General features: G+C 45.9%; 2 protein-coding genes and 1 long non-coding RNA gene across 5 annotated transcripts; all 3 read left to right on the plus strand.

Annotated features, from left to right (window-relative positions):
* Positions 1-721: 721 nt before the first annotated feature.
* On the plus strand, positions 722-67,853 carry FNIP1 (folliculin interacting protein 1). 3 transcript variants are annotated; one of them, XM_084268491.1, is made up of 18 exons: positions 722-811; positions 30,572-30,698; positions 39,956-40,099; positions 44,278-44,378; positions 44,614-44,688; positions 45,212-45,303; positions 47,837-47,920; positions 48,896-48,967; positions 49,676-49,811; positions 50,836-51,037; positions 51,865-51,950; positions 58,628-58,774; positions 60,688-60,857; positions 62,137-63,559; positions 63,905-64,073; positions 65,873-66,070; positions 66,180-66,295; positions 67,251-67,853. In XM_084268491.1, exons 1-18 carry the CDS (start codon positions 723-725, stop codon positions 67,327-67,329), a joined length of 3,510 nt encoding a protein of 1,169 aa, XP_084124617.1. In that variant the 5' UTR covers position 722; the 3' UTR covers positions 67,330-67,853. The 3 variants fall into 3 exon arrangements, with proteins under 3 accessions (XP_084124617.1, XP_084124618.1, XP_084124619.1); XM_084268492.1 differs by lacking the exon at positions 47,837-47,920; XM_084268493.1 differs by lacking the exon at positions 39,956-40,099.
* Positions 67,854-85,514: 17,661 nt separating this feature from the next.
* On the plus strand, positions 85,515-210,026 carry RAPGEF6 (Rap guanine nucleotide exchange factor 6). The gene is made up of 30 exons (XM_084268592.1): positions 85,515-85,731; positions 111,172-111,242; positions 111,867-111,923; positions 113,139-113,222; positions 126,380-126,449; positions 132,396-132,539; positions 162,811-162,942; positions 169,429-169,612; positions 170,451-170,587; positions 171,489-171,647; positions 172,228-172,380; positions 172,902-173,066; positions 174,717-174,824; positions 175,411-175,614; positions 176,311-176,419; positions 178,347-178,590; positions 179,045-179,202; positions 180,225-180,239; positions 182,502-182,742; positions 183,838-184,221; positions 186,633-186,844; positions 187,709-187,832; positions 189,593-189,616; positions 192,202-192,422; positions 195,087-195,278; positions 196,588-196,722; positions 201,678-201,903; positions 203,888-204,399; positions 207,656-207,967; positions 209,564-210,026. The coding sequence occupies exons 1-30, from the start codon at positions 85,663-85,665 to the stop codon at positions 209,587-209,589; spliced, it is 4,872 nt and encodes a 1,623-aa protein (XP_084124718.1). The 5' UTR covers positions 85,515-85,662; the 3' UTR covers positions 209,590-210,026.
* A 47,750-nt stretch (positions 210,027-257,776) lies between these two features.
* LOC311195397 lies at positions 257,777-269,307 on the plus strand. The gene is made up of 3 exons (XR_014617501.1): positions 257,777-257,798; positions 258,803-258,905; positions 269,183-269,307. It is a non-coding gene; the product is annotated as an uncharacterized lncRNA (long non-coding RNA).
* Positions 269,308-286,252: the final 16,945 nt, after the last annotated feature.

Genomic DNA, 286,252 nt, shown 5'->3' on the forward strand with positions numbered 1-286,252 from the left:
TTTAACGATGGCTGTCTCTGCATGCAGATCCCTGTGTCCCACCTTCCCAATCTGTTCCTCCGCGGGGGAATCGCTTCCCCGTGCCCGGGAGGAAGAGAAGCGGCAGGGGCTGGATGTCTGGGCTGGGGGTAAGAGGGGGGGCCTTGGCTCTAATGCTCCCTGCGCGGGTAGCCCTCGGAGGGCGGGGCAAGGAGGATTCCATGCCCGGGTCTTGACCTGTCTTCGCCTTTCTACCGCTTCGGCCTTCGACTGCCCGCGGCGGCAGGGAAACAGCCCCGCGCCGCGCTCTCCCCGCCCGGGTCCCCGGGGAAACACCGCGGCGGGCCGGGCGCCGCGGGGAGCAGGCGCGTCCCGCCCCCCCACCCCGCCGGGAACGGCCCATGGAGCGGGGCCGGAGCGGACCGGGCCGGCGCTCCCCGGCCGAACGCGGCCGCGGTCCCGGGGCCGCTCGGCGCTTCCCCGGGGGGGGCTCCGGCCGCGCCGCCCCCGCGCCGCTCCCCACGTGGGGCAGCCGCTGCAGCCAACCCGGGCCCCGCGCGGCGCCCCGCCCCGCCCGGCCGCCCTCCCCTCTGGCAGCGCGGGTGACTCACGCCTGTCATATGACTGTGACACCGAATGGAGCCGGGCGGGCGGAACTAGCCGCGGCGAGGGGACGGCGCTGCGCGGAGCCCGGCGCCTCGGCGGCGGGGGGCAGCGGCAGGGGGTAGCGGCGGCGCCCCAAGATGCCGCCCACCCTGTTCCAGAAGCTCTTCAACAAGAAGCACGGGCTGATATCTCCGGCCAGGGACGCCAGGGACGACTGTGTCTTCAGGTAACCGGGACGGGGCCGCCCTTCTCCTCCCCTCGCCTGAACTTCTGCGCCGAGCTGCCCTGCGCCCTGCCCCGCGGGAGGGCGGGCTGCGGCCCCTTCCCACGCAGCCCCCGTCCCGCTCGGCGGCTGCCCGCGCTGCGGCGGGGCCGCTCGGCGCGGCTCCCCGGCTCTCCTCAGCCGCGCTCGTACCGCTGGTCCCAGGCTCCGTGCCCCCGCCCTGCCGCGGGGCCGCCGAGATGCCCCGGCCCGGGCCCCTCAGGCAGGCGCTGGGCGGGAGCCCCCCGCGGCCGCCACGTCGGGGCTGCCTCCCCTCACTGCTGCCTCCGCCGCCTGGGGCCGCGTCTCCTCAGAGCTGGGTCGTGCCTCCCCCTCCTCCCTTCCCCGGGCTGCCTCCCCTCAAGGCGGCCCCTCACACCGCGGCCCCCCCGCCTCGGCCCAGGCAGCCCGCAGCCGAGCGGGGCTCAGCCCCAGGTCGGCCCGTCGCCGCCTTTCCGTACGTTTCTCCCGGTCGCGCTCAGGGGCGGCCGCCGCTGGGGCGGGTGTGGGGCCCCCGGTCCCCCGCAGCTCCCTCTGGGGATGCTGCCGGCTGGGGCGTGAGGGGGGGTAGAGGAGGGGAAGGCGCCATTCCGCCTGAGGCGGGCAGGCGGGTTGCCATCCCCGGGCAGCGACCTCGGAAACGTGGAGGAAGGGGGAGAGAAAAACGCGAAGTTTTGGGCGCTGCCGAGAGAGGTGCGCGCAGGGTTTCTCGTGAAATCTGCCCTGCTGCAACCGCAGCGAGACCGGATCCGCCGAGGGGGGCCGAGCACGATGCGGGGAGGCAGGAAAGGCAGCGGGGCCGGGGGCTGCCGCCTCACGAAACCCCAGAGCTGGGCGGGGGGCTGCCGCCTCACGAAACCCCTCGGCTGGGCGGGGGGCTGCCGCCTCACGAAACCCCTCGGCTGGGCGGGGGGCTGCCGCCTCACGAAACCCTTGAGCTGGGCCGGGGGCTGCGGCCTCACGAAACCCCTCGGCGAGGCTTCGGTGGCGGCTCTGCCTGGGTTTGTGGGAGAGGCACCGCTTGCTGCTTCTGCACCGGGGCCTAGAAACTACCCAGGGCCTCCCGGGGGGTTGGTTGGCTTGGAAGCAGGTAGGTTTTGTGGCTGTAAAACAGGCGTTGTTCCATGGGCAGATAATGATTACAGTGGAGAGGCGATGCAGCCCTGGTCCTGGCTGGCGGCGTGAGGAGGTAACCTGCAAAATCAATTTAAAGCTCTCCGAGCCTGTGCCTGGGATGCACACGCAGCCTGCTTCCTCAGCCAGAGCAGCACACTTGTTGAAGCACTTCTAACAGTGCGGGAAAACTCTCCTCCCACCCGCTGCCTCGAAAGGTATTGCTTACAAATGATCGGCCCTTGGGTGGCTCTGTCAGGGCGCATCTCTGGCTGGTGGGTTGCACTGTACAGGTGGGATATTCCTTCCAGCTGCAGTGATGCAGTTTGCAGGTTTCGGTGTTTAATAGTGTACCTGGAGCAGTTGAAGCGTCACAGTTTCATAGACTAGTCTTTCTGTGTCCTGACTGAGTTGGGACACGCTCCTGACTGCTACCTGAAGTCTGGTGCTTCAGCTGCTAGCACGTATCCTTTGGAGACACTGAGCATAGCCATTCGCACGCCTTGGTGAAGCTGGTTTACTGTGAAGGTGGATCCCCTCTGTAATGATCTTCAGAAGACAAAGTGTTTTAATGATGTCCATGTCATTTTTGAAGTTGGCTTAATACTGGGCTCAGACCTCATGGTGGGGAAGGGGTGCTGGGGCTGCTCTGTATTGTTGTGTTGCCCTTTCCCCCCCACCCTTTAAGACATCTGTTAGTGATGGATTTGTATAGCAGGCTGATGGTTAATTCAACAGCTGCGGTGCAGACCCTGTGGTAGAAACTTGAGGATCACGGCTGTGTTGAGAGGAGTGAGAGGGAGTACTGGCAGGGTCTCCTCTCTTCACCTGCATCTCTCTGTGACAAGCTGGATGCAAAGCTTGAAAAAGAAACCTCATGCTGTCTGCTCTTACCCTTCTCCGTTTATGTAGTGCTGTTTCGCTTTGTGATGTGAACTGTCAGCTGGTAAGGAGTGAATTTGCAGCCTTTTGGGTTTTTTTTTCTTTGGCAGACCCACAGATGTCAGGAGGAGGCTGACAGCTCTTCTGACTGAGGCTTTGGGGGATGGGAGACCTGGCTCTTGCTTAGGCAACATGCCTAGAGGGCATCTGTATTAGTCTTCAAAAAATAACACGTGGCTCTCCTAATGGCTACTCTCATTTTCCAACTGGGGATAAGCCCTTAGTTAATCCTCACTATGTATGGTCAGTTACCAGTGAAACTTTTGGATAATACACACAATAAAGATGTTTGTTTATTGCATTTGGGTCTTCAGAGACTGGAAACAAGCACTCAGCGTTTTTAGGCTGTTCCTGGTTCCAGTAAACCTGAAGGCAACAGTTCCAGTGGGGCAGGGTTGTGTTTATGGATTGATGTATGATTATCTGTTTATGTTCTAAAGAACAGAACACTTTCCAAATATTCTGAGCCCTGTTATTTCTGACTTTTAGCTTTGAAAGCTTGGTCCTCTTTCTGAGGAGGCTGTGTAGAGCAACCATAAAAAAATACATAAATTATTTTAATAGATTCTGTGAATAATATGTATTTATAGATAAAAGCCCAGTTATTCTGGCAGTGACATCAGTATGGCAGAACATTTAAGGATGATTTTGATGCTTGTTCTTTTTCTGACCGTGAATATGTTTTGCATTTCCATCAGGCTTATTGCTAAAATTTACCAGGGCATAAATTCTATTTAACCCAAGCTTACAGTGTGTCAGAAAATTAATACTTCTCAGGGAAAATGTATTTTGTTTAGTTGTTTGGTTTTTTTGTGTTGTTTTTTTCCTGCCCAGAATCTCTTTCTGTGCTGTGAGTGTGTGAAATTTTGAGCCTGGGTCTTGCCAAACTGTAAAAAACTTCAGAACTAGGTGCTGGACAGGTTAATGGTTCTAATGATGTAAAGTACCAGTCTGTCATGTATATGTGTGTATATGTAATATATAGCATGCTCTCTCTATATATATAGCTAATATATATAATATAGCTAATATATAAATTATATATAGCTAATATACATTATATATATATATATTAGCAGTTTCTTTTACAGAAGAAGCCTTAGGAAGTCACAGGAGATCCCCTACTTGTTAGTATTGTTGCTCTTCAGTTTAACCAGGGCAATTGGCAGGCTTGGCCCTGAGACTGAGATCTCTCAGTACAGCTTGATATTCACATGGTGAAGAATATTCAGACCTTCAGCAGTAAAATCTGTTTACAAGAACCACAGAAGCACCTGCAAGTCTTCCAGAGAGGAGACGAATCTAAGTTCCAAGGTGTAGAGTAGGCTCCTGCTGCAAATGCTGCTCACGTGAGTGGATTTTCCCTGCGGGTAACTTTTACTATAAATAGGAGCTCTTGGCCGTATTGTAGCATCTGGCACTGGTGGCTGCTGGTGACAGGAGAGCTCAGCCCAGGGTTGGGCTCTTGCAGTTAGTAGGAAGACGAGGTTTGGGGTGTGTTGTTACAAAAAGAATACTTTGGTTCTGAAGTACATAAAGCTGTTCACAGAAGTGTGTGTGGCACGTGTCTAAAATGTGTATACACCTTTAAATAGCACCTTAATTAACTCTCTTCCACAATTCTCTTATCAGTTTCCCCAATAAAATGGAAGAATTGTAGAAAAACTTGGTTAAACTAAGCAGAGGCACCCAGACGTTGCTGCTAAATATTACAGGGGCATGCAAAGTACACTACTGCACCTTTACCTTATGGACTGCCACAGATCCTGATTTCAGCTACTCTTTCTGGCTTTGCAGGGGTCTGCTTCAGGGCTTTGGGGAAGAGGGAGCTGCTAAACCTCTAACCAGCTTTCTCTTCTTCAAAGCTGGCTCACTAGCATGAGCCCAAAGCTCGGTAAATGGCTGAGAGGTCGCAGGCTTTCTGTCTTTGTTGTTGAGCTGTGTGGGCAGCCTTGCCAAGGGTAAATACAGCTGTAAGGACTGCAGTGGTGTTTTTGCAGGAGAGTGTGTCTGTTGAGGTAATAACTGGGCTTGGAGCACGGTTCACCTACTGTGGGGGGAGAGGGATGGTCCCGTGATGCTGAACGATGGGACTGGCACATTTGGGGGTTGTATGGAGGAGGGAAACGTCCTGGGTTTTTCCATCTTGTGTACAAAGTTCAAATACTCATTCCCTTGTATCTCTAGACATCCTTCCCACCTAGCTGGAGGATAGAGGCAATATTAATTAGGAGTTCTTCTTAGACTAGAGCTCAATAAAAGTTTCAGTGTGTCTCCTTTTTTTCGGTTGTTGTTCTAATCTGGGGAGCTCTAAAGAACCATCTCCCCCTGCGGGGCATTCCACCGATCTTTGCAGACTGTTTTGATCTAGTTAAAGCACCTGCTGTAGAGGTACAGCTGTGTGATAATTGTTAAAGCTTGAAAGAACCCCTTCCAGGGTTGAGCCTTACAGCAGTATCTTTGGGCACATTCTTCCTTCGGGGCTTTGCTTTGGTTATCTGGGTGCTTTTGAGGCACAGGGATAACTAACTTAAAACGTTCTTTTCTTTATTTATGGAGAAGGGTGTTTTTGGTCACCCTGGAAGTGTGCTTTCTGTAACATGTGCTGCTGCCTCCCTGTTGGGAGCACAGCTTGCCAGGTTCCTGAGATACACCCGGCCTAAGGCTGGCTGCAAAGAAGGATTTCCTGAACTCTGCCTAGGCAGGTATCCCCCTTTGTGTTCTCTGTGTGACTTTAAATGGTATCCTGAGATTTGGTTCCTTTCACATAGCTTTTGGCAGTGGGATTCATCAAGGGAATTGCAATAAACCTCCAGTCAGAATTGGGTGGCACGATGCAAAGATGCTTCACGAGCCAGTCCCTCCGCAGACCTGCTGTTCTTGTGCAGTACAAATGGGATATGCATTCTTACCAAGCGTAATTGCTGCTTGAACCAGGAGCTAATTTCTTGAAATAAACTGTGAAATGACTCTGAGACACCTAATGACATGTAGCTGGGGACTTCTTACTGTAAGGTGAAGGAGGAACATGAAAGTTGTCTTTACATCGATTTTTCCAGTCGAAATTTTACCCACAAAACTTCTTGGTAAGTTTTCACACTATTTTTGAAGGTGACTAGTGCTGGTGACGTAGATGAGGAGGTGGTGTTCCAGGGGCTGCTTTGTGTTTGCTCCTCCTGTGCTCAGACCACACAGATTGCCACGCTGCCTTCCATTTTTAAGGTGAGATGCCGAAGGAGTTCAGAGCCAGTGGTGCCTGGACACCGTAGTATCATCAAACAGCCAAACTGATAAACCCTCTGCCAAAATCCGTACTGAATTCACCTTCCACAGCACACAGGGTATCCCACCCCACCCAGTCAAAGCAGGTAGCTTTGTGTACAGCCCGCCTGAGCCCGGGGAAACAGACCTCTTCTTACCCGGCTTGTGAGCAGTGCAGCTGGCAAATTCGTTATCCCAGCAGCGCCGCACGGGGCTTTGTAAAGGTGTTCCTCACTGATAGTGTCAGTGCATCCAGCCAGGCTCACCAAAACCTGCTCCTAATGACATAGTGTGTTCTGGTAGTTGTTCATGGGTGGTGTTCTGCACGTCTTTCACCAGTAGTTGTAAAACTCCTGGGATTTCACCACCTCATCGTCTGTCCTCACAAAGAGCTTTAGCTGGACATCATTTTACAAGGGCTCCAGCTTTTCATCGTTTCCAGTTATCTGGTTAATTGAAAAAGCTTTTGTCTCATAATTCTTAAACTATTCAAATCCTTAAACATCACAAATGTTCTTGTGATTTTTATTAAGTTTGTTTCTGCCCTTTTAACATCCCTTCAGTTGTTTTTTTATTAAAAAATCCATCTCCTGTATCTCTGGAAGAGTTTTTGGCTTTTTGGTTGTATTCATTAGCTTGAGTGTAGCAAGCTTTAATAAATATTTCACTTTGATTTATGCATGGTTTTCTCTATTGCTATGATGACTTTGGCCTGTGCTTTGAAATATATTGCTGTTTCCTAAAGTGCTGCTTTTTGCCAAATTCTGTTTTGTGTTTCCTGTCATCTGAGCTTTTATGTACCTTCTAGTGCTTTAAGCCAACTTTCATCTTGGAAGCAGAGGCATACAAATTAATAGGTTCCAGTAAGCACCTCTGGAGCACGGAGAGAGTTTGGACAATTTCTGCTGAAGGGGCTGTTCTCCAAGCCCTCCTTGATACCACTCTGTAGGTCTCCAAGTGCTTCTCCAGGTGAGCATGTGTTGCTGCTGAAAGATCCATTGTGTCCTTGAAAATGATATGCTGGCTTTGACTAAGTGCTGCAACCTGTGTCTGTGCAGTGCTGGAAGGAGCTGCACATCAGAGGGTTGGTGGTCCAGCCAGTGATGGTTACTGTGGTCAGATCAAAAGGAATTAACTTGGATCAGTACCCCTGTCATGTTTGGTGCATGTGAGTGCAGAGAATGACCAAGTACTATGAAAATGGCTGGGGTGCTTGTGCCCACCTGACAATTTTTCTTGGCCACCTTACAATTTTCCTTGGAAAATTCTCCTCTGCCCTGGTGGGAGCACACTCTGCCTGGCCCTCAGGTTAGGGCTTCACTTCAGGTTCTTCCCACTGCCTGTGGAACAGGGAACACGGGGAGCGGAGCAGAAAAACCCTCTGCTTGGTTTTCCATCTATTATTTTTCCAAAGGACTAAAGGTAAAAAAGAGCTACCACCCTGGTTAAGGTTCACCCTTACTGCCTTTCACACTGGCATCTCCCAGGGTGGCTGGGATCTTGTGCTGAGTTGGGAAGCTGACATCACGAGGTCATGCTGCTAGTAGTGGGCATCACGAGGTTGGTGCTGTCTGTGTGTGTTCAGCTTCCTCCCCCTGGGATGGCACAGCTTGTCTGAGGATGGCCTGTGGTCTCCTGCCTCGTGAAGCTGCTCTTGGAGCAGTCGTGTTCTTAGTTCCCCTTCCAGCTTTTCAACTCCTTCCTCTAACGTAGAGACCTTTTAGAGGAGCGGCTGTAATGAGTGAATCATGTTGTGCTTTTTTACCACTGGGATCTCTGCTGGTCAGGCCTTTGGGCTGTGGGTCTGGTTTGGATCTTACCAGCTGCTCAGTTGAATCTGATTTTACCCTGAGATTTTCCTGGTTTTCCAACAGTACAAGCCAGACAAGTGAGTGTGGTAGTTTTCCCTCTGGGAGGCATGGATGTCTGCTGTCCTCTCCCCTGTGGGTTTGACGCAACAGAGCTGAGACAGATCCTGCTTCTCTGCTTGTTCTGTGGAGACACAGTGAGCTGGCCTGTCATCTCCACGGTGGGAGAAAGAGTGTACTGACTTCTTGCCACGGTTTCTCTGTGTTTGAAAACGTGTCCACAGGTGTCCTAGAGTAAAAATGCTTCTTTACACTTTGGTTATGCTGGGAAGGGTTGTAAGAAGGTGTTTCTGGAAGCTTAAGGGTATTGTTTCTTCCCCTCCTTCTCATGGAACCATAGATGTGCCAAGAAAGAGCACAGGCTGTACGTGCGGGTTGGTCTCCTCTGAGGTCTCCCTTCTTTTCTGAAACAATTCCACCATTGGTGTTTTTGAGACATATAAACACACCTTCAGTCACATGTTGTAAACCTCGCTCTCCTGGGATGTTCAGCTCCTCTGGTTGACTGATGGACTGTCCTTGAAGTGTTCTCAGAGCTTTATCCTTTGTGTGTCTGAGTTACTGTATGCTCATGGTGACAGCTTGGATGGATTCAGGCTTCTGTTCTGGAATAAACTGGTCCAGTGTGACTTGGAGCCTGGAACTTGTGTTGTAATTTTGGCCGAACGCTGGAGGTGACCACTTCAGAAGCGTGTTTTATGAGTGGAAAGTAACGCACATGGTGGTTTCATGCTCAGAGGCCGCGTTCCCTCCTGTTGCTACATCTGGAGGAGAATGTCTGCACGATCACATGTTGGTGAGTAACGTCAGGAAAAATGCAGAGCTCAGTTGCACCAGCGAATCCACAGCATGATTGTGCTGGGCTTCCAAACTCGGCTGGGAGCAAAATTTGTCTCCAAGGACAAATTGGAGTTTGTGGTATAGATAGAGAACTTTATTCTATAAAATATCTGCTGGAGGGAAGAGAAGTTATGCCCATTAAAAACAGGAAGTAATTTTAGTCATCTGTAAATAACTTGCTAATGTGCCAGCTACTCCACCTCCCTCTGAGTAGTAACAGAATTCATGTATGGGAAATACTCCTCTGGAAAACCTCATTTGCACAAAATACACACGTGCTGCTTCTGTGCCTGAGGAATGTGACCGTAACAGTCACAGCCGAAAGGGGCATTTCTCTCTGCAGGATTAATCACTTCTTTCTAAAAATACATGCCCAAATGTGCTCTGCTCCACAGAAGTGTGAACGGTAATTATGCAGCCTTTGTATCAGAAAGGATTTATTTATTTTTGCAACAATGTGTTGCGCTGTGGCTTGGTGCTCAACCCAAGCTTTTAATTAAGGTAATTCTGCACATTTGCGTAAGAAGTGCCACCTTTTTCTTCTCTGACACCGATAGCTTCTGCAGATAGTATTATTCGGGGTACAATACACCACGGGGAAACTTGTTCAAACATGTGAATTGCAGCACAAAATACTACACAGACAGCACACAGAATATTGATGGGGTGTGTGTAGCATGCAACCAGGAGTACAGAGTGTTTCCTAGCCCTTACCAAGTGATTTAACTTCTGGACTTCAGTGGTTTGGCTGCACATGAAAGCTCTTTGTTTTAAACAGTCTTGCCTGATGCTTTTGTGGAGATAATCTGGGTGTCCTCTGGCTTTTGTGTCTTTTACCTAACTTTGAAGCTATGGCTTTGTGGGACTCCAGTTTTGTCCATGTGGGGACACTTTGTGGTGATGCCAGTGTCACTTGGTAACCAGAGGCTCGGTTGTACACACCCTGTGTTGAGTTCAGCCCAGTGATTCTCCAGGCTCGGTTGTAGCCTTCGCTGAAGGCAGTGATCTTGAAGCGTGGCGATGATCACACACCACCGATCATGCTCTGTCCCTCCAGGATGTTTCCACAACATCATCAACAGTGAATTTGGCCTAAAATAGGTAAAATGCATCACAGGAACAATTGTATTTCCATTAATGCAGGTCCTGCTCATGCCCTGTGCGTTCGTGGCATTTGACACTCCTCCAGATCTGCACGTGCCTCACTAGCAGCGTCTTCAAATGTCTTTCCTTTGCTCCAGCCAAAATGTCAACAAAACATAAAGCTCGTAATAGCACCACAAACCCTCTACCATTTCAGTTCGTGTGAGATATAACTGGAAAGAGACAGGAGCCAAATTACTGTTCTCTGCCATCTGTTTTAGTTGATAAATGAAGAAGCCTTGAGCTCAGTTCAACCCTGACTTTAGGTCCTGGCACTGTGCCTGTTGAAGCCAGAGCAGTATCTTCATCCCAGTTCCTGTGTCGTTTTCCACTTGAGGAGAGAGAAGGTCCGTTGGCTGGCTGAGCGTTGCCTGCTGATGTGGTGGCTTTGCTCTATGCTTTCTCTGTTTTTGTTTTTACCCTCAGCACCTATGGAGATGGTGGCTCACACAGCGCTGGTCTCACGCTCTCCTCTTAGTAATTTCTGAACCTTTTGGTTGACTTCAGTCGTGTGTGGTGGAGACTGTGAGGACTGAAGTCTGAGTGAGCTGAGTTTCTGTAACTTCACTGCAAAATCCTGCATGTGCTGTTGGGTGCCTCCTGCCCTTTAGTACCCGTGAAGCTCTGGGCTACACCTCCTTGTGTCGCTCTTTCCAGTGGGCGCATCATCAGAGATGTGGGGACAGCCAGAGCACGGCCATACTGGAAGAAGACAGTAGACATGTGGTTTCATAGGCTGCTCAGGGAACAGCTGTAGTGTGACCACAAGAAAGGCCAGTCCCGTGCCGCTGTGAATACCAGAATATCAAAATCTCTGCTGAATTATTCTCTTCTCTAGCTAGTACTAAAGTAAACACTGCTACAGACCCCTGTTTCTCTTGCCTCACGTGTGTTCATTGCTCAGCTTTATGCCTAGGAAAATCAGCCCTCCAAAGAGCGTGGACTCTGTGCTTCATTGGTCATGTTTGGGGGTCCAGCGTGAAGGGAGGGTAAGTCAGAAGGAAGCATGCATGAGCAGTTACCCGAGGAACAAGCTGTCAGACAAGAATGAGTCTTGTTGGGATTTCTGCCTCCCCCAGCTCCAAGAGGGAACTAGAAGATGCTCTCGTTGAGATGGCTGAATGGTTTGTTTACTCCTTTGCATGCCAGAAATTGGTAGAAAACAGCATTGGTTCAGGTGTTAATGAGAAGTAGGTGCAGGTGATGAGCTGCCTGTGGTTGTGTGTGTGGAGAACAGAGGCTGCAAAACAGGGGGGAGCACACTCCCCTTCTCAGAAACTGTTCTAGTTGACTGACGTTATCTGAACATCTGAGAAGCTGGTAAGGAAAAAGCCTGCCAGAATTTTCTTGTTCCTACAGGAAAAAAATAACAGTATTGCCCCCTGAGCTGAGTGAAAGGAATGCCTGAAAGGTTAGGCCAGTGAATTGGGGCTTAGTAGTGCTAACCGTGTTTCTGTTTGAAGGCAGCCCAAACTCTGACATACAGCTTAAAGAGTCAGACAGAAAAAGGTGGTTGTGCTTTTTTTTTTTTTTAGTACTTAAGCATATTTCAGCTGCTGTGAGTTACTGGAAATTACTCTACTTACTTAGTAGAAAAGGAAATTGTTCTACTGACAGCATGGAGAGCCAAGAAGCTGTGAAAATGAGCATGTTGGTTTCTTAACTACGTGTGTTTTCTAGTCCTACAAGAGATGCTAATCGTGAACTTGTGACCTGTTTTTTTCCAAAATAGACATAATTAAAAACTGTGAAATTATAAAAAAATCAAAGCAACTTAAATTCTTAGGAAACTGTAACAGAATTAGATCTGTACATAAACAGAAATGTTATCAAACTTTTCTTACTGCTTTACAGATTGATTTACTTTGTTTATATTTTAGTGTTTTTTTCCTGCTATTTTATGTGCTGTCATCTTCAAATTAATTATTCTGGTTGATCTGGAAGTGTGCCTTTTAAAATCTGTCATCAGATTAATCTTTTTCAATTCAAGAATGCTCAGAGCTGCTAACCAGCTTCTGTTGGTGTGTTGTGTGAGACTTTCTTATGTTGGGGTCAGGCAATAAGATGCTGGGTGTTAGATTTTTATTTTTTTTAATGGGTTTTTATCTTTTTCCCACCTGGATTTGGTGTGCATTTGTTTAAAGGCTGGTCTTTTTTGTTAGTATCCAGCAGGACAAATAGCTAAATTGCACTTGTGAGATGACATTAGTCCAGATGGACACTTCAGAAGAAAAACATGCAAGATAAAGTAATACTTTCTCGTGGTTATTGTTCTTTATGGATAGAGAAAAGAGGAAAACAAAATGATCACCACAGTTCTAAGACTTTTGGTTTAGGATTTAGAGGGGTACTAGGTGCTGTATAGGCATAAGTAAGATATGAGCAACAGAAGAGATGAAGCAGCTTTTGAAAGCTATGGTCTTTATTTTCTTTCCCTTTTTTCTTGCTCACAAACAGAGCCTGTTCCCTGCTATCACGGGGCTGGGAGCGGCTGGAGACCACCACTTCTGTGTCTTAATGGAGAGAAGGGGCTGGAGCTGGTAGGTGGTCTGGCTCCACCTTCTGCATAGCAGCAGTGAAGCAGAGGGGTGCAGTGGGCTTATATTTGGAAGGTATAACATGAACAACGACAGCTGCGAAGTACAAAAATTAAGTCAGGCTGGAAAGGCTGGTTATGAAGTGAGTGTAATGAGTGTAAATTGGTAGCACGTTAAGAGTGGCTCTGTGTTCAGGAAGATAGATGTGCAAGTGTAGTTGGAAGCAGTTGGATGGTGCTGATGTGATTTGGTGCATACATTTTATGGGATTCTTTGTGCTTGGTGTTCTCTGAGCCTCCTGGTGCCCTCCCTCTTCATCACTGCCCCTGTTGTCTGCTGCTCTGCACGAATATTTACACTTAAACATGCACAGGGAGAGAGGAAGAAAAGACTTGGAGCACAGCTTACTTTCCCTTCCATCTTTCTCTTCTCCTCTTAGTTTTATCCTGAGACCTGCAGCGTTCCTACTCCTTCCTGAAAATTTCCCCTGGGTGCTGTACGGTCCCCTCCTCCTCCTGCCACAAGCAGTAGGGTGCATCCTGTTTGGGGTTACTGGTATGTCACTTGAAATGACATGGGCTAGTATGAGAAGGGGAAAGGGAAACAAATGGCCAACTGAGTGATTACTGTGCTCCTTTCAGAAAAAAAACCCAACCCAGCCAAACAACCCAGTCCAAACTGTCCTGGTGGCATTGACAGCTACTGCTGTCCAGCACATGAGCCCTTCTTTCCTGTTGATGCTGCAGAATAAATAGCTTCATGTGGTGTTGTTATGGATTCACAGCAGGATGCCTACAGTGCCAGGCTTCTTGGGGTTCCTGCGTCTTACAGATGCTCCTGTGGACAGACTGAATAGGGTGAAAAAAGAGGCAAGGAAATAGTTCTGAATGAGAAAAAAGCTGAGTCTGCCACTGCAGAGGAGGAAGTAGTAAACGTGTGTGTGTGGGGGGTGTTCATGTTAGACAGTGGTACGTGAGCTACAGAAGGTGCAAGAGCTGATGCTGAGCTGCTGGGAGTTGGATGGGAGATGGCTGGTTCTGCTGCAAGCCCAGCGCAGTCCCTCTAGGAAACAGGCAGGTGTTGCCCCAGCCGCATCTCTTGGCAGGCTGTGTCGGCTGGGAGTGCCTGGAACTGCCTTCTCATCAAATTCGTTACCACCAGCAAAAAGGGGCTTATTGAGCATACACGAAGTCTATCTACATATCTATCTATCTATCTCTTGATTAAGTACAGCCTCTTGCAGTGGAACAATGTAGGTTTTATCAAGCGTTTCTGTTGATTCTGTGAGCTGCGAGGCAGAGCTGGAGTGTGTGTTCCAGCTCAATCCTGCGATAAGGAAGGTGTGTGTTTGGAGGGAGTTTCAGTGTTGATATCCAGGGAGGGCATGCCGAAGTGAACCTGCAATTTCTTTATCACAGACCAGGACTTCTAGCAGGAAGAAAAGCTGTGTGGATACGTAGGGCTTGTTTTCAACAGATGCTCAGAACCTGTGGAGCTTCCACATCGACTTGACCAGTTCAGCTGTTCTGAACACCTCTCCAGATGAAAAATTGTGTTTAAAAAGTTCATTTTGTTTAATCATTTCAGGGCAGTGGCCAGTCCTATGCTCTATATCCCATTCCTTCTGTTCCCAGAAACCCAAGGCTGTGAGCATGTAGCGAGACTTAGAAAACCAAAGGGGAGAGATGAACCGTGAGAGTAGAGAGCTCAGTATGGCAGTGAGCAAAGCACACTATTGCAAACCCAGTAGAGCACTGTGTTAGGCTTGGTTTAAAGGCTAAACAGCTCCTTTAAAATCAGAGAGACTGCTAGCTACCTGGCAGCTAAAAGCATATTTAAGTGCTCTTCTGCTTTGGGTAACCAAAGCATTTAGGACTTCACAGTTGTAGTGCATTTGCTTGTTAGGTGCTAGGATGTGCTGTCATTCTGGCAGGGTTTTTTCAGATATTGTATGAATTTGTATGGATATGTAGCTTGTTTGTTCAAGCATCTGATTTTTATTTGTCCTCATGTCCTTATGAGTTACATAAAAGTGAAGTCAAGCAATGCCTTTAGTGTCTGCTCTATATAGATCTACCTGAAATAGTTTCAGGTCACCTTTGCATGCTTAATTTGGAAAACAGTTGAGCAGCATGACTCTTGCCTTGGAGAATTGAGCAGTCTGGGCTCCTCAAAGTAGTCTTGGGGCTCTTGCAATATCTACGCAAATAAAGATCTCATCCCTTCTGCAAATTAAGTAGGGGCCTGTTTGACTTGTAGAGCCAGTAAGGGAGGGATGTACGGTCCATGTGTTGGAGCTAAGGCAGTAAAGTCTTCGCTCCTGAAAAGCAGCTGTAGGACAGAGCCAGTCCACCTAGATACTCATTAATGTTATCTGGCAGATCTGTGAAAGTGTAGCTAACTGCTGCTGGTTGGGAGCCTGGCAGGAGTTTGAAGCACAGTGAACTTCCTGGTTAGTAGTTCTGAGGGTTAACTCCAGGGGTTAGCTCAAGGCAGCCAGGCACAGAGCTGTCACGGAAGCGAGTAACCACTCTGCGTGCAGAAAGGCTGCAGGGTTGAGGCAAGCATCACATCAGAGTTGTGAAGGTGGTGGAGGATGCTCAGACCACAAGTGATGAACAGAGCAGTGTCAGATAGCTGTTGATTCATGGGGAGTATCTGTCATTAGCGCTCATGGGATATCCGTATAAATGAGCATCGTGTACAGATAGGCCAGCCTGGGGTTTCATTCCACAGATACGAATTTGTTCTACTTGTTGATACAATCATCCTCTGCCTTTAGTTTGCAGTTGTTCCCGTGTAACTGAGATGGAGTTTTTGGTGAAATCTGAGGGGGTAATAAGACTGAGTCAGCACTCTGCTTAAGCCATGTGCTGTACTTTAAGTATGTAAGTAGTTTGATTGCTCTTGATGAAACTGCTCATGTGCTTAGCATTAGCCATGTGTTTTAAATAAGTTGCTGATCCTGAGTCTATTTTTTTTTTAGTAAAATCTACACAAATGAGGGTGAGACTGCAAACACACAGTGTTTAAAATGCTGCAGTTCAGAGGTTTAAGGTAGTACTCTTCAGGTATCGGCACTTATTGCATTTTAGTGACACACTGATGTTAAATGTAGCCTTTTTTTGAAAAACCATCATATGTTAATTTGATCATCATACGTTAATTTTATGTGAGTGTCTTTATAAATGACCTGGGAACATAGCAAGCTGAAGTGCAATGTAGTCCTTTCCAGTGCCAGGCTTTAGACTGAAAGCAGCATTTTGGGATTATCCCTACGTCAAACCTGGGTTGAACTGAGTACATGCAAATAATTGTCTGCCAGCTCTTCCTATTACAAATATACACAGTTTGTGAAATTGGTTTACCATGTGCTGAAAATTTCTATGGTATTTTTAAAAGCTTGTTGCTATGGCAACTGGACCCCATAACAGGAAAGCTTTTTGGTAACAAGAGGGATAAGAAATTCAGTTTACAAGCAGGAATAAAGCCATAGCAAAATAGATTGTATTATTTTTTTTTAAAAAAAAAATCAAATGAACAAACCAATCCCTGAAGAAAGCCTGATACTCTGAAGCCGTTTGGACCTGGATTACCAGATGGAAAGGCACACCCTGCTCGCAGAGCTTGGCTGGGGAGCTTGCACTGCAAATGCTCAAGCTGGTCTCAGCTCTTACAGTGGAGGATAATAGGGGACTTCACAATAGCTGAGATGTCTCTTTTTTTTTCAACATGGAAAGGTTGAAGTGATTTGATGGTTTGGCTTATGGGCAAGGAAACATGAGTTTTGCTTCTCGGAACTGGATGTCCCCTTTGTGCTTTGCTAATACAGAAACTGGCAGAACAGGCATTACTTTTTCTTTGACGTTAGGGCTTGCAGCCCTGTTTCCTTGTGTCTCATGACTGAGTGAATCAACACCTAATTAAACAGTCACATGAGGGACAGAGTAAAAAGCAGCTCAGGCACTGATCATTGTGAGTCTTTGGAGAATAACTACTTACATCTGTCTTCCTCCTTCTCCAAGGAACCCTGAACAGCTGCAGCTTTGCTTTTTATTTTTACTCCCCAAGGGAAAAAAAGATCACGTAAACCTCAGCCGAAGCAATGCTGTCTGCAGAGAGATGACACCTGGGGCAGGGGGAAAGAGAAGGCTTGCAAGTACTGCACAAAACCTTGAGAAACGGGAATGATTTCAGTCTGTGCTGGGGATGACTTGGCTGGCAGTTTAACTGGGAATGCGAATGTGGCGCAAGGAAGTTCTGAGAGGTCTGGGAGGGTTCTTTGTATTTGTAATATTAGTTGTAATTCTTTTGCTCGCAGGGTGTTTTGAAGGGACCGTAACAATTGCTTTCCCATCTCTGAGTGGCAAATACTTGTGTGGAGATTTATTGGGCTCTCTCTCAATTATCACTCCGTCACAAGCGCAGCCACCTTAATCAATTACATGGACATGGCCTATGGCCAAGGAATGCTCAAATCCCCATGCCGCCTGCTCGTGCTGGATGGCTTTCACTGCCAAGGCAATGCCCCCCCTTTATAAAACACACGAAACGAGTATTACAGGATGTTTTAATCATCATAAGCAGATGGCTCCCTGCACCCTGACACGGCGGTGGGCTCCCTCCTGGCAGGTGGGACGCGCTGGGTCTGTGGCACCGGTTTTACTGCCATGAACCCGGTCTGGGCGCTCGGTGCGGCCTTCCCAGGCCGAGGATCTCCACCAGGGGTCATCCTGGCCTGCCGCCGCAAGGCCGGGGGCTTCGGGCCCGCTCCGCCGGCGGGCGCGGGGTCCGGGCCCGCAGGGACCGAGGCCTGGGGGCTTCGGGGCTCATCTCTGCTGGTGAATGCAGGGTCCTGCCCCCTGGGACTAAAGACCCTGGGCCTCAGGGCTCAGCTCTGCTGTGAACGCGGGGTCCTGCACCGAAGCCCACAGGCCTCGGTCCCTGGGGGCTCAGCTCTGCCGGTGAATGCAGGGTTCTGCCCCCAGGGACCGAGGTCCGGGGGCTTCGGGGCTCAGCTCTGCTGGTGAATGTTGGTATCTTGCCCCCCAGGGACCAAAGACCCCTGGCTTCAGGGCTCAGCTCCATTGTGGGTGTGGGGTCCTGCCCCCAAGGGACAAAGGCCTGTGGGTTCAGGGCTCAGCTCTACTGGTAAACATGGGGTCCTGCCCCCCAGGGACCAGCTGCCTCCTGGGACCATGGGCACAGCACCACCCCAGCTGCACAGCTTGTGGGGTAAAAAGCATGGCATGAAACAACGCAGCTGCTTCCATTCTAGTCCTTTAGCCTTTAAAAAGTTAGGGTTTTCTTCTTGTCTCTATCTTGTTTTAAAAAATGTTCTCTTGACTCAGTGTTGGTGCAGAAATCAGACGGCTTTAAGGCATAGCTGGAGCACACCAGCAACTCGTTCACACACCTTCCAGGTTACCTGAAATAATGTATTGGGAACCTCAGCTTCCACCTGTGTGAAAAGGAGAGAACTGCTCTAGTCCTTGCAGTTGCTGGGAACTGTAAAGGTCTTAAAGGTTCTTTAAAATGAAGATAAATACAGGGAATTCGATGTTTATTAAAAAATGAAAAATTTGGGATTTCTCAACCAACATATTCTTGTTACATTGGGGGTCATTGAAGGGTTTATTACTAATATTAGAATTGATAATGCTAGTGAAGCTATCTGTAGTGGTCCCTCTAAGATGTCTGTCTTTTAATGGCAACAGAGTTCTTGCAGTAAACCTTGACTCTAATATATACATCTTCTCTTCATTGTCATCTATTAACATCTGTGATGTCCAAAACAAAAAGCAGCAATTCACCAGTAAGTTACTTGTGGAAGAAACTTTGCATTAATACAGCTAAGCCTGTTTGGCTTTGTTCCGTCCAGCACTGTGAAGCAGGCACTTTTTATATCCTGTGAGTAATTCTCAACAGTGGTAGCTCAGATGTAACATAGAAGCTGGTTTTCAGGGTGAAGTTTGCTTTATTGTCTGGTGGAAACTCATGTATCAGGCAAAGATACATGCTTTTCATCTTGTCATTCACACTTGGAAGAGGGGATGGAAAGCAGGAATTAGTTTTATGTGTGGATTTAAGGATTGAAGAAGCTACCTAGACATCTCCGGAATTAACAGAGCATAAAGGGGGAAGAAAAAGACTTCTCAACCCTCCTCTGTTATGCTAGAAAAGCACAACTTCAGAAAATGCTTTATTTCCAAGGACTGTTTATGTGCAATTTGTATTGGAACTTTTTTCCTTCCCAACTTTTCATTAAACACACATAATGCTGAACTATTTACACTTTAATAGCTACAGCAAAGATTATTTTGCTCCGCACACTCGAGACTGCACAATAAAATAACTGTTTGGCTGGGGAAAATGCCCTCTTGTCTTGCAGTACCAGTTGGTATTATGGAGGTTTGTTCGGTGCCTTATTTATAGTAGATTGCAATTGGAAATGTGATACAAAACAAACACCAATGTTCCAGTAGCTTAACCATGCATCAGATTTTTACTTTGATAGTTATCTTTATTTTAAGCATCTTTTATCATGACTTGAAAAATTACAACAGCGAAGGGACAGTCAATCTGCTGAGGTATCAGCATCCACGGTCTTAAAAGAAAGATAATGTTCCATGTCACACCCTGCAGGAATGCTCCCAGGCAGATCCAGGGTTAGGCTGATGCTCCTTTATGCAGCCTGTAGAGACAGTTTATTCCAGTCATGAGACCTCTTGCTGCTAGTGAGAATATCCTGTGTAGGGAGAGTTTATAAACTTTGGTTCTCTCTTGATCTTTTTTTTTTCTGTTGTGGTTTTTTTATTTGGGGGGGGGGAGGTAGTTTTTGTATTGCACATGAAAAGCACTTTTGCTTCTATTTAAAAATCTGTTTTCCCTTAGAGAAAAGGAGGGGCTAGGATTTGAAAATCCTGCAGGTTGCTTGCAGTGATCTTTCTCATTGTTTTGGCTCTTGCTAAGCTTATGTTTGTGCCTGCAGGTCTGTGGTGCGTGCAGGTGTGTGTGTGTGTCCCTGTCACAGAGGGTTTATGCTTTGATGCTGCCCACTCTTCTTCAGCAGCAAGGAATTCCATGGACTTTTCTTTTTAGGGATACTAAAGTGCACAGAAATTATTATTTTTTTAATTTAGCTCAGTGGTAATCCTCCTAAGACAAGTATTTTGTAGAGAAATGGTATCCAAGTATTTCCAGTCAGATTTCAGGTAAAATCCTAATTGGTTTCCTCTCTTGTTGCCTGGTGTGGCTTCCAGTTCCTACCTTCCTGCATTACTAAGCAATAAACATTTCTTGGCTTGCTTACTGCTTCTTTGTTGTGTGTGTTTGCAATGTGTGAGGGAAACCTTCTTTCAGGAGAAGGACTAAAAAAGCTCGTTAAGGCAGTGGGGAACAGAAGTGAATCATTTCATTACTTTTTTAGCTTGTGGTTGAGTGAGCTGTTGTCTGCTTGGTTTAAAATTAGGAGCTTTATACCCAAAAGGTGTGTATGAGCTTTTACAGTAATTCTGAATGTCTTTAGAGATAAAATACAGTAGTAGCTAACTATTTTTTGCTTCTTTATGATTATGTTTAAGAACAAGCCAGAACCCCAGTCTGGTATCAGGGTCTGCACAGAACCCCTTGGGTGGGACGTCCTTCACCTTCATGGCTGCTCAGTGTGGCTGGAAACCACCACCCACATCTTTCCCATCTGCAGTCGGGTGGATGTCCATGGATACCAAAGTGCCCTCCCGGGATGTCCCTTGGAAGGTGATGGGCTAAGGCAGGGAATTTTGATCACTTTGTTTTTTTTAAACTTACTTTTTCTGACGCTAGGTGATATCAGCTCTGTGTTCCAAATTCAGATTCATGCACCTCCAAAAAAAAGAGAAAAAAGCCTGCACCTTTCCAAAGAGATAGACTATAATATTCCCTGCCAAAGCCAGATAGTGGTAAAAGAAGGACTTTTTTTTTTTTGGAACTGAAAAATCCCCAAACAAACTGCCTTTCTGGAGATATCTTTCAACAATAGATGCCACAGGCTGGTTACAAACCCCATAAAGTTATCACAGCATAGGTGAGAACAAGTCACTGTATCTGGATTACAACCAAATTTGCAATTACTTTTTTTTTTTTTTACTAAGCCTATTTAGGCCCATTTTAGGTTTTATTTTTATTCCCCCCCAACCAGTGCAGATGGGCAGCAAGGAGTGGCAGCCCAGCGCTGTGCTCTGCCCCTCTGCACGCCAGGCTGCTGTCAGCCGAGCAGGGTGGGGTATGGTTCCTGTGTTCCCCCATCCCTGCATAGCCTGAGCCTTGGCTGAACACGGCTTTGAGCCTGCAGCTGGCAGCCAGGAGGTTTGGAGCTGAGCACAGGCTTGGACCCAGGTTTGACATACCGTAGGTACGTCCGGGTGTGACTCACTGTCCTCAGAAATTTAGGATCAGGAGTTGTTTTGAAAACTTGCCTCCTGTGTTCCGGATCAGTAAATAGGTTGTTTGCTGTGCCTGGGTATATGCTGTGCCTAGAGAAAGGATTGGTGTGTGTCTAATCTGAGAGGCCTGCATGTTTTCTTGGATGTGGGAATGGTGACAGTGTGTTTGAACCAACACTGAGTATCCGCAGCCCTTCCTCAAGCAATAAATACTCCCTGATCTGGCTAAAGCTCTATTTACTCTCTGTACACTTTGAGTCTGTCTCTATTTGAAGAGAAATTCCTTCCAGTATTTTTCCTGGTCAGTTGTTGGATGGAGGCTGGGTCCACTTTCAAAGCACTTGTCTGTAATACGCATCAGGTTACCCTGAGGTAAAATGGAAACCTTAGATGTTACTCCTGTAAATAAATGTTTACATAATACATTGCTCTGAACTTCTCACCATTGCATGTCTAAGAAAAAAAGGTCACTTTTGACATCAGTAACCTTTAGAGAGTGATGCAATGCCACACAGGTAAAGAAAGTTACTGTGCACAGCACATTCCTTTCACTACATCAAGAAGGTAGCAGAGGTCAAACATTACTACTTACAACTCCCAGAGCTCGGTGTTTTAAGCTGTAAAGGGAAAATTTGGTTTTAAGGCATGGGTCCTGTAAACAGCACGTGCCCAACTTTGTTCATGAGAGTAGTTCCTTCGAATTCTCAGGTACTGCTTATATGTGAAGAGCCAGCTCTGTCATTTGTATTTTTACGGAGAAATTTTCTGTAAAAGAAAAGGTAACAGGTTTGGATGTGGAACCAAATAAGTATCTGTCTTAGTTTCACTCTGTGTGTGTCAAAACACTTGCCCAGCACCACACATAAAAGTATGACCTTCCTCTAAGTCAGCAGCAGGACTGCTGTTGTGTCAATAGGTTAAGGATTTCCCCCTGAACTTAATCCAGGAGATGTGTAGCTGAAGAGGGAGCTGCGTGTTCTTGGGAGGAATCCATCCCAGAGGGCAAAACATCAACAGGGCTGTTAGGATTGTTGGGTTCTGGGACCAGAGCCTGTGAGCAACTGCATCAGCTCAACCTCTCTGGGGTATAGGAGAATCATCCATGGCCCTAAACTTTGTGTTGTGGGAGGCAGTGGAACAGGAGATCCTGATGACAGATGGGGTTTTGCTGCCTTTGCATTTGAACCGCTGGCAAAACCTCTAGGTTTTCAGACTCTGAGAAAGAAATTAAGTAGGAGCTGCAATGTTCTAGTCCCTTGCCTTAATATATTTCTTGATCTTTGCCCAAAGATAATACAAAATTAATAGTATGAATGATTGGCCCCACAAACGCCTGTGACAGCACTTGATAGCTTTTAATGTACATTGCTTTTTTGGATGCCTGGTTCCTTCTTTGGTTCCCTGTCCATCTCTTTTGCTCCTCCCCCACAATTTAGAGGAAAAAAAGTTCTTTAAATAGCAAGCTCTTCGCTTTTGTGATGTACCGGGCAGCCTTCCTAGCACAGCCTGGGGTACCACAAGAGCAATCATCAGACCTTGTTTACAGCTCTCAGGTTGGTCAGGATTTCTGTGTGGGCATTATTTAAGGTTTTTTTTTTTTTTTTCCCCCCTGAAAAAAAACCAACCCACCAGCCCTATATATTGCCATCCAGTTGTCTTGCACGACCCTGACGCTTCACTTGTAATATTAATGAGCCCTCACAGGGCATACAGAGCTTTCTTTGTCCTTATAGGAGCCGATGGGGAGGGGGAGTGGGTGCTGCTGCGATGCAGGGAGCGGAGCTGGTTGTGCTTAGCCTGCGAACGCGCCGAAGAGCCGGGACCCGGCGAGGCAGAGCCAGGCAGCGAGCATCGGGAGCCACGGGCGCCTCTTCCCCCAGCCCAGCCCTCAGACAAGACCCCACACAGTTAAAGATTTCAAGGCCTTTCTTTTAATGGTGAAATGGTGCGCAGGGGTCGGCGGCGGCGCTGGGATTGGTGGCGGCGGATGGCGGCTCCAGGTGGCACGCGCTGACAGCTGGGTCACATGATGGCTGTCAGCGCTCCCTTTCCCACCCCTCTGCCTCCGCTCGCTCGGGCTCCAGCACAAGCATCCCGTCGCTTCCAGGAATGTGAAGGCTGGGGGTGCAGTCTGGAAGGAGGCCGCCTTGCTTTTACGCCCCCCCCCCCCCCCCCCCCCCCCGCTCCCCCACACCCTCCCTTCCCTTGTCCAAGCAGGCTGAATTCCCGACGGTGGAGGTGCAGGACGGCAGCCACAGTTGCCAGGGGACTTGGGTCATGAGACTCAACTCCGATCGCGTTCGCTAGAGGAGGAGGATAGACGGGACTGCCATGCATGCTCCGGCGGCTGCCAAAGCAGCACTTAGCTTCCCGATGAATTAGATCGATCTCCTCTGCAGCAATGCACTGGAAGAGACAAAGGAGCGGGGGAAGACGGGCGATACTTCCCTGAGCAGCAATCCCGGGCTGAGCACCAGAATGGAAGGGCAGGATTTGGGTTATGAAACTCCAGGGCAGTGCAAACCCAGCCTGGTGCAACCCCCTGTGCTGTGCTTCAGCGAGCTGCTTTCTTTAAGGTGGTTTTTGTGATCCTGTTGCTAGGATTAAGCCTTTTTTTTTTTGCATTGCAGCATGGAGAGTCTTTTGTTTGAGTTAAATTCAGACCTCTTGATATGTCACCTGACAGTCTTGTGGTTTTGGATGAATATGGCTCATTGCTATTATTAACCTGAGTTGGCAGCCGGGCACAACAGGAGTTTATAGGGATTTTGAAAAGTGGAGCTGCTCGGGGGACAAAGATGCTTCCCAGGTACGGTCACGGCACAGTTCTTGAGATTATTTCCATTATTTGAAAGCTTAATATTTTCATTGCCATGAAAGTACTTCTTTTCCAGAAACATGACGCTTTTAGAGATTTTTTTTTTAATTATTATTACAATTGTATGCTAAAGGGTACAAATTACTCCTCTCCCCCTCCCCAAATTGGTTTTATTTGTTGTAATTTTACTAGGGAAAGTGCACTCTACTTGAATAATACAAAACATCACGTTCAGTGCTGGTGAATTTAACTGGAGGGGACTGTGCCTTGTTTGTGTGTCTGATTTTTACTAAGATGGGTATCTCAAAAGAGCACGGCTTGTATGTATGTGCATGTGTTTGTGTGCATGTGTGTGCTGAAATCAGCTGACAGCTGAACAGGCACTTTCTGAAAGGCCATGTGTGGTAGTCCTGAAAATATTTTGTGCCATTACTAATACTCCTTGTAAATTCTGAAGCCATGCAAATGGCAAAGTTACTCAACGCACTACATGTCTCTAACAAAACCTTCCAACCTACTTATTTTCAATATCACGCTCCAGATTATGATTAATGTGTTGACTAGACTGCACCTCACCTGGATATATTATGTCTTTTTGCTTGTGGAAAGGCATCTGGCTCATGTGTATAAATTAGGTACCTCAGTGAGAGCCAAGTGACTTGGTAGAAGGGAGAAAAAAAATGAAAACAAACTCAAGTCAGCTTCATACACAGTTAACGAATTGGAGGGTGCCAAGGTCCTTGGAAGCCAGTTGAAGTTTAGGTCCAAGTTTATTAGACTGAGTGTGAAATAGCTGGCTGGCTGAATATGTGCCTAGTGTACAATATGCGCTTAGTATAAGCAGCAGAACTTTCCTGGAGCTCAAGCAGTGCAGCTATTCAAGGTGAGGATTGCTAAGCTGGTAAATGAATGAGACAGATTTATAGATGTAGCGTGGAGCTGACCTCTGCGGTGCTGCGGTGCTTTTGGACCTGTCGCCCTCTTCCAAGAAATGAAAAGAGGGTGGCTTGGAATTTTGTGTTACCTTTTAAAGAAACATTATTTCCTTGTGATAAACCTTTAAAATGTAGCTGCTACAAGCAAGTCATCTGCTGTGAGTCCTTGTCCCTGAGGTGATCCATGGTCTGGCAGCTCTTCCAAGCTACCCAGAGGACAGGTCTGTTGACTTTTGCAAAACCACAACTGAGGTCAAAGTGATCCGGGGCAGCATCACCCAGAGTGCTGGGTAAATGCCTTTGCAATCTAGTGTCACTGGCTCCCTCCGTGGCCTTGGTCAAGTCACAAATGCTGTGTTTCTCTGCAGCATCAGCAGGCATTCACCACAACAGTCACACAACCCCAAAGTGACCTCAACTCTTGTAAAGACAATTATCTTGCAAAATTTTTTTCTAAGTATAGGTCCCGTGGTTTCTAGTTTAGGGATCTTCTTCCTCCTTCCAGCCCCATGGTCGTGTTATGTCACCAGTATTTAAATGGAATCTCTGCTGAAAATGCCAGCTTTGCACATTGGCAGTGCAGCCTGGATCATCCTCAGCATGTGACTCCTGATAAAGTTGTTCTGCGTTTCAGGTGTTAGTACTAAAAAAAACCCCAACCTAAAAACCTGCCCTTGCCTCTTTAAAAAAGGCTGATGGACAGTCTTCCAAAGGTGGAAGCATTGTTACAATGTACATGATTGTTTTGATTGCTTCCAAATTAGCTGTGGTTTTTCAGAAGAGCCTGTGCAGCTGTCTTTATGCAGTAATGGTTAAATAATAAGCAAATTATTGAATTGTAGTACAAAGGTGTTAAAATACATAGAATACCCTTCCCTTGTGTGCTACACACTCAACTTTTTTGTTGAGTATAATGAAGTTCAAGTTTAGTAACAGATAGTAGAAATGCACAGAGGCAACTGGACGGGAGAAGGGAATCCCTGTGGGAAAAGTATCTCAGCCAGGGGTGAGAGGTGTATGATGTACTGGCTGGGCTAGGCAAGGACTGTTTACCTTCTGCTTCTGACCACCCTTCCCTATAGTAGAGCAGCTGAGGGATCTGATATGCTGCTGGGCTGTATATGTACAGGTGAGCTTGTTTCTGTGTGAATGTACATCTCCATGGAGCATGGAGATAATCTGTGTCCAACCAAAATATCCCAATTCACCCAGGAGAGCAGTCTCGTATTTACAGTGTAAGCTCTTCGAGACACAGACTGTCTTTGTCCAGCCCTGGTGTAGAAGTTGGCTGGGTCTAAGTGCCACTGTAACTAAAGCAGGACATGAAGAGGATCATCTGCAGGAGTTGGAGATAAGCCCTGGGGATCCCTGTACCTCTGGTCTGATGCTCATCTTAACAGGAGTAAAGCAGGACGTTCCCTTCCCAGCGGAGCCCCTTAAGGAGGCCATGGGGCAGGGTGAACCTGCTGTCTGCTCTGCCCTGGCTGTTCCTGTCAGCCTTTTAAAAAGGTGCTAACACGAAAACCACGCAGAACAGATAAGCTAGCATAAACTATAAATATCATCTGCGTAGATGCATGTAAAAATAGTTGGAAGTGATTCATCACCAGGCAGTTTTTATAACTATGGGTAACATGATGTAGGAAAACAATAGTTTGACTGGTGGCTTCAGCTTCATGATTAGTTACTTTCTGGTTTGGAGCAACTTTACTTTCTAGCAAACTCTTGTACAGTTCTTACCTGCTTAATATCTCGACTAGTTTGCTTCAGTTGCTTTTCTTGAAGGCTTCAGAAATATCTGTGTTAATTATTAAAAAGTAATTGGATACTACCTGAACTGTGTTAGTATGAAATTGGTTGAAAAGTAACGTCTCAGGCAGGAGGAACAATAGTATTACTCAACCCTTAATGTAACGAAGAAGCGCTGTTGGTGTTGGGGTGGGAAGGAGGAAGGAACGTGCTTCCTTCCAATGACAGGGAAATCTTGTGTTTTAATGGGAGAGAATTTGGGGTTCTGGATTGCAGTGCCAGTCGCAGCAGAGATGTCAGGAAGCATGGAATGGGTTTGTAAATGTAGGCGGCAACTAATGCTGCTGGGGTGGAATGTAAAAAAGCCAGGAAAACCAATCAGGTGAAAGAGTGAGGAGAGCTGAACAACAGAAGGGCTGATGTGTGAACATGGGTTAAAGTACCATTTTTGGGGCCCTGGTTTCATTATTGGTACTTTGTAATAATTTCATCTTTTTTCTTGTGGAAATTTGCCTTTCTGTTCCAAATCATTCCTTTCCTCTCGTGCTTTGGACTCGCTTTAACATCCATGTAGGAGGCTTGGACCAGAGGTCCTCCACAGGTCCCTTCCACCTCCAGCCCATCTGTGATTGCCAGAGATCTGGCTTTACATGACTTGTTTCTGAAATATCCCACACTGCATTTACACATCAAGGATTTCTACCCCTTTCTATCCATATAGGTACTGCTGAACATCTTATTTTAGAGGAGTTACTCTTTGTGTGATGGAGATGTCCACAAGACTGGTGATGGACTCAGAAATAAGTTGTTTAGTACTTTTTTCTCTCAGTCAACATGGGAACTCGGAGCGCTGATTTTGCAGTGAAGTCCCAAACACTTCCCCAGGTGAAAAAATCATCAGGGTTTCCTTGGTGGTGGTTTTTAGGTTTGTTTGTTCGGGGTTTGTTTTTGTTTTCTTTAAATATAATCAGTTTTGAGGAAAGATCAAAGAATGCTAGATAGGTCATGCAGGAAAAAGTCCTCATTAGGAAACCTGTCATTTCCAGAGAGATGGAGACTCACCTTAATGAGACGTTGTTGGAACATCTGATTCTACATCTCCTGGTTTTCATCTAAGAATCTCAAGAAAACATCAGTTAAATGTCAAAGTTAGTTTCCATTTATAAACAGAACTAATTATATTCAGAAGATCTAGGTCAGTTTTCATCCGGCTGAAGAGCAGCGCTGGAGTGTTGCCCTGCTACATCTGTTTTGAGAACGTGCCCTGTGTATCACACACAGGAATTGGTACATTTCTGGGGATAATCTATCCAGGTATTGAGCTTACTGGTTATTTTAAAGCTGCTAACAGCAGCAGCAAAGCTACTCAGTGTCCCGTTTCCTCCAGAAAAATGTGCCGGGCTGGGAGGTGGTGGGGCTGAGTCGGAGGTGCCAGGCTGCCTCTGTTTACTGTCTGTCTAAGTGAACTTTCCCCCAGCTCTCATAAAGTTTCTGCTGGTTTGGGAAGTGGCCTGCTATTGCTAGGGAAAGTTTTTGCAAGGCTGAAATGTGCTTAAGGACTCTATTATGTAACAGAGATAAGGCTTATTTGGAGTTATCACAACTTGCGATGGGATAATAAACGCTCATCCAGAGAAAGTTAAAGTGTCATGGGAAGGAGCTGAGCGGTAAACAAGCTCTCATTACCTTGATCAGATGTGTTTCCGAATACAGCAAGAGTTTTATATTTAGCTTTCTCTCCTCTTAGTGTGTAATCTGCTCTTGGAGCTTTTTATAAGTAGACTTTCCTAAGATCTGGAACAGCTACTGCCCTTCTTTGCCAGTAATTTGAAAGTCAAATATCAGAAGCACTAGGTAATGGAAGATGGGCTTTTGTCTGAGCGTGAAGGAAACTCAGATGCGTTGCAAGGGTGGAGCGAGCGATAGCACCTTTGGCAAGCGGTTTGTTGTTACTGGCACATGCTGTTTCTCTGTAGGAATCGCAGTGGCCTATCTGGAAACAGAAATGAGTTTCCAGACTTCCACTGAGTTCCCTTGAACGCACGGCGATGGCTCCTCCAGGAAGCCCGTCTGTCCAGCAGTCTCAATTGCCTCCTCACCTCCAGCTGAAGTCTTACAAGTAACCATCCCAGCTCTCGTGCCTTTGAGCCTCTCAGTTAACACTCTCCAAACATGCATCCAACAGTTTGGATTTTGTTTTCTTAGGTTCTCTGAAATGCAAGATGGGGCTCACTAAGTAAAGCCCCCAGTAAATGTAAGCTCTGCTCAGAGTTTGCTGTTGTGCTTGGGTTTTGGTACAGACTTCGCTCAGTCTGCTCTCTGCATGGACGTGGCCCTCTGAGGGTGGTGCTTGGTTTTAGGTGTCCTAATGGTGCAAAGCTCTTTGCCCCCCAATCTAAACATCAGGTTATTTCAGTTTCAAGTTGCTCAAGCTTTTTCCTTGTAATAACTCGCTTTTGACATTAGTTGCACACTATCTTCTCAGCAGCTTCTGTTTTTCTCCCCTGTTGCTAAATGGTGGGGCTGAGCAGATGAGGAAATGGATTTCCTCTCACAGGAGACCTCGTAACTGCATGACTCGGAGCTTAATTCCACCACGCTGGGACTACACTAGTTGTAAAGCCTGTGAAATACGTGGAGCAGCCTCTGATGGGCAACCATGGCTTTGGAGATAAAATTGATTCTCTGCTGTGATGTATTATAGAAGGTTACAAATTGTCATTAGTGTTCTGATCATAAAGCATGGGCACAGAGGAGGAGGAGACCTTGTGGTCAGTGAATTAGAAGGACAGAGAAGAGTAAAATTGACCATAGCCTGAGTCTAGCATGCCAGTTTATGTAAATCCATGTTATCATCCATGGGTGTCTTTTTGCTGAAATAAGTGTACAGCTCCTTGTCAGCTGGGAGCCTGTATCCTTCATTAATGGCTGGAAAGTTCCACTTCTTGCTTCGTGCTAATGCTGCTTGCCTAAAAGCCAAGGATAAGGAAGATAGAATTTCACTTGATCTAGGAAATGGCTCGTAACTAGCTGAAAGATGATTCCTGTTGGTTTCATGGATAGAGCAGGCATCTTGTTTCCTATCTTCCAAGAATTGAGAGGGTATCGGTGGAAATGAATTCCTAAGCCCATGGGCAATAGTTCTTGCTGGGCTTTAAAGTGATGGCTGGCTTTTTAAAATGGAAATTCAGGATGATGGCTCCAGAGCAACCCTAAAGGCAAGATTATGCAATGGTACTGAAGCCTGAGCCCTGGAAGCTGTCCCGTTGCAGAGCTACTCCAGTGCCTAGGGAAGGCAGAGGCTGGGAGCTCCTTTCCTTGTCCCAGACTGCAGAACCAGCTGTGTGTGTGGTTTGCTGACCCGTGCAGCAGCACGGCCTTGACTCACCATGCCTGACGTGGGGATGGCTTCTGACTGCAGCAGGGCCCCCAGTGTGTAGTCAGGACCGAGCAGCTACTCATGGTGCTCACCTTCCCAGCATCCAAGCTGTTACTAGTATGGGTGTTGTAGTTAGTAATGCTGCACTTAGTCCTAGACAGTGTTTTACTGATGCGTTTGTGAAGCCTGGAGAAGGGTAGGAAAGGTACTTTGTATTTTTCAGCTGGGGAGTTCAGTGCTTTGCCAGCCCGTGAGGCAGAAAGTCCTGGCTTCAGGGACAGCCCAGTGTGAATATATACACCTTCTCTCTTTGCTTTTGAGTTGGGAATGCTTTTAAGCTTGCAATGGGGAGGGACCTTCTTTCTTTCTTAGCTGAATTCTTCCATGACTTTGATTTCAAAATGCTGGAACCTGAAGAAAACATCAAGTATCACAAGACAGAACACAGGAGCTACTAAGGCTGTGTGTATTGTATATGGTCGTAGTGGATTGGTGTCGTTTATGCCAATGTCATTTGGCAAGTGTAGGGGGAAGGAGAAACTCTGCCTGTGTGTAGGGCACAGTTCTGGCTAGAGGATCAAAGGCTTTGATGGAATGGTACTGCATTTGCTTGACTTGATGTTTTAATAAAGTTGTATATACAGAACATGAGAAAGAACAGCATAATAAAGAGCAGTGGTAATTGATCCTCCTGCTTTTCTCTTTCCCCACTGAAGCTGGCCCTTGCCCGAGTTTGACCCGAGTCAGATCCGACTGATCGTGTACCAGGACTGCGAGAGAAGAGGGCGCAACGTCTTGTTTGACTCCAGTGCCAAAAGAAAAATAGAGGATGTTTCAGTGTCGGTGAGTGTGGTACTAATTTACCTGATTGCAGTCCATTCTTTTTTTCTTAAAATGGCAAGATTGATCAATCATAAATGTCCTGGTTTGTTCATGTTAACATTTCAGGGCTGTATGTAAATGCCTGTGAACTTGCAAATTATTCAGGCTTCAGTGATTTCACTCCTAACAGTGTTAAAATACCACAGTGATCTCTCTACTCCTGGGCTCGTCTACTTTCTGAACTGTCAGAGTGAAGGATTCCTTCCTGGGGCTGCAGCAGGCAATGCTGAGGCAGGGTGTAAGCTGGTATTTATGGATGTGCTTTTGTGCCATGGTGGGGTCTGCATTCCTCATGGGAAGGTCCTGCCAGCCCCGTGTCCTCCTGTGTCCTGTTTGGCTAGCCTTTGCCAAGCATTGTTTCTATGCTTTGCTGACAGGTTTTTGGCTTTTTCACACAAAGTTACTTGAAAACTTTTCCTCTGTTTTTCCTTTTGGCATGGTCGGTGTGGTAATCTATTAATTGAAACTCTAATGGCTGCAGTCAGATGAGGATACTTCCTTCTAAGGGCTCTGGCCAGAAGATTAATTTCTAGCCACAGTGCTATTGTAAGTGGTTGTGTGAGGTCAGACAACCTACTTGGTGCTTTGAACTTCCTTTTCACCATCTCTAAAAACATTTGCAAACTCTTCTAAGCTCTTCACGCTGTGCTTTCTGCTTAAACTCAAGTGTATGATGCTGGTTGCTCCTACCTCTAGGACCAACTAAGTTCTGTAGGTAGGAGTGCACAAAATAATGTTGCCCCCAAGCTCTGGTTTTCATGTTGAGTGTTGGGATACAGCCAGAAGATTCTTCACCCACCTTTGGTAGCTCTTCTGGCCTGTTGCTGAACCCTGCCAGCCTGATGCTTCTGCTCCCGAGTGCTTCCCATGTCCGTGTGCTCAGGGAGTGAGTCTGTGTCCCATCAGGCACTAACTTCCAGGCTGCTCCATCACTTACTCTAGCACTCTGTGCCAATTTCCTCCTTATTTTTGAGACTTTGGGAAGTAAATTGAGTTTCACAGATACGGAGCAAAACACATCTTTCTTTTTAATTTTAATTTGTTAGAATGGCTTTCTAATTTATAAGTTCCTGTTCTGCTAGGTGTTCCTGCCAGGAAAACAGGTTTTTAAAGACAAGAGATCTTTAGAAGAGGTTTATTGGCACGAATTGCTGGCTGTGCTTATTACTATGACTTCATTAATTATTAAGCATTACTTCATTAATAAAAAAGACATTGTACAGTATACATCCTTTTGCCATATTTCAGTGGATTTCCTGAGAGCTTTAAGATAAATCTGTGCTTCCATAGTGAACATGCAAACTTGGCTGCTTTGGTTTATTTCAGAAAGATAGTTGACTGCGACAGCTCGACAGAATAAATGGCTGATAGTGAAGTTAATACGATTTCCTATTAATCTCTCCTGTATTTTAGTTTGTGAAGTGGCAAGGAAATAGCTGCATTTACCATCTCTGTGAAGTGACTCTGAGACGGATGGCGGCAGACTGTGCCCAGGGTGTTTGAAATGCCTGGTACTCTTCTCTAGCAACTCGATGTAATTCTTACTTCTTGTGGTGTTAGGAGACTTGCAAAGAGCACGTAATAAAACAGTTGCTTGCCACGATGCCTGCCTTCTGCAGCTCTCAGATAACGTCATGTCAGGCAAACCTTTCCTCCTGAAACAAACCTTTGCAGTAGCAGAAACACTGTGCAGGTAAAAACGTGCAGGAGAGTCCTTGGCTTGGCTTGCTGCAAGCGTAGCACAGGCTCCTGCAGTTAGCAGTAGGTACTGGCCATTTTCAAGGAATTGTGTTGTTTATTTTTCTTGCTCTTTATCATGATTTTCATTAACAGAGGCACACCCTGCCTATACAAAGGCAGATCTTGGCTCTAAGCACATTCCAAGGCACTCTTGCCCTTTCGCAGCAAGACGTGTGTGTGGGCTGGGCACTCTCCCTTGTGAAAGGGTGTCTGTTCACCCCCTCAAAAAAGCCAGGGCTTCCTGCATCTCTTCCCCCTCCCTGTTTCCTAACATGACTTGTACCTCTGGATTTACAAATAACACAGGGAGGGTGGTTTGCAAGCCATTGTGGTTGAAGCCTGACGAGTCTAATGCAGAGAACAGAGAGGGTCCCAGTCTGCTGTATGTTGCCATGCCCTTCAGTTCCTATTTTCTGATGCTTCTGAGACGTGTAACAACACAGTCTAATTTAGGAGTTGCATGCCTGCAGCAAGGTGAGATATACTTTGCTCTACTTTATGTATCTAACCTCTACGTATGCAGAGTGGTGTTCACTGTGGACCAGTGTTCAGTGTGGCTCAGTCATTTGAATTCTGTAAGTGAAGGTATGGCCATAAAATTTAAGGAGCATCAGAGCAAACTTCTCCAGACACAGATGTTCCAAGGAATAAAACGGCAGGCTCTGACTTCCTGATGAGTGAGAACAGCAGAGATTGTGCTCACACCAGGCTGGGCTCTAATTATTAAAGCGTTGCTAGGCTCGTATTATCCACAAGGGAAATGTGACTATAACACAAATAAGGATTTGTTTTGTTTACATTGGATATTAAATCAGGCTCTTTGTGTCTTCAATAAAGCTAAATAGTAGGTAAACAAGAATTTTGGGAGGGTATTGCCCAGGGACAGACGGAAGGTAGCTGAGAGGCTTCGCAGTATGGCTGGTAACGTATTCCAGTCACGCAGGAGCAGGGATGTTTTCCTCGGGCCTTGCTAGAGTTAAACTTGGCCAGCAAAACTGAGGAGAAGCAGTCTGGTGACTGGGAGGGCTGGCGGCCGCCCCGCTCTGGGAATGTTGGCCGAAGGCCTTGCCAGGCGCTTCCAGCGAGGCCAGGAGATCCGCGCTAGGCAGCTGTGGGCACTCGCTGTGGGGGCGAGCGGAGAGATTCCCCTTTGTGAGTCCGATACCATTTTTGGTGCTGAGCAGGAGAGGTTCCTCCCCGGCTTTCCAGGGGACTGGCTATTGATCAGCTCAGCTCTGTAAGGAGAGCTGCTGCCCTCCTGAGCATCAGAAGATCGGGCAGGTCCCCTGCCTGAGTTCTGCTGGGGTATCCCAGAAGAGCGGCTGCCCTTTCCAGCCCGGTGACGCTGGGTCATGAGCAAATGTATCAGAGGAGGCATTTGCATATTCATTACACCAAGGCAGTGTGTGATGTGAGGAGTAGATATTACTGACGCCTTGACTAAACAGCCTCAGTCCACACCCAGACATCCACATCCCGTGGATTTTTGGGTATCAGAGTACTTGCACAGACAAGCTGGTGGGTTTGATCTGTGGTCTCCTCTAGAGAGTTACTTCACAGTTTGTTCCTCATAGTAAGAAGTGTCTCGATTCTCCTGAGACCGTACTACTTGATTAGCAGGTGACGGTGTTACAGCCTATGACTGATTTCTTCTGGTAGACTCATTTCTGTGCTTGTCTGCTGCTTTTCCTCTCGCACCTCCCTGCCTGCTTCCCCTCAGACCTACGCCTGCCCTGCTGCACGGTGCTCGTGGCAGTACGAGCTCTCACAGAGGTCTGTCCCGTTGGGTTGTGCTGAGTCTCCCAGCCTGGAGCTGTGTGTGAACACAGGTATGCCTCTCCAAGAGCTCTGATACCAGGCCTGGTTTGAATTTCAAATCAAGCACGACCAGCAGATCCTTTTCCTTTTTAAGGTGCAGAGGCCAGGTGGCCTGGCCAGGGCTGAGCTTTCAGTGCTGGCTTTGCCTTTCCTGACCCCTGTGTGCTTGGCTTCTCAACCTTGACACTGCATTCACGCTCCCCTTACATGAAGGCTGCGTTGTGTTGTACTGTGCTGCTGTGTGGTACACGAGTTAAGTCAGCGTGCAAGGGCCAAGTGAAGTGTGAGCAGTTTTCCTCTGAGGGCCCACAGCTGGCTGGGATAAGGATGCCCCAGAAATGGTGCTGTGAAGTGGGGAGTAAAACAGAGAAGAAGCTGGGGAGGGGATCCTTGTGTCTGAGCTTTCCTTGGAGCAGGCTGAAGAAGCCAGGGATGGGGTGGCAGTTTTTAGCTGGTTTAATAGCTCATTCTCATTTATGTTGTCCACTGGTGACCTAACGATGAGATGGTGTTTGCCATTAGGGCTTTGACTGAAGAGAGGTGCGGATGGAAAAGTAAGAAGCTAAAAGGTTCTTCTAAGCCTGAAGATCAGCTTGGAGGGAGGAAGGCATGGAGTCCAGGGGGAGAAGCAGAAGGCATGTCAGGGAACCACGAGGAAGAGGAGAGGAAGGAAAGCAGGAGCCAAGCTGTGCACTGTGCTGAGCGGGGGATCTGGAGTTTGGGCTTGGCTGCAAAGGGAGACAGATGAGGAATCAGAAGGGCAGTGGCTTGTTCCCAGGAACCAGAGTCAAAAGAGGATTTTCGGAATCAAGGTTTCTTCTGTTTTTTTTAAGAAATGAAAGAGAAAGAGTGGCCAGGGGTGTGGGATTGGAGATCCAGAGGTGCAGCAGTGGGTTTGGATTTGCGGAACAAAAAGTTCACGTGCCATGTAACCTCGTTGTCTTTGGGATAATTTAACTGAAAGGTCATATGATATTTGATCTCCTACTGGGGCAATTTCTTTCACTCCAAATGTCATATTTATCCCAAAGTAGAAAAATGGCATGCTGTTTTAAACAAGCCAGGATTAGCCACGTGTTCTAATACACTTCAGGGCTGGATAAATGTTGAGCAGCAAATTGCTCTGAGGGATTAGTAATTGGATAGTGAGCCTTTTGCTTTTAGGTGAGTTGTGTGAAATGGAGACTCTGGTCTGTATCTGGCTCTGGGTGGACAGGTTTCCCCTGGGTCAGGCTGAGCAGACAGATACAGGCACCAGCTGTAAATTCAGAGTCCTACCTTCTCAGCTCTGCTTATTCTCTTGGAACAGAAATGGAGGGATAGTGGTGGAGTGGGTGAGCATAGGGTAATCTCACCTTATTTCACTGACCTCTGAGTAACAGAGGAACTCGACAACTCTGAAAATAAAGGGAGAATGCAGCCTTGACATCTGTGTTTTAAGAAAAATAGCTGGATTTTCACAGCAGCGCTCGAAGGGAAGGAGTGAATGTCAGTTCAGTTTATCCTCATGCCCTGGGTGGATGCATATGTTTAATCACACCTTCAGACCAACAGATATTAATATAGAAAAAGGGTTACTTTATCAATTTTGAAATAATTTTTCAGCTTCTCTGAAAAAAAAAACCCTACTCCAGGATGGAGGGACAGAGCTTTTGAAGAGCAGCAGTTCTGCTGGGGAATAGAGATTTCTGTCGCTACCACCACAGTGGTATTTAAGCACCTGCTGTTGTGGAGGGGTAGAAAAGAGTAAAGCATATGATGACATTTCTCTCTCCTTCTGTCAGTCACAGCCCTCACACACATGCACACAGTCTGGATTTAGTTCCACACACCAGGCTCCTTTCAACTTTCTTACCCCCAACCCGAACCTCGCCCAGCAGAGATTCCTCTTCCTGTGCACAGCACTGGCCAGGTTCTTTCCACTTAAAGGCATTTATAGACCTTGTGGCAAAGAGTGAAAGAGGTGGAGAAAAGAGGCTCCAGAAGCAGAACTGCAGAGGAAACGTTCTTTGTATCCTGTCGTACTATAAAGACATTTTACTCTGTCTTCAGTGCTACCCAGTAGGCCTCTGAGACTTTCAGCAAATGATGACCTCTAATGTAAGAGCTGTGACTGCCAGGAAGCCTTTGGAGCTGGGAGGTATCTGCAGTGAGTTGGCAGAGAAAGAACAAAGAGTGTGACCACAGCGGGGAGAGCAGCGTGGCAGCCAGGAGCAGCAGCTGCCCCCGGCATCCTTCCAGCAGATGTGCTGCTCTCCAGCAAAAGTGAGCGGTTTGGGGGACTCCAGCAGCACTTTGCCCAGGGACTGGATTTGTTGTGACTGTGTCTGTTTGCAAAGAAAATACACAGCTGTGAAAGTCTCCCTTGTACTGTATTTAAATAGCTGGTTACCTTCGGAGTTGTGGAAGGCTGGCTGGGCTGGCTTTGGTATGCAAGTTATCCTGCTCCTTTGATCCATGAGATTGCTAGCATCTGAAATGGCACTGATATTTGAAATCACAGAGTCATAGGGGTTGGAAGGGATCTGCAGAGCCCATGGGGTCCCTAGGACAGGGCACACAGGTCGGTGTCCAGACAGGGCTGGAATCTCTCCAGAGAAGGAGACTCCACACCCCCTGGGCAGCCTGTCCCAGGGCTCCCTCGCCATCACTGGGAAGAAGTTATTCCCCAGATTGGTGTGGAACTCCCTGTGCTCCAATTTGAGGCCATCGCCCCTTGTCCTGTCCCCACAGACACTGAGAAGAGGCTGCCCATGTCCCCCTGTGTCCCACCCTTCAGCTATTGATACCCATTGATCAGATCCCCTCTCAGGCTTCTTTTCTCCAGGCTGAACAGCCCCAGTTCTTTCAGCCTATCCCCATAGGGGAGATGCTTCAGGCCCTTAATCATCTCCGTAGCCTCCTCCAGACTCTCTCCAGGAGATCCCTGTCTTTTCTATACCAGGGAGCCCAGCACTGGACACAACACTCCAGGTGGGGCCTGACCAGGGCAGAGCAGAGGGGGAGGATCACCTCCTTTGACCTGCTGACCATGCTCCTTTTGATGCCCCCCAGGATCCCACTGGCTCTCTCAGCCCCCAGAGCACACTGCTGGCTCATGGCCAGCCTGTCATCCACCTTTCTGGAGTCAGAAAGCACAGAGGAGCAGGGCAGTGCAGGTACTTGATCTCATTGTCCAACAGGTTATTCTTAAGCATGTGCTGAGTTTGTAAAGCAGCAAACATCAAAATTCATCAGGGATCTGCATTTTAGGAGGGCTTTACTGTGGACAAGGTTCTCAGAAGTGCTGTCTGAGGGCTCCTGACCTCCTTTACAGACTCCTTGCAAGAGTCTTGGCTCATTAAACTTCACTGCAAAGACCAAAGAGCCATTTTCCTGGTTTGCCATTTAAATTAAGCAACTCTTACTTAAAGAGATACCAGAGCCCCCAGTGGATCTGGGGGAAGCTGCTGTGCAGAAAAAATGCCACGATAACGAGAGGAAATTATTTAAAAGTAAGCAATTTGCAAATGCAGCCTTCTTGTTTTTTTTTTAACTCTCAAGACTTTTTTTTTTTCACCTGCAGAAATGCAGTTAGCAGCTTCCCAGTCTCAAGGAAGCTTAGTTCTAATTGTAACTCTTTAGAAGGAACTTTCAACATCTGTTGGAAAATGCAAGCTGAACTGTGGTTTGCCTGCGAAAGCTGCTGTAACCCTGTGGATTTTATGTGGTTTTATCACATGATGCTTGCCTAGCCCAGGACATTGTTGTTTGTGTCAGAGATAAAATGCAATTCTGGTTCACGAGTTCCTACTGAAGTCATATGATGATCATTCACATGTTCCAGCCATTGTGCACTGTGCTCAAGCCACAGACACTGGCCATTAGCAAATCTACATATTGCAGGGGTTCAACGTACTCGCCACGATGTCGTAAGAGGAGGATACTACTATGGGAGGCTGTGTGTGTCAGCAGAGCACAGGACTCAGTGCTTCCTTCCCCTCTGCTGCGGCATTACTGACTTGGCAGCACATTTTTCCTTCAGGCTGCCACAGAGCTCCAGAATCCCTGATGTTTTTTGCTCTTCTGCTTCACCTCACCCACTGTAAGGGCCAAATAAGAGTCCCCTGTCCCTAACAGTGGGTGAGGTTTAGCAAAAGGAAAAGGTTCCTGCACAGCCTAGGACAGAGGCATGGGATATTCCCACCTTGGCCATCATCAAAACCCCTCCACAGCAATTCGGGCTCATCTTGCTGTACGGCTGTTGCTGATTATTGAGCAGAGCCAAGCAGTAACCGCCCTGTGCTGTGGTTATTTCACACTTTTCTTTGTGCCTTTTCCTCTTTCATAGCTGCTGAGGGTTGGGACATACTTGGGTTTTTGAATGAAGGGGAAGCCTGTGATGTGGACCTGTGAGTCCAGACTTGAAGCTGTGACATAAACCAGCACTTCTGCACTTCCACCTGTCCCTTAAACCTTGGCTTTGCTTCCAGCTTGCTCTTACTCCTTTGGTGATGGCATAGGAAATGTTAATTAAGCAAGTCTTAGGGCAGGTTTAATATGTAATTTTGAGCATTCCTGTCTCCTAGTGCTGCTCACTGGCAAGTATAAGTGATGCCAACCTTAGGTGGGTGTGCTGAAGTGAGGAGTGTATGAACAGGACACTAAGAACTTCAGGTGCGGAGGGTTGCCCAGTACTAGTGTAAATGGCATTAACTGGTGGGGATGCTGATTCTGCTGAGGAGGGGGCCTGAGATTGGCAGGGGAAAATCACAAGTGGTTCTCAGTAGTGAAGGAAACAGGAGTGGGGCATCTCCTGTGCCAGAGATCGATAACCCTGTGTGCATAGGGTGGATGCAGATCCTGCCTGTCCTGTAGATCAGCTCCAAATGAGCCCTCCTAACTCCCTTTTTTTGCTATGCTTTCTGCCTGAATCTACGTCAGAAATCACCCCTTGGACCATTTCTGCATCATTTCATGGAAGTTTTCTGGCTCCTCTGTATCACTAACTATGTTTTTCAGCTTTGTCCATTTTCAGCCTCACAATTCTCATACTGAAAACAAGAGTAACAAGTCACCTCTGTGCCACTCTGGAAAGACCAGAGGACTTGGACACCACTGGGGAGAGACCTATAAAAATGGTGTCTTTTCTGTCCTCATACCCTTGTAAGGAGAACCCCTCTCCCATTCTGTGTTCTTCTCACTTGATTATTCCTAATCAGTGTGTACATGGTGAACTGCTCCTTGTTGTGATCTGGCTGCTGCTCTGGAGGGCTGTGCCCATTGCACTGCTGCATCCCCTCTGCCCCAGTGGGCACAGGGAGAGAGATGAAGGCAGCTGGTGCTGATGGTTGCCATCCTTCCTTTAAGTGCTTCGGTACCATCCCTTCTCCTAATCCTAGGTCTGAAAAAAAGTCATTTTGTAAAGCTTTGGAGGTGGATGGCTAATTAGGAGCATGGAGTTGGAGTGACCTGTTAGCTCCTGGCATACTGGAAGCAAACCAGCTCGTTGTTATTTCCTGCAGCCAGGCTGCAAGAGGCACTGCTAAATACTCTCTTAACTGTTTTCCTGGGGCATAAGCCTTCCAGCTGCTAAATATCTTACAGGGAAGCACGATGCTGCTAAGCAGTGATTTCAGGTCATGGGTCTTAGTGTGTCACACGTGGTGTCTGTATTGCAGAAACTCTGCAGCGATGCTCAGGTGAGAGTTTTTGGGAAATGCTGCCAACTCAAGCCTGGAGGAGACAGCTCTTCTTCCTTGGATAGTTCAATCAACTCATCCTCCTCGTTGTCTGATCCGAAAGAACAATGCCCAAAATACCAGGTGAGTCCCTCTCCTTTTTTAATGTGTTTTTTCCCATAACCCATGGCAGATCCTAATGGCAGGTGAGGTACTGAATGTTTTAAAATGCTTGAAATCAGAGACTGGTGGTGGAGAGCAGTTTTCAGTCAAAATCAGACTTTAGTTCTGACTCAGTAATGTTTAATTCTGTAGCTTTGGGTTTGAACAAGTCTAAAACCAACCAGCTGATTCTCTCAGGGTCTGTCTTGAACAGTAGCAGTTTCTCCAGGGCGTTTGTTCTGTGTTGTGACCCAGGTGTTATTTGGTACAGTCAGACACGGCACAAATATCTCATCTTGATGTAGTTGAGGTAGTATATTTTACTTCTAAATGCCAGGGAAAGGAGAGAGAAGCAGGCTATCTGTAGGGATGGTCTGTGCAACAGCTTTATAACAAGGGATTCAGTGCACTTGAGTTACATTTTACATAAGAGATTTTGGCCATGAGAGTAGCTAGAGTCATCTGACACGGATATATTTCTGTCATCTCTCCTTCCATGGATCACAAGTGTTTTATATTAAGCCTCCCTAAAATAGAACTAAGCCCTTCCACTCTTTGTAATGAAGTAATTGTGTGTTTGAGGGAAGCTGCTATCTCCACGACTTACTTTGAAGTACAGTACTACTGATGTCTTAATCTACCGGAGATACAACTGAAGAACCTTTCAGTGCTGGCTCCCCCACTCTCACGTTAGCTCTTGCTGTGTTTGGTGAGCTGTGTGTTCTTGTTTTCCCTTTCTCATCACAAGCTTTTCCACAGCTTTAGTAAGGTGGCTGAAGATCTGTTTTCCATTCCTCCCTTCCTGGAAGGGCATTTAGCTGTGGTTATGAAAGGAAGAGACGTTTCTGTCAGCAGCTTCCTTCCAGAGCAAAACAACCTCCTTCGTGCATTGTGTCACCAAGAAAAACGATGCCCCCCTGCTATCCAGAAATTGTTGCTCCTACTGGGCAGGCTCTGTGCAAACAATGGTCAGAGTTATTGAGGGAAATTAATTTCAGTGGTTGGCACGACAGCAGCTTTTAAAGCTGTGGAAAGTTTTCCCTTTTCAGCCCCCGTTTCCTCATGCGTATCACTTAGTCAAAACCTTCCCCAGCTGAACTGAAACGATCTGGGGCTGTGTGACTGGCTCAGAAAGCATGTGAGAAACCATCAGCCTAAGTTGGTCTTCCCTATTCCCCTTCCAGGCTTGCCCAGGAGGGAGCTGGGAGCAGGAAATACTACAGCTCTTTACTGCACAATACAGTAGGGGCCAGAGCGAGTTTGTGCCGACACCAGCCAGCCTGGCATTTCCCATCTTCTAACTGCTGTGTCTGGTGACCTCAGAAGTGACTTAATGTGTTGGCAGTATTTCCAAGTCCTTTTATTGTTTGGGTTTAATTTTTTTAGCAGTAAAATGGAAATCTGTAGTAGATATGCTTCTGTATGTATACTGTAGCAAGGCTGTGGTACTTTTCAAATAGCTCTTTGCTTCCTTCTTTAAATACACTTTATCTATAAAAGCAAGTTTAATTGGAAGCTGAAATACAGGGGTTTGTTCCAGGCTTCCATACTTAATTATGTCCTGTCCCCAATCCCTCATAAAAGTGATGAGAAACCATTAAGATGAGGCTGAACCTGGTTGTGAGCTTGCCCAAAACTATTTGCACCTAACAGAGGTGTTGCCTCTGTGCCTGTCACTGGAGTTGGGACTGAAAGGCTTTTGCTGATCGTGACGTGTGACATCCGTCTCTGTCCTGCCCTTCTAATTTACCTGTGCTCTTGGGTACCAGTGGGATGCCCAATGCCATAAATGCTGTATTCAGAGATGTAATTTCCAAATCATGCAAATCCCATTGCCTCTGATATGCTAATGTGCAATAACAAGCACTTGTGGGCATTTTATGATCAGGTTTTATGTGAGCTGGTGAATACTACCCAGGGAACTGGTTTGTGTCCAGGCTGTCAGTGCTGGAGGCTGCACCCTTTTTGCCAGATGCTCCTTGGCTATTTTTTGTTTGAGTTTTTAATATTTAACCCCTTTCCTCAGTTGATTGCACTCTACTTTGGTCTTGAGTGACCTTTATTTTGCAGCATTGAAGTCCCAGAGAGTTGAGCTGTAGCAGTGTTTCCATAATAAATGCAATAAATATGTGCACCTTCTGTTACACATGGTAAAATTATTAAATGCAGATGAAATGCCAGAGCAAAACAGGCCATGGTTGCATCTTCTCATGCTCTTTGCCTTCAGCATTCCTTGTCTCTGCCTTTCAGAGAAAAGGGAAACCCCTATAATTAAGTTTGAAAGCAGCTGATTTTCACTTGCTTTTTTTTTTTTTTAATTTTGTTGCTTGGTAAAGAAAATCAATACTTGATCTTGAAGCATTTTTCCCCAGCTTTAGAATTAGATTTTTTTCCAACAGCAGAAAGCTGAAACCAAAACCAACCATCAAGGGCTTGACAGTGATTCAGAATGAGCCCTTCAGTTGGAGATGGGCAGCAGATTTCAGAGGAACAATCATAACGTTTGGCTGTAGTAATTTGCAGTGTTCTTCCTTGAAGATTTCACCATGCTGGCAGACCTATCATTTCCCAGGGCCATTAACATCAGTGCCTGTATTTCCTTGGAGCTGCTGGGTCATACAGACTGATTTTAAAGTCTGGTTTTTCCTGTACAGCCTGTGGTGTGCTTAGGCAGCAACCTGGGGGGGCAGGTAAAGATGGAAATTTCTCCAGGACCCAGCTAACCATGGGATTTTACTCTGTCACATGAACAAACCTTGCAATTGTATCCTCATTTTTAGAACTGTGGTTGCTCCTTTTAGTCACCCTCTCTCTTTCTTGCACTGGTAGCAGATTTCAGAGGTTAATAGTGTGTCTGTTAAAGTACCATCATCTTAATTGAGAGTGCTTGAGAAGAGCTAAAAATTGAAAAGTGTTGTAAGTGTGGTGCTGCCTTTTGGCTGATGAGCATTTCCTTGTCCCTGCCCTCCTGTGGGCTGGGGTGAGCAGAAACATGGAGTGCTGGCTCCTTACCACTGGTAGGAATCCATGGTGAGGACACCCTGTCCTTGGGTGTGCTCTGAGCTCGCTGCCTGACGCTGGGCAGAACGTTTAGATCTGTTCCAAGCCTGTGCAGGAGGCTGGATGAGGATCCTGGTTGTTCAGAGCTTGGACAGGGGATCTGGAGATAGGACACTTAGCATTTTCCAGGCACAAGGTTATTTCTGCGACTGTTTTTAGGGACCTTCTGGAAGGATTACTCCAAGGAGGTGTTACTAATTTATCATGCACCTTGATGGAAATGTACTGTTGTCTTGCACAGTACCCAAGTACATCATCTGTGGACTGCCTGGGCTTTGTCAGGGAGTGAGCATGGTATTTTAAATTACACAAGGCAAGGCACAAATGGAGAGCCAGCACTGATACTCAGCCAGCCTAGAGATGAAACAGCCCTGGGTAAAGGGACAGTAATCTCACTCATTGAAAGGATACGAGTAAGATGACTGTCAGCTGAACAGCTGTCTCCAGCTGATTGCCCTGAGTAGCTTTTTAATTGCAGGGGTTTATTTGCAGTATTTGATCCAGCCTGTGATGCAGTGCAGAGATGTTCCTCCTTTGAATTTAGCCAGTACACCTTACAGCAAGCTCTCACCACTGAGAAGCAGGAGTAGCACAACTTAAACCTGGCATCATGATGCTACAGCTCTTTGCTGGTGCCAGCACAGGAACACACTAGGGAGAGATGCATCAAACACTGAGTAACATCCACGGAGAAGTTGTGAATTCAGTCTTAGCCCTGGTCCAACTCTGCTCCAAAGCAGCCTGTACAAAGATCTCCAGTGAACTTCTGGTTCTTCTTGTCAAGCAGACACAAGGTTTAGGCTTAATGGTTCTTACTCTTAGAACTTTGTAGTCCCCTGACGCAGCACAGTTTGAATCTGCTTTCCCTTGCCCCTGGGATGGGTTGGGTTTGTTGGATGGTGTTAGTGGATTTCCTCACAGCCAATGTCAAGATCAGTTTCTATGCTAGCATGATCTTTATGGAAGTGTTCAGCAGTGTTATAGCAAGGGATTTTGCATGTTCATATTTTAAATAAAGAATATTTTCCTCAGTTCTACACTGCCTTAATGGAAGTTTCTAAAATGCCTAAAAACAGATGGTGGTGGGACTTTCTTTGCAGGGTTCTCGGTGTTCCTCAGATGCTAACATGCTTGGAGAGATGATGTTTGGCTCTGTGGCCATGAGCTACAAGGGCTCCACACTGAAAATTCACCAGATCCGGTAAGATTAATGTTTTTACTGCTGGTCATTTCCAGAGTCCTCCTCCTTAGTGCTGATGTGTGGTGGATTGAACACCACAGGTGCAGAGCAAAAGGAATGTCTGGCTTTGCTTTAAAGTTATTGTGGTGCCTCTTTTGGCACAAAAGGCCGTTGGGTTGTGTTTAGGCCTGTGAAATGGGAAGGAAAGCCTGTCTTGGCGCTGTGTTTGATTCACATCTCCCTTCTGCTCCCCCAGCTCACCTCCTCAGCTCATGCTCAGCAAGGTTTTCACCGCTCGCACTGGAAGCAGCATCTATGGGAGTCTGAATACGTGAGTCCCTTACCAATTGTACCTCTTGGGCTAAGCAGATGAATGCAGGAACACAAAGGCTGGGGTTTGGACCCCCCAGTTTCTGTCCCAATCTGTTCCCCAATCTGTTACACTCTACCAGTAGTGTCCTCACCTTCCCCTGTGACTGTCTGCACCTCAGGTGGCTTCCAGTGATGGATGAACATTCCTTTAATGCTGGTATGGTGGAGCTTTGATATTGTAAGGTAGAAAAGTGCCTGCAGCCACCGAAGGAGAAGGACTGAGGACACAACACTTGAGTTGGGGAATTCAGTCTCAGATGAAGAAAGAAGTGTTACAAAACCATCTGGCTTCAGAGGGTTCAGTGTTTAGTTTTCTGTGTATTTATTGACCCCCCTCAAGACCATGGCTTAGGTTGTGAAAGCTTTTTCTAGTGGAAGCCTGCCTTCTTACCTTGTCTCTCCCATTCCAGCTATAGTGAAGTAACACTGTATTCTGCTGCAATGCAGTTCACTGGTTTTGTTGTGTTTTGTGTGTGTTGTAGGTTGCAGGACAGTCTTGAGTTCATTAATCAAGACAGCAATACATTAAAGCCTGACCACAGCACAATTATGAACGGACTTCTGGGGAATATAGGTAATTACAAACAGATTTTATTTTATTTCCTGGTCTGTTTAACTGAGTAATCAGAGATTCTATAATATGAAGGCCTTCTATATAGAATGAAAAAGACAAAGGAAAACTAAAGATGTAACAAACAGTTAATGTTGGTGGGGTTTGGAGGAAAACAAATTGGATGGTTCAAGGAATTAGTGGTTTATTCCACAGCTGTGTGTACGTACATAGGAGAACTATTCAGATACAGTGAAGTTTGAATATAGAAATAGTTGGGAAATAACAGCCTGTAGAAGTTTCTGAGCAGTGTATGTGAGCTCGGGCAGGACTGACTCTGCCTGGTTCAGCTCCCTGGTTTTATTCCCGTTAATAATTGTCATCCTGTTCTGTCCTCTGGCCACCTGAGCTCACGGGGCTGTGTGCTTCGTGCCAGGCTGGGTTAACCTTCCACAGCTCCACTGGAGTTTTCCATCACAACAGCAGAGTGGCTTTTAGTTCTCTCTTCTCCCTCTCTGGAAGCTAAGCAGTCTTGAAAAGCCCTCTGGCACCCCTGGTTCTCAGCCTTTGTGGAAGTGCCGTGGGTGAAGGCTCTGTGAACATTCCCATACAGAAAGAGGGGAAGGTCTGGCCTTTTCCCTGTGGGAACTGTAGAGTTGATAGTAAGGATACTGTACTTTGGGGCTTGGTTGTCCCATACAGCAGCCCGATGAGCTCCTCAGCACATCCTCCCTCTCCCTTGGTTTAGCTCATTGACTTTCCAAGCAAATGCCTCTTGTAATAGGTGGATCATGGGGTGACTTCATACATTTGCTGTCTGGAATATTGTGTGTAAAATCCACATTTCTGGGAGTAAGGAGCAGATCTGATGGCTTTGTTACTCTGAGTGTTTAGGACACAGCCCTAACCCTTGTTGGGTTACACCTAAGCATGGGCTTAAAATGTTTTTCAGGCTCCAAAGCCATATACCTCATTAAAATAGTTCCCAACAGTCCCTTTACAAGGGAAGCCAATTAAAGCTGTAAGAACCTTTTATCTATTAAATGTTTCTTGAATTTACTCTAGTTGGAAAAGTGAAATAAGGGAAAAAGAAGAAAAGTCTTAATATCCAGCATTCCTTTCAGGCTTCAGCTGTGATTTTTAACAGAACATCAGTGAATGAGGTGCCTGATCTGACAGAGAGGAACTGACTTCATCTACTTTTAGGGTTTTATTGTGGTTTGTGCCTGGCAAAACTCTGTGGTATCACCAGTGTGATCTAAACTGCAAGTTTGAATGCAGATAACACAGCTGTGAGGTGTGGACTCAGTGAGATCGAGGTGTAGCCAGTGCCACACGTTCATCACGTCCAGCTCTGTCACCAGAGGGACTTCCCCACCCAGGAGAGAGGATAAGTGCCCCGGGAGCTGCTGGCCTGGAGGCAGAGGCACCTGGGTGTGGGGGCGTGCAAAGAGAAGTGATGAGGTTGCCTCCTAGAAGAGGATGCTGAAACCTTCTTTGCAGTTGGGCTGCCCATGTTCTCAGTCTGTTTTCAGTCGGTTCTGCAGTGTGTGTTTGCAGTTCCCCTTTCAGAGCAGAGGGAATCCTGGGCAGAGCAGGTAAAGAAGTTAATCTGTAACTGCAGCCTTGCAAACAACCACGCTCGCTAGCAAAGGCTGCCTCTGACTCACTGGCTCTCACCAGCCTGTGACAGGAGAAGGGTCTATGTGTTTTGGTTGGGAACTATTTACTAGCTGCTTTTTTTAGATATGCTGGGTTTAAAAAGCCAAACAAAACACGCTGGTCACGTCCTTTTCTTTCATGAGTCAAGATGTAAGAGAATGGAAGGGAGCTTTGTTGAGGTCCAGGCTTCACATTTGTTTTACAATCAGACAACTTTGAGCAGCAGCTTCAAATATAGGAGAAGGGACTGGCAATTAACTCATTAAAAACAGCCATGATTTTTTCCTGGCTCTGTGTACAGTAAATACACTCTTTCCCTGGAATATCTACAATCCTGTTTTACTTTTAAAATGGACTAAGATTGCTCACATTTATTTTCTGTATGATTGTTTCACTGCACTGATGTACTGACTGTTCTCAGAACAACCCCTCCAAGCCAAATTTCTGCCTGCCTTCTCCCCCTTCCTCCCTGTTGCCCTCAGCAAGTGTTCTTCAGCCAGCCCACCAGCGTGGCTGTTAAAACACACATTGTACTCCACGATGAATCTCCTGTTTGTGATCAAGTCAGGCTTTGAGCCTGCATAAATTAATCATTTTTCAATGGGGGGGGAGGAAAGCCCCCCCAAAAAGCACCCTTGTAGAGAACCCCCATTCTTGTATGGGAGACAGTGCAAAGCTGGGTCTATTACTTTAACTCTGTACATACTACACAGCTCAACTGGGAGCCGGACCCTTGAATCAACATTCTTGTTCCGCCGAAGAGCTGTCCTCCTGCATACCTTACTCTGCCTTTACGTTGGCTTGTATCTTTCTCCCTGCCCTGGCCCCCTCCCTACAGACTGTTCTGCTTTACTAACCTCATTCTTTCATGTGTATTTTACGTTTTGCCATGTAGGTCTTTCCCAGCTTTGCAGCCCCAGGCGGGCATTCTCAGAGCAAGGTCCGCTCCGCCTGATCCGGAGCGCCTCTTTCTTTGCAGGTTTGCAGTGTGCTGTGCTGTGTGGCTAGTCTAGCTGGTGTGATGGGTGGTGTGCATCTGTAGTTTAGCCCTGGAAATAAGATTTTTAATTAATTTTTCATTTTGTAATACGAAATAGACAGTGATATCCACTCTCTTACCTGCTGGGTACGTGCCCTACATCCCATGGGGACAGTGGGCTTTTTAATAGTCCTCTTTAAGGCTGTTTGGCTTTGGAAATTCATATATTGAAATTAAATATTTTTCACGTTTCTGGAAATAATACCTCACATTAGTGTGAAGCTATCTCAATCTGGACTTGTTTCAACCACACTGTGAAAAATAAAGCTAGGCTTAACTAAACTGGACGTGTGGCGCTCCTAAGCGTCTGGGTCTTGTTTCCATGGCTGAGTAGCTTTTATTTCACATGCACATTTGTAAAATAGATCACGTTTAAAGACTCTCGAGCCTCAGACACTTTTGATCTTGTGTATATGCAGGCTGAATCTGGGTGGCTTATGGCTCAGCTGAACAACCAACGCGCTGCTCCCAATTTAAAGTGTTTATTTTCTGTAAGAAAGCATTCTAAAATCCTTCTAAATTATATATATAATACCTGAGAAAGCTGGTGTAGGAGTGAAAATCATGCTTGTATTGGGTTTTGGTGTGATTTTTGTCTATACAGTGAATATTATGATGTGACCAACGTCCTTTGGACATATTAGAATTTCATTTAAAATAATCCGCATCTCAAAACAAGTGTACTGGTTTTAGTTTGGACTGGAACAGGAGTATGGGCCTCAGACAAATACATACAAGCTTTTCAGAGAAGTGTTTTTGGCTTGTTCAGCTAAGCAGCCCTTCTTGGTGATGGCCTTGTGCAGTGCTGTTGATCTGAATTAATGAGCATGGTTTTGTTTCGTTAATTACATGGAGATCTGCGAAGAAGAAAGGAACTGTATATCCCCCTGCTAATTGGTATTCCTTGTCTTACAGTTCACAGCAACCCTATGGATATGCCTGGGAGGGAGCAGAATGAGGACAGGGACAGCGGTATAGCAAGATCTGGTAATGTCAGTTCTACGTGTTAACCTTGTAGACTCCAAAAATACTCAGGAATATTCATCCCTGAAATGTCTGTATGTCATAAAACAGCTTTTCCTGTGCTGAAATAGGATTTCCCTGTGCTGTTGTAGGTATGCATCAAGGCTCATATACATATATGTAAGCATCCAAATGCTGTAGGTGTCAGGGGTGTTGCATTAGGAACCTCACAGAACTGATCTGAACAGTGGTGCTGTTCATTAAAGCATGCTGCAAAGAAGCCAAATTAAATATTGAAATGAGTTTGCAGCAGTTCTTAAACGATACTTGTTAAGCTGTTGCCAAATTGAGGAGGATGGTGATGTTAAAATGTGAATTTGCCCCCACAGTGCCCTCTCCTCCCCCCAAAATCCAGGGGTTTGGGCACTTAAGGATTGGAAAGGCTGTTAAAGGATGGGATGAATGTTCTCCTTCCCACAAAGAATTTCTTTCCTGATACTCAGGGTTGATGCAGCCTGTATGTTGCCTATTATGTAAAGCTGCAGGACTGTCCCACCCTTGCAGTGCTTGTGTATCTTGTTAATGTTAGTACAGACTGGTTATTTTTAGATAAGAAATATAGTTAAGCAAAAGAGAAGGCACCTGAGAAGCAACACCAGTTTATCTTGAGGGGCTTTGGTTAGTTGCTCTTTCTTCCGAAGAGATTTGTATTTATTCCTTTTCTCCTTGCAGCATCTCTCAGCAGTCTGCTCATCACTCCCTTCCCATCTCCGGGCTCTTCCTTCAACAAAAGCTGTGCCAGCAGCTACCAGCGGCGTTGGCGTCGCAGTCAGACCACCAGCTTGGAGAACGGGGTCTTCCCTCGATGGTGAGCTGGGAATGACAGTGCTGGGTGCTGCCCATAAGTGTTCCGCCGTTGGCAGCTCGATTCGGCTCTTGCATACAGACATACAAGGATGTGGAACTGTTGGAGAAGGGTCAGAGGAGGCCACAAAGATGCTCAGAGGGCAGGAGCAGCTCTCCTACGGAGAGAGGCTGAGGGAGCTGGGCTGGTTCAGCCTGGAGAAGAGAGAAGGCTGTGGGGGGACCTCATTGCAGCCTTCCAGTCCTGAAGGGAGCAGAGAAACAGGAGGGGAATCAGCTTTTTAGAAGGGTAGATAATGGCAGGACAAGGGGGATGGAATGAAGCTAAAGGAGGGAAGGGTGAGATATTAGGGGGAAACTCTTTACAGAGAGAGTGGTGAGGGGCTGGAACAGGCTGCCCAGAGAGGGGGTGGGTGCCCCATCCCTGGGGGTGTTCAAGGCCAGGTTGGATGGGGCCCTGGGCAACCTTGTGTAGCTCCAGGCCTGGAGGTTGGTGTCCCTGCCTGTGGCAGGGGTTTGGAGCTCTGTGATCCTTGGGGTCCCTTCCAACCCAGACCAGTCTGGGATTCTATGATCTGCTCTTGCTGTTGCTTTCTGGGGTGTATTTACAGAGGTGTAACTCAGGCTACACTTTGATGCCTGATCTTTTTTAGGATCTGTTTTCTTCGTGGCATTGTTTCACACTAGCTGGGAAGCCTCCAGCAAAACATAAAGCTGTAGGCTGTACTTCTGAGGATAAGGAGCCCTAAAGCCCTACTCCAAACACAAATTTGTGGCAGCGATGGGAGAGAACTAGAATACTGGATTCTAATCCCAGACACTTTGAATCTGGCTCCAGCTTCTGTGATTGCAGGGCCAGTTGATGGCTGCTGGTGAAGTGTATGCAGTCAAAGGTGATGATTTGACAGCACAGGCAAACAAAAGGGGTTTTACTGAAGTTAAATATTCAAGAACTGAATTACACAGGAAAACAAGGTACAGCTATAAGATGTGGATTATGTTAACTCTCTGTTTTTCCATGCTGCTAGGTCCATGGATGAAAGCTTTAACTTGTCAGATGACAGCTCTGGTCCCAGCCCAGGAATTGTCAGGAAGAAGAAGATAGCAATTGGAGTCATTTTTTCACTCTCAAGAGATGAAGATGAAAACAACAAATTTAATGAGTTCTTCTTCTCACACTTCCCTCTTTTTGAGAGTCACATGAACAAACTGAAGAGTGCAATAGAACAGGTAAACACACAGTCTTGATTCTTGCACTTCCATTGCTGGATGTGTCCATGTCCCTCCCAGCCCTGTCAGATGGAACTCCTAGCTCTTGCTACAAGCTTACAAAAGTGGGATCAATTTGCCCGTGGGTATTGGAATTGCACCAGAGAAGAGCTTTGCTCCTCATCTTTGCTGATGCTCCTTACTGCTAGCAAAGGCACAGCACAGGGTGAGGACAGAGCATGCTGCAGAGGCATTCCTGCAAGCTCCAACAGCCCCCGGGCTGCCTGAGCGCCCAGCAAGCCTGGATCAGCCAAGGGGAAAGGTGCTTTTAAGGCCACATCTGCCTCCCTACCTCAGCTGTACTGGGGTGGATTGCAGGGGCAAAGCCTATCTCTAGACCATTCCAGTCTGTAAATAAATACTGAGCTTTTTATTTATATATACACATATATATAAATAAATATATATTAAAATTTTTTTACAATCCCCTGATTCCCCGTGTAGGAATTTTTCAAAAATCAAAGTTTCAAATGTGTGGTTGGATTTGTTTCAAGTCTCTCTTCTAGGAAAGACTTAGTAGTTACTTTGCCACTGCAATGAAAACTTTGACCCCTTTTAATGCCTTGAATGATGAAAAGCACAGAAGAAGCAGAGGCTGCAAATGCATGTGCCTCACCTATCTTTCCCCAGATATGAAAGTTGGCACTTGCACCATTGTTTTATCACTTAAAAAAATTTATTTGCATGACTAGTTGCATGAAAGATAAAGTCAGACACATGACTTTGTTTTCCATTTTCTGGGCTGCTGTAGCTGTGTGTAACTTATCTGTTTAATGATTGTTTTCAAGGCTATGAAAATGAGTCGTAGATCAGCTGATGCTAGTCAGCGGAGTTTGGCATATAACAGAATCCTTGATGCCCTTAATGAATTCAGGTGAGCAGTTTGTCTCCTGTCTCTTGTGTCTCTGCTTTCAAAAGCACTCGAGTCTCTTGGAAAGCATCTTCCCCCTAGTGCAGGATAAGTGCCTGTGTGTGAGTCCAGATTATGACTTGGTAAGTCTCAAGTCCTCTCAAAAGTGAGTATGGTAAAGGCATTGGAGATGGCAAGCCATCAGAATCTGTGGTTTTAGGCTTTCACAAGTGTGTGTATCCATGGGTGAAGAGATCATAGATGATCTGGGTTTTCTGTGCTTTAGGTGGTAAGGAGGCTCCTGGCAACCTCAGAAATTCTTTCGTGGCCCTTTTGGTGGGGTGAGGGATAGAACTGCAAAGCCATGTAAGGGGAATCCTCCCTTAATGTGTGTTTTCCTAATGTGTGAGCAAAGCAAGGCCTTTTCCTTGCCCTTAATTCCTCTCTAAAGGCGTTTCAGGTAACAACCAGCTACTGCAGAGGACTCTTCTTCACGCAGCAGAGTGCAGTGCTGCTATCTCTTGCTGTCGGTACCTGCAGAGCGCCTCTATTCAACAGTTAACATACGAAGTACTGCAGATAAGCACATGCCTGGCATTCAACTCTATTTTATTTCCATAATTTAAGTCATGAGGAGGGAATTAAGATGAAATCCTTCTGTTTCAAGTGATTCATCTCCTCCCAGATGGGAGTGGCAGGGTGCTTCCTTTTACAACCAGCGTTGGGGCTACTTTTTTAGAGGCATTTTAGAAGACAGTGCTGTGATGCTCTAAAAAGACCATCCTGACACTGGGAGGGGTTTTACTGAGCAGTGAAGGATCCTGAGGGCTCACTCATTTTCTTCCAGCTCCGTGGATGAGGTGGCGTTGCAGGATGGAGGCACAGCATATTTCTTTTAAACCCCTTTTAGCACCTCAGCTCCGGGCGGTTGCGAGGGAGGGCAGAGGACGTGTTCAGCAGGGACAGGAGGTAGGGAAGAGCGAGCACGTGGGCCTGCGGTGAGAGGTGCATGGGATAAGCAGTGCCAAGAGAAGGAGCAGAGGGAGCTCGTGACTGCTGGGAGCTGCTGATCCTGCCCAGGGGCCTGAGACGAGTTCAGCAACTCTGAGCAGCCGCCGTGGTTCCTCCGCTCCCCCCCAGCTCTGCTCTGCCTCTCCCTATTCTCACCCAGACCATTGCTCTGCATTCCCACCCCCTGGTAACACCACCTCCCCAGCTGTTTTCCCAAAAGCTTCCCCCCTCGAGATACGTGCAGCGGACTTTGCCCGGTCTCCTTTGTCCTTCCAAGTTAAACAGTTCCAGAGCGGTGGGGAGGGGCGCGTATCCCGGGTCCAACGCAGGAAAAACAACCCTGAAAACCCAGGCCAAATCCCCCTAGTTGGCTTTTTCCTCCTTGGAGGGAAGCTCTGCCGTGCTGAGCTGGGATGGGATGAGGAAGGCTGCTCTCACCAGGCTGAGCAGGACACAGGAGGATTGGCATTCTCAGAGCCTCAGAGAGTGGAGTCATTCACATGACACAGCCATTGCGTAACCAGCACTGGGGAGCCTGTGTCTAACCACCAGTTTCATGCAGAGGTTTCCATGGTGATATAAATATTACTCTTTAATAGTGTAACGAGGTAAATTAAATCCAGTTTAATTTCATGTAAGTGAATTTCCTGGGGCAGCAGACTTGGGCAATTCTGGGGGGAGAAGGGGTGGTTAAAGCAAGTGCATTCAGCAGCCAGTGCCCCCAGTCTGGGCCAGTCCCGCTGGTGGGCAGGGTCCTTGTGCCATCGCCGTGTCTCAGCGTGGCCGTGCGTGCTGCTGTCAGGAACAGCATCACTACAGCACCCAAGAACCACTCACTCTTCAAAGCAGCACAATGTCTGCTTGGTAAAGGAGGGGAAATATAGGCGTATTATTTAATACTGAAGGCTGGATGCAAAATCCTTTGGCACAGCTTCAGCAAACCCATTTAGGCCACTATTATCTCTTGAGGCGTCTGCTTTCCCACTGAAGTCACGGGGAAGTCAGGAGCCTTTAGTCCTTTGGTGAACCTGAGACTTGTGTTGATTCCTGCCCTCTTAGCAAATTGTGCTGGAGGGAAGGAGGGTGCTGACTTCAGTGGGTTGGTGTTTCTAAACCCTGTGCTGGTTTAACTCATTGCAGTGTTGGGGGATTTTTGGTTTGGGGTTTGTTTCTTGGTTTGTAAAGATTTCTTTTTTTAATTCTTATTGTTATTTAACACCAGACTTCCAGGGGTTCTCAGTGTAGCTCATGTGCACTCCTCTGGTGATGAGAATAACCTCAAATCCCTGGGGCACGGGAGTCTGTCTACACGCTGCTGGCTGATCAGAGAGGGGAGGAAGGAGCGTGGCAGTGGTTAGCTGCCTGCCACCCAAAAGCCCCCCAACCCTGCAGGGATGGTTATTGTAGCTGCCTGCCACTCAAAAGCCCCCCCCCAACCCTGCAGGGATGGTTATTGTAGCTGCCTGCCACCCAAAAGCCCCCCCCCCCAACCCTGCAGGGATGGTTATTGTAGCTGCCTGCCACCCAAAAGCCCCCCCCCCAACCCTGCAGGGATGGTTATTGTAGCTTCCTGCCACCCAAAAGCCCCCCCCCAACCCTGCAGGGATGGTTATTGTAGCTGCCTGCCACCCAAAAGCCCCCCCCCCCAACCCTCCAGGGATGGTTATTGTAGCTGCCTGCCACCCAAAAGCCCCCCCCCCCAACCCTCCAGGGATGGTTATTGTAGCTGCCTGCCACCCAAAAGCCCCCCCCAACCCTGCAGGGATGGTTATTGTAGCTGCCTGCCACCCAAAAGCCCCCCCCCAACCCTGCAGGGATGGTTATTGTAGCTGCCTGCCACCCAAAAGCCCCCCAACCCTGCAGGGATGGAGCTGTGGCTGTAGGCCAGCCTGTGAGCTGGAGGCTGGGGGGCACCACGCATCTGCAGACATCTTCCTGCTAGCACTGAGGGCTGAGGGGGGGAAAGGCAGCAAAACAGGCCCTTTCCCTCTGCTCTTACCATTTCATCCTGGGAAAACAAAGCTGCCTTCTCAGAAAGGCCTGGGCTGGGGCTGCCTCTGCAAACTGATATTTGCAGAATTTGATAAATCTGCCAGCTCCAGGCCTACCCTCGTGTCCTTATTCACTTCACAGCAGTTTTTTAATATTTCTTTAAAGCACTGATGGGTTTAGCTATTAACACTTGACTTAGAGGCTTAAAACTCTCTTTGGATGTCAGCTGTGCAGACACATGACTTATGAAATAAGCTACTGTACTTGCATAAACATCTCAACTCCCCCGGTCCCCGAGGCCAGCACAGCACACTGATAATACAGATTATGCATCTGACTAATACCTGTGTGGCAAATACACAGACTGGCAAGGAAACACTGAGCAGGAGGCCTGGGGAAACACCTCACACTGCTTTCTGGCAGCTAAATTTGGTCCTGGTTTATGCCAGTGATTTTTCAGCAGCTCCTGCTGCTGTGAATGGAGGGGTTTCACTCAGCGCTGCGGGCTGGCCCCGGGCACAGGAGTCACCTGGGCTTCCTGTGTGGGACAGCCCCACTCCTGCACTCCCTGCAGCAATCCCTGCCTCAATTTTCCTTATCCTTTCTAAGGAAAATTCATCTTAGGAAGGAATGAGGTTAGGGGAAAAAAATGCACATGAATTAAGTTTTATAAGCCACTGATGGGTTTTTTCTTTTGAAACAGTTCCCCAAGAGATCCTAAGCTTTGCCTTTATTTATATTGCAGCCCTTAAAGATCAGGGCAGCTCTCACAGCCCGGTGCTGAGGGGGCTCAGGAGGTGCTGAGGGGGCTCAGGAGGTGCTGAGGGGGCTCAGGAGGTGCTGAGGGTCAGGAGCATTTCCCCTGGGGAGGAAGGGTGCTGCGGAGGGATGCTCGCATCCCTGAGGAGCTGCCTGTGTTGTTCAGTTTGTGCAGCACCAGGGGAAGGGGTCTCACACTGCTACTGAAATGCAGGACAGAGGCTGGGGAGGTTTGTGGGTGTGTTTGGGGGAAGCAGGGAGCAGCACAGCAGCTGACTGCAGCCATGCCATGCTGAGGGCAGCCACCACTGGGTCTGCAACCCGCTGGGCTGCTCGCCACGGTGCCATCTGTGCCCACAGAGCTGGCAAACCCCAGAGGGTTTGCAGGAGAGGCTTTGCTCAGGTTGTCATTTTCCTTTGCCCGGGCTGAGCGTTGGTTTCAAGCTGCTGTTAAGATGCAAAGGTGTTTCCTGAGGAGCTCCCCTGGCCCCCAATGTGCTGCACCCATCGCTGACACCGAGGTGCTTGTAAGCTCCAGGCTGCAGCTCAGCCTCCCAGCAGCGTTCCCAAACAGAAACCATCTTAGATGTTCCACAGGTTCTGTCATTAACTAACCAAACTCCCCCTGGGGTTGGAGAGGGGAGGGGGCTGCTTGCTGCAGACAGCCAGGAGAGCTCAATTGGCTTTTCAGTAGTAGCTCTGTAAATCCAGTTAACTTCCCTCTCATGTTCTGGGGGGGGTGGGGGGGAGGGGGGTTGGGGTGTTGATGCTGGTTTATTTTTGGTTTTGCTCTGTACTAAATGGCAGGAGAGCCTTTCCCCCCGTGTCTGCAGAGCTGGAAAGCAGTTAATCCTTGCCCTTGGTGTGTGCCATTGCTGCCTGCGCTGGCATGGAGGTTCCCTGCTCTGCAGTCACATGCCTGCTGGCCGCCAGCCAGGGCAATCTGATCTCTGGCTGAGGAAACACTATCGGTTGCAGATGCAGCCAGGGTTACCAGAATAGTAAATAACGAATCACAAGACTCAGTCTATCTTTTCAACAAAAACAAATATTTTAATACGTTGGGTTTAGTGTAAAAGTAGTTTCTTTTTTATTTTCTGTTGTGTTTTTTTTCAAACCAGCTGAGCTGTGAGAGGCTCAGCTTGGGTTGGTTTGCATATGGAGGAGAAATAAGCTTTATTTTATGTGAAGTTGTGCAGTTTATCTTTCAGCTTCTGAGGTCAGCTGTGTCTTGGGGGGGGGAGGTGTAGGTTTCGATACTTGTTTTCAGCTTTGAAACTCACAGAGCTTGGAAGGCCCTGGGCTTGGGGTTCCTCCCTTTCTTTGGGCCTCTTCAACATCCACTCCAGTTAATGGGCTGCGAACAGAAAGCTCTCCCTTCATAATCCCACCTTCAGGCCCAGCTTGCTCCTGCCAAGGCACGAGATCCCAGTGCTGTGGGGACCCTCCTGTTCCTTCACAGTGTGGGGGTGCTGTTGTCCCTCCCTGGCTGCACCCCCCATTCCCAGCTTGTGCCTGACTCTGTAACCAGGCTGTGCTTCCTCCCACGAGAGGATGGTAACGTAGGGCAGTGCAGAGGCTGCTCAAAACTCACAGACAGCAGATCCCACTGAGTGCTGTGGGGCTGGTGAGTGCCAAGGTGACTCCACTTTCCCCCTCTCCAGCCTGTTGCTGTTCTCCGGCTTTCCCATTGTGCCTGTGGCAGTGGAGCAACTGAAAACCAGACCTTTGAGGAGGATGGGGTTGGCTGTTGGGAGCACACAGGGTAGATTTTGTATTTACTGAAAAGCACTAGAAAAAATAAGGAAGCAAATGCCACTGCCCCCCTTCACCCTCTCTCTTCTTGGTGACTTTGGCACGGTGCACGATCACCTTTGCCACCCTTTGGGGAGCCACTCTGGGGGTCCTGTCACCCAACAGCCTCTTATTCCAGGCCAGATAACCAGGGAAGAATTCCTTCCTCCCCTGAGCACTCCCAAGAGCTCTCCTGCTCATGCTTCCTTGGGAGTTTAAACCGTGGAAGGTTTGGCAGCTGCTGTCGAGTGTGTGTGCCTGACGTGCTCAGCCATGGCTTTGCTTCTGGAAGTGGCCGTAAATTTTTGGACAGGCATATCCAGAGAGGATCTTTATGAATCAGGGGTGGTACCAGGGATAATGGGACACTAAACCTGAGTCTTGTAGAACAGAAATACCTCTTGTAGTAAAGGTGGTGCATTAGGTGGGGTCAGACCTGAGTTCATCAGGAATTTCCTTTGGTTTGTTCTCTTTTCTCAGGCTACATTTTTACTGTGATGAAAATACAGGTTCCCATAGGTGCCAGGCTTAAAACTGCCATTTGCTTTGGATTTTAGAGGAGTCCAGCAGTAATCAGAAGGGGTTTCTTAATCTGGTGTTTCACTGCAGAGCCCCAGCTTTAATCATACAGTTACTGTCCTCTCTACAGTAAAAAAGGACGTGGGTAGGTCTGTGGGGGAACATTGACTCTCATACGCTGTATTAAAAGCTCAGAAGTGACTGGTCTCCTGCTCTACACACCCACACTTTGGTGGGTCTGGCCTGAAGATACAGCAGGGTTTTACCCCAAGGAGGAAGGTGAGGTGTTTTTATAAGGCACATGCACTTAAATGTGCCCTAGTCATAAATCAAGCAGAACCAGGGGGGATTTACATGTTTGGAACGAAGTGGAGAGAAAGCAGGGAGGTGAGGACAGCTAAAAGCCATTTGTTCCTTCTGCTTGGGACCAGTTCAGGGAGATGTGTGGAGAACCTGTGAGGCTGTGAGGTGGAAAGGTGAACTCCTGCTGGTCTGGGTAAGGCTTGGTGAGAGAGATGTTTCTGCTAGGAACCACGGCTGGACTGAAGTGTTGTGGTAAATTCTGTGAGAAGGGATCTGTTGATATTTGCTTTTGCTTTATGGATGTTTTGGGTTTTGTTTTCCAGAACGACTATTTGCAACCTGTACACGATGCCACGGATCGGGGAGCCTGTCTGGCTTACCATGATGTCAGGGACACCAGAAAAGAACCAGCTTTGCCATCGCTTCATGAAGGAATTCACCTTCTTGATGGAAAACGCTTCTAAAAACCAGTAGGGTGGATTTCAGTTTTGAAGTTCCATGTGTATTTATTATGCCTTTTTATTTCACACCCATTTATTTGGATCAGTGTTTAAGGTCTTGGTAATCAAAAGGCTGGTCACAAACACCACCTTTTTCAAAGAAAAAAAGAAAGAAGGAAGTATTTCCCTAAATGCCTGCTTCCCCTCAATCCTCTATGTTTTAATAGAGGCTGAACATTTGAAACTCATCCACAGGAAGCGCGTGATGGGTGTGTATGTCTGGAAGGGCTTGAACATACCTTATGAGATGCATGAATCTACCTTTCAAAATCAGTTATCATATGATGAGCCAAGTTAGACGCTCAGTAAGAGCCCTGGCTGCAATGCTGCCTGACCACAAATTGCTCTTAAACCTGACTTCTGCAAAATGCCACTAAAGAAGCTGTGTGCTGCATTAGCACTCACCTCTGTGCCTGCAGGACAAAGCCCTGAGCAGTTAAAACTGAGAAAGAAACTTCTGGATAAACGTCTGAGAATCTGATAAATTTACTCCTTTGTCAAGGCTTCATCTGCTCTCCCCAGGGCATGGACAGGGGAAGCTTTTAAAGCCTTTGGCTCCATTGAAGCCCTAAAATGAGCACAAACGTGTTGGAGTGGGAACAGCATGGAAAGAACAGCCCTTGGCTTTGGGGAAGCTGCTCTCTGCAGCATGGGGAAGGGGCTGCTGCTCGCCCTCTTCCAGCTCCCCCACCAGCCCTGTCATCTTGTCCCTTCCCAAGGTGGGAGGGTGGCAGTGGTCAGTGTGCTCCACCTCCTGCCTCGGTGTACAGGGAGCAGCCAGAGGCAGTGGTGAGGGGTTCAAATGTATTTTCCTCAAATAATTTCCTGCTTCAGAGGCAGCTTTTTGCTGGGATGGATTCCCCCAGTCCCTGCCTTCTGAGCCCTGTACACCTTGGCTGCTGTTAAGTGGTCCTGTGTTTGGGTTGGTTTCCTTGCTTTTAAACACAGTAAGATGCACGCTGGTGGAAGCAAGAGGAAAACCAAACCCCTGTACCCTTTTCAATCCAGTTTCACATCCCCCTGTAGCGGTTCCCAGTGAGGAAATGGGGCTAAACTTCAGCTGCAGCACTCCCCGTGCTTGTGAACTCTGCAGATGGCATCACCTGGAGGCTCCGCGGTGCAGCTGAGCCGCTGCGGCGGCCGCCAGCACCATCTGTCGGCACCCGGGAGGCTCTGGGGCTGCGCTTCGGCGTGTTCCTCCTGCCAGCACGTGGGACTGGGAGGAAGGTCTGCCCTCCTCGGAGCAGAAACCACGCTCTGCTGTGACAGGGAATCAGTTAAGGGTTTTCAGGAAGGCTTTTCTACTTGCTTGCTCAGTGAACACTTTGCCTGAGCTACAGAACTTCGGAGAGGAGGGGTTGTTTTTGAAAGGGAGCAGCCACGTGTGCTGAAACTCCATCGTGTTCAGATGAAAGAACACAGCACTGAGCTGTTTTGAAGGCTCTGTAGCAGCAGCCTTCATCGTCAGTTGGAGATCTGAAGGGTTTGGGATCTCCTCCTTGGAGCACAGAGGCCACACAGAGCCACTGTTTTCTTACAGTGACCAAAACAAGTTGGGTTTGAGATCTTTTACAACACAAAGCTTGCAAAATAGGAAGTCTCATAATTCTTGCCAAACAGAGGAAGTGAGATGCTGCTAGTTTAAAATATTTCATTTTACTTTAAAAGTTGTTCTAAAAAGAGCTTTGCAGGGGTGAGAGGGAGGGAGGGGACAGCCCTCCCTTCTCTCCCCAGAGAAGCAAGACCTCTGCTAACTTTAAGTTGTTTCTTCAAGCCTTGGTCTGTACAGATTGTAGATTGATTCTGGATTGTAGGACTCCTTTTAGGTGGCATCCTGAGCCTGTACCTGGAAAAAACCCTGATGTTGAACCTTTTGCTTCCAGGTTTCTCCCCGCGTTACTGACTGCTGTCCTGACTAACCACTTGGCCTGGGTCCCTACTGTCATGCCCAATGGCCAGCCACCTATAAGGATCTTCCTGGAGAAGCATTCTTCCCAGAGCGTGGACATGCTGGCCAAAACTCATCCATACAACCCGCTGTGGGCACAGCTTGGTATGTGGCAAACACCTGTAAACCATCCAACAGCTTCACATCAAGAGTTACATGTGTGCTGGGTTGTAGGGATGCTTGCTACTTCCCACTCCAGTTAAATATCATTTCTTTTTTAATTCAAAACAAGACAAAAGTGTGTATTTCTAGCCTGGAGGTGGTCACTGCTTCTTTATATGTGCTGTAATTGATCGATTGTAAAGTGGCAGCCAAAAAGTAAAGCCCTGGTAATCACCTTTAGCAGGTCTGTTAAGGTCACCTGCCCTGGGGATGATGGAGGATTCTGGTTCTCCCTAAGGAAAAGGAATTTCTGCTTTTTGGGGTGCTGCTATAAGTGAAGTTGTGGAAAATCAAATCAAGGAAATCCATCTTTGATAAGGAATGAACATACTCTTAATACAGGAAATCATGGCTAAGCAACCCCCTGGGCAAGGTCTCAAAGCCTGAGGGATTTGAGCAGCTGGTCATCTGCTGAGCGGAGGAGATGAGCTTCCTGGTCAGCGTGTCCTGCTTTGCACACAAGCTCCCGTGGCAGTGGTTAGGGAAGGGAATGGAAAGTTCTGTGAGGCTGCCCTGTTCCAGGATAGGCAGGGAAGGACAGGCAGTTGGCAAGGAGACTTGATTTCAGAGCTCATGGCACTCCAGGGATCCAAGGGGGTTAGGTTGGTCTGTGAGGCCTCTTGGATGCCTTGTCCCCCCCATCCCCACATTCCTGTGGTGACCTCATTCATCCCTCCACAATAACATGTGCATAGGCATTTCCCCAGGTGAGTCTGGAGGACAGTCAAAACAGCCCACCCAACCCATAGTAGAGCTCAAGGGGAAGGAAGAGAAGGAGGTTGGCATCCTCCACTGTCACTTTTTGCCCTGGGTCTTGGCATAGGCTTGTTTCTCCTTGCAGCTTTCTCTTGGTGGGTAAAAGTTCAGCCTGGTTTCCAGACTATCCAGGGTAATTCAGAGCAGATGCCTCCTCTCTCCCATGGCTATATAAGGAACCCAGGAGATGAGCCCCTGAAGATAGGGCCTGAAGTTAGGTGGTGTGAATACTCCCTAATACTGAGATCAGATGTCTCCCTGACCAGCGTGTCACCTTACATGTGATACCAACAGCATCTCTGGGATTCTCTGTATTGAAAACAAAATACTAGCGTAGCTGTCCCCACTCTTCTGCGTTAGTATTTCCCTGTTGTGGACCGGGCCTTGAAAAATGGCCACAACAGTTGTCTGTTAAAGAATAATTTGTTTTAAAGATGCAAAATGATGGTTCTGATGCCTCTTCTAGGTGACCTGTACGGGGCTATTGGATCACCTGTGAGACTGGCAAAAACAGTTGTGGTTGGCAAACGTCACGACCTGGTACAGAGATTGCTTTATTTCCTCACTTACTTCATCAGATGCTCTGAACTTCAAGAGACTCATCTTCTAGAAAATGGGGAAGATGAAGCTATTGTCATGCCTGGAACTGTTATAACTACCACCCTGGAGAAAGGAGAAGTAGAGGAGTCTGAGTATGTGCTTGTCACAATGCACAAGAACAGGGGCAATTTGCTACCGACGGAGGCGGAAGAAACGAGAACTCCCAACTGCAGCTGTAAATACTGCAAGTGTCCCACTTCCCTGGCCCAGAACATCGAAGGGGGTTCACAGCAAGAGAGGGAAGACACCCAGAACACTCCCAAGGTAGAGCTGGAGTCGTCTTCAGATGAGAACAGAACGATTGTTCCTGACGATGGCCAGGAAGATGCTGGTGATGTTAAGCAGCTCAGACCCTGTCTGGACGCACAACTAGAGCCCGTGGTGTGCATGGGCTCAGCTTCACCTGAGAAACGTGTAGGGGTGGAATCTGGTTTGGAGCCAACAGCAGATGTGTGGAGGGACAAAGACTCGCTGGAATCGGGCAACCAGGCGGTCGGTGTGACCAGGTCACCTGGGATAGCGGTGGAGAAGAAGCCCCCAGATAAGCTCTTTGGTGAGGGGTTCCCTTGCAGTGCTGCTGAAGCACAGACAAAGGTGACTTTCCTCATTGGAGACTCCATGTCCCCCGACTCAGACATTGAACTCAGGAGTCAGGCAGTAGTGGAACAAATCGCTCGGCATCACAGCCCGCCAGCTACGGAGGAAGGAGTGTCTGCTGATCAGAACTGTGAAGCTAAACAAACTGTTGAGGACCAAAATAGAGACTGTGGGACAGCTGAACCCTTTCCTCAAGTTGCTAGTGAGCATCAGAGCTGGAATTCAAACCAATACACCGAGAGCATGAGCCTGTTTGATGAGTATTTTACTGATGACAGTTCAATTGAAACCCGGACTATTGATGATATTCCAGGGCCAGCAGCTACAGACCTTCTTGCTCACAGCAGTAGCTTAGAGTTTTCCAAAAAGCTGTGTACAAAGACTAGCAAACCACCTAGTGAATTCTGTAAATTCATGGACTCTGTTCGACAAGAGACCTACAAAAACTGCTTTAGTGAGCAGGACCAAAGAGAGAAAATCTCTATTCGTGTCCCCCATGGGGACAGGGAAAACGCAGAGAAAAAAGTCGCCCCAGGAATTGACTGGGACATTCCAAGAAATGAGAGTTCAGACAGTGCCCTGGGTGACAGCGAGAGTGAGGATACCGGTCACGACCTAACTAGACCAAGCAGTAACTATTATGGAGGAGAGCAAGAAGATTGGGCAGAAGAATATGAGATTCCTTTCCCTGGGTAAGTGCACCAGTAACGGAGCCTAAAAGAGATAGAGCCTCTTCCCATGTCACATGTGTGGAGGAATGTAGCCTAACTTGGCATCGGTGGTTGGAAAAGTGTCTCTTGAGCCTGCTGGTTGTAAAGGAATAGAGAGAGATCAGTAGGCTGGAAAAAAACACTAATTGTGGGTTGTGATCTTGGCCCTCACACTTTTCTTCCACAATGGTCTGGCTGTAAGCTCTTTCTATTTAAAAAGTCCCTGTGTGGAAGCTAGAAGAGACCCAGCAAATGTGAGAATGCCCCCTCTCTGTGAGTGGAATTTGGTGTTTACAATTCTATGTCTCTTCCATGCCTTTCTTGCAGGTCAAAGCTAGTTGAAGTGAACTCTGTCCAGCCCAGTATCGCCAATTTTGGAAGATCCTTGCTAGGTGGCTACTGCTCATCTTACGTCCCTGACTTCGTTTTGCAAGGAATAGGAAGCGATGAAAAGCTGAGGCACTGTCTGGTGGCAGATCTGTCTCATGCTGTGCAGGTAATTAAGCTATATTTGGTAAATGTATTTGTCACAGTAGGGAAAGGCAAATGTTTTTGAATGTACAAACTTGTTGGAAGTGGAAATATTTACTGTCGCAGCTCTCGTCAGGTTCCTCCAAGTCCCAGCTCACCAATCTTTTCTCCTTCTCAATTATATGTCTGAAAAACATTATTTCACTGCAAATCTGGAGCACAAAACCTTTTACTCCCACTTGAAGGCAGCTGAGAGGCTTGTGCCCTTGAGGAGATGGATCTTGGTGCTGAGCTGGAGAGAAGTCCTCTGCGGACACGGCAGCCTGCTGATGGTTGCATGCCCACGGGATGCAGTGGTGTGAGGAAAGACCCAAGGCTGAGGTTGCCACACACCACTTCTTGGGCACACAGCCCTGCTGCAGTGCTGAGGGTCCCTTTGCTCCCTCAGGACACTCCTCCTCCCGTGTGCATCTAACCAACGTGCTGCTTGTGGGGCTGAGCATGTTTCCTGCAGCGACTGTACCCTGGGGACACTGCTTCTCTGTGGGGATTGTAGTCTGTGTCCAGTAGTGCTGGTTTCATTAGGAGAACCCAATATGGAGATAATTGTCCTGAGGGATTCACGCTTCTCAGGTGCTGGGAATCACCTCTTCCCCACAGATTTCCCTGGAGGAGCTCGGGCATGGCTGGGAAGTGTGGGGCTTCCAACCCCTTTTGCAATTCCCAGGAGAGGAGCGGGGAGCAGGCTGTGGCACTGCAAGGCGTGACTCTGTTCCCCTCCAGTTTATTCCCAAGGGAATGTGGAAAGACCCACACACAGCCAGTGAGCAGGCAGGCAGCTTCCCCCAGCGCTCCCCTGGCAGCCTCCAATGTGTCCCCTTGGTCTGTGCATCACGCCGTATGCAGGGGGCACGGCTGCTCTTGCCGTGGCCAATCCCCACCTTGCTCTCACCTTTCCTTGTCCCGTTTCCCCTCCCTGTGTGGCTGCTCTAGGTGTGGTTTTAAGCCTCTGTGCTTTAAGCCAAACGTTTAAGCCATTTGTGAAGTGCAGTTGAACTTGGTTGAGGAAACTGTGAGGTGGTTGATGGTGTCACGTATCTGAGCGTAACCCAGTAGCGGTGTCCGTCCATCAGCAGGCTGAAGCTGCAGCTCCAGCATCACAGGCTGACAGGGTATGAAAGGACTGAGCAAGATGCGATGTGCTTAGCTCTGAGTAAAGCCATAACTGCACCCCTGTGCTGTGAGAATTCCCTGTGGGATCCTTGGGAAGGAGACTCTTCCCAACAGCGCAGCCCCAAAACCACTGGGGGAGGGCAGCGGGGTTCCCTGTTCCACTTTTCCAAACCTCCCTGGCTCCAGAGAGGTGAAAGGTTGAAAGGATCGGAGGAGCTGGATGTAGGCTTGATCCCGGACTCCCTCTGCTGGCACTTCCCGTAAGGAAACCAGTGAGAACTGGGAATAAGCCCTTACACCTTACCACAGCCACGTTGAACAGCAAGTTGGGTTTCAGGTACCTCCAGCTTTAGGGGTTTAAGGTGTACTTCAGCTGCGTTGGAGCTCTCTGGCAGATAGCAGAAGATACAGTTATCAGCCAGGGACATGCTTCCAAGCCTGGGAGGAAATGTAAACTAGTGACTGTCCTTCCAAGAGTGCAGTAAAGCTCTGATTTTGCTGGATGGAATGCAGTTCTGTCCACGTGTTCCTGTATTTTAGGTGAAGCAGTGCCTGGGATGCTCTCCCTGCTGCCCAGGACAGCAAGGCTTTGGGAAAAGACCATTCTCATTTGCCATTCTCAGGGTTCTGCTGTTCTCTGTGTGTTTCTAGCATCCTGTTCTGGATGAACCCATTGCAGAAGCCGTCTGCATTATTGCAGACACGGACAAGTGGACGGTGCAAGTGGCCAGTAGCCAGAGGAGAATCGTTGACAATAAGCTGGGAAAAGAAGTGTTAGTCTCCAGTCTCGTCTCCAACCTGCTTCATTCCACTCTTCAGCTTTACAAGCATAATTTATCTCCAAACTTTGTAAGTATGAAGGACAGTTGAGAGGGTGATGGCTTTAAGGCATCATTCCACTCCTTAAGTTAGGAGATAGCATTGTCTTCTCCCTGACACGACTCCCTTTGCTTTCTAGTGTGTGATGCACCTGGAAGATCGGCTACAGGAGCTCTATTTCAAAAGCAAGATGCTGTCTGAGTATCTCAAGGGCCAGATGAGAGTTCATGTCAAGGAGCTGGGCGTTGTGCTGGGGTAAGATCACAAACTCCCTCTGGGCAGTGCTGCCCTGGGCTTCCCAGTGCCAGATCCTCCGCCTGCTCTTGCTCCAAGTCCAGTAAAATGGATTCTGAAATGGGACTGGGAGCATAGTGTGGCATAAATCACATGGGGCTGCTGTCTCCTCCTTAGCTGTTGCTGGATCCTGAGGATCCCCCTGCCTTTCTCACTTCCCTCCAGGCAGGAAGATGGGCTCAGCACGCTAGAGCTCATCAGGCTCCTTCCTTAGTTGGTCAGTCATCGCTGAACAGCGTGAGGCACCTGATTCCTCCAGGTTGACCGGCCTTACATGGCAGAAATCACCCTCTGTGTGGTGGAAGGCACATAATACCCCTCTGTGGGTGTGGGGCACAGCACAGAGGCTATTTAGGGGGTGTTTATAGGGAGGCTCTGAATAGCTTTTTGTGCACAGGAGTACAGGCTGAGCAGGAAGTCACATGGAGCACGTGTGGAGCTGGAGACGGGGCAGCAGCTGCAGTGGGATGAGCTGTAGCACGGTGCCAAGGCTTCTGTGGCAGCAGCAGAAATGGTGTAGCCTAGTCCCCTGCTCCTGTGCTTTGTCCCCTGACCAGTGCTCCCTTTACTTAAGGGGTAGGAAGGAATCTGTGGCTTTTCCCCCCTCTGCCAATCTCACGGGTTTGTTGGCCCCGTGCAGGGTAAAAGCCCAGCCCAGGAGCGAAGGCAGCGCTGCCAGCGCAGAGCTGCAGCCTGTCAGCTTGGGCAGGAGGGGATGGTAGGCACAGTCTGGTGGGCGAGGGCTGTGTGAGGAGGGATCCATGACTGGCCTCAGCTCTTCTTGCAGAACAGCCTGCTGCTTGGAGCTGTGTACCCTCACAGGCCTGGAGCAGGCAGTGCAGTTGCTGACACACGTGTTCTCTCTCCCAGCTACAGTTGGGCTCAGATTAAATGTGCCTCTTCTGCTTCCTTTTAGGATCGAATCCAGCGACCTCCCTTTACTGGCAGCTGTAGCAAGCACTCACTCTCCCTACGTTGCCCAGATACTACTTTAAAATGCCAGAGGCCAGGGACGTTGCCTTCTTTCCCCTCTGGAAACAAAGTGGAAGACAGCTTGTTCTGGCTCCTTTCTCTTTGAACCAAGAAAAACAAACTGCTCATGGAGCTGCAGCACCTCCATATATGACTGCCTGGAATGCAAACAGGCTGAGATGTTCCCTCTCCTGGGGGGTGATTTGGGAGAGGAAAAAAGAAAGGATAAAGGAAGGAAAAGAAGCAAAGTGAGTGAGCCTGAGATTTCCACCATGGAAAAGTGAAGATTTGAGCAAAAGCTGAAGATCTGCATTATTTCCTCAGCCTCTGCCACGGTGGCTGACTGTAATTCCTGTTGGGGGTGGTGAGGAAGAGCTGCTTTGAGGAGCACACGATGCTGTTGCTGGTTATGAACCTGACCAGGAAGGTGGCAGCTGTCTCCTCTGGCTTCCACTGATCAGGAGCTCGTTAAGATCCGGGATTCTCAAGCTGCAGTGATTTGTAAACGACTTTTTCATGTCACAGTCCAATTCTGGATACTTCCCAGCGGAAGAAGGGGGTGGGTGGGAAGGGGAGGGGGGTTGGTTTGTTTTGTAAAAAGCTTATTAATGATGCTCAGCTCCAAACATTATTTATGATCTTTCTCCTGGGGAGAGGGAATAGCAGGAGGGACACATGACAGGGAGGAGGCAGGAAGAGGCCAACACACAAACTAGAGGGAAGTTCTCTCTCTCTTGGTCAGATGTTGTAACCAGTATTAAATGTTTATAATGTTTAAATGTTGCTTTATCCTAAGTGATGCTTTTCTTCCACAATGAAATCGAAGGGTTTAGGGGGAAAAAAACCCAGAACAAAAAACAAATCTCACCTGACTGTTGGCTGAAGTGTCCCCACGGGCTCCCAGAGTGATGGGACTGTTACCTCTGGCTTCTCTGCGGGCTCTGATGTTCTTGCAACGTCACGTTCTTCTTACAGCAGCCAGTCAGCTATTGAAGTAATGAACTGAGAAAGAATTGTACCAAAGCATCGGGGAAAAACTGAACAGACTATTACCCTTAATTGCTCAGGTAACTAATTGATACCTTTTTTAAAAACCAGTCTACAAAAAAAAAAATGCACGTTGGTTACACCAGGGTGTAGGAACAACAACGTTATTTTTTGAGAAACACCCTTGGCGCAGACGACCGATCCCTTTTCTACTCACTTGTGTAATTACCAGCAGGAGATGTTGTTCGTTTTACTCTCAGCATTTCTCCTCTTCTCAGCCATCCCTGTGTTGTCAGTGTATATACAGTGGTTGTACGAACAGCCGATGGACCCAGCCTGGTGTAAGTAATGTAAATACAGGGCGGTAGGCGGATTTTGTTTTCAAAGGCTCTACTACCTCAGTTTAACTGGACACTTCATTAAGGCTTTTTTCTTTGCCTGTTTGGCCTGGCAGCCAATTAATGTCGCTGGTTTTTAGGTTCTGTTCTCATCTATATTGAAACTCCGGGGTTACGCGCAGTAGTAGGAGGTACGTGTTGGCTTGGTCGCTGAACTCTATAAACAGTTCCATAAATACATCGCTCTGTAATCATCTTTTCAGTAGGATAGCACGCCTGCTATTGTTTTTGGTGGAGTTATTTTTAAATGGCAATTCTATTTTAACCATTTGATAAACTTGAAAACAATAGGAGAGATCCCTGCCCCACGGCTGGCGACGCCGAGACTCCCCCACCTCCCTCCCTCCCTTTGCCGGGATGGGCTCTCACCCCGAGTGGCTTTTTGGTAATATTTAAAACCTGTAACTTCAGACTGTTCCTGGGAAGAGCGACACAGCCAATGCACACCCCTTTCCATGTGGGACTGAGCCTGTGGCACTGCACAAACCAGACCTTGGTACAGGCGGCACCGTTGGGAACTCGTGTGTGTGTGTAAAATCCAACGCTGACTCCCACAGGGAGGAACCTTGTGTTCAGTGCCTGGTCTAAGGATACATTTCTCCCAGCTGACGTCTTTGCCACAGAATCCTGTTCCTCTGGCTGTTGGAAGGAGCACAAAACGTAGGGGCCCAGTTGTGTGAGCACGTTTTCAATGAAATAGAGGAGTGACTCAGACGGTGACTCTCTGACTCTGCTGCGATCCGCTCTGTAGCCAGTAGTTACAGCTCTGAACGTTGTACATAGATCTGCAGTTGTCACCTGGTGGTGTTTGTGCTGCTGGGGGCTGTTGTTGTCCCAGCTGAGGAACCCAAGGACACGCTCCTGCCTTTGCCTCCACACAGGCTCTGCAGAGCTGCCACACAGCCCCATCATCCCGGCAGCTCCCAGGCCTGTAACGCACCCGTACAGGGAAACAGCAGCTTCTCCTCCACTTCACCAGGATGAGGCGAATCGTTGGCGTCGCTTGGAAAAGGATCTGACTCTCCAGAAAGACCCTTGGGCAGCAGGAGACGAGTGTTAACCCGAGCAGGGGAGAAGGGCGGCGGTTCGGTGGCACCTTCCGCTGTCTGCCAAGCGCAGCCCGGTAACGTCATAACAATGCGTTGGGTCGGTCCCAGATGAAGCAGCCACGGATGCAGCTTCCTCCTCGTCCCTGCAGAGCTCCCAGGTCTGAGCAGCAGCTCTCGGCGTGGCAGCACCCTCTGGAGCGAGCAGTATTGTGGTCAGAACACAACCAGAACCCTGTTGGGATGGGAAGCTGATGCTGTGAGGTGACTGAGGGTACGTGAACCACACGGTACGTGTGTTAAATAACCCAAAAAGGGATCTTTTACAGGACTACAGCATCGACTTTTACAAGTATATCTCGATTTTTATGTGACTAGAAAACTAATGTTTGATTTCTTTCTCCCACTCTGACCTATCTCCATTAACATGTCTTAATCCCTGGCTGAAAAGGACGTGTACTCGGCACGCAGGTTGGCAGAGTTGTCTTTGTTGCGATTGGCAAACGCTGGGCTGCTAAGAACAAAGAGATATTTAAAAGAGAGGATTTCACACCTTGCCTATCTTCTCCCTGTTAGTTATTATAGATGTTTTATGACAGGTTTTTTTTGCTTTCTCTAAATTATTTAGATGGTGGTACTTGTAAAATGCTGGGTAAAATGTACATACTTGTTCTCTCTTCTGTTTTTGTATATATTTCCCAAGATGTGCACTTGTATTATAATAACCATTCCCGATTTTAGGGGAAATTTGTGCAATAAATACAGTATGTCAGTTTACTTCTGGTACATTTTGTGTCCCTTTTTTGTACGTGTGGTGTGGGGCTGTTGGTGAGTGTACAGCTGTAACCCTCTCGCGCTTGACATCTGTCTCCTCACTTCCTCCTGCCCGGAGGTGCTGCAGCCATTTAATTTGGGGTGTTTTAGGGATTTGGTCATTTCAGACAGGAACTGGTGTTTGTGTTTGCTGTCCTTGTCAGTTGTGACACTGTTGGCCTCGAAAAGTGGTAGTCGAGCAGGAGGGTGATGCTGAGTGCCTGTACCCAGGTGTGGCTGCATGAGGAGAAGCAGTGGATCCATCAAGCTGGTCTGTACATCCATTCCCAAATTTGCCTCTCCTACAAGTGGCCGTGTTTGTGGCTGTTACAATCCCTGTCCTGGCTCCAGGCTGCTGCCCAGGAATGGAGGTTATTGAGGAATCCTCGTAAGGTTTCATTACCCCAGGTTCAAAGTGCGACACGGTGCTGTCCAGAGAAGGGGAGGCAGAATCTTCTAACAGGAAAAAGAATTAACTTGGGAAGGTGCAGCAGAGCGTGTGCACAGGGGCTTTGGAGTGTTCAGATCAGTACAGGTCCTGAACTCCTGGAGGGAATAACTAAGTGGCAAGAGATGGAGGAGACTGTTGCCTGGAGTAGCTGCATCCCTGGCTTCTCCACTCCCCTCTGGGGTGGCCTGACAGCAACCAGCTTAGTGCTCTGTGGATGCCGGGCCATGTAAAAGCAATGAGTAGAGAATCAATCACCTTGTAATAATTAGAGCAGAGGGCTTTAGTTCCCAGCTGGGTGTTCCTCTGCTGTGATGGATCCAAGAGGCAGAGAATGCGGTCCTGGAGCATGGCTGGAGGGGTACAGTGGGCTGCACCCACTGAGCCCGGGCACCAGCAGCATCTGTGGCAAGAGATGCTCAGCTGGAGCCGCAGGGGAGGCGGGGGCCCTGCTCCAGGGTCCTGGTGATGCGCTCATGCGACCCGGTGATGCGTGTGCACTGCTGCTGTAAGTGGAGCATCAGAGCTGCTGCAGCGGTTGGGGGCTGGGACTCAGGGCTGAGCAGAGGGCAGAGAATTAATCCCATGTTACCAGAGTAGGGGGTCAGGAGGCATCTTCCCCTTGGGGTGTGTGTGGTGCTGGTGCTGCTGCGTGGGCGCTTGGCAAGTGAGGATGCTGGCAGCACCGTGAGGAGTATCGTCACTGTAGCACCCGGAAAACGCTGATGTTAATGCCCAGACTTGATTTCCTTTCTAACTCCCCAGCTAGAGCAGGGACAGCACTTGCCAGCTGATGTCCTGCGTGCACCGCTACTCCTTTCCTGCAGTTCCAGTAATGGCCCTGAGAGAGAGAGAACAAACAGCTGGAACCAGCATTGGAGAGCCAATGCACTTGCCTAGGCAAGAACAGGTGAGTGAGCCAGAAGATTCCCAGTGCCCCAGCATTTCCCATTCCCTGCCTGGCTCCCAGGGGGCAGCAGAAGAGGAGGGGGTTATTTTCTGCGTGGATCAGTGCAGTGTAACCACGGGACGATTTCTGGACCCACGGAGTCACTCCCTGTGTTGCTGTCGGCTGCACAGACGCCCAGAGCTCTGAAACAGCTCCAGAACTGCTGAGCCGCTCCTGCTTTCTTCTCTCTCCACAGATGAGACTTATGATCATTAAAAAACCAGAAGCGTCGTAGCTGGAGTTAGAAAGGAGCACACACCAGGGAGGTCGGCCGGGCCCCTAACGCCTGTTTATGTGCTGCAGCGGCACATTCTGTTCCAGCTGTCCCGTCCTCCTCTCTGACAGGCTCCAGGCACAGATTCAGGCTCGGCAGAGCTGCCTCTCCTGCCCTAACATCTTTGCTACCCACAAACTCACCCATTCTCGGCCTTTTGCAAAGTGCTGCTGGAGCTGCTGCTTTACTGGATCTGGTGCTTTTCAGCTGGGGCAGTTGAAGAACCACAAGTTCAAATCCTGGGGGCTGTACCCAGGCTTTCGGAGCAGGACCTGGTCCCCCGCTAATGTGGGCTTTGCTTCCGGCCCGCTCCCGGCAGAGGAGACAGAAGGTAAATTGGCTGCGCCCAGCGTGCCAGGTGGCTGCCCTGAAGGGGTGGTTAATCCTCCCCCTCCCTGGGGTCAGGGGGAAGGAACAGGGATGTCCCCATCCCTGGAGTGGGGCAGGAAACCACATGGCCGGTGCTGTGGGTGCCTGTGGCCTTAGGGGGTGAAACACTGACAGTGTTTGGATGCGGTGACAGATCAGGCACCGCATGAGGTGGGGTTTGTGGGGGTAACTCCTGCCCCAGGGCCAGTGTGTAACAGAAAAACACTATTTGAAATCTATTTCCACCAGGTTTCAGTGTGCCAGCTCTGGCGGCGTCACCACAGGCCGTGCAGCACCACAGGCCGTGCGTGAGGTCCTGCCCACAAAGCACTGACATGGAGCCTCATGGAGCTTCCCATGGGACTCAGGTGAGCAGCTGGGGTGGTGTGTGGGGTGTGTGGTGGGTCTCCTCCCTCCCGAGGGGCACTGTGGGGCAGCTGCCTCTGCTGCAGCGATGCCACTGGCCACCCCACCTGCCTGGGGCTCGCGCAGGCCCCCTGCTCCCAGCCCCGCCTGGGAAGCGTAGTAGCAGGAGGAAGAAGCTGCTCCCATGTCTTTGTTTATTTTCATTGCTGAAAATATTTGTACAGCGGCAGAATTTGATTTCTGAACCTCAGCTGGTTCCAGCTGTTTGTTCCCAGCTGAAGCCGAAGGCATCTGCTGCGAGGGCGGGAGTCACGGCCCCAGCCCCTGCCTTCACCGAGCCCGGAGCTCCAGGGGCCAGTCCCTGAGGATGGAGTAGAGCACAGGTGACAGTACGTAGCCGGTCCTGCGGTTCCAGGCGTGTCTGCTGGAGGAAGTGGTGCCCCAGGAATGCCACGTGTTTTGCGGTGAGGCAGGGCAGCCCTGTGCGGCCCCACGAGATCCTGGTTTGTGAGTGAGCTCGGAGCCACAGCACGGTGACGTGGGCCCCATCCCCGTGCCGTGACGTCAGCTGAACGTCAGCACGGTGTCACTGCCCTGCCCAGTACCTGCTGAGCTGGTCCCTGCGGGTCTGGGCAGCTGGTCAGTGGGCAGGGCAGCTCGTGCACCCAGGTGGTCCCACCAACCCCCATGGTCCTGGCTGTGGTGGGCGTGGGGCTGAGTAACTGGCCATGGTAGGCTGTGTGGTGAGCCCAGCCGTGCAGCTTCTTCCTGCTGCCGCAGACACTCGCTGCTGTCTCGAGGGCAGATCTGCAGCCACACTGGGTGCTGGAGCCCTGCAATATGTGTGGGTGCTCCGCTCCTGCCCGGGGCGAGGAACTGCGGTGAGTCCCAAGCAGAGCTGGGAAGGACAGTGAGGCACCCCAGACCAGCCAGCAGGTCCTCATCCCAACATCCAGAGGTGTTTGAGCGTGGGAGATCTGTCAGTCAAAGGTGGGAGTCCCACCCAGAGTGGCAGAGGAGACAAGCAGAAGCCTGTTTCTTGTGACACCGCTGCACTGCCTGTGCCTCATCGCTGGCCAGGCCCTGGGCAGGGAGAGGAGCCCAGTCTGGGTGCTGGTGGGGTGTCCTGGGGTGACCCACCCACGCCTTGCTGTTTCCTTAAGGAGCTGCAACGGGCTCTTTGGTAACAGTCTGTACGTATGTCTTCTTGGAAATGAAGTTACAGACCAAGAAGAGTCTCAGACCGTTATCAGGAGGGGAACATCCTGCCTGGGCCCATCTTCTCCCCATTACAAAAGCAGAACTTGATGTGAACAAGATGAAGCTGCCTCCTCTGACCAGGTCCCAGCCCATGTGCCCTGGGGAGCCCAGGGCCAGACCGGGGCAGCCCCATGGTGCTGAGGATGCTGGGGGCCATCCCTGGGCTCACCCAGTTTTAGCCCGTAAAGATACAACATTGTTCAGTGTTGGTATTTTTCTGTTTCAAAGTTTCAGCCCCTCTGCCCTTTCTGAGCCACTGAGAGGGAGGAACTTTGACCGCTGTGTCCTCGGCTGCTCTTGCTGCTGTTTCTCACTGTGGTAACCAGAGTGTCTGTTGAACCTGGAATTTGCTTTTCCTTCTTTGTTACCTGCTTGGTGTGAGTTTTGGTGCCTCTGGTGGGACAGAGCCAGCTGATTTTTAAGTAGAACCACTGAGGAGGGGCGGGGAGCTGTGGTGACGTCCCGCACGGCTCTGCTGCCTTGAGCAATTGCGATCAGCCCGATGCAGGGCTGCTCATGGTGTTATCTCCTTCCTGAGTAGCACGTGGTGAAGCGGCATCCCTGGCACACACGTCTGCATCGCTCATGGCATCTCTGGGAGAGCTGAAGGGGGAGTTTGTCCCAGTTGCTAATGGAAAGCAAAACCGGTGTTTCTTATGGAAGTGCACCCAGCGGGGCTGGGAAAGATGGGTGAGGGTGTTTCCTTGTGAACCGAGCCTCTCACTTCCTACAGGCACGTGAGTGTGGGTTTCTTGGCCAACAGAAGGACTTTCTCAAACGTTTCCACTGATGTCACCAAAGGAGAAGCAGTTTGTCAAGGGCTCAGGACCAGCACCGAAAGCAGGGGTGCCCGTGGGCAGAGTGGATTTTGGGAAGAGGGTACCAGTGGGGTTTTGTGCTTGATTTTTCCAGCCAGAGATGCTTTTCACTCTGGGAGAACTTCGATGCATCTGAAAAGATTACGTTCAGCGATTCTTCTGTAATTACTTCCAAATTACAGCCACGAGCAATTATATTTTTCAATGGCTTATTGAGCGCACTGAATCCTAAGAAATGAACCACCAAATTTTCAAGGAGCAGGTTTATTAATAGCAGCTGTAACTAGAAATCTTATCTAATTTCGATCACGACGGAAAGAGCAGAAAGAACAAGGGCTCCTGTTTGCATGTATTAACAATCTGACTGATAAAATTTGCGGGAGACATTCTCAGTGAACAAGATAATTACAGCTGTGTTGCTTGTGCTGCAATAATTAATGAGGGTTAGCTTTATTCTCCCAGCTTGTTTTTCTTGTACAGCTCCAACAGTTTAACTGAAGGTCTCGATCCCTGTCATTTCACGTGACATTGTTCTGAGTCTGGTTCAGGCTGTAAAACGCCGTCAGCCTGGAGGCAAATTTGTTTTTCTAAATGCAGTTTAAATCTGTGAACCATTTCTTAAATTATAGGTTAGTGAAAAGCAGGCCCTTCCCATGGAAACGGATACAGATTTTTAAGAACCATAGGCTTGAACTGATTTAGTATTAAAAGAAAGGGCCCCATCCTGGGCTGGGGAGACCCTGCTGCTCTGGACAGCTCTCCACAGGCGTAAATCCACTCCCCTGTTTTTAGGGTGAAAATAATCCTGAACCTAAACACAACTTTTTGGGTAGGGTGCAGCTGAGTGTCACGTCCTCATCTGTTTTTTCCCTGGCTTGGTCCATCCTTGGTGGGATGGAGGGCTCCTGCATCAGGTCACCCTTCAGTCTTCAAGGGAAGCAGCAGCTTGGGCAGCTCCACAGGAGCCTGTGTGGCTTTGTCTGGAGCCAGACATCCCTCAGAAATAGGAGGTGAATCCCCCCGTTTTCAGAACACGTACAGCAGAGGCAGTTTTAAAGGCAGCGCCTGTCCTCTGCCTTCATCACCTACCAGCAAAGCATGAGAGCTGATTAAGCGTTTCGAATTAATTAATGATTTGGCTGTTTCCTATGCAGACTGTCAGCTCACAAGGCAGCTGAGCATCAGCACTGGAGCATGTGGCAGTCTCGCGTCTCCGTGAGGAAAATACTCCGGGGCTGGAATCCCCTTCTTACTGGTGGCGTTGCCCCCAGCCCAGCTGCCGGGCTGTGCACTGTGCCGTCACGTTTGTGGCATCTCCACTCCCAACCCATCCGTGCCGGCTGCTGGCCAGACCCCAGGAGATGCTTTTGCAGGTGCTGGTGATTCCCATCCTGGGCACGGGCTCCTGCTGAGCTCTGCTCTCCCCATTTCTCACTGCAACGCTCTCACTGCTGCTTTTGGTTGCAGATGCTTTACCATTTGTGTGCACATCTTTCTTCTAGACCACAACTGGAAAAAGCTCTGGGGCAGTTCCTGCTACATCAAGGTCTCCTTAACTGCAAGACCACAAAACGTTTCCACTGCTCTCGGTACCTTCTTTTAAAGCACAGCACGTGTGACACCCTCCTGGAGACGGGCTCAACTACCGGGTCACAAAACAGCAGCTGCTACAGCAACTGTTTGTATCAAAGGAACCCCTTCTCCTGCAAAGGCTGTTGGGCCTTGGACCAACAATCTGCCCACCGGCCAAAGCTCTGAGAAAATTATTCATCACTAGAACAGTTGGAAAAATTCAGATGCTGAGATAGCTGCTGGTAGCACCCCTGGCTTTGGGCATGCTGGTACTGCACTGCAAGGAGGGGAGCCAGGGCATCTGGACAGCTTATGTGGTGTGTCAAAACACAGTGGTTCAAGCTGTGTGGTCATTTCATGCACAGTCACTAAAATATGATGTTAAATTTCCTTGACAAGATTGTTCTTGGCATCACGGTGTTTGTGGAGGTCAGCGTGTTTCCTACAGGCCAGGCAGCTCTCTCCATGAATTTCGCTGTATTCCCCCTTCTGATGGCAACATCAAGGTCAGCTCTGCCATACGGTGACAGCAGCCCCTGTCACCTCTTCAGTGACATGGACTGGGGAATGCTTCATCCCAACTTCCACTGAGGTGGGGTGAAACACCTGAAGATCTAAAGAAGTTGCTTCTGCCTCGGTATGGTCACTGTTGTCCTGCCTGATTCACAGCATCATCGTAAGAAACCAAATGAAAGCTGCTCATTCTGCTCTGAGCAAGAGAAACTACTTCCAGGTGGGTAAGCGACTGTAGGTAAACGATATTTGTGAACTTAGGTGGCATCTGGTTTTTTTGGGTGGTGCACTGAGCCGTGCGCTCGATAACTTGCATCACTGTATGATTCATACAATCATCTGACCTGCATCTCGCGGCTGTTCTGCTTTTATTTCCTTTGCTCCCTACCAGTTACAGTAAAGGAAGCTCTTCCTGTGTTCCAGGCACAATGCTTCCTTTCATTCAAGGAAGCCCGTGAAGGGCTGCACTCTGAAGTCCAACCAGTACAACCATCTAGTTGGAAAGCAGGGATGGAGTGTTGCTTCCTTGTCCCCTCAGTCCTGCTCTCCAGAGCAGGAGAGCTTCGGGGTGGTGGGAAGAGGCCAGCACAGGCTCTGGGACTCTACTGTGAATCAAGGTGTCCTGCCATCACCTCTGCCACCATACAGGACTGCAGTGTGACGTTATCAAGGCCACTGCCTCAGAAGGAGGGGTGGAATGGAGGAAAAAACACACTGAAGAGTCATCTGCAGGGCTCTTTTTAAGCTAACAGCTCGTTCTGTTCTGCTGCTGACATCATGTGAGCATGCCATACGCTTCTGCATTTGAAGCCTGAACCCGACACCCTGAAAACAGGAACTTTCTGGCTATTCTGCATGCCTGGGATTTAATGGTTTCGCCGAGCCGCCTGATATCATCTCATCCATATGGCTGTGCCTGGGTGGGGGAACTAAACATCTCATTAGCTCTGTGGGGTCATTAAAAGCCGGAGAACAGATCATAAGGAATAATAAGGACGTATGTCACTGCATGAAGAGAGATGATAAAAGCAGCCGCCTCTGTCGCCGAGTGCTTCGACGTGAGGGGACCTAATTTAACAGTGTGGAGGGGCTGAGCGCTCGCTAACGCGCTCGTGTCAGAGAGAGCTGTTTATTTTCTCTTCATCAGAAAAATCAGGCCGACAGCTTCGAAATGTGACTAAAACCAGAGGGTGATACAGCAAATTTTGGCCTACATAGCTGTGCAGTGAGCATTCCTGGCTCCCAGGCCTGAACTGGGCCCACTACACTGTGCAACATCTCCTCAGAATCTGACTATAGTTTATACACAGAGAAGCACAAAGACACAGAGGAGTATTTTCTTACTAATGTACAAAATGTATGTGTAGAGTGGAGAGCTGATGTGATGTTGGCTGCAGTGTTGCACGGGGCTCAGCTCTGAGAACGATGCTCATGGTTGCGAAGGCCCCTGACACAGACAGGGCAGCAAGAGGACGGGAAGAACTGCAAGTCTTCCCCAGCCTCCATCCTGGTTCCAACGCTCTCACAAGCTTTCACAATGAAGTAGCATGTAGCCATTGCATAAAGCAGAGAAATAGCCTGTCAGGCGTTTATTCACAATTTCTTAATCCAGCCGATTGCCATTTAAGAAAAAGTCTAGACTGTGGGCCAGTTATTTGGCAGCAGAGAGGTTGTTTGTTATTTTTCCACATGCTCAGAGAATTACTCCGTTTGCTTAAAAAAGGGAGAGGACTGAAATCCTACTTGTTGTAATCTTTATCGTATTTAAACTGGCTGCTCTCCGTCGGCAGGCCCTGTTCTTTCACTGTCAGCCCAAGTGTTGTCCACTGACAAGTGTCGTAGACACACAGAATCCTAATATAATACCAAGTTATGCAAGTGCTTGGCTTTTTGCCTCTGAAAATAGCTACTCAGTAGAAAAATACAAACACCACTGCAAGTTCTTGCTGGGTTACAACAGGTCAGAGTCACAAAATCCCCACTGTTTGTGGAATCTTTTTTGCAGCTTAGAGTTGTTGGTACAACTTGAAGCAGACCCTCAGAAATCGATGATATTTGATTTCTGGGAGACATGACATGTCTGGGATGAGATTCTGAGCTGAATTGGCTGCTGATGCCAGATTACCATTTCCCATAGCGAGAGCGTTCTGTGTTTTGGGTTGTTTTTAAGCCTTTTTTTCTGCCCAGCCCATCCTTTTGCCTACCCTCCCCTTCCTAAGGTTTTTGGCACGAGGTTTCCTATGACAAATGAAGACTTTTTTTTTCAGTGTAACCTTGTTATAACAGCAAAGCAGATGCAAATGGGGTAGTTGCTTCACTCCAGATTGCCTCCTGTCAGGGCAGGTTTTCCCCCCACCACCCCCACCTTTAAGTTCTTTAGGCTAGAGCTTGGACATCTGTATACTGTTGCTGGATACCTCCGGCATCTAGACAGGTCCATATGCTCTTTCAGCGTCTGCCAGCAAAGTGCTGGGGCTGGAATTGAGTCTCTGTAGGTTGTGCGTAGTAGAAATGAAGTGGCAGGAGACTGACAGCCCGTTTGATGGAGGAGCCTGTTTCAGACAGAGAGCGAGCGCTGTTCCTTTGCGGACTGTGTGTCTGTTTGGGGCAAGAACTTCTGGCTTTGAGCAAACCAGCTGGTGTTATGTTAGATGGTATTTTATAACAATTTGGGATGTTTTTGTCAGTTCATGCTCTGTTTTATCAGACACTTGGAGTAATGTTGTGCACTATACTGTGCCTGGGGCAGGCTGGATGCTCTGGTACTTGGCAGGAGTCCTTTCCCTCCTGATCCCACACTCTCACCTTCAACAGGGCTGGGTAACTCAGTGGCAGGTGTGGGACAGGCAGATGGATGTTCCTCACCACGCAGCAGCCAGTGAGGGAGAGCAGAGTCCTGCTTGAAACAAGTCTTTTCACATTCAGACACGGGGGAAGTGAGGTAGATGAGGACATACATGTCAGCGTCACGGGACAGCCAGCGCTGGTGCAATATAAATAGCTTCTAGTGTCCTCACTGGCGACTTCCAGAGAGGCTGTATCAATGCACGTCTTTGTTTTCACAGAAACCTTAGTAAATGAATAGCAAATAACCTAATTCACTGTTTGCTTTAGCAGATCGCTCCTAACTTGGGAATGAGGACTCCAGCAGCGGTCTGGGGCACGACTGGCTGGGTGTTACCTGACACGACGGCTGGGGTGCGATGTTCCCAGCCTGCTCCTCACCCTCCAGCATCGAATATCTGCTATTTCAGAATTTCCACCTGTCCCCCATGAAGCCTTTCCCATGGACACCCCATAATGTCCCCTCAGTCGAGAGAAGACGTTCCCTTTGGTCAGGAGCTAAGATGTAGGAAATGGTTAATCTCTCCACGCAGGAGCTGTGGTTCAGTCTGCTCCAGGGAGCAGCTGGGGTTTGTCATCCCCCTCTCCGCATGTTAATACAATCCTAAAACCTTTCAATCTCCAGGCTCGCTGTATTCACAGTACATTCACACCAGCACTCAGCACATCAGAGACCATCAAAGATGCCTGACAGGGGACACAAATAGCGAGGAAAATCGCTGCTGAATGTAAAGCTTAAGCAGAGGGAGCGCTGTGTACCTCGTTTGTTGCAGTCCTGTTGATTAAGGCTGGAATATAAGGGTTTGACTGTCACTCTGACCTCTGCAACTGCTTACGTGTCCGTGGCTTTCTAGCCTTACCCTTCAGGAGAGGTCTGTAGGTGGAAGGAAAGCCATGCTAGCCCCGAGTTAAAGAGAAGAGATGGGCTTTTAAAGACTTCCAGCAGAAAGATGAATATCTCACAACTGTCATGCTGCGTTCCTGCATTTCACCGTCGTCCTTCGCTCTGGAGCTCCAGGAACAGGCACAGTGGGGAACTTTGCCTCAGAAGGAGCAAAATTGGTGGCACGATACAAAATGGCCATTTCATTCCTGCTTTTGAATGTGCAAAAATAGCTTGATATGGCACGTTTTCTGGGACAGCATTTCGGAAACTGAAATTCTGAGCTGCAAAGTGCTGCTTTAGACAAATCAATGTGCTTAGCTGGGTACCTGATCAGTCTTGTGCTGTTTACAAAACATGAGACTTTCCCATGTAAGGTGTTGTACAAAATCACTAATTACCCCTTTCCCTCCCAGATTTCATGCACTTTTAATGCCCTATCATAAACATGTTCGACTTGGGAAATTAATCATCGGAACAAGCATATACGGTAAGATCATCTGAAGAGATTCATCCCGTTGGGGGATCCCAGAACAATATGGGGGGATCCCAGAACAATTTGGGGGGATCCCAGAGCAATTTGTCTTCCTCTAGTCGGGCAGAGAATGAGCTCGTACGCCTTCCTTGCGGCGTGTTAGCCACATACTTAGGTAGCAGCCGTTGCCGGAGATGCGAATGAATCTCTGAAGGGGAAATTTTTTTTTCCAAAGTTAAGAAATCAAAAACAATAGCCTAACAGACCCATTGGAGAACGCCAGGAAGGAAACTGCCAGGCTGTAATAAAACTCATAGGAACAAGAAACACATAGAATACATAAAAACACAAGTAAAAAAATATTACGGTGGATGATGACGGTTTATCTTCCCCACTGGGAGAGGTGAGGAAGTTGAGTTTTACCACGAAGAATCTGGGGTGTGCAATGGTGGTGAAAGGCGTGAGATTAAAAGACATCTTTGGGAACGCCAGTGAACCAGAACAATTGAGGGAATGGACTGGGAGGAGGAGATGTGCTTCGTAATTTAGCTGATCTTCTCAAATTCACGGATCTTTCAAGCAGAAACATTTAATCCTCTGAAATCACAACTCATCTGTATAAATGGTAAAACACCTTCAGTTCTTATATGTGAGACTACAGATATTGTTATTTTTCAATAAATAAACTACACGGTAAGTAATGATGCTTTATTTGGGCAGCGTGATACAACCCAGACAAAAGGGAAGCGAATTTCCCCCTCCAAACAGACAATAGGCATCCTGCTTGGCCACATCCTTTAATCCCAGCCCTGAAATTACTCACTTGTGAAAGCGTCTTAATTGTGTTTAACTACGTAGGCTTTACCACGTGGAGGCGTAGGCTGTAACACCAGTAAGCAGTTAGGATCATGACACTCGTTTCTATTGTTCTCCAGGTATTTGGGAAAATAAACCTGAGAGCTAAAATAGCCCCTGGAATAATTACAACTATTAGAGCCATTACCTACCCAAATTCAGGTATTTTTGGACTGAGGAAAGTCTTGTTTCATGGTCAGTTGAGCCAAGCAATTAAATTGGAATAGGAGTCTTGGTGCCTATCGAGTACCTCTGTCTCCCTCACTGCTCCATGTGTGTCTGTGGCTGATGCACAAGAAATCAGTGTACTAAAGAAAACAGAACTCTTAGGCTACTGATTTTATTATTGTAGGAATGCTGAATAGATAGAATAGGTAGTGGAATGAGTTACCTTCTCAAAAAAATGGGATTAGGATTTAAATTATTACAGATCCATGAGACCTGTCATAGCACAGATTTAGATTTCAGTTATGTTTTCATTCTAGTCTTTCATTAATGTTTTTCCCAGCCACCTGCACTTGGGGATTATCAACTAGATTTTCACATGATCTTTAAACTGAGTTGATAAAGAAAAATTACTTGTTTTGCTATTATATCTCTGGGGGAAAAAAAACCCCAAGCGTGAAGGAGAAAATAGTAAGAACAAGAATCTCTTAATAAAGAAGGATTCATGCTTCGGTTGTTTTCTAGCTGCTTCTCCTCAGTTACTCAGGAGAACTTTTTATCTCCCGCTTTTTGATTTGGGTTCCTGGCAGGGAATCTCAGAAGATTCCCACACTACTGGAAATAATATTTTATGTACCGAAGTTGAAAAAGGATAATGTGTTCTGCCAAATAACTCGTACAGACTTCTGACCTTTGGAACAATAATAGACATGGTATTTGGAAATGTTAATTTTTACCATGGAAGTTCAAAATTAAGTCAAAACTAAAGTCTTGATAGACTTCATGGGACTGAAACTGTGTCTTTACCTGAGCATCATTTATGAGAGCATCTTATATTGTCTCTCTAGCAGTAGCAGTGTGATGACTTTGTGTTGACAATTGCTTTTAAGATACAGGCTGTCCACTCCACTCTTGCTGTGCCTGCCATGGTACTAGGTACAGCACCAAAAAAAGTCTACAGTTGAGGAAATGTCAAATTTCCTCAGATTTTTCTTTGAAGGAAACACTAGAAATATTATAAAACAGCTCGGAATGGTCAATAAAGTCCTTCAGTACAACAAAGACAATTGTGCCATAAAGGGCAAGTGGTAAGGAGAAGGGGAAGGAATAGCTGGAGAAAGGGAAGAAACAAGAACACTCTTGTTTATCAGCAAGGAAGGAGAAAAAAGGACAAACCCAAGTTGTGTGCCTGCATGGCTTTGATCTCCTGTATTTACAGAACCAGGCTCGGGGTCAGGAAGGAAACCTTCCACAGCCGCTCTGACACACGGCCGCGGCCTCTTGTCCCCGAGGGCCCGGCGTCACGGGAAGCGCGGGTCCAGGGGGGGCTTGGGAACCAGCCCAGGCCTGCCTGTGAAAGCCCTGCAAACCTTCTGAGCAGAGCAGCTGCTCTTCACCACAGGCCCAGATCCAAATTCGGTAAGTCGGTCTTTGCGTCCTCATGCTGGGCTGTGAGGCCTTGGTTGGAAAACCAGCGTCTGAGGGCCGGGGGCCTGAACCCCACAGCTCGGGGCCATGCGACAAACGCTTTTAGTAGCTCAAGCATCAAGGAGGTCAATGTTCCATGAACATTAATTGTGAGGAAAAGGTGGGCATGCATGGGAAGCATGGGAGTAACGCTGAGGAAGCGCCATGCTAACACCGGGTGTCCTGAGGAGCTACTCCCATGGAAACTCCTGCTGGAGAATTATGTCCCATTTGACGTTGAAATGCAGGAACTACAGAACATGAGTTATTTTGGCTGTGAAGGTGGGGCAGAAGGGATCTTCAGGAGAAAATCAGTGGGTGCCCAGGGGACTGTAGCCTAGCGGGCAACAGGGGCAGAGTCATGGGGACGCCCACCCCTTGCTGCTGCCTGCCTGCACCCCGGCTTCCTGAGCTTGGAGGAGGCTCAGGGGTGACCTCGTTAATGCTTATAAATACGTAAAAGACAAGTCAGGAGAACGGAGCCAGGCTCAATGGGTGCGGGCTGGAGCAGAGGAAGCTCCATGTGAATGTCAGGAGAAACTTTTTCCCTGTGAGGGTGCCAGAGCCCTGGGACAGGCGGCCCAGAGAGGCTGTGGAGTCTCCTTCTCTGGAGACATCCAAACCCGCCTGGACGCGTTTCTGTGGGATTTAGTCTGGGTGATCCTGCTCTGGCAGGGGGATGGGACTAGATGAGCTTTCAAGGTCCCTTCCAGCTCCTAACGCTCGGTGATTCTGAGAGGCTACGCTCCGCCCGGCGCTGACAGGGAGCAAAACGGGGAGAGGGATGGGGACTGGCGCCGGAGCCCGCCGCCAGAACCGCCCGTCCCGTCCCGCCCTCCCGAGGGCCCGCGAGGCCGCGCCCCCTCAGCATCCCCAGCGCGCATGCGCCCAACCCCTCCCAACCCTCGCGAGCCTTCCCTCCGCGCAGCATTCCACCCCCCCGGCACGCTGCGGGCGGGGCTAGTCCCAGCCCGAGCCCCGCCCCAGCGCCCCGCCCCTCGCCGCTCCTGCTGATTTTCTGGGTCGAGAGCCCGCTCTCGTGCTTTTCTGCCCGCGGGGGGATGCGCGGTGGGTGAAGGGGGCCGGGGGTCAGGACGGCGGCGGCGGCTACTGGCTGCCTGAGGCGCGGAGCGGGCCGGGCTTCGGGCGCGGGGCGAGGCGAAGGAGCCTCCGGCGCCGCGTCACGAAACTCTTCGCCCGCCCGCTTTGCTTTGTGCCGTCCCGCCGGGCGGAGCCGAGCGGGCGGGCGCAGGGAGTCCCGCTCCGGCCGGTAACTTCACGCAGCCCGCGCGGACTTCTCCTCGCGGCGGGGCCGTGCCGCCGCCAGGGCCCGCGCGATGGGGAGCGGCGCCGGCCGCCGGGGGAACGCGGCGGCGGGAGCCGGCGCCACCTGCCCCGCGCTCCGCCGCTGAGCCGAAGGCGCCCCGAGCGCCGCGGAGGAGCCGCCCGCCTGGTGAGCAGCCAGCCCGGCAGCGGGCACCGCGCCCGGCTCGGGGCCTGCCCTCCCCGCGTCCCCCGGTCCCCTCTCCCTCCTCGGCCTTCTCCTCTCCCTTCCCCGCCCGGGCCCGCCGCCTGCCCCGCGGCGGCGTGCGAGGCAGCGCGGCCTCCCCCGGCTCCCGACGCGGGGAAAGTTTCGGGGCGCGTCCCCTCCCCGCCACGGGGCAGCGGCGAGAGGGGCCGCCCGTAGCAAGCGGGGCCGGGCCGGGCCGTGCTCCGCGCCGGGGCTCCCGAGCCGGGAAGGCGGCGGATCCTCGGCTGATCGCGGTGTGTTTTTGTGTTCCCGGCGCGCCCGGAGGCATCGCCCCCCGCAGCTGTTTCTGAGGCGTTCCGGACCGGGAGGGGCAGAGGAATAGAATGACCTCTCCTGTGGACCCCAAGATTAAACAGGCTTTGCGGAAGAAACCGGCAGAGAGGACTCCGGAGGTAAGGGCTCCTTATTTATCCTTCGACTCTTCCCTGGCGCGGGGCTGGGTTCCCGCGGGCTTGCGGCGGGGCGCGCGCGGGGCACGGCTGGGCTGCTGCTCGCCAGCTCCTGCCGGTAGCGTTCGGGTCTGTCTGTCTTTCTGCTCTCCGAAGTTGGACCTCTTGAGAGCGGCAGCGTTCTAAACCCCCAGTAAGGTGTTGGATAGAGACTCATGGTGTTTTCTGAGCTGCTTGGAGCAAGCTTTAGGAAGGAGAAGAAGAGGGAGATCTCTGGGAAGGAGAATTGTGTGTGTTTCGGTGATGCAAAACTTCTGGGAAAAGTTCGCGAGCTGGAAGGCTTTGCTTACCTGTACGGTGATGCAGATTTAAGCAAAACCCAGCTAATTACGGCTTCGCAGACTTCATAAAGAGCTGTTTCCCCAGTGAGTGGGAGTGCAGAAATGTGTGAGGCTGTTTAGCTACATGAAAACACGTTTTCCACTTACCTACCTGCTCTGCCCCTTATCCATAAGCTGTGATCAGCCATGTATTTTTGGGAACAGCACTGTCGTGGGGCAGTGATTTCATAATGAAATATGTTTGGTAGCATTTACGTTTCAGTGAAAGGCTCATTGAAGTCTGTTTGCTTTCCCCAGCCTTTTTTTTATTATTTGTTTCCCTTACTGTGATTTTTTTTTTTTTTTTGCTTTATGTGCTCAAGAATTAGTGGTAGGAAATGATATGCTGGTGAGTTTGTCCCTTTGAGACTGGGAAACATCTGTTCTCCCTTGATACTTCATGGAGAGCAGAATGTCCTGCCTCTTCTTCCTTATAAGTTAATTATCAAAAGGCTACTCAGGGTGGACTGTGGCAGAGACTGCTCCAGTGTATGTCCTAGCAGGGCTGAGACCTCCAACTTCCCTTTGAGTTGGTTTCCATAGCGAAATCCCCAGTTCAGCCCCAGTGAATGCTTACTTGCCTTGGGATACCCAGTACATTCCTCCTTGCGTTTCTGGTCCCTAAATTAATGATGAGGCTGCCTCTCTGTTCTGTGTTCTTATTTTTTGCCTCTTCCCTTCTTGCTTCAGACGTTTCTTTCTTCAGCTCTAGTCTTCAGTTAGCAAAATTCCTTCTCTTAGTGTGGTTTGCAGTGTTGGGCAAGGGGGTTCATCACAGAAGTGTCATTCATGAGCTAGCATACCGTACTGGCTCGTCAGAGGTTTGGCTTTGGGGAGCAGGTAAGCTGGCCTGGCCTGAAACATCTGCCTGCTGCTGTTTCTTGTGTTACTGATGTTCAACAGCTGTGTAGGGCTTTCTGTTGGTTTCTTGTTTTTTTTTTTTTTTATTTTTGGGATCCTCAGTTATCCCCCTAGCAGTTATCATGAAATCCTTTGTCTCCTTATTTTAGCTAGAACTACCTTAAAATAAATATGTTGCTTAGCCTGGTAATACTAAACTGTCAGATACTGGGATGTCTAGCTGCTCTGGGCTGTACTTGTGTGTCGAGCTGTGTGGGTTCTCACTGGGTTGTGTGCAGGTTTGAATTTGCCAGGGTATCTCAGTTGTGGAAAAAAAAAATTATAGTCTTTGTTAATCTAACTAATAACACCTCTAAAATGATTAAAAATATCTATCTTAATTCTCTTGTTAATCTGGCCCTTTTTTGGCAGGCATTTAGAGACACTGAGCAGTGAAACTCCTTGTGATTAAAGTTAAACATGTACTTAAAACTTGGCAGGATGGGAACCTCTGTTCTTGTTGCTGAGTGGATAATTACAGTCAAATCACTTCTGTTTTCTTGGGGTACTTTTGTTTGTATACATCCAGAAACTAAGGTGATTTCAAGAGTGCTTCCCTGTTTCAGTAGCATGATGTGTCTGGGGGGGTTTCTTTCTGGGTCTACATTACCTGTAATAATTGAGCATCCTGTCAGATGTCCCCAGCATATCCTCTGAGGTGTGATGACACATGGATGCAGTGTGATAAGGGAACCAGAGGAAAACAATGCCAATGTCCTTTTCCTTTTAATTGTGCTATGCATCCTGGCTGGTCAGCTTTCTTCTCTGACCTGAGCCTTACAGCTTTTAGAAGTTGAAACCTTCTTCGTGCTGCCATTAGCAGCAGAACCCGGTTTCAGGTGTCCCTACACAAGGTGCATGTGCTGGTGACACCTGTGTTCAGGTATCTCGTTGTGCAGAGACAAAATGTGTGGCTTCATTTCTTTCCTCCTACTCTCACAGAAAGGTATCATCAGCTCCTCCCACATGCAATCAGCTGCTCATGCACTTTGGCTGCGTTTTTTATGTGGGGGAAATGGGAAAAAAAACCCCGTGAAAATTCCCCAGACCACGACTGGTATTTGATGATGAGCCAAACCCATTTGACTACAGGAGTTTCAACAGCTTTCAGTCACTTTCTGCCCCCCTCCTCTTCTGATCCTGCAGTTTGTACGAGCAGTTTACCTGGGTATCACAAATTACAGGGTTAGGGCTGCACTGATTAGTAGCACAGGCTGGTGCTTCATAACTATCATCTGTGCAGCAGCCTCTGGAAGAGCACAGATAAATAATCCACACATCACGTTTGGCTGAGGAGCGGTATGGTTGTCCATGTGATCCTGACTTTTAGGAGTCTTTCTCCACAGAATGTTCTAATATGTAAAATTGAAGGAAGTAAGAAGGGAGATACTAAATATTTCTGTAATTTACTTCTTTTGAGGAATAAAGTAAAAAATTTCAATTCTTGATACCGCAGTTATTTGTGTTTGGTAAATCTCTGTTGGGGCAAGTTTCCACTGTTGTGGTAACATTCCAGTGTGTGCTAATTGGTAAAGGGTATAAGTTATGCATATAGGACATGTACACACTTGATTTATTTTTTTTGTTGTTGTTGCTCAAATACTTCTTGTGTTATAATCTTTAATTACAAATTTATTTGGGGGGGGGAGGGGATTATTTTGATGAACTCCTGGAGATGGTAGGTAACACTTAATGATGTATATACATTTTTAGGTAACTGCTGTTCTGTTACTCCAGAAACTGTCTTGAATACTGTGCAAGCCTGGGAAATCTTTTGGATTTCTTTCTTTTCTTTCTTCCCTCTGCTTTGGTGCATGATAACATTGTAGAGTCATGATGCAAGCTGGCCTTTCTTATGGAAAGTCTTTCAAAATGTTTGCTCATGGATTTGCCCCTGTTCATGGCAGAATCCCTCCCTAGGGTGGGAGTCCCACTTCATTCAAATTTAAGGCTCTGGTTAGAGAGGTGGACTCTGAGGGTGTACTGATGGGGAACAGTCTGTCTGCCTCTCAGGTTCAGCCTGAAAGTGCAGAATTTGCAGAGGTTCTCTCAGATGTTGGTTTTGATAACAGATTATCCTAACAAATCACTTCTTCTGTGTGCACTGCCTCGTCAGATCGAGGAAATCTTTGCAGTAATGGGATGCTTAATCACCTAAAAAAATCATACCTATATTTAAACTATAGGATTTCATGCACTGGTTTAGTGTTTTAATGCCTGCATTTGTCTTCCAGGGTTATGCTGATGCCTCTGTGGTGTTAAATGTGGGAGTGTTTATACATGCAGATCCTCCAGTTCATGCAAGCTGGGAATATGGGATTTAGATCCTCTGTGCAGGACTTTACCTTTGCCTTAAACATTGTCCTGCCTGTTCCTTGTATCACAGGTGGGGATATTAAAGTAGCAATTTGGGGACATTTTGATGGAAGGAAATCGTTTGTTCGGAGCAGTGGGAGGGAAGGATGAGTGTTACACACCGTGTATGTGCTCTCATTAAAGGTTTCATTTTTTGAGGCCCAGAATTCCTTATCAGATCCGTACAAAGGCTGTGATGTTAGTCTTTTGGGGAGCGGTTTAATGCCTACTGCAGATAAGGGCTGGGTGGCTGATAGGACCAATAGCCTCCTGTGAGTGTGTGCTCTCCTCCCCCTCCCGTGAGTATGTGCTCTTCCCTTTTTAGTGGATCCTTTTCCCAGTGCAATCTCCATGTATCTCCTCATGCCTCTGTTGGAGACAGTATTTCCTTGCCGTGGTTCAGAAAGCTTTGCCTTTATTGGACTTCAAAGAGTGGGGCTTATTTTTATACTCTAAGCTCTTGTATTTTCCAGTCTCTGTACTAAGTTTTATTTCAGTAATTCTCAATTAACATTAATTCAACTTTATTTGGCAGTGCTGACTCCTCCTTTGCTTCCTGTTCTCTTTTTATTAATACAGTGGAAAGAAAAGAAAACCCCTAATTTGCACAATTGTGTTATAACAGGGTCTGCTGTGAGGAGGGTGTATGTGATGCTCTGTGATGGCTTACATAGAGAGAAATAGATCTGTGTGAATCTAAATCATGCACAAATAGTACATTGATGGGCATTATAAAATGGCTGTAATAACAAAAATAAATTATTGCTGACAGCATAACAAAGGCACTTTTGTACTGTAGCACAGCTGAGCCAAACAGAGGGGAACATCTGCTTCTTGTTTCCAGAAATAACTGGTATTTTGAAGTGGGTTTTTTTTTTTCATCCTTTTAATAATTTTCTGGAAATTCAGTAGGTGAAACAGGGGATTAGCCTTAGTTAAAATCCATTGAGTATGTAGTTTGCAGTGAGCTTTTAGCAGCGTTAATACAACAGTGGTGTTGGCTTTGCCATTTAACAGGGTCAGAATTGTAGAATTACTACAAAAAATGTAGATGCTTGCAATTATCTCAGAGCTGAAAAGAAACTTGCATTAAATGAAGTTGGAGATGCTGGTTTGTATTTAATAAAAATTCCTCGTGCTTAGTACGTGGGCCTCCACAACAGCCAGAGAAGAGTGATGGAAACCTGACTCCTGCCATAATTTTCTATTACATAAACTCTGTCTTACTTTTTTTGTTGTTAGTGATATATATCCTCTTATAGCTGACCTATACTAAGACTTTATGTGAATAGTTCTGGAGCTCACACTGAAGTCCACCAGCAGTTACTTGGTGTACAGTACTCGAGGTTGTTCTGTTGCTCAGTGCTTCACTATCTCTGCCATAGGGACTCTCCAAAGTTGCAGTGGTGCCACATAACTTGGATCCCTTTCCTAGCAGAGGCTTCGATCCATCCTTGAGTGTGGCTGTGCTTGGAAGTTGGAAGAGACCTTTCAGATTGATATACTGGTTGTTGCTGGGTGATAACAGAGGTGGTAGGGAATGCGTACTGACAAGCCTGCAGTGTACTACTAGGAGATTCCTGGCTGGGTCCTTGTGTACCCTATGCAGATTGCCTTGCTGTATTCCTGTTGCCACAACTGCTATTTACAGTTACAAGAACATAAAACCTTGCAGTATCATTAGGAATGCTTTATAAGCAGCCCTGTGAAATAACAAGTACAGTTTTATTTTCATTCTGTATGGCTGAAAAATCAGTTTATTTATTAGTGAAAACAGCAGGTGTAGAGAAAGATGAGAATGCACCAGCTCTGGTCCTGGTGCTGCCTCGTTGACACTGTATTCTGTCAGCATCTTCCTAAGAACAGAGGAGACCTAGGATTGTGAGGTTTTCTTTAAGTATTAGGTTAGTCACTTTAAAGTGTGTCAGAAAGCTTTTTTCTTTGTATATCTGCCTAGTAAAACTCAAGTTCAGAACAGCAGTACCTAAGGAATGAAATGTTGGGGTATCATACTGGTGGCTGACAGCTCTTAAGGTTGTTCTAGTCTTATTCACAAGCAGAATAGAGTTTGGTTGTCAACAAGGAAGGTCCTGGAAATCTTCATTAATTCAATAAAACATGAATAAACTTCCTCTCCTCCTCCTGTGCTTCCCTGCCACATACCTTTCAGTTCAAGGTAAAGCAAACCCATGTTTTTTTCCAAGCTGCTCATTAAATTAATGTGTTTAAGCTCCTGATAAATACAGCGTTGACAATCCTGGAGGATTGTTCAACGAGCTTTGGGAGAGCTGTGTCTCTTCATCTGCCAGCTTGATGAGTTAGGAAGTTTTTAGTGCTTACACTTTCCTCTACTTTGTCTCCTAAGAGTTGCTTTGGGTGGGTAGTTGTCTGTTGTTATTGTTTCTTCATACAGTGTAGTATTGTGAGTCTCCATCTCAATTACACTGGTGGTTTTCCTCTAATAAAATAGCCAAGCATGCAAACTCTTGTACTACCTCACTAGAATGCTTCTTTATAATTCATTTTCATAAACTTTGCGTTTGCACCTTGTCCTCTGAAGAAGGTCAGGAACGACGTTTCATCACAGATGCATCTCAATCTTTTATTAAAGAAGTGGAAGTAGGTACCAATCGATGTGTGTTTGGTGGTTGTCATCAGTCTTAACTGAGCATCCTTGGGAAACTGGGGCAGGTAAAACACAGCATCCCCCTCCCCAAGGCAGGGCAGGGTCTGATCTCTCTTCTGGATAATTAAAATGAACCTCCTTTTCCATTATTGATCTGTGTCTGATTGCAGGAGTGACTTTGAACACACAAAGTCTTACTTAAAATCAGAGGTGTTTGACTACAGTTGTTCTCACTGCTGTGTGGACACAGCTCTGTGCCTGTGACGCACAGTCAGTTTTGCCTGTTTCTTGGCCAGAAGTATGTGGCATATGTTTTAGTACCTAAATAATTAAGATTATCACTAGTTGGAACCTTAAGTACAACACACTTTCTGAAGCTGAAATCAGCCCTAAATTAGTTGCACTTAAAAAATAAAACCCATCTGTTGTTTCAAATGAAGCAAAATACAATATTGGAACATTTACCAGTTTTTAACCGAATGTTAATAAATGTAAATATTCAGCTATAAGAGCTTCAGTGTCTGTCTTAGGAGGGGTGTTTTGTTTGTTTTTGATCAGGGTTTTTTGTGCTTGTTTTTGTTGTGCAGCAAGAGTGAATGTGTTGCTCATATTAGTCTTTTGATTATTTATGTCTCGGAGACATGAATAATGTTGTGTTGAGCCTCGGACAAGGTACCACGTTCATGGTGGTGGGCTCTGGGTTGGCTGTTCTGCAGCTGTTGTCTGTCTGGAATACCTGCAAGGAAACTGTGCTACTGGTTAATAGGAATGAATACTTTTTTTCCTAGCTCTCATAACAGTTAAGGCCTGTTGAGTTCAGTCAAATACAGATTCATGGTTCCAACCAAATAAATCAGGTCTCGGGGTGATGGTTTAGCTTTGAGTAAATCTACTGGCTTTACTGAAATGTTACTGGCAGGTAGATTTGTCTTAAACTTAAGAGTCTGTCTAACAAAATTTCTGAGTGAAATAAAAGTTAATATTAAATAAGTGGAGAAAATAACATGAATGTTGCTGTGCTGGGTGTGAGTCTTTTGTTCATGGAGTCTGTGTTAACCCAGATTGTGGGTAAGGATGTTGGAGTCTCTCCTCAGAAGGAGAATTTGGGCAGGAGTGAAAGGCGTTCAAAAAAACCCCACCCAGTAAGCTTGTCACAAAACCTCAGAAAAGTAAGTTCCACTGAAAGTTTGTTGTTCATCACTCAGCTTTGTGGTAATGACCTGGGAACACGCTTGCAGATCTTCCATGTAACAGCTGTGACTTTATGGTTCCTGAGGTCCAGGCAAGGCTTTTCAGTCAGTTAGGTCAGTTGCTGGTGCTTTCCTCATTGTGGTCTGAAGTAATTGACATTACACCTGGAAGTGCCCAGTGATGGGCTTGGTGTGATGTGTTTAAACTGGTGTGTTTAAACTAAGGGTCATTGGTTTCTGAAGTATGTCTCTTAAATGTGAGCCTGTGCAGCCTTTGGGACTGCGTGGCTGATGCTTTCCCAGGCGTGGACAGAGCCAGGGGTTTATCTTGCAGGGGCCGCTCAGAGCTGTGTCTCTGAACCAGGCACCTGGGTACCCCCTGGTACCAGTCTCTGCAGGCTTCACCCTCTGCCTGTGCTGGTGCTGTGTGCTGCAGTACCACATACCTCATTAGCCTGGTGAGTGCAGATGTGTGTGGATGTTGCCTCTGTGACAGGTGATGCTTTCTGGATTTGTGCTGGGAATCACAAGGTGGTTGTGAGTTAGCTGCCCTGGCCCTTTCCTCTGCTCAGCAGCCAGCCAGGGCCCGCTGAGAGTGATGCTTCGTTTTCGATTCCCGGCTGCTGCTCTTGAACCATGACTAACTGATGTAGTGTAAAGCCTGCTGTACGGAACATGGATGTACTAAAGAGAAGATTAAATTACAGACTGTTAATAACTCTGTGGACAATGGCTCATGTGTATTGGCATTGTTTGCAGAAAGCTTGGGGTTTGTGCGTAGTGAGCCACCAAGTTGAAGGTGAAAAAGCAGTTCCACCATCCTTGTTTGTCTGCTGGATGTAATTTCCAATTCTGATTCATTTAAATGTGGTGGTGAGTAGGAATGTGGCTCTGTTATGGGATACCAGTGAATGGCCATCTTCAAGCTTTGTCTTGGTCTTTTGAAACGCGTAGTGCTCCTGTCTCACTAGTCCAGCTTAGTGAAGAAAAGAGGCTGCAGTTGGGTTTGGCTGGGCAGAGCTGTGGGTCCTGGCTTTGGGGAGCCCGAGGAATGGAATCCCAAGGACCGGTGAGCACGGTTGGGCTGCCTGGTGCCATGGCTTCAAGCACTTCCCATGCCTGAAACTCGGTAGAGGTGTTGAATCCGAACATCCTGATTGAGTGTAACAAACAGGGTGTATCTGTAGTTACACCAAAGAGTCGGTGGCTGTTGCCTAATCTTGCTTGCTGCTGCTTGCTGGGATTCATTTGAAGGAAGCAAGGCCACAACAAAAGCCGTAACAAAACATTTTGGCTTTGTATTGGTGTGTCAGTGTCGCTCACTCTGTATGACTGTTCCGTGTGTGCGTATGTATGGGTGTCTACTGCACACCTCACGTGTATAACTCTTAGGTACCTTTTCTGGAAGATAACATTAAAATAAGGATTTTAAAGGAAATTCTATTCTAAGACACTCTTATATGTATGAATCCTGAATGGGAGGAGAAAAGATGTGGTCTGTGTGTATGGCTAGTTCTGCTGAGCAGCATGCTAGATGGGAGGGTGCTCACAGGACCTCTGCTCCTGGTTTGGGAGGGAGGAACTTTCCTGCATGGCAATGGCAGACTGTGACATCTTCACTCTCCTTCCCGCTGGAAGAGCGGCCCTTGGCCTAAAATAAATGCTCCTGGATTTTTTTGTGTCATGCTTCAGTGTGTCCGGAGTCGGTGTAGGAACAGCTTTGTCTGAATCCCTGTTAACCACGGTTTGATCTTTTTATTGCTTTTTTTTGCTTTGTTTAAGCTCCTCATTCTGTTAGGTGCTCAATGCAGAGGTACTCAGCTCTGATCTTACTAGCATTGTGCTGTTGATTCAGTGCTGGTTGTTGATTAAAGGAATTTGAGACTCATGTGGGTGTAGGTCAGAACACTTAATCAGACATCTCCAGAATACATCAAGTTCATAGTTTTTCTGTGAAATTGTTCTTGGAGTGCCTTCCCCAAGTCTCTGACCCTTCATTCCACTCCCCTCCATTCAGAAGGTGCAGCTGGGAGGTTTGGTGTTGCCGCCTGATCTCTGACAAGGGCCGGTTGTATTTGGAGAAGGATTTTGTTGCTGGTGATGCTGCATGGTGTGGTGTTGCAAACAGCTCTTGCTGCTTCATCCCTTTGGTGTATCCTAACAGCAACCCCCCTGGGAAGAGCTCCCACGGCTCAGCTTGGTGGGTCCCTGTGGTCAGAGACCCGCACGCTTGGGCAGCTCTTTCTGGTAGCCTCTGCTTTGACTTGGGCCATGTCACGCTGCCATGTATCTGCCTTCGGTGTGCAGCCCCTTTCTGTGTATCAGTGAGCTCTTAGGGGGTGATTGGGATGTCCCAAAAGTGATGTCTCTTTCCTCTTCTTTTTATTTACTTTTTATATGGAGAGGCTGGCTTTAGAAGATGCACCCAGTGGTTCTAGGGTTTTCTGGCCTAATGGTATAGCTGTCAACAAGGCTTTTGTGTTGGGGAGGTTATTGTAAAACAGAAGCTTGCTGTTTTCCCTGCGTGGCTGTCAGAGCGTGCTGGAAGCTCACATGGATAGACAGTATTTATGGATCTTTTTCAAGTGGTTGGCCAAAGTAACTGTAACTAAGAACAGATCACAGCAGCTTGCTTTGGGATAATCTTCCTAGGAAATGTGGAATTTAGGGCTTAACAGATGAATAGGTCATATGTTATTATCGATCAAGTATTTCAAGGCCTGGTTCTCTAAACTGTGATGTTAGTGTCAGTAAACTTGGCTCCCAGGGGGTTGGAAAAGGACTCTGATTTTCTGACTGCTCCTGCCATGGCAGAGCCTCACAGCTTCAGAACAGCACTGGGGATCCAGCATGCTGGTGAGCAGCTGCCGTATCGTCTCCTTTGTGGTCAGGCTGAGGACCTGGTGCTCTGGTACCCCCATAACTTTACAGTGTCAAGCTCTGGTCAGTTCTTCTCTGATTATTTGCTTCATGTCAACCTTAAACCTTGTTAAAGGAACAAAAGGAAGTTGGAGTGAATCAGGGTGGCAGTTTCCCAGTGATCTTCCAGGGAACCTGTAAAGTGGTGTTGCTCCAAGGTTACTTTTCCCTATCCTTGCTCCCAATTACTGGTCCTGAAGAACTGGTTTTTTGTTTTAATGGCAGCTGCGACAGCTCAGAGTGAAACCAGAAATTATGGTGGAGTCCTGGGATTCTTCACTGGAAGGTGTTTCCTTCAGTATGTGCCTTTCCCTGTGCAGTGGGGTCATGCACTTGGTTTCATTGGCAGAGCAATAATTTAACTGAAAGTTTTCATCAGTGAATTAAAGTTGAAATATTTAATGTAACATTTTTCCTAAAAACTCCAAACTCAACCCTGTTTTCTTTTGGATTATATGAATTTAAATAATGAGTTTTAGGGACTTCTTGGGTAGTAAGGGTGTGTGCTACAAAACTGAGCTGAAAGGCAAGCCCAGTGCCTTGATACTGACCCTGCAATAGGAACTCCTTGGGGATGTTGGAATAGTGAAGAAGGGCGAGAAGAGGGTGTGGAAGGAGGTGGGAGAGAACTGCAAGTACACTTGGCATTCAGAAAAGTTACTAAATGGAAGAAAAAAACATTCCTGCTTTTGTTCTCCAAAACTGCAAAGGGCAGAGGGAAAGTGGTCAGGACACGTAGGTGTTAAATTCCTCATGGAAACAGTATTAAAGTCCCGAAAATACTGTACTGAATAAAAGTTGTCACAATTATTGAAGATGTTTTTCTTTTAAAAATTAATTTAAGTAGTGTACTGAAACTTCCTTTGTGTAAGCTTTACAGAGGAGGTTTTCTGCAACGTTTACTTTGACTGAACTGCTTCTTGCATCACGCTCTGTAAGAACTGGGTGTCCGTTATAGCACCAGTAAGAAAAAAATTCAGCAGCACACACGCTGTTTGGTAAGGCTGAAGGAGAAATTAGGGTGAAAGAGCCCAAGTATTGCCTGCTTGTTGCCAGGCACTGTGCCTGAGGAGTGGAAGGAAAGAAGCCCTGTGTCTTTACATGGTTGTCCAAGCATCACCCCCAACATTCTGCAATTTCAAGGACAGCTGACGTGCAGCGGGTGTTTCCCCATGATGTGGCACCATCTAACATCTCTTCTCTGCTTGTCCCTTCTCAAGAGAGTGAAGAGCTGGCAGCTTTCAGGTAGGAACATGTTAAAAGGGGGCTTCTGGTGGTCTTGTCACTAGTGAGGAAGCTGCACATTTCTGAGGACCATGTGGTCTGTATGAACTTCCAGCTCGCAGGGTTTCCTCTCCCAAAGGCAGGCAAAAACTTTGTCTTCCTTGAGAAGTCCATCTGAGTACAGGTCTATAAAGGATGTCCAGAGCTCCAAGGTCCTTTGTTAGAGGCCTGTTCTTGCCATAAAATAGCTTATACGGCAGCACTAGCCTGAGCAAAACAATTTCTAGAGCTCTGAGGTTTTAGTCTCCCAGTGCCCTCAGGTTTGAAATGTAGAGGGTTTTCCTTTGATGAAACTGTCATACATCCTTCTTCCTCTTTTGATGATTTCTGTGTTTTGGAAATACCCTTAGTTCAGAGAAGCACACACAGGCTATTTCACATTCTGCATCTGGTTTCTCTAGGTTCCTTAGCTCTGCTAATTATTGGTTATCTCTTAGTGTGTTGAGAGAGTCTAGCAAATTCTTGCTGAATAGAACAAAAATAACTGCCTTGGGGGGTTCTCTCTTTGTAATCTTTTTGTGCCTGATTAAAGCATTGACGTTTAAGCCGTCCGTCCTCCACAGACTGATTAAAAATGAGCCTCAAACTTTGGTCCTCTTGCTCTGGAGGGAAGGAATTCTTGTGGTGTGGTGCTGTGTTTCAGGCATGTACGACTTGGCCTTTTGGCCAAATGTGAATTCCTCCAAAGAGATCCTTCCAGAGCTGTTGTCATGTTTTTCCACCTTGACGGTTTGCATTTGAAAGGGCTGGAGAGTGAGGTCTGCCTTTGTTAAACTGTATTGAGTACTCAGCCTTGGAAGGTGATGGGATCACTTCTGCTGTTGAACATTGCATCTGGGAGGTTTTTTATAGTCTTGGCACAAAGGCTTGTGCTTGTGGTGGCCAGTAGATACTGTGGGTTATCTAGGGAGAATATTCTGTTTAAATCTGATTTACTTTACCCTGTGTTCTCAGGGTTTGGTGTAACAGCATCCAGCCTAAAGTAGGCTGTGTTGGTTTGGCTAAGCTGAAGTGTCCTTCCCCATTGTTGCAGAGGGAGTTTCTGTTCCTGTTTCCCATCCAAAGTAGGAAGGAAACTGGCAGTCTTGTGTGAGACTCCTGTCAGATAGATTTGTCACTTCCATTTGTGTTGTGTGGTAATGCTTCCTTCAGCAGAGTTTTCTGTCCAGGCTGTTACATCTGACCCAGTGGAGTCTTCAAAATGTGGTGATACCCTTAATTGATGGGCAGCCTTGGTATAATTAAGGGGTGTTATCGGGCTGGGGTGATCCTTAGGAAAGTTCTCTCAGGTTGGGTGTCTGAACTGGCCTAACCCATCAGCATGGCTCCTGTGCCACTGGCTTGCACTTTGGAGTTCATGGCGTGAGAGGAACTGTGGGTCAGTGTGTTCCCCTGCCTGCCTGAGCCAAAGGAAGGCGATGATGGGGTACAGCAAACCTAGAGTTAACAGACGCTGCGTAACCTAGATACTTGAATGAGAGGCTGCGATGCTCTAGATGCACAATCTCTTCCAGAAGGCACACAGCAGAGATGTCTTCATTCTCAGTGTTGCTGTTGAAAATGCCTGTGCTGCAGCTCTGGGTCCTTCCGTTTTGGCTGGGGGTGTGGGCTGCCGTCTAGTGTGTGTGTTCTCCATGTCTGTACTCACAAGCACAACTGTCCAGAGAGCGTGGTGTTGTAATACTGGATTGCAGCATTCTGCTGCTGACTCCAGACTTTGCATTTCATGATCCTGGACGAATCTTCTCCTTTAGTGTCAGCTGATGAGTCAAAAGTCTGAGACTTAAATTAACGCATCGCATTGCTGCTTACAAACCCAAGCTTGATACTGAGATTAGGCTTAGTATTAGTTGGATTTACGTTTTCCTGCTCAGTGAATAGTGGTAGTCTTGCTCTCTGAAAGCTGAAGTTGTCTTTTGAGATGATAGGCTGGTTGTTTAAAAGTGGGTTTATTGGACCTGCATCGAGGCTGTGGTTGAGTAACACTGGAGATGTGAGGTGTTGGAGGAATCTCTGGCTTGTTGCATTACAAATTAGTGCTGATCGTGGTTTCATAGGAATGAGAAAGTTGAGAGTGGTTTGTTTTGGGTTTGTATTCAAAGGTAATTACAGCTTCTGAAGTTTTTGGTCTCTCTAAGGATGGAATGTCTGGTTGGAGGAGAAGAGGTTTCCATATCGTACACAACCGCCCAACTGAAGTAGCCCACGTCTCACGTGTAACCAGTTAGTAGGGAGGGGGAGAAGGCAGTTGTTCTGCATCTTGTCTGTAGCTCTGTGATGTTAGTCATGAAGTTGTTTGCACTGTGGGAAGCAGGATGCTTGGTGGGCAGGCTGTGGAATTCAGAGCTAGAAATTCCTGAGTAACAATGTGATCTCGTGGTTGATTCAGTCCCTGACAATACACTCGTCTGTTGTTTCTCATAATGTTGAAGCTGTTAATTTTCTTAATGAGAATTATTCCCTTTGTAACACTATGCATTGATCAACTGTAATTGCTAGGGAAGTGCACTGGTATCTGTACCTCTGATATTTATGTTGATTTGATTTGAAGCTTAAAACCGTTAACCCAGGTCCATGAATATGCACACACAGCATGCAGCTCCTCAGTTTGGATCCGCAAGCTCTGCTGTGGTTTATGGCACAGGTGGTGTTGAGAAATACAAAAGTCGATCTTAAAGCAGTGGTAGAGTCGGTTTAAGAGTTCTGCTGTGGTGGTTTGCGTTCAGCTGCAGCAGTGGAGCAAATCCAGCTTAGCTTTTGCTGCAGATGAAGATGCTACAAGCTACTGATCACACTTCTCTGAGGGATACGTGTCTGCCAATATATGGATACGCAGGTACACGGGTGTGTTACCACTTCTCTGTGTGTGAGCAGGGTTTAATTGTGGGAATCTGCACTGAGAGAACTTACAGTTTCTCTAAAGGGATATAGCCTGCTGTAAAGTACAGTAACTTTCCTGGATTGCACTACTTAGTAGTGCTTTGGTACCCCAGTACTGGATGCAGAAGGAATTACTGGTTACTGGTAAACATACTACTGTTGTCCATTATGTGGTCCATAATGACACTATCATGGGAATAAAATAGCTGCAGCTTGATTTTTCTTTTATTGAAGAAGGCTGTAGGAGAGCTTTCCTTCTGTGTGTTAGTTTATTCTCCAGTGGTATCATTCTCAAGCTTTTTTCCTGATGTGCTGATGTGTTGTCTTCAGTGTGGAATGAAAACACAGAACCCTTTAGTTGGAACCAGTGTGGTGACTAATACTTTACTGATGCACCAAAACCTTTGGAGATGGTTTGAAGGGCTGTATTCCTCTCCATCGCCTGGATACTGAGTGGGTGACTTCAGTGACAATATTGATAAGAGATCTTGTTCTGTCTTTGCTATTATTTATTAAGCAGGGCTTAATTTCCTGACAGACATGATCTTTGCTTGCTCGAATTCACAAAGAAATAGGAAATTATATATTGTGAAACCAGAAATGTGCCATTAGAACAGCCATTTATATAAAAAATAATGACCATTAGTATGGTGGAAACAAACTGCAGTACAGTGTCACTGCTCTGTCTGTTGGTCTTTCCCTGCTTGAGATTCCCTTTGAACAGGAGCTGTAGTTCTTGGACCTTGATAGTAACACTCATGGGCTCCAAAGGTATGTGGGTAGAGTGTGATGGAAGTGAGGAAGATCCTTATGGCTGAGTGTGTGTTGAACCTGAAATGGCAGTTGCATGGCAGAGGGAAAGTAGGCAGTGCAGCAGAATAGCACATCTCCTGCCTTGTTTGTCAATGTAGGCTTGTCCTTCCCTGCCCTGTGTGTGGGACCAGCTTCTGTTGGGGCAGACAGCGTTACCTCTGCCCTGTGCCCTCCTGCAGCACCTCTCCTGGAGCTGATCTTTTAGTTCAGAGTCAACAGGCTTGCAGTAAAAAAATAAAGCACTTTGAATCTCCCATTAGCAGCCTGTAGTGCTCTAGTCCAAGTGTGAGGAATGAGTTCAAAGTCTGGAGCATTCTCTGCAATAAGAAGAAAGTCAGAGATAACAAACTCCAACATTCGACACAACTAAGTTGCATACAGACATACTCCCAGGTTGTTGTTATGAGAAGCATAGGATTGCCCCTTGGTTTTCATCCTCTACCTCCTCTCCCCTCATCCCTGGGTCTCTTGCCAAATAAGAGCCTTCCTTTTCTCTTAGTGTTTCAGTGTTCTGACCTTTCCCACCGTGATTCCTTTTCTTTTTCTTAAGAGGAGATTTCAGATGCTGGTACTTTCTTGCCTGCTCCTGTTAAAAGACCAGGGAGCTTCTCTGTGAATCAGGCAAGCTGATGTTTTTGGAGTTATGACGAAAAAGGCTTAACCAAAGTACTGCTATTTGATGGATGCTTGTCCTCTGGAAGGGAGACTGTTAACCTTGACGAGTAGTCAGCTGCCTGACTAGCAAAACATCAGTTGAACTAGAAGCCTGAAATTGTCTGTTTTGCTTGTTGATTTTTGGGTGACTTTTCAAGGTGCTGGGAAAGGAGGCAGCTTCTACAGCCTCTGGTATCTCACTGAAAAATGCTTTGTATCAAATCCTGCTCTTCAATAGATGCAAACATTGAGATTAATGTTGGTTATTCTCATCTTCCCATCCTATTGAACTCTGTGCTCTGTGTGCAAGGCAGCCTGCTTTTGTTTTCCTATTATCAGCACGTATGTCTGAAAGATATTTTAAGACAAAGTAATGAGTGTCTGGGAACTTTATGATAATGTTTTACTTGAAGATACCTTCTCATAGCTGTACTTTTGTTCTGAACTGTGATAAGGGCTGAACTATGCTTCAGATATTCAAAACTCTCCCCAAGCTGCTCGCTTTGAAGCAGCGACGTTTGATGTTCCCGTCTCTCCAGTTCAGGGCCCTTGGTGTTTCACTCTGCAAAATCAGCTTTTCCAAAGGAAGTTTTCTGTCTGGTGAAGTCAGGGTTCTAGAAATGCTGACTCGCTGCGATGAAAATAATATAAAATTTCCCTTCCCTCATTCCTTTAAATGTTTTTCTTTCTGCCCAAATCTTATATCGACAGAGTCCAGGGCTGTTAGGTGGAAGGTGTTTATCTGTGGTGGGTGTGGGAGCTATTGGTGGGTAGAGAAATTTCTTATTTTCATATAGAGATCCTTTGCTTCCTTTATTTTTAGGATTATTCTGCTGAACGGAACTTATAAATAAATTGTAGTAGGGGTTCTAGGGCCTTTGTTCTGGCTCTTCCAGACTTTATCGAGGATACTTCCTCTGCCTGCAGCCCTGCCTGTGTGTTAGGAGGAAGTAACATGTAAGGAAACTGTGTTAGGCCCATTGAGAGACTTTGCTACCTTTGCAGGGAAATAGAAAAGATCAAAATCCAAACATGCAAATGTTACTTTTGACAGTCTGCAGAAACAAAAAAGCCAGATTTTAGTTTCGTATTTGTGGTTATCCTGTTACTAACCAGTTCTGTCAATTGTAATTGCTTCCTGGATATACAGAACAGTGAAATGAAGTCCCTGTTTCTCTCTCTTCTCCCATATAAAGATAGTACAATAACTAGACTCACACTTCCCATTTGGGAAAATGGTATCTGTCTTCTGTATGGGTAAATGTAAATTTTAGACTTTGGGCAGGGTCCTGTGTTGTGGTCATAATGTGGTCCACAGGTGCTGCTGGTTCCAGGAGGGCTGTGCACATAGGAAAGACTGTTATCCTAAGAAATCAAGTTCTCTGTCACTTGCAGCAGTTGGATGGATCATGTTAGAAAATGATAATAACATTACAAAATAATAATAAATGAATTATGATTTTTGGGGAGGCCCTAGGGAAAACTCAGCAGTACTAAAAATACCTATAGCCAGTGGACAGGGGAGTGAGTCCAGAAGACCTTCACCTGTTGCCATCCATGGAGAACTTCATTATGGAATATACACACTTTCTTCTGAACGATAGAGTATGGCTCCAAAGTGGCCCAACCAGTTCACTGTATACAAATGTTAGTGGGTGCAGTCTCAGGCAGTGATTTAAGATCACACAGGAGTTTGCTACTGGTGTGTTTAATGGGAAGGACTTTTAATTAAGCTTTTTGCATTGGTGGTGTTTCTTACCATGGGCATGATAATGCTTCATTCCCTGTGTGTGCTACTTAAACGGTGCCGTTCTCTGCAAGATGAAGTCTTTTGAGAACACTTTCATTCACCTGACTAATTCATCCATTCTCCTGCCTAATGGTGCCTCAATGCTTGTATTGAAGTATATATTTTTTTCTAAAGGTCTCCATTCAAGCAGGGGAAGGTACTTTAAAGGGCACTGTTGCTGTCCACCTCTAAGTGGAGAGTCCTGTGCTGAAGTTCTTTTGCACTTCCTGCACTTGAATGAAAATCCAAAGTTGAGGCCACTGAACAGGGCGAGTGGATAATGAAGATCATAGAATCATAGGATGGCATGGGTAGGAAGGGACCCCAAGGATCACAGAGCTCCAACCCCCTGCCACAGGCAGGGACACCAACCTCCAGGCCTGGAGCTACACAAGGTTGCCCAGGGCCCCATCCAACCTGGCCTTGAACACCCCCAGGGATGGGGCACCCACCCCCTCTCTGGGCAGCCTGTTCCAGCCCCTCACCACTCTCTCTGGAAAGAACTTCTCCCTAATATCTAATTTAAACCTTCAAGATGGAGGAGTTGCTTCCCAGTTTATCTCACCTTTCACTTGAGGGGTTGTTTGCTCTGCTACCCATGTTCGACTGTAGGTGGCTGCTCCTCCCGCAGAGTTCAGGGGTAGGTGCTGGTGTATCTCACCTGGCTTCAAGTGTGTAAGTTGGGCTTCTTGAACCAGCGTCGCTACGGTTGGTGAACTTGCTGCATAGGTACCTGAGTATGTAAACTGTGGCTCAGAGAACTTTAACTATGCTTCAGTATTTTTATTCCTGGTATTACACTACCAGGAAAGAATTTGGAAGGACTATTTTTACAATTGGCCTTAAACAGAGAATAAAGGAAACAGCACGAATTCCAGCCTTCGATGAACTAACAGGAAGGGAAGCAATGAAAACCATAAACCGTGCTGAGTAACATTTCCTCTCTTCTGCTACACCCCCCCTAAGGGTGACAAAGTCTTTATTGAGCCTGACAGGATTCCTAATAAAAGATGCATTCAGCCTGTGTGAGAGCCTGCTGAATCACTGCGGAGCAAGTAATGGCAGCAAGCTGGAGGAGAGTCTCCAATTTACAGCTTGCACAACTCCGTGCTCCAAGGATTACTTCTGTTTGTTTTCCTTGAAATCTGGGCACTTTAAATAACAAATTTAACACAGGGAAATTCAGCCACTGCCCAAAAACGTGTTAAAATCTATGTCCCAATACCAAGCAGGTGCTTGGTTCTGCTGAAGACTTCCAGCCTTGTTTCCCACTTGGCAGTTTTGGTCAGAGCACCAGGGAGAAAGAAGATCTCTGTGACAAATGCGTAGGGAGGTTGTGACAGCTTTCAGCCATGCAGCTTCATTCCCTGGAAGACTTTGTACCTGATGGTCTTTTTGAATGTCAGTTCAGGGAGCTGTTCCTGTTACCATATGGTTTAACTGTTGTTTCAAAGGCAGAAAGACGCGTCTGCTTCTTTTAACGTGTAGTATCTGCAGTACAGCTGCGTATGTAACAGGTCCTTAGAAAACACTAAGGTTTCTGTTTGCTCTGAAGCTTATAAAATATGTATCCAGGCAGCTGCCTCATCTTACCTTGGAAAAAGCACAAATGCAGAATCCTCTCCTTTGGTCTCTGCGCTTCCTCAAGGAGCTGGTTCTTGTGTGTGTGTGAACCGGGGAATCCTGGGTGGCTTGGCAGCTGGCGTGGGCTGGGTGTGGGGAGCCTGGAGTGAGCCAAGCATATGTTCTTGCAACAGGAATTTAATGTGTTTGGGGTGGAATTGAGAGACAGGTTTTGCGTAGCTCTTCAGGACAGGTTTGCATGTGAGAGCAATCTGTCTGGAACTTGCTGACACAGCTGTTTCTTCCATGCGGCTTTGAAGTGCTGGTACTGCTGCGCAGGTTGCTGCTCTCTCCACATTCCCTGGGCAGAGTTCTGGACTGACTGACTAATACCTGCCTGTTTGCATTCTTTGGGACCCCTCATTTAAGGTTCAGTGTGGATCTAGGGCATCTATCAAGGCTGAGCTTGTTGGGAGCTGGAAGGAGCCAGCCAGATCTCTGAGTCAGGACCCAGGTTCCAGGGTTGGTGCTGGTGCTGGGGCTGGATGCAGCTTTTCAGGGACTGTGTTGCCTCTCCCCTTCCACGTGACATACTGGGCAGTGCTAAAGGGAGTCTGCAGGGATTTATGGCATCCTCAGCTTCCCTGGTAGCTCAGTGCAATTGCTGAGAGTGGCTTTTTGTAGAGATTTATTAGAATTTGCAACTGAGGCCACTTTGGAACAGTTTCTTTTCCTTAGAAATACAACAGATTTCCTACTTAGTGTTTGGTCCTGTGTTACTGATACACCTGTCTGGGGCAACACCAAGTAAAGCATCAGGTTTTCATTTTATGTTTGTCAAGAGCAAAGCTGCTCTTGATGCAATCATTTCATCTTTGTTCCAGAGCATCACACTGCTTTTCTCCACTTCCAGCACTGCAGGGGAATTTGTCTTGTACCTTACTGCAGACTTCCAGTTGTGTGTGAGTTCCAGTTGACCTGGCTGGATTTATGGCTGCTGGTTGGCTGGAAACCTTTGCCTTCAAAACTCCACACTTCACACTGTCCTCCTCCTAGCTCCTTGAGGCTCAGCTTTGTAAAGCTGCTCCTTGGATTAAAGGTGAAAGATTGGGTGATAAAAGGGTAAAATAGAAGGAAATGATACATACTGGCAAATTTTACTCATCAGCTCAGGTATGGAGAGGCAGGGATAAGCTCCTTATGGAGAGTGGATGTTAAATTGTTAAGTCCATTCAAATAAACTTCAAAAGCAGCTCTGTAAATCACTTTAGCCTTAGGACACTAGTAATCTGTGCTTCAGCAAGTTTCCTGGATTACTAAGAGGATACACAGGCTGTTGTGCTGCTTGGTGTGATGCTGGAGTGGAGGTGGTCACAGGAGGCCAGGATTGCTTCCCGCACTGTCTGGTGTTTCTGTGCTGTGGTACTTCTTTGGAAGCATCTAGATCTTGGTTGTGTTTAAAAACATGTGCTGGTAATGAAACTATGGATGAACACCACTTCCCCAGGAATTTTGAGGCTTGGTTATGTTCTGGCTGTCTGACTATCTTCAAGTTGTGCCCTGGCAATGAAGAAATCAGTAATGCACCATCCTTGTAAGAACTGGAGATAGCAAACTACTTGCAAATAAAAGTGTTCTGGGGTAAATGAGTGGTGGTCGTAGTTACCTGTTTTGCTTTCATATGATGAGTTTTCAGTTGATGCTTCTGGTTCTTCTTTTGTTTTCCCTTATTTGACAGCTGTGGCATCTTGTGGGGATTATGTGAGTTAGCAACTGGCAGGGAAAAGGAGAAGCAGTCCAGTTATTGGCGTGGCTCACATCATACCACGTGGGATGAGGATGTAACCATAGAAGAAAGCTGACTTACAATATATCGTATTGTTACTAAAATCTCCATGCTCTTACACCATCCCTGGTTTAGCAGGTGGTTCAGCTTTTTGTGGGAAGGATGTGTGTGTTGGGGATGATAAAAGCTGCAACTGAATGGAGCTGGGGGCTGCTGGTGTATCGGTGCTGGGCCATGCTTTCCTTCTGTCTGGCTTTGAGAACAGTTCCATGGGCAGAGCCATCCCTTGATTTCTGCACTTCTGCTCAAATACATGTTATTTTATCCAAGGTGCTTTCATGTGAAGAGTGTGAAGAAACAGATGTCCCTTGCTTTTTGAGCATAGCACCCAAGAAGGCTTCTGAGGAGCTCAGTGCTGTGAGCACTGGAGGTCAAAGATGACAAGCCATCCTGGGCAGCTTAGTGCACCATCACTCCACAGTGATGCAGTGTTCATGTTTTGTCTCTCCTTTACTCTAGAAAAATTCTCCTTCCTAGCAAGATCAACAACTCCTGCCTGTTTCCCTCCACTCTTTGCTCAGTTGCCCTCCTTCCCTTGGCTCCCTGGAGCTGCAGTTTTAGCTAGCTGGATAGAAAATGTGATTTAACTTCTCCTTAAATAACCTAGGCAAGGTAGTTTTCTGTCAAGGATGGAAGAACATGTGTGGGCATACCATTTAAAGGTAGATACTGTGCTTGAGTTTCAGCTGATGGAAAAGCTCTGAAAATAAAGATGACAAAATAAAATTATTTCAACCTTGATCCCTAGTTTAGAGCATGTGGAGAAATTGTTTTTCATCAATAATCGTGTTTCAGTTGGGTTTTGGCAGAAAGAGGTACACAAATGGATTATAGGGATGGGTATGGAAAGGGCCTGTAATGTTTTGCAAATAACTCTTCGTTCTGCTGTTGCAGTGTGGCTTATTGCCCTCTGGCACTGGCCTCTGACAGCCCTTCCCTTTCAGGGTGGGCAGCTCCAAAAGTTATCTCTACCCTTTGTACTGTGGCTATGTGTTCATCTGCGCTTTAACACGGGCGTGGCGACGTGAATCTGGGTTTAAAAATAACACCTTCTAATCCTATTTTCAGCCTAAAGAACTTTGAATTTCAGAAAGGAATGCTTTCCTATCTGGTGGTGTATATTCTTTTGGGGGTGCCTGGCGCATCTGGGCTGGCTGGGTCTGCCCATCACTGGCTGCTTGCTGCCTACAACTCCACTGGGATCAAATGATGTTCTTTGCTTCTAAAAATTTCAGATGAGCCTCTAAATGTAGTCTCTCAAGCATAACGTCAATGCTATTATAAGCATTTATTCTTAAACAAGGTAGGACTAATGGAAGAAACCTCACGAAGTATGGTTGATGTGAATCAATGTTATCAGGAAAAACTGGGCTAGACTGGCTGCACATAATCTCCCTTGTTAGTCTTTGAAGTGGCATGCAAGGGAGAGGAAGAATTTCACCTGACTGGGTGTAAAGAATCTGTTCAAACAAAAAAAACCCCAGTAGTATTTCACCAAGACGTGGGAAACACATTGGGTCAGTACACTTGGTGCTCTGGAGGAGAGAGGCAGCTTGCAGACCTTCCTGGAGACACCATCTCTGAGTTGGCTCTTGGGCTTGGTGGCACCTGTCAGCATTGCCTGCTCTGCTTGAGGAGGGGAGGTGTTTGCTCCAAGAATCAGTTTTAGAGCAGTACAGATCCTGATTTTAAAAAACATACCTAGAAATATGGTTTAGCCTAGGGCAGGAGCAGTTGGACTTGATGATCTTAAAGGTCATTTCCAACCTGGTGATGCTGTGAAATGGATGTGTGAGTGGCCAATGTGTATATAGCTTGTTGAAATACTGCCTGGCTGGATAATAAGCAGCATCATGTTGTTCATTTCCTTTAACAACATCAAAGCAGTGATACAGTCCAGCTGAAGTGAGATGCCTTCTGCTGTGATGAGAGAATGCAGAGCTTTGCCTTCCCTTTTCTGTTCCATGCTCTGACTGCTGTTCTCTCTGCTGCTGTGCATGAAATGAGGGATGCTTTCCAAGCCTAAATCCCTTTAAGCAAATGTTTATCTCTTTAATTTACTGATTGTTTATTCATCAAGATCCTAAATAAGCATGGGTGGGTCATTGTGGGAGTCCTGTTTGCTCAGTCTGGCTGCAGGTAGAGGGCAGGAGATGGCCAGTGCTGAATTAACCTGCGAGGGGGCTCTGCTATGGACTTGCAGAGAGTAACTCTCCAGTAAGGACGTGGTCACTCTTCATATGGACAACTGAAGTTTCTGATGAAGCATTGAGCATTGGCTTTTGCTCTGCTTATGGTGTTTTGTAATGCATGATGATAGAACTGCTTATCAAAAACTTACTTGGAGGCATTCTGTTTGATTTCAATCATGATTATGCAGAAATACCAGAAAATGTAGGAACATATATGTAGACAAAATGCATTAGGAAGGCTGAAAAGGTGTAGCTTGATTCATAGGACCAAGTACTGACTGCCCCCAGCTGCCTGGCAGCCCACCTTCCTCCTTTTCCCTGCCCATCCAAGTGCTGTTCTAGGCTGGCAGAGACCGGCTGGGTGGAGGAAGACGGATGTGGAGCATGATTTTATTTCAATTGCTCCATAAATTCCTTGACTAGCAAGGTACCATTAACTGCTACAACACGGTAAGGTCAGGTGCTGCTCTGTGCCTGATGTTTGCGGGGAAGCAGAGGCAGTTCCCGGCTCGGAGCGCTGGGTAACCCGGCTGGTCTGGTACCTCGAGTGACCCCTTGGCTGCATCTTCTACAGGCTCTGTGTTCAGGCTGGAGCACCACAGCACACACTGTTTGGAGTGTGGTTCGTAGCCACTGCTTTTAGGTGTTTTGCTCAGAAACTCAACTTTGTGGCAATTCACAGCTGGAGGATTAAAATGAGAAACTGTGAAATGGGGGGTTTATAATGTGTGTGTTAAGCATTCAGGCCTTTGGTTTACTTTTCATGGGTTTTGGTAATGACATTTAAAAATAAAATCAGGGGTTTATTGGGTTTACATGTCCTGCAATTACATGTGACCTTTCATTTGCTGTAACAGCCTGTATCCTCTACGCTTCTAAACATTGACTATTAAGCCAAAGAACTTTTCCAAGGTAAATCCACTGTAAATTCTGAGGCTGGTGTTCATATTGATTGATCTTCTGTAAGCACTGGGTAAAGGCAGCACTTGAAAATTCAGAACATATTTTCCATGGCCAAGCTGGAGACACTGCTATGTGGCCTGTAATGATTTTGTTGTGCCTGTATTTAATGCTAACAGCCCACTTGCTCAGGATAGCAAATGAAATGATGAATAGCCCCTGTGAGCTTCTCCCTAGCATGTGGTCTGCACCATCAGTGTGGATATTTTTGTGACTGAAGAGGACCCTATGTAGTGAGCAGTTTAAACAGCTGTTTCTCCTAATTACAGCTTCCATGTAGAGTCCATTAATTTTTATTTTTTTTTAAATAGTCTTTCTGTTTTAATACTCGTGCTTTGGAACAGTTTGTTTGCTTCAGTGGTTGCTAATGGATGGTAGTGATGTGGTGCTGGAGCAGGAGGTGAGAGACAAATCTAAAACTTCTTTGCCTTTATCATTGCTGAGGAGGTTTTTGGAGTAACTTCCAATCTTACCCTGCAGTCAGGGACAAGACTGAGTTAGGTAGGAGGATGGAATGGAGTTTGTAGTAGGGCTACCAGCAAGATCTGAGGTGGACGTGAAGTAGGGTTTTATTCTCTAAACATAACACTCTCACTGTGAAAAGGTGCTGGTGGTTCTCAGCACCATACATGGTGGCTAGACCTGGTGGCTTGGGTTTGCACTAGGGTTCTTGGCTATTAACAAAGTAATTCTGCAAAATTCCCTCTCTGAGGAGGTGCTGCAAGGCTTCAGCAGTTTTTGACCTTGGATGAATAGGACAGTCTTCTCTGGCTTGTTACACATGTTGCTTTGCTCCATTCATGTAAATGATGTTTTCAGAGATATTTTTAGTAAATCTCTTTTGGGTGTGTGGTAATGCATCAGTTGGACTTTGCTCTTTTCACTTCCACAGCTTAAGTGTGGTCAGGGCTCTTCAAATCTGCATGTGTCATATGTGTCCTGCTAATTTGGGCTTTGTCTATAGAATTAATGTCTTGTAAGTCTGTAGCTTGCTGCAGAACCTGAGAAGTTAGTGCTGAAGTGATTAGATGCTGAGAATGAAGTTACTCATGTCTTTGTTTCTTTTTCTTCCCCTCCCTTTTTTCCTTTCAGGATCTAAATACAATCTATTCTTTCCTTCATGGACTGGACATACTCTCCCATTTCAGGGAACATCAGCTCAGGTAAGGTATGATGGAGCTGGTTGGTGTTGCTTAGCACAGCTGGTACCTCTCCTCTGACTGTGCTTTTGTGCAGATGAGCAAAGCTTTTGCCTTCCCACAGGTTGAGGTGACAGAGCGTTGACCAAGCACATTGCTGACCGAAGTCCTCACAGTAACGTGGCCTGGAATCTAGTCTAATTAGCTCTGCTAATAATGAAGGCAGAACTTACTCCTGTTTGTCTGCAGAGGGCTGTGCAGACAGTGCCCTGTGCTAACTCGAGATTACAAAAGCTTTCTAATGCTTCAGACATTCAGATGATCTCAGAATACATAAAATGAGAGGCCAACAAAGCACGAAAAGTGGGTTGGAAGTATTTTAGTACCTTCAGTTCTGTTGCTATGGGTAATTCCAGTGCGTGGGAGTGATTTAAACACTTGGAGAACATGCTGTATATTATCTATTTGGATAATGAAGAACGCTGTAATAATTTGAATTTTCTGGTTAAGCACATCCTTTGTTTAGAACAAAGAAATAGTTGAATTTGAGGTCTTAGAGCCTTAAAGCAACTCTGCTGAAATGTGGTGATTAATGACTTACGATCTTTGGGGATTAAAATTGAAACTAAACTTCTCCTTCTCCCTCAGAATAATGTCATCAAGTGCCCGCTATGAAAGGTACAAGGGCAACCAAGTTCTCTTTTGGTAAGTAGGTGCTGCTTGGCTGGTAGGTGTGACCAGCCCCACTGTCCCCATGCATGCTGCAGTGTGTCCTTGGCTTTCTCAGGACCTGTGAGTGTCAGACTGGAGGAGTCTGGCCAGGCTTGAATGTGGTAAAAACCTTTGGGGGGAGGAGGCTGCTGTGCCAGGAGCACAGTGCTGACGTTGGAGAGGTGAATTACCCCGGACATCAGAGGTGTGTCTGTGCACACAATGACAAGCCAGGTAGTGTCACCTCGGGCTGTGGGAGCCGTGGTGATGACTCAGTAGGTGGCACTCTTGGTCAGGAACCAGCTGCCTCTGCATCCTGTGTCGAGGGAGTGATGGAGCTCAAACGCTGCTCTTCTAAATTGCCAGAATCGCTGTTTTAGCTGAGAGCTGTTTTTTCAGGCTCCTGCTTGGAGGTAAATGCACTTTTCCCCCCTCATATTTTAGCATTGCTCAGGGTGTATTTATCCTCTCACAGCTAATCCTGGCTTTCTGTGTAAGGGACATCTGCCAGGGCACCTGAGGCTGAGATGCCACCGACCAGTTTGCATGGTGGGTGTGTGTGTGACACAGACCTGTGCCAGTGCCAGGACAACGTGTAGGTGTGGGGTTGTGCGCACTGGGTGACACTGAGCTGGAGCTGGGAAGTGTCAGTGCAGCACTCTAGGAAGAGGCAGAATCCACTGCTGGAAAAGGTGGTGGCTGCTGTGCATACCTGGGGGATGTAGGGTGGGGTGGTTGACAGATCCCATGGTGGGAGACAATACCACCTGCCAGTGCAGGGATGGAGGAATACAAAGCAGGAGTCCAATGTACAGCCTTGGATTTTATCTGTGACACATGATAGGTCTGTATTAACATTCCTGTCCGGGTTGAAATGCTAATCAACCTTAGCACAGAATAGAAACAGTCCTGTGCTTGTAGTTTTATTTATACTTTCATTGGAAGGAAAGGGTTTTACTGAAAAGTAATAATAATCTCATTTTATTAAAGTAAATTTTTAACTTAAATGTGAAAATCTAAGGTATAAGAGACATTCTGGGTGTAGGCATTTTAAAGTCTTGATTCTTGGTAGCGTTCTTAGGATTCATGTCCACATATCTGGTTGGTAGGGTGGTAGATCATTATTTTACTGCAGTGACACTTTTGGGGTAGTATATTTTTGAGTTGCTGTAAGAAGAAAGTAGATACCGATGTTTTCTTTTCTTACAGCTCAGAAACTATTGCAAGATGCTGGTACATACTGCTTTCTGGATCTGTTCTTGTGAAGGATTCCATGTTTTTACCACCTTGCAGGTATGTAAAGTTGTTGCTGTTTAGGTAAGCCAATGTATTTTTTTAATAAATGATTGCTTATTTGTTGATGCTACTGTAGGGTTTTTTTCTATTTTTAAAATACTGTTTTGTTATTTTTAGAATTGTAGACTGGTTTGGGTAGGAGAGGCCCTCAAAGGCCCTCCCTCCCCAGTACCACCTCTGCTGTGGGCAGAGACATCCTCCCACCAGCCCAGGGTGCCCAAAGCCCCATCCAACCCGGCCTTGAGCCCTGCCAGGGATCCAGGGTCAGCCCCAGTTTCTCTGGGCACCCTGTGCCAGGGCCTTACCCCTCCCCAGGAAGGATTTCTGCCTCCCAGCCCCTCTCCAGCTGCCTTCCTGCAGCTGAAGGCTGTTCCCCTGTGTCTGTCCCTCCCTGCCCTTGGCACCAGCCTCTCTCCAGCTCTCTGGAGGGGAGTGGAAGGGGCTGGGAGCTCTCTCCAGCAGCAGCCTTCTCTTCTCCAGGCTGACCCAGTCCAGCTCTCTGAGCCTGGCTGCAGAGCAGAGGGGCTCCAGCCCTCCCACCATCTCCATGGCCTCCTCAGGACTCACTCCAGCACGCTGGTGGCCCTAGAACTGGACCTGCCCCTGCACGGTGGGGGGTCTTCCCAGGGGGAAGCAGAGGGATGAATCCCACCCCCCCCCCCCCCCCAGCCCTGCTGCTCATGCTGCTGGGATGCAGCCTGGGACACGGGTGGCTTTCTGGGCTGGGAACACACACTGCCAGTTCTGGTGGAGCTTCTTGTCCACCAACACCCCCAAGTGTTGGAAGTGTTGGAGTAGCAAAAGAAACGTTCTGCTAACTCAATTTAAATTCCCTTTCGCTCTTCCTGTGCATTGGAATACTCTGAAATGCTGCACTCAGTGGCTTTTAAATCTCCTTTGGCTCTTTAAGTTGGTAAGAGGTTTTTGTAGTGAGCTTGTTAACTTGGGGCCCTTTGAATAATTCCTGTTGTGTTACTGTTTTGTCTCAGATCCGACTGTAGATCACACAGCTGCTACCGTTGGGTTTGAGGTTGGGTTTAGCGGCTTGTGAGAGTTATATGCAAAACAGGAGAACAGAGGCTGGCAGCAGCAGTTGCAGAGAGCATGACAGGAGTCTGCCTGCATCTCTTGATGTGCAGGGAGTGTTTTGCTGTGCTTTCACTGAGCATCCTGTTTGACTTGAGCTGGACCTTGCTGCACTGTAATGCTCGTCTGGATCTTGTCCATCACTCAGCAATCACACTTCAGTCTGTGTGTTATTTGTTTTCAGGCTGCAGTTCAAGGCTAGGCAGGAATGGTTTAAAAAAATCCCAAATTTAGGCTTTTCTTGGTACCCAGTTTGGATAGTTTTTGATGTGATTAACAAAAGTGCTGCTGCCACTTACCAAATGAAGTAAAGGCTTTACTCAGCATGAGCTGACCACGAATCGATAGACTTAATGTTGACTCCAGCTCAGATATATTCCTGTATACTTGAATTTCATGGTAAGTACTAATAGGAACACATAGGACTGAGTTTTCAGCTCTGTTTTCCATGGGCTGGGTGTTAAACTCTTGATGCTTCTGAGTGATTGAAGCTCAGCAATGCCAGAAGTGAGGATGTGGGCACTTGATGTTTGCCTAAAAGCCAGATAAAATTGTTTTGCTAAACTTGTAGAGTCACTTAAGCACATTTTGTGCTTCAAAACAAAAAGAGAAAAAGAAGAAAAGCAAAACAGCTGTTGTTGTTGGTTCCCAAGATTGCAGCTAGGTTTGTTATGGATAATGAGGAAAAATAGCTGCTAGATGGGGAGAGAGTCAGAGCTCGGTTGAATGCCACTGCTGGCAGGTTGCAGTTTAGTGGTGTGGTTCCTGGGGCTGTTGTCCCTTGTGTAGCTAGAGATGACACTCCTCTGCTGTGGAGCCAGGGTGTTCTGTCTGTGTCTTCATTGCTGGGGGCAGGGGAGGGAGTGGAGCATTCAACTGTCAGAGGAGCTTTGAAATGCTAAAGGTTTGAGGGAGAAATGTGTGCACTTACAGGTTGATGAACTGAAATTATTGCAATGGGATGCTGAAATATCTGTGAACCTCTTGTTCTCCCAGTACTTTGGACTCTGGGGCCACCTGCAAACTCCATCTCCCCTTTGCTTCCTCCCTGGGACTTGGGCCACGCACACGGGTGGGTGAGGAGAATCGCTGCTTGGATGTGGGAATAGGGGGAAGAGTTTAGTTGGATTTGTTTCAGTCAAATTAAACACATGTATCATCCAACTTTGATTTATAATTTAAAACACACTGCATTGTTGATGTTTTTACATATTTCTCTTAATGCCCTCTGGCAGTGGGGTACACTCAAGTCACTTCCATGCTCTGAGGTCCTCACAGAACATTTTCAGTTGAGGGAGCTGCCCAGTCACCAGACATTCACAGGATATCTTCATATGCAACAGGGACTTGAATAATTCAGTGGTATTCTTTTTTAATTGTAATTAGCACCACTTTAATTACATTTAAAGTAGCATTTAATGTTATCCTTTATTCCTTGTCCCCAACCAAGTTCCTGATTGTGAGTCACTCTGAACAGATACAGACTGTGAGGAAGCAGTGTTGCCTTGGTTCTCATTGCCTCGGGTGTTCCAGAACTATCCTTTTTGATAGGAATCAAAAATAAGTTAGTTGGGTGTTTTTGTTGTGGTGTGTGTGGCTTTGTATTTGTGTTTTACCTTTTTGTGTGAGCTGTCACAGTGGAAGTGACCCACGGTGTATCCTCAGGAGTAAATCACCTTCCAAGTACAGTTCTCTGTATTTTTGGAACTTTACCTCACTCCCTTTGGCCATGCTGTTCACTGTGATAGGAGGAAAACCTTAGGAGTTTAAAAGAGGATTTGAAGGGTGTTTGTCCATGCAGGGAATTCATCTTTGAAGAACTGGATGCTGTGCTCTTGGTGCCTAATGAGCATCTGATTACACAGGTAATGAATATTAGTGGAATAAACTTTATGGAAGCATACATTGTTTGTGATACTGATTAATGTGTGATTTTCATTTATTTCCCCAGCAGTAAAGTGTTGGGCAAGTGTGGGGAGTTAAAGCAATGCCTGAAGTGTTCTGAGGTTGTGGAAAAGAATCGAGATGTCTTTCCAGCCAGTTAGGTTTTAGGTAGGATTACTGTTGCTCAGACACCAGCATCAGGTAAAGCTCAGCTGTTTGGAATGTTAAATGTGATATAAATGTGTCAGTAAATGAGCAGAGGGGAGCAAGCTTGGGAGACAGGTATCATCTGCATGGAATGATGCAGGAGACATCATGGCTGTGAGGCATCCAGGGAGGAAAATGGATGACGACCAAAATAGAACCCTTGGTGTGAGGAAGGTGATAACTACCAACAAGGAGAATTGAGGCTTTAATCTGGAGGTCTTCTAGTGCTTGGAAAGGTCAGGAGCCAGGTTTGAGTAATTGTAATTCTGGAAGAACTGGATAGACAGAGGTGTTTCATAAACCAGATAATAGTTATCAAATGAACTCCAGTTTGAAACTCGGTCCTCGTGTGTAGTACACAACAACCCCCACTTCTCAGTTACCCCTTTGTCATGTTGACATGGTAATCTTAATTTTATATGTGACCTGAAGCGTTTGACAAACACTTTGTACACAAGAACTTTAGGGTTCTTTGCCAGGAATACTGGAACATTTTCTTACCCAGTGTGAGAAGCAGCTATCAGTGTGTTTTGGTTCAGAGGAAGCTGGTTTCCTGGGCAATCTGGGAGTTTTCAGGCCCCCTTTTCTTGTGAAATAGTTGTTTTTGATCTGTTTTATTTGGCAGTCATTCTTCAGAATGCAGGATTGTGTTGCAAACTAACTGCCTAGCAACTTTGGTTTAATAATTATATGAGAAATTGCTGTTAGACTTGATTGCTGGTGAGATACTTTCAGTCTCTGTAAATGAGACTGGAAGGGGATGATAATTTTCTGACTGTTTCTTGGTTCCTCCTCACAAAACCTTTCCTCCTCCTATCATCTACCCCATTGTGACCTTGGCAGATAGAAGAGACTTTAGTAGATGACTGTAAACTTAACCTGATTAAGATGCTAAATTCTCTTTGCTTTCTCATGCCTTGCTTTATCTGCCGGGCACTATCTGGTAGTTTCAGAGTTGACAGAGCTTTAGGGAAACTTTAATTTTCTTCTTCAGATCTTTTAGAAAGAAAATATCCTATGGATTCTCAACCTGAAAGAGATGTGGCCCCATGGAGGCACAAGAAAGTGGGCAGTGACCCCCTTATGTACTTGAAGTATTTGAATGAGCACTGGTGTGAGCTGGGGCTCACTGTGCTCAAGGGCTTTTTGCTCAACTTGGGTGAGTTTGTATGCAAGCTGCAATTCAGGAGTTGACTTAAAAATTAGAGGAGTGAAATTTGCACTCAGGTATGATAAATTTAATCAATATTTTGACACTGATGATCGTAATGAGAAAAACCCTGTGGGATTTTTAAGGTAAGAAGCAGCTCAATCCGTAATACTGCTACAAAGATGCTGTAACCTTGATTACCTTGTTGCCTGGAGAATGGATTTGTCAATAGATTTGGCATAGTAGAAAAAGAATCTGCTTCTGACATGAAGGCAGTGGCTGGAACAAAAGGACAGGATTGACAGATCTTGTGGAAGGAAAATCATGTCAGCAAGTTAAAGAGTTTTTGTGTTAACCTTGCTTGTTAATCAAGATAATTCATGTGAACAGGATATTTGAAGGGGATTACTCACAGCAAGATTAGCCATAGGAAATACATCAGGGGCCTGGAGGAACTTTTGAAGCCAATTATGTGGATGACAGCCTCCTACAGCTGTGAGAATTGAACCTCGAAGGGGAAAATACAAAGTCTTGAAACATTCAAGATGTAGTCTTATTAAAAACAAACACTTCTCTTTTCTGAGCCCTTCCAGGAAATCCAGGAGCAGCCCTTCCCAAGTCTCACAAGTAGAGTGAGTGGGTATCGCTGTCCTGCTCAGGTTGTGCATTTCTTGGCTGGAAGCACTGTAATTTTTCTCCCACTGATCTTTCCTTCTAGAGTTAACTTGCTTAAATGCTGCTTTCTGCTGGGAGTGTGCCTGCTGTATCCCAGCTCTGTCCTGGTGCTCCTTAGCCTGTGCTGCTCTTCCTCTTTCTCCTCTCCATCCCAGTGTTGGCTGTGTGAGTCCCAGTGTGGGGGATACTGCTTTTCATCTCTGCATCCAGATGTGTGCTGGTCTGCTGCTGGCATGCAGTGAACATGATTTTGGGCAGACTAAGGTTCTGAGTTGTGATGTGAGCTCAGACAACTGTGAGTTCGAGCTTTTTGTGTGACTGCACAAACTGCAGAGGTCTTAGGGTGGTGCTCCATCAGCCTGTGTTTGCTTTGGACTTCAAAGCTCTTTGCCACTCCTGTTGCAGACTTTTTCTCTCTCAAGAAGACAGCTGTAGGCTGACATCCCCTTGGGCATCGAGACCAGATAGGTTGTGTACCCATTGCTGGATAAGAGGCAGTGGTTACTCCGCATGGCTGAGGCTCTGGATGTGGTGCTGTTTTCCCTGGGTATTCCTCTGAGTGGTGGCTGTAACTTGTAGCCTGGCAGTCAGTGAGTAACCCAGCACTTCACTACAGCTTGGGAATGCTCTGAGTAAATGCATTTTGTAAAACTAATGAATTCAGAGGCAGTTGTTTGTGTTGAAGCTCTTCTGGCAGTGCTGGTGCTGGGGTGAAAATGCCCTGAGGAAAAGGGGTGAGAGCAGGCAGGGTGCTGCAGAGGGGCCTTGTTTCCCAACTGCAGTTCCTTGTGTTGGGAAGGGGCTGCAAAATAGGAGCATGTGGCACACTTTGTGACGTGGATCAATCCTCTTAAGAAAGCCAAAAGAGTATGTAGTGAAGAAAGACTATTCAGACCTGTCACAACTAAATGATCAGATAATCTTGTCCACAGTTACCTATTCCACAGCAATTTCCTTTTCTGTGTTAACAGTTCCTCACAACAGCTGCTGTACAGAGGTTGTACAGACCATAGGGGACGCTGATCACCCCACAGATAGAGTTTTATATTGGCTAAAATAAAAAAGTCTGAGAGATGTGAAGTTGGAAACGAAGGGCAACGTGCAGTCTCTTTATGTCTACAATTTTATTAAGACTATCTAGCCTCATGGCCTGGAATAGCTGCACAGCTTTGCAGAAAGCAGTAGGTAAGTTACAGCCTGCCTCAGAGCATCATCATGTTCCAAGTATAAGGTAATTAGTACAGACATCTTGAGCTTGCAGCCTGCAAATCGTGTAGCCTGTTATGCAGCCCTGAAATCATTCCCAATTAAAATTTTGAGCAAGCTTAAGAGAGAAACCTGCTAAATGCTGTCCAGAGGTAATGCAAAAATGGGTTTTGATGACTGAGCATTAATTGAAATCAGTGCTTTACATTCAGCCATGTATCTTGTGGTTTCAGGTTTCCACTAAAACCTTTCCTGATGGAGTTAAGTGTTCTAATATTTTTAGAATTAAATTACTTTGAAGTGCTCAGGGCTTGCAGTGCATATAGCATCACAAAAAAACCCTGTCCACATGCATTTGTTGCAACTTTTGGTCAGTGCTCATGTATTTTCTTCCCCCCCCCCATCACATCTCCTTGCTCTGTTTTGCAAATAGAGCCCATTGGGGCTGCTTGGCAGTTTGCAGTGTGGTGGGAAACGCTGTGAACTGCTGTGAGGGCTCCTGACGGGACCAGAAGGGGAGCCCTGAGTCTGCCCAGCAGCCCGGTTTTTTCTGGTGATGAGTGATCTGAGAAACTTGGAGAAATTAAGACCTCTGTGCAGATGCCCAGCTAAACAAGTCATTCCAGTGGGGATCTGTGTTGCTCACACCCATGTTCCATGACTGCCATGCAAGAAGGGCACAACGTGGCTCCTCTGCCCGCTATGAGCCTGTGCAGATTTTCCTTTCTCTGCAACTTCCCAGCCAGTGACAAGGAATTTGAAGTGCAAAACTACATTTTTAGAGGGGTATTTCCAAGGGCTATGTTTTGAGATGGCTGTTCCAAGCCATTCATGATGTGTACAGTGCATTGAGTGGTAACAGAATGGGTTTTATCTTGGATCCAACAGCAGCTCCATTGCGTAGGGATCCTGGGTGTTTGCTGGAGCAGCTGTTTGGCACTGGAGGCACTCTGTGAAGAGGAAGAGTGTGGTGCTTTTCACAGGAAGGGTAAGACCTGGCTGAGGGGGAGGGGGGAACCCCAACTATAAAAACATCCTCATCTGTCAAAAACCCAGCCAAAAAACATGTCCTGTTCTTCCATGACACATCTCTTCTAGACCGGGTTGTTCACTTGCAGGCCAGATGTTTCTGCTTTGGAGAAGAACAGCCAGGTCGCTGGGTGGGGGGGGGGCACAGAGTTCTCTTTGCAGTAGCAAAAAATACGATTTGTCTTCATCTTTGTGTTCCTGAAAGCAGCCTGAAAGGTGGTTTGAGAGACAAGTATACTCCAAAGAACAAAATATCTGCAAAACCCATACAAACCCTTTGTTTGTTTTGCTGATTAACTGGAGTATTGGCATCCTAGCTCAGTCCTACACCTGGTGCCGTAGCAAGCAGTACTGCAGGCAGTGGTTGATGATCAGTTAAGCGTGTGCATTATCGATACCAGCTTACACAGCCCCAGGATGATGGCAGGATTTTGCCCTTCCTAGGAAACAGCAAACTTTGAAGTGCCTGACATCTTGTCGTCAACGGCTCTGATGTGTGAAGTATCTGAAAGTGTTCTTTCAGGGTGTAGTAGATGATAGTAAATTAGAAGATGCCAGCTAATTACTGTTCATACAAGTAATAAGGCGTTCAGTCTCAATCTCTACTTGTTTGGGCTGAAATCTCTCCAGGACAGGCTGTGGCTTTTCACCTTGAAAGGATGTACTGTGCTTTAAGTATTGCATAATGAGAAACCATCGGTATTTAATGACTTCAGGAATTGATACCAAGAAATGATCAAGTTAAATATATTTGCCATTCCTTAAGTTTGCCAGTCTTCAAATTCCAGCTGTATTTCAGCACCAAGGTCTCTTAACAGCTGGCTATTAAGCATTTTTAAACATCTGTGTTTAGAAAGCTGGAAGTCTTTTTGTATGTCTTATTTAAAGAGCTACTTTGTTATGCTCACAAGATCGGAGTTTGGAGGCTTTTTCGGGTCCTTTGCTATATGAAAGTAAGGTTTGGTAGAACGGCTCTGGAGCCCTAAAGAAGTTCTAATGCCTTGCAGTGTTTTGGGGAGTGGGGATGAGCTTGAAATCTGGAGTACCAGCCCGGCTTACATTCCATTCACATATGATGCAATTGCTTAAGCGTTTTTAATTACAAATAGTGAATCAGGAGGAAAACAAGGTTTCTTGCAAGTGAGGCATCCATAAATCAAAGGTAAACAAAGCTGCCTGTGGTATGGGAAGACCTTTTTATTTTCCTATGACAGTGCTGCAAGCCAGCGAGTGTTTTAAAATTAACGATGCAGATGTAATAGATGAATATTAAGTGTCAGTAGTGTAAAATAAAATTATGAATAAAAAAAGCATCATGTAGTTTATAGTAGTGACTTTTCTGAGCTTCCAACAGTGGGAAGCCATAGAATAACGATGTTAAATTTAAGACCCTGTTAAAAAACGTGCGATTAAATATACAGAACAAACAATTTAAATTGTTGGGTCGTTTATAACTTTGGTGGTTCTGTCTTTAATAGCATGTCCTTTTTCATAGTTTTTACTGCATTGTAAGAGGCAATTAATTAATTTACATTAGTTTTGTGTTTTCTCACACTCTCGGTATTTGTATTAGGCTAAATTCTAATGAGATTGTTTTTCCCACTCCCTGATTGAAAGCACCAAAGCTTGTGTGTCACGCTGTACCCTAATGAGGCTTTGCTTCCGATGGGCACCATTGGGAGGACTTCACGTTTAGGGACCTGGCAGTGGCAGGAGGAGCTGCTGGGATGGTGTGTGAGCAGAGGCTATCTATGATGGCTGGTGAACTCAACTTGTCTGACTGGACCTCCCCAGGCATCAAACCTGGGATGTGACTTCACAGCCGTGGTCTCATGGGGCTGTGGTGGGTAACCGCAGCTCCGAGGTGACAACTCCACCGTTCTTGGCACTGCGGCCACGGAGAGATTAGTCCTGAAAGGGCCTTCTCTCTTCCAGAATGAGTGTATAGCTGCTCTGAGCTCACTCCTCCAAGGAGGAGCAGGTTTTAGGTTTGGGTGGGTGTTAACGGCCTGACTGTGAAGACTTACCCAGTACTTCGTTGTCACACAAATGTCTTTCCCATTTGGAAGAAGGCTCTGCACCAAAGCATGCCCTTGGCTTTCCAAACAAGGTTTTGCCTCCTACAGTTCCAAAGCTTTGTTCAACTAAACCTTTTCCATTTCCAAGCATCCTCTTACATTGATGCTGTGCTCAATTAATCTCTTCAGCATTTTCATACCTTTATAATTACTGTAAATTTTAAAAATATAAATATTTATTAACTAGATGATGATGAGGTGACTCCAAAAGCTGATCATTCTGTTCTTTTACTGTCACAGTACTTGCTGTTAATTAATTTATTGCTTGAAGTTTTTTTTCTTAAAAAAACCCAGGCAAGTAATTGCTGATTACCTGAAATTCCCACAAAAACTTGACTCATCCTTCAGACCAGACTTGGGTGACTCCAGGGCTGTTAACACCCCCCCGCATCTCCTCCCTCTCAGTCTTTCCCTTGGATGTGCCCACACTCTGGTTCTGGCTATTTTTAATTTCTCCTAATGTAGTTGCTTGAACTAGTTAAGAGTCTGTGGCAGTCAACCAATAAATCAAATAGTTGAACTTTAGTGCTGATTAATGGCCTTTAGCTTAAAAAGGAAACAAACTGTGAGAAGTGTCATGCGTTACCACTTCCTGTCAGTGAGATAAACTGGTGTGCAGCTCTGCTTACCTGTTCACTGGTGATATTTTCCTGTTGCCAGTTACTAATACTGGTGGTTGTTACTCCTGAAGGAAGCCTTCCCTGGTCAGTGGTTTTGGGACAGAGTCTCTGTTTGTTCTGAATGTTCTGTTATGTAACTTTACAAAACAATTGGACTGAACGTTGTTCTGAAGCCTTGATTAAAATTGGCAGATTGGTGAAACACAGGGATGTCAGCGAACCTCTCACCTGATGGAGAAGCCACGTGTTTGTATTCTAGAGGAAAACATGGAATAAGTCATTAAGGAAGTTAAAATCAATGTTTCTAAAACATTAATTAACAAGAAAGTTTTCAAAGTACCAATTTTTAACGCTGGTGGTTATGACTGGGGGGAAAAACATATGACACTGCCTCTTTGAAGGAGCTTTGTTGTGGTATGATCGATGAAACATCCCATGATGTGCACCAGGAAATAATTAAACTTGACCTAATGACTTGAAAAGATGAGTAGCTTATTTATTAGGATCAGAAGGGTGAGTTTTGTCTTTGGAACCTAATCCTTTTCGGAGTGTTGGGTTGTTGTAAAGTGCTTGATGGACCAGAAATGATAGCGCCGGGAGCTTGACCTTTGTTGTGAGTGATGTTCTGTCTGAGCATGATTGTTTGCTGCCCTGACTTAATTAGTGAGTGTTGCAACACAAGCAGAGGGGAGCTTGACAGCAGCTGAATTTCATGGATGTATTCACATAAAACTAACCAAAAATAAACCAACCTCCCTCAACCTCTAGTAGTTTGAGAAATTGTTATACAATGAAGACTCTGTGGTGTAGGGAATGGGATTAGAACTGTTACAACTTATTTATTTTTCTTTTTTTTTTGACAAGGTTGTTTTCACTTTGTTTTTTGATTTGTGGAGGGGTGTGGAATTTTGAGTGCTGCGTCCAGTTCTGGGCTCCTCACCGTAAGAAGGACATTGGGGTCCTGGAGCGAGTCCGGAGAAGGGTAACCAGGCTGGGGAAGGGGCTGGAGAGCAAATCCTCTGAGGAGTGGCTGAGGGAGCTGGGGGTGTTCAGCCTGGAGAAGAGGAGGCTGAGGGGAGACCTTATCATCCTTCCACTGCCCTGCCAGGAGGGTGCAGAGAGGTGGGCGATGGTCTCTTCAGCCAGGTGACAGGAGATGGGACAAGGGGCAATGGGCTCAAGCTGCCCCAGGGCAGGGTCAGCTCAGATGTGAGGGAAAATTTCTTCCCTGGCAGAGTTGTGGGGCTGTGGCACAGGCTGCTCAGTAAGGGGCTGAGTCCCCACCCCTGGGTGTGTTTAACAGAGAGGGAGATGAGGTGCTCAGGGTTTAGCTTAGGATGGGAATGGCTGGATAATCTTAAAGGTCTTTTCCAACCTGGTGACTCTGTGATCCAGTCTCTAAGTTAGAGCTCCCATTGAGCTTATGTGAAAAATGACATTTCTGTGTTGTCTGAACTAAACTCTCTGTTGTAACAGCAGGAGTAGTTTGGTTGGTAATTTGGATGCATCGTGGATACAGGAGGCTGCCCTGCCTCCATCACTGCTGGGGAAGGCGTGAAAGAGGGCATGAAGAGCTTAGCTGTGAGTTCCAGTAGGTGTGGGGAAAATGCTGGTTTTCTATGTGAAACTTGCCCTTCCCTGGCCTGCTGCAGCACAGGGCAGGAGAACTTTTTGGTTCTTAATGCCTCCATGGCAGCTGTGTAATTTAAAGACCTATTTTTTCAGCGGGTGGTTAGCTGAACTGAAAGTTGGCAGTTTAAACTGCCGTGCCAGCCGGATGATGACACCGATAATGTCTCTGCTGGAATCATCTGAGGCTTCACTTCAATAGCTTCACAGTTGAGTTGCTTACGTTCCTTTCCTGAAGATGTACATATCCTGCCAAAGTCTTTGTTTCTTCCCTAACACGTAGTTTGTAACCACCACCATTCCCTACAAGGTGACTGTGTCTCAGTGTGTATTTGCTGTTGGGATGGCTGTGAGTGCAGCTCCAGTGCTCTGTGTGTACTGCCCAAATCCCACCTTAGTGAAAACAGATGGAGCTGATCTGCTCTTACAGGATTTGCCTCCACACTTGTCTTTATCCTCCTCCTAATTCACACGTTAATCTCTGCTTTGAGTTAACTGATGCTTCAGTTGTTTCACCTGCTGATCTGTGTTCAGATGTGATTGCAGTTGCCAGTCTGAGGTTGTAACACTGCAGCTACAACTGCTGAATGGCTGTTGGGGTGTGTGTGTGTGTGGTTTTGGTGGTGGTGTGCTGGGGTTTGGCTTTTTTCTTTAAATTTGATTGCTTTCACTTGAGCTGGGTGGAACTCAGGGGTAGGAGGGGTGCACCTAACTGAAGCCATCAGGTCTGTGCTGAAGACAAACTTGCTGTGTGAAGTCAGACTTTGTTGTAGGTGCTGCTACAGTCACATGTTGAGTGATTAAGAGGCCCTAGGTCTGTGACTCATCCCTCAGCAGTATCTACCTCTGCTCTTTGCTGGTACTTCCGGCACCCACCGATCTGCTGGGGTGAGACCTTCTCCCGAGCTGGCTCCCCTGAAGTCACCTCTGGTTTAGGTGTCCTTGTAGAGGGAAGGAGCTGAAGCACACCAGATTGCTTTTAGCCTCCTTCCTCAGTGGCTGCATTGCACTGTCCATCACCTTTTGTTGCATTTGTGAAGTTCTGGTTGAGAAAGATGGAAACAGGCAGGATGGTGACGTTCCTTGGGATGGTACAGGCTGCAGTGTAAAGGCAGAGGTCACAAGCCAAGGCTCAGTTTTGGATCAGAGGTTCTCAGTCTTCCTGTTCGCTGGGTGAAGGGGCTGTGCACAGTAGTACATCGAGGTGGTTGGAATTCATGTGTGTGTTTTTACAGAGCCTGGTTAGTAAATGTTAATTAAGCATTATTGCTTTCTTGTCGACACTGAACCATGTTGTGAGGGATTTTGAGTGTCTGCAAGTAATAATGATGTTACGAAAGAAGGTTCATGATACTGGGGCTTTGTGTGGCAGCTGGGAGGAGAGGAGCTGAGTAAATAAAAACCAATTCTCATAACAGTGTGTCCAGTTAGACTTTCTCATGCAATAGTTTTCATCACTTCTCCTTTGTCCTGCTTTTAAGGGTATTGTAACATGCACCGCTGCTGGTTATGTTTATTACTGAATAGGTGAAATAAGCTGCTCATCTCATTCTTTTTTCATTTGGCTTTTTTTTCCCCATCCCACTGTAGTTTTGGCAAGCAGTCTGGAGGAAAACGAGGATGCGAATGTATCATACTGGAGCCTTCAGAAATGATTGTGGTAAGACGGATTCTTTTCTTTCACATGTATTTAAATCTATTGCTGGTTTCAGCAAATTCTTTCTGTTTTATAGCAGAATGCTTATTGTAAAGTATTCTATAAAATTGCAGCAGAATTGCCTTGATTTCAATTATACCTATGGCTGCTATCGTAACAGCAGTAGCTATGTAAATTTAATCTAGATGGGTAAATGATGATGATGATTAGGTCATTCTTTCTAAAATTATGCCTACTTGAGTTTCAAAATCCTACTAGTCATGGCTGAGTTGAGCATTCCTCAGTCAGGCAATGACAGACTGCTGTATTTTATTGATGTCCCCAACCCCCATTTCACTGTTGTTTACTGGCTGTGCTGGGTTGGGCATGAAAGACCCTTGTACTCCTGGTGTGAAGGCTTTCAGGTGAGAGGAGAAGTAACATAAGAGTGCTTAGCCAAGCTTGAAAGGTGAGGCTTTCAACGTACTCATCATCAACCTCTTCCATGTCCAGATTTCTTTATGCTGCTTGAGAGCAGTTACTGATATTGCCAAGTTGATGTCTACTTACAGATCATAGCTCGGTCCTTCCCAGGTTGACGCACACATACTGTCAGCAGCTGGAATGTTGGGATTGCTTTTCCATAGCTCAGACTGATGTTGTACCCCAGCAGTCTTGCTGGGGGGGACTGAAAGGTCTCTCTAACTTTAATCTTGCGAGATGCTGCTGCTGGAGCTGGAACAAAACTATTCGTTGCTCTGAAGCCACCTGCCTGCTAAGCAGGCTCAGATCTCCAAACTGCATTGATAGCCAGATACAGTAACATTAAAACTGGTATTTGATGATGTCTCTTCCTCATTGAGTGTGTGAATATGCAGCTCCTATGAGAAATCTGGCTCTCCCAGCACACTAACAGCCGTGGACGTCAGCGATGTCCTATACTGAGGGTGCTAGCTGTGCTCTGTGCTGTTCTTTGTGCAGTGTCAGTCTAGTGCTGCTCGTGGGCTTTGAGAGCATCACTGGTATGCTCTGTGCTGCAGCAGATGTTGTAAGCTATGCCATGTCTCAAAGTAAGTGCAGGTAAGAGTGCAGGCCTGTCTCAGTCCTCTAGAGTGAAAATAGTTCATTTGTGGGTTCCCAGTTATCCATTCTCTTCTCAAAGCTGGAGTTTTGGGGTGGGGAGTTTATGCCTTGGGGGATGCCACAGGAGATATGTTCTGCCATGTCACATGGATGCCCCAGGCACTCCAGTTTGCTGCTGCTGCTTTGAGCTTTTGCCTGTTACCTGCTGCTGAGGACTTGGTGTGCTGAGTATGCCTGTGTCTGCTGCCTGGAGAGACCTGAGCCTTGCACCTCCACACTCCTGGTGTTGTGTAGCACAGAACATCCCACACTCACTCACCTGAGCACACCCAGACCTTGGGTATCTCTAACAATCCTTTGAGTTGATGTAAGTGAGAAGAATTCACTCTGTTTGGACCAGTTTCACTAACAAACAAGTTACACCTTTGACCTTCTCAAGCTGCAGACATAGCCTGACCTGGTGTGCTGCTTCCCACAGAAGCCTGGTAGATGCTGCTGCAGCTGGTGTTTGCAGCAGGAGCAGTCTGCAGCACCGTGGGAAGCACCCAATGTCCCTTCCAGAGCTGGCTGGCCACTCACTCACTGCAAATGCCTCTGCAAGTTTACATGAAATACATTCCATGGGCAAAATATGGGATAAGGTGAAATTCTTAGGAAGCACATCTGGCCTTCCCTGGCCTGATCACCACTGCTGTGGAAAAATATAAATAAAACTCACAAGAAAATAAATGCAGTTAAAAGAGTAACTTCTGAGTGGCGTGTGCTACTGCAGAGAACTGGACCTTAATGAAGGAACCAGAGTTCAGTGTGAGTGTCACTGTAGTAGCCAAAACTGAGGAGTTTTTTCAGAGGAACCAACTTCTTTGGAGAAGCCTGTGCTGGCAACATCAAACAATGCTGGATGTTCCTGGAGACAAAAGCCCAGCCTGGACCACTGTCCTCTGTTTGAAACCTCTTGAGTTTTCTGTAATTGTAGTTAAGTGCCCATGAGAGTACAGAGATGTTTGAAAGTATCTTAAATCCTGTTCTGGATCTTCAGTATTTAGTTTTCTGTAGGAAAACCAGAGAATTAAAAGTGCAAAGTTGTTTTTTCATTATTTTTATGTTCAGGTCTTGCAGGTAGTTACAGCTAAAGGTATTGTTAACCATCAGTTTTCTAGGTAGGGCTTAAATGGGAGAGAGAAAAGCATCCCTGTGGTGGCAGGTGCCTTGTTCTGCATGGACACAAGGTGTACCTGAGTTTCATTTCCCTGATTAATTTATCTTGATTCTTTTATATCTTTTTTTACAGCATACTAATGAGGTTTAGTACATAATGAATGTTTATCTTCAAGCAAGAGGGTCAGTTAATGTAGTTAAAGAACACCATCGTTCTGCTGCTCACTGACTTTTCTTTTTATTCCCCTCTTTTTAGAATGTAAATCAGGTTTGTAGCAGGAATCCTCTGGGAACTGACCCATTTTAAAGGCCATAAAATGTGGTCAACTTAAGTTAATGAGGATAACAGATAGTGTGTGAATGGGCATTGCAGCTCATATTTTTGGAGGCTGAACAATCTATTGAATTAATAATAGGACCATTTATCACTTAAGAAAATGGCCCAGAATTGCAGCGTATCGCAGTGTACTGGAGTGTCCTTTCTGCTGTTCCTTGGTGCTTTCATTTTCTTCCTCAGATGGAAGTGTAAGATTTCAGAAGAGCAGTGTGATACTTGGAGGTGAAAATAATTCATAACTGGCATGGGCTGCAGAGTGAATTTTAGGACAGTCCTGCCATGCTCCTCAGTTTTTGCGTGGCAGCAAGCACTGTGGCTGTAAGTAATTCAAGGTTAATAAAACACCAGCCCTAATTAGAAACTAGCTAGTTAATATGCAGGGATAGGGAGGTGATTGTCCCTCTCTACCCTCATGAGGCCCCAGCTGGAGTCCTGTGTCCAGACCTGGGGTCCCAATACAAGAAAGATGTGGGACTGTTGGAGAGGGGTCAGAGGACCCACGGAGATGATCGGAGGGCTGGAGCAGCTCCCCTGTGGAGAGAGGCTGAGGGAGCTGGGCTGGTTCAGCCTGGAGAAGAGAAGGCTGCGGGGGGACCTCATTGCAGCCTTCCAGTCCCTGGAGGGAGCAGAGGAACAGGAGGGGAATCAGCTTGTTAAAAGGGTAGAGACTGGCAGGACAAGGGGGATGGAGTGAAGCTGAAGGAGGGAAGGGTAAGATGAGATATTAGGGGGAAGTTTTTTACAGAGAGAGTGGTGAGGGCCTAGAACAGGCTGCCCAGAGAGGGGGTGGATGCCCCATCCCTGGAGGTGTTCAAGGCCAGGTTGGATGGGGCCCTGGGCAACCTTGTGTAGCTCCAGGCCTGGAGGTTGGTGGGCCCTGCCTGTGACAGAGGGTTGGAGCTCTGTGATCCTTGGGGTCCCTTCCAACCCATGCCAATCTATGAGTGTGTGATTCTATTCTGAACTTCTTGTTAGATACTGAGAATGAAATAATATGAAGGCTACAGGGCAGGGGTCTCCCTCTGACCTGGCAGCCTGGTGCACCTATGCCAGTGCTGAGCTCATGGTGTCTGCAGAGATGCTGAATTTCTCCATAGGGGTGTGCATCTCCCTTGGGGTGTTGTGAGGAGGCTGAATATGCTCTCTGCCAACAGAAAATTGTAGTTTCAACTAGGTGAAAGCATGGCTGAGTAGTGAGCGGTGCGAGGACGCCCTGGCACGCTTGTCCTGCTGATGTGCAGCCCATCAAAACCCACTTACCTACATCACTGTAAATCAGCACAAACAGTCTGATGGTCAAAATACGGGCTGTGCTGGTGGCACTGAGCTGGAAGCTCTAAGGCATGAGGTCCTCCTTTGTTTTCTGATGGTTGTTTTGTCAGCAGTAGTGGTGTTAACCGAAGGAAGCAGGTGCTCTCCTTTCTGAGTCTCCCCCAGCAGTTGGCTGCTTTGCTGTTGTGTTAACAAATAATACATTTATACTCAATTCTTAGTTGTTAGGTAAATTATGGAAGAAAAATAACTTCATTTTTTCACTGTTTGTTTTATTTTAGTCTTAAAAATACCTATTAGTTTAGGGACTTCCTAATACAAGGGGACTGTTGGAAGAGTCACTGGCCACTTGAGTGAGCCCTTGGCGTCCAGGTCAGTCTGTCAGAGAGGAGAAGCTCAATGCTTGCTTTAGTTCCTACAGTTCCAGAAGTTTGCATGCAGAGAAAAAAAAGAAATAATTAATTTATTGAAGGAGCTTGTGCACTGTAGCATGTGTAATGCTAAAATGAAAAATGAGATCCATCCAATTTTGGTTATTTAACTGAGTAACTGCACCAAACCAAGCTTTCCTACTTGTGGAGTCTTCCGTAGAATTTCAGAGCAACATTATTGCTGCCTAGAAATCCATGGTTGAATTTTACTAAATGGGCTGTTTAAAAGGGATTTCTGTTTAGGTTTTTTTCCTGCCTGCATGCTTAATGGTTTGTTTTTGGTATCTTTATACCCTCATGCTTACAGCAGCACTGCTCCTAGATGGCTCTGCTCATTGCCCTTTGCAAATGGGTAGTAAAATTCTAGTGAAAAGTGTGGTTGGCCCTTGGAAGGGGAACTCTGCTTTTCTGCTTTCTTTTTTGATAACATTGGGCTGTGAGGATCACTCTTCTCTTTTTTTAACTGTTGTGTGTTTAACCTGTGTTGCCACTGTGTGTTTTTCTCTGTGGAATTAAAAATAACCCCCCCGGCAAGCTCAGCTGCCGCTTGTACCTTCAGATCTCAGACTTAGCTGTTAGGAAAAAGTGATGTAGAAAGTAGATGTGATCTTGCTTTTGTGATGGTTTAGATATTCTGGTTACTTTCTTGTTCCTGCCTGTTCCGTCTTCCTGGGTTTCATACCTTTTGAGTTTTAGCTTTGAGGTCGTTAACCCACGTAGGTGAAGCGAGGGCTGTGTAACAATGTGTAGAGGTGGTTCTCCTGTTCCGCTACTTGAGGTGTTTAAAGTGAGGTTTGGGGGTGTGTGGGGGGGTGGGGAATAAAAACCATTGAGGATGGTAGAAACTCTTCTACAGTAAATGTATTGTAGAGGAGATTGTTGCCCTGCCACAGCCTATTTTGCATGCGTGTCTGCTCTGCTTCCTGCTAGGACGTGTTTTTCCAAAACATCAGAAGGAAATGGGAAAGGATGAGACTGCTTTTTATAGAAAAAGGAGTTGTAACTACTGAGATAAAAAGATTTTATGTTGGCTTTTACTAGCAAGATAAATTTACTGATTTTGTTTTTTTTAAGGTGTAGTCACAAGTAATGTTTGATATCAAGACATGAATCAAGTTCCAGTTATTTCTTCATAATCTGCTGGAAGTGATTAGAAGTCAGTATGATGTAGCTGAAGTAGTTATGTATAAAAAGCTGGAATATTTAAAGTTATTTAGCTCTGACTGGTACTAGAAATAAGTTATGCTTTTAAAAATTACACCTATAAAAAATAGGATATAATTCAACACCTTTACCAGGCTTTAAATACTCAGAGTAATGGTAACCTCTGTGTTAGATGCTGCTTGTTTCAAGTGTAACTCAGATTGTATGGCATGTGTGTGCAAGAAGGGTTTCTCACACTTTATTCAGAGGATACGTGTGCCTTAGTACCTTTTTTTTTTACATTTTATTATTTTTTTAAACCTATATCCTGGAAGGAAACTGCCGCTTCCGGCTCATTGTAGTAAGGTGGTTGGAGCTGTAGCAGCAGCTTCTCTGAAACCTCTGCACCCGTTTTTCTCAAGAAAAGCTTCTGAGTGCTGTGAACTTCATGTCTGTTCCTCCCTCATGAACTTCGTACGGTTCCACCGCCTCTCGGTGCTATGGAAGAACTGGATGTTTAACCAGGAGCCTGAACATGTGTTTCAGGTGGAGAACTCCAAAGACAATGAGGAAAACATCTTGCAGAGGGAAATCCCGCTCAGGCAGTCCCGCCGGAGGTTTCGCAAGATCAACCAGAGGGGCGAGCGTCAGACCATCACTGACAACGTGGATTCCAGCAGCTACCTGTCGGTGAGTCTGCGCTCCCTTGGCCCATCTCCTGGGCATCGCACCATCCGCGTGGCCGCCTGGCATCGAGCTTTAGTGAGGAACACTGCTGAGATGAAGGAGTCTGTGTCTGTCACTTGGGAGAAGATGGTTTTGTTCTTGTGGGGGAGCAGTGAGGGGGCTTTTGACTGGAACAAGTTTAGATTTGGGTGCCTGTGAAGATTCGGGTCCTAGTTAGAGGCTTCTTTAGTTCAGCGGTTTCAGTGGAGTGCTATAAATAAATCTTTGCATGTGGGCTGGACAGAGCAGTGGTCCTGCTTGGGTTTCGTTGGTTTCACCTGGAGTTCTTTGCTAAGTTGTAGGAATTAGTTGTTTGCTTTTTTTTTCCCCTCCCTCTTAAATTTGAACTCTGTTTTGGAATGGAGTTGGTCACCCTTCAGTTCAATGTAGTACTAAAGCTGCTGTTGTACTTGGTGATGTTTACTCGCTTCAGAGCAGTGTGGTGGTAACTCAAGCATCAAAATGAGTAACGGTAACTCATTTGCTAGCCCTAAATAACATCACACACGGCATGATCCGCGCTCCGTGAAGGCACGTACAGCTGTGGTTTCAAGGCTACAATGCTTTTATGAAGGTTTCTCTTCACATACAAGCTTCCTGCGTGGTAGCTGATCACCTCTGTGATCTAGACAAATTATTTAATTTGAAGTAATTGTTCTGGATACTTTGATTTGCTTTGAATTAACATTGAAGTGCACAAACCCTGCGTCGTCTTCATTCATGGGGAAAAATAGATGAATTCTGTTTCTCCCCTGGTTTTCCATCTTGCTTTTCATCTCCCTGAAAGGTACAAAGCTTCTCTTGGTCGATACACTTCAAAATAAGTGTGCAGTTAGACATACACTTGAAAGGATTCCTCTGTTTCAGAATAAACTGCTGGGGTTTTGTGTGTTGGTAGCTGTGGGGTCGCGGGTGCTGATTTTTGGCTCTCCGCGGTGTGAGCCTGTCTCAGAGCAGAGGTTACTTTGGCATTGGTCTGGTCAGCACAAAAGCTCTTGTTGCTGTGGTAAGAAGAGGCTGCTTGAAGCTTAACATCTGCCATCTCATTTGAAGAGCTGCTGTGGTTGGATTTTATCATAAGTCATCTGAATTAGCTACTGCTGAGATGAGATGTTGGCTCCTCGTGCTCTGGGCAGTCATGTGTAGGGCTTTACTAGGAATTAAATTCCAGGCTACACATGACAAACTTGGTATCATTCTCCTCAGTGTTCTGTGACATTGAATAAGCACATGGAAAGTAATTGAGTTGAGTGCCAAGAGGAGGAGAATCCCAGGAACCTGCACAGCTTGTTTGAAGAGCCACAGGAGAAGGGACTCTGGCAGCTTTGGCCTCAAAGACCGAGGTGTTGTGACTTCTTGAATGATGTCAGAGGCTTTCAGTTACTGATACGAGGTAGTTGGTGTGACAGACCCGTGGGATTGTGATTAGATGGCAAATTGTGTCCTCGTTAGGATCTTTCTTCATGTTGATTTATTTATTTCTGTTACTGACCCCCTGGAGCGTGTGTGTGTATCTGCACGTGGAGCTTCATGCTGCAAATCTGGTGTCTTCCTCAGATTTTTGAATACATATATTTTGATCAGCATTTGATGAGGCAATAGTATAAACTTCACAGCATATTCCTAAACCTACTTTTCATGCCAGTTAATTAGGAGTATCTAAAGAGAGTCCTGTTAACACTGCTAGGTGTTTTCCTGGATGAGCGAGTGCTAAGTGGCAAGAAGTAAACAACCAGCTCTCTGGTAGAAAAATCTGCAAGCTTTTGGGTTTTCAGCAGCCTGAACTGAAAAACTGGCCCTTGCTTAGTAGGCAGTGAGCTCCTAATTGGGAAGTGTCACACTCTCAGTATTGGTGTAGCGAGAAGTCATTTCTAACGCAACAGATGACTTAAGAAATCAAAACACGACAAACCAGCTGTCTGTTTGACAAGTAAATAAAGATTGGGAAGCCTGTATTTTTCCATATTCCATCATAATCTGGTAAAATAATGGCTTTTTCTGGGGTGTGGTTTGTTCTGTGCCTGGGTTTAACTGTGTGAGTCTGCTCATACGTGACTGTTGGTTCCTGGTGGCCTTGAAAACAGGTTTTATAGCGCAACCCTTCACGTCAGCCCGTGTGAGAAGGGGCAGGACGAGGAGCAGGGGCTTTGAATGAAACTTCTATTGGACAAGAACTTGCAAATGTTTTCTGCCAGAGTGGGGAAAACTGTTTACAAACTCTCCAGCAGATTTCCTCTCTGGTGTAGTGCTAGGGAATAAAGGCAGTGTTGTATTTCGCTCTCCAGCCCCTGTGTAAGTGCTGGTGACAGATGCCACGCGTGGCCTGACGGACCTTTTGTGCAGGCTGCGGGCTGCCAGCCCATCTGCAAGGGTTCTCTTGGGCTCGATGTTGGAGTACTTAGTGTGATGCTCTTGTAAGTTTTTTTTAAGTGCCTAATCTCACAGACACAGGTCATTTTTTGCTGTCTAAAGAAAGCTTCAGTCCCATAGGTATTGAAATTCGGTGCCTTATCCCAGCTCAGATTTTTTTCCTTTCCCAACTAAATAGAAGAGTTCTTGTGTCTGCTTTTAAGGGGAGTTAATCTGTGCAATCTCCGTTAACTCCTTAAAATGTAAATCTCTCTGCATTAAATATGATTAGTATTTATGATTAAGGTTAATCTTTGTTTTTATAAAACATTACCCGTTAGGTTGTGACGTGAGCTTGCATCTACTTCTCACACAGAGCTCCTTGCCTGCTGCTGGGACTGGTGCTGCAGAGAGTCAATCCCTGCGCTGGGCTGTGCAGTGGAGATTTGTTGTACACATACTTTAATATTTTAAATGAGCTTGAATGGAAAAAATGTTAAAAACAGATCATCTGGTTGGTTTCCTTGATGGAGGAACTTCCATTTAGACTCTTGCACTACGTTGTTGTGGTTCAAGGAGCAATATTTAACAAGAGCACTGGTCTCCTACAGAATAGGTGTTTAAAGTTGGGATGGTTTCATGTAGGTTGCAGTGGATGTGTGCTGACAGTGTTCCTTCTCCGTACTCAAACTGAACAGGTTTCTATTTCCGTTCACAGCTTCAAAGTGCACAATGACCTGAACTTAGGTCTGCACTGCAAGAACGAAGCATGTTATAGTTGCTCTTGTTAGGTGAGGCTGAGGTCTGACTTCCGCTTGCAGAGGTGCTAGAGGTTCTGGCACTGAGATTTTTCCCTTCTGTGGCATACCTAAGCTGGCAAGATCCTGGGTATAAATGGGTATTTGGCGAAAAACTTCTCAAATGTGTCTTTCAGGATGCAAAATAACTCTGCTCCCCTTGAAGTGATGGAGGAGGGGACTCTGGCATGGAGGGTGACGTGTAAGGCTGAGTTGGTTGGTGCTCTGCCTGAGGCAGGCAGGTCTGAGCATCCCTGTAGTTACTGGGGACCTCTTTATCACTCAGCGTTTCTGGCCTTTCTTGGGTTTTTTGTCGTGTGAAAACTGTGTCGTATCTCAGCCCTGGAGCAAGGCCCTGGTGTGGGGGGAAGAGTGAGGCCGGAGTCACTTGGAGAAAGCTCTCAAACGTAATGGAGTAGAAGCAAATGTGCCATTGGTATTAATTAGACATGCTCTTGCTTCAAATCTCACACGTTGGTGTGGTTGTGTATCTTTGGAGATACGTGCCTGGTGCATATTACTGCCTGTAATGCTGATAAAGATCCAGACAGGAACCAGGGTCACGCGGCAGGGCATGACCACGGCCGAGAGAAATACTGACTGCCTTGAAAACTAGAAGTAACTAAGCCATGCAGCTGTATTTCTGAATTACAAAAGGACACAGTAACTGCAGTTGTCTTTGTTCAGCAATGTCCTGAGTCTTGTGTCCGTGCAGCAGGACGGACAGATCTACAGCTGGGCTAATGACAGGTGACTCTGTGTTGGTGCTTCTGGGAAACTCCTTTCATGGTAGTTCTGGGGATTTATAATGGTTAAACAGCTGTTTTGGTCTTCGATCAAGTAGTTGAAAGGAAATGGTTCGAAGTGATTATCTTCACAATTAAAAAATAAACCCCAAGATGGTTTTGCGCTCCTATTTCTTGAAGTGATCAAAACCAAATGGGGCTTGACAATTTCCTACAGATTCCTGGATGACCCTCAAACCTGTAAACTGAAATATTTTTCCTTTGAAAAAGTTTTCTGATTTCTTATTTACTTGCATTGTTGATAGTTCCCTTATCTGATTTTTTTTTTAAATGAACATTCATATATCTAAACCCAGGATGTGTGTGATGTAATGCACACTTCTATGGAGTTGTGACAACATTTGGAATCTTTTCAGTTGTTAGTTACTGTAAAAGAGAATAAAGAAATCAGAACCAAACTCTTAATGGTAATCCCCTTTCTGAGATGCAAATGTACCTTTTCTTTTTTTTTTTCTTAAACTCTCTTAAGAGGATGATGAGGTTTAAAAGATTTATTACAATATTAAGTTTTACCGACAGTATCTTAATACTTGCATCATGTAAAAATTTTCCTGGAGCCTTGTAGAAGCATTTATCTTCAGAGAAGTCTGTCACTGAAGACTGCTTGAGTGGCAAGTTTCTTGTTCTTTGATCATTACTTAATGTAATCCTGTCAGAGGCTGGAGCTGGCGTAGAGTTTCTTGCAGTTGGGGGGAGTTCAGTCACATTTCAATATACCGGATCAAACCCATTAGGTTCTTTCTTTACCATCACTAATCCTTTCCCTTTTAAATGCTATCAACCACTATGGGTCTCTTATAATCTATTTTTAACTACCAGGTAAACTTGCTGAAATGGTACCTTTTATTGATCTAAACCAACTAAGCCTGACTTAAAGCATGCCTCTGGCTGCCTTTTGTTAAACTTGGCCACAGCATCAGCTGGCATCTGTTTATTCTTAATATCAGCTCATTTTAATGAGGTCGTGGCTGAAATCACTTGTTCTTGAGCTGCAGGATGATGCTCTTTGCAGCTCGTTGCTTTTTCTTTAATGTGTTTATGCCCAGACTTCCTCTTTTTGGGTGGTTTAAAGAAAGCATTGACAATTTTAGTGTTATTAACTAATGAATCAGAAGAAGATTTGGGTCTTGCTGAAATAAGTGAGTCCTGCTACTGCACTTAGTAGGTGCAGATATTTGTCATGGATAGCTTTTGGGAGGTATTGTGCGATGCAAAGAGAGCAATCATAACATAGAATGGCATGGGTTGGAAGGGACCCCAAGGATCACAGAGCTCCAACCCCCTGCCACAGGCAGGGACACCAACCTCCAGGCCTGGAGCTACACAAGGTTGCCCAGGGCCCCATCCAACCTGGCCTTGAACACCCCCAGGGACGGGGGACCCACCCCCTCTCTGGGCAGCCTCTTCCAGCCCCTCACCACTTTCTCTGTAAAAAACTTCCCCCTAATATCCAATTTATACCTTCCCACCTTCAGCTTCACTCTATCTCCCTTATCTTGCCATTATCTACCCTTTTAACAAGCTGATTCCCCTCCTGTTCCTCTGCTCCCTCCAGGGACTGGAAGGCTGCAATGAGGTCCCCCCACAGCCTTGTCTTCTCCAGGCTGAACCAGCCCAGCTCTTTCAGCCTCTCTTCATAGGGGAGATGCTTCTTCCTGACACGGTTTATACAACATGAAGACTTTCTCTGTTCTCATCCTCATCTTAAATCCTGCATGGATCAGATCCCAGGTTCTGCTCTCAGGAGCAGAAATCTCCATTAGGTGGGACAGCATCTTGGCAAAAGCCTTGTGCACTGTTGCTTGGTTGCAGTTGAACTTGTGCCATTTTTAGTGCTTTTCTTGCTTCTGTGACCAAAAAGAAACTGTGTCTGTGGTTCACTTCCTGAGCAGCAGACAGGGTCACGTTTGCCGGAACGGAGACGAAGGTTCAGCCGCAGCACCCAGGGCAGAGGAGAGTGGGGAGCACAGGTGGCTGCAGCACCCAGCTTTCTGGAAATGAGAATAGGTGTTGGATGGCCCAGCCTGGTCTCTGGGGGTGGGGAAGAGGCTGTGAATGTTAAGCAGCTGTGTTAACTAATGATGTCATGGGTGAGCACTTCCATGGCTTATATGCTGCAGAGCTGGGAGCAGCCTCTGGCAGGGTCCTGCTGGTGTCCAGCACCCTGAGCACACCCTGGTCTGCTGAGACAGCTGCCCTGGGACATCTCCCTTTGCATTTGTAAGCCAAGTGCATCATCCTTGTGTTTTATTTGGCATATTGATTTTGTCTGTCCGTTTGGTTAGAAGTCTGTCACTGGTTATGATGGTCCCTAACAAAACCCCAGTCCCCAAAGCCTGCTGTGCATTACGCTTCTCCCTTCTGCCATCGCCCACTGGTGCTTCCCAGACCAATTCATTAGTGTCTGTGGTTTCCAAAGAGCAAAGGCTTGGATAGACAGTGCATGAAATAAGGACATATTTACTGAAAACACTCTCCTTTGTTTAAAAAATACATTTTTCAGATTAAATGATTTAAAAATAGCAATGTATACAACATGTATATCACAGTTTATCCATAATGAAGGCGGTTGTAGTTATTCAAAACTTCTATCCAGGCATTTCCCTGAAGATCTCCCAGACTTGACAAGCAGACTATATATAACCTGTGAACTACAGGAATCGTCTCAATTCGGAGGTGACACGTGCAGCTGCTGAACAGCGTTTAACAGCAACTCACAAACGAAACTACATCACACTGAAACTAGGGAGGATTTATTTTAAGTGAGCACCTGTATGTACTCAAATCTGGCTGTTGGTGGTAGTGCACAGCCCTTCTCACTGCGCCCGGGAGAGCGGCAGCGGTGGGCGCCGGCGCCGTGTTGGGATGTGGAATCGTTCTGCAGGACAGACAGATGACTTCTGCTCCACCAACTTCCATCCTGGAACAAGATGCTGAATTGCTGTTGAAGAGAGCTGCACTGTGAGGTTGCTGACAGGGCTGACATACCCACCTTACCTATCCTTCACCTTTTCTACAGCTGAAGAAGCTGCTAATTTTTTGCCATGTGGACCCATAACGCATCTTTCCAATGGCTTTAAAGATATTTTCTCCCTTCTTCCCCCCCCTCACCCCCTGCTATCCCCCGGTGCTTACACCACAATTTTCAGCTCTTCTGTTCTTCTTATGTCTCCAAAACTGTTTAAAAACCTTTTCTATCTTGAGTAAGATGAGCACTTTGCTGCAGAGCTGCTTCCTCCCAGGGTGAGTGAAGCCGGGTTGCAGGACTGTCCCGCAGCGGGTTTGTGTTTCCCTCCCTTGCTCAGCTCAGCTCTTGTCTGGGGGACAACTCCAGAGAAAACTTGCGGATGTTTTTCCACTGATTTCCTCCTGGCAGTCCAAATGCAGCAGTGTTTTTCCAACTGAGCACTTTCACCAGGAAATCTGGAACCATCTGGAAGCGGATCCTGAGCACCATCCATCCTCTCTGCTCTGTTAACTGGTGATGAACTGGAGGTGCTCCTTACCTTGACCTAAGCTGGTGCTGGCAGTGCTGTACCTCCTGTTTCTCCATGGCAGCTCGTGGCAAAAGGACCTTTAAAAATCCTAGATGTTTTGCAAATTAACATGCACAAGTAACAAAAATTGGGGTCATTATCAATGTGCTCTCCACAAAATAATTAGTTAGCTGTTTGTTTCCCCTTTCGCTGTGTAGACATTGTAGAAACTCGCTTTCTTGGAAAATGCCAGAGAAAATATTTTATATAGCATGTTCAGAGAGTTAATGTCTGTTTTGATGAGCCCTAAGGGGTTGGGTGGCAGTTCCAGAGTCATTAATTCTTTATAGGCAGCCTCTTATGCAAACTACACTGAGAATGATGTGTGAGGGTTATGCCTGCTGCTCATGGCTGTGTCGCATCACTCAGGTGGTTGATGGTAAAAAGCAGTGCTCTGCCCCCCAAGCAAGGCATCTTGGTCTTTTTTGGGGGGGACAAACAAACCCTTTGTGTATGAGCTGCACTTCTTTTTAACAATACAGTTTCAGGCTTTTGCAGTGACATGCTGAGTGGCTTCGGGTGGAAACCGGTAGGGTAGTAGCCAGCAAGCTGGTGGCCCACATGCAGGGAGACGGCAGCGTGCGTGGATGAGTGTTTTATTTCCTGGCTTCCATCTGGGCTGTTTCTGCTCAATATGCTGCACCCAAGCCTAGCAGCCTGGCTCTATCTGGGTTTGTAGCCAACTCAACCTTTCGCTTTGGTTTGGGCTTATTGTGCCATTGAACAACGTGGTTGTGCAAAGGGTCATCATGTGTTTTAACCTCAAGAGGTGTAGGTTTGAGTCATTGGATTGACTGTCACTTAATGCTGAAGGAATTCTTTAAAGGGGGGTGGTGGTGGTGGTGTCTTCAGCTTTGTATTCAAGTTAAAATGGCTTTCTGGTTGGAGTATGGCACTCCACGTCAACTCAGTCATGTCCTTGGGCTTTGTTCTGGGCTCCCTGGTAGAAAAAAGCCAGGGATCTCCTGGAGAGAGAGAATCAGGGCTATGGAGATGATTGAAGGACTGGAGCATCTCCCCTCTGAGGAAAGGCTGAGTGAGCTGGGGCTGTTCAGCCTGGAGAAGAGAAGGTTAAGAGGGGATCTGATCAATGGGTATCAATATCTGAAGGGTGGGAGACAGGGGGACATGGGCAGCCTCTTCTCAGTGTCTGTGGGGACAGGACAAGGGGCGATGGCCTCAAGTTGGAGCACAGGGAGTTCCACACCGACATGGGGAAGAACTTTTACATGGTGAGGGAGCCCTGGGACAGGCTGCCCAGGGGCTGTGGAGTCTCCTTCTCTGGAGAGATTCCAGCCCTGTCTGGACACCGACCTGTGTGACCTGTCCTAGGGACCCTGCTTTGGCAGGGGGTTGGACCCCATGGGCTCTGGGGGCACCTTCCAGCCCCTACAGTTCTGTGATTCTTCAGAAGCTTTCTGGGCCAAGTCAGGACTGAGAACATGCAGAGCGATTTTCAGTGATGTGATCGCCATCAGTAAATGTCAGCACAAAATGCAAGCATTTGGATGCCCTGTTTTCCTTGAAAAACTTGGCATGGAAACCACTGTCTGTGTGAGAGAATAGCTAGAAGATCTTTGGTTTTGGCATAGAACTGATTGCTGTCTAATGACATTTAACTGCATTTGTAATTTTACATTTGATAAGTGGAAACTTTCTTAATGGGGATGTATTTGACAGATGAAATAGTCGATTAAATGAAGGCTCTGGGTGAATGGGGCCATTCTTGTAGCCTCATTCCTTGTTGATACTTTTATTCCTGCAAGTCAGGGTTGCCTTCTAGTGTTTAAGATTTTAGTTGGAAGCGATGTAGCTGCAATGCTTGGGCTGTCTTTCTGATTTCTTTAAAGTTTGGTTAACCATGGTTGTTAGTCAGCTTGGAGTGAAGGAGTGGCATCTGGCCCACCCCTTGCTTTGTCCTTTCAGGTCAGTTTCTTGGGTCAGATGAGAGTAACTTTCTGCTCAGTGCTCTCTCTGCCCCTGAGATGTCATGCCTGAGATGATACTCATGTCTCATATGCTCTTCAAGCTGGATGCCCTGACTGCTAACAAGTGAGAGTTGGCTGCTCAAAATCACCCCAGCTTAGAGAGGACTTTAGACATTTGGTAGAAGGAGCCAGATCCCTCCCCACTTCCTGCTCTCAGGCTTCCAGTTTGGTGTTAACCCTCAAGGAAAACGACAGAAGAAATACCAGAAGTGGCATTGTAATGATTTTTTACCTCATGTGTGGAGTTAATGTGTTATTCTCAAGGTTGTTTAATCAGAGGGCTTTTTCTTGCATGAGGTGTGCTGATCCCTGTGCTCTTATGATTCTTAATCTGCCTGTTTTAACTTGAGATACAGCTTTTACAAACGAGGGGAGAAAACATGGTATTTTGTATTGGCTGCATATCAACTTTTGGGGGATGAAAAGGCATATTTATGTTGGTGAGCTTCCTGATTTCCAAAGCTGAAACTCCAGCTGGCTTCCTGGTTAGGAGGCAGCTGAGGGTGTTACGGCCAGGTCTGTGTTAGGGTCGTGCTGTGACTTCAGCTTTGAGACCAGGTAGAGGTAAATAGTGAGCAAAATTCTGCATGTGTGTGGGGAATGATGCTGTGGGAGATCTCACACTTCCAGGATCTCTGGGTGGATTTAATCCCCCAGACTGACCCTTCTAGGGTTGGTATCCGTTCCCCCTCGTCACCTGGGATGTAGCAGAGGGGACTTTGCCCTCTTCCCCCCTGGCTGGCAGCATGCCTGTTTGCGATGCTGAGCATGATGCTGCAGAGAGCGTGCACCCGACAGACAGGGATCTGCAGGAGAGAGCTGTGATTTATAAACGGATCCAACAAAGTATTATAAACCATATAAATCTGAATTGCTGCAAATAGGAGATGACCTTTCTGTGCTTAACACAACAGCTGAAAAAAGATGGTCGGGGTAGCGCAAAAGCGATGGAGAAATTCAATACATGGTGCCTTTTTATTGTTCCTTCTGTATTGCTGGTGCTATATTTAGAAGCTTACATCACTTCAGGGATGATGACAGTCTCTGCCCTCCCTCTCCCGCTCCCTCCCGCTCTCCCCTGCTCCTTCCCTTAGGATGGATCGTGTTTTCATACTACTTACGAGTCCTACAGATCTTTGGGTAGGATTTTTCTACAGTCTATTAGTAAGTGCTACTGTGGAAAGGGATGCGCACAGGGATGCGGATGCATCACGTAATGTCACCCTCAAGTGGAACGGGGAGCTCGTGGTGCTGCTTTCCCTGCCTCTGCTTCCTAAAGGGGTCAGGAACAGGGTGGAGAGTTGTATTTTTTCCTTTTTTTTTTTTCTTTTTCCTTTTAAACAGGAATTCCTGAGAAGCCCTAAAGAGGGTCTGACCTTGCCACTAAACTACAGCCATTCGTTTAAGATGCTTAAGTTAAATGGTGGGGAGAGATGGGAGAAGCATGCCAGTGACACTGAATCCAGCAAGCTGTGCCAGCGGAGCAGGGACTGCATCCAGCTCGTGCTGCAGCTGGCTCTGTGTGCTGCACCCCACGCTCCCCACCTCCCACCCTTTCAAAGCGATTTCAAGTACTCAAATGTATTGAAATAACCTCTTGATGCAGGTGCCCTTAATGCTAAAATATTTCTGCTTTATTCTGCTGTGTTGGGCGATTCCCACTCGCCAGGCTGGATTAAGATGAATTATTTTAGCCTGAAACCTCTTTGCCCGAGTGTGGGGAAATGACAGATTGCTTTCCAAGCAGCTGGTCTCCTTCCCCAGCCCCCACCACAGGCTGGGAGATGGGATGCTGCCTTAGGCACTGGGCTCGAAAAGGGGGACGTGCAAATCCAGGTACCTGCTCGTAGCTGAGCACTGCTGCAGGGGGATGTGGCAGGGGATGGCAGGGGGATGATGTGCCAGCGGTCACCCAGCTCCGAGGACAAAAGGACACAAGTCCACAAGCCCAACCCTCAGACCCAGGCCCCTCTGCTCGCCGGCACGCAGGCGGCTGGCTTCTCCCTTTTCAGCCAGTGCCATGCTGGCTCTGAGATGAGCCCTTGTCCTCCCTGCTGGCGCTGCACAATGGGCTTTTCTTTCTCTGATTGATCAGGGAAGAAGTAGTGCTGCTCGGCGGGTACCTTCTGCTGTGCTCTCTGCTCCCCACAACTTCAATTCCTGCTCTCCTTTAAGAGAAGAGGCTGATCCTGCTTAGCTGAACGTGTGTGTTTAAATTTGAAGGGCCTTACTGCCCTTTGGAAAACATCCCGTTTTTCAGCCCCTTCCTCTCGTTAAGACAATTAGAACATGCAGATTTATTTAACAGTCTGGAGGATTCAGATAGTATTATGGGAGGATGGAGGGACTGATGCATAGAAACGGAGCGATGCTTCAAGCGTGGAAAGAGATGGGTGTGAAGAAACAAAGACCACCTTTAATTCAGAGACTGTAGACCGAGGAGGGGGGATGTTTCCCATAAGATATTCTCTGAAAACTTGGAATCTGGCTTAAAATGAGAGCGGTGATGTACTGTTTGTGATTCTGCCTGATGCTGCAGCTCTCCACAAGCATTTTGATCGCGGTGGCTACGGAGCAGCCTTTGTATTGGATTTCTTTTTCACTTTCATCTCTGAGTTGCTTCAGTTTTGACATTTTTCTCATTAACCAGGTGATTTATAAAAACTTAACAGCCTCGTGCTGTGGGGAGCCGGGGCTGCAGAAATGCCTGTGCTTAAAAAAAATCCCCCAGCAAAGCACCCCAGAAACGAGGTGAGGGGGGTGTGGGGATGCCCCAAAAGCTGAGGTTTGGAACTAGGTCAGGTTTCCCCCCCTGCTCAGGGCTGCACGGGTGGGCAGGGCTGCGCAGAGCTGCCTGCAGCCCCCCGGGACCACCGCCGCCACGCTCATTGGCGGGACGGCCAGAGGGATGATGTCATCTTCACTTAAAGGCAAAACTAGAAGGAAATAGAATTTTGTTCCCATTATTCAGCTGGTGTTTACAGTAGTTGTAAAATATGGCATCTGAGCCAAAATCTGTAGTGGATGGGATTTCCAGCACAATGCAGAGGGCTTAAAACGCGGGTGGGAGATGAATATCTGCCTGCTGAGCCCAGGGATGGAGTTTGTGTGCTATCGGTGTGCGTGCAGGCAGGGAGAGGTTTCCTTTAGCTGGGTGGGTTTTCTGCTCTCCTAGATGTAAATGGTGATGGGGATAACTGTAACACAGGTAACGCTGCTTAAAAGTGTCTGGATGCTCCTTGCTGCTGAGGATTTATCGGTGTGGTGTTATGTTTGATGTTTGAGATGCTTTTGGATAGAGTTTTGTGAATTATTAGCAGAGAGGCAATAGTTACATGTGAGAGGGGGCTGACGTGTCTTGTCTATTGTTCAGTATTGAAAGAACAGCAAAGGAAACAGTTATATAGCTGGAGGAATGCATTTTAAAAATCTGAAATGATTATCTAAAATGAAATAGATTTTTAAAAATCAATAGTCTTTGGGTTTGCAAGTCTTGCAGGTGCAGGGATGGAGTTCATGTTTTCTGAAGTCTGGTTCCATCTATTATTTTCATTGTCTGGTAGAGGTTAAGGAAATTCAGGCATCAACCCCCTTTTTTTCCTTTGGGTTTTTTTCTTTTAAGAAAGTTTTGGAAGGTGCTTGGGGAAGGTTTTTCTTACTTAAGGTTTAACTCCCATTGTAAATTGGGTTATATGCTGGGAAAAATTCAGCTTCTGGATGACTGCTGAAAGGAGCCTGTGGTTTGAGATGAGGGTGAGGTGTCTTCTTGGGTGCAACTTGGCTTCCAGAACATAAGAATCTTCTTCCATGTGCCCCTTGGCACGGCAGACGAGAAAGGAGCTTTCTGTGGATTGCCTCTAACTGCCCAATTTTGTATTCAAGAACAAGCAAACAAACAAAAAAGGGATTTTTTTTTTTTTCTTTTTCGGCCCCTGCTGCCACCAGGCCAGTCCTGGAAGATCATCTTCTGTACAGGAGGTACAGCCATCATGGGGTGGTTTGGAGAATCACCCTCGAGTCTGATGTGAGCTGGGAATAACGGGATGGATGGAGCTGAAAATTCTTGCCAGAGAGAGGAAAACAGGAACTGTGAGTGCCCCTTGGTGTGGCTGAAGTAAATGACCTAGTGTACCAAATAATGGCTCTAACAGAGCCTTCTCCCTTTCTCCTTGGGGCTTTCCTCCCTCCTTGTGTGGTAGCAGAAGTCCGTTGCCTTCGAGGAACTGCCAGTGTCGCAGCAGTCCCAGCTCGGAGGTGTGGGATCTCGGAGGTGCTTCCCCAGAGCAGCTCTCCGGCAGGCTGGGCTGCCATCCAAGGCACTGAGCTGCTTGCAAAGATTTCAGGTTTTAGTTGGGGAAAAAAAAAACAAAACCTAAAGCTAAATGGATTAGTGCAGAATTAAGGCAATTTTGGTGACAAACAATATTGGTCTTGACTGGGGGGGGGTATGGGGGGGGAAGCCCCACCCACAAAACTTTTTATGTGGTTTCCAAGCCATTAAAATGATGAGAATTAGAAACATCACCTCTCATGGAGAAATCTACTTCTCATTCTGGACAGAAATCTCCTAACGAGTGTATAGGGTGAGATAAAACTGTTGAGGCTCCTGTGTGACATCCATGCATAAAAGCAGGAGTTATTTTATTGTGGACTGATGGTGGGTGTATCCCCGTGTGCGTGCAGGGGAACCTCTGCAGCTGTTTATTGTCCTTATTCCTAAATTTGGATGCCAAGGTAGGAAATCATCCACCTAAATGCTGTCAGAACTGCATGAGATGAATTTTTTAAAAAGATTTAGAAAAACAGAAGCGTTCCAAGTTAGACTATATGCATGAATAGAGCATAAAACAATATAAAATCTAACGTGGAGCAGGGGTGTTTTGCTGAGCAGTTGTTGTACCGATATGTGTGTTTATATTAGGTCAATAAAGATGCTCTGTTGGCTGCATCTGCAGATACAGTAGCCAATTGATCTAATGCAGTTTCTAAAGGCTTTCTATACAGGTGATGTCATCCTTTTAGCTCGGTTCCCCTCCCACTCTCTTTCCTCCTTATTAGATATTTCATCTTGCTGCGGAGCATCCAATCGATGGGAGCTTCTCCTGAGGGAGCTGCTGAGAAGCAAGCAAAGATAGTAAGGAATTAGGACTCCAGCAGTCAGTCTTGCTGTAGCCATGGATGTACTGTTTTGTTGTGCATTACAGAAATGTTTTAATTGGAAAAGCTAGGCGTGGATTAACCATGCTATCTGACTGATGCATTAGAATACTAAGCAACACTGCAGAGTTGTAAACTGCGTTAAAAAAAGGAAGAGGGGGGGAGGTAAAAGAGGAAAAACGTTTGTATTGCAGAGGCTTTTAATGCATTCCACGGTGCAAACCTGTTAGAGCATATATCCTGGAGCTACAATCCGGATGCTAATTCAATTTTTGCAGTTACGATGGACAAGAGTATAAAGAAGAAACTTTAATATCCAGGGTGTGGGATTCCTGAATCGCTGAAGATGCTGAAGAGCCTTTGCAGAATTTCATCTACAGTATGAATGTGAAGTTTCCAAAAAGTGGACCCGAAGATAAGCCACTCATAAATGCATTTTAGTGAAGAGAAAAAAAGGAATTAGAAGAATTCATATCTCACCTTTTAATGTATCGTTGCTTTAACCTGCAGTTCTAATCCATTTCAGAATTAATTCAATTTTAGCAGCACCTCTTTTTGGGCACATGCCTCTCGCCTGGGGGAACGTATGGATATTTGTATTTGAAAAGCTAAGAAACATTTTGATCTGAATTTATGTGCTTGTTAAAACTGGAACGTTTCTGTAGGAATAGCTGCTGCTGCTGCTAACTCACTGCAATACTGAAAACTACTCAGACAGAGTGGAAGCTCTAATCGAATTCAGTGTGAAATCCAAGCCTGAGAAGTTGCATCCATGGACATGTGCTGCTTTGGTTTATGATTTTTAAAGAGAATCCGGAAGGGATTTTACTTCATATTTTACTTCTGTGGCTTTTATTTCAAAAAGGAAACTTTTTCCCTCCTCCCAGCCTAAGAAATGGCTTTTCTTGTTCGATGTTATGCCAACTGCCTGCAGCCCTGGGCCTCCAAAGTAAGTAAGATTTTTGTCTGTGCTGCATTTCTCTGACCTGTATTGACAACCGTGGGGCTGTCGGAACGTTCACTTCTCACAGCCCGAGCGCTGCTCGGGGGAGATGCTGGACTCCTGGCTGTGCATGGGCTGCTCGTGTGGCATCATTTCAGACCGGGAAGGGGGAGAAACTGTGAAATCTTGGTGTTTGTTTCACATACAAATAGCTTAAAAATTAACAGGAAGTGTGCAAAAACCTCATTTGCTTATGGAATGTGTAGAGCTTGCTTTTTAGCTGATTAGTATACAGAGCGAGTGTAAGGTTTTTCTGCCTGCTTGCATACATTGCTAACTTAAATACTGGTGTACAAACCCACTGATGCTCTCATTTCTGAGCTGTCTGATGCTGTGCTGCTTGTTCCCTTTGTGCAGCGTTGTAGAATTGGTTAATTATTTAGCTGAACTGTGTAATTAGCTTTAAAGGACGCAAATTCTTTTGTGTGTCTGAAGATGCAGCATCTTTCGGAAACTGGGGAGGGAAGGGTGTTGCTTTTAAAGGAGGGTAATGAAATCTAGAACATTCCAGCAAACCCACCTATTGAGAGAAAAGCCTTTGAAGAAAATACAGAATATACTGTTTATCAGACTCTTCCCATTTGGTGTGCTCAGTCAGGAAATCAGCCGAGTTGCTGGTGTTTTATGGATGCTACTGCCAAGAAGTCACCTAAGAAATGGGAATTGCCTTAGAAACGTGAGGCCAGGCATATATTCATGATTATTTAGTATGATTTTGTATTGGTTATTGCAGCTCATCCAGGATAGAATAGAGATCACACAACTTTCTCACATGGGAAAGCTGGTGGGGTTTGAAGGTGGCGGGCAGAGCCCTGGTGTTCCTGACACCCATCAGGAAATACACAGCATTGATTTTGGAGCAATAAATTTGCTTTTGACTTTTCATCCCAAAAAGTTGAGAGTCTCAAGTGACATGGTGGTGTAGGGAGAAACGCCACGGGGTGCGCGGAGTCCTCATGCAAGGGGGTTTCCTGGTTGGTTTTGATGGCTGATAAAGGTAAATGGAGGCTTATGGTGTGTGCAGGGATGATGCTGGGCTTCAGGGTTTCTGTATGTGGTTGCCAACATCAGTGTGTGAATATGTGTGTGCGTGTGTGACCAAACTCAGCTGTCTGGTGTGTGTTCTGTCGACCCCAGCCTGGGGTGAAGGCGGCTGCGGGGGCTCCGTGTGCCCAGCCAGGTCACTGTGGCTCTCGCCGTGGAGCTCCCGCTGGTTCCTGTCCTCATCCATATCTCAAGTAGACCCCTCTGCTTTCTACCCATCCTACTGCCCAGACACGAAATAGGAAAGGATCTGTTTACTTAAGCTTGGCTTACCTGCACCGCCATTATTAAGGAGGGCTGGACGTGTGATGTATTGCTCAAAAACTGGGGATGCTTAGTCATGTTGGTCCTTCAGCTGAGACTGCTCATCCTCTAGAGTTTGGGCAAAAGTGGGAAGCCACAGACAAGAAACCCTGTGCTCAAATAGGGGTTTGTTGGGAGTAAAATACTAACAGTATATATTAAAAAAAAAAAGTAAAGGCTTTTGACCGCTGTGGACGACACCCAGCAGATCGCTGCTGTACCAGTCAAGCCAATTATTCGCTCATTTACTGTTCCTAAATGAAATGATGTCAAATGGTGTGGAGGGGGAGGTTTGCTTTTTATTTTTTGGTTTTTTTTTTTTAAATGGCTGAAGGAAACAGATTAGCTGGTTGTGCATTCTAACCCCCGGGTAAAAGTTCTTTATCTTTAAAACTGCGAAGGAAAAGCACCTCTAGCCCCCTTCTGCATGTCCCCACACAGCCCCCCAAAACTTCTGCAGATCCCCACAAACTTTTAAACTGATCTGTCTGTGATGCTCTTGCACCTCTGAAGAGAAACGTGCCCGGGGTTAAACGCTCTGGTGAGCTGAATTCCACCCCAGCTTGTACCAGTTTGCTTTTATCTGAGCTTTGTGCCATGAACCTGTTTCTGTGGCAGATGTTTTATAATAACAAACATTACAGCAAAGTAATCAATGTCAGAATCTTAAATATGCAGATCTGTAACTTGAAAATGTCAAACACTTTATGCTATTTTGAAACTGGAACTGTTTCTTGCCATAGAGAAGTGGACATGGGATTTTTCATTTGCTTTCTTGGGAATTAAATTCAGAGTTTCTTAGTTTATGTAGATATCTGTCCCAGATTATTCTTTTTTTAATTGGTTGCCTTTAGACTGGTGTAGGACAACAGTCTGAAAGTGTGCTGTTGACTCAGTTGTAATTACAGCCCTCTGGATGTGACAGAGCAATGATACATCCATTTAATGGGGGCAAAATGAAGTCATGCTTCGTATGACTAATCAGAAAGGTGAGCTTTGGAGAAGGTAGGTGAAGGAGAACCCTGGTGAAGGTTAATCTTTCCCCAAGGAGGGTCACTGTGTGGCTGTGGAGGGATCTGTGGAAGAAGCCAGCTTGGGGAGCTCTGTCACCGCCTGGAAGATGCTCTCTGAGGAGAAGGGGTGTGCGTAGCAGTGTTTCTTGCACGCCCTGGGGAGCAGGGAATGCACCCCTTACACCCAGCAGCTCTGCTGGGAAACCGATAGGGCTTCTGAAAGTCAAAGCAGGCACCTGTAAAGCCGTCATTGCGAGCTATTTCCCTGCATGAAGAGCTGCTGAAAGGGAGGTAAGCTGAGAGCGAGCCCCAGCGCTGTGAACTTCTGCAGGCATGAGCTGTGGGAGCCCTTCAGCCCTCCTGTGCAGGCTCCTGTGGAGCTCAACAGGATTTCCCAAGACTGTGCTGATACTTGGAAATGTCTCCAAGAGAACTCACCATCACAGGTAGATGGTGGTTGCTCCTCTGTCGGTTGAGGTATCGGTACCGGGGCAGAGGCCCGTGTCGGAAGCACGTCATGAGGAATGGTCTGTGCCCTGGGGACTGCTCTCTGGAATGATAGGCTGTGGGAGAGGAGATAAATAGATGCAGTATCCTCAAGCAAACAGAGTGAATATGATAAGCAGTGAGGTGTGTGGAAAAGGGATCAAAGCAGTCCCAGCTGTCAAGCTGCCGCTGCTCTGGAGGAAGATGAAGGAAGGTAGAGGCCTTCACATCAGTCCTGTGGAGATCTGCTTTCACGGGCTGGTTATAAGTGGGGACAGGAGGCATTCAACTTCAGTTAAACTATATTCCTCTGATACTAATGTGGTATTTTAAGGCAAAAAAAATTAAATCTTTCCAATGTATCTCAGCAAGATTCTGATCATCTCTGTAATTCCCATCGTAACTTCCTCAGTGTCTGTTAAATTGCCTGTAATGCACTTTGTGGTATTAGACTCTTAAACATAGATGCCTTAGGAAGTCACTATGAAAGAGAGCTCTAAATGTAACGATTTAGATATATACTGTTCTCCTGTAATAGAAATTTTATGCACATCCTAGCAATTTCCCAAGCCTACAATGCATCCACAGTTACCCTGGTTGTGTAACGGGAGGGTCTGATGGGGAAAATACAGAGTGATTGGGTAATGTATCTATAGAGGATATTTAAAAAGGGATGCTTTTTGAGATAATGTGCTTTTTATAGAAAATAAGGGGTTTTGAATTAACAACTAAGCTTCTAAAATGTTTGTTCCTGAAGGAAAACAGTTTCATTTCAGATCCCAGGTGCATGTTAAACTTGTCTTGTGACAGTAGACTCTAATTTATTTTCTCTAGGCTTCTGTGTTCTTCTCATTCTGCTGTTTAGATAAAATCTAATAATGCTAAACATAATAACAAGATACCTTTGCTCTCTAAAAGTTTGAGCTAGAGCAGAAGACTTGGAGTTGTTTTTCAGTCCCATTCCTGTTTCTGCTGTTGTCTCCCAGGGACATGATGCAAGTTTTAGTTATCTGTAACTAAAATCAGTGTAACACCATCTTCTGATTCTAAGGGGCATCGATTTGGTCTCCAGGATCTTGAGTTGAAACCTTCATGCAATTAAAGATTATTTTCAGCTCCTCAGAAGAAAAACAGAGCTTGGATAGTGTGTCCTTGATTTGATTCGATGTTGTCCTTGTCTTTGCTAATGCACTTATATGGAACATAGCCCTGGCAGTATGAATTTTAAATGTTTTCAGTGCAAATAGAGTAACTGATCCTTTGCTTTCTTCTTTCAGTTGATTTTGACAGCGTCTTTCTCTTCCTCTTGGCTTTGTCTCTCCCAGCAATCTTTCTCTGCTCATACCTGTAGCTTCCAGCTCGACTCTCTGCTGTGCAGAGCACCCCATCGTCGCTTGGAGCAGGACCTGAGTCCAGGACCCAAGCGTGCAAGTTCGTGCCAGCAGCAGGAATTGCCCTGTGAGCTCCTCTCTTCTGGTCCCTGATGTTTCTTCCCTCCCACTCCCTTGGGTTTGCAGCTCTCTTGAGTGTCTGGAATTTCAGCCAGCTCCCCTGAGTATTTATGGCCTCTCCTAACCCATATGTTCACATCTCTATCCTCTCCATCCCCGGCAGCAGCAGGATTGCCCTGTTTCTCCATCTTATGTGATTTGTAGGGCACAGCATCTTGGTTACTCAATACCCTTATCCCTGAGTGCTTGCAGAGTGAGTGCTTGGACCAATAAATCCCATTTTTCCTTATGCTTAGTTAAAGGTTTAACTCTTTTATTACAAATTATAAAACTTTAAAATACCCTTTTTGCTTGATAATTGACTAAGATAAAACTGGTTTAGCATGAGCCGTGTTCTATGGACAACTTGGATTTTGTCCTACGCTGGAGTGTAAGGTGTTAAATGCAAGGACACGTTGTACTTCTACTCAATAGAAAAGGCCTTTTCCTGAAGTATTGTTTTATTGGAAACTGGCTCTGATATGCAAATAAACACATATCAGTTCATTTATTTCCTCCCAGACTTTGTTTCAAGCCTGCTTTGTTCCGATTCTGCTTACAGCTACGCCCAAGTGTGGTACCACCCTGTTTTGCTCCTCTCCCTTCCAGGAATGCTGGTCTTTGGGAGTACAGGAAGAAAATAGAGATGGAGGATTAGTGTTCCTCTTGGTGGTGGGGTTTGTTTGGGGTTTTTCTGCCTTCTAGAGGATCTGAGAGCCTCCTCACCTATTTGGGAGGTAATGCATCCCTGCCTGTGCCCTCATAGCCTTGCACCGTGTGTCCCCCAAGCCTGTTGTCACCTGAGTGTCATTCCTGTGAAGTGAGGTTGTAGCAGCCTGAGGATGTGTGGAGAGGCACCATCCTCACTGCTGTATTTTACCAATCGGTGTATATAAGAGTTTATAAATTATTCAGCTGAGATGAAACTCAATGTAGCATTGGAATTCCATGTGCCCTGCAGTATTGTCTCAGGATGAGAGCTCCCTGAACGTCAGGCTGCTGTCGTAGCCTGGCTGCCAGAGTTTTAATGACATGTGGAACTTCAGCTTCTTAGGAATTCAGAGCATAACTGGCTGCTGTTTGTTTTCTCCTGTAATTATTTAGAGAAGGCTGGTGTTGTAATGTATTAGTCTTCAGCAGTGAGAGCAGACAGTCAAATTTAAATACTGGGGCCAAAAAATAAGTGTTTTTTAACATCCCTGTTGCATTTTGTTACTGTGAAAATGGGATTCTTGGTGTTTTAAAAAAGTTGCTTGGTGAATGGACCAGAGAAGAGTTGATCTGTAGCAGTTGATGGTTGTGAAAATACAACTTAGGTTGATATATTGGATATTCCTGTTATTGTGGAGCTCTCGTCAGTGCTGGTATGTTTGTCACAGGTGAATTTTCACAGTTGAAGTCCCCACTTCTCCTCCAAAGCCGAGATATTTGCGTGCCAGGCTCTCAGCTTTCCTGTGAGTTAAAGCATAGCAGTAATCTATAATTTAGACATACGAAGACCAAATTAAAATTGCATTACATGTGTGGTTTCAGGCAACACTAGAATTTACTTTGAAATTCTGTCCTCATGTCACCTCATTGTAACTAAGGAAACGTGATACTTCAGAGGATGTTATTTTCTACGCGCCGTAGCAGCCATGAGGACCAGAAGCTCTTGGCTGCCGGCAGCATCCAACAGCCTTTAGGGATTTTTAATTCCTCTAGATGTGTTTTGTTGTGGTGGGGGCTTTTTGGGGTATGTTTTGTAAGCCAGGGGTTATTGTAGGGATGCTACGAGGACGGTTTTTCAGGGCACTGCAGAGCTGTTGGGAGTGGTACTGAGGTGGTCCTTACTACTTCAAGATTTGTGGCTGCAGCACGAAGAGTTACTGGAGTAAGTAAGTACTGTGGGTAATGAATTGAAATAAGTATTGTCAGTGAGCCCGTTTGTATGTTGTCAAATGGAAAGTGGTCTGGAATTTGTATAGCTGGACAGGTGCTGTGTCATGTTGAAGGTTACAGGTTTCTATCACTGCCTGTTGGGAAACTGTTTGATCCATCAATTAGCTCTAAAAAGAATGGCAAAAAGACACCATTGCTCCTTAGAAATCTGAAGAAATCTCTTTTGTGCTGCTGGTGGAACATATGTGGGCTTCAAGGAGGAAATGTGTGTGTTTGCCTGAAGTGGTTGAGGACTGATGTCAGCATAGGTAATTCGGCTGGGCTCAGCCTGCCCGGCGTGATGTGGCCTCTCTGGGTTTCTCCGAGGAGCCACTTTCTCTGCTCCCATTAACACAGCTCTCAGTGTAGTTCAAATGTTTCTCAACAGGAGCAGAACTGTAGTGTGTATGTGAAAGGTGAACTGAAGCCAGAGCTGATGTATGTAAATCCTTGGGAGAAATTTCCAATCAGGGTCATCAGAGAGAGAAAGGCTGATGAAGGGAAGGAAGGATATAAGCCCTGGAAGGGAGAGGGGGCAGCTGGCAGGAGGTTTGGGGGACTGCAGTCCCCTTCAGCTCCTTGATCAAGTGCTCTTGTTAGGTTGACAATTTTGTTTAATTTCATGTTAAAACTGAAGGTAAAAAGGGGGATTTTGACTGGCTGTTTGGATCAGCTCTGGAAGGAGAATCGCTGCCCTTAAACCACTTGGGAGCATTTCCTCAAGCTTGGAGGTTGCCAGGAATTGTCACAGTTACCACTCTGAGGGTCTGTTAATGGCTTCCAGCTTAAACCAGTGAAACCCTCATCATGGAAAACCTTGAGAAGTAAACAAATTAACTTAGTTATCTGTGCTGGAGAATGGGGATTGTCGGCTTAGGGTTTAAGAGCTGCTTTTAGTGCTGGACAGGCTGTTGGTGCAGCCGTGCCCGGTGGTTTTTAGGGTGATGGGTTTGTCTGTGTGCAGCAGCACCACAGGACCGTGCCCTGCTCGTCCTCAGGTGCTGGGCAGAAAGAAACCTGGGGTTGTTTCTGAATATTGCTCTTGCTGGCAACATTTCAGGGAACTTGAGAAAAGCAAATAAGCTATAACGTTACTGACAGATCTGTAAAACCAAGGACAGAGAATCTGCTTACACAGCCTATAAAAGGACAGACTGTTCCCTTGGAGACTGATGCTGCTTCTGTGTCCAGACTAGATCGATCGGTTGTAAACATCCATACCTAGGAAAAGTGATGAAAAACTTTGCTCTCAAGGAGTTTCAAATAAAGAATGAGGCAAAACTTTTGCTTCCTTATTGCCCATTTTCCTGCCATTAATTTGAATTTGTAAGGGATGCTGCGCTGGGAGAATTAGGTGGGCTGTGCTTCCTTTGGTTCGGTTTCTGATGCTGAGCCCTTTGGCCAGTGCCCTTGTTTCTGAATGTTTAATAAATGTGCTGTTTCCTACAGGTTGAAGCATGATGGGGAAGCTTCTTCTGCACATAAAAAAGGATAATTCATAGGTCATCTGTCCATTTGTCTTTGCAAATTCCTGTTGTCTGTGCCTTTTCAGCATGTGTTTTCTGGATACCAGGAAACACTGATAGTTATTTTCAAAACTTCTGGCACACACACAGGTGTGACCTTTCCCCCCACCCCATAGAAAAAAGGTACCAGCAAATCCAGACTTAAGTCATGTAGGAAATATGGGATGAAGAGGATGATCCCTGTGCTGAAAGAGGTTCTTCTGCTCCCTCTCCCTGGGGAAAAATGGGGAACAGAAAGGCTCAGTTGAGCCCTCCTATGATGTAACTTCAGTTACGACCGGTGTGCTTGTCTTTCTCTTTATAGAAACACTGCAAGGACTTTTCTCTAGCCTTAATTTTGAGCAAAACCGTGTGTGGAGGAAAGATGTCCTCAGGCTAGCAATCATTTCTGGTGTGCCTCTCATAAGAGTTAATTGGTGGTCATCTCGTCAAAGATCACGTAATTTGCTCTGTTGTGCAGGGCATGTGCAGTCTTAAAAAATCTGTTATACCAAAATTAGCTTTTAATTTAATTCCCAAGTATTCTGTGTGACTTCACTGCTGTGAGCAAATGGTGCTGACGTAGGAAGGAAATGTCACTGCAGACGCACTCTGCTTGGGCCTGTGGAAATGGTCTGTTAGCTTGGGAGAGAGACCACGTGTCAGAGTTCATACCCCAGTTAAAGTCAAAATTACAGACATAGGACTTGGTGAAGGTTGGCAGATCACTTTGTGGGGCTGTAGGTGTGGAGAGAAACACTGCTGCAAGGCTGACTGCAGTATTGATTGAGAGAAGTTGTGGTAGTTGGGAACTCTCTGGTCAGACACACATGTCCCGGTAGCGTTGCAGCTTTGTTGTCTTACCTGTATCTTTGGGTATCAGACACCTTGAACTGAATGTCTTGGAAGTTAGGGACTTTCAGAGGACATCAGGTGAGATGCAGTTCAGCTGACTGCACTGGCTAGCCTGAAAAGTATGTGTAAGCATTGAACATAGTCAATGTTTTCAGGGTGTTTGTGGCTGTAGGGGGAAAGTACCACTGTAAATTTGGGGTGGTTTTGGTGATGGAAATGTTGTGAAGTAATGAAGCTGAAGCACTTTACCTTCCTGTTATCCAAGAGGACGACGTGTTGGCTGGTTGGTTCACCTCCAATATTCATCAGATGCAGAAAAATGCTGAATAGCCCATGAGATTTTGGTAACTGTGCAGCAGTGTCGGTCATCGGTGTTGGTACCAACGTGGTCCCTTTTGGAAAGGCAGCCTAGATGAGATAGTCTAGTACCCTGTGCAATTACATCTTGAAAACTCCAGTGTTGGGGACTCTACAGTAGGTTGTTCCAGTCATTGCTTATCTCACACAGGGGAGGAAAAGACCAAGCCAAGGTGAAACCTCTCCTGGTGAAACTCAGATCTGTTGCCTCTTGCCTTCTCCATGTGGCTCCTTGTGAAGAAAGAGCTTCTATCCCCATTGTAGCTGCCCTCTAAGTGCTGGAATACTGTGCTGAGGTCCCCATGAGTCTTCTCCAGGGAAAAGAGAACAAATTCCTTCAGTCTTTTCACATGGGGCAGGTTCCTCAGCCCTTTGATCATCTTCATCTGTCCATCTCCTTTTTGAACTCTGTTCGGCTCAGTGGCCTCCAGCACCCCAGGTACCTTTCAGCAAGGCTGCTCCTCAGTCACACAGATCCCAGCCTGTTCTGGGCTCTTTGGCTATTCCTCCCCTCGTGCAGGACCTCACACACATCTTTCTTACAAACTTGGTACACACATGGCAGTTCTAGCTGGGGAACTGCTGGAAAGCTCAGCAGTCACTGGGAGAAATGGTCACGTCATTGCTCTGCCCTTGGTATCGAACTAGTCTGAGGAAGTTGGTAATTGGATATTAAATCCAGATGTCCTGATTGCTCATTGAAAAAATACCAATAATCAAATGAAAGACTCTTTGCAAATAAAACTTGCTCAGAAGTGGGAAGGTAGAGCTGGGCTTGGGGAGCAGTTTGACACACCAAACTGCCGCTGTCAGATATAACCCTGGGTTGCTGCGCTCTCCTGTCCTGCTACATTCTTCCTTCATCCTTTTCTCATTCAGACTGGTCACGAGAAGGACAAGGATTTCTGGGAATGCATTGCAGCTTTTGGATGGTTAATTAGCGAATGGGTAACTTTGGAATACAGGGTGGATGCTTCATGTGACAAATTTATTGGCTGTTCACAGAATTGTAGGGCTTGGAAGGGGCTTCGAGATCATCAAGTCCAACCCCCAAAATACCACTGTCTCGTGAGTGAAGTCGATGCTTTTTTGCTGTATCACTTGGTTCTCATCAGACCTTTGGTGGTTCTTTTATCTTCAGCAGTTTTGAGCTGATGATTTTAGCTAACCAAGGAATGTCTCTGCTGGTTCAGACCCAGGGTCTGTATGGCCCCATAAATGTCCCCTGGTGTCATGTAGAGCACCGGTGAGCTGTTTCCCCTGCAACACCTTCAGGTGTTGGAGGATGCTGCAGGGTCTGCTTCCCCATCTTGTTCCCTTCTCAGTTTGATTAGTTGTCTCCCCCACATCAACTCCCTGCATTTCACCAATTACCCCTGACATCCACCATTCTCCACAGCCTTCCCAAGGACCGTTCTTTCTTCCAAGGGTGCCCAAGGACAGCTATGAGCAGAGGTTCTTCTCTTCCACATTTTGTTGCTTTTACAGCATCCCATCGCTGCATCTTTTTGTCCCTCTGCTTCCTCCAGCTGCTCCGAGCAGCAGAGCTGCTCTCAGCTCAGCTGCTCCAGCTTTGCCCCTCCTTTCAAACCTCTAAATCAGTCTCTCCATCCAATTTGTCTTCTACAACATGTGCAAGTCTTGAGCATTCTTTCTGTCTGGAGAAGAAAGAAAGCACTTGTGTGTACTGCGGTTCTTTGTGTCTGGCTCTTTTAAGGTGGGAGTTTCTGCACCGTATTGTGCAATAGGAGAGAAGAGGTTTGGGGCTTGAAGAGGTTTGGGGCTTGTAGAGGTTATGGGTCTGTGGTTTAGCAGAAGTGCTGATGCTGCTTCAGTGCTGAACTCACGAAGTGATAGCGAAAGCCAGGTTCCTGTGGGGCCTTGTGGAGTCCTCCCCTCACAGGTGTTTTCTGGGTTGCTGAGGGGAGAGTTTAATATTTTGTGTATAGCAATGTTTTAACTGCTACTTAGAACTGGCTTTTACACTCTGGTGTCTGCTGCCCTTCCCTGCCCTCTCCCCAGTGTCGCTGACTGCATCCCAGTGAGCAGGACAGGATGCCCCTGTGTTACCACCTTCAGAAACCTCACACACGCTTAACAAAAGCAGTCCAGGCTGTGGTTGCTTCTGGGTTTTTGTTCAGACAGACTGATGCTGCCATTAGGAAGGGCTTCCAAAGGGTTTAGTGTTCCTTCTTTCCTTTTTCCCCTCTTGCAGTTTACAGTATCTCTTTAAAAATCCCCTTGTTGATGCAGGCTTTTTCTCGGTGTCATCACTGGCTGTACTTCCCTGTCTCAGTGGGAGGGCAGAGCTGTAGGTGGCTGTACAGACCAGAACTTCTATTTTCTTACCTTCCTTTGGCGTGCAGCTCTGTGGCATTTCAGCAGGACGCTCGGTGCTCAAGATCCTTTTGTTGGGAAAGGTCAGTCACAAGGATGTGCTGGCACCAATGTGGGGACTGGCTGTGCCAGGGGTGTCAGACTCACCCGTATTCCAATTCCAGATTATCCCTTCTTGTAGAAAAATGAAATTGTTATGGTTTAAAGTGGCAAGAGAGTAGCCTGTTTCTGAGTGTTTATCAGAATTTCATGGGTATTCGGGGTTTTCCTGTCCATGGCTGCCAGGGCAACTAGGCAGGAGATCGCAGCATCACCAGGTTGGAAAGACCTTTAAGATCATCCAGTCCAACCATCCCTGTCCTGTGCTAAACCATATCCCTGAGCACCTCATCTCCCTGTCTGTTAAACACACCCGGGGTGGGGACTCAGCCCCCTCCCTGGGCAGCCTGTGCCACAGCCCCACAACTCTTTCAGGGAAGAACTTTTCCCTCACATCTGAGCTGACCCTGCCCTGGGGCAGCTTGAGGCCATTTCCCCTTGTCCCATCTCCTGTCCCCTGGCTGAATACACCATCAAACACATCTCTGCACCCTCACTACAGCACCCAGCAAGTCCTTCCCACATCCGTTGTCCTGTTCTTACAGAAACACCGTGTCTGTATTGGTGCTTAGTGAGCTCTGAAAGAGAGAACAATCAGTTTAGGTAATAAAAACGACATACAAAAGACAGAAGCTGTGATTTATTTTGGGAGATTGAGTAGAGTGGCAAGCAGCACTTTAAAGGTCACTTGTCTCAAATAAACCTTCTCTCTCTCTCAAATTTAAAGAGATATTGTGGTGTTTCCTTGCCTCCAACCTACATTAAATGTCTTTTACAAGAACGAATTGAAGGGTCTGGCAGGAGCATCGTATGTGCCCATGTGTTTTATAGGTGATGGGAATGAATGGGAGCGCTGGCAGGGGGAATGAGGATCAGTTGTAAGTGATTAATGAGTTGATAAGGAATGCTCCTTTGGGAGGGCTGGTGGTGCTCAGAGCTGGTCCGCCGGTGAAAATGGCACGCAAAGCACACACACAACTTTACTCTCATGGGAGCTGTGTCTTGTTCCAGTGGTGCTTCTCAACCTGGATATACTGAAGATCCTTCATCATGAGAATCTCTAAATTTAAACTGAATTAGGAAGCAAAACTCTTACATGGCAGTGTGTATCTGTGTGTGTGTCACTGTGTTTGAGCCAGGGTGGGCTCCAGTAGCATCACCTTCTGACAGAGAGCATCATCTTCTCCTGGACATCCTGCAGAGCTGGGTCTGCTCTTGGTTCTGCTCATTCTTTTCTTGGAGCCTCTCTGAAAGTTTGACAATCATTAGGAGTTAGGATAGCAGGGAGCTTAAATTAGATTTCCTTGTGTCTGCGTTACCATGGTCAGCATGGGACTTGCTCCTGGACAGAAGGAAATCTGATTGAAGGCGCACTCAGAGCGGGTTGTTGGAACAGGGATGTTATAAAAGCTGGGACAGGCTGCAGCTACACTGGGGTCTTGCTAAGTTAAGGCTGATGAATCTGTAGGGGTTGAGTTCCATAGTTGAGTAAATCCCTGGGTTTTTCAGTTAACTCTGACCTCCCTTGCATCAGGGACTGACGGCATCCCTGCCTAATAATTGCTGGCAAGTACCAGGTTGCTGCTGGATGTTGTCCTCCCTGGCAGATGATGTGCTGACCTTGCTCATTGGTGCCTTTTCTCCTGGCCGGTAGCACTGCGGTGTTTGCAGAGGAGCCGCCTGAGGAGTGGAGCTGCTGGGAGCAGCGGAGCAGTGTCACCCTGCGGCACAGGCTGCTCTGGCCATGGCGTGGAACGCTGTCACAGGGGCAGCAGGTGGGGAAAGCTGGGGGAATGACCTCCATCAGCTCCACCATCGCTCAGCATCACTGAGAGATTGGCAGCTTGACTAATGTCCGCGGGCTCTGTGGCAGATAGCAACCTCTCTGCCTCCTGTCCAGGAGCAGCAGTAGATCGTGGAATCGCTTCGGTTCTAAAAACCCTTTTAGACTAAGCCCAGTTGTAAACCTCACGCTGCCGAGTCGGGGTAGCAGCTTTCTGTACATGGCACACAAACACCTACCATAGGAAGCGTTCGTTTGGGTTTACAACATACCCAGCTAGTGCTCCAGACCAGAATTCAATCTCAGCTTTCCCACTTTGTGTTCGTACCTTTTCTACCCTTGCTTAAGAGGTCACACCTCGGCGCACGTCAGCGCTTCCCGTGCGTGCTGACAGGGAGTGAGTGTACCTTTGGTCCCTGGATTGAGTTCTGTCAGCTGAGTGCTTTGACCTTTCTGCTGTCCTCAAATCCTGAAAATAGATTTATTTTATTATTACTTTTTTTTTAAGCCTGTAAAACTTCTTGGTGGCTAAACATAGGCTTCAAAGCATTGTGTTTCCTTTGTGTTTGGATCAAGTTTGCTATTTTATACCTACTGCTTGGAGGGTTTTGTATGGGAGTTGGTGGAAGTTAGTAGTCTCTTGCTTTTCAGACTTTCTCCTCCTCCAGATGTTAATCTGCAGGTTGGATATTTTGTGCTTTCTCTTTGTAAGTAAAATATGTATAAAACTAGAATAATGTAAATGTTAGGATAGTGAAAAATAGCTTTGTGGTCTTTCAGCACCTGGAGTTACTTGATGAGTAACGATCCGTGCTGGTTTTAAGAGCCCAAAGGTTGGCTTTGATCAGTGATTGGCAATGAGAATGTCTTTGGGAATTACAGATGCCACAACATCCCCCATGTTCCTCATAATTTCAATAATCAGAGTTACAGTATGTATGTCTGAGATGCCCTCAGCCTTGTTCTTCTGGGTGTGAGGAAGGTTTGGAGAGACCTGTGCTGCCACTCATGGTTTCAATGAGATATTAACTAGCCTTATAAACAGGAATCCTGCTGCTTAATGGATTACAATGTCAGCTGATGGTTAAGACTGTGGGCTATTTGGCTGGCATCATCTGTTTGTCCTTATGCACTCCTAACCCCGTTGGTGTCTGTTGGGGAGCTGTAAAGGGGCAGGACCTTTGCTTCACAGAGAAGTGCATTGTTTCCCATCAGATGTATAAAACCTGACCTGGGATTGGGCAAGCCTGGTCTGAATTAGCCTTTCCCCGCAATGTATGTCAAGGTACAGGTGGATATTCATATGTGTAACAAAGGTTTTATGAATAACTCTGTCTTCAAATCAAACTGACATCTTTTTTTCCCTTTCTTTTTTCTGCCTTCCCCCAAATCCTGTTTTATTTACAGCTTCCAGCTGATCTTACCAAGATGCATCTCACCGACAATCCTCATCCTCAGGTGACTCATGTCCCTTCAAGCCAGTCAGGATGCAGCATCGCCAGTGATTCTGGGAGCAGCAGCCTGTCTGATATTTATCAGGTAGAATTGCATTTGTTCCATGTCCTTCCTTGATGTTAAACACTCCATAAACAGAACCAGTGGCTGTTTATCCAAGACTTGCCCTCTCTATCTTCAGCATATCCCCACGTTGCTCCTGTGACTTGCCACCTCCACACAGAAATAAAACAAACTTGTTGCTTATAAAAGTCACATTTGATGATTTATGGAACTGTTTTCCTCTGTTCTGAAGCAGCACAAGTTTCATGAAATCACTCTTATGTTGCGATTACCTTCCTTGATTGTTTGTATTTCTTGTTAATAACAGATGTTCTGTTCTGCAAACAAAAGCCTGGTAATAAACGCACCCTCTGCACCAATTAATTGTAGAAATTCTGGGGTTGCTTGCTGAGAACAGAAGTTGACTGAAATCCAGAGATAGCTTTCATTTGTTTACGGATAATATACTTAATGAGTTACCTGTCTGATGTCACACTGCAGAGCTGGTTTCATGGGGTTTTTTCTTTCTGCTTGATGAGGATGCTCATCTTGTGTTTGTCTTGATGAGCAATTCCACAGCTTTTTTCCCCTTCTAAGCTGAAATCTGACAACAGTACTGAGTATACAGCAGGTATTGAGCACGATGTAGGTGTAACTTGGTTTCAGATACCTGTGCCCTTGGCTACTTTCTGGGTACTATTTCTACACACTAAACAGATTAGTGATGCAGTTTCTTTATGATGAAATATGGCTGGGTCACTTCAAAGCATTTAAAAGAAAAAGTCTTTTAGAAGATTGTCTCTGCATTTCTGTCCTATTTAATCTGCTAGCTTACTTTAGGTTTACCTCCTACCAGCTAGGTCAGTAGAGTCTTTTTAAAACTCTGTGAATTCTCTGGCTCTTGAGAGGCAGGGCTGGAAGATTTTGTTCTGTGTAATGATTTATTTATTTATTTAAATCTTCTGAGTCAACAAATTTGATTTAATTAGAGTCACCAGTACTTGCCTGTGTGTTGTACCTTAACATCTCATATATTAGGATGCTGATGGGCAGCTTTCCTGCCCGTCGTCTGCCCGCCTGTCTCTACCTGAGTAGTTGGGAGAGGTTGCTCTAAGTGAAAAGCACTTAAAATATATTATTGATAAAGAAAATATTCCAGTAGTGAGTGAGTACTCTACCATTTGTGGTTAGTTGCATTTGAAATGCCTTATGTCTGCTCCTCAGAAAAAGCCAAAAGAGCCTAACTGTTAAATAAGAATAATACAGATAAAAGAAATAAGGGAGTAGCACACTTCCATGCACCATAGCATACACAGTGGTGAAATGCTTTTTTGTACCCTAAGGAAATACTAATTAATGTGAAAGTGACTGCAGAGTTTGTGTTAATCGTGAGGAGTGAGGACCTTTCAGGTAGGAATCTCCTCCTTGGTGACATGAGCTGTCGGTTTTTCCATCCGGGGGGGAACGTGGCTGTCTGTAAATTTGGTGAGAGTTTCCAGGAAGCCAGAGCAGTGTCTGAGGCAGGTTAACACTGTTAGACTCACAAGAGAAAGAATATTACAGCAGTGTATGCCCATAGCTACCATGTCACTAATCCTGAAAGACAGCGTTTGCCAAACTGGGGGTGAAGGGAAGATGTGCAACAAGGAGTGAAAAAAACAACCCAGTAGAAATACCCATTGGGTTTTCCCTCCCCTGTTTAATTTTGTCATGTTTTCTATATCTTGTCCTTGTATGCAACATGTGCAACTAGTAACCTGTCAAGGGATGCTGGGTGCTTTATGGGCTTTAGTAGCTGCACTGGTTTTGGAGAAGCCTCTTACCGTTTGCTCCAGTTAGACGTGCATGGATGGATGCTGTGTCATAAAGCCCTGCCACAGTATTTAACAAGGCACTATACTGCAGTGATGCATTGATACAGGCACGTTTTGAACTTGGAAAGAAAAAGAGAAGTGTTTCCCCCAATATTTGTCATGGTATCATGAAGGCAGAGAACCTCTTTGATATGCAGTAAACTCACATTTTGAGTACATGGTGTTGGCTGGGTACTGAAAGCATTTTTGGTACGTTAAATACAGCTTTTCATTAAGTATTTGGAAAAGCATGCTTTGCTTTTGCTTTTCCAGTTGGCTTCAGATCTGTTATGTACCAAACTCTCTAGGAGTATCATTAATGTCAGCAGAGGAAGAGCATTTTTGACTAATTTTGATTAATGTCACCTCAAAATGACCTTTTGAATTAATGGTATCTTAACATTAATTTTTACAGTAAGTAGTGCAAATGTAATTCCAGAATAGGAAAATATGATTAGAATAGTAGAACCAAAGAGTGAGACAATTTTTTATTGAGATTTGGAAAGGGTTTCCGTTCATCTGTGTGCACTAAATTCATCGATAGTGTTGAAATGAGGTTTCACTTGTTCCAGCTGCCTCTCAGTCCAGGATGTTAAACAGGAAATGATGAACATAAAGCTTAAGGTGAGATCAGCAGAAAAGGAGCCCTGCCATGAACGTGTTGTATTAAACCCTCAGTTAGCTGCTCAACCTTGTGAAAATAAATTTATGAAGGTATTTGTCTCCCTTCTCCTGGACCGTTACTGCTCCCTGTTGGAGCGTTCAGCATTTCTGTGCTAAAATGCCCAATGTATTGCAGAGCCCAGCTTGCTTGAAGAAACCACAAAGCAGTTGTCTTTAATGTAGGGGAAAAAAACCCTGAAGCAATTCCCTGCAATTTTTAAAACAACTTCTGTAACTGCCTTCAAGCGGCTTTTTAATTGTATTCTGACCTTTTTTCATTCAGCCTGTTTCTGGCCCTGTGCTTCGTGGGGGAACACTGGTGTTCAGACAGGCTGTGGGGCAGTGTGTGGTTACACATACAGAAGTTGAAATGGGGGTTATAGAGCTGCTTTGAGCTGTACTAGGTGTGTTCAGGGAAAGCTAATCCAATGGGATTACAGAGTGAAAACAGCTTGCTTTGCCCTTTCACGGGGCAGGCTTTAAGGCAGCCAGGGTAACGTAGGTAATCCAGGTCGTACCTCCTGATGTAGGTGGGTAGGGTCTCACTTTTACCATAACGAATTGAATTCTTCTCTTAATGACTAACCAGTTTGTGTCTGTTTTTTCCTACATATTTAGTGCTGTCAGCAGTGTGCTTCAAACTGGGTTGGGTTTTTTCCCAGTCCTTCATTGATCACTTTGGCAGTATATATTCTTTGTGGGCAGCAACATTATTACCCAGCAGTAATTCCAATTGTGGTTAAGGTTTTGATGTTAAAATGGATTATCTATAAAATATGCATCAGGGATTGGGCCTTACTGAGGGGTTTTCTGTCAGTTCTGAAGAAAAGCTCAGGTGGTTTCTGTCTGATGGGTTTGTCATGAGGGATGGGGAATAAAACCTGCTTTTGAGACTGGGTCACACCAGGAGTCCTGAGCACTAAAATACATTATCCCATGGAGATGTTACAGCACAGGAAATTGCTGACATGTGGGATGTTAAATACATTTTTCCTGTCAGGTCATGTTTCTGACTTACAAATGGAACATGTATTGTTACCACCAAAACTTTGCAGAAGCCAATTCTATGTCATTTTGGCTTCCAAAGCGTAGGGCAGCGTCCAGGACATCTCCATGATCAGCATCTCGCAAGCACAGCCCCAACGTGTGGATTGGCAAACTGTCTGGTGCTGTCTGGTCATAATAATAACATGAGTGTAAAAATAGCACCAAATGCTTTGACAGGAAACTGGTGTTAATTTTCCAGATGACCCATGTGACAGAGACCATCTGAGTCTGTTCCTGCAGCCTTCCCAATAGATGCTCTTGCCCTGAAAATCCCTGTTTGTGTGAGATTCCAAGATTGCAGCTTCTTGTTTCATGCTACAAATGAGTAGTTCATAAATGCTGCCGTGAAGAAGGATTTTTATATTTGATAATGGAAACAGCTGGGGCATCATGCTTGGGAACAGCAGCTACTTCTGCAGAGAGCTTCACAAGCAAAGCCCTTCCTCTTCCTCCCAGCACTGCCTGACCTGCCAATGCTTTGTCAGCCATCTGTGCCTAATCTTTGGCACACAGTTTGGGGACCATCTCTTATTTCATAGCTTCATCAAACCCCAATTTATTTATCAAGAAAAGACGAGATGGGTTTATTGTATATCCTATATAGGACAACAAAAACATTAAAGAATCTCTTCTGTAGAACCTGCAGCCTTGGGTTAGTTATCTTAGCATGAGGTTATCAAGCTGGGAATTAATGCTGCAGGCTGTCTTACTCTGCCTGGAAAAGTTGATATAAATTGTGACTGTTTGGATGAAGAAATGCTAGCAAAGTCCTTGAATAAAAAGCTGTACTGATCATGTGCTGCTGAGGCTCTCCAAGCACAATTTGCACTTGGGCTTAATTCCAGAGCTGTTAATGTGAGCTACATAAGCCAGTAAAGTGATGTAATATAAAACAGATTTAACCCTGTATGTATCGTTATCCTGCTCTGAAGGAGATGCTTATGTTAAATCATGTAAGCCTTATTAGGTTAGCTGGCTAATTATGAGAATGAGGAGAAGCTCAAGGGACCAAGGTTGTGTCTAACCCCAGTACTGCTCTGCCCAGGGAAGGAGGGCAGTGTGGCTCAGCTCTCCGAGCGCTGGGGCTCGCGGTAGCTGGTTGATGGGGAGTGTGTAGGAAGATGGAGGTGGTGCAGTCTGCTGGGATTAAATCATTGAGACTGAGCCTTGTTTGTTAGGAGGAGAGGAAGGCAGGAGGTCAGGGTGGATGGGCAAGGGCCTTCTGGTCAGACCAGAGCGCCAGTGGAAAGGTGTTTGGTGCAGCCAGGGATGTGTGTCCCAGGAGGAATATGGGGACGCTGTGGGATGTGTAGGATTGGGGTCAGGAGGGGTAAAGGCACAGTCAGAGCTGGATTTGACAGGGGATGTGGAGAGTAACCAGAAAGGCTCCCATAGGTACAGTGGGCTGATGTAGCTGCTGAGGCACTTATCTTGTTTGGTTGGTCATGGTGGCCAGAGGAAGTGTCTGGTGGCTGGAGAAAAGGGAGCAAAAAGGCTCTGGGGAGACTTCACTGCAGCCTTTTCAAGACTTAAAGGGGGTTTATAAGAAAGACTTTTTACCAGCCCCTTAGTGACAAGACAAGGGACACAGTTTTAAACTGAAAGAGGGAAGATTTTAGCTTGGAAGAAAGTTTTTTACACTGAGGTTGCTGAGCCACTGGGACAGGTTGGCAGGAGAAGCTGTGGCCACCCTGTCACTGGAGGCGTTCAGAGCCAGCTTGGACAGGACCCCAGCCTTCCTTCTGGAGGTTTTATGAACACACAGAGTATTTGATGTGTTGGTGTGTTCAGTGTTCCTGGAAAACCTCCAGGATTTCTTTTAAAGTGAAAGTGAACCTTGTAAATGTGTTTCTTTAAAAACCCAACCCAACCCTGAATTTTCTACAAGTCTCTACCTAAATCACCATACACTTTGCAGCGACACATCTTGTTGCTCAAATTTTTGAATTTGAACAGAAAAATGATTTGCATGTTGGCTTAAAAGATAAAATAAAATGAGATTGAGCAACTACTCTGTGGAAATCAGAAATTTCAAAGTGGGTTTTTTTTGCCTTCCATCTGTTTGGAAAGTTATTTTCATGCAATTACATCATTTAACTTTACCCAAGGAATTATTGCAAATGATGCCTATAGGATTGTGATGTCTGGTGCCAGAACTGCGTTCTCCTTCAGCCTTGCTTCACGTGTCTTCTCAGTGTGATGTCTCTATTGCCATCTACTGATGACATGAGAAATGTGTCTGTGGGCACTGGGTGGTGGTACTGGGCTGTATTACCACAGAATCACAAGGTTGGGAAAGACCTTTGGAGATCAACAAGTCCAACCAATCCCATCCTAAGCTAAACCATATCCCTAAGTATCTCATCTACCCTTTTTGTAAACACATCCAGGGAAGGTGACTCAAACAAGATATTTCATTAATAATACAGACTCTTGAGTTGGGGAAGAAACCATTTTGTTTATGTGAATTTGCATGAAGGAGAAATTCTATAAAATGAGAAACAGTCTGTAGAGGAAAGAAGAGTCATCTCCTTCCCCCTGCCTCCAGCTTGTATGCTCCCTGCTCTGTGTCCTGATTAAAATCCATGTTATGATACCAAAATGAAAAATGAGATTGAAACCTTTTCGTTTTAGGCACTCGGTGTGTTCTGATCTTTGCACATACTGATGGGGTTTTGTCACCTGTAGTTAACTGGGGCCGGGGAGGGAAGCCAAGACAGAGAACAAGTGTCCCAGTATATTCATTTTGTTCTCTCAACTTGCCATCATAACACCTGTGGCACGGTGTGTGTTTGTGTCACCCTGTGACTCTGGGTTTCAGTGTAACACGGGTTTTTCCAGCAGCTATTACAATTTCTGGTTTGAATTCTTAGTTTCTTTCGTTGCATTAGCTACTGAAGCTAAACCCGCGCATCATTAAACCAAAGACACTGAACTCTTTGTCTGCTGGATGTTTCCTTTGTAGGCTACAGAAAGTGAGATGGGAGATGTTGATTTAACAGGTCTTCCAGAAGCACCTGTAGACTCGGAAGATGAAGAGGAGGAGGAGGATGAAGATATTGACAGAACTTCGGATCCACTGCTTGGGCGGGATGTTGTGCGAGAGTGCCTGGAGAAGGAGCCTGCCGACAAAACCGATGACGATATTGGTGAGCAGGAAGAGAGAAGAGTTAAAAAATCTTTACATAAAGCTGTATCTTAAAAATCTGTAGGAGAAGCATCTCTGAAAACTGTTTAATGACCTACTGTTAAATGTATAAACTCATAATTACGAATAATGCCTTCTAGAGATCACTTTGCTCTGGTGCTACTGTTAATTGAAGGACTTGTTCTACTGAGAGAGTATTTGTTCAGAGAAACCAAGTGTTTTATGAAACAGTCCTTGAGATGCTTCAGCTGTCGAGTAGTACAGACATTGTGTGGGTTGATTTGAGGGGGGGATAGGTAGTGAGGTAATTTTGACTGCCTGAAACTGTTGAATTAATTATTAAACATCAAAGCAACTCTATTGGTACTGCAGTCTAGAGTTACATAATTGTAAACTGGAAAACAACTAAGAGGAAAATAATGTACTGCAGTGTTTAACTAGAAATCTGCATTGGTTTAATAGTAAAAATTGTGTTAGGCAGTTCTTCAAATTCCTCTTCTAAACTCTGGGAAGCTGTTTCATTCTCCTATCAAGCTTAGAGTTGCTGTACTGTAAGGGTAGATTTAATTTCTCTAAATGTTGGAAGCTGAAGTGCTTTTTTACTCCAGCCAGACTGCTGCCCTAAGAGTCAATCAGAACATGATGAAGACTGTGGAGCCGAGTTCCAGTGGTTGATGACAAAGTGCATACAGGGCCCATTTAGCCACAGGCACTAATGGGGATTGTGACACCACTGAGCAAGTTTTCCATGAATTGAACTGAGATTTAATATACCTGTGGAGGGGAAGGTATCTAAAGAACCTTGCAGTCTTTATACCAATATTTCCTTTGTCTAACAGAGCAATTACTGGAATTTATGCATCAACTTCCTGCCTTTGCCAACATGACCATGTCTGTGAGAAGAGAGCTCTGCTCAGTGATGATATTTGAAGTTGTAGAGCAAGCAGGAGCCATCATACTTGAAGACGGCCAAGAAGTAAGTTGCTGCTTACAAGACAATTTGAGCGCTACAGGTTGTCCAGGGTGTCTGGGGGGAAGGGCTGGAAAACATCTTGCCCATATCTGCAGCTCTTCTGCACCTGAGAGTTAGAAAATTCTTCTTTCATCGTGACCCATGTCCTAAATCCTCAAAGCCTAGCCCACCCCTTTGGACTTTCTGCCCATGTATTACTGTCTCGTTCAAGACTTGACCATGGCCAAGTATAGACAGACACCAGCTCAGTGTGGTGTTACCAGATAAATACCTGTGGCTGGAGGAGATCATGTTGAACATTATTTATGGTGCATAAGAATCCATTGCTAAAATACCTTTCTTCTTACAATGCAGTGTTTTAAAATGCCCAACAATGTAAGTATCATAAATGTCTAAATTAGGTGCAGTTTCCATGCAGGTTCAGTGGGGGACACACATACTCAAAGTAGTCAGCTCTCAGGCTCCCAGAAGATGGTCAGAATAGTTATCTTGAAATCCCTCTCTGTCCTTGAATCAGGACATCTGGAATGTCTACAGCAGGTCATCTCTCTTGTCTGTGGCAGTGACAATTTTGGGTACACCAGGGAAGAGTGTTTGTTCTCCCTAAATGGTGTAAACATATTGTAGCAATTAGCCCACTGATTGAAAAAGGGATCTATTCCTCAGCATTCCTCCCTGCTGAACTGGGTCTGAAAGGAATGAGGAATGCTGAACAGCAACCTTGGCTCAGTCACTTCATTGCTTGCTTCCAGTGCTCGTTTTCAGTGCATGAAATGTTGGCAAAACTTTGGTGACAAACTGGAGGCTACAAGAATGAGCCTTTCTAAGATAAGAGCATTGGGACAGCTTATAGAAGTTGTTAAATTAACTTCACTTTTTAAATCTGTTATTCTGCTTCCTCCAGCTTGACTCCTGGTATGTTATTTTAAATGGCACAGTGGAAATCACCTATCCTGATGGGAAGAGTGAGAGTCTCTGTATGGGAAATAGTTTTGGGATTACTCCCTCTCTGGACAAACAGTACATGAGTGGAGTGGTCAAAACCAAAGTAGATGATTGTCAGGTAAGTTGACAGTTCTTTACCACTGCCTTGTAGTTTTAAGCATCTGTTTAAAGAATGTGCCTGTGGAGGGGGTTGGAACTAGATGATCCTTGAGGTCCCACCCAACCCAAAGCATTCTATGGTTCTGTGATTCTAAAATGGACTGCTTTCCTCTTCAGGCATGATATTTGTTCCAGGAGCAGAGAAAAGGAGGTTGGTATTTCATGGGTCAAGGGCTCTACTGATGTGAATTGTACTCTCCTTGGTAGCTGAGGTTTATTTCACACTGCTGGTGTGTGAGAAACCAGAACTTCTGCTTTGTGCTGGATGTAAGCTCAGTCCACCCCTGTGTCCATGACTGACATTCAGTACAGAGTTCTTGCAAGCTTTGTCCTCTATAAGTTTATAGCCCATTTGAACAACCTTTAGGAGATGTAAGAAGGTGACCAATTCTGTTTGTCTTACACTTGTAACTTTGGTCTAGCTGGACAGAACAGCAGGACGTTCTGCTATCATCGTTCTGTCGAAGCAGCCCAGAGGTGTAGGGATCCCTTTGTGTTTTGGATGTTTATTAACGATCCTGTTGTCTTTTTGGGGGCAGTTTGTGTGCATAGCCCAGCAAGACTACTGGAGGATTCTGAACCACATGGAAAAAAACACTCACAAAGTGGAGGAAGAAGGAGAAATTGTTATGGTGAAGGAGCACAGGGAGCTGGATCGCAGCGGAACCAGGAAAGGACACATAGTTATCAAGGTAAATTTCTTGTTACACTTACCATTAATCTACTAAGCCTTTATTTATTAGAAAAATAAATACAAGTTTGGTTTGAACTTAGAACACATACTCAGTTTTATCTATGTGTGAGCTCAAAAAAGCTGACTGAAAAGAATTTCTATTGTTTGACCAAGTTCCTTCCATCTCCCTTTTAATAAAGTTACACCTGTTCAGCACACTCACTGAGTTTTGTATCAGGGGCACCCTTTGTTCATCTCCTTTGACCTGTATTTTCTAATCATAAAGAGGAACTTAAACCATTTATTAAAAATAAGGTGAGTTACTAGTTGGTTTAGCCAGGTATTCATCACCTGTGCAAAACATTGGGCAGAGAGAAGCATGAAGATCTGATTTCAACACGTTAGTGTGCTTACTCCTGAGTTTGCTGTAGCTGAAATTTGAAAAGGGAGGGTGCTGTAGATAAGGTTTTCCATTAAGATACTCTCTGGGAAGAGGTGGTGACAAGAGGAATCAGTTATTTTTTGCATTTAACTTTTAAGGCAACACCTGAGCGACTCATCATGCATCTCATAGAAGAACATTCTGTTGTGGATCCAACCTACATTGAAGATTTCCTTCTAACGTACAGGACGTTCCTAACAAGCCCTCTGGAGGTTGGAAATAAACTCCTGGAATGGTTCACAGTGGACAGCCTCAGGGATAAGGTCAGTTTGAGTTTGAGATTAGTATTTCTGGTGAAATTGTCTCCAAATTGATTCCTTTTCCTGTTGCTGATAGACTAGGATTATGCTTGAACTGTTTTATATAACTACTCTAAAGTATTTCTTATTGGTATCAAGGAAGGATTCTCCATTGTGGTGTATGTGTATGGTGTGCTATCCTGGATTAAGTATGACACTGCTGCTCTTCTGCAGAATGAGCTACAGACTGTTTTCTATTTAATTTAGATGTTAATGTGAGTCTCTGAAATCCTTTTTCACCAAAAATTCAGGCAAATTGTGTTCTTGCTCTCTTGGACAGTGCCATCCTGCTTTTCACAGCAGCATTGAGCTCGTCCTCTGTTGTTCTCTCCTTTCCAGTGTAGTGAACACATGTTGTTTGAGCAGCTTATTACAAACTTTGTACTTAAAATAAACTCCTCCTGGCAGGTGCAGCTGATAAAAATGCTTCTGTAAATCCAGCCAGGTTCAGCTCTGTGTAACTCTGCTCATAGACATGAAAAATGTCCATAGGCTGGAATTTGCATCTGTGTCCAACTTGTTAAAAATTCCAGCAGTGAAATTCTTAGCCAGTGGTTTTGTGTCTGAGCTTTGAGCTGAAGGAAACCCAAGAGACTCTCAGGGCACTGGACTTCTCCACGTAGGGGATTGTCTGGGGTCTTTCCCTGTGGCTGCTGGTTCCCTCCTCACCTTTCTCCATCCTGTTCGTTTTGGCAGCTTCTGTGTTTTAAGAAAAGTAAAAGAAAATAGTCTTAGCAAATAAAAGAGGAAATGGTTTATTTTTAGACAGGAGAAGGCAGGTTAACCCTTTCTCAATGACATGGATGGATAAAACTGTGGTCAGACTGACTTTATCATGGATGAAAGTAACTGTGTGGCACCTATAAAAGCAACCTGAAGTTTTAAGTAAAGTTCTTAAAAGACAGAGGTTTTCTGTTACCACAGAATCCCAGGCTAGTTTGGGTTGAAGGGACCTCAAAGCCCATCTAGTCCCCCTCCCTGCAGTGGGCTGGGACACCCTCCACTAGCCAAGGTGGCCCAAAGCTTTCTGGTCTGGGAGTGCACATTACTGGCTCACGTTGAACTCTCTGTCCCCCAACTCCCCCAAGTCCTTCTCCTCAGGGCTGCTCACCATCCCTTCTCTACCCAGCCTGTCCTGGTGCTGGGGCTTGCCCTGACCCACGTGCAGGACCTTGCCCTTGTGCAATGTCATTCTCACCTCTCAAACCTTGAGTCAAGGTCCCTCTGGCCAGCATCCCACCACACAGCTTGGCTGTCACAATGTTCTTCCTAGAACTTTCTTTAAGGAGGTCACTGGAATGCTTTAAAAAGGTAAGTTTTATGAACAGCATGAGGAAGAGTTAACTGAAAATGGATCTGTGCAGCAGTAAGTACTAGGTGGTGTAGCCAATTTTAGGTACAAAAACGTTTGGGTTTTTTAGTTTTCATTTGTTTCCACAAATAAAAGAGAAGATGACCTCAAGTGCAAATGTCTTCTGCTTCTGTTTGTGACCAGATTCAGTAATCTGTCATGTGTTATTCTGCTGTGTCCTCACATTCTGTGCTCCTGGATTGAAGCTGGTAGGAGAAGAATTGCAGGTACCTTTTTATTCATGTCATTGTTTCTTTTTCCAGGTTACCAGAGTGGTCTTACTGTGGGTGAACAACCACTTCAATGACTTTGAAGGGGATCCTGCGATGACTCGATTCCTGGAAGAATTTGAAAAGAACTTGGAAGATACGGTAGGAACAAGAAAGAAAGACAGTCACCCTCCCTAACACTGGGCATTGTCCTCTTCCAGTGTGGTACCAGTGACTAACACACTCCAGTCTGGAAGCCTGACCATCAAAAGATGGCCTTTAACACAGACATATTTGTTCTTAAGTGCACATTCAGAGATAAAGCCCACAGAAAATAGTACACATGGCATTCCTTGGCGTGGTTTTGTGTTGGGGACAAGGTTTATCTAGTAGATTTGGATACAAAGAATCATAGAATCATCAAGGCTGGAAAAGACCTTCCTGATCATCAAGTCCAACCATCAGCCCTACACCACTGTAACCACTAAACAATCTCCCAAAGTGCCACATCTACCCATTTTTTGAACAGCTCCAGGGACAGCAATTCCACCAGATGGTGGAATTCCACCTCCCTGGGCTGCCTGTTCCTATGCTTCACCACTCTTTTGGTGAAGACTTTTTTCCTAATATCCAGTCTGTGGCATCATAACTCCTTTTTTCGGGCACTGAGGAGGGGGATTTAACTACTGTTTTACTATTTCTAGTACAAAACCCCATTGCCCTCCCTTTTGTGTCACCTCTGTTACAGAAAATGAAAGGACATCTCAGATTGCTGAACATTGCCTGTGCTGCCAAAGCAAAATGGAGACAAATCACCCTGCAAAAGCCTTCCAGAGACTCACCACTGTTCTTCAGCCTCCTCGGAGGAAGCGACAAGGGCTTTGGTATTTTTGTAGAGACTGTGGAGATGGGCAGTAAAGCAGCAGAAGCTGGACTCAAGCGTGGGGATCAGGTAAAAAAATTAAAGATCTTGTGAAATATCCACCTCTTAATGAATTAATAAATTCCTGGTTCAACCAACTGTGGTGTTTCCAACAAAAAGAATGTGATGTTTACTAGAAGCAAGCGACTGGCTCGTTCTTCCATGAGTGCCACAGCTCAGCTTCAGTTTGTGTGTGTTGTGGGGATTAAATAGCTTTAAAAACACTTAAAATATTTCTAAAACAGAGTAGAAAAGCCAAATGGTTGTTGTAGGAAACTTTCTGACTGTAGGCATGGTTAAGTTGAAGCTCTTGGGTTGTTTTGTTGGGGTGGTTTCTACCTGGTGTAACTCATCCCAGTTACCGAGGCTGGTGGAGCAGTGAGCTCACAGCAGGTGAAGATCTGGCCTTTGGTGTAGTATCAGTTCTGATTAGGGGGTTCCTTATCACCAGTTTTAATTCCTAATGGCAGGAATGTCCTGTTATCACAGAAAATACATTTGGTTGAAGTGTTTTGTCAGGGAGAAATGGAAGTTCTGGCTTGTGTATAACTATAACTTCCCTGGCATAGTGGAAATGGTTATTTTACAAGGAATGTTTTCACTGTATAACTGCTGTAAAGATGATCTGATAACTTCTGGAAAGTTCTTACTCTGCCTGTATTACTTAATACAAAAGCCTGTTGTAAACAGTTACACTCCTAATAGTCCAATTTTTATTTCTTAAAGATAATGGAAGTGAATGGACAGAATTTTGAGAACATTACCTTTGTAAAAGCTCTGGAAATCTTAAGGAACAACACTCATCTCTCCATTACTGTAAAAACAAACATTTTTGGTGAGTAGACTTCATACATGATGTATTTTTGTGCATGTGAAGGATACCTCCAGGCTTCCTGCCTTTCCAAGTGCAATAAGATCCCACCTTTATTCTCAGCTTGCTCTAGGGGTGAGACATTGTGCAGAAGTCCTCTCATTGTTGCTTCCACTTGCTCAGGTAAGTTCCTGTGTGCCAAGGGCTGTGTGTTGGGTGGCACAAAGCCAGTGTGGCCAGCTCTTGACTCCCTGAGAAATCCTCAGCTGACTGTTTAAGCGGCTTTAGTGTCCCTTCACGCGATGGGGCTGACACACAGCCAGGGGATCTGGGCCAAAAGATCTTTTTTGCCAAGAAACAGCAAAAAATGTAAAACTGGGCTTTCCTAAAACTTTTTATGATGGCTGTAAGGCTGATAGGATAAATTGCCTTTCTATCTAAAACTGAAAAGGGGCTATAAAAAGCTGGATGACATAGAAATGTTGGGGTTTAATTGTCAATGTGAAAATAAACACATAAATACCTCTTCAAAATCTCGGTCAAACCATCTGTTCTTCTTCCATAATCCTGTTCAGGCAGCAGAATAACCACAGCTACAGAGGGAGTGAGACATCTCCTTCCTCTGTGCTTGTATCCCAGACCTTGGGATGGGTTCCTTGTTCTCTTCCTCCAGTTAGCCACCCTTGTTCACTACTGAATTTCTTTTGAATTACTGTTTTTTATGTATCATTGTGTAGGTAGAAAAGGTTTCAAGCTCTGAGCAGCTGCTCATTAGCACAGTTCTTCCGCAGTAGCGGGTGGTCCAGGCTAATGTGAAACCACATCAAATCGAGTGTAGTCGTAACTCAGGCAGTGATGGATGGTTCATTTGTATTGCAAATGTAAGCAACATACGTTTACAAGTGGATTTAATATCTTCTCTTCCTGCTAGCTGATAGAATTTCAAGGTGATTCCTCTGATAAATTTTAATGAATTCATGTCTTGAAGCTTTTTGCCAATGGTGATACGCATTATCCTGTCTTTTTAATTGAGTGCCTGCTGCTGACAATGAGCAATTCCTGTTCTTATATTTGAATCCATACTGTCTTAAGTTTTATTATGTAAGAGAAATGCACCATTTGACCAAGGTTTTCTGCACTGAATGTCCTGGTTGCTGTGCTCATAAGGGCAATCTGAGCAATCCCTCTGCAGAGCTCTGTGTTCTCCCAGTATCGCCGTGGCTTGGACAGAACACACTGAATTCCTGACTTGAGCGATTTCAAAAGATTTTTTTAAAAATTACTGATAAACCAATTTGGGTGATTTATTTTCACCTTTTATATGTGGGAAGAAACACGTAGAGCATGAACACTGTTCCATGGAACTGTGCCTTGGGAAGTGTCAGTATTGTAGTAGACTGGCTTAGTTTGATACATGCAGTAGGAAACTTGATGCAGCTTCTGTTCAGTAGTATTACTAAAACCAAACAAAGGCAGTTTTGGAAAATACCAGTCTGTCTTGCAGTTACTCTTTAGGAAGCATCTGCACTCTGTTACCTGAAAGATGCAAACTAGAGAGTCAGTAACAAATACTCAATAATAAATACAGAGCTGATTGCTGTGGACACTGTGTTTCCTTCTTACCTCTCCAGTACCAGGAGACTCGGGCTGTCAAGCTTGCTGTGCTCTGTGCTGGTTTCAGGAGGAGTTAGGAGAACACAGAATGTTTGCTGCGTGTATTAAAGGTTTTGGGGTTACTCTTTCTGCCAAGGTACCTGAAAGCAAAACTTACATGGGACAAGCCACTCACTGTTAGGATAAACATTAAAATGTGATATATTGCCTGGTTTGTAACTCTTCGGTTTGCTTGTTCTGCAGGGATGGGGGAAGGAAAAGGTTTGAGGGGAAAGAAGAATTCACTGGGAGGTTTTACGTGTGCCAATGTAAATCACACTGATGTTATCTTTTGCAGTGTTCAAGGAGCTGCTCTGCAGGATAGGACAAGAGAAGAATGGAATTCCACATATCCCCAAAATTGCAGAAAAGAAAAACAACCGTTACTCCATCCCAGATATGCCTGGAGATGTGGAACAGATGTTTCCCCGGGAAAAAGGAAACAAGAAAATGAAAGCAAACACTGTGTCTGGGGGGAGAAACAGGATCAGGAAAATCTTAGACAAGACCCGGTTCAGCATCTTGCCTCCAAAACTGTTCAGGTTTGTCAGACACTTTTGGTCAGACAGTAACTGTTCCTTATTACCTTGTTAGGCTTTGCTTGTTTAGTGTCTTGACTCAGTATGTCAATGTTGCTTTTGTTTTTTTAAAAAAGGAATGAATCTTACCCATAAATGCAGAACCCTCCATCCCTGGGGGTGGTCCAGGCCAGGTTGGATGGGGCCCTGGGCAACCTTGTGTAGATCCAGGCCTGGAGGTTGGTGGCCCTGCCTGTGGCATGGGGGTTGGAGCTCTGTGACCCTTGAGGTCCCTTCCAACCCAGACCAGTCTGGGATTGTATGATTCTATGAACGAGACCAAAACGTCTTTTCTCTGTTGGGAAGCACTTTCAGTCCTGCTTTTCCTCTGTCCTTGTTGTCTGCAATGTATAATTAATTCATCCTGAGGTGAACATAAGGAGCTTAATGCTGTAACTGAACCGACCCTGTTTTGCAGCGATGGCAGCGTGAGCCAGTCACAGGACGACAGCATCGTGGGGACCCGGCAGTGCAGGCACAGTCTGGCCATCATGCCCATTCCGGGAACGCTCTCCTCCAGTAGCCCTGACCTCTTGCAGCCTACAACCAGCATTCTGGATTTCTCTAATCCTTCAGGTAAAACAGCAGCATTACCTTGATTTACGGGGCGATTACAAGGCAGCCGGTTCAGGGGAAGGTGACATCTCTTACCAGCATCACACCACCGACTGCGGTTACCTGTTTATCTTGTGGTCCTCACAGCTCCAGAGAGGAGGTTGGCTGGTGCTCCAGACTGCCTGAGCAGCCCCTCTTGCCTGCTTTTTTCTGATGTGAAACTCTGCTGCTTTTTATAAAGAAACTCATTTTGCCCCCTTGAGTGTATCTGATTTACTGGAGGCTACCAGAGCTCTGGTGGAAGCAGGTTGTCCCTGTCTGCACCTTTCCCTTCCCCAGTACCAGCGCTCCCAGTGATTCAACGTGTCCATCCATGGCCTTGGAATATATCTTTAGTGTTGCAGACAGGGCAGGACCACTGTGGTACCAACACAGTGAGATTAAAGTTTATTACCCTACAAGCATTACGTGTATTCAGCTGGATGCCTGGAGAACGTTTGGAGGGGCACAGTGTCTCTTGATGGCTCTTGCTGTAGGAATGCAGGTTGTGGGGAGGCTGCAGGAGGTATTTGTTGTCATATGCAGCTGACTGTAAACATTGGGTCAGAATCCTGTTTCCCTATTTCCAGAAGTTCTGTGCATGATACTCTATAAAGTGCCTTGTGGCTATGACTTAAGTTTATGTCAACTTGCAGATTTCTCCTTTGGAAGGAATGTAGGTAGATACAGCAAACAAATGTATCCATAGCAAATAAGTTCCCTTTCTGCTGCACATCCCGGTTCTTGCTGTCTGCAGGAGAGCTACACACACGTACTCCAAGAATCTTCATTTAGTATTATATAAATTACTGCATAATAGTAACTGTGGGCAACTAAACCCTCTTGTCTTTAGGTTTGCTGTAACATTTATGTCATCGCTTTTGAATGGCAGAGAAAAGTCAAACTATTTTTGACAGCCTACTGCCTAGACTTGATAAGTTTTGTAAATATCTAAATCTCAATTTGGTGCTGACACAGTTTTCTTCTTTTCTTCCTGCCTGCAGCTGTTGGGTTTTACTGTAAGTATCCTGACATACAGCATCCTGAAGACCTTAATGTTGCATGGCTTGCCTGTTAAACTTAACCCTTTGGTCCGTTGCATTGATGTAGTTGTTGCTGTGAGGCCATTGCACAGTCGTGTGCCCCGCAGCGCTCTCAGGCTGTACTCAGGCTGAAACCCAAGTTTTGTTCCCATTTTGGCCACCAATGCACTAAATGACCTTGGGCAGGTTACTGTGCTGGCCTGGGAAGGAAGGAGGTTGCTTACCCCTCTCATAGAAACCCCAGTTTTAGTTCATAATGCAGTTGGAGGTTTAGTTTATTCCTCTGTTGAACTCTGTGTGACTAAAATTCTGTGCATGCAGACTTGCAGTATGCTCTGTGTTGCAGCCACAAGCTGAATTATGAGTAGGACAAATGTTTTTAAATTAGTACTTACCTGCTGTAAAGCCCAGACCATGAAGATAGGCACGTGCTTGTGATATGAGTGTCCATCTCCTGTCACTTAGAGGTGGCTCTGGTCTGGTTGCATGGTGACTCTCTTTTCTTTTTCCAAATAACATTTCAGTTTTGATTTTATACCTTGAGTATGTTCTGATTTGTAGTTCTGTTAATGCCAGGGTGGGAGTGTTTGACTCTTCTGTTGATTAATTACACTTCTTATGAGTGCAGGCATTTCCCAAATTACTCAGTGTGGCATTCTCACCACGCTCACTCTGAAATGAGTACATAATATTTCTTGATGCCTTTTATTGCCCCCGTTCATATACTCACAGAGCTTTTCAAATTCACCTTCTCCCCAGCTGTTGATGTGACTGCTCTGGTATGTGATAGTCACAAGAATAAAACACTTAGTAGGGTTAGTTTTCAGTCACATTTTTTCTAGTACCTTGTTTGCTCCCACTTTCTAGTTTATTCACAGCTGCTGCTGAGGCTTCTTTTTTTCCCCATGGGGGCAATTTTTGGTGCAGGATCACAAATTACCTGCTTACCTCCTGCTCAGAAATTCCTGCTTCTTGCCCCCATGACACCATTAAGTCCTGATGACAGAAAAAGTAACCCCAAGGTTACTGCCTTATTAAAGAGATCTTTGTTTCTTCCTTAGGGGATTTTAACAGAGAAAAATTGATGTCCAGGCTATGGGACAAGCAGCATGTAAAGCTCAGAGGGCTGCTGGAAGGCCCCCGGCTCGCAGCCCAGCTGGGTGATGGCTGGCAGAAGGGAGATGTGGGGCTTCTGGCAATGTGGGGACTCCTCTTGGGTAGCAGATTGTATACCAGCCCCTGGATTTGGCACTTCCCACTGTTGTTAAAGGCTGGTTGGGTAACAGCAGCAGCCTCCAGAGCAGCCCTGTGTTCCTCTCGCTGGGTGCCCCTGCTGCAGCGGTTAGTGACACATCTGCCTCTGACATGGGTTTTTTGGAATAGCTTTTTTGAGTGGCTAAGGGCTCAGCAAGAGCCTCCCACCTTCTCAGGGGTGCAGAAAACCTGGAAACCTGGGAAGTTTTAATCTTCAGACTTTAGGAAAGGGAAAAACTCTGCTCCCCAGAGTGTTAAATTAGTCGGCACTCTGACTCTTGACATTTTTTTCCAATCAGTTTTATTTTGAAGATCGAGCCTCTGTAATAACTAATAGAGCGAATTATTTCCAGTCATCAGGCTGTAGACTAAACGTGTGTTTCTTCTAGATATTTATTTCCTGCTGCAGGCAGCCTCAGATAAAGCTGCTCTCTAGTGCATTTGTAATACACAAAGCGTGCTATAAATAAGTACACTCGCCAAAGAATTAACTGCTGGCAGCAGCTTAGCTCCTTCAAGATGAGAGGAAAAGTTTGCAGCTAGTTATAGGATCAACCAAATCTTCTTCCTCTGTTGTGTCCCTGCCCACAGCCCACCCACGAGTGCTCGATGGCTCCATTGCCCCAGCACTCATGTTCATCCTGCTCTCAAAAAGACACAAGCCTCAAGGCAGGAATGATGCTACCACAGTGTTTTGAGACGTGGTGAGGGTACAGCTTAGCAATATATCTGGGTGCCTTGTACTTTGCTTGTGATCATGGGGTAATAAATTTATTGAGCTGTGGAAATGCAGAGAGAAAAGCCCTCTTTCCTTGCCAGGCTGAGGGAAATGGCTGAGTGTTGTTAGGAATCGAGTCCAGCATGGCTTTCTTCTTGCTAAGCTGCTTTGTGTTTTCTGGCTGTCAAATGGGACTGTGTATGACCTCGTCTCTTTCCAAGGCACAAGTAGGTTCATCCACTAAAGCTGTTACTCTCTTATTTTAGATATTCCAGATCAAGTGATTAGAGTTTTCAAAGCAGATCAGCAGAGCTGTTACATTATCATCAGCAAAGACACTACAGCAAAAGAGGTGGTGAGTCACGCTGTCCACGAGTTCAACCTGACAGGAGCCCCAGAGACCTACTCCCTCTGTGAAGTGTCTGTCAGCCCTGAGGGAGTCATCAAGCAGCGGAGGCTCCCTGACCAGTTCTCAAAACTGGCCGACAGGATCCAGCTCAACGGACGGTAAACGGGCCCTTGTTGTGATTTGGGTTTGGACTCACTTGGGGATTGAAATGTCCGTGTGAAGCAGTGGGGAGGGATGTTGTAATGCAGATAAGGAGGGCTCTACGAGAAGGCAAAGTGTGTAAATGCCAGTAACTCACACTTCTCTCTTCTTCCATGTTTCTCCTTTTCTGCACGCAAAAAAAAATCCCCTCCCTAAACCTGCAGTGAGCTTGCTGGATGACAACGACATTTTGCAGATCAGGTTAATGTATATAGTGGTGTACACTTAGAAAGGAAAAAGTTCTATGTGTTCTGACACTTTCCACATGTAGTTCAGGATTAAAGTGATGCAATTAATTCCTTTCTCAGTGATGTCATGTTGCAATGACCTGATACTAACCTGAGATAAATTCTTCCATCTTTATGTAATGTTTCTGAAATGTTAAGTGTTTCAGTTTTATCTGATGACCAGATCCATACCAGAAGAAAGTTTATTAAATAAAAAAATTCTTTAGTCATCTTTGCTAGGCAACAGAGGGGATTTATGAGGAAAAAAGTTGTGGATGTCTGAAGTGTTCTGCTTGGGACCAGGGAAATGAATTTTCCAGATACATTTTCATTTCCTGAATACCATGTGCTTCATGTAAATATTAATATGCCACACTACATTTCTGTAAGAAACCACACTTGATTTGTGTGAGGACTGGAGAAATACATTAACAAGAGATTTCTCAGGACTAATGTGTATTTAAAGTGTTATTCTGCTACTGAATTTCAAATGGAAAAGTAACCGACCTTTTTGTGAAGGTGAAACTACAGCATGTTACGGAGCACAGTATGGAAAATATTAGTGATGGGGTGGATTAAATCAGCTTTGAAATGTTACTTCACTTCAGTGGTGGTATTTTATATTAGCTGAAGTACAAGGTTATGCTGTCCTTTGCCTCTTTCTTTGCCTCTGGCACTGGTTAACACTATGGTAGAAATGCTATGATGAAAACACCCTTATGATGTCAGTAACGTCCACTTTGATTGGCTTAGTCAATGTCTTTGTGTTCACAAACCCTCTGAAGAGCATCTCTCACGTTTTATTGTACCTCAATTATTCCTCAGGTATTACCTAAAAAACAATATGGAGACAGAGACCTTATGCTCGGATGAGGATGCTCAGGAGCTCCTGAGGGAGAGCCAGATTTCCCTCCTGCAGCTGAGCACCATTGAAGTGGCCACTCAGCTCTCCATGAGAGACTTTGAGTTGTTTCGCAACATCGAGCCCACCGAGTACATCGATGACCTTTACAAGCTGGACTCCAAAACAGGAAATGCTCACCTGAAACAGTTTGAGGATGTCATCAATCAGGAGACCTTCTGGGTTGCCATGGAAATTCTAGCAGAGCCCAACCAACTCAAAAGAATGAAGATTATTAAGCATTTCATTAAAATTGCCCTCCACTGTCGGGAGTGCAAGAACTTCAATTCCATGTTCGCGGTTATAAGGTAAAACCCTTCCTGTTCATCAGCTCTGATGGGTGTGTGAGGGGCAAGGCTGCTCATCCCAGCATCAGGAAAAGGAATTCATAAAATTATGGAATCATAGGGGTTGGAAGGAACCTCAAGAGCTCATCGGGTCCAACTCCCTTGCCAGAGCAGGGTCCCTAGGACAGGTCACACAGGTCGGTGTCCAGATGGGGCTGGAATCTCTCCAGAGAAGGAGACTCCACACTCCCTGGGCAGCCTGTCCCAGGGCTCCCTCACCCTCCTATGCTTTAACTTGCAGCCATTGCCCCTTGTGCTGTCTCCACAGACCACTGAAAAGGAGTCTGGCCATTTCCCCCTGCATCCAATACTGAAGATGTTTATAAACATAAATAAGGTTCCCCCTTAGTCGTCTTTTCTCCAGGCTGAGAATTGGCATCTCCTGAGCGGATTGCCGCTGGTGCTGGGCAGTTTTAAGGGAATTTCCAGGCTTTCCAAGAGCCAGACTGTCCAGAGATGTGCTGTCACTGGAGGCTTTTCCCTCCTCAGCCTCGGGAGCTCAGTCTCATTGTGGGGGTTGATGTGACTGTCTCTCACTGTTACCTGGCAGGAGATGAGAAGTTCTGGACAAAAGCACTGTGTGATTGATGAGCTGCAGGCGCCTGCCTGAACGTTGCTGTCGTTTGCCATGATTCTGGCACCCAATTTCCCTTCTTTTTTCCCAGCCATTGTTACTTCTGCAGTGTGCACTGAGTCATATCTGTGATGATGAGATTACTTTATTTCTTCCTTTCATTGTGAGGACTTCCTCAAATCACTCTTGTTTTAGTTGAATTTTCTTTTTCATTCTTTCCTGTCATCTGCTTGCTTCTCTTTTTTTTTCCCCCTTCATTTGCACATTTAGACTTTCTCTTCTGATTTATACAAGATGTTGCTGCTTTAACAGTGTGAGTTCAGCATTTCCTTTATTTTCAATTATCTTACACCCAGGTTTTACTTGGGGGGGGAAGGGAGGAGTGGAAAGGCACTGTGATTCACCAGAGAGCTGCATTGATGCTGAAGCCCAGCACCGGTGCTATAGCTGAAAAGACCATTTAAAAGTATTTTCTTCCATGTCTAGCCAGTTTATCAAATGGTAATGGCTTCTGTTTAGTCATACCTTAACGAGTTCATGAATTTCCTTCAAGGGTACCGGGCAGCCACTGGTACTGTTGGCTGCTCATTACACGGTGAAGACGCATGTGGATTCTGAATCTAATTCCTGTGTTCTGCTTCTTGATTTCTCATGGTTTATTGTAGGTGGAGAACAACTCTTCCTACTTCGGTTCAGTCTAATCAGGCCATGACTGAAATGGTCTTGGGCTTTAAAAAAAAAGGCAAATAAATTAGCTTTTTTCCCCCCTTATTTCCAGACAATTATGGGTTTGTGAGCATATGCCCCAGGGGTTCTCTTTCTGCCTTGCCTTGCATATCAATACGATGCCATATGTTTCATGAAATAGGAAGGTAACTGTCCTAATGTAGCATGTAAAAGAGGAGCTGTGTGGTGGCATATGTCTGGTTTTTTTTATGTGAGAGAAGGCTTTGTTTGTGGTTTCACAAGAACGTGGAGAGAAATTGGTATTAAAAAAACCCCACAAATACAAAATAAGTTTTTGAAGCTTTCAGAATGAGAAAATGATGTCTCAGAATAGCAAATCTGGTAATTCTACAATTCTGGATTTAGTAATAACAAATGCTGGAGAAGGACTTTCCCCTCCTGCAGCTCCAAGGGCTCTGCAGCCCTTGCAAGATGTCCTGAGCAGAGTTGGTGGCACATGATGGTGGGGACAATGGTTGGGTTTTATTGTGTAAAATATTTTTATTGCATCCAGATAATTCTGGATGTATTTTTACTTAAGGAGGATGAGGGCACGATAACGAGTCCCAGCCTATTTGTTGCTTCTGATTCTCAGTCTCTTGGTGCTGGTTGGCAAATGCCCCAAGCATGCTCCTCCTGAGTCTTGCTGCCCTCGCTTGGGATGCTGTCTGTGCTGTGTTCATGTGCTCCTGAAGCCGTGTGTTCACCTCATTAATGTTTCACCCCTTTTTCCCTTACTGTGGTGTATGTTTTTAAAGGAAAGAAATGGTTTTAAAAATAAATGGGCCTCAGTACTGAGCTAGGGAGAGATGTTTTGGCAGGCTAACTTGAGATTTGTACCTCGTGAAGAGGAAGTGGTTGTCCTTTTTACAGTTCCCCTTTTCACATGCTCACAGGAGTGAAGAGCAGAGCTTTACTGCAGTGAACTTGCAGCCTGCTGTTCACCCAGCTGTACAGTTAACCTCGTGGAAGCTATTTTTAATCCTTACAACAAAACCCCAACCCTTTACTTCCTTACAATAAGTAACAGTGCTGCAAACAGCTAATACACTGCAATGTGTCTGCCTTACAGTGGGTTAAACTTGGCACCTGTAGCACGTCTCAGAGGCACTTGGGAAAAGCTACCAAGCAAGTATGAAAAGCACCTCAGAGACCTTCAAGATCTTTTTGATCCATCTCGAAACATGGCAAAATACCGCAACATCCTCAGCAGCCAGAGCATGCAGCCTCCCATTATTCCACTGTTTCCTGTTGTCAAGAAGGATATCACTTTTCTGCATGAAGGTAATGTCAAGCTGGTGTGATAAACTGAGCATTGGGGATGCTTTTGCCCATCCTTCTGTGCTCTGGGATTCAGTGCATGCCTAAAAGAAGCTGCCATCCCTTCTAGGATGCTTTTCGTGTGTCTTTAGCTGGAGAGAAGGGAAACAGAACTTTGAGGGCACAGTGGAAGAGGCTGATCCTAGGCAAAAATGAAAAACTAAATGCAGGGTTTTAATATTTTTAAAAGCAATGTTTAATCTTCATCAGCTGCCCTAAGGTGTAGGGTGGGAGAGCAGGTGAGTGTGCTAGCTGCTTTGAATATATCTCTCTTACAGAAACTTGTTGCTGTGATGCTTTAGGTTTTCGTTGTGTGCTGTGGCTTTCAGGCAGCTCCACAGATACGCCACCTCCTACTCTTGCTTTCGGTGCTTCCAAGGGGGTTTCATCCAACATACCCATTCTTTTTCCTTTTACACAATTAGTTAAGGTGTTAAATGTTTCCAATTGTGCCTGATTCTTGGCCATGATGTTCCAGCAGCATTTAAAGTCACTTCAGAATGTGAATGCTGTTGATACCATGTATTTATGATGCTGTATGTTTATACTAAGATCTATGCCAATGAATTTGGGCTTAGTTCACTTAATCCTTTTTCCTCCTACTAATACTTGTTACTTTAGAAATAGATGCACTAGAGCAGTAGTCTGAGTGGGCCTGATTGTCATTTGGGTTTTGCCAGAGTTTCCTGTTCTCTCACTATTTTGATTAAAGCAGTTTTGTTGATGGAGAGGTGGAAAGGGAGGAAGGGTAATGTTGAGGGATTTAGGAACACATGGCCAATTGCTTACTCTCTTTTGTGTTCTCATCTCTGTGTTTCCATATTGCAGGAAATGATTCCAAAGTGGAGGGCCTGGTAAATTTTGAGAAGCTCAGAATGATTGCCAAAGAAATTCGCCAAGTTGTCCGAATGACCTCGGCAAACATGGATCCAGCTGTAATGTTCAGACAAAGGTGTGCAATTTAGAAAGACAGTAGGATTGTCTCAGAGTGGGTAGGGATCTGGGTTTGTGTGTGCATCAGTATGTTAATACTTCATCGTGTAACACACCATTGACACTTCCCATCAGAGCCACAACCTTGATTAAGCTACAGCAATACCATTGCTGCTCCTTGAGACCTGCTTTCAGTGACTGCTAAACCTATTTGTTGGATTTAAAAAGCAAAGAAAAATAGACTCTAATTTTAGTGATTCAGAGATTTGCTAAATAAAATGCTCACATTTAGTTTTTGGGAGAGGTTTGACATTAGGGAGGAAATCGTATGTGTATATTATACAGCACCTTTATCACCTGTGCTTTATCTGAAATGATGCTTCAAAACAAAACTCCACTGATAACATTAAAAACCAACAAAACATCTTTTATTTGTCCTAACCACAGCTTGCTCCACCTACATAGTGTTTGTTGTGTTAAGGCTGGAAGCAGGTGGAGAATGTTTTCTTGTTTTATTTTTTAATTTTTCCCTGATGCATAATGCCATCAGGCTTGGTGATGACAAACTGTATAAAAGCATGGTGATTTCTAAGCTGGTGCTGATTAATCATGTCCTGAACCACTACACAGTTTCTACATCCAAAAACTGACAGACTAGATTTCCAAGTCACCCATTCAGCACATCCCCAGCACTCCTGGCCACCAGCACAGAGTTTGCTGAGCCCCCTGGGTTGAGCTGAGGGTGGAGGAAGCTTTATGGACAGTTGCTTGGGCAATGTCTGCTTCATGCTGTTGGATTTCAATTAGCAAAATCTCCTTTTTAGTGTAAAGTTACACAGCTGCTCACCGAGAAGTCACTGCCTGTTTTTCAGAAGCTTTGGCTTTCCCAGATGAAATCAGTCTCTAAATAAATTTCCCTTTGTGCTTTCTAAGACCTAATGAAGTCTATAATCATTAAATGAATTTAATAGCAAATCATTACCTTCAGTATATTTTTCAGCATTACAGATTGCATTGTAGTGGCCACAATTTAAAATGTGGACACTGACATAGAGTGCTCAGGCATCTGATACTAGGGATAGTGCCAGAGATTAAAAGAAAAGAATTCCATATTTTCACATCATTAATATTCATTTCCATTGCCTCTGATGTTTGATCTATCAGTTTGTGTTATGAAGCACCAATAGATGCTTTTGAAGATTACAGATAAACAAGAAAAGGTGTTTTAGGGGCAACATGAGAAATAGGAGCAAGTTCATTACCAATTAGTATAGAGCTGCTGGCTTTTCAGCATGTGTTTGGCAGTTAGCTTGCTTTCCACAAGCAGTCAAGAGAAAACACCAGCCTAAACTGGAATGCTGCTGCTGCTTTCTCATACTCTTGCTGCCATCCTAATGCAAAGAATAAATGAATTTAATCACGCTTTCTGCAAAGCAAAAAAATTAAACAGTTTTCTCTCGCTCCATCCAACTGGAATTTGACTTATGGCCAACACTTAATGCGATTTCATGCAAGTTGAGTGTTAAATTCATAGATTAAACTTAATAAACAAGAAAACTGATAGATGTTCTTCCATCTTAAAGTATTTGAGCCAGTCCTGCCCTCACATTCCATTAAAACATCGTGTTGTTGTTTGAGAAGAATTGTGCTGTATAGAAATCTTTTCTTTTCTGTTCTTTCCTGTCCACATCTTTCTTCCTGACTCTCAACTGTTTTATTTTTTTTCCTGTGCTTTTCTGTTCAAATACATGCTTCAATGTATATGGCTCTTGCTTACAGGAAGAAGAGGTGGAGAAGTTTGGGGTAAGTGTAGAGATGAATGCAACTAAGATAAATAAAGATTATGCAACTCTTAACATACTGCATCCTCCTCGGTAGTGCATGCATCTGAAATACAGCATGCATTTTATTAACCCTGCAATACCTATTTTTTTGGAAAACAGGAATAAGGGGCTACAGTCAACGGTGTCTGCAGCTATGAGAATCCTGAGTTGCTTTTGTGTACTAGATGAGTTGTTTGAGTTTTGGCTTTATGCATTAAACCTGCTGTGCAATTGTATTGGAAGGCAAAGTGTTTGGGGAAAGAAATAACTGGCTGCTTAATGTGTAACAGGAAAGTTTAAGCATTTTAAAGAGTGAGGACACTTTGAATTGTGGTGATGATACAGGAGCTTTCTCTCTGAAGTTTGAGTACCAGCTTCAGAGTGTTTCTTTTCAGTCTGTATTGACAATGTGTATCGCATCTCACACACCAGAGTCCTCACGGATCCCACCGAGACTCTGGATTGTGTGAGGACCGAGTGCTGAGGTGGCTACAGAGGAGAGTAACAACATGTTCCTGACTGGCACATGGCAGTGGTCCTAAGATGACGTTGTAACCATATTTTATGTGTTATGATGTTGATTTTTGCCCGAGAACTGTTACCTGTGTGCTGAGCCCGTGTGCCTTTGTGCTTTGGAACTCTCCTTCTCTTCGTACCTTGGGGTTTAAAGCAGGTTTAAAGTGACTCTGTCAGCACCTGGCATAGAGGATGGAGAGAGAAATGCTCACCAGGCTTTGCCCTCCCTGCAGTCCCTCTGCAAATCGCAGAGAAAGCCTGGTGGGACAGTGTGGCTTGTCAGTAGGGTATCCAGGCGCTTTGGAGCAGGGAACAGACTTACCCATTGTCCCCGTAGTGATGGGGGACAGTGCCAGGGTTTGTGCTGGAGAGACTGGGGAGAGCAGGTTTGGGTACTGGTCCCTGGCAGTGTCGTGTGGTCAGCAGTAACTACTCACAGTGCAGCCCATGGGGGTGAGTACCGAGGACTCACCTGGAGGCATCCTAATTTCTGGCCTTTGGGATTACTGTGAAGGCAAGGGAATGAGAAAAAATCAAGTTTAAAAGAAAGTTAATTAAATTGCCTTAAAAAAATCAAATCCAGATTTAAAAGGGAAACAGTGTGTACCTAAGCAATGAAACATTCATCATTAAAAATAAACATAACGTGGTTTCCCATCTCATTCTGTACCGGATGGGAGCTTTGTGCCAATCCATAGGGGAGAGAAGTGCCTCCTTGGCTTGAAGAGGTATGAACAGCCTGTCATGCCTTTTGCTGCTCCTTGCCTGGAATAGCATTACTTCTTTTATTTAATGAAGCTTGTTTTAAGCTTCTAATTTCTCTTAACATCTGTGAAAATACTGCATTCAGCTGTTACTCACCGTTTCTGATTTTTTTAAGCTCAGAGTGCTCAGTTCCTTAGGCTTCCTTGGACAACACGTCTCCTTCTGAGTGTGTTACAGCTCTTCTGAGCTGGAGATTGTTTTTGTGCCACTTGTGATTCTCTCAGTTCACCCAAGATGTTGATAAACAGCTTTGCTAGTAACTTTATTTCAAAAGGCTAAATGATTCCTCTGAATGTTTAAAAAAACCCCCACCCAAACCTAGTTTAAACAGCTTTATGGACACTTTCTGTTAGAATTTACATGTAACACACACTGAGGGCTCACTTTATTAAAAGAATGGATGAGGATTGGTGTGGCCATAGGACTCCGGAGGGTTTAAACAGATGATGTGTATATTTGAACTGCCCAGGTCAGTTGTTGGGTTGCCGCTCCAGTGTGAACAGGAACAACCATCGGGGAGAGTCACTGGTGTCCTGAAATGCTGGGGATGGATTGTTTTTGCTTTGGTTGTTGACAGAATTGGCAGCACAAAATTAGGAGCATTGAGGAGCGTCATCTTCCAGGGCTGCAAGCCTGGACGTGCCTGGACACACGTGTTACCGCTGCCTTCCTGACTCTTGTTGGGATAGGTTTTTTAACGAGCTGCTCTTCTCTGAATGTTTTTTTACTTCATTGGAGAAAGAAGTGTGTGACATGAAGTAACTGCATATTCAACGGAGCTTTCCCCCCATATTCAAACCCTGTCAGAAGTCCAGTTCTCTGAGGGTCACACCCATGGCTCTGTACCCAGCGGAACGGCAGGAAGCTCCTGCTGTGAGGCTGATGCGGACGGTGCTGCTTGTACCGACCACCTTAAACAAGCAAAGCCATGAGCTCTGTCTGCATCCCAGTAGGTGTGGCCAGGAGATCCAGTGGGTTTTACAGAACAAGACTGCAGGCCCTGAGCAGAGCTGAACCTTCCTCGGCGTTGCGCCGCCTCCTCGCTAGTTCCACACTTTCCTCCGCAATCTCTTTCCAGACTCAAATCGCTGCTGTCGATTTACCAGAACATTCCAAGACAAACGTTGTTTTAATGCTGTGTTCATCTTTTTAACTCATTTGCATCAGCATGCACTAGCCCTAACTGAAGATTATTGGTATTAATCTGCTTTGGCCTGTGCTACTGTAGCTCCTCGTTGCTGTTGAGAACTTAAAAATTCACCGCTTTGCTCTTTTCTTTTCTAGATCCCTGAGCCAGGGCAGCACCAACTCCAACATGCTGGATGTACAAGGAGGAGCTCACAAGAAACGTGCCCGGCGCAGCTCGCTGCTGAACGCCAAGAAGCTGTATGAGGACGCCCAGATGGCAAGGAAGGTGAAGCAGTACTTGTCCAACCTGAACGTGGAGACAGATGAGGAAAAAATCCAGATATTGTCACTTCAGTGTGAGCCTGCGTACAGCACCTGTAAGTACAGTGGTGCAGAGTGGTGGCATGATCCATGAAAACTGGAAAACTCTTGTTCTTTCCCTAGAAATACTCCTTTAAGATCATAGAATCATAGAATGGGCTGGGTTGGAAGGGACCCCAAGGATCTGTGTACTGTGTCCAGAGCTGGGGCCCGCAATACAAGAAAGATGTAGAACTGTTGGAGAGGGGTCAGAGGAGCCACGGAGATGATCAGAGGGCTGGAGCAGCTCCCCTATGGAGAGAGGCTGAGGGAGCTGGGCTGGTTCAGCCTGGAGAAGAGAACTCTCTGATCCTTGGGATCCCTTCCAATGCATGCCATTCTATGATTCTATGACCATAGAGTTCCAACCCCCCTGCCACAGGCAGGGCCATCAACCTTCAGGCCTGGAGCTACACAAGGTTGTCCAGGATCTTTCTTTTCTCCCTACAAGAAAAAGTACTTCAGTAAACACTTGTTTGTCCATTCATGTGCTGATGGTTTCAGCAAGCCAGCTTTTACCTTCTGATCATGGTTGAGCTCTGAAAACTTCAGCAATGCTTTTTTAGATTGACCTATAGTTCAGAAGCTGTGTGTCATTTCATCAGCCTGGGAGGAAGTTCAATAGTACATCAGCTCTATTCCTGCCCTGGTGTCCTTGTATGGAATTAGGAAGGATAAAAGTAGCGTTTACCATGTGAACAGCAACAAAATGAAAGGAGACAAAATCAATAGAGAAACTGCAATGGATTACAGCTTGGAATAAACAAGGACTGTTGAGAAGGAGAAGTTATTGACTGATGGGATTGACAGGTCTTGACGGTCAAAAATTGAGGGCTACAGTGGGACAGTTTCCATAATGCGACCCCTGTGCAGCTGTCTGAGTGAGCAGGCTGTTATCTGACCTGCTGTCCTACACAGCCCGGTAAATTCTTCCTTAAAAATGGGCAATGGGAATTGCATTTTCTTTGATCCTTAGAAATTTTCCCTTGTTTGACAGGTGGGCTTATTGCAAAGTAGGGAAAGTAGCAACCTTGCTGATCAAAATAATGTCTTGTGTTTGTCTGTTGTCCAAATGCAGCGTTTGAAGACTCAGTTTCATGTCCTCAAGTTCCCTTTCTTCCCTGAGGAGGTTAGTTCAGGGCATGGCTTGGAAACAGCATCTTGAAGATAAAATTTGAAGCCCTTTCCATTATTCAGTACTAAGAAAGCAAACCCCCTTTACATTGTCAGGTGCTTTTCCTATGCAGATTTTTTTAATGCTACCCTGGTGTAGGAGTCCTGGAAGTGGCCATACTTGACTCCCTTTGGGAGAATGTTAAATCCTCTGTGTCCACATGGGCATGTCTGAGGTCACCAGAATCCACAGGTAGCTCCAAACAGAAAGCCACATGCCGTAGGAGGTTGCTAGTAGAGGTGTTGTATGTACTAGCACAGAATGTTTCTACTCTGAGGTAACACCACTGTGGGTTTTATGCTCTGCTCCCCCAGTGATAAAATAAGTTAAAGCATCTCAGGATGAGCTCTTGGTAGATGATTTATGTGCAGAGGTAAAGGGTGGCTGTGCTATGCCCAAGGGACAGACATCATGTCAGGAGGGTGTTTTTCAATCATTTTAGATAATTTAGAATCTGTTTTGCAAAGTGTTAGCCACAGATACTTGGAACTGAAAACAGGGAACAATATACTGACTGGTTTACTCTGTGTAGTTAAATCAAGTCCTTTTTTTCCTTAAACTTCAACAAAGGAAAAGGAAGGTTAGGTGGATATACACATAAACATATAGCAGAGTGGCATGTTATTAAAAGCTGGGGGAAGAAACCCCCCAAAACTGAAAACCCCCAAGTAATTGGTCTGGCTGAGCTTATGCTCCTGGCTTGCAGAGCTGGCAGAAAGGACGGGGAGCGATATGGAGCATGATGGAACTGCCACCCCCATCGTGGGTTTTGCTCCTGATGCTCTACCAAGGGATTTCCTCTGCTCTTGGTGGGCTTGTACTCATTCCCATGTTGACCAAGGAGCCTGGTACATGGATTAGCTGATTGGCTTTGTGTGGTTAACGGTTTTTTGTGTGTATCCAGAAAAGTAGGAGGTACATCTCTGTGGTCTCTTTAGCTGGATAGTAATGGTGCAATCCAGACTTTTCCAAGGGAATTTAAGAAGTCAGATGGTCTTTTTTATTAATTGCTGTGTGATTGAGACTGACTCAGTGCCCTGTGTTGTAAATCACTTGTGCCACCTAGTGAAGGTTTGGTGCCAGTTGCAAAACGAGCCGTGGTTCTGGCTTAGGCAGCATTCTGTGTGTTTGAAGGAATCGTAGAGTCACAGAATATCCCGAGTTGGAAGGGACCCATAAGGGTCATCAGGTCCAACGATGCTGTTCTGCTTCTGCACCTGGTGTCTGTACATCTAAACTACAGCCTTGAGTTGTGGTAGAAATAAATCCTATTTTTTTGTCTTTTGGTGAAGCACTTTATGACACTGCAGAGCTGAGGGGTTTTTAGTGCCATTTCACCTAACAGCCTCTTCAGTGTGGGGAGCTAGGTGTGCTTGGAATACAAAAGGTTTCAAATAAGCTTTGGCTGCTTCATACCGTGGTTACTTTGCCCAGGTGGTTGTACTCTGACACTGATAATTGTGCATTTCAAAGTGTAAGATATTTATATACCCTTTTTCCATAACAGTGACAAAGAATTTAAGTGAGAGAAGAGGAGCGAAATCCTCAGAGATGTCTCCAGTCCCCATGAGATCCATTGGCCAAACCGCCAAGGCCCATCAGCATCAACAAAACAGGATGAGTCAAGTTCTCCAGGTTCCAACTGTGAATTTATACCCCAGCAGGAAAAAGGGACTGGCCAAGGATCATGTCACATTCAGTGAGTATCTTCAGTCTGGAGAGTCCTGTAGATGGAGTAAGAGGGAGGAGCTGTTTCTAGCTGGGTGGATTATTGGAGATACCGTTGTGCATCATGACTTCAAAATACCCGAAGCATGTTACCCGCTTTAAGAGAGCGTGCTGCTCATTTGCACAACTCTAATTAATAACTTGTTAAAACAATTAGAGGTATGGTGCTGTCTCCATATATGCTCTTGCTTTGCCTTTTCCTCTCTTACCTTCCTCTTTTTCCTTGAACTAAAGAACACCTTCTATGTAACATGACCATAGTGTGTCTCTCAACCAGGTCAGAGGTTTTATGTCAAGTTTTACTGTGTGCTTCTGCTTTCTAAAGGCATCTTGCCCAGATCAGAACTGCATTCCTTGTTTCTTTTCATGACTAATAAAATATAATAGATTTAGGTGTAATTGTTAAAACAGCTGGCTGCCATTTAATATTTTAACCACTGGAACACCATTGTAAGGACATAACCATCTAATGGGGTGACATACGTCATTGGTTGCTCCCAGTCAGCATCACTTTTTTTTGTCTCTAACCTTGCTAGTTGCAAAGCAGTGTTATGTAAAAATGCTTCTGACCTATTTACATAACTTGTATCACTTCAAAGCTGCGGTGGTCGGTTAGTTGCAGTCAGTAAATGATAAGAAATGATTTTATGATACATTGAGCATCAATTTCCATTAAAATACCTTCAGAAGACAGCTCACAAAACAGTGTTTCCAGTGAGTAGTTACTTCAGGTCTCCTCTTAAAAATCCTGGGTGACTTGGTTCATTTTACAAGTTTTGCTGAGAGGGGTCTTGTTCCTGGCTGTGAAGTGATCAGTGTTGATCTAACAAATGACCTACTCATGCTAAGGTGCGTGTAGTGTCTGTGAGTGCTGACTTGAGAGCTCTGGGTTGTGAAGTTCTTTAACTGGCTTGTCAACTGTGATGCAAACTGTTTTCAACACTGTCCCAGGTGTCATGAGCAGGAGTTTCCTCTAAGCTTTATACATTACACGGTTTCCAGTCCTTTGCCAAAACCACAACTGTCTCTTACAATGCTTCTGGCTGTGATCTGGGTGTTTCAACAAGGTTTAGATCAGCTGCCAGCAGTAGCAGTGGCCACTGCTGATCTGATCTAAGTTGGGCATGGAGACTGCCTTCACACGCAGAATCCATCTGAGCATCCATCCCACTCCTTGTGGAATACTCCAGGGATTGTTTTGGTGCTTATTGGGAGTTTAAACAGGTATCGTCAACTCCAAAGAGTAAAATGAGGTAAATGCATATTCCTTGCTTTTATAGGCACAGGCTCCCCACAGAAGTCATTAAGCTTGTCTGAGGAAGTAAGTAGTAAGAAACAAACAGATGACACTATGTCTATGGCATCTTCTTTGCACTCCAGCCCACCTGCTTCTCCTCAGGGCTCCCCGCGCAAAGGTAGGTGTGCTGTGTGACTGCTCCCCATGTGTGCATCAGCATCTGCCTCAGGAACTCGTGCCTGTGCTGAACCTAACCCAGGGTGGGCAGTGGTGGGAATAGTTGTTGGTGATGACATGAGAGAGACATAGATTAGAATACTCATGTAAAGAATAAAATCCAGGATTTTCAATGTATCTGTAAGATTTGGCCTTCAGTCCAAAACTTAAGCCCCCCCACCTCTATTTTAAACTGCTTACCTGCTTCTGACAGGGCTCCCAACAGTTAAGTGCTGACACCCACCAGCCTTCCCAGTTCAGGTTTTAGGTGTCTGGTTACTTGAGTGGGACTTGCAAACCCAGGGATTTCTGGTAGGCAACAGTGTTGCCCAGACACAGCGGCTGGTTTTGCCCAAGGTAGCTGGGATGTCGGGTGATGAGCTGCAGCTAAAATGTTGTCTCAGTTCTCCAGAGCAGATGGTTTGGGTAGCTGCCATCATAGTGCATCCATCTGAACCCTCGAGTCGCAACTCACATGTTCTGTTCTTGTGCACAGGGCTTTGTATACGTCCCTGTCTATCATGATGCCCTGAGAATCCCTTTATTTTTGATGTCTTCATCATAAAAGACCTGCATCACTTCATCATTAGTCAACCTTGGATGGGAATTCATTTGAAATCTCTTAACACCACTTTGTAGGCAGCCAGTGTGGTCAGTGTCGGATGGTGTAAGGCGTTTCTCCTTCCCTTCTGTGCTGCTTTTGACTCACTGACAGCCCAAAGGCACTGGATTGGCATGGCATGGCATGGTGACTTCCTGCATCTTCTCACCCTTTCCAGTGGGAGATCATGCTGGTTTGTCCACTTCTGCCTTCACGAGATACCATTTCCTTTAGGAGAATGCCACTTGTTTTACTTAAACACAGCGCATATATATATAAGCAGCTTAATTACCTGGGTTGCCAGACCTTGCTCCACTGAGATTTCTGAGCATTGCTTATAAATGTGTTGATTTTATTACCTTTCATCTGGTTCTTTGACGATAATACTTAGTTTCTTTGGGATTATTTCCTGAACTTAACTTGCTTTCAACATATTTTTAGCACTGATCTGATTTGATTGAGGTGATCCTTACCTTGCTAACAGCTCCTTGAACTAAAATTAGGTGCTTCACAGACAGCTGAAAGACGCCGTTGCAGGCATGAACACATTCCACTTAAGCTAGATTTTGTTTTCTTTTGAGCTGTACCCAAGTGATATGCAAATAGCATTGAAGAAACAAGGCTTTAAAATCAGGGTGTTGTTTTTATTGTTGTTTATCTCCTCACTTATCAAGATCTGCCTGTCTGTACTTCTGTTCTAGTTGGTAACATCCAGAGGTCGGATAACTGCAGTCAGATGAATCTCTCTGGCTCTTCCTCATCGCTCGCCAGTGAAACCAGCAACAAGAACAGTGGCCAACGCAGCTATGGAATAGGTGGGGCTTATTTGCAAAAGAAAATTGAGATGATTGTCAGAGGCAGAGACGGTTGTGGTGCAAGTGAAAAGGGAGAAAGAAAGGATGAGAGAGAAAAGGCAGAAGCTGAGCGTGAGCACGGCAATTCCAAGGGAGCCTGGCGTAGAAAACTTAGGGAAAGAAGCTTCTCCAGGGAAAGAACAGCTTTTACTGCAAAAAGAGAGGCAGAGCACGTTGAAGCCTCAGAAAGGAGTGAAAACCAAAAGGAGAAAGACAGTGATACTCTGAGTACAGCAAGTATCTATAGCAACAGCGATCCGTGGACATCTTCTTGCCTATGCATGAAGTCTAGGAGGAGAAGGAAGACTATATGATGCATGTTTAGAAAGAAGACTATGATGTCCACTCTGTGTCAGATCTACTGATTTTATCAGTTATTTTAGTGCTACTCATTTACATATGTAAGCTGTTTAATGTGCTTCCCTTCCAGATATTTGTGTCAGTTATTTATAGCTTATCACAGTGCAGTGAAGACAATAATGTGAAGTTTAGAAAATCAAGGACAAGGTACAGTGACAGTTCTGGTACTTAGCGTTTCACAAATGCCAATGAAACAGTAAGTTCCTCCTAATTAGGCTTTAGACAGCCCTTTCACATGATGTAAGTTGATTGCTCGCTTTTAACGTTGGTGAATGTTGGTCACATCTTTTGCTAACCTTTTCAGTCCGCTGAAAGCTAATTCAGTCTGTTTATATACACGTGCTGTTATTTAATGAGAGCTTCCCAGTGGTCTTAAATCTCTGTTAAAGAGGGGACTGTTTGTTCTCTTGAAGTTCTTGAGGAGTGTCTTGATTTTAAGATGTGCTGTAAGAATAGTTTTTACTGTGGTATGGTTGTGTTTGGTTTAAGGAGTCTATTAGGCAAGTGAAGAATATGAGGTGGTAATTACTGTCGAAAGGAAACTGCAACTTGATCTCAAACATACTGGTCTTAAACATATTTTTTTTCATTCACAAGGTTCAGTTCTGTAGTTTGATACTGATGTTTAATGCTGTTGGAATCGTAGAGCAATGACCAAGCTTGAGCTGTGAAATGTTTCAAATAACGAGCTGTATGCAGTGGCTCCAGGTGCCATTTTACATGATCTCTGTATTTTTTACACCAATCTTCTGCCTTAAGGTGTGAGTATCACTGGAATGGCTTTTGCACTGCCTGGTCATTTCACACTGTCACCTCATCGGTGTTGGTGTGTGACAGTCCAGCTCAAAGGCACATGTGGGCAGAAACGAAGTGAGAAATCGAGTGGTTGGCAGGAATTTGGGAAATAAAACGCTTCTGAGGACTGTGTCAGCAGTGCATTAGTCTGGTCTCCTGTAAAGAAAGACCATGTTTTGATAAATTTACGGATGCTCACTTACCTATACATGAAGCAGTTAAAGAGTGTTTTCAAATAAAGGTTCTAATGTTGTCATTTTATGCACATAATGAAAGGCATGTCATAGGCTCTGTTCTCCTAGTGAAGGCAGGCAGATAGTTCCTGACATGGAGTGGATTTGCTGTAGAGAAACCCTCTGGGTTAAACCAATTTGACAGACACCACCTGGTTTTGTTGCCTGACAGCACAAGCCCTGTGCTGATGTGACTGCTAGCCCCCTCTGTTATTTACCAGTGATCTTAGGGCTCTGGAGAAGGTCCCAGTTCAGCTGGAAGCTAGCAAATGTTACTCCAGTTTTCAAGGAAGGCAAGAAAGAAGACCCTGCTTATTATAAGCCTGTCAGTCTCACTTCAGTGCCAGGTAAAGTGATGGAGAAGATTATATTATATTCTGGAAGTTGATGAAAAATGCTTGAAAGACAGTGGAGGTACGAGTCAAAGCCAGCATGGGTTCATGAAGGGAAGGTCATGCCTTACTGACTTCATATGCTTTTAAAAGAAGATTACCCACCTTGAGGGAGAAGGGGAGGCAGCAGAGGTGGGATTTCAGCAAAGCTGCTGGTTCTGTTGTGCACAGTGTCCTTCTGGACAAGATGCCCAGTATCTGCACAATAGTGTGGGGGAACAGTTGGCTTGAAGGGTTGGTCCTGCAGAACTGTAGTAAATGGGGTGCCATCTGGCTGGTGCCCAGTCACCAGTGGTTCTCCTCAGGACTCATTTTTAGGGCCAGTGCTCCCCTGGACACAGGGAGTTGAGTGCACACAAGTATGTTTGTAAACAGTGCTAAATTAGGAGGAGCTGTTGATTCCTCCCAGGATAGAGGGGCCTTAGGGAGACCTTGATAGATGAGAGAGTCACCAGCTCTGTGAAGTACAACAAGAGCAAATGCCAGATTCTGCCCCTAGGACAGAGTAAGTCTGACATGTAGTGAGCTGGTTGAAGAGATTGCCCTGCTGTGTTCAGCATTGATGGGGCCTCACCTTGGGTGCCGTTTGCAGTTAAGGGCTCCACAATAGGAGGTTATAAAAATACTGGGATGTGTCCAAATGAGGGTAATGAAGATGGAGAGAGGACTAGAGGGTGTGATTTCTGAGAGGCAGCTGAGTCACTTGTTCTGTTAAGCTTAGAGCAGAAGAAACTGAAGGATGCTTTCGTTGCTGTCTGTAGCATTCTCATGAGAGTGAGTGGAGAGGGAGGTGCTGGTCTCTTCTCCCTGTTGTGCTGAGATAGGAGACCTGGGGATGGCTTAAAGCTGGAAGTGCAGATTGGATATAGAGGAAGAAGTTCTGAAGCTGAAGTGTCTACAGGATACATGTAGCTGGAGCCTATAGGACTCCACAGTATTGTCATCTCTTTTAAGTTCACTCCTGGTACCAGGAAGAGGAGGTGTTGGGTATGTGGGGCTGTATATTGCTGTATATTGTGAGAGAGAGGTTACTTAGGGTAAGGGGCAAGCCAAGCAGAAAATATGCATCATAGATTTTCCTCTGAAGCTGGTCAGGTCTTCAGCTGTTCCCCTTCTGCAGGGGCAGCGCTGGTGTCTGGTACAGGTCTTAGCAAAGTTGTATTTCCTAGTTTTGCTTCCCTCTCTGTTAATGTTGGAACAGGCAGTAAATCTGAGAGGGACCATATGGCTTATCCCTGGGTGCTAATAGCTGCCTTTTACCTTAGTCAGCATCTCCTCGTCCACTGCCAAAACCTTCTGTGAGGCTCACACAGCAGTAGGGTGGATGGGTAGTGGGAACGGCACTGTGTTTGTACTGGAGGCCTCAGCGCTTGCAGAATCAGAAAGACCCAATCTGTCCCCCCCACCGTTGGTGCTGCAGGTGTTGATCCTGGTTGTGTGGGTTTGGTCTGGACAGAGGTGGGGTTGCAGGTGGGTTATCGATGTCACCAGACTTGCATGAATATATGACAGTGCTAGGTGCTGATAGTGCCCTAAGAACTTCAGTGGACAGTCTGCAGATGGGGTTTGATGGGCTTTGGTTTTAATATCCTTGCTGAAACACATGTGTCAGTACTTCATTGTTGTGTCTTGCAAACTCAAGCTGCTCTCTGACCAAGCTGTGCTCTCCTCCTCTCCTCTAGGCTATGCCCTCATACCTTCCACCAAATCCGATAACTTCTCGGACTCCAGTCACAGTGAGATCTCATCCCGGTCCAGCATCGTGAGCAACTGCTCGGTGGACTCCATGTCAGCAGCGCTGCAGGACGAGAGGAGTTTGTCCCAGTCCCTCATCATGGTGGATTCAGGAGGAGCAGAGAGGAAGGAGCATCCTCAGTCGCTGGCTGACTACAGCCAGCCGTGCCCAGGGTAAGATGTAACTGGTGTTGGCTGGGCTTGGTGCCCTGTGTCTGAAGCGCTCATGGAGCTTAGGTCAGGATGTGGATATGGCCTCTCCTGTGGTTATTAAGCTCTTGCTAGAAGCTGGAGTCCTGACTGCTCTGTGTGAGAAGAGTTTCACTTTGAGTATTCCTTGGGTATACACCAGCTTGTTCCCAGCAGCAGGGTTCAGGTGAATGTCTCTTGCAAGAGGCTCTTAAAAGCTGGGTTGATACATCACAAATTAATGCAGTCATGAGAGACAGCAGAACAGGAGGTTATTGATTAGCTCCCAGCCAGCAGTGCCCATCACTCAGCATACATCCATGGGATTTTTAAAGGAATTTTAGTTTTATCATTTGTTGCTTAGGCTGACTGGAAGTTCTCAGCTGCTTCTCACACCAAGAGGTTTCCTTACTTGAGCACAGTGGGAATTTGTCCTTCGAACTGGAAGTTTTTGGGTTTGTCTTACTAGATGTTAAGCCTTGATCCGTAAGATCTACTGTGTGGGAATCATCTTAGGGTCGCATCTTCTGTCCTCAGATGGTGTGGCTTTAAATGTAAGAGATGCTCCTTACAGTTAGAATCTTCACAGCTCATCCTAAAGCGATGGATTTTTTTAATGACTGAACTCTGGACAGATCTGTGTTGTTTCTGTATAACTGATTTTAATTCTGTGGTGGCCTCTCCCCTCTGAAAGAAGCTTCTTAGTGTACACATTGCTAACGAGCTGCAGCTCTCAAGGTGTTATTGGTTTGATTTGGTTTCTTTCATTGTGCCAAAAGGGGAATTTAAGGGGTATACTTCATAAACCAAAAGAATTCACAGAATCACTAGGTTGGAAAAGACCTTTAAGATCGAGTCCAACTCAGTGTCCTCTGCTTCCCTTTTCTAAAAGGTGTACACACATGCCGAAAGCATATTTAGTCAGAACAGTCTGAGGCCCTGAGTAGGATGCCCCATCAGGCCAGATTATGATGGGTACCTTTGTACTGGCTGTGAAAACCCACATGCAGAGGTGGCCCAGGAGCTGTGAGTTGTGACAATGACACTGCTGCCATCTACACATGTTATTTTTTTGTATGACTTAGCAGGTCTTTTATGGCTGTTCCTTTATGCCTTGGTTTCAGTGGAAGGAAGCTGGTTTTGTGCTAGAACTTGGAAAGGCAAGAGGAAAAAACCCTTGTTTTCACATATCTGAGAAGTGTTCCTCCGTTTCACAACTTGTCAGTAAACTGCTGAGGGGTGGTGTTGAATTTTAATGCCGTGTTGTCCACGTAACCAGAAATAGTTGGGAGACTCAAAGAACGTCTAGCAACTGTAACTTCATGTATTATAAATTCATGCAAACCTGGCTTTAATTTTGTTTTTCTCCTCATAATTATGCATTGACAGTGATGGGGGCTTTTAGCTTTAAATGAGAAATTTTGTGCTTGGGTTTCAGAATCTGTCACTCCAGATCGTTCCCACAAATGTTATTTATGCCCAATATTTTCAAATGTTCTTGAAACACAACCACTTCTGCTCTGTCTAAACAACTTTCTGTTGCTGCCAGTGAAGGGCTGAGGTTTATTCTAAATATTTATATTGGGTTTAGTTCATAAATGCCAAAAAAAAGGTGGTGGCAGCCTGGAACTAGGAGGTGATTGCTTCTCTGCTCTGTGTCAGGCTCTGCGGTTGATGGACGAAGGCTTCTGTGGAGCAGGTCTTTATGGATCTGGGGTTGAGCCTGTAATTGCCTGTTGCAGACTCATTATTCCCTTGGGAATAACTGCCCAGCTGCTGAGTGCAGTAATGAGTTGGGAATAACGGTGTCTCTTGGGAGTGCTCCTGTGTGCTGTGACCTTGCAGGGTGCCTGTTTCAGATCTAGCCATCAGTTGCTTTAAGACCAGGTAATTGTCTCTGAGCATGACACTCTCACTTTCAAAGCTGATGAGGTTTTATTTTTCTGCTTTCTGTTGCTTTCAAATGTAGCTGGTCGATCCCTAGGCCTGCTCTCATCAGAGGGATGGTGTTCACGTCCTCCATGAGCAGCGAGGAGATCTCCCACGAACACATCACGGTGGAGGCAGCGGACAGCGGCCGGGGAAGCTGGACTTCATGCTCAAGTAGTTCTCATGACAACTTCCAGAACATCCCAAACCAGAAGAGCTGGGATGTCCTCAATTCTTTCCGCCACACCCAACTGGACAGGCCCATAGCTGAAGTCGACCCCACAAACTGTTGCTCTGAGGAGGCTTATTTGTATTCTGATGCCTTTTCCAAACCCAACAGACAGTCGAAAGCCAGCGTGGAGCTCGATCAGTCCCGGCAGAGCTGGGCCTCCTCCAGCTCCCTCTCGGACACCTACGAAACAAACTATGGGACAATTAAGCGGAGGGGGCTGGAGAACTCTACAGCAGAGCAGACAGAGGTTTTGGACTCTAAACCAGGCGCTGACACAACGTACAAAACTGTTACTTCAAGTACAGAAAAAGGCCTGATAGGTAAGCAGAGCCAACAGCTCATGGAAGCTTCTACATCTGGCTTTCATTTTGATGTTAAGTTGTTAAGAAATGACATCAGCAGGTCTGGGGCTGGATGGCATGTTAAATTCAGCTTTATGTGTGGTTTTAGTCAGAACACTATGCAGACAGCGTGCTCTCAAACTACTTTCTTTTGGACTAGGAGAATTGAAGCAAGACCCCAGCCCACTTCCCAATCCCTGCACGAGTCCGTAGAAGAGATGTCCTCCTAAAATGTCAGGTGGTCCCACTCTATCATATGACCTTTCATTTTTTGGGGGTGATTTTGGAACCACTCATTGCTGTAGATGTTCCTCTAGCAAGGAGCACCAAGCTTCAAGTCTTTATGACAGCAGACTTTCCACAAACCTGAGAGGGAAGAGCATGACAGCTGAGAGGCACAGAGCTCTCCCACCTCCCCAGAACAGGGCACCTTTCATCCCCAGAGCTTTGCTCTCTGGAAACTCTAGGGCAAAGCAGATTTTCTTCCTGTCTTTGCTGTGTTAAACCAATTTATTTGGTTATACAGCTGCAGTTTGGCTCTGTATGAAAGGAGAGAAGCTTAGATGTTTTCCAAAGGTGCATAGTTCTCTGAGGAAGGTGTTCTTTCTCTGTCCAAGTGAGTTCAGCAGCCAAAATAAAGGAACTGGGTTAGGAGCAAGATAAATACGGGGTGCACAGCTTTCTAGACTGTAAGTCAAGGGTGCAGCTGAAAATGCAGTTTAATTATGGACTAGATTGCTAGAGGGGTTTATGTTATCAAAGGTAATTGCCTGAATAAACATCACGTGCAGGGTGGAGGTCTTGGATCGTGTTGTAGAAGAAAGGCAGCGTGGTGCAGCCGTGCAGAAAACTTGCTTGCAGCTCACTCCTGGGCATGTGCTCTGCTCTTGTAGCCTTTCAGAGCTGCTCGTGGGCCTCTGGGCAAGTTGAGATGGTGGGTTCTGTCTTCCCTCCCAGCTCTGTTTTCATCCTGCACTGTTCCACTGGCCTCCTTGGTGCAGTTGCTGGGAAGGGAAGAAGCAGCATCATGCTTCAGCACAGCACACACGTGTCTCCTGAAGCACAGATCTGATAAAGGTGGATGTAATTTCTGGTTTGCAAATGCAGATCTGTTGACTGTTCACCATCATATGATCTGCCAAAGAGATTTTCACTTAATTTCACCATTTGCTTATTCTCTACAAGCAGCTCATTGGCAGAGTCTGTAAGGACTGTGTGAGCTTAGCATATTGTAAACAAAACATGAATCTTTAGCTCATTTGCTTAATGAGTGCTGGCATTGAGTAGTCCTCCAGAAGGACTGGCACAAGCTTTCCTGCCTGGAACCCTTAGAGCGGAGCCGGAAAGGCGCTGCCCACGTAACAGTGGCAGAGTGTGGTCTTGGCAGGATCCATAAATGCCAGAGCATCCCAACTTCACATGCATCTCCACCTCTGCAACACTGAAGGCTTTGTGTCACAACCTTGGCTTTTCCAGCAGAGAAGGTGTGGAATGGTGATGTACCTTGCTGTGATGGGAAAAGCTCTACCTGCAGTAGACATGAGCATTGCAGTGCTGCCTGGTCTTTGGGTTTCCCTTAGGTGCTGTGTGGCAGGTTGCCCTGTTTTTTTCTTTACAATAGCAATGTGTGAGTAATCAGCTGCTTGGGAAGAAGGATTACTTGTGAAAGGGTTTTGTAACCTCCTAAGTGTTGTCTGGGTAGGTGACAGGCATTAGGGACGCTTCATGCCATGGACAGTGCTCTTTGAGTGGGTGTTTTGGTAGGATTTGTTAAACATTAGGTATGAGAGGCACACAAAAGGGCGCTTTTTTCCTGCTGTGGCTATTAGAGTAGGTTAGATCCTAGCTTTGGGAAGCCTGAAGCTCTCCCCTTCGAAGGAGAATGCACCCACCCGTGTCAGTCCTATGAAACGAGACCAAAGGTGAGGGCTTCACCCAGAGGACCCAGCCCTTCCCCATCCCTGCAAGGAGGGAAAGACCTTCCATTGCATCCCCTGCCTTCTCAGAGGAGCCCTGTTAAATGCCAGTTCGCTGAAGATGACTCCTATAAATCAGCAGTATAAACCTCTGCCTGTTCCCACACAGACCCCCAGATGGGGGGTGTTCAGGTGTCTTTATTTTCCTGTAAGCCCAAACATAAGCCATCAGGTATGAACCACCTCTCGTTCCTGTTATCAGCATCCCTAATCTTGCAGGTCCTCAAGACCCTAAGCAATGCTTCTTTATTCCCCCCCCCCCTTTCAAGTTCTTGTAAAATCAGAAGGTGTTATCCTTGAAATAAAAGGAACTGTAATGAATCCACAAGAAGAATGCAAATTCACTCAATGAATACATTAAAAAAATTACCCTAGCTTTGAAACTCTCCTGTTGGAACACGAACGTGAAGGAAGCCCAATTTAACATGCACACGAGCCCCAGACCTGGGGGTGGGTGGGAGGGGAATGTGAGAGAAGTTGAGTTCTGCTTTGAGAGCCAGTGTGACCTGAGCTGCTGATGCAGGGGGAAGGAAACTGCAGACATGATAAGCTGTTGTTTACTGGTAGAAAAGGCAAAATAATGCAGGCTCTGTATGAAGCTGGACTCAACGGGAGCCGTTTCCTGTGACACTGGGGTTGGTTTTCTCCCTGTAGTGTAGCTGTGTGGATGGTTTCATGTTTCATTACATCTGAATCGATACAGTGATACTTTATGATAAGGAGTTTGTGTTAAGCCACCGACGGGTGATGAAGTGGATGCTGTGGAGCTCAACCTGCAGTTCTTGCTGTCGGTCTCTAGCACGCTGTGCAATGTAATTTGGGCTGGTTGCCTTAATTTCTTCTGGTCCAATTTCCCAGCCTGTGATGGAGAGTGGGAGCAGACTCGGCCGGCCCCGTTGCTGTGCTGGCTCTCCATCCATGCTCCTTCGCATCCCACGGTGGAGCGGTGCCGCAGGAGTAGGGACTACAACGAGCACTGTGATTGCAGGCAGAACACAGAGAAGGGTATAGTCCCCTTTCCACTCAATCAGCATCTTGCTTGATGAGTCCTTGGGTTCTTTTGCTACTCTGACTTCTTAAAATAAGTAGAAAACATAAATGAAAGCGTAAATATCTGCTGCTGTCGTTATAACCAGTGTTTCTGCATTTGCATTTTGTTATCAGTTTCTGTTTTGCCATTGTAACATTTCATGATTTTTTAACGTTTTGTTTCCTTTGTTTTCTTCTTTAACATTTCCATTGCTTATTTCTTGTGCCAGTGTACTGTGTCACCTCACCTAAGAAGGACGATAGGTATAGGGAGCCACCGCCCACCCCTCCGGGATATATGGGGATTTCTTTAGCGGACATAAAGGAAGGATCGGCCCACCACCCACACCTAAAACCTCCAGACTATAGTGTGGCAGTGCAGAGGTCAAAGATGCTGCACAGTGACCTCTCTAGACTTTCATCAGCTGCTCTCAGTAGTGAACCGGTGGCCTGTATTTCATCGAGGATGCCTCAGTGGCATAGTCGGCAGCCGTCCAGCCCCAAGCTAGCAGATATGACTGACGCAGATAGTGAAGAGGATGGTATGTGCAACACCTCACTCGGTAGATGTTAAGTGAACTGCTGTGTGAATCTGGTCTGTGCAGTGTTTCCTTCACAACGATGGTCTGGGCTTTCTCTTGGAGATTAAAACTCGGTTAATCTCTAGATGTGCGGATCTGTCTGTATGGCTGTATATACATGGATGGATGGATGGATGCATGTATATACACTTGCAAAGAAGAAAAAGAATGCCTTCCCTTTAGAAAAAGCATGTTGGCACCGAGCAGGCTTCCTGTTACCTATGAACCAGTGTATATAAAAATGTATGGGATCTCCCAAAGCACAACTGAGATGCTTAAGAGCATGTAGGTGCTATTTTTGTTCTTTAAAACCTGTCCCCTCTCAGTGGTGACGGTGACTTCGAGGGACACTGTCAGGCTACAAGGGACATGCAGAACAGCTCCAGCCTCGCTGGGTTGATACCTGGCATCCCGCTGGTTTAGGATGGTGTCAGGATGCTGACCTGAGCCCAGTGTTTTGAATTTGTATTTGGAGGGGTGTCATGCAACTCTTCAATGTGACAGCGTTACGCTGCCTTACTCCTCAGCAGAGATCTTGGGAGATTGGGTTAGAAAATGTCAAACAAAATAACAGAGAATTCATGTTCTTCTGAAAAGTGCATTTAATACAAGCTGACTTCTCAGCCCAGCTTGGCCTGACAGTGTCTCTCCCAGTTAAACTCTTCCTGATCGTGTTTGAAGCAACAGCCAGTGGTGCCGAGCACGGCACGTTCCTGGTGACCAAAACACAAGAGATTTTTCAAGACTGCTCTTTGTGTCGAAATCTAACCTCCAGTTAGGGGAATTACCTGCTGATTGACTCCCAGTGCTGATGCACCAATGTGATCTCTCTCTCCCCTTTGCTACTGAACTTGTTTGGTGTTGGTTTGTTTTATTGGAATGCTGTTGTTGCTCCTTCAGTTTCAGTCTGCCTTAAAATGAGTGTGGATTTAGACTAAAACAATTTCTGATGCAAACTGATCCTGTCTTGGCCTTTTAAAATATGTAAACGTTATTTAACATATATAGTGGTACTGCAGTTCAGACCTATGGTAAAACATAAAGCTGCCCAACCTGAATCCAGTTGTGATATTAAATGGTTTTGATGTAAAAAACAAGGAAGTAATTGCTTCAAACATTTTAATCTGGATTTATCTCTGAACTAAATTTAACCATACACTTTTAGCAACACCTATTTCACTGTTTTTAAAGTGCCTGGTTAATTTTATTTGGGATACTGCATGTTGGAAAGTAATTCACTGGCTTTTCTCCCAAATCGGTGGCTTTTTGGGATGTTGGGAGCTGCATGCTAAGAATTGCTGGAGGATCTGGGATTTTCTGTTTCACAGTATGTCTTTAGCATATGATCTAATAATACCTCAGGCTTCTTGGGGGTTGGTTAAGCAGTGACACCCCATATGTTGCGGTCAGTCGTTAAGACGGTGAAAACATCACGCTGAAGCAGTGAAGTCTTCACAGAACCGCTGTAATCAAAGACCTGGGTGCTGCTCTGTGCCCTCTGGTTTCCCCCTCTGTGGGATAATGCACTTTATCTTTCTTCTTCTTCTATTTTTGCAGAAGATGAACAAGTATCAGCAGTCTAACCACCGGGCTATCCATGGGAACCACTTCACAACAGGAGGGACATGGGGAGAAAGGACCCACACAATCTGTTAGCGACTGCTAACACCTTGCTGCTACTAACCTCAGACTTTGGTGTTTGCCTCTGTCATGGACGAGATGGAACGGGTTGGATCTCTCCTTACTTCACTCTACCACCGCTTCAAAAAGCTAATTCTGCCTCTGAGATAGAAAACTGTTCTCAAGGAGCCTGCAGACTACCTGGATGCCTGTGCTGGTATCTGGAGATGGACCATGCTTCGTGTGTTTGGGAGGACCAGTTCTCACCTTGGAAGCGTTCTGTATGATAGTGCATAATCCTTTGGTAGTTTTCCATCGTTGTTATTTTCTACACGACCAGGATAAGAACTTCAGAGTGTTATTTTATGAACTTTTAAAAAGAAAAAAAATAATAAATTATCAAAATGTCAGAAAAAGCGAAGGACACTGAAGTATCTGAAAATAATTTATTAATTTAAACATGGGGGTGGTTTTAATGGGAATTTCCCTTATTTGTCTTGGGAGAGTGCTCTGGTTGGCTAATTAAATGCTTTGTCGTTGTGGTAGTGAGTTAGCTACACACAAGCTGTTGTGAGCATAAAGGAAATGCAGAAAACTAGAGATGAGACGTTACCAGGTGTTGAAACGTGGATTTTAGAGTGGTTTTAAGTTTGGTATGAACAGAGCACAAAGCCCTGCGGAGTGGTGAGGTGAACAGGCAGCCCCATCCTCTGTTGCTCCTACCCGGGCACAGCAAAATCCCTCTGCCCTTGTAGTGCTTTGGGAAATGCTTTTAGCTCACCAGCCAACTAAGGGAGTGGTTGGTGCTCCCCTTCCCCGTGTAGAGATCAGTGAGGCAATGTGGAAGCCGTGGCTTGCAGGGAGCTGCTGGGGAGTTTGGAGCTTTCCCAGAAGAGCTTTAACCCAGCTGTGCCCGTGAGGTTCAGCATGCAAAGCGTGTTGCTAGAAACCAAACCAAACCCCTGTGTTGTGGGCTTTAAGATCAGCCCACATGTTCTGGCCTTTTACCAGACTTGCACAGGATTTTGGTGCAAAGGTTATCTTTAAAAAAAATAATTAATAATTTTAAAAGTCCCCTTCATTTCACAGTAAAATTTGTGAAACTGAATATTAAATGACATAGTGCTTGGATAAGAGCATAATTCATTTTATGATGGGTTAAAAAAACCCTGCTGCGTTGATCTGGAAAATCCAGATGATCTTAAAACATTCTGTTTTAAACCCCAGATAAAACTCCTGGAGTGGTTGATGCCAGTGAGAGTTTTGACTTGTAGCCAGCCAGTATTAACATGGGATCCAGCTTTCCTATGGTCAAATAAATTGCTTGTTTGGGTTTGCTTAGCCAGCCAGAGCGCAGAGGGGTAAAACTGGAAGTACCTGCAGTTAGTTTTCCATGTTTTTCTTTCTCTTTTTTTAATTTCTGCACATGATGCCCCATCCTAGTGTTAAAATTGGACATGAATGTGTGAATATGTATTTAAACAATTACTAGTAAATCTTTGTTGTGATGTTTACAGCCTAAGCTAGGAAGATGTTTGTCATTTTTACAGTGCCTCAGAAATGGTTTCTATATCCATAGTCGTGAAGAGCTTTAAGGTTGGTTGGTTTGGTTCTGTCCTCTGTGTGTGCAGGGGTGTGAGGTGAACGCAGCCGCCTTTGGAAAACGACCTGAGTCCCAAACCCCACCCGAAGCCTTTGATGTGCTTTCCCTGCAGCACCTTGGGGATGATGCTCCTGGGTGACTGCGTCCGACCTGTGTCCACGGTCGCGGCAGCGCCGGGTTCGATGATCCATTGCCCATACGGATTGGGAGTGAGCAGTGCTGCTGGGGAAGGGATGCCTCCATCACTAACCCACTGGTCGGCTGGCTGAATTTCGGGCACAAGAATCTGGAAAAACCCCATTAAAAATCAGTTGAGGTATATCATAATAAGCTCATTTTGCTCTTTTGAGGCCTTAATGAATATAATGAACCTGCACGGGCCTTAACGAATAAGGAGTAATGCAAGTGTCAGAGGAACGTGGGGCAGAGCCGTTGTTTTCAGCACATGTAACGCTGATATATAACATAACTGCTCAATCAGTATTCCTGTGGGATAGAAACCCAAGGCCTAGCAGTCCTGCCATCAGCTGTAGTTGCTTGGTAACCTCTACGTGGAGCACGCAGCTGGCTTCATGTTCCGTCAGGAAACCGTCCGTGTCGGGCCTGGTAAATGAGACCGTCCGGTTCCCCTGACTTCAGGTGCTGACCTGTACTTTGTTTCAGCCTGTTGAACAAAAGTGTAAGGGGTGGGGGGCTGTTACTCAAGTGACCCCTCTTTTCCCCACCCCCTGAAGCCGGGAGCGCTGTCTGTGAGGACATCGTGATGCTCCCGTCGAGGCCGGGGCCTCCTCAGGCAGCGGAGACGCCATGTTTGCAGAGGGGCAGCGCCTGCCTGTTGTGCAGCGTTGTCAGGGTGCTGCGGCCTTCCCGACGTGAGCGTGAGTCTTGCAAACCATCTTTTCTCCTCCTATCCAATACAGCTGGTGTAAATAAATCGTGCGTACACTATGGACAGATGAGCTACTACTTCTGCTTCTGCTGCCCCGCGCGGTGTGGCTTCCTCTGCTCATCCTTGCTGGGGTGGTTGGTTTGTTTTTTGTTTGTTTGTTTGTTTTTTAAATCAACCGATCACATTGATCGGGGCCGGTAGCCAAATGTAGTGTGTCTGGTGTGGGTCTGAGGAGACATTATCCCTTTTTTCAGTAATGACAATGGAAGGAAGATGGTGGGTAGTGCCTGTTGTACACTGCTTTGTTGAAGTGATGGCTTCTGCATCACAGATCCCCAGCCTGGTGCCCCCACTGGTTTCCTCTCACATGGGGTCTGATGTTGAGGGGCAGATGAAATGCCACATGTCACGTTCTTCCACTGCCATCCTGCTGCTGCTTTGCTCTTGACTTGTGGGTGAACGATGGGTTTCAGCTCTTTGGGATTTAACCCTACGGTTATTTCATTCTGTTTTCTGAATCTTCAACTCCCATGTCGTTCCTCAAAAAGCAGTGGGGTTTGTAAGCTTGGATTGGCTTCAGTGGCTGCAGGAAGGGGAAAATGAGATTGCAGAGCCACTGAGCCTTTCCAAAACAGGGAAGGTGGGGCCTGCAGGTACCTGCAGCGTGTGTGTGCTACGTGCTGCTTCCCTGGCTTGGTGGCTTTGCCTTTACTTACATTAGGAGTTACACAGAGGTGAGTGATGCTTCCCTGGGAGGTGGTCAGAGCCCATTGCTCAGCGTGGGGTGCACCCAGGGCAGCCTGCACCCTGAACTTGGCAGGTGGTGGCAGGAGCAGCCAGTGGGGCATCAGCTGGGGGTGCAAAACCTCCTCTATCATCCCTCATTTCGGTTGTTTCCGCAGCAGTGGAACTGGGAACCTGCCGTTTCAGGCTGTATAAAACATCAGAAGCCAGATTTTTTTGGGTTTTATTTTTAATTAAAAAGGGTAAGCTCAGCACTGCCATGGCAGAAACAGAAGGAAAAAGGGATACTCTCTCTTTAGAAAAGCTTTACACATTATGTTTTCGAGTGCTTGTATAGAGGGTAATCTACCTTGAGTTCCCAACCCAGCTTTTGCTTCTGTTGTGCTTTTTATTGTTTTTCTCTTTATTTTTGATATACCTGGAATGCAGTTTAGCTTGGTATTAATTAAATTCTAAATATGTGAGCATATTGGCAAAACTGCACAGATGTAACGATATTCCAATAGCAATTGTACTGCACAAGTCAGTGATTGTAAAGTATTCTGTAACAAGCAATGTTTGTCTCCTATTTTTTGATACCTCTTACACTTATGTCTTTTAGAAAGACTGCCTCTGTATGCTTTTTGTATTTTTACTGAGTGATTGTAAATATTTGTTATATTTTTGGTTAAGAGAATGTTTAAAAGTACTGTTTATTATCCAATCTATTAATATGTTGGAATCAATAAACAATCTACATATATGAATTGATTTTGGCAGCTCTGTTCTAGCAGCCTGAGGAGGATGGGAGCTGTGGTGTGGTGCCAGGGGGAGCCTGGCAGGAGCGTTGCCCACCCTGGGCTCAATGAGGAGTAGCCATTTTGTGATTTTTGTCTTCACAGTGAGCAGTGGCCCCTTGGATTTTGGGTTTTTAACTACCCCCTTACCCCCCCAATCTCATCTGGGGTTGTGCCATGGGAGAAGCAGATGGGAGAGCTGCTGGTGCACAGGCGTGGGTGTGCGTGCACCTTGGCAGCGTCAGAGCCCCCTGCCACGCAGGGAGGAGACTTGTCCCCTCTCTTCCTCCACAGCTCCATCTGTCCCAGCTCCTTGGGACATGATTCAGTGACTCATTTCTGGGATGCCAGGGGCCACATGGGCTACACTCATGGACAGGGACTCTCCCATCTTGCCCCTTTCCCCAAGGCCCTGTTCCAGCACCACTGTGTCCGACTCGGCGACATCAGAGTGAGATGATGCTGGCTGTGGGATTGCCATCGGTGGGCACCACGCCTTGCCCAACATCACACCCCGTGAAGGACCAGGGGACATGGGCAGGGGGCCCAGGTGGGACTGCAGACCTGAAACACTCCATGTTCCTCCTGCACCCACTCCCCTCAGCTCTGGCTGCGGACCAGCTTGGAGCTTCATTTCCCTTCAGCTTGTTTACTCATCACCCCATAACGAGCTGCATGGGAACCTTGTGCATCAATACAATTTTTTATATATATATTGTTTTCTTTTAGGGAGCACGGCCCCCCTGTGAGAGGTACAGCCTGGCACTCAAAGCCTGGAGCTTCCTGCTTGCTTCCCCAGAGCAAACAGCATTTCCTTCTCCCTTTCCCTGCCCGGGATGCAGGGATGCAGCAGCACAGGTGAGGTGAGTGTCGAGCTTCGTCTCATTCCTCCCGGGGGGAGTTTGTTTCGTTCTCGGGATCTCTGATTTCCGGCGGTTTCTGGGAGGCTATTTTGGTTTTTAAGAATTCTTTTAAACGTCTGGAAATTCCCGTTCTTCTGAAAACCGGAGCTGCCACAAGAGGACAGCATTGCCTCTGGTTTGGAATCCCCTTCGCAGCGCGGACCCGGAGCAGGTTGGTGCCTGTGATACTCAGCCGGTACCCACCGCCCTCGGGGGTGGCAGCGGGGACATTTGGGGGTTCGCCCATCGCTTCCCACACCCTCGGTGGTGTCTGGGGGACACGAGGCTCCCGAAGACACGGCAAAACGCAGGGTCTCAGTGGGTCACTTCCAGTTTCCCAGGCCTGTTGGGTTCATGTTTCATGTTTCTCTCCCGGATGATCTCTTTTCATCCGTAATATTCATCCCGTGCCCTTTTCTCCCCCCAGACCCTTGTCTCTGGACCCGGCAGCGTGCCGGGAGGCTTTTTGTCCACCAGATCTGTGTGACAGAGACTCCAGACACCGGGTCAGGCGAGTGAAGGCAGCTGGTAGTACTCGAGCTTGGTTGGAAAGCGCAGTGCCAAACCAAAGCAGTTTGGGTGGTGGCATGCAGCAGGGTCTGCAGCCAGGGTCAGACAGACGTTTCCATATTCTGCCTTTAGAAACAGGGTAAAACACATCAGAGGGTTTGAGTACCCAGAGTGTTTAAAACCACCTCCCCACCACGCTCTTCTGTGTCAGATTCCTGCACCTTTGGCGCTGGAGAAAGAGTGTTTCTCCTCATCCCACCTGGATTCAGGGGGAGCGCAGAGAGCCTGTGAGATTTTCTCTGGGTGCGTTCAGGCTGCAGCATGAGGTCTCGTGGCTTGTCCCAGAATTTGCTGTATTTTTAGCTTTCTCAAAGATCCGGATTCTGGAGGCACGTGATGACACGAACCGATGACGGGTTCTTTGGGTGCGTAACACAGCACTTGGTGCTGTGAAGGAAGCCTTGACAATGCAAACTATAAAAAGCATTCTTAAAAAAAGAAATAAGGTAAGTGGGTAGGAAATAAAGCCCCATATTTATTTAACCTCCCCCCAGCTCTCCTCACTGCGGGGTGCTGGCTTTCTGCATCCGTGGCAGCCTGGAAGTGCAATGTCTTTCCCCTGGTATTGCCCTGAAGGTTTTTGGCCAACACTCCTGGAAATGCAAGAAGAAACAAGTTATTTGGAGAAGATGAATGTTAAATGAGTTCCACAGCCATTTCTGTTCATTCCTCTGCATTCATCAGAGCAGGAGAGTAATTACCAGTGTGACAATGCTGCAAGTCAATCTTGGCTTGGGAGAGGGGAAGAAAAATGGTAATAACTGAGTTTCAAACGTAGATGTAGTTGCATCGAGCGCTTATGAGCAGCAATAAAGATGAAGGTTGTAATTGTATCCGCAGTTCCAAACCTCACGACATGATTTTATATACTCAAACATCTGTTTTAGGATCATAGCTGAGAGTGTCAGATAATTGGCTTTTTTTTAGACCTATCAGTTAGGCACCATCAAGTTTATTATAAATTCAAACTCATTTATTAGTAAGCACAACTTGTGTTGAGCAACGTCACAGCGCATTAGTCCTGGGGATGGTAAGTGCATTCGGAGTGGCTGAAGTCTGTGGGATGCTGATACACCACAAAACCCTCCCTGGGGGAGCCAGGGGGGCTGCACTGACCCTCCTGGAAAGGTGTTGGTGTTTTTCCTGTCCTCTGGGAATTACGGCTACTGAGTGTTGGGAAAGTGGGCTGCACACCTGGGGAAAGCTCTTCTGGGGTGTCAGGGGGCGATGGAGACCTTTGGGGCCAGCTTGCCCCAGCACTCCTTGTCTCCACCTTGGGGTAGCCTAGTTTGGGGACTGTGGAGCACTAACGTGTGGCTGCAGAGTGATGCCTCCTTTGCTTGCTCCGCTTTTGGTTTGTGTTAGTAGCAAATCTGATGGAGAGGATGGTCTCGAGCCAGGCTTCTGCTTGGAGGACCAGAGGGTGATGTGGGGAGGTTGCTGTAGGTGCCAGAACCTGCTTAGGGCTTCACTCTGAGCAGAGCCTGGGAGCTGCTGTGCAGGCATCCATCCCAGCACCAGGTCTGTGCTGGCCTTTCTCTGGAGGAGGCTGTTCCAGGCAGGGCTCCCAGCACAGGGACCAGTGGGGAGATGTTTCCCTGCTGACCTTGCTGGAAAACCTTTGCTGCTTTGAAGAGCCCCTAGTGACCGGTGTGCACGTTAAAAATAAGAGTTGTCAGCCAATTGTCTGGTTTGGAACTAAAAATCTGGCCTTTGGTGACAGTGTGGTCTCCTGAAGTGCAGAAACCTGGTCAATTAGAGGTTAGCCAATTAAATGTGGCCCCAGTTCTGGGTGTTGAGTGCGGCGGTCAGCGTGCCACTGGTTGACACCAGGTTATTTACAGGGTGTGTGCAGAGGAGTAATGCGGACATGAATGACTTGCAGGAATCGGTTAGATGCTTCAGCTGGTCTTGGGAAGAGCTGTGGTGGGTGTTAAACCAGGTTTACCTGTGGTGCTGCCACTGACTCAGGTTTCGGGTCGGCTCAGCTTTGTAAGGCAGCTGGGTACCAGGCAGGGACGTCTGCTCTGTCACCGGTGATGCCTCCAGCAGCCAGGACTGCGTGCAGTGAGTATCAATAGCGTGCCAGGTTCTTTTCAATGGGCAAATGATGTGTGGCCAGCTTGAATTCCCCGGATCAATAACTCAGTGACAGGCAGCTCGAGCGCTTGGAAATAGCATTAAGCCTGACACAGTTGTTCTGCTTATTGCGAAGGATCGAAGAAACACCGGAGCCTGAATTGCTGAGCTCCATCACCGTGACAGGGCTGTAAGTGTGAATATTAAGTGCTGGGGGGGAATGAGGCTTGTACGTGTGTGTGGGCGCTGTGACAAGTGAAGAGGAGATACTGGACTCCTGGACGTGCCAATGGCTGGGGAACGGGAACGGGCATGGGAGATGGAGCGATTGCCACCACGGTACCGTATCCGGTCATCACAGTCACCATCCCATGTATGGTCCAGCCTCAACAGTGGGAGGGGCTTTTAAGAAAACTAGGAGGACGCAAAGCCATTTCTAAGAAAATTAGGAGGACTCTAATCTTCATCCCCCTCCTTTGTATTTTTGCCTTAGTCTGCATCAACTTGAAGACCAGCAGCCTCTCCAAGATGCTCTGTGTGTGGGTAGCTTTTCTCCAGACACATTGCAGATTAAGCAGCAGCGAGTAAGGTGCAAACATGTCAGGGTTTTCCTGATTTAGCTCTGCTTTGGAAGGGGCAGGGAGGAACAGCTGAGTTACACCAGTTTCTGGTGAGACCCTGATGTGCTGAGCAGTGCTGTCCGGGGGAATCGGTGCCGTTCGACATCACAGAGCACTACCCTTAGATCCTGTCTCTGTTTCCCACAATAACCAAGTGTTTCAATGACAAAGTGCAATCTGTTTTGACACACTTTGGGGGTTTGGGTTGTGTTCCCCCAGCTTTGATTTTTGTCATCTCAGTTTCAGGTGAGTCAGGAAACGGCACGGCAAAGGGAGGAAGCCCTTTGTGCCGTGCGATGTTTTGATGGGGATTTTGTGATTGGGAGTGGTAATACTGAGCTGATGGAGCTTTGGTTGTAAGCTTAGAGGAGTTTCCCAAGGCAACAAGTCACTGCAATTTCTCCATGGTGGCCGGGTGAACGGCAGAGAGTCCAATCAGGGTAAGCACATCTGCTCTTTTGGGACCTGCAGTGGATTTCCAACATAGACTTGGCCTTGGTAGCTGCCTGTGTTTGCTTTTGGTGGTGCCTGCATTCCCATTATCACATATCTGCTTTCCAAGGCACTTCAGCACTTGGTCTGAAAGACTAAGTCACGTCTGAAGATGGGAACTGAGGCTCCTAAAGCCACTTAGATACATTACACTGTTCTTAAAATTTCTATTTGTAGGCAGGATGTTGTTTAAGAGACAACCAGAGCGGAACACAAAGCGATGCGGTTTGTGCGCAGCATCATCTGCTGCCCACGAAGAGGCTTCAAGAGCTCAAGAGGCAGAGAGCTGCAATGAACCAGTGCTGGGCTAAAAGGACTTTGCTGTTCGTTCCCTGCTGCTCATCATCAGTGGTCATACAGGTGAGAGCTGTAAATGATGAGATTGGAAAGTGGTGGAGGACCTCAGCAGCTATTAGGAGTTTCTTTTCTCTTCCAAGAGAAATAAGCCCTGGATAGAGAATGCAATCCTTTTACATTGCAATATCTTCTGTGAGCTGCAGGGAATTTGCTTGCCTTATGGACAGGATCTGTGGTAAGCTCCTTTTCCACTTAGGCTGATGATATTTGCTATGCATCAGAGCAGTATTTGATCTCTATCCGGGGTTGTTTTTTTCATCCCCCAGAAGACACACCTCCTGCATTCCTGTGATTCCAATGCAAAGACGATCCTGTGGCACAAAGTTTGTGCAGAGCTTACAGGGGAATTGTTTATGATTTTACTCCAGATGCCTCATTGAATTCAGTGCAGCTGAATTTTAAATGCTGCTGCTTCTAAAAGGTAGTTTAGAAAGATAAAACGTTGTGGATGTGTTGTAGCCAAGGAACAAGCAAGCACCACGGTACCTGAAACGGTTAAATGACTGATGCTGCTCGCTGTTCCTCTCTTTCCTTTTGCATCTTAGGGGTTTTTTCCTCTGATTTCTGTTCTTGTAAAAGCAACCAGCAGTTTTTGAAGCTTCAAGTTGTCGTCTCTGGGAAGCAAATGCCTAGGGATGAATTCTAATATTGCTTTTCCTAATTGCTGGGAAGTGAAGGTTAAGCAAGATAATCAGGCGCTGGGTAGAGCTGGCAGATGACAGCCGTTACAGGCATAAAAGTCTGGTGTCGGTTGTGATGCAGTTTAGTGTTGCAGCAGCAGTAAAACCAGCACAATGTCATTAGAGTCTTTATAGGACAAACATTTCAGAAGCCATCTCTATATCCCAGTGATGTCTGTGCAAACACTCCCGCTCACTTTTAAAGCTTGAATAAAATCCAAGATGATTGCTAAGCTGGTGGTAACGTCTCCAAGGTCAGAGGAAACTCCCCATCAGAGCTTATCTGTGTAAGAGGAAACAGAAAACTCTCCACCAAAAAAGCCTAGCTAACCGTGAAGCCTAAAGAAACAACACAATAAAAGCCTGCATAAAAAGGGAAGGTTTGGAGAGCTGAATCGTGGAGGAACTTGTCTTCCCCCCTCTCCCCCCTTGGAATATGAGCATCTGTACCGAGCTCGGAGTTGAAACGACTCTATTAAATACACCATGACTTTTGTCCTTCAAGTGTTTTGTCTTTAAATTCTGTCTATATGTATATCTATATAATTCAATCCATATTTATTTGTTGGAGTTCTTGGGGGTTGTTATTAGATGTCATCTGTCTTTGAATGTGATTTTTCTTCGGTGATGACTCTCCATCTCCACAGCCTTTGCTGACTAATCAAGATGTAGCTTTGTCCCATTCTAGCTGGAGGGTATTTTTGCAGCTCTGTAGGGTTTTGTCATTCATTTCGATGCTTTGCCAGTGTGTTGTGCACCTGTACAATGTCAAATACATATTGCCCACAGCAGCATTTAATAGACTTCCTGATGTCAATGTAAAGTCAATAACTCAGGATCTTAATTGCAGGACATGTCTGGATGCTGGCTCACCTACGATCTTTTCTGTGTCAAATAACTCCCCATCTTTGGAGTTAAAACCAGAGTATTGTTTCCTCTGTGACCCTAGGAAACAAAAATAACAGTGTGAAATGCAGTGGTGTAGAGCAATGTTCAGTGGTCCGGAGAAGGAGCTCCAAAATGTGTCCTTGATATGATAAACATTTACCAAATTGCTCCAGTTAAGCTGGTTTTGTAGAGTAAAAGGGAAGGATGTGAAGGTTTTAATTTGGGAGTCCAGAAAGGAAAAGGTGATGTATAGGCAAAAATACTGATTAAAAGAACACCTGTCCTTATGAGATGAATGCAAAATATCTCAATACTGGGTGTGTGCTGTGGGACTCCAACCTTCTTATGTAGCTGATTATTGAGCTACTACTACCCTTAATCAGTTGGCAATTGAACATGGAGCTGAGGCTCAAATTCTCTCCCCTGATTTTCAGAGCCCTGCACTGGAATTAATCCTGGAAATTTGTCAAACTGGGTCTGAAAACCAGGAGCTTGAAATCCTCTGAAGCTGGTTTCTTGGTGTGGAGGGAGTGAGGGGCAGGACGGGCTGAACAGCGAAATGCTAAATACTCTTTAGTGGGCTAAAGACTCAGCTCCTGCTCTTGTCTAATAGATCGTTGGATTGATGGAGATGTGCATGATATACATACATACAGAGAGAGAGGAAAAAACTTTGGACTGTATTGAATAGAAGTGTTTTTGGGGGAAAATGCTTGTAAGCCAGCTGTTAGTCTTTCCCTGCTGCTCAGGAACCTGTGGTATTTACCCTTTCAGTTTACAGCTGGAATCTCAGGTATGTGAGACCCCAGGGAACAAGGTGGATGTCCCAGTGTCCTGTTGTTGCAGTGCTTCTCAAGCACACAAACATGTATTTGTGTAAGTTATGGGTGAGGCTGGGCATGGTGGGGAGGATGAAGAGCAGAGCCAGGGTAAGTATTCTTCCCTTTGCAGAGGTGCTGAATCCAGAAATCATTGTGGCTTTAGGAAAAGCAAGACCTTCCTTTCTTGAGGCAGCAATAGACAGACCTGAATCTGGGTGTTGAGGCGATGTGTGCTTTCAGGCATCTCAACACACAGCCAGGATGCTGTGGGGGAATGCCAAAAGATGGCACTATTTTTCTATTTCACAGTACAGCAAATTCACCTCTCCAAGCTAGGTTCATTCACTATTGAGCCTTTCTCAAAAACCATCATTTTTCCAAGGCTTTACATACAGTAAAGTCCATTATTGTGAAGGCCAAATTGCTGCCAAAAAAGCCTTTAGCTAAATATATATATATATATATATATATATATATAAAAACTAATAACAGATCATTCTGGTGAAAAATAACGTGTGGGGAAGGAGTTTTTCTCAATTATTAATGGCCAGTGTTTGTTATATTGTTGTGTTTAGGCCAAGGAGTATTGATGGAGAGAGGCAGCTTTTCAACACGAATGGCACCTCAACTGGCATTTTGTAATTTTTACAAAGAAAAGCTCTGGGATGTGTAAAACTCCAGCTGATATTAAAGAAAAGAAGCTGCTCAGTGTGAGTGGGATCAGGCGTGGGTGATGCCATCCCAGGGGAGGGGAGAGGGTAATGCTCAGGGTATATTTGGGGTGCTGAGATGTCAGGTCTTGCTGCAGGGAGAAGGCTTCTGACCCTCATTTTGTCCTTTCTGCAAAGGGCACATGTCTCTCCTGGAGCTGTGAACCTCAGGTTATCCAGCTCTGAACCTGATGAATTATTTAAGGTCAGAATGTGATTTAAAAGCCCGATCACAGCACATCACAGCCGTCACTGATGCTCCACTTTGGCTGCCCTTTCCCTTCCCATGGAAACAGTCAGGATGCTGCCAAAGGGGTCGGCACTTACCCTGTCCTGTGGCTTTGGAGACCAATGATGGTTTTCCTGAAGGCTTCATGTTTCCCCATCACTGTGCTTCCCACCACGCTTAATATTTCAGACCCAGCTCAGTGCTGCACATACAGAACTCGGCAGCTTTAGGTGTGTATGGATTGGTGGGGGACTGGGATAGTCGGGTTTTTGATGGAGAGGCAGCTGTGATGTACCAAGGGTTTCCCTCAGACAGCCCCCCCTGCCCTGGCAGCTGGCTGGGATAACCCATGGCAGTATTGCCATCCCATGTGATGTCCCTATAACCACCTGTGGCAACCCAAGGAATGAAAATTGAAAGACAAAGGGAGAAGAGCCACCGGGCTGAGTGATCTAAAGACACTTCTGTTCCCCAGTGAGGTCGCTGAGCCTGATTGCTTAATTGGAGGTGATAATGCAGCATTATTTTTTGATCTGGCGACGTCTATATGAAATGGGCTGAAAAGCTCCAGAATAGCTGAACAGCAGATAAAAGACCCCAGCGAAGCAACAGGATGAGAACAAACTTTGTTTCATTAAGGAACTGCAGGAATAAAGGAATTGAGATTTTTCAGACCAGCCTCGTTAGAAAGCCAGGCAAATTAGTGACATTATGGTTATTAAATATCATTATGCCAAGGACAAAAGCCCTTCCTGCAGAATGCTTACAGTAATGGCAAGACATAGATGCGAAGAGAAACTGGTTTCTCACTTAAACGTGACCCTTTAATGTAAGCCTGGGATCTCCTGGGTTTAGCCCGTTTAGAAACGGGGCCATTTCGTTAAATAGAATTCTGGAATCAAAGTGTCTGTGTTTAACACCCAGATTTGAATGTTTCAGCTGAAGCTCTGAAGTTCTGGGACTCCAGCAGAACACAGCCAGAGAAAGTGTTTTCCAGGAGTTTGTTTGTGTGGGAGAAACACACCCAGACTTCCAATATTATTATTATTATTATTTTAAGCTAATATGCAGCACGTCGCAAGCGCCCACGTATTGATTTTATTAATGAAAATTAAGTGTGTACAAATTTGCCTCGGTGGAGGCTGCTGGGGAAGGGAAGGGAAGGTTAATCACACTTAGCATTTCTGTAGTTTCCATGTTCAGGATTCTCCACACATAGCCGCTGCGTGCCAGACCCCTGATTGGGATGCAGGGCTCCTCGCTGCCCGTCTTCTGTCTCTAGGCTGTGGCACACATTGCACAGCAGATAAAAGAGAAAGAAAGATCTCTGCTCCAGCTGATTGCAATGCAAACTCGAGCTGTTTGGCATGGGCCTGTTGTCAACAATTAGGAAACGGAGAAGGGTTTTTGGGTTGGGGGTGTGGGTGTTATCAAAGAGCAGAACCAGCCAGCACAAGGCTGTTCCTGGGCAAGGAGAGAGAGAGGGGAATGAGCCTGGTGTGAAATGATTGAGATGCGGCTTAGTCTTTTCTCATGTCTGGGATGAGTGAGGAGCGAACTGGCATCCTCAGGGGTGAAAGCTAAACGAGATTGGGGGCGGGGGGAAAGGCCAGTTTATTTAGGATGAGTCCATGTGGGTGCCCTGAAGTGATGGGGAGCGTGCCCCACTGCATGGGTAGCCCAGCACCGAGCAGTGCTGACCCCTCCCACCGTTTCTTTGCCTTTCCCCAAGCTGAATTCGTATTCCCATCACAAGTTTCATTATTTCAGGCTGATGTTGATTGATGCTGCCCCAGTAGTGTCCTGGGGGAGAAAGGGAGTGGGGGGGCATGTGGCTTTTGGCTACACAAGCTCCCACCCAAGCCAGCGATGGCCCCGTGAGTCAGTAGTGAGTGTTTTTAGGATTGCCAAATATGTAATTCCCAACGAAGACTTGGCCAGCCTCTTCTCAGGGCTGGTGAGAGCTTTTTCAGCTCACAGGTGAAGCTGCAGTGGGACTTTAGGGTCTCGTACACCACTGGAGTCACCTTCTGTACTACCTGGTGAGTGAGAGGGAACCCGTGCTGGCAGGAATGCTTTGGAGGTGGGCTGAGGTAGCAGATAGAGGGTAATGGGAAGCCAAGCCAATGTTCTGGTCCATCCTGCAGTGTTAAAATCTATCTACATGTCTGTGGATGATGTGAAACAAGTCCCAGGATTTGGTCAAGAAATTACCATGCTATCAGCTTGCAGGCCCATTAATGAAGTACCCACTGATGATGATGACTGTGTACACAGCATGCATCTTTAAGGGTTTCCATTTTGCAATGACAGTGGCCTCTTGTGGCATCTCCTGCAGGGATGACAGAGCTCCAGGGCTCTAATGGGTATGTGCTGTGCTCATGGTTTTCCACTCTGCCCTCCAGTCGTGTAGCTGAGGGACCAGCTCCGAGGCACAGAGTGTGCCGAATGCGGGGCAGGCATTGGACTATCTGTGCTGAACCATGCTGGAGATGTTGGTTGTGCTGCTGGCTGTTAGGGAGCCCAGATGAATTCTTGCAGAGCCTGACAAAACCAGCCCGGTTCCTGTTCATTTCAGATCCCATAAGGGGGGCTGTCTTCGTTTTCAGGCACCTAAATACTTCTGCAAATCCCCCTCTTAGCGCTTCGTGAGCTGGAGACCGATCTGGCACGTCAAACTTCAGATAAAACAGACGTTTCTAGATCTGAGCCATTTCTAAAATGAGAACCAGAACTTCTCAGGCCTGTGATGAGGTCAAAACTGCTCATGCTGGTGAGAAAGTAATTTCTGGAGACTTGCAGATTTTTATTTTTGTAAAACGTATTTGGAAGGGGTTTTGTTGTAGTTGTTTTTTCATTTATGCTAAGGTGAAAGGCAGGAGAGATTTCTATCAACAGTAACAGGTAATGCATATTGGGAATTGTTTGGGTCAAATAATTTTGCCCTTTTGTAAAACGATGCTTTAGGAATATTATCACATATATTGGTTATATTAGCAATCTGTTTATCCAGGTAACTGAGAGGCACACGCTGCCTGCCGGTTTCTCAGGAAGACAAAGACAGAGTGGAGAGTGTTTCTACGATCCTGCATATAAATGACTTATTTATTTTGATAAGATTTTACTGAAATCCAAAAGAGAGATTGGTCATATAGCTGTAAAATACTTACCAGCATGAAATAATGCCTGATTTCTGTGCCTGGTGTGCTGTGCAGCTGGTGATACCTCTCCAGATCATGGCTTTGGTAGACAGATAACCTGTATCAGAGTGGCTCTGGGGCCAAATCCTGACATCCCTCAGCTCTGGGTCTGGGGTTAGTGAGGGTGCTTGGGTGTAAGGTGGGATCTCTGGTGCTACATGCTTGGTCCAGCATCATTTGGAAAAGTGATTTGTGCCTTGATTGTCACCAGTTCTGGGATGGGAGGTGGTTCTGCTCTGTGCCCTCGGTTTCTGGGGCTCTGTGCTCCATGGTAGCCAGCAAAAGCAGTGCAGGTGGGTGTGCACCTTTCTGCAAGAGGGGCTTTGGGCAGATAGGATGACTGAGAGTCAGAAAGCACTGGGAGGGGGAGGGCTGCGGTGGGAGCACCACGATGGCCTTGCCCACCCCCTCAGGAGGCTCCCTGGGCATTCTCTCTGAGAATGAAAAATCACTTGGAATGTGCTGTCCAAACAGCTCTACCGCAATGCCAGTTCTGCAGTTACAGGGAACATGCATGTGTGAGTGATGAGACTTCTACACATATGAGAAATGAGCAAGAAAGTCTCTTAAAATGCACCTTAGTTTCACTTCATAATTACGTGGCTCCAGGATGATGCATCACAGAGATATCACCATGCTGAAGCATGAATTGTTTGAACATTTATATTTATCCAGAAGCGATGCCATGAGCAATACTTCCAAATATTCCACAACTGACTGGGAATGTATTAGTCACATATTTATAATAAGGGCAGTAATTTATTCAGGGGGTTTAAAGGCTTTGATTTTCATCCATGATGAGCTGAAGGGTCAAAATATGAGTGGGAGCCACACGTGAGTAAGTACTCATCGTGCTGGTGGGTTTTAGTAAACTGTTACAATGGGGTGTAGGAAATGGAGAATTTATACACCGGGGGAAATAGGGATTGGGAAATAAATGAGATGATGAAATGAGTGAGTGGCATGGAGGAACTCGGCCACAAAGCGGTAGCAATAAATGAAGGAGGGGCATGCTTTAAAAGTAACCAGCAATTCAGCCTCGCGACTGCTGGTCCCAGCGCAGAGGCCATTGCCCCTTGTCCTGTCCCCACAGACACTGAGAAGAGGCTGCCCATGGCCCTGTGTCCCACCCTTCAGCTATTGATACCCATTGATCAGATCCCCTCTCAGTTTCTCTTCTCCAGGCTGGACAGCCCCAGGTCACTCAGCCTTTCCTCACAGGGGAGATGCTCCAGGTCCTTCATCATCTCCGTAGCCTCCTCTGGACTCTCCCCAGGAGATCCCTGTCCTTTTTATACCAGGGAGCGCAGAACTGGACACAACACTCCAGGTGGGGCCTGACCAGAGTAGAGTAGAGGGGGAGGATCACCTCTTTCAACCTGCTGGCCATGCCCCTTTTGATGCCCCCCAGGATCCCATTGTCCCTCTTAAAGGCAAAGGGAAATGTCCCACAGAGGGATTTTAAGAGTTACAGTCCGCATAGGACTTCAAATTCATCCTATGCAAGGTGCTGAATAACACAAACAGGATCATTATTCTGCATACCACTGTGTAAAAGCTGCAGATTGCCTTTTGTCTGGAGTGTAACAGGCTGTACTCACCGCTCGAGCCCGCTGCCTGCTGAGAGTGGACTTGAAGATCACTGTCCATAATAAAAATAATTAGTCCCAGGGAAGAGCTATTCCAGGCAAGCCTGGGTTTCTTTCATTGCATGCAATGGCAGAAAGTTTTGATGGCCTTTAACATTATTTTTTTCTGTTATTACTCCAAGGAGGTGGCTTGAAACTCTTGGATGTTTTGACTTTGAATGTTTGGGGTCTTCAAAGCAGCAGGTGTAGTCAGTCCTGGGCTGATAATTGGGTGCTGACACCCTGTGAGCAGAGTGGCAATGTCACACGTATAGTAAATATCCTGGTTTTCTTTCCATGTACCATGTTTTGGTGGATCAGTGTGTTTGGGGTTTGAACTCTAGTTAAAAGGTAGCATTTGGTTTTATTTATAGCTTGCACGTGTACTATAAAATGTTTAAATGCCCAAATTCCAGCCTAGCTAGCCATAGGTATGCAGGAGAGAGTCCCAGCACTGCTTTTTCAGTTGTTAACAAGGAATTGCATATTTTGAGAAATAACTGCATGGGCTGGAAGCTTTCCTGGTTGTTTTGGGAAAATTCAGCTGTTGCTCATGCTGAAGGATGCGACACGTCTCTCCAGATACAGCTCTTCCCACTCCCCTCCTCCTTGTCCCTTCTGGAGCTGCTCTCCCACAGATGCTGATTTTAGACCATGGTGTTTTCTACCCTCTTGTCCACAGGCTTGTTAGATTGTCTGGCCACACCACGCACGTGTTTGGGAATGGAGGGGACACACGTTTGGGGATGGAGCACACCCCACCACCTCCTACCGTGGGATGATGCTGCTCCTGCCTCTTCCCTGGCCTCAGCAATGCCTAGCACAGCAGAGCTGGGCAGCCCTGTCCTTCACCCCAACCCTCCTGCCATCATTTTCTCCAGTGGCACCTCTGCCAAGGGCTGTAGGCAGCGATGCAAACCCTCCTGCTAATTGCCTGGGTGACTCTGGAGAGCGGTGCTGTGGGTGTTCGTGTTGGCTGTCCTCTCCTGGGCTCCTCTGACACAAACGTGTGATGACAAGGGCATCTCAACAGCACAAATTGCTTACTGACAGTATTGGATTGCTTGGTAACCATTTGCTTAGGGCAATTACCACTAATTATTTAACAGAATTGGAAAAGCAGAAAAATAATCTATAAAGGGTACTAGGGACACATTACTGTGTGATAATGGGATTTTACAAGATAGACAAAATATCCCCAGCTCTAAATGTGTCTGAGTGGATGTACAAAGAGAAATATGCTTTTTGCTACTGGTGATATTTCATGAAAAACCCCGAAATACTGAACTGCACTGAACAGAGCACAACGTTAGGGTTTGGCTGATATTTATTTACAGAGCAAGCTCTTCTTGATAATTTAGAAAGTACATAAAGTGCATCTAATTTTATTCCCCCAGATACATACACAAGGTTCTGTCTAAACTAAAATTAGCTGTGTTTTTTTGTCTGGACCATCTGTAGATGTAATTTTATCTTGCAGAGTACATGCATACCCAATGGTAGCATGGAATGACTCGCGTCTCATGTCCCCTTGGAGGAGGAGGAGGTCTCAGAGCTGTGGATTGGATTTTTCTCTCCCTATTGGTCAGGGTTTCTGCTTTCTGCCCTTTCTTCTCTGCCCTTCTGCTGAATGGCCTCACCTGAAATCAGGCTTATGGAGGTGTGGTGACTTTGTTTTATTGTCCCTGCATTTTTCATCAGTAAAATGAGTGTAATGAAAACCCTTTAGATCACGTGGTGGCTGTGAGGATTATCAAATTAGAAGCGGTTTTGGACTGTCAGTGGAAAGAAAGTCCAAGTAGTGTTTAGTATTAGTTCTGGGCTTTACTCAATTTCTGTAATTAATTAAGATGGCAACTTCATTTGAGGCAGCACTTGATTATTTGAAGGCGCCAGAACAGAAAGGGGTGAGCAGGGTACCGTGTAGGTGGTGTGTATTCCGTGGCTCTGACCCAGCCCTGAGAGCTGCACACGAGCAGCTGTGTGGTGGGGTGAGACGTCCCCCCAGTACAGCTCACTGGGCAGAGCCCCATCACATCTCTGCCTGGCTGGGGCTAGGGGGTCTCTGGGGGGGTTGTTGGAGCCATAGGGTCACTTCTGGGCTCTGAAGTCCCCCATTCCTGCTCCAGAGCAGGGGGACATGTCCCTCTGCCCCCTCCCCTCACCCATGGACATTGTGAGACCCACTTGTGCTGAGAGCTTTTTGCTGCCAATGCCATTGCTGTGCTGGGCAAAGTGGTAACGTGACCTGGTGCCAAACTTTCCCAAGTTTGTTAACAAGCTTTAATTACAGCTTTTGGGGGGGTTTTGGTGTCATTTTCTACAATTAGAATTCTCAGTCCAACAACTGGCATTTGGGGTTCATCAGGAGAACAAGATCAATCCCCTGGTTTAGTCCCATTGATAGTGAATGGGATGAAGCCAGTTGACCATAACACACACTGGAAACCCATCCTTCAGGGGGTTTGGCTTCAGGGAGGCCTGTTCAGTTTTTGCTGGGGTAGCTGATCCCATCAGATGAGGTGTCTGTGGGCAACGCTCCTGTTCACGACAGTCACTGTGGATGGTGCTGGCCAAACTTTGCTTGCTGCTCTCTGCAGTAATAGATCATGACTGTTGTGAAAACAGTGCTGGAAAAAACCCTCTAATAATAATGATAATCTTGGATTTACAGACCTATAAGTCATCTGTTCAAACAGATCCCAGTTGCATTGACTCAATGAGTTGTCCTAAACAAGTTGGATCACTTCTGTGACTGTAAGCTGAATAGGGTTGTTGGTTTGATTGAGAAGCCCTTGAAGGGGGGGGGATTTAGCTGTGTAAATTTGATTTACTTGTTTAAAAAACCTGCAATTAGGGATTTACTTTGATCAGTTGATACCAGATATTTCCTAGGTAGCAGTGTCAGATGCTTATGCTAGTCAGCCTGTTGTCAGAAGTCTGCTACTTGTTTTAGAAAGTTATGCAACTGTGTTGCCAAAAATAAGCAAGCTGAAATGTTAAAGTGCTGGGATTGGACTCAGCTCCCTGAAAATGAGACTTTGAGATGCTTTTTATAACCTCCTGCTTCACTATCTTCATATTGACTCACATCATTATGCAAATGCCATAAATTGCAATGAAATCGATTAAAGTGCTATCAAGTCTCATAAAAATATGTACTGGCTGCTGAGACAGTATTTCTGCTCTGCCTTCTTATGGCCCAGGCAGCTGTTCATCACCATGAGCAGCAAGGTGCCACCTTTCCATACCATGAGAGCCTGGGTGGCCAACGTCCCGCTCCCATCCTTCGAGCCGGGCATCAGTCAGCTGGGGTGGGCTTTTGTGGAAGGATGGCTGGGAGTCCAGGGACAGGAGGGAAGTGGTGATCTCCAGCACTGCTCCAAAATCCAACCATCCAGTTGAGCCCCTTCTAACCACAAAGCTGCACCCCAAGGAAAGGATCCGAACCTCCTGCCTGCAGTGCTGTGAGACGAGCCGTTACCTGCTGTAGTTGCATAGAAAATGTAGGCTGAGAGGTAAGTCTTTAATATTAGTGTTTCCTGGAGGACTGTAGCCTGGCTATGCTTAAGGGTTTGTTCTGATCCCTTTTCTGTAGTACCTTTGTCACAGGGAGCCCTGATTAATTTGCTAGGCTGTAAGGTTTTGCTCTTGCTGCCAGCCTGGCTAAAGCAAACTCTATCCACAAAAAATAAAACCAACCCAAGAGGGCTCTGCAGGGTGCTGAGCAGTGTCTGCATCAGTTAGAGATGTCCTCTAGCCTAAAAACGTCATTGCCAGCTTGGGAAGGCTAACACCTTTTCCTGCAGACCGCAAGGTCTACATCCCCACAGCACAGAAACGATGCAGCAAATCACTGCAGCGCTCTGCAGTGCAGAACTGGGGCCATTTTTTTTCCTGTGCAAATTAGATTTTCGTGGACCTAGCTGGTACCTGAGCTCAAAGAGATCCCTTGGCTAACTCTTATATTCAGTATTGCAGAGAGGGGAGTAGATTTTTTTCCCCCTAACATTTTGAAAATACAGAGATGATGGTGTGTGGGGAGATCCAACCCAATAAAGGGGATCAAATTGAGCTGGAGGGAGGTTTATGTAAAAACCTGTGTCTGCCCCTAAGCTGAGAATGTAATGTCATTCTCGGGGTGTTACTTTGAAGGAATTTTACTTGAGCACAAATTAAAGTAAAACTGGAGTGTCTGTGTTGCTGGATACAGCCTTGGCTTCTTTGGATTTAACAAGACCTTAATGTGAATGTCCGAGGCCTGACCCGTCTGAAGGGTAGTTTAGGAGAAAGTGCAATTGCACTATAAATAATTCACTTCAGTGCCTTGGCTACCATTCACTGTAGCCCTTTTAATACCCCATAAACTCAAATGTACCATGCTATTTCTCTCCGTTTCAAACTGCTCTCCCAGGGACAGCAAATGGAATAGCACCGTCAGACCATATGCTGTGGAGACCAGAGCGCGGATGAAATTGCAGCGGTGCCGACACGTGCTGGGTTTTTCTGGTTGTAAAGTTCACGTGGTGAAATACAGCTCATTCCTTTGTCTCTATGTAATATGCACTGGGAAAGTTTTAATGTCACAGCTCCCACAATGTCCTCTGGACTGTGTAAGGAGAGTTTTCCTCACCAGGGATGTTTTGGTGGGCAAAGAGGATGTTGGTGCCTGTCTTTCCCCAGCAGCTGCTGCAATGGGGGGGAAAGGAGCCAGTCCCTCATGAGGGGCAGCTGTCCTTGGCTGAGTGACTTACGTATGGTTGTTTCCCAAGTGCTGGTCTCATAGATCTGGCAGAAGTTTGTGGGAATGGGGAGTGCTGAGGGATTCAGACAAAAGATGCAGCCCTGTCTCATGCATTGCTGGTGCCCTCACCCATCCCTGTCAGGAGACAAAGCTCGGGGGGTGTTAGCTAACCCAGCTTGGCAAGTGGCATGGGAAGAGGAGGGAGAGCTCAAGCTCCAAGCCAATGTTCATGTAAGCGTCCTTCGCCCATCTACATCTGGATTTGGTTAAAAATCAAAGTAGGGTTCACCACAACCCCTCTCTGCAGACCCCAAAAGCGCTTAATCCAGTGTGAGTAAGAGGACTTGTTGGGCACCTTGAATTTACTGACAAGGAATCCCAAATTAGTTTTTCCTTATGGTGCCTCTAAGGCTTTTTGTCCCAGATGGCAGGAGACCTGGAATCCCCACTCTGCCTTGTACAAGCCTCCATTAAGCAGTGCGAAATTGGTCCATTTATAACTCATTTTAGGGTCTAAATCTCAGGATGATGTTGAAATGATTAGAGCTTCCTGGAGGGCAGCCAGGATTTGTCCTACCCTTTTCTTGTTCCTCCGGAAGAAATGTATTTTCAGCACAAAAACTCAATTAGGACAGCACAAGTAAGCTGGAGCCAGGGGGAAGGAATGCTGCTCCTGGGCCACGACCTCTTTTTGAGTGCTTTACAGATGTGAGGTTGAGCTTGGAGAAAAGGGGACCTCTTGGAGGATGAATTTCTTACCAAGTCCCAGCTCCTTTCTAGTCTTGCCTGCTATTCCTACTCCAATTATACAGTGGGCTCCGTTCTCCTATGTTTAATTAGTTCTTGTTTTCCCAATTCATCAAGTTATTAATTATTAATAAAATGAGGTGTGAGAACACGGGTCTGCATGTGGTGTCTGATGGCAAATTCCAGGTTAAGCTGAAAAGCACTTTCCCATCCCAAGGTGTTTCCTAGCAAACCAGTGATTCAGTTTCTTGGTTTTGGAATAATTTCAGTTTAAATTTTCCTCAGCTGCCTTTTTAACCAGCCTGCAGGCTCTACCCCCCCAGATCCTGAAAAACCTCATATGTTGCACCCCTCCATCTCAGCGCCTGCATTTAGCACGATTCCCTCTGGAAATATTCCTTTTCCTTGGTTGTTAATGCATAAAACCCTCTTTTCTTCACCACCAGCTCTTTCTGCTTCATTCTGTCAATAGAATCTAATATTTGTAACACAACTGCAACTTCTTTGACCTGAGATGTGAAGGAGGCGAGACTGTGGCACTATGGAATGAAACAAAGAGGATGAATTGGACACTTACAAGGAGAAATGCATCTGTTTGCAGATAGCCAGGTAATCAGAAGGGGTGGTAATGAAAAAGTTGGGAATTTCATAGTCTTGTGGCGGGGGGTGGTACGGGGAAGTGAGTCTGTGCTGGCTCCTGGACTGTGCTGCAGGTCGCTGCTGATGAGCCGGTCACTTTACTTGTTATATTCTGGCTTTCCTTTAAATTTTGGGGTCAAACAGGCCCCCAGTGTCTCCTGACCCAGTGTGCTTTCCTCCACTCCTGCCTCAGAAGGCGTGAATGTCACATCCTTTCGTTGCACAGTGATAAATCACTGCTGCTGTCCGACCGCGGGGAAGGCACGATTAATATCCCGCCGTTGCTGGCTGGCAGCAGGTTCTTGGCATGTCGAAGGAAGGGAGCTTTGTAATGGCTTAATGCCCCCTTGCTTTTAAGCTTAACATTAACCACAGGCTTAATAAATTTGCTTTCTCAAAGGAAAGGGGGGGGCTGGAGTGGGTGACTGAGAGCTGGATGTTTCTAGGTGCCGTGCCTTCCCCGTCTTGCTCTGTAATGCCATGGAAAGTCATTTAAACATCTCCAGTATGTAAGCTTACCCAACTGTAAAATTGAGTATAATAAGGCTTGCTTACTTTCCAGCTAAGCTTTAATTCAGTAATGTTTGTTGTGCAGTGTCAGACCTCGTCTAGCAAGTATAATGGGCAGGGTGTTATAAATGGGCAGCACGGAGGACTGTCCATTAGAGAAGACATTGGTGTAAGGGAAATCTCACTGGAACGGATGGCAGAAATCAAACAGCAGCTGACAGAAGCAGGTAATTATCTTTCCTGTGGAATGTAACCTTCTGGGCAATGAGATGAAGGTGTTAGGTCCATGTAGCAGGGGGACAAGTGTCACTAACTGCCCGAGATGAGCTTTGGGGAGCCTGCTCGGGGCGGGGGTGAGCCCTGTGTGCCAAGCACAGCAGCCCCATCCCACCATGGAGAACCTACCTGGCTGCTCTGCATTTATTCAGGCCAAGGTGGTGGGAAGATCTTGCAGGGTAGGGCAGGAACAGGGTGGTGCATTGGGAGGCCGTGCCACTGTGAGCTCAGAGGCCACCAAGAACGCCGTTAAGAGCGATGCACTTACTTGAGGTTAGCTGCCCTCGGGCAGCTTCCTTATGCTGAACAGCCCCGTGGAGCAGAGCGTGTGTTTTGCTTTAAGTGCTCACATTTATCACCTTCATGGGTGATTTATATTATGAAGCACATTCGAAGAATATGGGATGTGGTTTGTGCTGCCATGAAGCTTTTTGTTTGTGGTTTTTTTGACTGCTGGTACGCTGAGGTGCGAGTCACCGGGGTGTTTGTGGGCAGCGGTGTTTCCATGAAGGTTGTTGATTTTTATTAAGCTCCTCTATGTTGTGTTAAAGGCTGGAGGACAGCCAAGCTGGGCCCCATCCTGGCATATGGGAAAAGGCATGTTGCCTCAGGGTGCTGAGAGTCTGAAAAGTGGCAGCAATGGGGTGATGAGGGATGCATCAATGAGAGAAGCACTGCCCGTGGACAGCGTGCACCGGGTGAAATTTGGCCATGCCATTCCCTAACAGAATAACCTTATACTCTCGACAAGCAAATGTGCTGGGAGTGGCTGGGGTAGCCTGTGACCAGCCATCCTTGTTTTTCTGCATCTCACGAAGGTGGAATCATTAATCTAACTAATGAGGAGGCTGATGTGACAGCCTGATGTTTATTGCACCCGGGATGGCGTGGAGCGAATGCTGTGTGAGCCCCAGTGACCCGCTGTGACTGCTCCCTGCAGAAGAAACAGCTTCACAGTGGTTTAACCAAAGATGTCCCATCCTGAATTTGGCTTCTGTCCTACAAAGCCAGGCTGTGAGAGCTGGGCTGGTTCAGCCTGGAGAAGAGAAGGCTCTGGAGAGACCTAATTGTGGTCTACCAACACTTTAAAGGGTCCTACAGGAATGTGGGAGAGGGGCTGGTCACCAGGGAGTGCAGGGACAGGACATGAGGTGATGGCTTAAAGCTGAAAGAGGACAGGGATAGATTAATGTGGGGAAGAAATTCTTTGCTCTGAGGTGGGGAGGCCCTGACACAGGGTGCCCAGAGCGGCTATGGAAGCCCCTGGATCCCTGTCAGGGCTCAAAGCCAGGTTGGATGGTGCTTTGGGCACCCTGGGCTGGTGAGGGTGTCCCTGCCCATGGCAGGGGGTTGGAACTAGATGATCTTTGAAGTCCATTCCGACCCAAAGCATTCTGAGATTCTACTTAGTGCTATGGAAACCCTGGGGGCAGGTTTCTTATCTCCAAACACTTCTGTGGCTTTCCTGCCCTAAGCATCTTATTTGTTTGTCTGGTTTCCCCAGCAAAAATGCCTTGGCCCAACTGAGTATTTTGTATTTGTGAACCATGTGGTGATTATGTCATTAGGCGTGAGTCGTAATAACATCCAGAAACTGTAGCTGTTTAAATCACAGTTATGGGATAAATTGGGTGGTCTGGAGGAGGTGCTCCCAGGGAAAAACATCCTTCTGGTTCTGTTTTTCCAAGGATTTCAGTGGCTGCTTGCACTTGCTGTGCATTAGAGTCCTTACTTTGAGTGTTAAATTTCATGCTTCCCCTGCAGAGCTCTTGTTTTCAGTGTTAGGAGAATGTGGCCCACTTCTCAAAAATGAAGAGCTTCCAAGGGTTTCAATTAAATCTGACTTTTTAAAGAGTCTCCTTTGCTAAGGGTCACGTCCTACACTTTGCTTCCTCAGCCTTCATCACTGGAGAGTTTTGCTGGGAAAGAACTGTGACACTGACTGTGATAATTATTCTTTTACCCTTCAAAATGCCTCCTCCATATATCAATCTTCCCATTGCACAGAGATGCAAGCAGGGGGTTGAGTGACCAGGATGGATGGGGGAGTCACCCCAGCACCCGGTTTTGCACAGCACCCTGATAGGGATGTTGCAGAGTCTCCTGAGAACTGATGGTGGGGGAGGAGGGGATGTGCTGTGGGGCTGGGTTTGGACAAAGCTCAAAGCTCCTGGGTAAATGACCTCCAGTCAAACCTCTCACATGCACAGCCAGGTAGGAAAAAAGGTGGTAAATGGATAGGAAAACAACAGACTGAATAAGCAGAGCAAAATAACAAGTTTAAATTCAGCCAGGGCTCAGATTTCAGTCTGTGAGCACAATGAATTTCATTGAGTAACCAAAGGGCAAGGTAAAGAATCAGGTCTTTTCACAAGCATAGCAGGCTGGGGGTGGAAATCAGTCAGCAGCCCCCCCGAGCGTGAGAGCAGGGCTGGGGGTGTGGAGATGCTCTCTGAGGTAAAACAGAGTGAGACTTCTGGAGCTCATGGAACCGGCTCTGCACCCACTGCCCTGCATGATGCTGCTGCCAGTACAGCCAACAAGGGGCTCCAGCCATGCCTGCAGGCAGGGAGCAAGCAGAGATGCCCACCTGTGCCAGGAGCGTGTGCCCAGCCAATGCAATTCCCAAGGGATGGCTTCAAATCAAGGATAATGCAGAGGTCACAGACCTTGGGAATGGGCTGAATAATATTAGTACCAAAGGAACAGCACGAAGGTCTGACCAACGCTTCCTTACACCATTTTTCCCAATGGATTAATCTGCCTTGGCTGTCTCTCTAGAGGTGCCATTGCTCCCTATGGTTTCTCTCTCCTTACCTACTTTTAATGTTGCTTAATGTTCATCTTACTGTCCTGGTGACTTTGAGCTACCCCTCTACTCTACCCTGGTCAGGCCCCACCTGGAATATTGTACCCAGTACTGGGCTCCCTGCTATAAAAGGGACAGGGATCTCCTGGAGAAAGTCCAGCGGAGGCTAAGGAGATGATTAAGGGCCTGGAGCATCTCCCCTGTGGGGATAGGCTGAAAGAACTGGGGCTGTTCAGCCTGGAGAAAAGAAGCCTGAGAGGGGATCTGATCAATGGGTATCAATAGCTGAAGGGTGGGACACAGGGGGACATGGGCAGCCTCTTCTCAGTGTCTGTGGGGACAGGACAAGGGGCGATGGCCTCAAGTTGGAGCACAGGGAGTTCCACACCAATCCGGGGAAGAACTTCTTCCCAGTGATGGAGCCCTGGGACAGGCTGCCCAGGGGGTGTGGAGTCTCCTTCTCTGGAGACATTCCAGCCCTGTCTGGACGCCGACCTGTGTGCCCTGTCCTAGGGACCCTGCTTTGGCAGGGGGGTTGGACCCAATGGGCTCTGGAGGTCCCTTCCAACCCCTACAGTTCTGTGATTCTGTGCTTCTACTCTTCCTCTTAATACAGCCTCTGAGTTTTGTTTGTCCTTCACGAGGGCAAAAAAAGAGAAAGGCCACGTGTGCTCCTGGTCTGTCAGTGCTGCTCATCCTGTTCCCTGTGAGCGCTGCAGAGCGTTCGGCCGGACCCAGCACCACACCAGCAGCCTGGCTGTTCCCTCCTCCTGGCCCGGCGGGGACCAGCGATGCCCGTGAACAGGTTGTCAGAGGTGAAACCCAAACTTTTATGCACTCTCTGTAAGCGTTAATGAACCTTGTAAAGCAAATGCTTACCGAAGGATATCGAGTCCCAGCTGTTCTCCCTGGGGAAGATAACCTGGCAGAAACTGCACACTATTTACTCAAAGATTCTTTAGTTTCTGGAGGTGATGTAGATGTGCAAGAGATGTTTGCAGAGGGAGAGGCTTGCAAAGGGATCTCTAGCCCTGGAGAGCTCAGCTCCACCCAACACAGTGCTGTTTCCTTTTAAAATATTTTTTCTTCTTTTTTTAATGTTTTCTCCTTTAAAAAACAGAGCCTGGTCACAGCTCCAAATGCCCCTGTTATGTTCTTTTTGCTTTTCAGGGAACCCAGTTTTATCCAGAGCACTCACCGGAGAGGCAGTACTCCTCACAGTCAGATTTGTGAATCAACTTGTGAGTCTCTACTGGGGCAGAATCGGTTTTCCAGTATCAGGTGAGCTTCTGGGGGAATTCAGAACTGTTTTTTTCTCTCCCTTGATTTACTGATGATGACATAAGCACCAGAGCTGACGTTTTTGACGTGATCATAGAGAGCACTCGGAGCTGAGATGAAGGGCAGGGATAATATCTGTTGCAGAAGATGCATTCACCTGCTACCAGGTGCACGTGGCAAGTCCTAGGACAAAGGCAAGACCAGAGAGAGAGGAATGAGGTGAAAGGGAAAGGAAAAATGCCTCTCTCTTGAAGCTGTTCACTGAAATGCAAAGGCTAAGCTACTTCTCAGAGTTAGTAAGTAATAATCTACAAACAGCATTGAAGTTTGCACTGCCAGCCTGACTGCTTACAGCTCTCCTAGTGAGTAGCTGTTGCCTGAGTTAAGACAAACGTCTTTATTTGGGACTGAGCTTCAGGGAAGAGGTAGGGTTGTGCTCTTACAAGCCACCCGTTAGTTCCACCCTTCACATGAATAATTTTCATGATTCACTGTTATACTTAAGACAATAGGAAGCAATTTAGTACTCGGAGAGGAAAAAAAATGTTCCAGCTTTATAGAACAATTTTTTGGCATCACACAAGATCTACTATCATCAGTTACTTATTCATAGTTATGAATTGCTGCTGCTGTCACTTTTACATCGGATATTGCTATAAAAAGAGAAGAGACGACATTTCTTCCTGGTTTGGTTTTGTTTTAGTAAATTGCAAGTAATGATTTAAGTTTCCACATTCAGGTTTATTTCTGTCTCCCAGTGGGGTAATTTAATCAACAATACCTACTATGGCTTCCATTTTTAAGAGAGGATGGATAAACCCACTCTCCTGTACGTCCTGCACCAAGTTAAATGAAATACTTATTTTGATCGTGCTATTTTTCTTTAGTAGCAAATGGATGTTATTTAGTACCAAAGGCAAAGATGAGAAATTCAAATTTCCAGACAATAAATTAATGAATATCCTTGAAATGAAGTGAATTCTAATCTTTCTCCTGCAGATGAAGTGCCCCTGGACTAGTTGTGAGACTGAAGAGGGCACCTAGCTCCTTCATCTTACGAAATCTTATGTAATAGCTGGCTGGGGATCACTGAATGGGCTTCAACACATCCTGAATGCATTTGATAGCCCATATGTTTCAAATTTTCTCATGTAGCCATATGTTGAAAACTTCCCCAAATGCTGCTACTTCTTATTTTGGGGCTGTTTTGAAGTTCTAAGAAAATGACAGTCTAATGGGGCGACCCCCAGCTACTCCAGACTGCGCCAAACATATTGTAGCCAGTTACTCCGTGGTGACCCCGAACACATGGGAAGCGTAGGAGTGAGCAGCAGCAGCAGAGAGGAGCTTGGCAAGTGACTGAAGGCAGGGAAACGAAGAGAAGTGTTTGGGGGATGCTGTGACTATTCTAAGTGAAGCAAGGCTTCCTGCTGCTTTTCCTGTTATCATCACCGTTCCCTTGTGTGGTTTTGAGCCTCTGTCTCTGCTGGGTGTGCAGAGGGGCTCAGCTTAGCCTGGTAAGCCTGGTTTTGCCTGCCTGCCTTTGTGGTCAGTGGAGAGAGGTGAAAAGGGGGTGGTTCATGCTGGTCACTCATTGAGTGTGGAGGTTGGCTGGGTCACAGGGCTAATGTTGGCCTGAATGGCTACCTGCCTCAATCGTCTTGTCTTTCCCTTTACCCGTATGTTTGGTTACATCAGTGGCCTTGCAAGAAAGTGGAGATATTAAGGTGTGAGAGTAGCCTGCAAACACCCTTGCACTTTCTTTTCGCTGTTTTATTGGTGTGGCAGTGTGGCAGTGAGATTTGGTATGAAAGGGTGAGCCCATGAAAGGGGTTTTTTGGTCCTTTTGTGGTAACAGCTCCATATCAAGCCACAGCTCTGTAAAAAAGCCTTACGTGGCTGGTACAGAAGCTGATGCAGCGTAGCTCCAGCTCCCAGCATCATCAGCCCCTGGCAAGGGGAATTGCTCAGTGTCTTGAAATAGTTGCTTGGGCAGCTCCTGTCATGCCCAAAGCTGTTGTCATCCCAAGGTCTTCTCGCTTGCGTGTTGTCTCATCTGCTCGCCACCCATGCGGTTTATCAGCGAGAGATGCATTGCTGTTTCTGCAGGCAGCTAACTTCTCATCAATCACTGCTCAGCACAGGGAGAAATAGAGTGGAGAAGAAGCCTCTTCACTTCCCTTTGGTTTGGTTTCTGGGTTAGTGGGATACAGAAAATGTTCCCACAGCTACAGTAGAACTGTGTGTCAGCTGTACAGAGTCAAAGGGGTTTGGTTGGTTCTTTTTTAAATTGTTTTTTTTATTTTGTGCTAAAGATTTTTAACAAATGTTCAGTCAAGGCAAAAGGCAGAAAGGGTTTTTTGGGCCTCAAATGATAATGCAGCAAATTCAGGTCCTTGTTACTTTAAAATCATGAATTTTAAGGAGTTAGATGATTAAATAAAGGAAAATTGAAAGTTCTGTTTAGATTTGAGTCCCTAAAGCAAGTGTGTGTTTTGTATTGGCCTATTCTGGAGTTGGGATAGCTCCTTGTATGAAGATTCATAGTTTTCATTCTCATCACTACTGAACCCCTTAATCCTTCTCAGGGCTGGACTCTGCACCCCCAGGAGCCTCCTTAGGGCAGACCTGGGACCAGCGCTGCAGTTTTTTGCCTTCCCATGGAGATGTCACTGAACATATTTTCCAGTCTCTCTTATTAATGTGCTTGGAGCAGCCAAAACATTTCACATACTGAACTCACGTCCCTTGACTGTTGGAAAGGTTCCTTTCCCTGTCCCTTTGAGGATGAGAATCCAAACTCTTCCCCTTTACAGCTAGCTTTTTGGGGGTTTCTTTTAATTTCTCCAAATGGCCTCACACTATCAGTGATGTGTATTTGTGCAATCAGGATAACGCTGAATTAAGTATTGGGCTCTGTTTGCAAATGTCCCCAGAAAGCTTTTTACCAAGAATAAAAGCACTTTAGAAGTGTCCAGAAGGGAAAAGTGAAGCAGGTCATAATGCAAGACCACAGCCCACCCCCCCACCCCCCCCCAAGCGATTCCTTTCTATTGTCTTGGTAATGATTGAGCAAGAAGTTTTGTTCAGGAAAAAAATAATCCTGTCAGGAAGATACTGCAATTGATAACCAAAGTGTAAGCTCTCTGCACAAGGTGTTGCAGATATCAGCATACAGCCCTCTTCATATGCACATCACGATAATTTTATATCTTGTTCTTTAAGGCTTGCTCATGCCCTTGCATGTATTAAGCCTCTTTCTGTAGAATTTATTAGATTAAGGAACTCTTTTAAGGTGATCACCTTCCTTTTGAATAGGGGAGATGTGCTGTGAAATTCATGAATTATCAGTGGTCCCTTCCAAAGCAGCGTTCACTGATGAGCTGTACCAGCTGGAGGACAACTAGGTAGCATGTGGTGGTTGCACGAGCGATAGAGAAAGCTGAATGGATAATGCAAGATGGGAAGCACGTGTTTCCTTCTCCATTTTCTGCCTGAGAGTACTGTGTACATCACATGCAGAGCAAATCCTCTGAGGAGTGGCTGAGGGTGCTGGGGGTGTTCAGCCTGGAGAAGAGGAGGCTGAGGGAAGACCTTATCCCCACCTACACTGACCTGACAGGAGGGTGCAGAGAGGTGGATGATGGTCTCTTCAGCCAGTGGACAGGAGATGTGACAAGGAGAAATGGCCTCAAGCTGTGCCAGGGCAGGGTCAGCTCAGATGTGAAGGAAAAGTGATTACGAGCTTGTGCTTCTGAGTTTAAATCAGCATTTCCTCAAGTCCAGGGCAAGCAGACCTGTGTCTCTGCCAGTCCAGCCTCGCTGGCTGCTGCAGTGGATGTGACATTGTCCTGGGGATTACCATGAGCAGCAGCTGCCTTTGAGCTGTGATGTGCAGGAAGAGCTGTGGGAAGTGGTATCAACCCAGCCTCCTGTTGCTGGAGACTGGAGAAGACTTCTCTAGGGGAGAAGGGTGTCTAATATTCACCTTTCTGTATCCTGCTTTGAAACGCCTGGTAGTGGCTGCTCGAGATGCTGATAAATCACTGTCCTCTTTTGGTGTTGTTCTGTTTTCCCCAGCTGTGCTGCTGATGATCCGAGTCCAAAGCCTCTGTGGTCTCATTCCTGATCCTTCCCATGGTCTCATGGGTCAGGCTGCCATACCACATGTGGACCCTGCTCGCCTCTTCTCCCCCAGCAACATGAAAGAGTCAGTGTGGGATATGAGCAGATGTGCTTCCGTCCTCGTGTGCGTGCAAACTCAAGGTAGGATCCCAAGGAAATGAGTGTAATGGGGTCATGAACAGAGACAGAGCTCCTTCATTTAAAAATTAAAATTTCATTATTTTGCCTAGCTCTGCAGTATTTAAGGCAGGGTAAAAGCAAAATAAGACTTTAGCATCAACCATATTTCAAATCATGCAACAAAGTCTTTAATTCTTTAATATCCTTAAAGACACAGTATCCAGCAGGGTGATGGCTTTGGTTTAAGTGGGACATCATGTGCAGGGTGAATGGTGAGATCAGTAATAGTAAACTTGCTTGTTCTGAGCTCTTTGCACCCTCCACGCTGACACCAGTGAGGAATTTCTCTGATTGCTTGTGTGTCTGTCTGACAAAGGCAGTCTGAAGGTAATGCTTCAGGAGTGATTTTGAGTTAGCATGCTGACTTGATGCACCAAGGCCCCCAATGTGTTAAATGCTTTGTGGGTTTTCTGCCAGAAACAAAGTTAATGTCAAAATACATTTTTTTGTTGCCCAGGCACATTCCAAACAGTTGCCAGCAGCCCAGGGGTGCATCTGAACAAATAGAGAAAATTCATTATAGAACTGTTAGCAGAAATGTTTGGAAAACATGTTTTATCCCGTTTCCTATTGTGGAGAGAAGCTCCACACACTTTGCACCACGCTGCTCTGTCCCAGCCATCCCCCCATGGCATCCCAGGGCTGTTGGGTTAGGTTTCTATGCCGTAAAGACACGATCCAGAAGTCTCTGGGAAAGAAAAGATTGTCTCAGCCCCCACTGTGGGTGAGTGTCTGACGTGTGAAGGTTCATCCCGTGCTGAAGCTCTGCCCAGTGATGGAGCAGTTCCCACTTGCCAAACCCAAGAGTTGGTGCTCAACACATCCAATAGCCTTAAAATCCTGTACCCAAAATCAGTGCTGTTTGCCTATAGCTGGCTATAGGTTTGCATGTGCCTTGGAAATCTGGAACCTGACCATCGAGACTGAGCAAAACCAGAAGCAGCTTGGATGTGCTGAGGGCTGAAGGCAAGGCAGGAAGCCTCCTTCCTTCTTACTTTTGCACTGGGTGAGCAGCTGCAGGCTGGATCAGCTGGGTGCATACTGGTTTGGTGGGGAATTGGCTGATGTGTGCTCTGCTGACCCAGAAGCAATTTTTTTCTCAATCTCAGATCTGAGGGAAAACCCATTTCCCTGTTGGGAGAGGTTGTGCTGGGCATTATATACTGGAACAAATATATAGATATAAAAACACACACACACACATATATGTATTGTTCTGTGGCTCCTGAGCAACACTGCCGGTCCCATACAGAGTTTGGGTTGGGAACATGCCCCAGGGACAGTAGCTTTGATTTTACACCTTGGAGAAGCAGCTGCAGCACAGCAGGAGTTCAGCCAGACCCACAAGACATTCTGCAGCATCTCCCCACTATGGGGGCACCTCAGGTGGGTAGGAGGGGGGAGCTCTAGAGGTACCCCCAGCTCATGTTCTGGGAGGTTTATTTGGCCACCTGGGAGCTCTCCCTACACACACATCCCAGTTTCATCCCTGGAAAGGCTGCAGTGAAGTCCTTTAATGTCTTGGGCTGCATTTACTCAGCTGCCTGATGTATCTAATGCCACTTTGAGGAGGTTAACACGCAGCATCAGGAGTAACTCCTGCACTGCTCTGTGATGAGAGGTGCCACACGAGTGCCAAGTATTTTTATTATAAAGCACTTATTAATAAAGTGGGCCTCTCAGAGGGGAAAACCTGCGAATAACTCTTGCAGTGGAGAGAGCACTCGGGTTCCTATTGCAATCATTGCTCAGTGAATACCCTGGAGAAACGTTTGAAATGAGTGTGATATCTTCCAGGGAGATCAGTGTACTTCCAGAGGGATTTCGCTCAGAAATCTATGAAGCTTCTGTTCCTATAGCTTTTGACAGCTTATAGCCTTCTCTATTTCTGTCATAATCCTTCATTAGGTTTTGCCAAACTGTTCCAATTGCTATAGCAACTCTAATGAAATCTTGCTCCCTAAATAGCCACACCAATTTTATCAGGTCAAAATCTGCCCTTTTACAGCTAATTCGCTACCTTTTGACTGTAGTTTTTTTTCCCCTCTGAGTAGAGTTTGCTGGGAGAAGGAGCCTGAAATTATTAACCTAAATATTATTTTTTTGTGGTCCTTTTCAGCTTAAACAGACGGGTTCCTTTTAAACCATGTGTGTATTCAAGCAATGTGAGCAGGAAAGACAAACCCTCAGGAGATGTAAGCTGCAGTCTGCCTCCTCTTCCCTCGGATGCTCATGCTGACCTGTGTATTTAGAGCAGGATAATGAAAGTTGGTCTTTGTTACAAAACAGCATGTGTAAGAGTTCTTTCAAATCTCCCCTAACTCTGAGGAGAGGATGCATTGTGTGTTTTATGATCAAATTCCTGCTATTTCACTGCAGTGAGATCTAATCTGCCTCAAATTCACATCCCCAGCAAGGCAGCCCGTGTTACATTTGCTGCATCCCCAAATCCCTCAGTCTCCCCATTTACAGGGAAATCCAAGCCTGTGTTTTGCAGTGCCTTTTTTTGGTGTAAAAATGGGTCTGTAATTGAATAGTAAACGTCTCTTTTGCCCCTTGCCCCCCCCCCCCCGAAATAATCTCTTCTGTGCGACTGGGACATTTTCTTCCTGCTGCTGAATGAGTTCTTTAGGCTGGTTATTTTAAAATGATTTGTTTAACTTTCTGAATTGGGAGGAGGAACATGAAAATAAGATGGGTGGCATGCCTTGCCCCAAGTTTTGGCCACAGCCAAACAGTCCCAACAGATATTCCCCAACTGGACCGAGATGAAATTATTCTCTTTGGCTGGGAAAAAGTTATTTTGCTAAATGAATGACTGAAGTAAAACCTATAAATGACAGTGCTCTAATCATAAAACCACCGTATTTCACAAGTTTTTGAACATAAAGTAGGGAAATGTTGAATGAATTCAGCAGCTGAAATAGGCTGCCTGATGTGTACTGAGGTACTTTGAAAGGGTATTGTGAAACTTCCATTATATCTTCCTACATTTTACATGAACTGAGGCCGCCTTCTTGCCTGCCTTGTATATATTCCCCCACAAAAGGAAATGAAAAAACTTCTTCTTTGCCATTGGAGAAAAATGGTTAAAAGCCTCCCTGAGGTAGCACGTAGTTCCCCGAATCACAGAACTGCCTCATAAGCACAATGCTATGGACTCTGGGCTAAATGAATATATTTTCCTTTTGCTTGCAGAGCCTCGTCAGTTCCAGCACCCAAACTTCATCAGGGATGGGATTTGTAAAGACATTGGAGGAGGGGAAAGGAGGAAGATTCCCAAATTTTGCTAAAAGTCAGTGCAAGTTACATGTTGAATGTTCTGGTCCATTGGTTCACGTGGTGTACTCAGAATCACAGAATCACAAGGCTGGAAAAGACCTTTAAGATCATCAAGTCCAACAATCCTCTCCTGTAAGTCTTGCTCCAATGCCCGTGGTGGTATGCTGTGTTCATCAGGTGTCCTTTCACCCCTGACACCGGGAGATGACTCTGAGTATGATGGTTTGGAGAGTATCACTGATGACAAATTTACAGGCTGACAAATAGGACCCGAGTCTCTTGGGACGGTGCTGTGTGCATTCACTGCTAAAGAAAGCAAGCAGAGCTCTTGAAACTCTCAACGTGCCAATGTCATTTGCTTCTTCACCTGCCCTGAGGAAAGCGTAACCCAAAGGTTCCTGCCATCCTCTGCAGAGTCTCATCCTGCTCCTAAAGAGCCACGAGAAGGTTGGGATGTAGGAGCAAAGCAAAGAGCACGATCAGGAAACAGCGGGGATGTTTCTGTGCTGGGTTCAATAATAGAAAAATACTGTTGGGTCTGAGAAGTGAGGGATGTCAGCGACCTGATGGAAATGGGGAGTCTCTTGCCTGACTGCAAGAACACCCCCCCCAAAAATGGTAATGTGATAAAGGTGCTTGTGGCAGTGCTCTCACTCCCCTAAAGCTCTGTCCAATTTCTTACGCTGTCTGATGAGGTTTCCATCACTTGCCCACGTATTTAAACAGCGCCGGTACCACGCTTTCTGGAGATCTGGATCTCTTTGGGGACATGTGGCATAAACCCTGTACCAACCAACTTCTCGGGGAGTGGAGCATTTGTAAGAAGGTGATGCAGGTAAGCTGTGTGGGTTTTGTGGAAATCAACAGTTTAAGAAAAGCTGGAAACATGATTTTACACCGCAGACCAGTAGCAACCACATCAAATGAAACAGGGTGGCTGGAGGTGGGTCTGTGAGAGATGGCTGAGCAAGGCCTGCAAGGCAAAATCAGGAGGAGAGTGTCTGAAATCAAAGCAGGGACTGATAAAGAGGGAGTATTATTATGCCAGGGGGATTTAAACATAGTAAATGACAGAAAGCCCAAAATGATGTCTGGAAGAAGTGTACAGATGCAAATGGGGACACTTTAGCACCTGGAAAAAATGCCCTGCGATGAGAAAAGAGAGGCTGATTTCTACCTCAGCAGCATTGCAGCGCTACAATTATCACCGCGCTTAAGTCAAACTTTGAAACACACTGCCCTAAATTCTTCTTGTACTCATGTGTTCAGTGAAATGCCTGTTCGCTAAATGCTTTATAATAATCTTGTGTCACCTCAGAGTCTTACAGGAATATGCTTGAGATTTTTACTCTTCTGCATTACAGAATTCTGATTCTTTTTATGTGTTGCCTGAGCTCATTATACATTTAATAAGCCGCTGCGGCCAGCCACATCGTCTCAGTTCTCTGCAGTTAGCAAATGCTGCTTTGCTTTAGCTTCTGCTAATCATGACAACCAACCTACTCACATTACTTAAACCTCTAATCCCATGAAATAACTTAGTGTCACTCTCTAGAGCAGATAAAATGCCAAAACAAAACTCTTGTCTGAAATGCAATGTCAGTCACAGAGAACTAACACATTAAGTGGTAGCTACGGGGAGAGAAAAAGCCAAAACCTCCCAATTTTGTTCAATAAAATCTCTTTAGTGGTAAGTTTTTACAAAATGCTGTCAAATTCAACGTATTCTCTGAGTTAAATTACCATTTATCTGTAACTCTTCTGTTACCCACAGCAATTAAAGCTGCCTCATCCTATGCCCACCTCAGCTGCAAAGAGGGGGTGGGCATTTTTTGATCTGTGAGCCAGACACCAGCAAATCCTTCCTCCCAATATCTGTTGTGAGAAAAGTACTACAAAGGAATTGGGACATCTCCAACGTTGAAGATTACTTAAAATTAAATGTGTTGCTAGTTAAAAGAGTTCCCTTGATATTTTCCCTTTGCCAAATCCCGTTGGCATTTCTAGACTGATCTACCTAGAAATTTTCCCACATCTGTTCTGGGAAATCAGATGATCTTGTTCTGGAAATTGTGCTTCTGGAAATAACTTCTGGAACCAGGTTAATCTCTCCAGCCAAGAGGGCTCTCCCCTGTGCACCCTCTTTCCCTGTGTGACTCCTTTGGGGTGTAGAAGCTGTCTAGGGGCAAGTTTTTCACCATCAACATTTCAAGGAACTTGAGTTTAACTTCTTTTTTTCTTCCTCAGTGGCAGCAGCCGAGCCCAGATGTCTGGATTGGCAACAATTATGAACCCAATTAACCCAGTTAATGGCACCGCAGCCCTTTGTGAAGTGACAGATTATTGCAAGCAGGCATGGTACAGCCACTCACCCCTGTCGTGCACCCTTGTGTCAGCGAGAAAATGACTGGAGGTAGGAACCACCAAGTGATTAGCCGTCATAATGCTGTTAATTAAGCACTGGCAGACAGTTTGCCATAAAAATAGAACTAACCTTCTTCATCTGTTTTGTCTGTCCCATGTTTGGCACCGTGTTATTAGGTCACATAAAATAATCTTGGTCTGGGAACCAACTTTTGGAGAAGATGTGGACATGAAGCAAGGTGAGAAACTGAGGCTTGTTGAAGGGAATGACTTCATTTGGAGTATTACATGATGCTGCTTTGAGTTGCTTTGTGCATGACCTGGAATTTGTTTTTTCAGGAAATGCAATCCCACCATGGGGTATTCACTGAACGAGTGAAGCGAATTCAGAGCAACCAGCTCCTGAATCTCACCAGGGTCACCCATTCCTTCTCCCTGCAGCAGTGGGTTGTGGTGCCTCTGACCAGGATGGCAAGCTGGAGCAGCCAGGAGCTGTAACCCAGCTGGACTGCTCCACTTGAGGTAAGCTGATTTGGAAGGTTACAAGGACAGTATCACAACCTGCTATTGCAAAACAGTGAACGGTTCCTCAGCTTCACAGACGGCATGAAGGAGGTGAAGGTAAATAGCTGGGTTTTTTTTTCGGGGGGTAGATCTTCCTGCAGTCCCTTTTATCTCTTCTTTGTCTGGTTAACAGCAACAGCAGCAGCTTATGTTTGTCACTGGCGGGTCCCATGCTGTTTTACACAAGCAGTTTGTATAATTTTCCACAAATCAACCAGCTCAGGACTCCTGCCACCCTATTCACCCGTTCAATCTCTCCCTTGAATCAAACTACTTCTTTCTGGGCAGTGTCACAGGCCTGTTTTGCAGAGGGCTAAACTGAGCAGCAGCTTGCTATGGGGAATGGCACAGCTGGGGAGCAAAGCTGCCATTGCAGAGAGAAACGTTAAAGCCATGTTTCAGAGGAGATTTTAAGAAAACTACAGATAATATCCTGGACTGTGTTATCCATTCAGATTAAATTGAGTGTAATCCCTACCCCTATTGCTACAGTGCTAAATGCTTTTACAAAAAGAGCTTTATTCCCCCTCCTATTATCCTCCCCTTCTCCTTTCCTCTTGCACTCTGTGCCACTTAGGAGTTCAGGTTTCATCAAAGAAATAGAATAGTTTAGCATGAAACTTCTGCGCTCTCCATCATCTCTGGGAGATTTCTGGACTAATGTTCATTTATTTCAGGGCTGTATTCCTCCCCTCTGCTATTACGATTCAGGACTTCAGGGATCCATTTCGTAGGCAGGCTTTAAAGGTTGCTCCCTTTAGTACCTTAATACCTCTTACTCTAAGGTTATTCTGCCATTTTTCCCCTCTTAAAAGTCTTCAATTTTTGTTTTAAATGACAAATGTCTCTCCCAACTCTTTTGAAGAGAGCTCCTCATTGTGCACCACTTTTCCAGCTCCTTGGTTTAGCTGGTCCCATTTCGATTGCAACTACTCATAGCAATTCTTACCAATCCTTTAGGTGCTTGGGTAATTTACAGCTGGCAATGGAGTGGTGGCCATGGACACGTAGGGCTTTCTGCATCATCATCTGAATTCAAGAACAAGTCTAGGCTTGACCCCATTCTTGGTGTCTCGAATTAATTTGGGGGAATAATTAGGAAATTGAGCCTTGCCAGGACAATAATGCTCATTATGTGACTCCTAATCTGGAATAAGTGGCATCATTTCGATTTTGAGTTGACATGTATCTCTGATTCCCCACCTTTAGGGACAGCACGACCCACCTCCTCCTGAGCTGAGATCTTTATATCACTTAGCACCATGAAAAGGGCAGAATGTAAGAAGTTTAATATTTAAATTCATGATTTGCTGCTTAGTTACATATGTCATGAAGGAACAGCAATAATACGACCTGATTTATGTAACTAACTGGCAGTCTACATTTTAAGGCTGGAACATTGAATATTCATACCATGTTTATGCAAAGCTATTATCCACATGGGGGAAATGTCAAGAATAAATGCAACATCTTCTCTTGAACGTTTTTAAGACAAATAAATGAAACTTGACAAACAAATTATTAGTTAGTCTGAATACTTGGCAGAGTTTTACAATTAGATCTGTAAGTACGGCTCTGCACTGGGTATCTCTTCTTTTCACATGAAATTTTATCATCACGATGATGGGCAGGTTCTGCTCTCTCAATTCTCTTGCAGTGCACAGTGTACTTGAGTGAAGATCTGTACAGGCACAGGGTGTGCTCTCAGGAAAGGAAAGATTTAACTATTGAAGCGTAATGCCTCCGGTTCCTTGGGGAACAGTGAAAATGCATTTCCCCTTGTCTGTACCCTGTAAGAAACATCCCTAGGACAACAGGAGAGCCTTTTTTTTTCCAGAAGAGTGTATACTGGGGAATCTGAAACCATGACAAATGTACTGCAGCACTTAAAAGTGCTGTCTACTGAAATAAGGAGATTTGCAGAGTAAAGAATAAATGCCTTTTCCCATTACTTCAGATGAAAAGGTAGTGAGATTTTAATTTTCAACTGAAGGTGATAAATTCCTCCTTTTAAGGAATAATCTACGAATTTAAAAGATTTAGAAATTCCTCTAAAATTCATGCTTTCCCATAATCTGCCAGACTCTTTGCTCTGAGTATTCAGAGATAGGTGAGCTGCTCTTTCATGGTCATTTTTGCACACATATGTTTGCAGTAGTGCAAGAGTATGATCTAATAAAGGGAATGGCAACAGTCCTTTAAACACTAAATATAGCCTGTATAACTTTGGGCAATCTCCCTTTTCTGTTTATTAATTTTAAGCTTGTTCTCCCCTGCATCTTAGGCAGGGATTTATGCTAATCTGACAAGTACTGAATGATCCGGTTTAAATTGCTGGCTACTGCTGTAATGTCTGGAAGGAAGACAAATCATGTCAGCTTTATTATGTGATGGGATTAAATGTCTAGAATTTAAGCAAAGTCCCAACACTTTTGTGGTGATTCTTCTAAGTTTACAAAGAAAGCTGTCCTTTGAGTCTGCATACGGAGGTGGGAACAGGGCAAAAGCCTCAGGAGCTCTTCCTCTCTGAGGTCATGGACAAGAATCACTTCATTTAGAGTCTTGCAGGATGCTGCCTTGAGCATTGCTGTGCATTGGATGGATTGTGTTCTTCCAGCCAAAATTCACTCGGACTAAAAGTCCTGCAACAAAACCTGGAATAGGGATGGAATAAGTGATGGTATTCAGGGAATCATCCATGGCCTGGAACGGCACAACCTGCAAGCCCCATGGGGCAGGCTCTGCTCATTCACCTAGAGTTGGTGTGGAGGCCAGGAGTCAAGGAGCATCACGGTTTTTCAGAGATCAGTGGTTGACATGCCTGGAGGTTTAGGAGATGTTTGACCATAATAATCAGACCCCTTCTTGATTTTGTGATGAACAGGTCTCTGTCAAAGGTATGCAAACAATCTGGGAGCTGATTTGAACAGATGAGCTCCAACAACAACAAGAAAATACACTTCACCTGTCAAAATAAACCTTTGCACAAATTATTAGCTGAAAGTGTTCAGTATGATGGAAGATAAACTTGTTATGGGAACAATGATCTACCTGCTAAGAACCAAAGGACGTGGGGCTGGTCTGCACTGCTCAGTCAAGTGGACCTTGACTATGATCTGTGGCTGGAATGAAAGGGAACTGGGGAAAGAAGATGGACTCCTCCAACTGGCCTTGTGAGGCAGAGAGGGAAGGAAAGGAGGGATTGCCCTTCAGCAGCAGGAGGTAGGGAGAACAAAAACCTCCTTTGGTAGAGAGAAATGTTTTGCAGAGACAGTCTGTCTCAAGATATCCGTTGCCTCCCCATCAGTCTGAGGGATATCACTTTAAGCTTTAAATCAATTGAATGTCCTATGAGGTTTTATATTGCCAAACAGAGTTCAGCTAGCCAGTCTAGAGCCTGGAGTGAAGATGTGCAGAAAATGTGAGTTAATCCAAACTTTCCAGTCCATCCCTAAACCATGAAGTGGCTGTTGGGCAGAAGATTGTTCTGGGAACTGTCTTTCACATTTATTTAGCTTTTCCAGAGGACCCTTTTCTGTCCTCTCCCAAAATAATTGGTCAAAACTTGGAAAATACTCACTAATTCTTCCTGTTGTGTAGCTTCTGTATACTCTGGACACTTCAGGCTGCTGGTGTGAATGTGTTGTTGGGTGAAGGATATCACTTTCTGTAGGGACCACTTAAAGTCATGAGGCATCATGCTGAATGTTTCTTCTTCAGTTGGAAGTGAAAAAAACAGTCTGCCTTTGCTATATTTTAGAAGATGTTTTTTCCTACTTGTTATAGGAAAGTTCACGGTCAATCATGGGAGGTGGAAATCGGCCTTTCTCTGTTGGGCATGACTTAGGCCCTTCAACAAGTCTTTTAATTGTGCTGAATGCAAAAGCCAAGGCCCAGATGCACAAAGGAAGTTTGCCATCACAAGGGGCAAGAATGCTCCTTCACCTGCTGTGCTGGAAGTAATGTTCACTCTGTCTTCTCAATGTTCAATTCCACCTCAGAGCTGTCCCAGGGACACTAAATTTATGGGAAAGAAACCATGTATCTGCCTGTAGAATAGATGTAATGGGGATCCCGGGAAAATTGGACTAAGTCAGTGTGATAGTTGCAGCACTTGCTTGTTGAGACACCAGAAATCCCTCTAAAGGCAGAATTTTTGGAGCAAAAGCAAAGTAGAAATTCTTCAGGAAGGAAAATCAGAGAAAAGGTCCTTTATTTCACCAGTGTCCTGCCATACTAAAGGTTCACCTGAGGAGGAATTGATATTTAAAGCACATTTTTGTATTGCCAATAAAGACTTTTCACCTAGGGAGGAAGTCTAATGTCCCCAGTACACAACACAAAAACAGACAAGAAAGTGTTTTAGTGTGTAAGTTCTGGAAGACAGATTGTCAATAGCCACTGATGCATCCAAAATGGGAGCTGGTAATGGATTTAGGACGTACTTAAAAGGTTTCTTCTCTGGCCCAATTGTCATTCCTGGAGAGAATAGTTCATTTTCACTTGTTAGATGGCTAAAATGGCTCTTGCTCCACTCTTCCATTAGCCATAAACATATTCAACATATCTAATTGCATTAGACTTTTCTCAATATCTCACCCATCACACGAGTCTCTGTGATCAAGGCAGTTAAATGTCTCAATTCAGACCATTAATCTCAAGTCCTTTCGCGCTCACTTGGTTCTCTACAATGAGTATCTCCAACAAGTAACTTTTGTTAATTACAAGAAGTAACTTTTGATTGTGGATGTGGAAGGGCAAGGCGGACTAATGGACTGAACATAGAGTTATAATGAAAGATGAATCATCAAGGGCAGTCTGTATGTTGGTTTTCCTTGACCCCCATGTGTTTTCACTTGGGTGTTTCCATTGTAGGGGTGCAGTAGAGCATAGTGGGTTTTGGAAGAACTATGAAGCTGTTTTCCAGCATAACCCACACAATCCATTAGTGAGTGACTTTGGCTTGTAGCTTCAGTGTCCCCAGAAGCCGTGAATTATGACCCTTTTTATCGCACTTGCAGGGTTGGTACTCTTCATGCTAGTATCTCTCTTATTGTTAAGAAAAAACCCAAAGTTTCCTACATCTCACCAGCTGTGTTTTCCATTCCTCACGCTGTACTGTTTCATCCTCTTTGGGCTCATAGAGAATGTCCATCGCTGATTCTCCCCCTTTGTTGCTCTCCTTGTTCCAGTGCTCCATCACTAAATTTGTGAAGCCTATTTAAACGCTTAAACCTTTTTAAAGCACCTGACTAACTTTTTTTTTTTACCCTACTGTGATTAGGATGTAGGTCTAAATGATTAATCTGTCTTCTTGAATAACGACAAAACCGTTGCATCAGCATGAGAGGGTCTAACCTTTGAAAAATTCCCCCGGGAGCGTCCGTTTCTGCTGGGGATTTTGCTGCCAGTCGGAGCAGTTAATAAAAAAGGGAAAGCCAATAACACTGCCAGAAGTTTTTGCCATATAAAAGTCAGGGAATCGGTTAGAAGCTGTCAAGTGTAATGTATGACATTATTAATATGAAGAATTTCAGATCAAAATGGGGCTTACTGTCCCTGCGACTGGGTCATGTGGAAGTGGCTGAGGAAACGGGGAGTCTTCAAGTGGAACATCCAGAGAAGAGTGCTTGGGCAGACTTTGCAAAGTCATTAATCTTAGCATTTCAGGATGAGAAAATGAAAGATAGCAGAGGAGGGATTCCAGCTGTAGTGTTGGGCACCCCTGGGGTGTGTTTCAGCCTTCAGTCTCTGAGCTCTTTAAGATGTGGGAAGCCTTTCCTTCCTGATGGGAAGCGTGGGCTGTGGATGTTCAGACAACACTGAGGAATTGGGGGTAGGAGCCCACCCAGCTGCCCACCAAATCCTCTTGGCTGCCTGCAGTGCTGAGGTACCATCACTACAAAAGGCAATCTGAATTTTCAGACCTGGACCAGTGCTTTTCCCCTTCTTTTTTAAATGTCAGACTCTGAAAACATCAGTTTAAACCATGCAGGAATTCAAAGAGCTTGGGAAGAATGAATTATGCAGTCATCATGTTTTCATAAAACCAGAGACTGTTTATTTGTTTAAATGTTTGTCTCGTTTGTTTCATGTAAATGATCCCAACCCTGATTATCTGAACACACTATGGAAATTCAACTCACATCTAGTGGGACGATGTTCCAGTACAGCTGGTTGGAAATCAGGCACCTTGGAGAAATATTCATAAGCTTTCCTCAGCCTAAAAATGGCTTGGTAACCCACAGAAGCTTTTTAGAAGCTTTTTAGAAGCTTTTTAGAAGCTTCTGTTGAGTGCACAATTTGTTTGATAAATCCCATCTTCCTTATTACCCACAAAATGTTGCTGGTTTTAAGAATTAGTGAATTTTAAATAATTCATCAAAGCTTCATGGATGTTTCATTACATGATGTTCGTTACAAGCTGTTTCTTTGAGTGCAGAAGGTATGCACTGGGCTCCTGGTAAACCTTGACTGAGCAAACCCTTAGAAAGAAACTTCTGCTGAATATATTTGGCTTCAGAAATTTCTTTGCATGAATATCCCTGAGTTTCTGGGTCAGGTTGGCAGCCATACCTGGTACCCCAGGCACCCATGGCCGTGGCACCATCGCCCTGGTCTGGCTGCAGGACTGTGCCTGGGTGGGAGTTTCTGCATGGAGCTATGAGAGCTTACAGGGAATGAGGGCTGGGGAGGAAAAGTGCAAAACTTGGGAATATTTTTGCTTATATAAGCTCGTCACCAGGTTTGAGTAATCATTTTAGAACAAAATTGATTCTTACCATGCTGTGTTAGTAGTTTGGGTTTATTTTTATTTAATTTACTTCCATTAAGGGCACCTAAAATGCTTACAGAATGGCTGGTTCAGGTGTGTTTGCTGCTTTGCTGTGACTTTTGCAAGGAGCAGTGTTGCTGCCCCACTGCAGAGGAGGGAAGGGTTGTTAACGAAGACATCACACCACAAGTCTCCATTCCTCATTGCCTCTAAGAGCTGTTTTGGGTGGCAATGGCAGTCGGTATTAGGTTAGAGTTGGCCATCGGTTCTTTGGATGGGCTGGGTTCTATTCCTGTAACCACCTGGCTGCCCCAGCAGCATTTACTGGTGTTTACTGGTGAATGCAGACTTTATTGTCCCTCATCAGAAGGAAGGTCTGTGGCAAAATATCTGGCTGGAAAACCGTTTAGGTAGTGAGAGACAGGTTCATGCCCTGGATGCTGTGCTGCTCTCTGTTATCTGCTCCTTGCTGGCACGGATCTCCCCTTCCTCAACTCATCCCCTGCTCTGCTCCTCCTCCTCACCCATGGGTCTTTGCCCACTCTCTGACTGAGCTGTGAAATGTAAGGGAAGATTTATCTTCCTGAGTGAACTGAGATGAAGTCTTCCCCTCTGGAGCCATGGGAAAAGTTACTTTAATATTTGCCATTTTATATAGATAATCTGTCAGCAACAGAAGGGTACTATTATGGGCTGCACTTATGTCTGAGGCTGTCTTCCTTAACCCTCTCATTGCAAGGGATCATTTGTAAGATAAACAGGAAAACTTCCTTCTCCCATCAGAACGTCTCCCAGCTCTGTAGTTGATGAAGTTTTATCCTCATTAGCTATCACGATCTGTTCATCAGCTCCTGCCTGAACTGCGACGTGGTCTTGAAGTGTCTCAGCAGCTCGCAGGCAGCATGGCCTTGTGTCAGGGGAAATCACAGAGTATTTACTCACTCAGATACTTCCCCTCATAATGGGAAGCTTTTTTCAATGAGGATTTAAACTACTTGTTGGCACGGCAGGGGAGACGTGCTCCGCTTCTCACGCCGGCGGTGCTTGGTGTCTTCAGAGACTGCTACATTCCTCAGGAGCCTAAACTTTCAAGCACTGTGATTTTAAAGCTCTTTGCACTAATAATAGTTGCCTTATACCACTGTCTTAAAAAAGGTAAGGGTGAAATGTCGTACAGCTTGGGAAGAGTCTACCTGGAAGATTGGTTCCCAAAAAACCTACCGCTCTGTACGGTGTGAGACCACAGAAGGAAAATTCCAAGTGGCATCTTGCATTAGATTTCCTTGAGAGAAAAATCACGTAGCACGTTTTTTGTGATGTCTTTATTTCAGTAGCATTAAAGCATCAAAATATTACTGCCTGCTGATAATCTCATAGCAAACACCCAACTTGCCTTGAGAGAGGAAATACTGAGTGCATAAAAATGTGTCTCTATTCAGTAAACTCTGCCAACGGTAGGGACACTAATTTGGTTCCTGAAAACTTGCCTTGCACCTTTTGATTACAGAAAGGTTTTGACAGAAGACCTGCAAGGACTAACACAATACCTGCTCACAGCATTTGCGATTGAAAATAGGTGGGATCAAGACATGATACTTCAAAGTTTGCCACACCACAGAATACCTCTATTATCTTCTCCAGTGAAAACATACGATGAGTATGACCCATATTTCAGACATCCTTGTTCTGGGGGAAAAAAATAAAAACCTTATTGCTGAAAATGTAATGAAAGAAAAAGACGTTTAAATTTGCTCACCTTGCACTGTTTTGCTTTGGTTTCTGCTGCCTTGTGTTGGGTTTTGCACATCACCTGCTGGTCCCAGCTCCATCTGAAGGGTGATCGCTCTCCAGTTCTCCTGTCGTGAGACAAGGCTCTCTGGGATCTTCATCTCAGCCACCAACTGACCTCACCTGCTTGGTTTGATGTCAAAATTATCACGACACTGTATGGTCACACTGGGTCAGCTCTGAGCTGTATGTTAGTGCTGGTTGGGGAGAAATGAGACCACGTCTGGAAATGGAGGAAGACGCTGGCTGCTGTGTGCATGGGGGTTTAGGGGGACATGTGCTGCTCCAGGCTCAGAGGTTGCACCATGATCTCACCAGGATTGTGGCGAGCTACAACTACCTGGTTTTGACTAAAAGAGATTGCCGGGAGCCCGTCCGCAGGGGTCAGGTTAAAAGATGTGTATTTTCTCAGTTCATAGGCTGAGGTCCCTTGGAGATCCCTGCCTGAAAGCTCTGCCCCCCCTCGCTGCTCTGGAGGGTTTATAATGCAGTAACTACCAAGCAGCAATGATCCGTCCAGCCGCGTGAATCCCAAACGAAGAGCGCTGTCTCCTCCAATCACACCCTCCTGTGGTGATGCACAGTGTGGGGTGTCAGACTGTATACACTTCCCAGTGACTGGTAAGAACTGACTTGAAAAAAAATGGGGGTTAAAACAGAGATTGCTTGAACATGAGGGAAGTATTGGAGATGTGGCAGGAGCCATGTCTGAAAGTATCTGTCCTATATCTTTATGTACGAAGGGGATACTGCTCAGAAAGAACAGGGATGCCTTTTTATTTATTTGTTTTTTTAAAGCTTGGAAACCAGGACCAAGAAGCCCAACATGAAGACATTAAGGCTTTTGCAGCTGATTGTGCTCCACAGCAAGGGATGGCCAGAAGTGTTTCCACTCTGAAGGTAAAATACACCATACTGGGGGGACCTGTCCTCCGAGCACAGCACTGAGATCAGGATCTGTGCTCTTACAGTCCCAGCACTAACAGGGCAGAGCATCCTCTGTCAGAAGAAGGGACAAAAATGCAGGATTTTTTCAAATTCTTCTGATATGTCTGTGAGTGTGAATGACACTGTCTTTATCTTGCTGGGTGTTAAAAGTGTTACCTCTTTCTTTTTTTTAAATCTCTTGGTTTTCAGCTGTATCTCTTCATTTGAGCAGAGAGATATTTCCAATACACAGTTTTGCAGAGATAAACCCTCTGTCTCTCAGGCTTGTGTGGGTCTTGGAGGTGTTGGTGTTGCCAGAGGTCTTCTCTTCCCTCACAATACACCACAATCTCTGTTTTTCTCTAAAGCAGGGCCTGTTTTAAAAGGTGAATTAGCCTGTGCCTTGCAGGCGATGAGGAGAGACTGGAAGCTCCTGCTTGGATGCAATGCTTCAGATTTTGGGAAGGGAGAAGAAATCACACCCATACCAGCGTGTTTCCAGGGAGGGGAGTGGTGCTGGGGCTGCCATGAGTGGGTAGGGGACAGGGACAGGAGTGGGCAGGGAACCGCCACGTGCAGCTCCAGTGCACAGGCTGGGCTCTAAGTTGTCCCAACAGCCACCACCCCTGATGACAACACATCAGGATTAAGAGAGGGAGCAGAATTAACATCGGATCAAAATATCAGGCAGAAAATTAATCAAGGCAGGAAACCATCTAGATTGATTACGCCGAGCATAAATTCCATGTGGCTGGCGTTACCCAGGCTGGATCAGGAGAGGGGTGTGACTGGAATGCTGAGGGCCTTTTTTATGATTTATTTAGCAGGTTTTGAACGGGCCAAAGGCGATGGGGAAGTGACACTGTCAAAGATGTCGTTCCTTGTCAGAGCTGGTGACAGCTTGGAAGCAACCGACCTTCTGGGACGATGGGTTAAAAGACGAGCAGATAAAGTACAGCATCCAGTACTTGTTATAGGTGCTACTGACCACACATCAGACCAGGTCCGAATCAGAGCAGCCCCCCACAGCACCAGCTCACCCCCTGTGCTGACGACTGCATACAGGACTCTGCAAATTAGGTGAGTCTGCTAATTTCCTAAGTATGGAATCCCAAGGAAATGCCAGATTTAGATACCAGTTTCATGGAACTGGAGAATTTGGTCACCAAGCAGAAATTCCTCACTGGCTGAATATGTGTTGTTGGGGTTTTGCCATTTTCAGAGGTGGCTTCATGCACTGCATGAGTACAAAACCAGTAGTATACATGTGTGTGCATGTGTCTGCAGACCCCACTCAGATGTGACACATGTGGTGGCACACACAAGCACACACACACATGCAGTGATGCGTTTGCAGAGCCAGACTCAAGAAGCTGGAAGCTACTGAAGCAAATCAATGAGAAGGAATTTAAACAGTTCCAATTATCATTGGCCTTGCTTTGATTTAAAACCCATTAGTGGATACTAGGGAAGTAACAATTAGGTGTTAAGAGACTGAAGGCCAGGTTAATTTAAGAAGAAACAGGTTGATTTTCCAGGAAAAGATATCAACAGAATCTCATTTAATTCAGTTCAGACGTTTCATTTTATTAGGAGTGTATTTGCCATGGTGCATATCTCTGATTATCCCTCTAAAAGTGACATTAGGGGCATTTTGCTGTTAACTCCGTACGGGAGGATGACATTGAAAACCAACCCTAGGAATGAGTTCAGATTCCCAGGGCAGGTTGAGACTAGATGTTAGGAAAAAATTTTTCCCTGAGAGTTGTCAGGGCCTGGAACAGGCTGCCCAGGGAGGGGGCTGAGTCCCTGCACCTGGGTGTGTTTAATAGATAGGGAGATGAGGTGCTCAGGGATCTGGTTTAGCACAGGATAGGAATGGTTGGACTTGATGATCTTAAAGGTCTTTTCCAACCTGGTGACTCTGTGATTCTGTGAATGAGGCCTTGGAATGTTCTGAAATGTTAGCATTAGGGATCCTGGGGAGATCAGCTATTGGTGTGGCTGCAATTCTGCCTGCTGGAGACGGACGCTTGCAAAGGTTTCAAGCCACGTGCTTTGGTCTTGATTTAAATGTCAGGAGACAAAGTGGGGATAATAGAGTAATACCTGAGTCTGCATGTCCTCCCATGGGATATGTAGGTCTGGACACCCTCAGATTCTGTATTAAGAGGAGAAATCTTGGATCCAATTTGATATGAACATTCCTCAGTGCTATGGTCAGTGACAAGGGCAGGTCCTGCTGGAAGCATTACCGAATTAGTGCTGCAGAGCAGGACAGTGAAACGCTTAGCAAAGGATGCAGAATTGTGTTTTCCATGATGCTGGAGGAGACCCCTGGTCTCCATGCATGTTGCCCACACCTGAGACAGAACAACCTGGTTTGCTCCAATACATTGCTGGGTCTGGGGCAGGGTCTGGGCTTGTACCTGGGGGTACAAGCTGTCTGTGGCTTGACTGGAGGCACCATGCAAAGCAAGTAGAAAAGGGAAGGGGGTTGGTTTGACAGCAGCCAGTGTCAGTTCTGGGTTATTTCTGCAGAGCAGGAGCCAGATCTGGGGGGGGAAAGATGCTTCAGGGCCAATGGCAAAGGACAGTGCTGAGCCTTATCGTTTCTTACAGGCTTTGGGGTTTTTTATTTGCCTCCCAATGACAGTATCTTCATCTCCTGAAACATGTTTCTGTTTCAGTGACTGTGGGAAGCAGCGTGCTGTGGCAGCCCCGGCTCTGGCAGTGTTACCTTGGGGTTATTGTTTCGGTCTGAGCGTGTTTGTCTCTGCTCTGCTTGCCTGGCCCGCTGGCTTAATTGAATTTCTTATCATGTCTGGATCTGCTGCCAATGCGCGGATGAAGATCGCTTATTCCTCAAAGTAGGATGTTGTGTAGTAAAAACTAAACACAGCAGCCACAGCCTGAGGAAGTGCAATGGGCAGGAAAGGGAAAGAAAAAAAAGAGGCTGAAGATGAAGACAAACCCAGGAGTGTCAGGAGTCTTCTGGTGAAGCATTGCTTGTAGGGATGGTTTGCTGGCAGTGAGCCCGTAACACTGGTGTGGCCAGAGCTGGTGAGGAGCGAGGGTCCCAGCTGCTTTGGCCCTTCATCTGGGCTGGGTAAGACCTTGGTCTCTCAGTGTCTTTTCTGAATCTGGCAGATTTTGTATCTAAGAAAAGTGCTCTGAGAGTGCTCCTTCCCTTCAAGAGTTGTAAGGTGATGTCTTCTTTAGTAAAGATTTCCAATAAACAGAACCCCCTGCATCCTTTTGTGTCCCTCCACATCCCTCAGCAGGGAAGGAGCCAGCAGGGTGAGCAGGGGTTCAGGATCGGACCTTGCCTGAATCAGCTTCCTGCAGGACAGCTGATGGTATCAGCTGTTTCAGGGGTAGTTTCATGCCAGAAAAATCAGAATGGATGAGTTCACAATTTGTTGCATTATATATGCATGTATAGAAAGCGATATATATATATATATATTTTAAAAAGATATAAAGTGATATATATATATATATAAACTTCATATATAAAAACATGTATAGAAATTACTATGAAATATATACAGACACACAAATACATATATGTAAGGTTTGGTGTGGTGTTACTGCTGTGGTTTTCTGGTCCCAGCAGTCCCCAGCCAAGCTGGGGGGATGCTGCAGATGCTCATGTTCAGCTCAGCCCTTAGTGCTGCTCGCAGCCCCCCCCGGGCTCAGCAGTGGGAAATGTTCTCATTCACTAAAAATTGCATTTTCATGTGACATTTATTTCAGTTGTTTGTTCTTGTTGTCCTCAGTTTCATTAATGAGAATGCGCACACGGGCCCGTGCACAATTACTTACTGTGCTGAATCAAATGTGAAACGGTAACTTGGGAAGATAAAGGGCTTTCTTGTGCTTTATCAGTTGCCCGAGCCAGCTATTCCTGTTTCTAGCTTAAGCTTTAAATATTTGCATTAAGATCCCGATTGCAAGTAACTGGTCTCAGAATAGCATATGAAACAGGAATTTTAAATGGAACTGGGGAGTGGGAAATGTGGTGTTCTGGAGCTGGGCTTATCTGGGTGTGCAGCAAAGATGCGGCAGGCAGCTCTGCCTGCTCAAAAGGACATTCAGCAGGGCAAGCTGGGCACTTTTTTTTTTCCCCCTGACTTGAAAAAAATGCAGGCTGCCTTCCTGCCATCTTCCTTTCATAATGCATTTTAATCAAGTCACAGGACAGAGAATTTGCCGTCTATCTGAGCCAGGAATCTATAACCTCATCCAGAATTACTTTATAAATAGAAACAATTTAATACTTTTTGGTATAAATTTATGTCCGCTGTGTGGTTCGGGTTTAATATGAAATGTGTTTTCAGTGCACCTGGATGGGGAGAGCAGAGAGGAAGGCTGTAGGAGTGATCCGATTTGTATTTTCCTGGTGGTGCAGGGTGTGTTGGTCCCGTTGATTGCTGTTCGCAGGCGAGCCAATTAACCAAGCGCTTTCTCCATGGCGAAATCACATTAGTTAAAACAGCTTGCACGCAAGTGGTGGTGTATCGTGTATAATGAGGGAATAATTAAAGAACCAGCCATTCTGATTGAAATATGTCACTGTGGAAGAGGAGCCAAAGCTGTAGCGGTCTCTACCCTCCGGTTCCATCTGTTGGGTGTGTGCAGGAAGGGGTGAGCACAGGCACTGCTGGTCCCCAAACCCAGGTATGCTGGGGCTAACGGTGTGACAGCTTGTAACCACGATGCACCGACAGCATCACGGAGCACAGGCGGGATGGGAGCTGAGGCCAACTGTGTTTGATAAACTCATCAAAATGGAAATATAGAGACGAGGGTTTTCATGCGGCACAGCGGTTCTGTCGCTAGATGTGTCTGTCTGCTCAGGAGTCCCTTACACCGACCGAGAGAGGATGCCACAGGGGACAGGACTGGACCAAGCTGCTGAGCTCCCTGGCTTGCGTTTGCCATCATAAAGACTTTAATTTTGTCTGTGTGATGTGCATGGCTATGAGACAAGCTGCGAAGTTTTGTGCGTGACGGTATTTCCAGTCCCTCTCACACGCCTTGGGGGCATTTTGCTGCAGTCCTGCCAGGGATGATCGGTCGCTCCCATATATCAGCGCTTCTGATGGATGCAGACATGCAAAAACCAGGCTTGACATAAAGCATGTCTGCCCAGGAGCCAGGGAGCGAGAGCAGCAGTACCTGCTGTCACACAGCATCTTCCACCGCAGCCTCTTCGAGTAATAGAAATTTATGAGGGCTGTGGAAGGCATAAAATGTAGCTGATGAGTTAAAGGTCAAAATTAGGGCTGGGGATAAAGGATAGGAAAATCATTGTAAATAAAAGGAGTGCTGACAGCGATGGGAAATGAATAATTTCATACAGCAGCCATTGCTTAAAGCTCTTGCAAAGGACTCGGGGAATTACTCACTTCATGCTAATTCAAAGGTACCGTCCCAGGCCCTGGCAACTGCTGATAAGAGTAAGATTAGCACGACTTGCTTCTGCGTCGAGCGTGCTCAAAAGAGACACAGAATAGCAAGGAGATGTAGGACATCAGCTCAGGCGACTGTCGTGTGGCACAGCACCGGGGTCGGTGGTTTGGTTTTATAGCATGATGCAGGCTGGGCAGAGATGGGGTGTGCAGCTTCCCTGGCAGCAGGAGCAGATTCCCTATCAAAATCTTCAGAAAACCAACTTTGGGGCAGTAGTGATGAACCAACCTTTTTTTATTTCCACCAATTGTTTTTCCTCTTTAAAAGAGCTGCTGGTGGCTGCTGTGGTTAGTTCACACTCCATACTTCTGAGAATGCCTATGAAATGCTGAAGTAAAGTTGATCTGCATTTTGTGAGGGTCTGGTTAGTTCTTTCATGGGTGTGTGTGTACAGACATATATATATTTATATAGCTATATAAATTTATAAATATATTATTAATGCATTTATATAGCTATATAATATATTTAATATAAATATTTTATAAATACATATATATAAAGCACCTATCACCGTATTGATAAACATTCCTTGCAACCACTCTGACAGCAGAGGTAAACACAGGAGTCAGCCTCTTGCCCAGCTGTGAACATTGAATGGGCTCAAGCTGTGCCAGGGCAGGGTCAAATCAGATGTGAGGGAAAAGTTCTTCCCTGGCAGAGTTGTGGGGCTGTGGCACAGGCTGCCCAGGGAGGGGGTTGAGTCCCCACCCCTGGGTGTGTTTAAGAGACGTGGAGATGAGGTGCTCAGGGATCTGGTTTAGCACAGGACAGGACCAGTTGGACCTGATAATCTTAAAGGTCTTTTCCAACCTGGTGACTCTGTGATTCTGTGTTTGTGCTGGTTTTGGTAGAGCAGCTCTCCAGGGGAAATTGCCAACGTGGCTTGGTGTTACTGCAGAAGAGAACTGCTTAGTATATTGCAGAAAGTTTTCTGCTAAAGAGATCAGGATACAGAGCTCTTTATAGATATCTAGGTAAACCTATACACACACACATATATAGGTGTGTCTATATACACATACAGACACATACAGACACATACACATGGCTGGTATTTTGAAGGCAGTACATAATATATATTTTTTTTTCCTATTTTGTACTTTTAAACGACACAACCCAGATTGCTACCTGCATCAAGGCACTTCATTCTGCACCTTGCTTCACACCATCTATTACTACATAGTATTATTATCTATTACTACATCTTTTATTCACTCAGGTATTGTGCTTACAAAGACAGAGGCCATCAGAACATTTTTCAAGTTAAACATGCAGGAAGCCCAGTATAAAAAGGCAGGGCTCTGTGCAGCTGCTCTTTCCCTTTGCTTTTGTGTATAAATACATATTTATGTAATAAAACTGAAAGGGGAAAAAAAAAAAGGCAAAGCTGTATTTTTCTTTAGGAATAAAAAGATGCGTTCAGGCTAAAAGGGAAGCGAGAAGGAACATTTCATCTCAAATGCTCTAGAAGCCTGAGGAAATTTTTCTGAGGTTATGTCACCCTCTCCACATTTAATCAGGGGTTTATGAAATGGAGCAGGACTGGGGGGAGAGCTCTTGTTTCATGTCTTCTTCTTGGCTCTCTTCATCCCTGTTCATGCTTCAGCAACCGATTTTTTTTGTTTAGTTTTCCCAGAGCAGTCAGAGACTGAACATGGATTAGAGCCCTGAGAGCAACTTTAAATGCAGCTGAAACCCCCACTTGGGTAACCACTTTCAGAGTCAAAGTGTCCTAATTGAGGAGATTACTTGAATTTTAACTAGAGACCTGTAAGAAATATACCTCTCGAGATGATAAATCAATCTTATTACTGCTGGTTATTTTTAATTTAGGCTGTTGGCCTTTAATGAGGACTTCACTGCCCCAAGTTGGAAGTTGTGCTAGAGTGAGAAGGTGTGATTTTGGAAAGGTGTGTTGTCACAAGTCGGTTATTATACAGGAAAGTTTTAAAAACATACCTAAGCTGATATCTTTCTTCTTCTAATTAAAAATCATTATTCATGGCTAGACCCTTTCATTATTAGACTGATGTAGGCTCACCTCCCTTTACTGTGACATGGCTGATGGTTCTGCGATGGTCATGAAATTGTAGATACTTTCAAACTATCTGCAATTAATTAATTCATTATTTCCCTACTCAGATAAAGAAAAATAAGGAAATGAAGCAGGGGGGCAGCTCCTGGGAGCAGGGGGCAGTCCTGGGTGAGGGGCTGTGGTTGCTCATCGAGGAGGTGGTGGTCTGGTGGTCGCTCTGGAATCTGCCCAAACTGCCTGTGCCCAGGGTTGATACTGAGTTTTCTTGTTTAGAAAATTAGTATTGGAAGTTCCTAACATTTGTTTTTTTACATCACATCTGTTTATTATGCTCATAACCACCAGCCCAACAACATCTGCATTTCAGCCTAGGAATAAACCCTACACATTCCTTTTCATTAAGAGGATTATGTTGTTCTTGTCCAAAACGATGCAGTGAAACATCACAATTACTCCAAGTGAAGCATCGTGAGTGTAGCCAATAATTAGTGACTGACTGGGGGGGGAAATAAATAAATAAATCCTCTTAGGAAGCATGATAATTACCCACATATTTCTGTGGGTCAGGCAGCCATGTTCCATCCAACGCTAGATTTATTATTCCATTGGAATCATTTTGAAATAATTAAGAATTGTGTTGTGCATCTGACTGAGCAGCTCCAAAATACAAAATCATACATCTAAATTACCAACCCAGCGAAGCGTTGCCAGCAAATATGAGAAGTTAAATACTTCCCTCACTTCTGAGGTAAATAGGAGTGAATGTGTATTTCCTGCACCCCCATTTTCCAAAATAACGAATGTTCCATTTCCATTTGTTTTCCTGTGTATGAAAATGGGCTGAAAATAATAATTAAGAATACAATATGGGTCCAACTGATACTGGGGAAATGGCAGTGTATGCTCAGAGGTAAGAACTGTGTGAGATAACGGCCTTGACTGGCCACAGCATCACCTGAACTTTAGTTTATTAATAGCAATATATATAATTTGATATTAATATCAAAGCAAGGCTGGATACCTACTGAGTGGTGGCTGCTGGAGATATTTAATCTCATGCAGGTACCACATTGTAGCAGAGAGCATCCAGACACTCTTGGGTCACCTCCATGAGCACTAATTCTTAGGAATAAAGTGCTATGTGATCTTAGTTTGGTGTTTCCAAGGGATGAGCAAAAGATGTCTGTATTGAACTCAACAGAACAACGTTTTAGAAAAAAAAAAAAAAATTAGACACTGCAAACCGATCTGTGGACTCACTGCTTTTATTTGACATCAGGATAATGGCAATAATTTGGAGTCTGTCACATATTTTCTTCTGTTATTTCCCCTTCCTCCTCAATATACAGTGAATCATCGGAAGATGCTTCTGTAAAATATGTAATTTTTTTCTGAGTTAAGTCCAGTGAGCTGGAAGCAGTGATTTGTCTTTTTTTTCCTTTTTTTTTTTCCTGCATTGCCTTCAGTGGGATTGGTACCAGTCGTGTTCACAGCACAGGGAAGGTTTAGGGTTTAGGATGTGTTATTATTTATTTGCTGCTCAGTGATGGTTAAAATAATTGCAAGGGAAGAATTAGGGATTTTCAAGTAAAATATTACTTCTTCTGGAATAAAAGAAATCTTCAGAGGAAAGTGGTTCCTTAAAACCTGGTAATTTTGCACAGACTTTGGTAATTTATCTAAGGATTGAAAATTATTAAAATTACTGCTTGTAAGGTGACTGTGTTGACATGTGCAGTCAGTTGTGCTCCAGTGCACACTGTGGCTTCTTCCCTCCCCCTTGGCTGTGCCCCCAGATTTAACACTGAAGGTGTTTCCATAGGGAAGGAAGGTTCCAGCAGTGCCAAGTCATCCCACTGGTTTTGTTTCCTTTTACTGAAAATCTCACTGATGTCATTAAGATAACTATCGGAGATGCAAACAGTGGTATAAGAATTGCAGTGATTTACACAGGAGGATGCTGAGATGCCAGCAGGATTGCTGGAGAGACCCTTAGGTTCATATTCGCTCACTGGTCTGAAGGCCAAATCTCTTCCTTCTCCTGTAACTGGTTTCCTGTTTAGCATCCAACACTGAAATCCCAAATGGGGAATTTTTTGCATCCCCTTGTAGCCATCTGGGGACTTGTGCTGCGAGGACTACATGAAAAAAGAGGATAATGCTCCTTATTCCAGCAAGGTCAGTGGCACTGTGCAGATTATAGACTCTTTGTAAAGGGTACTGCATTCAGCAGCAACATTAAACAGCCCTTTCTGGTCGCTGTGCTGTAAACAGTGCCCTTCAGAAGAGCCAGAAGTCATAGTTTTTCTCAGTGATGTTCAACTGTGTTGGGATGGCCAGCTTCTATTTATTTTTTCACACTGCTTTCCCTTATTAGATGCTCATAAAAGCATCCATGTACTGCTGGGATATAACATGATGTGGGTGTAAGCAGCAACACGTCCCCGATAAATGATGCAAATCTCTGCCCTGGTAACCCTGCTCCCCGGGGCAGGGGAGGTTTATTCCCTAAGTGCCAGAAGCAGTTAAGGGTCAAATCAATGGAGCAAAGTGCTGAGATGCGGCGGCTTTCCCCTCCGTTGCAAATGAGCATCGACTCTCCTGGAGTCATTGTGTGAGGGGCTGTCAGGGCTCAGGAATAAAGCATTAGAGGATGGAGCTGTAATGTGGCAGGAAAGAAGGGTTTTGAAACTGCTTTTATCCATCTGAAGGCTTCGAGGGATCTGTTCTGATGAGCAGAGAGCCAGAGAGAACTGGCCCCAAACACCATGCAAACAGCTTCCATTTCTGCAAAGTTCAGCAACTGTCATCTCCATCAAGGGGAAGCATCAAGTACTGATAAGCAGGGAAGAGATGGAAGGTAGGGTGTGCTCCAACTGCTTTGGGCAGCGGTGGATGTCCCGTTGGTCCATCACCCTGCAGCATCACTCACATGCGGGACTCAAGGAGCTGTCGGTCCTGGTGGAAGCAGCTTGAGAACATGCCCAGCAGTCTCTCCAGCGGTGTGTAATGCCATCATAAATCCTCCCCAGTAAGTGATCTGGGAAAGAATAAACATAAAATGAATCAAGCTGTGTGTGTCAAACAGTGGCGTGTGCCGAGGAGAGGAGTGAGCCCCTTCAGGGAGGAAATCCACTGCAGCAGGCTGTGCTAACGCTACCTGTGATGATATAAACCAGGAGAGAAAACGTGCTTTAGCTGAAAAAACACGTTCCTGTCTGAGCTGCCTGTGGTCTTGGTCCAGGCTTTCCCAGAGACCTGTTGGCATCCGGTCCCATATGCTCCAGAAATGCCCAGGGTGAAAACGCCTCCAGCTGAGCAACGTCTTCAGCATTAAAGCTTTTAATGTCTAGAAGGGCATGAGTGTTCCTCTGCTTGAATTTGAATTTCTGAAAAACCCAAGGCATGACATGCTTAGTCACACAGGAAACCAACCTGACCAAGTGATTTTTCTTTTCTACAGTCAGGATAAAGACAGAATCGGTGGGGGTTGGAAGGGACCTCAAGAGATCATCGGGTCCAACCCCCTGCCAATGCAGGTTCCTTAGGACAGATTGCACAAACTCCCTGTGCTCCAACTTGAGGCCATCGCCCCTTGTCCTGTCCCCACAGACACTGAGAAGAGGCTGCCCATGTCCCCCTGTGTCCCACCCTTCAGCTATTGATACCCATTGATCAGATCCCCTCTTAGGCTTCTCTCAAAGCTGAACAGCCCCAGGTCACTCAGCCGTTTCAGGCCCTTAATCATCTTCCTAGCCCTTTGTAACCCCTTTGTAGATAATGTTTATCTATTCTTGTCTTTCCAGACACGGTGATTTTCTGTTTGTTTGTGACCTGGCAGGAGGACAGCATCTCCCGAGGGAAGCTGCAGGGTGAGGCTGGAGCAGAGCTGAGAGGTCTCCAGGGATGATGCTACCGATGCCGTCAGGGTTGGAGCTGAGCAGCTCCCACTCCAGGAGCTTCTGCAAGACTTTGCTTGGCAATCTCTGAGCTATTTCTGCTTCCCCTTCTTGCACAGCAGAGACACTGTGTGCAGGGCATGGGATCTGTTGGTGTGCTGAGTGCTGGGCAGGACTCACTTTGTAATGCCCAGGTTTCCCTCCTGCTGCTTTATTTCAGATTTGCCTTTTACTCTCGAGTGCACTGGGTTTGCTGCTTGCACAAAAGATGCTGGTTCCACTTGCCAAATGTCAGCATCTAGTCAAATGAATGGTGTTTGTTGAGGAGGTGACGGGAGGGGGCTGTGTTGGGCAAAGCCAGAGGGGGGTGTTGCTTGCAGGGGTCCTGCGATGCTGGGTCCACCCTGCCACCTGTGGCAATAAAATCAAACCTGTTTCCAGAGTCTGGACTGTGTGGTTTGCTATCATTCCCCTTGCCTAACCAGAGTTAGAGTAACAGCACCAGAGCTTTTTCGTTTTATATATATTTGAACAGGTTTGATTTTAACTGAGGGAAATGGATTAAAAAAAAGCATTGTGCAAGTCCTGTTAGAACTCCAAGGGGTTTAGAGGGAGGAAAGAGATCACTTGAAGAAAAGGATCACCGAAAATCACAGAAAATCAGAATCAGAAAATTACAGAAAATCAGAATAACAGAATCAGAGACAATCACAGAAAATCACAGAATCACATAATCACGGAAAATCACAGAAATTCAGAATCACAGAAAAACACAGGAAATCCGAATCACAGCAAATAACAGAAAATCATAAAAATCACATAAAAATCAGAATCACAGAATCACACAAAATCAGAAAATCACAGAATCACACAAAATCAGAATCACAGAAAAATAACAGAAAATCAGAAAATCACAGAATCACACAAAATCAGAAAATCACAGAAAAATAACAGAAAATCAGAATCACAGAATCACACAAAATCAGAAAATCACAGAAAAATAACAGAAAATCAGAATCACAGAATCACACAAAATCAGAAAATCACAGAAAAATAACAGAAAATCAGAATCACAGAATCACACAAAATCAGAAAATCACAGAAAAATAACAGAAAATCAGAATCACAGAATCACACAAAATCAGAAAATCACAGAAAAATAACAGAAAATCAGAATCACAGAATCACACAAAATCAGAAAATCACAGAAAAATAACAGAAAATCAGAATCACAGGAAATCACAGAATCACAGAAAACCATAATCATGTAAAATCACAGAAACTATCAGAATCCAACAGAATCCAACAGAATCCAACAGAATCCAACAGAATCCAACAGAATCCAACAGAATCCAACAGAATCCAACAGAATCCAACAGAATCCAACAGAATCCAACAGAATCCAACAGAATCCAACAGAATCCAACAGAATCCAACAGAATCCAACAGAATCCAACAGAATCCAACAGAATCCAACAGAATCCAACAGAATCCAACAGAATCCAACAGAATCCAACAGAATCCAACAGAATCCAACAGAATCCAACAGAATCCAACAGAATCCAACAGAATCCAACAGAATCCAACAGAATCCAACAGAATCCAACAGAATCCAACAGAATCCAACAGAATCCAACAGAATCCAACAGAATCCAACAGAATCCAACAGAATCCAACAGAATCCAACAGAATCCAACAGAATCCAACAGAATCCAACAGAATCCAACAGAATCCAACAGAATCCAACAGAATCCAACAGAATCCAACAGAATCCAACAGAATCCAACAGAATCCAACAGAATCCAACAGAATCCAACAGAATCCAACAGAATCCAACAGAATCCAACAGAATCCAACAGAATCCAACAGAATCCAACAGAATCCAACAGAATCCAACAGAATCCAACAGAATCCAACAGAATCCAACAGAATCCAACAGAATCCAACAGAATCCAACAGAATCCAACAGAATCCAACAGAATCCAACAGAATCCAACAGAATCCAACAGAATCCAACAGAATCCAACAGAATCCAACAGAATCCAACAGAATCCAACAGAATCCAACAGAATCCAACAGAATCCAACAGAATCCAACAGAATCCAACAGAATCCAACAGAATCCAACAGAATCCAACAGAATCCAACAGAATCCAACAGAAAATCACAAAAAACAACAGAAAACAACAGAAAATCACAGAATCACAGAAAATAAACAGAAAATCAACAGAAAATCAACAGAAAAATCACAGGCTCCCTGGGCAGCCTGTTCCAGGCACTCACAACCCTTTCACTAAAAATTTTTTTCCTAATGTCCAATCTAACCCTGCCCTGGGGCAGCTTGAGGCCATTTCCCCTTGTTCTAGCTCCTGTCACCTGGCTGACAAGACCATCGCCCACCTCTCTACGAGGGCTGGTAATCGTGAGACTTCTCCCAGTTGTTTAAAAAGTAACTCATCAGCTTCTTCCTCCTGGGTGGGTGGTCTATAGTTGACTCCCATCACTATATCTCCCTGATATAGTTTTCCTCTGATTTTTACCCAGAGAAACTCAAACCTATCATCACCATACTCCAGCTCCAGGTAGTCAAAACATTCTCTGACATACAGGGCTACCCCAATGTCGCAGATGCACTTCACTCTGAAGACAAAGGCAATAACATGCTTATTGATAGAAAACAAAAGGGGTAACGGTGTTTGGTAATAAATGTGACAATAATTAAGATTCAATGGTAAGGTGATCTTGCTTCGTTAGTGCATAGAAAACAGGGTCAGATGAATCTATCAGGGAGACCCTTCCGTTGAGTCACGAGGTTCAGAAAGAATCCCCTTGCTTTCTAAACTCCTGCTCAGAGGAGCCTAGGTGCGGCTGGATTCAGTCTTAGTCCCAGACTTGGTCAACAGTTTAGGTCTAAAGGATTATATATACAATCAATCCTTTCTATTTCTTAGCTAAGATCACATATGTTAGTGCACTTATTCCCAACTCACTTACCCAGGATCTGTTGTGGCGAGGATTCTCTCAACCTCGAGGAGTATCCTTGAGAGGCATCCCTTTCAAGGGGAGATCCTGACATGCAGCCGCTGTCATCTCAGGAGAGCTCAAAGGGCTCTTGGACTGCTCACTCTTTATGGAGTAAGATGATTGTCTCATAGTCATATTTACATACCACCCATATATGCCAGTGGACACTGACCAGTGTCTGGTGGGCACATATTAGCATAGATAACCCTTGGCTATTGTGTTATCTGTCTTCCTGACCTGTGAGACAGATGCAGAAATCACAATCAGCACCAATAGTTATCAATCAATCCATGTGAACAGGATAAACAGGAAAACATGGGGCCAAAGGGGGGAAGCATAGCGTCACACTCCACCCCGTGACTATATTCAATTCATCTTACCCTCACAGAGTGGTGGCACGGTCACCTCTTGCCTCTGTGCCATAAATAGATTATTGGTAATTTATGCACTTACAGATCCATGGCAAGTAGGTAGTGAAGTATTGCTATTTGTTATGTACTATTTTATATGTTTTGGTTTATGTTAGTTGGTATATGATGAAGCAAACCTTTATATACAATATGATTATAAGTAGCAGACATATCAAAGTTAGAGTTAGTAAAACCACAATGGGGTGAAGCATACAATTAAACAGTCCTGTTGCTGTTGGTGACCATCCAAGAAGAGTTTCCCCACCAACGATGTTCTCCATCCTTCTTCACTCTTTCCATGACACAGTATATCTCTTCAGTATCATGATAAATGGTAATCAGAGTTTTGTGTCCATTGTTTCGGGCACATTCTAACAGTCGACAGTTCATTGTGTTGTAGTAATTTCTTCACTAAAGTAAGATTCATTCCAATGGGGGTAGGCAATATATCGTGACTTAACATATAATTAGATTGCAACAATTGATAAGACATTACAGGGGCTAAATAATTAAAGTCACATCCCATAATTTTAGTAAAGTTACAAACACAAATATTTGAGTGATTACTTGTATCTACAGTAACGTTATCTATGACTATAAAGCTGCAAAGAGTTCTCATGCAAACACATCCTTTTTCAATATATACAAGTACAGTATCAGGGGTTTCATCAGGATGTATTTCAAAATGACATGCATTTTGTTCTGGGTCAAGACAAATGTCTTGAGCTTTGATGGTGTTACTCTCACAAATAAATCCTCCTTGTTTCCATACAATACATGCACTGACATCAACAGTTCGCCATTTGTTCCTGTTCCGTTGGGCCCATACTCTATGTTCCAGTGGATAGAGTACAGCTCCATTATGATTTAACCCTAATGCAAAGATTGGGTATATTGTGTATACCGAAGCATTGTGTATTGTTAAGACAAAATCTGTGGCTTTATTGTTGATGGGGTCATAAGTAAAATTAACTAAGTACCACCAGGATTGAAATTCCCTTTCAAATTTAGTTGCATTATCCCAAATTACCTTTCGAATTTCTGTGGGTAAGGTGCCCTCTTCACCTTCCCTTATAATTGCTGCTACTGTAGATTGTATCCACAGCTGAGCTTGGATACAACTAAGAGCTAGAGAGACATTATTTTGGGTTATACCAAGTGCATTCACAATAGCAACACGAACACAGCATTTCTATTTGTCATCTTGTGGACTGCTGAAAGAGAAAACAGATTTGTTTTTTGGGGGAAAGTCCAAACAGGTTACCCCTTTTTACAAGAAGGAAAAATCCATCATGCACTAATCCTGTGTTTTGCACCACTGCTAGCTGTAGCCTCCAAAGCACATGGGCCACAAGGTTTAGTTAAAGTCATAGGCACAGTACCAATGGATGGTAGATCTACCATCACAGGTTGTACTGGCTGTAGTGTTGCTGAGTGTCCTCCTTTCCCAGTAGATGGACCATTAAACTCAGTTCTTACAAAGAACGCTCGGCTTACAGGGCTGCCAGTAGGCCTGATTATTTAATTGATGGAGTATTTTAGAAAGTCAAGTATCCCATTGAGCCTCATGTGGCTTGAGGTTCCTTTTCAACAAGCCATTAGCTCTTTCTACCATCCCATTTGATTGAGGGTAATATGGGGTGTGGAATACCCATTTAATTCCTTCTTGTTTTGCCCAGTCTTGCACTTCCTTACATGAGAAGTGTGAGCCATTGTCACTTTGGATAACATCAGGAACAGGTAGATGCGAGAACCAAAGTGATAGTCCTAGCACTGTATTTCATCCCTTGGCTTTCCAACACTTAGTTGCCATAAGTAAGCCAAAGACTACTTCTACTCCTGTAAGGATGTACTGATATCCTGCAGAGGATTTGAGTGGTCCAATATAATCAATTTGCCATGTAGACCATAAAGCTTTCCCTTCATTGATACATAGAGGTGGTGCTTTAGCAGGGTGATCTGCTTGCAATTTCAATCTACACTGAGGACATTCTCTAAGAATAGTTTCACAAGTTTTCCTGTTTATAGTCCAGCCTTTACTCTGTGCAGCAAAGTGCTTCTTTACCTGTGTGGCCTAAGCTTTGATGTAATCATTCTCCTAATTGATACTACTCAGGATTTAAGTCGATTGTCCGAATTTTAGTTAACTCATCTACCTTTTGATTCCACTTTGTGGCTGGTTGATTATTTTTAGCATGAGCTTTCACCCATCCCATCTTAAAGGGTTTCTTCCTGGCTATATCTAGTAGTATTTGCCAGTCTTTCTCCATACTGGAGATCTGTTTACTTCCAAATTCAAGGTTTCCCATTGACAGAGTCACTGTGTGGCACCAGCCCAGACAGCATAAGAGTCTACATAAATGATTTTTGCTCCATTTTGTGCTGCCAAAACAGCTGCTCTTATTTCTCCTACTTGTGCACTGCCTTCACTTTCCTCTATCACTTGTTTGCCAGTGGTAATATCCAATGCAACAGCCTTATATTGCCATTTACTGTTTACTCTTTTTGCTGAAGCATCTGTAAAACAAATAATTTCTGTTGGTGTATCCTGAGTGAGGGGAGGTGCATCCAGAATGGGTGAAGGTTTAAAAGGCTATTGTAATGCTAAAGGGTCTGTATTTATGGGCATTTGAAGTTTGGAAACCTTAGTGTGTCCTTCAGTTAATTGCATATTTTCTGCAACTCCTGTCAGGTAAGCAGACCACTTTCTGATGGTGAGGTTTTGAGCAATTCCCTCTGGAGGAGCAGCTCCCTTTAAAATTGCTTCTAGCAAATTAAAAGGTCCTCTAATTTTCACAGGTTGTCCCTGATGTATTTTCTCAACTTGTTTAACTGCTAGGACTCAAGATGAGAGTCCTTTTTCCCCATTCAGAGTATCTCTGCTCTGTTTCTTTAAACGCGGTTGAGCTGAACAATAAAGGTCTTTGCGGCGCCTCGGGGCCAGATTGGAACAGAGCACAGCAAGTAGCATGTTCAGCAAAACCCCATTCCGCTGTGATAGGGTCGCGTGGATGTACTGGTCCCAGTGACTGAGATGTTTTTAATTCTTCAGTTAAAGCCTTTACTGCTTCTTCATGTTCTAATTTCCACTCCCAGGGTTTACCTTTCCATAAGAGTGTGTATAACGGACAGGAAATTATAGAGAATCCAGGGATATGTTCTCTCCAATATCCTGAAGTTCCATGTAATTTTTGTAATTCCTTCTTTGATTGAGGCATTTGTTGCTCATCAGTTTTTCTTAAGGTATCTGGAGGAATTACTGCACTTCCTGCCACCCACCAAGTGCCCAAGAATTTTACTTCTTTACTAGGTCCTTGACATTTTTCGGGTGGAACCTCGAGTTCTGCTTTATTCAGTGATTGCCACACTGCTACTGCAGCTTTCCCTACCTTGTCAGGGGAAGGTCCTCCAACTAGGATATCATCTATGTATTGATAGGGTTTCACACCTTGGGGAAGTGAGACTGTCTGCAAAGGTTCAGCAAGTGCTGCATGAGCAATTGTGGGTTTATACCCTTGTGGGAGTTTATTGAAGGTATATTGTATTCCTTCCCAACTGAAGGCAAATTTACTTTTGTCCTCTTCCTTCAAGGGAACCATAAAGAAGGTGTCCTTTACATCTAGGGCTGCCATCCAGGGATGTGCAGCTGCCTGTGGGGTAGCTGATCAGTTTGCAATGTTCAGTACAGCAGCTGTTAATGGGGCTGTATTAGCATTCGAGCGCCGGTAATGTTAATCGCCACCTCCTGTCTGGCTTCCGAACTGGCCAGACAGGGGAGTTCTATGGGGAGTGAGTCCTGGAAATAATACCCTGTTTCCCCAAATCAGCTATAACTTCAGAAATTTCGTTTTGTGCTGTCACAGAAATCAGATAGAGGCACGTTTGTAATTTCTGGATCAGGGAGTGCAGGGGCTGTGTGAAGCACACAGACTTCAGCCTCCCTATTTCTGGTGGGATTGGAATTGATATTTGAGCCAAAAGACCATACACTACCATTTGGTAGGTGCCAGGTTTGTCCGTTTAAAACATCAAAACCTAAATTATTTTCATGATGATCTTTAATTGCAAAGTAAGTAGTTGCCATGCGCTTCTCTCCTGGAAGCCACAGATTGGCTGTAGCAGTTGGGCACAGATTACTCCCTCCGTTCACACCAGTAATTTTAACCTTTCGCTGTCTGGGTTGCACACCCAGCTTCTCAGCAACTTGTTGTGTTAGTATTGAAATCTGTGCTCTAGTATCTATCAAAAATTTTACCAATTGGTGTCGAGGACCAACTGGGATTAAAATCTATGGGCCATCATCACTTATCCATTGACAAGCCTCCACTTTCCAGACAGGCAGACCCAATTTCCTGACAGATGTTACTAGTTTTTTGGATTCAGTTCCTGCAATTTCTTTCTAAGAGGGACAAAAGGATTTTCTTCCTTCCTAGGGGGTAGCATAGAAGGAGTTGAAATTTGCTCCTTCCTTTCCTTCCTTTCATCCTTACCTCACCTTTGGAATGCTTCAATTAGACTCACTATATTGCTAGTAGGCTGACCTTGAATCACAGCTCTGGGAATGCCTAGAGCTAATGCATTCCTCCATAACTCATTCCTCTGTTTTGCAGATGCTGTTTGTGAGTTTTTAAATTTGTTTCCTTTTAGTTCAGTTTCTGTTTCCCTTTTCACAGGCCTTACTTTGTTATCTCCCCGAGGACTTTTGTTTTTCAGATGGTATGTCATCATTGCAGCCCATTTCCCAGCTGTAGTTAATGTCATGCATCAATTCTGACCATGTAGGGAGTGGCTTAGGAGCACTATTGTCATTCCTGTTGACTTCAGTATCTCTTTTAATCTCATCTCGTTTTGCAACTAGATAAGATTTAAGAAGTGCTGGAGCTTTAACATAGCAAAATTTACTGTAGCAGATAGTGGGATTTCATGGAGTCCTCTCTCATGCATAGCTTGTAAGCAAGCAGCTTTTGTGACAGCTGTAGAGAGTTCACTTAAAGATTTCATAGGAATTATGGAGGGTTGACCTCGCTCCATGATGTCTATTCCACCAGCCCAATAAGCTACTCAGCAGTGATAGAATGGGGTATATTCATTGGGTTGGGTCCCAAATTTAAGACGACTCCTGGATCCCAAAATCCATTTGCTTCATCCTTACTTAACATTATCCTGTCACCACCACTTAGACAAACTGGCCACAGGTATTCACATTCAGTTTCACCTGGGTTTCTGCTATATTTCTCTAGCCAATTTGTCAATTGCAATGGATCCCAGGGGATGGTTCATGCAGTATACTGCAGATGACCACCCTGAGGTCCCATAGTTTCTTCTTTTTTAACAACAGGTCTGATTTCATATTCAAGGGGATTTGTAGGGAACAAAACATCCTCCTTATCTGAGTCATTATCATTATTATCACCCCAGATATCTCCATCCCAATCTTCAGGAGATACTATTAGTTTCCTGATCTGTACAATATTGGGGGGGGGGGAGGGGAGGGGGTGCAGGGAGACTGTATAAGCATAATTTCAGCTTTCTCTCCCAACTTTTCCCTTTTCTCTTTTTCTTCTTGCAACTGTTTCTGTAGCTGTTCAACTTTTAAGGACAGTAACATTTCAGTTGCCTTTCTGCTTTCTATTTCCTTTTTGAGGTCCTTCTGCTTTTTGTCTCATTTCCTTTTCTTGATAGGCAGCCTGTAAACAGGTACCCAGCATTTTACAGATGATTCCTTTATTTTTTCCATCCTCTATACGGCCTCTAGTAACTTTTAGATGTTCTTCAATGGCTTCCCAGTTATGCCAATTGTCACAAGCCCATTCATTTGAGAAGTTGGGGCTTGAATTTACTCCATGCCTCCCTAAATGATCAGAGATACTGTTTACCATCCTACCAACTACGCCAATTTGTCACAGATGGGAAAGATCAGAGGGATGCACTTCACTCTGAAGACAAAGGCAATAACATGCTTATTGATAGAAAACAAAAGGGGTAACGGTGTTTGGTAATAAATGCAACAATAATTAAGATTCAATGGTAAGGTCATCTTGCTTAGTTAGTGCATAGAGAACAGGGTCAGATGAATCTATCAGGGAGACCCTCCCGTTGAGTCACGAGGTTCAGAAAGAATCCCCTTGCTTTCTAAACTCCTGCTCAGAGGAGCCTAGGTGCGGCTGGATCCAGTCTTAGTCCCAGACTTGGTCAACGGTTTATGTCTAAAGGATTATATATACAATCAATCCTTTCTATTTCTTAGCTAAGATCACAAATGTTAGTGCACTTATTCCCAACTCACTTACCCAGGATCTGTTGTGGCGAGGATTCTCTCAACCTCGAGGAGTAACCTTGAGAGGCGTCCCTTTCAAGGGGAGATCCTGACGTGCAGCCACTGTCATCTCAGGAGAGCTCAAAGGGTTCTTGGACTGCTCACTCTTTATGGAGTAAGATGATTGTCTCATAGTCATATTCACATACCACCCATATATGCCAGTGGACACTGACCAGTGTCTGGTGGGCACATTAGGCATAGATAACCCTTGGCTATTGTGTTATCTGTCTTCCTGACCTGTGAGACAGATGCAGAAATCACAATCAGCATCATCAATCAATCAGCACAATCAATCAATCCATGTGAACAGGATAAACAGGAAAACATGGGGGCAACAGGGGAAGCACACCATCACACCCACCTCCTCTCCTACCCAGCCTGTCACACCTGTACAGTTTGTAACCAGCACTTGCAGTACTCCAATCATGTGAATTGTCCCACCACATTCCAGTGATGGCAATCACATCATACTCTCCCTTAGTAGCAAGGGCTTCTAATTCCTCCTGTTTATTGCCCATGCTGCATGCATTGGTGTAGATACACTTCATCTGGTCTATTGATCTTGCTATGCTCCTCAGGGAAGCCTTGTTTCCCAAGTGACAGCTGATTAAGTTACCTAGCCCATTGGTAGTAGTTACATTTCTACTCTGAATTATCACACTACCCCCCAGATTGACTAGGGTGGCTGACTGGAGGTCATTGCCAGCACACTGTTCCTCAATAACTTGACTACCACAACCAGGTTTTTTTCCATCTAGCCTGGCCCTGTCCCCCTCCCCCTTCTTATCTAGTTTAAAGCTCTATTAATGAGCCCCTCTAGCTTCTTTGACAGTGTCCTTCTGCCCCTTGGGGATAAGTTCTCCCCATCCCTGGAAAGCAAGGCTGATGAGTCTAGAGCTAGCCCATTGTCAAAGAACCCAAAGTTTCCTACACCATACTCTGAGCCAGGTATTAGCTTCCTGGCTCTTCTCCTTCCATCCCTCCCCATTCCCTGTAGTATGAATGATGGAGGAAAACACTACCTGTGCTCCAGATCCTCATACCATGCATCCCAGGGCCCTTAAATCTTTCTTAAAGGTCCTCAGTTTTCTTTTGTGTATTTCATTACTACCAATTTGGAAAATTAAAAGCAGGTAATAGTCCATGTGCCTGACCAAGGTTGGGAGTCTCTTTGTTAAGTGCCTAACTGAAGCTCCCTTAAGGCAGCAGACTGCCCGACGTAGAGGGTCCAGCCTACAGATCAGGCCCTCAGTCCCCTCCAAAAGGGAATCACCTAAAGCAATGACCCATCTTTTTGTTTTAACAGAGCCTGTTTTGATAGTATGTTTAGGGGGTCTTGTCCCAGGGAACACCACCTCAGGAGTCATCTCCCTATCAGCTGTCTCATTATCTGGCTGGTCCCCTTGCAGTAGGGCCTCATCTCTATTGCTCGGAGGAACTTGAGGAGGAAGGACAGGCATGGAAGGCACTCTCCTACTACCCTTGTCACGCACCTGCTTCCATTCATCCCTTCCGTTAAGACTGTTCTCCCTGGGGGAGGGTACAGGTTCCCTCTGGTCCTGGGCACTGCCAGCTGGGATCTCACACTCCTGTGGCTGGGAGGACAGAACCTGGCTCCTCCAATCTGTCTCCATTTCAGCCTCCCTGATGCCCATGAGCCTGTCTAGTTTATCTTTGAGAACATCTACCTCCTCTTGTAGGTGTGCTGCTCTGCTGAGGGGATCCCCAATCAGCTTACACAGCGTGACCAGAGCTGTGTCCTGCTGCGAGCACGCTGTGACACCCCCTGCGCCCCGCGCTGCCACACGCTGCCGCGGCTGTGTGAGCTGCCTTCCTACTTCCACAGTGGAAGGTGTTGGGGTCGTGGCCCTACGCCGGGCAGGCACCATCTCGCAATATGGTACCGAAAGTTAACGAGCCTCACCTGCCAGGTGCCTGCGCTCCTCCGCTTCCTCCTCCCGGCGGGCGGGCGGGGGGGCTGCTCTCCTCTGTGGTGCGGGTGGCAGCGACCTGCCCCTGGCCTCCTTAAGCCCTTTTAAGGCTAGAGGCGGGGTCACGTGACGCCAGGGGGCGGGTGAGCTCTGGCGAGGGGCCGGGCAGCCGCCGCGGGGCGCAGGAGCCGCACACGGGGTGCCCGGGTGTAGGGACCCTCCCTGCACAGCCCGACCTGCCGCACGGCCCCTGAGCTCACCCGGGTGACCGCTGTCACCGCCGATCGTGGCTCACCGACTGGTGGCCGTTAAGGTTTTACCGCGTTTAAATCCCCCGCGGTTGTTCCGGTCCCGCCTCCTCCCGCGCCTGATTGGCTGGGTGAGCTCTGCGGAGCTGCCGGGCAGTGGCCGCGGGGCGAAGGAGCTGCACATGGGGGGCCCAGGTGTAGGGACCCTCCCTGCACAGCCCGACCTGCCGCACGGCCCCTGGGCTTACCCGGGTGACCGCTGCCACCGCCGATCGCCGCTCTCCGGCTGGATAATGCTCACACCTCTCCTGTCCTTCGGCCAGCCCCGACCCTCGTGAAGTAGAGCTCCCCCCCACCCCCCCACCCCTCCTTAGGGATCCCAGTAGCGGGAAAAGGTTTGGGAAAGGCTGCACAATCCAGCATCAATTCCCCCACCCAGCACCCCAGAAAGGGAGGAAAATGTGGTTCGGCTCTGTAATTCACCATGTTCTCCGGGCACAGGGCCTGTCCTTACCACTTAGGGACCCCCCACCCCATGTTGGGGAGACGGGCTGTGCGAGCCAGCCGAGCCCACAGCCAAAGGCAGCTGTCTGCCAGCTCTGGCCCAAAAACAAAGGGGTTGCCCCGGCAAGCTCCAGCCTCTCTCCAAATCCCTGCCCAAGACATGGACAAAAATCCACAGGTGAAGGGCATCCCTGGGCAGATTGTGGGCAGAGGGCTGGCAGGATGAGATGCCAAAGCCAACGTGACATCGCAGGTACCCACGAGGAGTCTCACTGGCTCTATCCAGAGGAAAGGCACAGCAGCATCCTGCTCCCAGTTCCAGTATTAGGAGTTTTTTCTCCCCAGTTTCTAGCAATTCCACTTTTCTGCTGCTCTGCCTCTCCAGAGTTTTTGCTGACAGGACAGAATGGCTGGTAGGAAACACATTATTCATTGTGATTGAGTGCCTAGTAATTACTTCATGTATTTTTTCAATTCTCAAATTAAAACCATTTACTAGTAGGAACAGATGTTAAATTCAGGACTGTTGTTGATTGTTAGTGTGACACACACGAAATGTTTTAAACAAGAAGGCTGATTGAATTTTAAATATGCTGATCACACTGGTGGAATTGAAAATAATTGAAACTGGGAATAACTGAAATGCTTCCAGGAGTAGAAAGACAGAGGTGGGGTTTGTTTTTCAAAGCCCCAATTGCATAAATCACATTAAATTCTGCAGTCTAAATACAATAATTTCCTGGATGTTAGATACCAAACACGAGACTCGCAGCCTTGTTCCCTCAAAACAGCAGGAAAAAAAAGTAAGGCAAAAATCTATTTTCAAATCAATATCTCAGATATTATCCACACGCTTGTAGGAGCTTGATTTTTTGTTGTTGTTTTTCAGTAAAATTGCATGTTTGAGTACACCTGACAGTTTTGCTTACCAGGGGATGGGTGCCCATCGTGATGGCTGGGTCCCTTTGCCTGTGGGAATCCCCAGCTCACTTTCCCAGACTGGAGAAGGGGATGGTTTCACTCTGCAAGGGCTGGTGGTAAAGACAGGAGTGAGTAAATCATTCCAGAGTTCTCCAGTTCTCTAGGCTGGAGAGTATTGTTGTTAAAATAGGGAAGAACGCTGGTTACTTCTGTGGGCAAATTTATCTGTGCATTTATTTTGCCTAAGAAAATAAAAACCCTGCCAGTGTGTTTATGAGGAAGGCACCTATTCTAATCACAATGGAATTATTTGGAATTAGGTTTTCTAGTGTCCTGGTTGCTTTGAAACACCACAGTTGGGCAGGTGGCACCTCTGGGCTGCTGAGTTGAGGGTGCTGCTCCCACACGTGCCCTGAAGCCACTGGAGATCTGGCAGGAACTCAGCAATACCAGTTCCATCAACCCAGAAAGAGGGTTGTTTTCCAGCTCCACAATGTGTGGAGAGTCTCCAGGACAAGTCCCTGTATCTGAATTAGAGAAGATGTGGATTTTGTAAGTAGAGCTCTCTATTTCCGCCCCCCCCCCCCCCCCCCCCGACCTGACTGCAGGATTTATTGCATACAAGGAATTGGAAATTTGAGTTTGGAAAGTAATACAGTAACAATTGCAATTAACCTTCACAACCCCCAGGTAACCCCTGGGCGTTGGGTTTAAATCACATTGCTTTTAATTAAGTTTAGTGGCCGAGGATGGCGTGTTCTAAACCATTTCACTGGCATTTCTTTCGCAATGAAACGCTTGAAAAGCCCCAGTGTTGGGCCAACTTGACCTTGTGTGAGCTCATGCCAAAAGGTAACGACACTGGGAGAGGAAAAACAATTGGAAAAAGCAGTTTCTGAGCAGATACAACTTTTATTTGCTCCAAACCACTTTGGTCTATACACACTTTTATGTCTGGTATAATTTACAGACTGGGAACACTCGCTGAACTTCTCAAAATGAGAAAACTCCCACTGAGACAGTAAATTGTTGTTGCGTTGGATGATCCTTGACAGTCTCTTGTCACCATACGTGCCACGTTAAAGCACGATGCTGGAGAAAGTCTTCTGACACACGTTGTCTGCTGGGGCTGGCAGGCTTTATTGTGCTCATGATCCATGGAGGAGAGGTTGCTAATAGCAGACATTGACCCGCTCCTGGTAATCACTGTGAAAACATTATTCAAGCTTATTATGTTAATGACAGAGGGATGAGGCGCTTCCTAAAAAGTTAGTACAGGATGGCTGGAGATGCTTTATTTATTTAACTGATTGATCATTTAAAGGTTTATAAAATGCCTTCTCTGTGTAGTGACGCTGGAATCGTGGGCATACAAATTAAACAATCCACAAAGCTAAGGCGGAATGGTCCTTGCAGATCTGATTTTGGTGTAAAATCTTGAGACTTTTATGGGCTTATTTACATAACAAGTCATGGTCTAGTCGCCTTTACCAGCGTCAGCCTGCCACAGGGTTGGCTTCAGCTGTAAATTTTACAGTTTGGAGCTAGTAGAATATGAGAGAATGGTTGGCAGATTTTGGTGATTTGAAATACTCTTTCTTTATTGAAGAAAACAGTGTGATTTTCATCCAGCAGAACGAGCTCTTCCTTAAAAATGGTATGTTTGCACACTTTCCCAGGGCAAAGTTATGACTTTTCTTCTTCCAGTTAATGCCTGCAGACTGCCTCCTCCGTCTGGACTCTCCTCCCTACCAGAAATAAATCTACTGCAAACCTCTGGGTCTGAGCATCCCTGATCCCCTGGCGCTGGGAGGGGGGGAAGCATAGCTCACATCACAACCCCTACCAAGCTGCGGAGAGGATACATCAAAATGCTGCAGCATCTGACAAGTTTTCCAATAGCGTGGCCAAACCTTACATATATGTCAGCCTGTATTAAATCAGGTCTGCACCTTGTTTAGCAGTTACTGCTTTGAACTTCTACATGAAACAGAAACACCGACCCAGATGAAGCACATAAATAATCCTCTGCTTAAACATCCTTCAGAAAAATCAACATTTTATTGCAAAAAGCCCCTTCTCACGATCCTCTCTCATATATCAGAAAAAAGATGAAGCCAGATGCTTGCTGTGCTGGAAGAGAAAGCAGGCTTGCTTTCCATTTTCCATCTTATTTTTTTATTGGGCAATTCAAATCAGAATGAAAAAAGAAGGAAAAAAAGGCAAAGCAGAAGTTAATGTTTTGACATACCTCAGTTCTTGCCACCTTCCCAGCATCTGTGTTACTTAATAAAAAAGCAATCAGACGGACGGATGAGTTTTCATGGCTCTTTTTGTTCTACAGCCCGCAGGGGGCAACATCTGTTTCTCCTCATCCCTTTCCCCCCTTGAACAGGAAATTAAATACAAATTACTAAATTAAAGTAACCTGAGGAATTAACTTAATTAAAAATAGGAAAGTTCAGGCTGGAGTCTCTTCACTTGTGTCCTTTGGAAGGTTATGCTGGAGCGGAGCCGGTGGGCGTGTGGTCCCCTCTGTGGCCGTGCTGCTGGGGGACCGTCTGCATCTCCAAGGCTATTCCAGCACTGCCAGCTGCTATTGATTATGGTGTATTTGATATTGCTATTGGTGGCTGATCAGTGCCAATCCACTTCATCCCTGGCTTTGAAAAGCCAGTGGTGCAGTCACAGCTTCCCTGACTGCTCCATCGCTTGAATACTGATAAAGAGCCCTCGGCGTAAGCAGGAGGCATTACAAGACCAGCTGAAATGTAACTCAAGTGTTTCTGGGGAGAGTTTGCTGCTCTCAACATCCCTGTGAGCATCAGATTCGGATATTCTGAGCACACAAATCATCCTTCCAGATAGAAATTGAACTGCTCTCCCCAGCACTACCTGCTGAAGCTCAGACGGTAGATTAAATATTTACTTGTTCCTTCTCAGGTGCTTCTGGTTCATCAGGAGAATTTGAAGTGGTACTAAATGCTGAGGAGCAGCTGGGCTGCAGTGGGAGAAGGGTTGGGGCAGTGGGCATTGTGGTGGTGGTCCTCAGGAGAGCCCCTTGTGCTCCAGGCAGACGTGCACATGGAGGTGCCAGGGGATCCTTCCACAGAGTCTTTGCAGGTAAATCTTGTGTAAACCCTTTCCTGGGATTTTGGATGTGTGGAAGATCTGCTAAGGGCTGATTCAGCAAAGTGATGGAGCCCAGATCTAAACTCCCCTTAAAATCACTGTGAGGTGAACAAGTGCTCACTGTTTAGGAGATGCCGTGGGTTTGAGCACCATGAGTTTAGGTGTGAGCATGGAGTCATGCCTTGGGCTGAAGTGCTGTGAATCAGAGCCTGAATAAGGTCTCCCTCAGGTAAGCTTTGTAAGCTTGGGATCAGAGCAGTGTGCTGGCAAGTGAACTTATCATTTTGCTATTTAAAAATCAAGCCAGCCAAGATGTCCATCTGCCATGCTTTCCACCCCTTAAGTAATACCTGTGCAACCACTGAATGCTTTGTTCTCCTTTATCTCACTAGAAACTGATGCAGCCAAAATAATTCTGCCCAGCTAACGTTTCCTTTTACTTCATTATCCATTTCAGTCACTTGGCCTGGAATTGGCACTTGATTGATTGACATGTTGAACTGCTTTTCAAATGCCCTTCTGAA

Source organism: Gallinula chloropus, assembly GCF_964237585.1.
Source record: "Gallinula chloropus genome assembly, chromosome: 10".
Taxonomy (NCBI): domain Eukaryota; kingdom Metazoa; phylum Chordata; class Aves; order Gruiformes; family Rallidae; genus Gallinula; species Gallinula chloropus.

What these genes read in the sequence shown, in the direction of transcription:
- RAPGEF6 (XM_084268592.1), top strand. Translation starts at nt 85,663, where the DNA reads ATGACCTCTCCTGTGGACCCCAAGATTAAACAGGCTTTGCGGAAGAAA. An exon ending in TGGACAGCCTCAGGGATAAG is followed by an intron (nt 173,067 to 174,716) that starts GTCAGTTTGAGT and finishes TTCTTTTTCCAG; the next exon opens with GTTACCAGAGTGGTCTTACT. An exon ending in TGTAAAAACAAACATTTTTG is followed by an intron (nt 176,420 to 178,346) that starts GTGAGTAGACTT and finishes TATCTTTTGCAG; the next exon opens with TGTTCAAGGAGCTGCTCTGC.
- FNIP1 (XM_084268491.1), top strand. Translation starts at nt 723, where the DNA reads ATGCCGCCCACCCTGTTCCAGAAGCTCTTCAACAAGAAGCACGGGCTG. An exon ending in ATCTATGGGAGTCTGAATAC is followed by an intron (nt 44,689 to 45,211) that starts GTGAGTCCCTTA and finishes TGTGTGTTGTAG; the next exon opens with GTTGCAGGACAGTCTTGAGT. An exon ending in GAGCTGGGCGTTGTGCTGGG is followed by an intron (nt 66,296 to 67,250) that starts GTAAGATCACAA and finishes GCTTCCTTTTAG; the next exon opens with GATCGAATCCAGCGACCTCC.